The sequence below is a fragment of the Equus asinus genome, chromosome 3, assembly GCF_041296235.1.
Source record: "Equus asinus isolate D_3611 breed Donkey chromosome 3, EquAss-T2T_v2, whole genome shotgun sequence".
Classification (NCBI taxonomy): Eukaryota; Metazoa; Chordata; class Mammalia; order Perissodactyla; family Equidae; genus Equus; species Equus asinus.
This window is the reverse complement of record NC_091792.1, coordinates 44,996,353-45,247,047: the sequence shown is the minus strand read 5'-3', so window position 1 is coordinate 45,247,047 and position 250,695 is coordinate 44,996,353. Positions and strand designations below refer to the sequence as shown.

Sequence of the window (250,695 nt, the reverse complement as noted above, 5' to 3'; positions counted from 1 at the left end):
ACGAGGGAATGCTTTCTTAATACAGATTTAACAATCAAGGCACATAATCTGATATCAACGGCAGATATTATTTGATTTGGGGAAGGGAGGAGTTGTATTTGAGTTAACTTTCCTTCCCAGTCCCACCCAATCTGTGAGAACTTCAGCCTGGGATACAGAACTCTGTAAACAGCCTGTGGTGGTGAAGGACCTTGCCAGGCTGAAAGCAGCTTCTTAATCTATGCCTTATAACGTTAGCGCTCCAGTTTTTCTGATGATGGATAATAGAGAGAAAGTTAGTAAGATTCCGACCCTGCCTCTCTCAGCGCCTCCTTCCAGAGCAGTGGACAGTGACTCACCTGGATTCTCCTTGTTCAACGAGAATTTGTTCAAAGGAGAACTCTTGGAGACTCAAAAAGGCAAATGCATTTCCATAAGTATAAGTAATTTAAAATACCTGTTTGTGGGGCCGGGTGGCGGAGCGGTTAAGTTCGCGTGTTCCATTTAATCGGCCCAGGTTCCCCGGGTGGGACCGGCGGTGCGGACATGGCACCAGGACATGGCACCGTTTGGCAAACCATGGTGCTGTAGGCATCCCACGTATAAAGTAGAAGAAGATGGGCACGGATGTTAGCTCGAGGCTAGTCTTCCTCAGTGAAAAGAGGAGGATTGGCAGCAGTTAGCTGAGGGCTAATCTTCCTCAAAAAAAAAAAATCTCTTTGGGGCCAATTTTAATTTGCATTATTAATTTTTTGTGTGTGGGTTTCTGACCTTGGTAGGAAACTAGCTGTGAATGAGATGTGCTGAAATTTCACAAAGGTAAGGGAAAGGTGATAGAAATTGAAACTCAATCATTTTTTTCGTTTGGATTTTTACTGTTAAAATGGCGGGGCGGATTAAGTGTTCATGCTGGTGAGCAATCATCCTTCTACACAATGGAGTGTGCATAGAACCCTGATTTGCAACATTGCTGATTCTCTCTCTTTATTGGGAGCAACTACCTCACGGGGCTGCCAGTACTGGTGGGTATCCTATAAAGCAGGTATTGGCCTCTTCTGTTGTGACTTCATTAAAACGTGGTCCCAGGTCATATTATGGCCCTAACACACCACCCTTCCTCACCCCCTCCTTGGGCAGAAAATGTCCTTTATTCTGCAAATTACAACCTGCATACCCTTGATGTGCCTAGTAGCTTTTGTAACTGCTTACTGAAGAGGAATTTGGCATGGTGTCCCTTGTTCCTCACTTCCAAGGACTGTTTCAGTTCCAGCTCAGTCCCAGTGTGCAGGATCATCCAAACGAGGCAACTGAAAAATCAGCCTGCCCCAGCCATCAGCCTCCATTTGGCTCCTGACTGGGCAGCTATACAGGGAGAGTGTGCATTTAAAACTACTAAGGACGGACGTCAGTTAGAGGAGAAAAAAACAACTGAAATGGTTCCCCACTGCCCCTTTTCTCCCTTTGCCTCCTCTACAATGCTACCTTCTTCCTCATCCTGGTTCTGGCCACACCTCTTGGTATGGATTTTAAAACTATACAAAAATCCTAACCAGCGCAGTTCTGAGAGACAGCTCTAGACAGCTCTCTCACCCAAGGTTCATTATTTCTCCTCATGGCTGTTCAAGCCCCCTTCAGAAACCCCATCTTTTGCCTGTCATGCGTTGGTCACTGCCCCCTCCCTAAGGTTTGTCATAGTCGCAGTCTCCAGCTATGATCATGTAGGTTGTCTCCCAAGTCCATACATCTCATTCACCTCATCCCACTCAGTCCATCTCAGAAAATGGGTCAGCTGGCTGCTCCTATACGCAGCTTTCAAGAGGAGGAGGGAATAAAGCAATATCCTGAATGCTTGGAGGTGACAGAATAACACTAAGAGGGGAGGGGGGGTGGATTGTAAAAGAGCTGACTTCCTTGTCCCAGTCCATTCTGAGTCCCAGTGACTGTTGACTCCAGTTAATTAGTGTATGTTCTCTAAGTCGCTTTAGGAGTTTTGCTTCTACTGTTAGACTGTCAGGGACACTTATATATATAATAGCTTACCTAATACCTGTTACCCCCTTCTTCCTAACAGAACCGCACTTTTCTTCAGGTGTCCATCCCTTCCCCAGACCAATGTGCCCCAGGGTACACCAACATTATCCCCATCTTCTAGTCTGAGTGATCTAGGGGTAATCCCATTCATTTTGCGAGTTCAGCCATAAGCATGTGAGGCAATTCTAGCCAAGGAGGCAAGAAGGAAAGGAGCCAGAAGAGAAGGAGTGATTCTGGCAAAAATTTCCTCACTCTTAATAGAGAGCTATAAGGAGAGATGTGGGTTCCTGGGGTTTTTTCTCCTTCCTTTGGATGTTGTATGTTTTTGTAATACTCCAGCTATCTTGCTACCAGTCTGAGCGTAAAACTGGGACTGGACATGGCAGAGCAGAGAGGTGGCAAGCTATGTCTTTGATAACATTATTGAGCCACAATCCCTCTACCCTAAGCTGCTATTCTCCATTCGATGAGATAATATTTCTATTATCTGAAGCCAAAAGTAGTCTGTAAGAGAGGGGTCTGTTTTCTGTCCTCTATTGCTTGTTATGTGAGACAAATAACTCCCTGCTTGGTTAACCCCCAGTATACCAGGGAAAACAGTCATCGCCAATGGACCTGCTCTATTTTTTCATATTTTAAAATCATTTTGCAAAATTCTTGCTTCATTTACAAGAAGCAAGAATAAAGGAATAGTGAAAAATAATTTTTTAATAAATTTTAAATATGGCAAACTCAATTTTTTATTCTATATTTTCCTGCATTTGAAGGAATATTACCCTAAATGGGTGATGTCCTTTGAATACAACTATTGATCAATCAACATACGTGAACTAGGAACACAATCATCTTATAAAACTGACTCCAGATTTCAAGTACATCTCTAATGAAACTATAAGTTCTAGCTTATTATTACTTTTGTCTCCTCTTGTACTTAAATCAACAAAATGCAATACTTTTGAAAACTTTGATGGCTTGAAATTTTGTTGAAGAGAAGATAGCTATCTTTTTTACTTCCTGTAAAGCATTTTTAGTTTTAGATTTATAAACAGCAATTAGAATTAGCAATTCAAACACATTGTACTCCTTAAACTTACACAACATTATATGTCAGTTATAGCTCAATAAAGCTGGGGGGAGGGTGGGGAAGAATTAGCAATTCCGTGAATATTTTCATCTCTACCTCATAATTTCCCTCCAGTCACCTTTGTATATACATTGCCTCTAGCATTTGTTGACTTACAAACTCTATCAAGTGTATATGATGCAAAACATCATAAATGATGACATGTCTTTTTAGGCTGGCTTAGGTTCTTACTGAAAAATATTGAATAATGAAGCCATTCCCGTTGAGTAAATAAGAAAACCATATTTCCTTTCTGTGTTTAAATATGTATTGTTGAATCATCAATTCTTGAGTTTGAGAAAATTTAGGGTATCATTTAAAGACTCATCTGCTATTTCACTTGTATGATAAGTTTCACCATCATCCTTAAAGTCTAGAGTGCTTCTGTCTGTCTTTTTGCATTTATCTTCTGATTTTTCTAATACTTTTGAAGTGTTTTCCTCTATCAATTTTCGGTTCTTTGCCAGTATGGGAAGAAAATGAAATTTTCTGAATTCTGAATTCTCATCAGTGATTAATAAAAGTTTTAGTAAAAAACTACAAAGATAATATCTCCAGATTTTTTTTATACTGTCTTAAAAGATGATGCAGAGCTTTGGGCAATCTGATAATAGAAGGATGATGTAATAGTGATGATTTATTTTACTGTTGAATCAACCTTCTAGGTGATTCCAAATTCTCTGTTTTCTTATTATTTTTGTCTTTTCTAGCATAGTTGGGAATAATTGTTGAGTAATGATGAAATAATTCCTAGGATGACATAGCAAAATGTTTAAAGCTAAAGGAAACTATGATCACTAAGATCCCAAAGTTATGACAGGGTCCAATGGACCCATATGGTAATTGCAAGCTAGAATGAGTTTTATTACATTTTGTTAAAAAGTACATTTATTCTTTGTTCTTTGGAAAAAATAAGAGTCTAAGAAAGAATAAAACATAAAATATCCATCCTTATAAATAGTTAGGACCTCTCAGAAAAGAAACTCAAACTCCCACTAAAATTGTATCCAATGAACTCTGATGGTGCAAGGGTTAGTCCTCTGTAAACTGATTCTCTGATATTTGCAACAGAACTCAATCCACTTGATAATCTCACCATGGCAATCAATTGACTCCATGGTACCGAAATCAAGAGACATTTTCCTGTCTTCTTTGCAGTCAATACAATTGACTGCTTCCTCCTTTTGAGACCCTAATTCTTCGATACTATAGACTTCTAGTTTTAAACAACCTTACTAGCTACTCCCTCAGTCTCCTCTGGAAGTTCCTCCTCTCCCCATCCTTTGAAATATGAAACTCCTCAGAGCTTCTCTTCTCCTCTATCTTCTACTCTTATCCATACTCTCACATCTCCCTAGATAAACTCATCCATTCCTGTGACTTTAAATGCCATCTATATATTGATGACACCCAGCCTTTTACCTCTGATCCTGACTTCTCTTCTAGATTTTTGTATCCAGCTATCTACTTGATGTGTCCAAGTGGATTTCTTACAGCCATCCCATGCTGAACTATTGATCATTTCTTGTTCCAAATACTGCTTTTCTTGCCGTCTTCTCCCTTACACATTTATAATGCCTCCCTTTACACATTTGTTTAAAAGAGAAACCTAGGAGGCATTTTTGACCCTTTTCTTTCTCTCATCATCCAAAATATTTCTCATATCTATTTCTCTTCCTATCCATTAGGCCAAGCCACCATTGTCTCCTGCCTGGACTTCTGCGGTAGTTATAATTGGTCCCTTTCTGGCTTCACCTCCAATCTGTTCTACATGCAGCTACCACAGTGATCACGTAAATTGTTTCTTGTCACTTCCTTGACTAAAACTTTTTAGTGGCTTCCCATTGCACATAGAAAAATCCAAAATCCTTAGCATGGCCTACAAAGTTCTATGTGATTAAGTCCTTCCCTCCTTCTCCAAACTCATCTCACATCACCCTCCCACTCGCTTGCTCTCTTCCAGCCATACTGGTGTGCTTTCATCTCTTCTACCAGGCCTCCTCTACCAGGAATGCTTCCACACCCGTGCTACAACTTCTTCTCTGATTAACTCGTATTTAATCTTTCAGTTCTCAATTTAATGTCGTTTACTCACACATCAACTACCTGACTCTCTCAATCTCCATTCTTAATTAAGGACCCCACCTCCCTCCAGTGTTTCTGTATAGCCCCCTTTTCTATTCCTTTAAAGCATTCAGCATAATTTATAATTAACCAATAAATAAATATATAACACCTTTGTCTCCCATGAGACATATATCTTCCTTTAGGTCAGGGACTGTGCCTATCTTGTTGAACAATATGCCTGGCACATGGTGTCTTCTCAAATGTATATTTGTTGACTGACTGACTGAACGAATGAAGTTCACAGTCCCTAATGCATGTAAGCTCTAGATCCTCACAAAAGAATTCTCTAGATGAGGAGTTCTCTGGGAATCACTAGATGAGGAAGACTTCTTGAACTTTTTCCACTTATTTACTTGGAACAAAGAAGAGGTCACTGCTGGGCAGTTTTAAGTCCCCGTTAAGAAACTGATCATTCATGGTGCTCAGAATTTTGTTCCTAATTCCCTGGTTTAACCTTGAAGTCCTTTTGCCTGAGCATCACCAAACTGATTCTGCAGAGAATCTTACCCACGGTGTGAATTTCATCTTTCTAAATTGTCTAACATTTACTAGTACTATCTGCTTTTTCTCTCATGAACCCCTTCACCAAATCCTCTGCCTGAGACAAAGCAAGCTGTATCAGTTAGAATGCCTTTTGCTGCAAGTAATAAACACTCCAACCAAATTGGCATAAACAATAAAGGAATATTTTCTCTGATAAAACAAAAGATCCAAAGGTAGGACGGGGTCCAAACATGGTACGTCAGGGCTTTGATTCTGCTTCTCTGGGTTTCTCTGGCTCTGCTTTCCTCTGTGTGAGGGAGTCTTCTTCAGGCTGGTAGCAAAATGGTCACCACAGTTCCTGTGATTATGTGGAGATGCAACAATGCCCCACAGAAGACAGGAGTGGTCTGTTCTCACGTGTCTTACTTTCTCAGAAGTTTTGCAGCTTTTAATCACTGGCAAGGGAATAATGGAGTACCATGATGGGCTTTGACTAATGAGGATATCGTCTGAATCACATGGGAGAGGGGTGGTCAACAAATCAAGGCTCTCACAAAGAGAAGGGCAGAGCGGAGAAAATGACTGTTGGACAAACAACCAAGAGAATCTGCCACATATACATTCATTTATAAATTATAAAATGCAGACAGCTATATGTTTCCTGAGTGTTTTTCAAGAACCCACTACACATTCAAGAATGACTATCGGGGCTGGCCCGGTGGCACAGCAGTTAAGTGCACACATTCCACTTCTCAGCAGCCTGGGATTCGGATCCCGGGTGTGGAAATGGCACTGCTTGGCACACCATGCCGTGGTAGGTGTCCCATGTATAAAGTAGAGGAAGATGGGCACAGATGTTAGCTCAGGGCCAGGCTTCCTCAGCAAAAAAGAGGAGGACTGGCAGTAGTGAGCTCAGGGCTAATCTTCCTCAAAAAAAAAAAAAAAGAATGACTATGGATTCTTTCTTAGACTGGAATGAGATAGGGGGACTATGGATTTTTTTTTTTTTTTTGAGGAAGATTAGCCTTGAGCTAACTACTGCCAATCCTCCTCTTTTTGCTGAGGAAGACTGGCTCTGAGCTAGCATCCATACCCGTCTTCCCGTACTTTATATGTGAGATGCCTACCACAGCATGGCTTTTGCCAAAGGGTGCCATGTCAGCACCTGGGATCCAAACCGGCGAACCCTGGGCCGCCGAGAAGCAGAACGTGTGAACTTAACCACTTCGCCACCAGGCTGGCCCTGGGACTATGGATTTTTGCATCTCCAACACCACATGTGGAATCTGTGAGATAATAGGCACCAAATACAGTAATGTGTCATTTAACACTTAAGTCATGTGTCAGAACTTAACGTTCTGAGAAATGCATCATTAGGCAATTTTGTCATTGTGTGAACATCATAGAGTATACTTACACAAAACTATATGGCATAGCCTACTACACACCAAGGCCATATGGTACTAATCTTATGGGACCACCATTGTATGTGCAGTTCCTCATTGACTGAAACGTAGGTGTGCAGTGCATGACTTTTACATGTTTTTAAACAGAGGAAATGTAAAAATGTTGATTTGATGCTGTTCCTTCTCAATTTAAAGAATTGCCTACAAGACACTTCCTTTTTTTAAACTTTTTAAAAATAATTTCTTTTCAGGGGCTGGCCCCGTGGCCGAGTGGTTAGGTTCATCCGCTCCGCTGCAGGCGTCCCAGTGTTTCGTTGGTTCGAGTCCTGGGCGCGGACATGGCACTGCTCGTCAGACCACGCTGAGGCAGCGTCCCACGTGCCACAGCTAGAAGAACCCACAACAAGAAATATACAACTATGTACTGGGGGGCTTTGGGGAGAAAAAGGAAAAAATAAAATCTTTAAAAAAAAAAATTTCTTTTCAGATTATGACTCAGGAAATATTTACGTATTTATTAATGCTTCTGTGGTATGTAACTTTGATCTAGGCACTCAATAAAAGCTTGTGCAATTAATGTATGCATTCAGACTCTGTGGACTTTATTTCACACCCATAGGTAATGTATTGGGAGAGGTATAGAAACTCTCTCCCACATGCTTATTCACACTCAAACAGGAATGATCCACAGCGCATAAAACTTAGAAAATGCAGAAAAGTACAAAGACGAATATAACGTGTCCATCCTGCCATCTGGATAGATAAAAATAGCTACAGTTAACATATTTTTGACCTTTCTTGCTTCCTTCTTTTCATTCCTTTTTTCTTCTTCTTTCTTGTTCATTTGTTTGTTTGACAGGGATTTTAATTTCAGGGTCTGATGACCTCCTAGGTCAATAGTCTGAAAACATCATAGTTTGTTGTTCTTAAATCATCAGTTCTACAGAAATTCATCTAGATCCCATGTTTAGTCAGCAGTTATCCAGTATTCCAATACCAACTATGTTCTAGCCAGCGATCCTCAAGTGTTTGTTGCACAAGAATTACTTTAGAATTCCCCTAAATTGTGATTTGCCCACAAGCATTCTGCCCCCTCCTCCCATTTCTTCAAAGCCCACTAAAATGACATCAAGGAATAAAAAAGGCATTAATCTAAAATGAACAAAGACAAAGGAAGAGTGAGACAGAGAGTGAGAGATTTAACAAGTGTTTGGCCTAGGATAAGTGTTTGGAAGCTGGGAAGTGGATGAAGGAGTAGTAATTAATTGAGCAGAGAGGAAGAGTTCAAAACCTAAGAATGAAGATGAGGGCCGGTTCCCCTCAGAGACTCTCAAAAGCCTCAGCATTTGGGAGGTGCCAGGTCACTGACGGGGAGGTCAGGTGCAGGCTCAAAATATGAAGGATGGTTGAAAGTCTATATACGAGATGGTTTAGACCCCAGGTTCCTTTCTGTTCTCACTCTGCCCAGCCAGGCAACTGTTGGTCGGTGGACCAAAACAGGGGCATTAAGTGAATGCTCAGCTCCCAGAGAAGTCAACTGGCAACAGAGAAAAGCTCTCCAGACATTTGCAATTGGGGGAGCCCAGTGAAAAGCTGGCTCACTGCTAGAGCATCTACTCATGAATTTGACAAATCAGTACCCCACACAGAGAATTTCTAATGAAATGTTTAGACTCTCATTCTTAAATATAAATGACAACCCAAGAATCACTAAACATTAGAATGAACACCTCCAGCATGGTGAGAAAAATACACACAGAAGTAAAAGGGATCTGGAGAGAACAGAGACAATGCAAGGAGAAAAGAACTTCAAAAAACTATAATTGATAGGGCTGGCCCCGTGGCCGAGTGGTTAAGTTCGCGCGCTCCGCTGCAGGCGGCCCAGTGTTTCGTTAGTTCGAATCCTGGGCGCGGACATGGCACTGCTCATCAGACCACGCTGAGGCAGCGGCCCACATGCCACAACTAAAAGAACCCACAACGAAAAATTCACAACTATGCACCGGGGGGCTTTGGGGAGAAAAAGGAAAAAATAAAAAAAAATCTTAAAAAAAAAAAAAACTATAATTGATTAATATCATCAAAGAGACAAAAGAAGATATATCAATAAAACAAAAACGAGAAGCAATGAAAAAGGAAAACACAAGAAAGAGCTCTTGAAAATTAAATATATGGTGATGTAAATAAAATATTCAACAAAAAAACTGGAGAATAAAATTGATAAAAATGGAAAATAGAAGAGGAAAGATGAGACCATTGGAGAATCCATTCGGTGACTTACTAATAGGAGTTTCAGAAAGGGAGCTCAGGGCCTGGCCCCTTGGCTGAGAGGTTAAGTTCGCGTGCTCCACTGTGGAGATGCAGGGTTTTGCCGGTTCGAATCCTGGGTGCGGACATGGCACCGCTCATCAAGCCATGCTGAGGCAGCATCCCACATGCCACAGCTAGAAGGACCCACAACTAAAAATATATGACTATGTACCAGGGGGCTTTGGGGAGAAAAAGGAAAAATAAAATCTTTTTTTTTAAAAAAGAAAGGGAGATCAAAGAAAACAGAGGGGAGCAAATCATCAAAGAAATAACAGAAAAATTTCCCAGAACTGAAAAATAGGAGTCCTCATATGGATAGGGCCCACCTAGAACAATAAATCTTTTTTAAAAACCTACTTCAAGGCATATCATCATTAAATTTCAGATCATCTTGGATAAGCAAAAAAACTCTAAAACCTTTCAGAGAGAAAAAGCTGATCACAAAAAATAGAACAGGACTCAGAATAGCATCAGAGTTGTTACTAGCCACTCTTGATGGTAGAGGACAAAGGAGCGCTATTTTAAAGCTCAGAGGGAAAACTACTTTCAGCGTAGAATCCTTTACCAACCTAAACTATAATTCAAGTAATATAGAAGACACACATTTTCAGATATACAAGATCTCAAACATTATATCTCCATTCTATTTTAGGAAGCTGGAAGATGTGCTTTAGCAAAATAGGACACTTAAAACAAGAAAATGGAAGATATAAGAGAAAAGATCCAAGAGAGCAAAGAAGCAAGGAAAGCTTTAAGGTGGCAGGAAGGGATGTCCCAGGACCTCCAGAGATCAGTCAGGCCAAAGAGGAGGAGAAGGGAAAAGGGCTCCAGAGGTGGCTCAGAAAAATGGAATGTTAAGTGTTCGAGCAGAAAGAATATATTATTAGTATGTATATGGCAGAGATGCTGGAACATTGGGAAAAAATTAACAATAGGTAGATGGAAAACCAAACAAATGATAAAATGAGGCAATTATTAACTTCAGAAAAAAGAAAACTTGCACAGGAAAAGAGGTGTGGTTGCAATGCATTACTTGGCTCAGTGAACAATATTTATGTAGTCTCAGTAATGTAATGTTGACTAGTGATTTGACAAAAAATTACCCATAATTATATTGGGGGATGGAAGAAGAAAAGTAGAGTTGGGATAGGGGAGCAATATTCTAGAATTAATCACACGAAAGTCAATAGACAAGGAATAAAATAGGCAAATCAAGAAATAGTGACATGAGCATGCAATTTTTAAAAGTATGGAAGAAAATATCAGTGAAACCAGATAGAAAGTTGAGGGTGGTAACCTGTAGGTCTGGGACTGGGTGTGGGCAAGGTTGGGGTAGAAGACTGCTGGTTTTTATAATAAGCCTTTTAGAGTACTATTTTACATTTTCAGATGATACTCATGAATGTGTTTGTGTGTGTGTGTGAGAGTGTGTATGAGTTTTCCTTTGATAAAAAATAAAGTTTATTTTTAAGTAGTTTCACCTGTGGACATCGTTAAAAGCCTTATTTCTGGGCCTCATCCTATGAGGTTCCAATCCAGTAAGTCTGCAGTGGAACTCAGGAATCTGAACTTATAACTAGAACCTCAAGATACATGGATGCAGATGGCCCATGGATGATACTTTGAGAAGCATCGCTCAGATTCCCTGGAATTATATACAAAGTAAGAATGTGCAGCGTTTGGGAGAGAGTCCATAATTTTCAGATTCTCTTTGATGCCCCAAACCTACAAAAGTGGAAAAATTGCCATTCTATGTCCACCTTCCTTCCAAGAATATTTGAGATTCCATTAAGTATTTAAGGTCAAAACTGAACTAATTATTGTTGTGGTGAGTCAAACACTTTGTAGAATTCATGAATCATATAGACTAGAAAGCACTGGCTAAATTTTCAGTCCATTGTTTAGTATACTACCCAGGTGAAAACCTGTGCATTACTACTGCAGTGTATTGAATATAAATATAGTGTCTTGAGGGGCCTGCCCTATGCCCAAGCGGTTAAGTTCCTGCATTCCACTTTGGTGGCCCAGGGTTTCGCCAGTTCGGATCCTGGGTGTGACCTAGCATGACTTGTCAGGCCATGCTGAAGTGGTGTCTCACGTAGCACAACTAGAAGGACCTACAACTAGAATATACAACTATGTCCTGGGGGACTTTGGGGAGAAGAAGTGGAAAAAAAAAAAAAAAGAGATTAGCAACAGGTGTTAGCTCAGGGCTAATCTTGCAAAAAAATATATATATTTATATAGTGCTTGAAAAGGTTAATGTGAATCTGTTGGCACCTACTAGTGATGTTGACCAAGCCTATAGTTAAATTTTATTCAGTTAAAAAAAGTTCACATGCTGTCATTCAATGGTTACCTTAACGGTGTAATAGTACCACATAAATAGTGCCAGAGTCCAACCAGAAAATTAATGATGGTATTTTGACAATCTTATACTTTTATTCAACATTTTAGTAACCTTACTTGCAAACCAGCCTTTCTCAAACTTATTTAACCATTTAATCTTTTAAAAAATTGTTTTTATAAAACATAGGACTTCATGATTTTTGATTTGGATTAAACTAGACAGCAAAATGTGAATTCAGATAATTGCTGGAAGGAATTACATTTTGACTCATATGTTTTTGCTCAAACCTTATACATTAAAAGTTAGAGAAATTAATTTTTAATTTTAGTGACTATAAAAAGTATAAAATCTTTTGGGGCCAGCCCGGTGGTGCAGCAGTTAAGTTCGTACGTTCTACTTCGGAGGCCCGGGGTTTGCTGGTTCGGATCCTGGGTGCGGACATGGCACTGCTTGGCAAAAGCCGTGTTGTGCTAGGCATCCCATATACAAAATAGAGGAAGATGGGCACGGATGTTAGCTCAGGGCCAGTCTTCCTCAGCAAAAAGAAGAGGATTGGCAGCAGTTACCTCAGGGCTAATCTTCCAAAAAAAAAGAAAAACTTCAAAAGATACATCATACAGACCAGCACAAACCAGTAGCCAGCAAGTTAGTATTTCTTGAATGAATAGTAACCTATAACATAACAATTATTAGTTATTTAAGCTGAATATGCACCAATTTGCATATCAAATGTCCCTTAGTCATACAAGTCATCTCTGATATTCTTAGGTGTGGCACACCGTTTCTTAGAAATAATAGCAAGTCCATCCATAGCTCTTACTATGTCCAAGACCTTGTTCTAAGCATTTCCCTTCTATGATCTCATTTAACACAGGTAACAACCCTATGAGAGAAGTGATATTATTATTCCCATTTTACAGATGAGAAAATGGATACACAAAGTTAAGTAACTACACAGCCAACAAACAGCCGAGCAGTGGTTGAAACCCGTCAATCTGGCACCAGCATCTGTCCTCTTAACTACGGGGCTATAGTCTCACAAGGCAAATTATTGTAGAACAATGACACAAACAATTATATCAGTATATGGTAATTTCCCATATATAGATTTTTTAAAAGATGTATAGCACTACCCCCCCATTTTTTTTTTTTCACAGAATAGCTATCAACTAACATGTTGTGGAAACTGTATGTTTCAGGGAACGTGTTTACTGAAACGATGGCCTAAATAATGGTTTGAAATTTCCGTTTCTGCTGTTCCTTTATGGCTGTGGTTCCTTCCCTCAGCTGCTTCTGAATTTGTCTTCCCTGAGCTTCTCTCTTCAAAGACTTACTAAGTAGACACCTTCATGCAACCCTCTGGCTACTAAAATTTTTACTTGACAAAGCCTGTGCTTTCTCTTTCTCTAGCCCCCAATTAAATGCTTATTCTTTGAGCTACAGTTCTTGAAGAAGTAATTTCTAATCAAGGTATAAATGGGATCTGAATATGGCTAATGGATGTTTGTACATTTCATTCTTTGAAAAAAAAACCTTGTTAAACCATATTACATCACTGTAAAAAACATATATATCAAATGAAATCTAAATGTCCCAACAATTTGATACCTCTTCTTTAACTGCTGAAGATTTTGCATCATTCCTTGATATCCTTGAACTAATATTTCTATTCCACTTCCACATAATTTTATCTTAACATAAAACATCTTTTATGCTTGAAAATCTTTGGTTATTTGATTATTATACTCTGTAACAAAATATGTATATAAATTAAATGTATTTATTTCCTGGGCCAATAAAGCTCTAAATATTAAAATATTCTATCATTTTAATTATTAGTAGTACAAAATTTATCAATATAACAAATTTGTAATTCTTAAACATAAAAAATAAAAATGCGTTGTAAATGCATTTCTCAATGACGGAGCTAGATGAAGACTACTCATTGCAAGAATGAGACAGGTTCCACATTAATTTATACTTTTTGTTTGTTTTTATAGTTATAACTGCTGAGAAACTTTGTAAAGTTCTACTGTATAAATAAGTAGATGAGAATGGAAGGAGTTTTGTTACAACATTATAATTTTTCCTTCCAAATTATATTTTAAAAATCACTGTGTTCTATGTTCAAAAATTAGACTGGTGTCCAGTATGTTAAAAGGTCTCTGTAGTAGTTAGAATTAACCTCTAACTGTTTTTAACAGACATTCTATTCTCTTCTATTGGTTTTTTCCAGTCAATTATCACACTCTAATTATTATAGATCTAGAGGGTATTTTGATATCTTCTAGAGGGGAGGTCCCTCACTCTTATTCTCTTAAAAAATTTTTTTTGGCCTCATATTTGCCTTTCCCAATAGCTTTTATAGTCAACTTGTCGAGTTTTAAAATTTTGAGTTGGGATATTTATTGAAGTGCACTGAATTTTAGATTAATTTGGGCATATTTGATATCGTTCCAATACTGAGTCTTCTCATCGAGGAACTCAGCAAGTCTCTCCATTTGTACAAGCCTTATTTCATGTCCTATGGTAAAGTTTTGTCGTTTTCTTTTCATGGGTTTCACAGATTTCTTTTTGAATTTAAGATAGCACATATATTTTGACCACTTTAAATGCATTCTCTCTTTCTTCTCCCTCCCTCTCTTCCTTCCTTCTTTCTTTCCCTTCTCTTTCTTTTTCTCTTGCCATCCCAAATAGATCATAAAGTCTCACAGGATTGGGAATGGATTGCCCTTGTAACCTCCTAAATGCCTAGAATAAAGCTATGCTAGAATGGTTGCTAAGGAAAGAAATACTTGTTGCAATAAGTAAATGAATGAAAGGCTTGATTCATAAACTAGAAACGCAACAGAAAGAATCTGGGGATATGCCAGGACAAGATTCAAAAGAATTATAATTCCTTAAAAATTGATGATAAATTGTGGCTTGGTTATACCATATGGCAGATTTGACAAGCTATCTGAGGCTTTTTTTTTTTTTAACTAAAGAGACAAAATGACCTGGATATGACACAAATCCTCCCAGTGTGAATTCACTCGGAGATCCAGAGGAGATAAATATGTTTCTGATTTCCTCAGACATTGAGAAAAATGCCAAAGTTTTTTAACCTGTAAGGGTTCCTGAAATTCTATTTTCATTGAATATCAAGGATAATTGAAACTTTTCTTTTAAAAAGGACGTGTGCTGCCTTTATGTCACAGATTTAATTGGTCTTTTAAATAAGGAACGTGTTAAACCCAAAGATTAACTGGTATTAGGGGTGATGAAGGGCTTTTTGAGTGGAGCCCTTCTGTGCATTTTGTCTTATCGCTTCATCCCCTCACATTTAGTCTGTTACCTAGAAGAATATCATCACTGCAGACTGCCCCGTCCTTCTTTCCCTACCTATCACCCTTGCAGTCAGGGCCAAAGAGGTCAGTAGACATTGTCGTGGACTAGGAAAAGGGCTGGGAGCCTCTGGACTCTGTGTGTGTGTAAGGGGGCGGGTGGGGTACATTTTCCAGGTTCTAGAGGTTACACTGGCAGAGGACAGAGGACAAACCCTCTTTGTTCTGAAGTCAGAGGCTGAAAGTGGAAGAAGACTTCTTAGGCAGCAGGAATTCATTCTGACAGGAATTTCCCCTGCCGTGAGACTCTTGCCACAACTTTAACGAACAGAGTCTGAGGATTGTGGGGAAAGAACTGATCTTGTTGCTGCTTGTCCTGCTGGCTTCCCTGCTGTTGCATAGTCCCAAAGTGAGGCAGAGGAGAAGCCATCAAAAACATCAGACTCTTTAACCGAGAAGCCTGAGGAGAGCCCTGCCCTTCCTCAAGAGGGGGAAGTCCTTTACAAACAACAGCTGTTTTTCTTACTCTGCTGGAATTCAGACTGCCTCTTCCCCCACCTTTGTGCATCATGGAAGGAGCAAAGAGACGGCCTCAGAATTCTTGGAAAGACCCCATTCCTCACTACCCCACAATGCTCACAGTCTTGCCAATGTTATCTACCCTAAAACCATCAGGATTAATCACATTATACCCTTATCTCTCTTTACATCAACACCACGAAAAGCCAGGGGACTCCTAGGTCGCCCTCCATCTCCCTGACTCCAATCCCTATAGGCTCTGTAATCTCATTCTCCTCCCTTCTCCCACCCCTCCCATATTCTCAAAACGCTTCCCCTGTGCTCACTGTAATACCCAGTGTGTCAGGAGCAAAATCCCTACACACTCTCAGTCTGCTCTATCCCCTCCACTGTCTTGCTCCAGCTGAAACCTAAATCTCCCAGAGGAGATTGCCACTTCCCTGTAGTCCTCTCTAGTGGTGGCTGTTCTCTCTATCACATCCTATATGACATTTGGCCTTTGATGGAGTGAGGGTTCTCCTCACTCCTCATGGCCACTTTCAAACTCCTCCTCCTCCTCCCAAATCCCCAGCTTTGAGTCTCATGTCTTCAGATGTACCACCTACTATCCCTCATTGTCTTTTGCCCTCATTTCTCAAAGATTTTAGCGGCTGGCTCATGGTCACTTTCTCCAACAGTCCTCCTATCATAATTCTAAGTAATTTCAACATCCATTTGGGTCAGCCTTCAAATATCCTGGCCTCAGTTCCTTGACCTCCTTTCTTCCTATGATGTACCCTTATCAGTCACCCTGAAATCATACCCTAGGGCTTGACATTACCTATAACAGTCACTCCTTCATATTCTCAATGTCAGGCATCCCTCTAGTAACACTGCTCTTCCCTCTAGTACCCTGACTCCAACAGTCCTTTCCCTCTGCTGACATCAACAGTCCCCTGACCCTACCACCTTTTGGTTATGCCTCATCCTTATCAGATCCTCTCGTTCCTCGTTACTTAGCATAAATCCCTTGTGCAGTTATTATAATCACTACCTTGCAGAAAGTTCGAATTGTCTGCTAAAATCCATCCTCCCTTCTTCCAAAATATAGAATTGTAGCTAAGCACATAGGACCATACACACTACACTTCCAGGGCTTCCTTGCATTTGAATATAACCATAGGACTAAAATGTTGCTAATGGAACATGAGCCTAAGTAATGTGTGGCACCTGAAGGCTAGGCCCTTAAAACAAGGGCAATGCTTCCTCCTCTCACTTTCTTACCCCTCCTGATAACTGGTAAAAAATGTGCCTGTTGCCCAGTTTCTGTGATTCAGATGAGAAAAAGCCCCAGGTCATGAAAGAGAGACAAGGCGGAAAGCCCCTTAGGCTCTACATGATCATTTGAAGTTGAGACCCAGTGACCTGGAATGGTCTCTTCTACTTGTTCTTTGAGTTAGAAATAAACTCTGCTTTGTCTCAAAATTACTGTTGGATTGCTTTGTTACAGCAGCCTAGATTTATTCTAAATAATATAACTCACAATTCCCTTAGCCCTCTCTTACTTCCTAATACTCTCCTGGCAAAACCACAACTCTGGTTAAAACTTCACCTCTTGGAATCGGCCCGGTGGTGTAGCGGTTCAGTTCCCATGCTCTGCTTTGGTGACCTGGGGTTCACTGGTTTGGATCCCGGGTGTGGACCTATGTATCACTTATGAAGCCATGTTCTGGCAGGCATCCCACATATAAAACAGAGGAAGATGGGTACAGATGTTAGCCCAGGGCTAATCTTCCTCACCAAAACAAACAAACAAAAACTTTACCTCATCCTCACCTGCACTCTTCAAGGAATCTGGTCAGAGAAAACCCCTGCTGGTTATTCTCACGTTAAATTCTCGGCCAGTAAATTCCAGAAGGCTTTTAATGGTGCCTGACCATCACATCATATCTCCTGGTACGTTCACTCCCCCACCCGCATAGACAAACTATTCTACTCCTTTCTCAAACTCCAGCACTTTGTCCCCCATCCTCACTCTTAACTCATAACCCTGCATTCTATTTCACTGAGGGAATTGAAGCCTTCAGAGGAGAATTTCAACAATCTCCTATCTCCTGTTCTCCCAGTCCTCTTGGATCTGTGCCCACCTTCTGTTTTGCCTCCTCCTATTACCTGGGTCAACTGTCTGTACCCCTATTTAAGACTAATGCTTCCATGTTTGCACCAGATCTCGTCCCTTTTTGCCTATTCAAAGACTTCACCCCAGTGATTCTCCCTTCTCTGTATCATCAAACATTTTCTCTCTGCCTCTTCTTTCCCTTAGCCTATAAATGTGTCTTTATTTCTCTCACCTTGAAAAATTTTCAAGACCATTTCAAGCTCCCTTCTCTTCCAGCTATCACTTCATCTCTCTGTTTCTCTTTATAGGAAAAGCCTGAAAGACATAGCTGCATTCGTGACTTTAGCTTTTGTGTTATTTTCTCTTTTATAAAAAAAAAATTTTTGAAAAATTTCAAGCACACGCAAGAGTAGAGAGACAGTATAATGAACCTCCATATATCGTTACCCAGTTTCAAGAATTGTAAACATTTTGTCTGTCTTATTTCATCCACCCTCCTTCCCTAAATCTTCTGGAGTATTTTAAAGCAAATCCCAAATATCATATCATTTCACCTATAAATACACCAGTATACATCTCTAATAGATAATGGCTGTAAAAAATGCCATTCATAACACCAATATCATATCTAACAAATCTAAATACATAATTAGGGTTTAAATTTCTTAGATTGTCTCAAATATGTCTTTTTGTAATACATTTGCTCAAATCAGTCTCCATACACATGGTATTTAGCTGATATTTCCTTAAGTTTTTTTCATCTCTAACAGATTCCCTCCCCACTCTTTTCATGCCATTCACATGTTTTTTTAAAAAAGGTCATTTTCCCTGTAGAAGTTTCCTCATTCTGGATTTGACTGCTTGCATCCTCATGGTTTTGTCTAGCATGTTCCTCTCTCTCCTTTATTTCCTGTAAATTGGTATTTATATCTAGAGGCTTGATTCCTGCTCTCTTGAACCCATTCCAGACACGCTTTCACCCCTACTGCTGCTCTAAATCTGTGAGTACTGCCAAGTCCATTAATGACCCACATCTCTAAGTCTTAATGGCCCATTCTCAGCCCTCATCTCCCTTGATCCATCAGCAGGATTTGAATTGATCACTTCCTCCTTCTTGGTGAATTTCCTTCATTTGGCTTACAGGACACCATACTTTCATGGTTTTACTTTTACCTCACTTATTGCTCCTTCTCAGTCTCTTTTGTTGGCTCTTCTTTACCATCCTGAACTCTAAATGTTGGAGTGCCATAGAATTAGTTCTGGTTCTCTTCTCTGTCTGCACTAACTCCATTGGTGATCTCACCTACTTCTAAGGCTTTAATTACCATTTTATACATGCTGACTTCCTAATTTATAGCTTCAGCCTGGATCTCTTTCAAGAAATTCAAATTCATATAGCCAATTGTTAATTTGATATATCCATTTGAATGTGTAACAAGCTTCTCAACTGGATCATGTCCATAAGTGGACACCTGACCTTTTTCCAGATCTGCTCCTCTCTTAGACTTCTTCATCTGGGTTGATGGTAATTCCATCTTTCCAGTTTTTCAGGCCAAAAGTCTTAGAATCATTCTAGACTCTCTTTCTCTCTACCCCATATAGATCTATCAGCAAATTCAGGTGACTCTCCCTTCAAAGTATATCCACAATGGGTCATTTATCAGCACCTCTATTGTTGTCATCTTGATTCAATCCATTGTTATCTCTTGCCTCATACCACAGCCTACTAACTGCTCTCTGACCCACTCCTTCATTCGTATCCCAGCAACTAGAGTGAGCTTTCAGAAATGTAGGTCACATCAGGTCACTCTTCTGCTCAAAATTTCCCGTGATTTCCCCATTTCCTTTGAGTCAAAGGCGAAGTCCTTAAAATGACCTATAAGATCCTCCATATCCTGTTCCACCAATACCTCTCTGACATGTCTCCCAGTATTCTCCCCACCTCGCTTATTCCACTCCCACCACACTGCCCCTCTTGCTGCTTCTGTCACCTGCCTTGCACTCTCTCAACTTGCCCTAGCGTTTGGTGTTCTGCCTGGGATGTGCTTCCTACAATATCAGCACGACTCACTCCCCCACCTCCTTCAGGTTTTGCCTTTTCTGTGAGTCCTTTCCTGACCATCCTCCTCAAAACGACATTCCCCTAGAAGCAGAATTGATGGGTCAAAGCATAAGCATGTGTGTTCTCATAATTATTAAAATATTACCAAATTACTCTCATCAATGTATGAGCATATAAGTTTCCCTCACAGCCTGGCCAATTGAGGCTATTAACAACTTTTGAATTTTTGACAATCACAGTGTAGTTTTAATTTGAATTTCTTTTCTTATAAAGCACTTTGAACACCAGTTTAAGGGCCAGTTGTATTTTTTTAATTTATTTTTTATTTATTTATTTATTTTTAAAGATTTTATTTTTTCCTTTTTCTCCCCAAAGCCCCCTGGTACATAGTTGCGTATTCTTTGTTGTGGGTTCTTCTAGCTGTGGCATGTGGGACGCTGCCTCAGCGTGGTCTGATGAGCAGTGCCGTGTCCGCGCCCAGGATTCGAACTAATGAAACACTGGGCCGCCTGCAGCGGAGCGCGCGAACTTAACCACTCGGCCACGGGGCCAGCCACGGGGCCAGTTGTATTTTTATTTCTGAAAACCATAAGCTCATATCCCTTGTCCACTTTTCTAAGGATGTTGATCTATTTCTTATTTGTAGAAGCTCTTTGTGCATTAGGAAAATGCATACTTGGACTGTGATATGAGTGAGGTATAGTGGTTAAGTTTGCGGGCTCCACTTTGGTGGCCTGGACTTCACAGGTTCAGATCCCGGGTGCAGATCTACACACCATTTGTCAAGCCATACTGTGGCAGCATCCTACACACAAAATGGAGGGAGATTGTCACAGATGTTAGTTCAGTGACACTATTCCTCAAGCAAAAAGAGGAAGATTGGCAACAGCTGTTAGCTCAGGCCCAATTTTCCTCACCAAAAAAAATAAAGTTGAAAAATAAATAAATAAAATAAAATCTTCCCAGTTTGTCATTTGTCTTTTTCTTTATTTGTGGTAGGTTTTTCTATGCAGAATTTTTAAAAATTGGAAGTCTAATACATGGATATTTTCTTTTATGGGTTCTGAATATTGTGTCATACTATAAAAGTCCTCTCCCATCTGAGATAATTTTTTATCACACTTTTTAAAAAATATTTAAATCTTTTATCCATCTGGAATTCATTTTGGTACAGGATGTGAGATATACTTCCAACTTTATTGTTTTTCCAAATGGTCACCCATTTGTCCCAACCTCATTGTTGAAGGCTCCATGTTTTCTCCATTGACTTGAAATGCCACCCAGGAGATTCTTAGGCAGACTTTAATGGTTGCGAGCTTAGGTTGAGGTAACAGTGTTTGCTCTTTGTGAAACCTCTCCTGGCAGGCAGAGACCTCAAACATGCCACTGAGAGTTGCAAACAAGTCAAACCTGTAACATGCTGAAAGCCCACACCCAGTAAATGCATAAATAATGTCTCCAAATTGCAGCTTGAAACGTTGGGAGCACATGATTCTCGTGTAGCTAGTGCCTCCAGCCCACACACATTCTCTCCAACAGTGTCAAAAGGTGGCAGAGAATAGTCACATGGTTTTTGGTTGTTTGTTTCACAGACTTACTCCATCAATGTATAAAGAAGACCAGAACTTAATATTTCCAAATCACTTTGCACTATGGAGAAGAAAAGTTCTACTTTAATCCTCATGCTATCTTTTAGATTTCAAGTATGTTGTTGTGACATCAGCATTCTAAACTTAATGAACTTTTATTTCAATTTGTATAAATTCATCCCTGTTTTCTCAACTAGCTGTGAAACCAGGCCACTGGGTGTGGATTACGAGGGCCAATGTTCTGGAGAATGGGATGAAACTTTTCAGAACTGGTGATGTCACACGAGACCGTTAAAGCCAATGCACCTGGCATCTATCTACTAAGACGCTTTTTAAACTAGGACCCACATCTATTGTTCAGGGATAATTATATTGATAATGCTGACACTAAGATACTGCAAAATCCTGCTGTACCTTTTGAAGTAAGTTCTGAATTATCAAAAATAATTATGAGAAATGCAATTTAAGTTTTAAGGCTGTTTGGCTGTGCTCCTTAATGGAACTACTGTATGACATTAGTGGTGAGGGATTTTGTTCAAGACGCAGGCAGGGTGAGTTTAATCTTGATTCTTCCCCCTTTTATCTGAGTAACTTTTTGAGCAAGTAACCTAACCTCTGTAAGCCTTAATTTCCTCATGTATAAAATGGTGATAATAATAGTACTTACTATTATAGGGATTAATAAGAAAATCTGTTTAAAGCATAAGTAAGGCATTTCCCCCCATCGGATTGGCAAAGATCAAAAAGCTCAACAATACATTTGATGGTGAGAATATGGTGAAGACAGATGTTCTCATACGTTACTTGGGGTAGTGTAAATTGGTACAACCACCACATCAAAGACTTTGGCAATATATATCAAAATTACAAATGCACATACATATATTTTTTTTTTTTTTAGATTTTATTTTTTCCTTTTTCTCCCCAAAGCCCCCCGGTACATAGTTGTGTATTCCTCGTTGTGGGTTCCTCTAGTTGTGGCATGTGGGACGCTGCCTCAGCGTGGTCTGACGAGCAGTGCCATGTCCGCGCCCAGGATTCGAACCAACGAAACACTGGGCCGCCTGCAGCAGAGTGTGCAAACTTAACCACTCGGCCACGGGGCCAGCCCCTGCACATACATATTTTTGACCAGCAATTCTTCTAGCTGGAATTTATCAAACAGATGTACTTGTAAATGAACAAATTGATAACTGTATGTAGATATTTATTACATTACTGTTATAGTAAGGAAAGAGTGGACACAACTAAATCTCCATCTATAAGGGGCTGTATTGATGGGCTTGTGCAATCAAATACTATGTTGTAAGAAAGAATAAGGGAACATTTACGTTATTGAATGGGATATTACCAAGCCATATTGTTAATCAGAAGAAGCAAAGTGTAGAACAGTGTGTAAAAACAGGGAATGGAGAGTAGATAACACATGTACACATTTGCTTGTAAAATCACAGAAGTGCTCAAAAAAAAAACCCCAAGAAAATGATAACATTGATTTCCTCTAAAGCTCTAATTTTTTGTGGGAAATCTTCTAAGAATTTCCTGGATGGCCAGGAAACTTTTCACTATATATCCTTTTTGCTTTTTTATTGTACTCTGTGATGTGTAACATTTTAAAAAATAAATCAATGCAAAGTATATAGAACACTCATGACACATAGTAAGCATGCAATATACATTGGCATTTATTTAAAATTTCAACTTAATAGTAATTGATTATCTTCCACTAAAATAAGATATCTGGAGAATATTTTAAATCAGCTATTTAAAATCTAAATACTGCAAATTGTATAATACGAAGTAATTTTAAACAATGAAATTGGTCTTACTATAAGTTATAAAGTCATTTCTTTTAGCCCATGAAATTCTACAATCTGGTCTATTATCATTTATGTTTCTCATAAGGTATGAAAATATATGGTAATTTTAAAAATCTACTTATGCAAAGAACATGACTAGAAGGAAAGGTTTTCCGTTTACAAATGAAAATTTTTCATGAGTTAGTCTTTCAGCCGTTGAAGTTTTTGGTAGATAATAGGTGTCATTTAAGCTTCTCTCAAGCCAGATTTTGAAGGAGTGAAACTACTTAACATACTTTAGATTGTAAAATTGATCGAATGATTTATAGTTAAATTTTGCTTATAGTTCTGAGCAAATCTGGATGAATTGAGAACATATGGAGAATTCTTTTTGTATTTGACTTCTCTGCGTTTAGACTACCAGGCTGTGCTAGGTTTTTCTCAATAAACTGCACATCTAGGTTTCTCACTCTTATCAGATAATCTACTATTAACATTCAATTTTCTTTTCCCCCATACTTTGATAATAACAGCTTCTCTTCTCCCTCTGGTGTTTAATTTCTTAGACAGAAACAGTTTTTAGGCCATGCTATATGTATAACAACGTGTTCCTCTAGACTTTAATCTCTTAGTCTGGTGAAGTATTTTCCAGAATTTAAGAAGACTTAGTTCAAATGGCATCTCCCCTATAAAATTGTTAGAGATCTCCAAAGTTGGATCTCTCAATTTTCCTTCACTGTATCTTGAGTCTAACTCCATATTATACGTATGTTAGAATGATCCAGGGGCCGGCTCCGTGGCCGAGTGGTTAAGTTCCCGCGCTCCGCTGCGGCGGCCCAGGGTTTGGATCCTGGGCGCGGACGTGGCACTGCTCATCAGGCCACGTTGAGGCCGCGTCCCACATCCCACAACTAGAAGGACGTGCAACTAAGATATACAACTGTGTACGGAGGGGGGCGGGGTTGGGGAGATAAAGCAGAAAAAAAAAAAAAAAGATTGGCAACAGTTGTTATCCCAGGTGCCAATCTTTAAAAATAAATAAATAAATAATAATAAGAAGAAGAATGATCCATCTCTTTCAGCAAACAGTGACTCCTTAAAAACAGCAATTCTATTTTTCATCCTTATAACTATGTGCTGGGTCTGGCGTGTGTTAGACACTGATGATGTTTGCTGAATAAAGACCAGTTTTTCCCAGTATATGTTACACTACTAATAGAAGTGCTTCAGCAAATATTATAATCACTTTATTATAATATTTAAGTATTTTATTAAATATAAAAGTAAATCAAATTAATAGTTTACAGAGTCCCTATCCAGCATGTCTCAAGAATCTGAGTAAGGAGGAATTTTGTTTTCCTAGATCAAATTCTAATGTAATTGTGCAGTAAATAATTGTGATCTAAATTCACCACTTTAAACTTAAAAGATCTGTTATTTTTTATGAGCTGAACGCACAGCCTCCTTCCAACAGCATGGTTCAGTGATCACTTTTAAAGGATTGTTCAAGAAACAATTGGATCTGCTGGCTACTTTTTCTCAGAAGCAACAATTCATATCACTAATGACAAAAACAAAATTGTTACTTGTAATTGGCAGATGTTCCCAAACATGCAGGTCGACTAAGAGAGTAATGCTTTTGGTGACCTAGGGAGCATGTTTTATGGCCTGCAATAGGAGCAAGAACAGCTCTATTTGGCTTGGGGCATGTTCTTTAGCCTTTCTAAGCCAGTGTCCTCCTCTGTGAAATGGGATCATAGCACCAACCTCACAGTTTTTGTAGCCAAGGTTGACTTTTTTTGGACAATGCTTTGTAGAACAGTTTTTTGGGCCTACCAACAGAGGTCCAGGATTTAAATAGATTCATTGTGCAATTTAAAAAAGGTCATAACCCTCTCTGAAAACTTCTTTCTTAGCAAGGTGAGATATTCCTTTCTCACCAGAGTACAAACTCATTTCTTTGCTGCCCACTGCTCTGGTGTCCAGGGTACTTAAATTACTCTTCACTCAACAGCACAGAAATCCTTCATTTTACGTTGTCACTAGTGACCTCAATGGTGCAGCCATAGTACAGAGACTGTTAAAATCTTAGCTAATAACTTGCAAAAGTCAGCAGGAATTGCATAAGGTACACGATAACCATTAAGCCCTGTGGCTTCACTGAACATATCCATCCTTCAAATTTGACTTCTTGAAATCTATACACCTAGATGGACAGTATTATTCTGGTCACCTGTAAAATTGGCTTAACAATATCTTTTTGTTTGTTTATTTTTGAGAGTCAATACAAGAAAAGACCTTGGGGAGCAGTACATTCTGTGTTTTTGGTAAGTATTATCAGGAATGCCATCTATCATGTTATTTAACGTTTCTCTTATAAAGTAGGAGAGAACCTAGAGATGGCAGACCCGTGGACGACTGTTTCCTTTAAGTGTGAAAGCTCCTGAACTGGGGGGAGGTGGATCTGAGAGACAGACAATTGACAAACTGTGACAATGAACGTTGCAGAGTACATACTATGTTCTAGATGCTTTTCTCACTCTGCAGAAGCATCGAGCCCAAGGTACCTTTAAAAAGAATAAAGAAGGTAAGAGGAAGATGTAATTTGATGGTGGGGAGTTGTAGATGAAAGTTCAGTTTTGGACATACTAACTTTAGTGGGACATGATATGGGAAAGAGGACTCAAAAATTTCTATGTGCCAACTCACCTTTTTTGAACTTCAAACTGTCACCACTAGTAATCAATATTATCTAGAACAATTGACAATGACTTTAGGAGACAGAAGGTACTTATAAGGTATGTGAAAGCATCTGGCACACAGTATGTATTTGGTAATGATAGTTATTTTACTTTTAATTCCCACAAATCATTCTGGATCTCACCATGGAAAAAATGCCTTTTCCAAAGACCTTCATATGTTTATAGGAATTCTATCTTGTGCTATCACTTTTAATAAGTTTAAGGACATTAAAAATAATGTTAAGATTCTTGAGAATACATGTTAATACTATGAGTTTTAGACACTAATAATCCCAAATTATTTCATTGGTGATGTAATCCCATTGATTATTAACATCTCACCAAAGACTGCTACTAAATTCAGTGGATGTTTATTAGTCGTTTTTACTTAACTTTCCAGATTTACCAGCCAACTTGTTTTTTTACTCTCTCCTTGAAACATTGTTTCCCTGGATTCCATTATACTACGTTCTCTTCCTGGTTTGTCTTCCTATTTTTCTTTTCTGTCTCCATTGCAGGCACATCCTTCTCTCCTTGGACTTTAAATAGTGCAGTTCCTCAAGGCTCTGTCCTAGGATCTCTTCTCTACTCACCCTCTACTCTTTCCCCCAGCCATCACACCTTTCCCCATGAAATTACCACCTGGATACTAATGATACCCAAATTTCTATCTCGATCTTAGACTTCTCCTATTATATATGCAACTAACTATTCACCATCTCTACTTGAATGTCTCAAAGTTACCTCAAACTCAATGTGACCAAGACCAAACTTATGATATTCCAGTCAAACGTTATCTTCTTCCAGTGTCCTTCATCTCAGTAAATAGTCTTACCATCCAACCAGTTGTGTATCCCAGAAAGTCAGGTGTCATCCTTCGTCCATTCTTCTTTGTCACATCCTATATCCAATCCATTATTGGAACCATTGATTTTACCCCTCATCTGCCTTTCTCATCCATCAATTTTTATCTCTCTTTACTATCACCTCTTTAATACAAGCTAGAGTCATCTCTCACCACTAGTAACCAGCTTACCTCCCTCCTTACATCCATTATGCATCCCTTTGATTTTGTTCTCCATTTTAGAACCAGAATAGTCTTTTAACAATGCAAATCTTTCATTGTTAACCGTGCTCAAAATCCCACATTGGCTTACTTTTGCCCTTGGGAGGAAATCCTAAATCCTCAAGACGTCACGAAAGTCCCTGTCAGTCACTAGGACCTAACAGACCCTCTCTATATAAACTCTTCTGCTTAGTGTAATCTTTCTGTCAGAGACACCAGGGTTTGCTACTTGCATATCTATTAGCTTCTCTTGGCTTCTGTCTCTGCCTCAAATTACGGAAATTCATGGAGATGCCAGAAGATTGGCACCAACTCTCTAATCTCTGTGAAAAGTGATTAGGAGGAAATTTTATTATTGTTTCTATTTTCTATGAAAAAAATGTTCTATTTGGCTCAGTTTACATTCTATAGATATAAAATATCTTACAAAAGGAATAGAAGCCTAATCTGTTTTACGATGCCAGATCAGAGCCAAGTTATACAAGGATAAAACAAACCTAATGTTAATGTCATGAGGAGCTCAAGGGCCCTTTATATATCATGGTGTTTCTTTTTAAATTAAATTAAATTATTTTATTGAGTCCATAATAGTTTACATCATTGTGAGATTTCAGTTGTACATTATTTCTTGTCTGTCACCACATAAGTGCTCCCCTTCATCCCCTGTGCCCATCCCTCACCCCCTTCCCCTGGTAACTACAGCACTGTTTTCTTTGCCCATGTGTTTGTTCATATTCCACATATGAGTGAAATCATCTGGTGTTTGCCTGTCTCAGTCTGGCTTATTTCACTTAGCATAATTCCCTCCAGGTCCATCCATGTTGCTGCAAATGGGATGATTTTGTCTTTTTTAATGGCTGAGTAGTATTCCATTGTATATATATACCACATCTTCTTTATCCAATCGTTAGTCAATGGGCACTTGGATTGTTTCCATGTCTTGACTATTGTGAATAGTGCTGTGATGAACATAGGGGTGCATATGTTACTTTGGATTGTTGATTTCAAGTTGTTTGGGTAGATACTCAGTAGTGGGATAGCTGGGTCATATGGTAATTCTATTTTTAGTTTTTTGAGGAATCTCCATATTGTTTTGTATAGTGACTACACAAGTTTCCATTCCCACCAGCTGTGTATGAGGGTTCCCTTTTCTCCACACCCTCTCCAACATTTGTTATTTTTAGTCTTAGTGATTATAGCCATTTTAAAGGGAGTAAGGTGGTATCTTAGTGTAGTTTTGATTTGCATTTCCCTGATGATTAGTGATGTTGAGCATCTTTTCCTGTGTTTATTGGTCATCTGTATATCTTCTTTGGAAAAATGTCTGGTCATATCCTCTGCCCAGTTTTTGATCAGGTTGTTTTTTTATTGTGCAGTTGTGTGAGTTCCTTATATATTATGGAGATTAACCCCTTGTCAGATATATGATTTGCAAATATTTTCTCCCAATGGGTGGGTTGTCTCTTTGTTTTGATCCTAGTTTCTTTTGCCTTGCAGAAGCTCTTTAGTCTGATGAACTCTCACTTGTTTATTTTTTCTTTTGTTTCCCCTGTCTGAGAAGACATGGTATTCGAAAAGATCTTTTTAAGTTTGACGTCAAAAAATGTACTACCTATATTATCTTCCAGGAGTTTTATGGTTTCAGGACTTATCTTCAAGTCTTTGATCCACTTTGAGTTTATTTTTGTGTATGATGTGAGACAATGGTCTACCTTCATTCTTTTGCATGTGGCTGTCCAGCTTTCCCAACACCATTTATTGAAGAGACTGTCTTTTCTCCATTGTATGTTCTTGGAACCTTTGTCGAAGATTAGCTGTCCCTAGATGTGCAGCTTTATTTCTGGGCTTTTAGTTCTGTTCCATTCTGATCTGTGTGCCTGTTCTTGTACCAGTACCATGCTGTTTTGATCACTATGGCCTTGTAGTACATTTTGAAGTCAGGGATTGTGATGCTTCCAGCTTTGTTCTTTTTTCTGAGGATTGCCTTAGCAATTTGGGGTCTTTGGTTGCCCCATATGAATTTCAGGATTCTTTGTTCTATTTCCATGAAGAATGTCATTGGGATTCTGATTGGGATTGCACTGAATCTGCAGATTGATTTGGGAAGTATGGGCATTTTAACTATGTTTATTCTTCCAATCCATGTGCATGGAATCTCTTTCCAGCTCTTTACATCATTATCTATTTCTTTCAGTAATGTCTTATAGTTTTCATTGTATAAGTCCTTCACCTCCTTGGTTAAATTTGTGCCTAGGTACTTTATTCTTTTAGTTGCGATTGTAAATGGAATTGTATTCTTGAGTTCTCTTTCTGTAAGTTCATCATCAGAATATAGAAAAACAACTGATTTTTGTAAGTTGATTTTGTACCTTGCAACTTTACTGTAGTTGTTAATGATTTCTATTAGCTTTCTGATGGATTTTTTGGGGTTTTCTATATATAAGATCATGTCATCTGCAAACAGCAAGTTTCACTTCTTTGCTCCCTATTTGGATTCCTTTTATTCCTTTCTCTTGCCTAATTGCTCTGGCATCATGGTGTTTCTTACACAATAATTAAACCTTATAGATTTAAAGATAGATTGCCAGGTTCTATCTTTCTAGTACATAGTGAAATAGTCTTGGAATCATATCAGCCAACTTCGATAACCTCTCTAGCACTTGTTATTCTGATAAATAAAATAGGATAATAAGATTACCTATGACACAGAGTTATTTTGAGGATTAAATAACATAAAGTATGTAAAGCATTTTGCACACAGCCTGGCACATAGCAATGATCAGTAGGTGCTAGTTATTATTTTTGTTTGTGATAGTCATAAAATCTATTTTAAGGAAGTCCTTTTAAAGTAACATAAAGTTTTTTTCTTCAGAGGAAAGGAATACAAAAGATTCGAACAATGGTTTTCTGGGTTTAGATCACTGTATCATTGGTTTTATTCTATCGGATAAAGATAAATACACATTTTGCAACTGAAAACAGTTAATCTTATTAGTACTCCTCAGAAAAGGAATACACATAAACTCTCACTTACCTGTGTTATTATAAGCTGATTATCAATATGCTTTTTTTGTCATATCACTTCCAGCTCCCAGAAAAAGAACCTTGTCATATTGGGAGTCCCCAGGCACAAAGTCTATTGCACCATTTCTGTCTGTGGGATGGTTTCTGCTGGTGGCAGAGACTCTACTGTCCCCTGGTGGCATCTGCTGTCTTCTACTGGTTCAATGTTCTAGCTCAGAAAAACTTCAATTTATCCTTAGATGGCGGTAAATTTAGCAGGCAGAACCTGAGAGTTGCTTTTCCACTGAAACTATAATTACTGATCTATAGTGGAAGCAACACTTTATACAGTTCAGAGCAGGGATCCTTAGTTAGGAAGCTCTCCCACACCTTAGTACTTGGTCAACACCAATGCTCCCTGTAGGAGCAGAGTCATTTTGTCTCCTTACATGATTACAAGAGTTACATGTTAACCTCTTCTTGGCGTTCCAATGTTGCCGTTGGAGCCTGACTCTTTACAGACAGGGTCCTGAAAGTTTCTAAACTCTGGTGTCCTTCCTAACTTCTTACCTTTGACAAAGGCATTGTTACTTCAAACTTGTCTGGGTCCTACTGAGGAACTCAATGGTGCACAACGTATGTCCAAGTAGAGGTATAAACTCAGATGTATATGAAACACAAGTTTATTTTTCTATAACTCACCTTAAATTCAACTTTGAATTGCCTATTCCAGAGGGTTGGTAATACCATAATCTTTGCCAGTTTCTGGTATTTCACCTTTTCCCCCCTGGGGTTGGATCTAAACTTGAGAATGTTTAGGATGGAGGCAAGTTTTTTGGTTGGAAGACTCTGGTTCTCAGTGTCATCTCTCCACAGTGGCATTCAATGAGAAATTCACTCAGTCACCACTTCTCAGGTCTCCACTGAGGTCAGAATTCCCTTCTGCAAGCTCCCTTTAAGTCTCGAGACTGTCTTTCCTCTTCTATCACACACTGGGGTATACACGGATGTTGTTTTGTTCCCACTCCAAGTTAGGGCATAAGGAATCTTTGAAAGTCTGTCTGGTTCCTATCTACCTACTCACACCAGGAATCCATATTCTCTCTCTGGGGCTATATTCAGGAATCAGAGCACATGTTTCCTCTGCCTTCAGGTCACACAAACTCATCAGTGGAGGTTTGCTGGCTTCCCAGGGATGTGACCAAGGATGATACAGACTCCCAACCTCTGGAACAGTGGAAATCTGCCCCGCCATTACTTCCCCTTCTACTCTCCTCTCTCCACCATTCACAACCTCCTTATTTTCCAGCACGGCAGATGGGTTTGTTTGAGGGTTTTTTTTTCTGTGAGTGGAAGGCCATGCTCTTAAAAAAAAGATGTTTTATCTGAATCTCTTGCTATGCCAGGACTTTCTTTTTGTTCCTGTAAAGCCAAGCCTTTTGCAACACCAAAGCCAGGAAGAGACTCCTTTTTTCCCCTCTGCTTTCTTTCTTTTCTTTCTTTTTTTTATTGCAGTAACATTGGTTTATAGCATTATATAAATTTCAGGTGTACAACATAATATTTCGATTTCTGTGTAGATTACACCATGTTCACCACCCAAAGACCAATTGAGATCCATCACCACAGAAATGTGCCTAATTACCCCTTTCACCCTCCACCCTCCCCCTTTCCCCTCTGGTAACCACCATATCTAATCTCTGTCACCATGTGTTTGTTTGTTATTGTTTTTATCTTCTATTTATGAGTGAGATCATATGGTATTTGACTTTCTCCCTCCAACTTACCTCACTTAGCGTAATACCCTCAAGGTCCATCCATGTTGTCGCAAATGGTAAGATTTCATCTTTTTTCTTTTTATGGCTGAGTAGTATTCTATTGTTTATATATACTACATCTTCTTTATCCATTTGTCCCTTGATGGGCACATAGGTTGCTTCCAAGTCTTGGCTATTGTGAATAACACTGCAAAAAACATAGGGGTGCATGTATCTTTATGCATTCGTGTTTTCATGTTCTTTGGATAAATACCCAGCAGTGGAATAGCTGGATCCTATGGTAGTTCTATTCTTAATTTTTTGAGGAATCTCCACACTGTTTTCCATGGTGGCTGCACTAGTTTGTACTCCTGCCAGCAGTGTATGAGAGTTCCCTTTTCTCCACATCCTCTCCAATACTTGTTATTTCTTGTCTTGTTAATTTTTTGCTGTCATATCATCTTTCTCTTAAAGCAATGAGCACAGACTGCCTAGCTGCTTGTTTGGGGTGGAGTGATAGGCAAAGAGACTGAGAGAAGAGAATATTGAGTGGGGGAGGCAATCTATTAATATTATCCTACCACACTTATTAGGAACAGACAGAAATAATAATAATAAGGCTCTTAGAGAAAATATTCCTCCCTTCATCCAGATGAAATTTTATCCTTAGCCCTAAGTCATAGTGCATGGTCTTGGCTCTGTTCCTTGTTAAACACAGGCAAGAAGACTTCAGAACTTAGAAGCCCTGTTTTAAGGCAGCAGACCAACAATGGGACAGGTTGTCTTCTGGAAGAAGGATTTATCTTTTCACTAGGGATCAGTTCTGGAGTGGTTTTGAAAGGTATGATTCTGTTATTCGGGTTGGTTCTAGGAATATGACAGTTTAACAAAGCTGTTACTTTACTGTGAAAACTCTAGACACAGTGAGAGTAACATTTGGATTAGCCTCTTACACCTAGAAACCTGTACAACAGGAAGAATCACGTTATTATTCTGAGAATGCAGAGGCAGCCTCAAAGCACCTTTGCAGTTTTAACTTTCATTTTGAAATACGTTAATATTAGTAATTATCATAATATGGTATTAGCTATTTATGATTAATAAAATTTGCTTACACTTATTGAGTACTTACTATGTGCCGGATACTATTGCAGCTAAATAATTCTTCATTTAATCCTTATAAAAACCTTAAGAGATACATATTATTATCCTAATTTACAGATGAGGAAACTGAGGCATAGAGAGGGTAAGTAACTTGTCCAAAGTCACAAGCTAGTATCGATTAGAGACTGAATTTGAGCCCCAGAAGTCTGATGGCAGAGTAGAAGTGCTTCATTATGCGGCCTAGTTAATCATAATGATATTCATCATGATAATGGTTAGAAGGTTATGGCATAAAAGTAACAATTCTTGGAATAATAAGCTAAAGCTTGATTTTAAGCTAGTGGATCAAAATAGAAATTTTAATGTGAATTTATCATTTGATATTTGTGAGACAAAGTGTAAGTTATCAGTCTGCAGCCCAGACATGAGACTGTGTTAGAGAATGGTTTATTTTTTCTCTCTTGTTTATCAAGGGACAGAGAAGTTATGTGCTGAGCTGTCCTAGATCTTCAGGAAACCACAACGAATAAACATCATGGGATTGAAGGATATCAACTCATAAGAAATTAACATTTTATATTAATTTTAATGTGCTGGAATTTGAAAGGATCAGTATGGAGAGCTGATACAGAGAATCTTCTCAAATTATACATAAAGATACATGGTAATAATTTCACATAATGAAATTTCTTGTTAACATTCTTTTATGAACATTCTCAAGGCCATTAGCATTCTATATAACTCATTCATTCATTAAAAAATATTTATTGAGCACTGTGTGCCAGACACTGTTTGGAAGTAGTGGGGATAGAGTAACGAAAAAAAAAAACAAACCAAACCAAAGATTCTTTTCCTTGTGGAGTTAATTCTAATGGGAGGAGATAGATGAAATAAATAAATGAGTATGTAATAAATTAGAATATTACAAAGTGGTAGTGCTATAGAAAAATAAATCAGTGAGTTGCCAAAGGGACACCTCTGACTTCTCCTCATTGTTCCTTTTCCTTTTTACTTCAGGGATAAAATGGGCTAAGCTACAAAACTGTTTCTCATCCTGAATACTCAGTATGAAGAAAATCTGGACAGAAATAGACACCAAACTATGACTTCTGATCCAAGTACTAAAGCCACTGATCCAGACCCAGCTGATGTGAAAGCACTACCTGAAAAACTGGCTTGTCAGGGGGAAGTAGAGTGAAGACTTATAGCTAGAAAGCCTCCCAAGTCCTCATGGTTGTTTTGCACATTTTCATTTTTCAAGTACATATGGTTCCCGCTCCTTAGAACATGCTCTTCACCTGCTCCCGCCTTACCCCTCTTACATGCCACATACACTCTGCTGACTGACCTTATTCACGTTTCTAATCTCAGAAAAGACCCCTATGTTCAGTAACCCTGCTGTGTTGAATGTAATTGCATTTTCGCTATTAAAGCACTGATCCCACTGCACTGTAGAGTTTTAGTCAATAGTTTTTCCCTCCCGTTAGACTGTAAGATTTATATAGCTAAGTATAAGCACTGTATCTTTTTTTTGGTGAGGAAGATTGTCACTGAGCTAACATCTGTGCCAATCTTCCTTTATTTTGTATGTGGGACACTCCCACAGCATGGCTTGATGAGCTGTGTGTAGGTCTGTGCCTAGGGTCTGGGCCTGCGAACCCTGGGCTGCCAAAGCAGAGTGAGCAAACTTAACTCCTATGCCACCAGGCAATCCCAAAAGACTGTGCTTTTTTCATCATTGTATCATCTGCACTCAGAACAGTGCCTGGAATAGTAGTAAGAGATCACTAAATATTTGTCATATAAATGAATCAACTTTTGCTAAGTATCTATGTAGGCCTGCCTACATATATATACATTTTGGTAAAGACAGAACTTTGTGATTACACAGAAAAATTTAATCAGGGGCTGGCCCTGTGGTCGAGGGTTAAGTTTGCATGCTCTGCTTCGGTGGCCCAGGGTTTCGCCGGTTTGGATCCTTGGCGCAGACATGGCACTGCTCATCAGGCCATGCTGAGGCGGCATCCCACATGCCACAGCTAGTCGGGTCCACAACTAAAAACACACAACTATGTACAGGGGGGCTTTGGGGAGAAAAAGGAAAAATAAAATCTTTAAAAAAAAATTTAATCAGTATGATGTTCTTATTGATTTGCCCTAAAATTTTAGCAGCATCTTTCTTTGCAAAAGGTATGTTGCTATTTTAATTAACAACTACTTTACAAGTTAGTTTTATAATGAGCACCTAGTAAGTAATACACAGAAAAAATTGGACAAGTGATTTTTTTCTTTTAAAAGATCTTTTATTATGGAAAATTTCAAACAGGCATAAGTAAAGGGAATAATAATAATAATCCCCAATGCAGCTATCATCTGCCCTCAAGAATTCCAACATGGCCAATTTTGTTTCATCCACGACACCACCCACTCGTCTGACCCTAGCTGTGGGTCACCCTAGTGGCCAGGAGTGGGACAGTGATGTGACTCCACTGGTAGGGACCCGTGAGCTTTGTGTGGACGTATTTTTTTTTCTCAGAGACCCACTTTATTCAGTTCTGCACATATGGGGACACTGGTACCCACCCACCTGTGTATCACTCTGTGGAGAATAAAGCACTCTATGTACACAGCCAAAAGCTGCACTGCACTGCCTGTGCTGGACCCCGGGTGTGGTTGTCCTCAGCTCCTTGCCCCTCCAAGGTGCCTGGAAGGGACAAGCGAGGACCTGCCCAACATCAACACAAACAAGGAAATAAACAGGTCTTGGGGGAGCCAATGCTTGGGGCACTGCTCCCTGCTTCCTTCCTCCTAACTTTGGAAACCAACAGTACAGAAAAGCAGTAAGCTGCAAGGTGGTCTCTTCCATGGCTGCGATCCCAGGGCTGCTGCTCAACACAGAGGGGGCACAGAGTAGGGTGTTTTAAAATGAATCCAGACCCCATAGTATTTCATTGTCACAAGGATTTTAAAAATAGTCTTTGCGTAACAATACTTTAGAATTTACAAAGCAAATATATGCACATTATCTCTTCCAATTCTCATACCCCACTCTTCCACTTTTCTGAAAAGGAAGGTTTCGGAATTAAATGACTGTTCTTTGGTCACACTCCTAGTATGTAGTATATATTGAACTCATTCCTTTTTTTCTTTGTTAACATCAACTTTAATGCTTAGCCCAGTGCATATTAAGGCCACTTCAAGCTGAGAGTAGGAAACTGGTTGCCCTTTAACCATACTCCTAATTTTTACATCTCCTGAGACCAGGCAGCAAGCAGGACACGAGTCTGTAGCCCCCTCCATGGTGGCAGTTCCCATAGCGGATAATCAGCACCGGTCTTCCCTTCCAAAAAGCCAGTGGCTGCAGCTAGGGACACACAGCTCCTGGCTTCAGACACTCTATTCGTGCTGCATTCAAATACCATGTCTTTTTACCCAGTGATAAGAAATAAACAGAAACTTAATCATCTAAAGATACCTTATGCCTTACTGGTAAGGTAAGCAGCAGGCTGAATCCAAATTGCTGGGCCCCAACAGAACTGGCGCCCAAGGGATCTACACAGGAACATACCACTTTTCTCCAAAATTAGACTTTCTCAAGAGGTGAGACTATGTTCTCATATAAATAGGTAAAATGTTGACACGAATTCTCTTAAAGGAAAAGTGGACTATAATAAGGCAGTTTCATCAGGAAACTGCGCTCTCTGCTGGACTCTCCGCTTCAGCTGTCCGGAGCATTTAGCCTCACCGCTCTCACTTCTACTGTTAACATGAAGATCAAATTATAATAACATGGCAACAATAATATGCAACAGCGACCACCAGGCTGTGTCAGGCATTGTGCTTAAGTGATTGACGTCCTTAATCCTCCAAAGGCCCCTCCGAGGTAAGCATCTTTATTCCCATTTTCAAGACAAGCACACTGAGATTCAGAGAAGTAGTCACACGCCAGTTGGTGGCTGACCTGAGACTGGAATGGGGATGATTGCTTCCAGTGCTCTTCTACACCACGATGGTCGAAAAAGCCATGAAATGCAGCGAAAATACAAAGATCTGGGGCCGCAACTTCAGTGAACCACAAAATAGCCAGCGCTTGAAGATGCGAGGAGAAGCGGCCGCGCGTGGAAACCCGCGGGTCTGCGGCGCCGGAAGTCGGGCTGCGGCCCCGGGCCCTGGCGCCGGAAGTGGCTCGCCAGCGCCGCCGCCTGCTCTTCTGGGAGAAAGGCGCTCCCGGGTTTGAGCTGCCGGGCGGCGAGGCCACGAGGTTTTCTGAGCCGGCTTGCAAACGCGTGTGCGAGTCAAGATGTCGCACCCGTCCCCCCAAGCGAAGCCCTCCAACCCCAGTAACCCCCGAGTCTTCTTTGACGTGGACATCGGAGGGGAGCGAGGTGAGCGGAGTCTGGTGCTCGCGGAGTGGCCCGGAGGAGGCTGGGCTTCTCAGGATTCGGGGGACCCTGAGGGTGGGGCGCGGTTCGGCCCAGGGGCTGCTCAGTGACGCGGAGGGGGATGGCTGCCCAGACTGGATCGCGGGGACAAGCCCAGACCTCCGGGGCTGGGTCGAGCTCCCGCCCTTGTACCAATGCTGTCGGTCGCGCGGAAGTTTCTGGAAATTTCTGGTACGGGGAATTGTGACGGCCTTTAGGTTTCTCTTTCCTGATTTGGTTGCACCTCCTCGCCACCTTGCACCATCAAGTTGACCTAAAATAAGATAATTTTACGTTTGCAGTAGGACATTCAGAAACCCCCGGGGATATGCGTCTGTTGGGCTGTAGTCAGGCCATGTCTTTTGCCATGCGAGCTACATCAGCAATTGCTATGTTAGTTATAAATGAAAGTGGCTTTTGCTTATTGCTTTTTCCTCGTTATGGATTCTTAACTTAGAGGTCAAGTCAGATTGGTGAACATTGTCTCTGTTTTGGCCTTGGGGAAAATGAGCTTGGTGTAGCGATGCGGTTACCTAGGTTACAGTCGCAGCTCAGAAGCCGATAAAGTCTTGTGAATTAGCATGTTGCTTTGCAACTGAATTGCTCTTATTCTGTAACGTGTTTGAATGGCTGGCCAGGCAGTGTGTTAGACTGTATACACTACCGGACACATCGGGATTCCGGGACCCCGTGGATGGTTATGGATACACACACACATATGTACATTCAATTTATTTTGAAACTAGTGCCAGGTTTATTTTTACTTGCCTTGGGAATTGTTTAGAATGGGAACTTTTTCAGCTTTTGCTTCAGAGGCAGCTCTAGGCAGGTTCCACAGAGCACAGAGGCTACAGCTATATGTAAAACTCGGGCAACCTGACCACTGAAAGGATATTTAATATTCTTCTATTAGTTCCTTGGTGATTGGAAATGCTGAATACATATCAAAGAAATTACTCAGAATTTGAAAGCCTTTTGTACTTCATGGTTTCCCTTATATGATGCTAATCTGCTGGCTACTGTATTTATGATCCTTTGTAACATGTAGAAAAGTAATTGTTTCAAATTCATTTAGATACGTGATACTTTACCTTAGGTAGACTAAATTTGAATATTAGAAAAATGACAAAAAAGGGAACTTGGTTATCTCAGTCACTATAATTTTACCAACTGTCCTTTTATCATTTGCCTATTTGGTGGCTTGTTTTGCATACTGACACAATTTCATTTTTTCTTTTAGTTGGTCGAATTGTCTTAGAATTGTTTGCAGATATTGTACCCAAAACTGCAGAAAATTTTCGTGCATTGTGTACGGGAGAAAAAGGCATTGGACCCACCACTGGGAAACCTCTCCATTTCAAAGGATGCCCTTTCCATCGAAGTATGTGTAAATTTTTTGAATCTGATTAATACAGATAATCAAATCCTGTTCTGTAGGAGTTAGAGAAGAAAACACTAAGCAAGGGATGAAAGTTAAAAATTTGTATTAGTTTCCAAGAGGATGCTTTGACATCTGAGGTGATAGCTCAGTTTCATAAAAGTTGGGCTGTGAAAAGTGGAATTAATTATGGGAAGGTCCTAAGGTATATTTATAGAGAAATGGACCACCCTAGTTTCACCAGTCCTCTAACTCTTCAGTCTAATATGATTAGATTGAGAAAGAAGGCTGTGGCCGGGATAGTTAAGTAGACCTTAGGTAACTTGACTGCCAGGTGACAAAAAAGTTATATCTACTACTTGGACAGGATTGTTTGGGAAGATTGCTGCCTATTTAAAGATTCAGAGTCTTGGACACCGTTGTGTGATGTGTGATTAAAAGATGACATGTCATACTACGTATTGCACTTTGTAATCATACCTTTTTTTAGTGATTTGATGGTTCCCTCAATAGACTGCAGGCTCCATGAGTTCAGGAACTATATCTTCTTAGTATTTTGTCTTGAGCATCTAATATAGTTATTAATAGGCACTCAGTAAATTTTTTTAGGGAATAAACTAATAAGCTAAACTATAATCATATGAATAGTTAACATTAAAAAAAACTTAAGAAAAAATTAACAAGGGTTGGCATCATGGCCAGGTGGTTGGGTTCACGCGCTTCACTTTGGCAGTCCAGGGTTTCGATGGTTTGGATCCTAGGTGTGCACCTCCACACCTCTCATCCAGCCATGCTGAGATGGTGTCCCACAGCACAGAACCAGAAGGACCTACAACTAGAATATACAACTATGTACTGGGGGGTTTTGGGGGGGAGAAGAAGAAAAAAAGGAAGATTGGTAACAGATGTTAGCTCAGGTGCAATCTTTAAAAAAAAAGGAAAAAAATTAACATTGATTTCTGAATATTTAAACTATTGATTTACTTTCATGTTTAATAAAATACCAAAATATTCTAATAGTGTATGTGGAAAAGAGTTAGCATAGCCGGCCTGAGCCTGCTCATTAGAAAGATCTGCTTGCAGGGGTGGCCATTAGCTGGAATCTGGGAACGTGGCCCTTGAACCATTCCCTAAATCAGAAGGGTGGTTTACTATGCCCAGACTATTTGTACAAACAGTTTGATTTATGCTGAACACCTGCTTTCCTTTTGGGAGTCTGGAATTTTGGTACATGCTAGGCAGAGTGCCTGTACGATCGGGCCCAATAAAAACCTTGGGTGCCGAGTCTCTAATGGGCTTTCCTGGGCACAATTATCATAGACATGTTGCTGCTGCTTTGCTGGGAGAAGGGTGTGCTCTGTGACCTTTCATGGGAGGGAGAGAGCATAAGGAAGCCTGCACATGGATTCTTCCAGACTCTGCCTCTTTTTCCTTTATCACCCAGCTGTGTATCCTTATTCTATCACTGTAAGACAATTAAATGTTGAGTCCTGGTATCCTAGGGAATTTCTGAACTTGGGAGTGGTCTTTGGAACCCTTGACACCAAGTGATAATATTTGCTGAAGTACTTCCTAGGGTATAACGAATGTACTGGGAATAATTGACCTTTATTCAGTAGACATTATTGAGTAACTAATATGTGCCCAGCCATGCCCATGGTTACAGGATGAAAAACAGAGTGCTCTACATAAGGAGTTAATTGTTAAGAGATGGATCATTATGGGGGCTGGCCCGGTGGCCGAGTGGTTAAGTTCGCGCGCTCTGCTGCAGGCTGCCCAGTGTTTCGTCGGTTCGAATCCTGGGCGCGGACATGGCACTGCTCGTCAGACCACGCTGAGGCAGCGTCCCACATGCCACAGCTAGAGGAACCCACAGCGAAGAGTGCACAGCTGTGTACCGGGGGGCTTTGGGGAGAAAAAGGAAAAAATAAAATCTTTAAAAAAAAAAAAAAAAGAGATGGATCATTATGATAATACATTCATATGTTAGAAAATGGAGGTAGAATCGAGATACTATGGGAGAGAAATTAGGAGATCCAACTTTGGAGTCTCTGACAGTTTTGTAGGCAAGATGCCATTTGAACTAATTGTTTGAGTGTTAGTGGGGGATCAGGCAGTAAAAGTAGTTTGGACTCAGATTGTGAAAAGCCTTTGAAGAGTTTGGCATTGTTGTGGTGACAGGTGGGGAGAGACGGGAGAGTGACATGACTGGACTCATGTTTTAGGAAGTTGTCTTTCTTATTACGTATTGATAAGTTAACATTGCTGAAGTCATCCATATCTTAGTTTTTAATAGCTATTTTCCTGTTTTTTAGTTATTAAGAAATTTATGATTCAGGGTGGAGACTTCTCAAATCAGAATGGGACAGGTGGAGAAAGTATTTATGGTGAAAAATTTGAAGATGAAAATTTCTATTACAAGGTAAAGTAGACCAAAATGCATGCTCATTGCTGATTAAAAAAGGTTGTTATATGCCTGGGATACTTGTTGGATTAAAACACCAGTAAATGTCTCAAGTTTGCTTAGATTCTCCTTTGCTTTTAGAAGGTATCATATTTGTAAATATGCATCTTTAATATGGAAAAATTTCAGTAAGGATTTTATTTGGCAAAAATATGATAATTATTTCAGTGTGATCCAGGTTTACATGCTTTAGGAAAGCCAATGAGTTTTTAAGTGCGGTCACCATGTGGCAAACTGTTTCCAGGAAAAGTGTTCTCATCAGAAATTTGGTAACTTGTGAATCTTTATACTTGAATTTGGAGAACAACAAAACCATCACTAATATGCAGGATGTCAGGGCATTTGCAAACTAGTGGATATAGTTAATGTTCAGGCTCCTGAAGGACATTAGTAGCCTGTGCCTTTGTACCTTCGTTCTCCCAAGATGTAATTGGGTTATATTGCATCATTCAAGTTACATGTCAAATGGACATGTAAGGACAAAAGTAAAGTGATAATCTTTGGAAATGAGGAATATGAGCAAAGTAATTAGGATAATTTGAAAGGAAAATATTATCAGTCTTTTAAACAGCATTTATTGATTACAAGTATATATTTAGTACTGTCACTGGCACCAAAGGGTTTTTAAAAATGAAAAGCTTTCTTGACAAGGAATTTATGATCTTACCTGGGAAGAGAAGATTAAAACATGGGACAAGTGAAGAAGAAGAGTATTCAAATAACTGCTAAATTGATTGATAATTTCTGTATATACTATAGCAGAAAGGTTTGCTTTATATGGTTCAGATTATTGGGGAAGACATTGAGGAAGAATGCATACTTAAGCTGGGCACACTGGGCCTCACAAGGTGGCTGAGATTTGGTTAGACAGGAACTAAATTACAAATGCAGTTTTGAAGGAGGAATGTGAATGAGGAAAGACAAAGGCAGTAGGAGGCTGAGGAAATAAAGTTAATATTCTATTTAATATTGTGGGAAAAGCAGCAAACTTTTAGAAAGGAAAAAGGGACGCTACCAGAAGGATTGAAAATTAACATTACGTGATGACCCCATTGATCAAAAGAAAGGACACATAGTGCTTGCCTTCTACAAACTTGGTGGCCTTGAAAGCTGAATTAGACTTAGATTGGAGGGGTAAAAGGCATTTTAAGTGGGAAGACTAACATAGAGTTAGAATGCATGTCTCAGGGAGGAGTAAATTTAGAAAGCCTGAGGATAAAGTGGAAAGATGAAGAAATTGGATTTCACAGAACCTTTGAACAGGTTGATGCCAACATCAGAATTTGATTTCACGATGTATGCAGCGCTTTCTCTGGACATTCTCTGAAGAATTGATTTACTTGAGATGAAAGCCATAATATTTGGATTCTTTTGAGATTAGGAAAGTATCTAACTGAATGGCCTGTCTAAATTAAATACCCAGTCACTGTTTCCAGTTATCAGTATGTAAAGGAAGAATCATAATGTAGGCCCATAAAAATGGGAAGACTGTTCAGGTCTTCTCAGAAAAAAGAGCATCCATTATAAAAAAAGGGCAAAGTATAATTACTAGCTGGTTAAGATTCGGTGCTCTCACCCCTATGGCTGGATTTGTTTCCTGGGCAGGGAGCCACACCGCCCATCTGTGGGCCGTCATGCTGTGGTGGCTGTATGTTGCTGTGATGCTGAAAGCTGTGCCACCGGTATTTAAGTACCAGCAGGGTCATCCATGGTGGACAGGTTTCAGCGAGCTTCCAGATTAAGACAAACTAACAAGAAGGACCTGGCCGCTCACTTTCAAAAAAATTGGCCATGAAAACCGTCTGAATAGCAGCAGAGCATTGTCTGATACAGCGCTGGCAGATAAGATGGTGCAGAAAGACTGGGCCGGGTTCCACTCTGCTCTACACAGGGTCACTAGGAGTTGGAATCAACTTGACGGCACTAACAACATTAATTACTACATTTCCTTAATGCAGCATCTTCACCTTAAATATGAAGTATGAGCATTTCTCAATATGGTCAGTTTAGAAATAACACCACCGCTCTGCTGTTTTTGTTATTTTATTTGGTTTCATAAGCTTTTCTTAAAGTCTAAAAGTGATTAAGTACCTCACGTTTTGTGAATTAAAGGCTGCAATTTATACAAAGTAAAATTACACTACATTGTTTGACCTAAATGGTATTGCAGTCCACCCTAGTTTTATATGAATGGTCAGTAAAAAACAGTTCAGACCAGTACCTGTAACCTTGGTTGTCTTAATAATTTTTATTTCTACAGCATGATCAGGAGGGTTTATTGAGCATGGCAAATGCAGGCCGAAATACAAATGGTTCTCAGTTCTTTATCACAACGGTTCCAACTCCTCATTTGGATGGGAAACATGTGGTGTTTGGCCAAGTAATTAAAGGAATGGGTGTGGCAAGGATACTGGAAAATGTAGAAGTGAAAGGTGAAAAACCTGCCAAAGTAAGTAAAAAGTTATACTGAAATACACTTATTGTCTTATTATCTTTAATACACTTAAAGAAATGTAAGTAAAAAGATCATATTATTATCTGGAAAACGTTAGGATAATTTTTTTCTGCCACTTTTTCTTTGAAACTGTTTTCCGCAATGGGGAAGATTAGGGCAGTTTAAAAGGAGATATTTATTATCTCAACTTCATTCTTGGTGATTTTTGGTAAGTTACTTAAGTCTTCCTGTACCTGCAAAACTGAGTCAGTACGTACATGGTAGAAAGAGGACAGAAAACCAAGAGTCCTGTCCAGACTCTGCCATTTAACTGGTGGTTTGGCCTTGATCTTGTTATTTAACTTTTCTTGGCCTGTTTCCTCATCCATATATAAATTGCTTAAGAGTTTAGGCCAGATTATATAACTAAAGATCCTTGTGTTAAATGTCTGTGAATCAGAATGACTGTACTACTCCTCAGCCTAATCGGCAGGGTTGTGAGTGGGACTGGAACTCAAATACCTGCGGGAGGTAGGCTGTCACTCAGCGTAGGAAGGACAGTAGTAAATTGATAGCACATGTCCTACCTAAAGAAAATTACATAGAGAATGATGCAGTTTTCACTTTACTCTCTGCCCATTGAGCTGCTGAGTAGCAATAATATACTTCTGTAAAATAGTGACATTGTATTATTTGGAATGTATATAAAGGGCATTATTGTAATTAGAGCAGATAGCTGAGGCTCCTAATATCAGTCTGTAAGTTTAGAAGTGACTTGGACAGTGTTGCACGTGACTTGGCAGCTGAATTTTAAACCTAGACTTTTTTTTTAATCTCTCAACATGGTAGTGCACTCCTACAGTTTGGGATTATTTTTACAGTTGTGCGTTATTGCAGAATGCGGAGAATTAAAGGAAGGGGATGATTGGGGAATATTCCCAAAAGATGGTTCTGGTGACAGTCATCCAGATTACCCTGAGGATGCAGATATAGACTTAAAAGATGTGAGTACTTTCAGATTAATCAAACTTTAATTACTTAAATTACTAAAAATAATTAATACTGAATTTTGAGCTTCTTATATCTGTCTTAATGCTAGAACTTAGCACTAAAGTATATTACTAAAATTCAACGTATTTGTATTCTTTCTTTTATACAGATAGATAAAATTTTATTAATAACAGAAGACTTAAAAAACATTGGAAATACTTTTTTCAAATCCCAGAACTGGGAGATGGCCATTAAAAAATACACGAAAGTTTTAAGGTAATAAAATATTTTTAGTAAATTACTTTTAAGAACTTATAAATTGAATTATAAAGTGAAATTCAGAGTTGTTTATTCTATTTTTCGCAAATTACTTGCAGAGTAACCAGGTGTGTTGAAATAGTTGCATTTCTTTAGTTGCTTCCACCTTTTTATTTTGAAAAATTTCAAAATACAGAAAAGTTGAAAGAATAGTAAATGAACACTCATGTACCTTTACCTGCATTCACCTATTTTTAACATTTGTTATATTTGTTTTTGCAGAATTGTCTTGAAAGGAAGTTGCAGATACCTTGACACTTTACCCCTAGATATTTTAGCAAGTATTTCCTAAGAAACAAGGACATACTTCTGGATAACTTCAGTACCATTAAAATACTCCCAGGGGGCTGGCCTGGTGGTGTAGTGGTTAAGTTTGTACACTCCACTTCAGCGGCCCAGGGTTTGCAGGTTTGGATCCTGGGTGCAGACCTACACACTGATCATCAATGCTATGGTGGCGTCCCAGATATAAAATAGAAGAAGATTGGCACAGATGTTAGCTCAGTGACAATCTTCCTCAAGCAAAAAGAGGGAGATTGGCAACAGATGTTAGCTCAGGGCCGATCTTCCTCACCAAAATAAATAAATAAAATACTCCCAAAATAACATTGATACAATATTATCTAATATGTAATCTATAATAGAATTTCACCATTGTTTCAATTTTTTACTTTAGAGTCCAAACCAAGATCATGCATGGTATCATTTGGTTTTATGTCTCTAGTCTCTAATTTTTAACAGTCCCTACTCTATGTTTTTTATAGTCACTTGCATTTTGTGGAGTCTAAGTCAGGTATATAGAATACCATCTGGATTTGTTTGATTGCTTTCTTAAGATTAGTTTGAGATTAAATATTTTGGCAAGAGGACCTAGGTAGGTGATCTTATATATTTCCTACAATATCATATCCTGAAGGCACATGTCACTTTGGCCTGTTTTGAGTTTTGGCACTCGGTAAAGTGGTGTCAGCCAGATGTCTCTGTTGTCAAAGCACCTTTTCCCCTTTGTAAATAATTAAGAAGTACTCTGTGAGATGATACTGTGAGATTATGCGAATATCCAGTTTCTAACCTTACACTCAGTGGTTTCAGCATCATTGAAGACCCTTGCCTGAATTAGTTATTACATTGATGGTTACAGAACTGTGGTTTTCTAATTTTATCATTCATTCTGCAGTTACTAGCAGGCATTCTTGTTTGAAAGAGCCTCCCCACACTCCTTTCCTCTTTTACTATCATTATAGACCTGTGAATTTTTTTCAGTTTAACCTATTATACCATTACCATCATTCTTTTTGATGCTCAAAGGGTTCCAGATTTTTGTCCAGTAGAAGCCCCCTTATATCCTTTTGACATATTCCTATTATCTGTGAGCACTTGCTTTCTGGCACAAGATGTTCCAGGCTCATCTTATACTTCACCTTGTTTCCAGATCTGGTATCAGCAACTTCACTAAGGAGTCTTGATTCTTTTCAGTGAGGATAGACTTTAGAAACCAAATTCTGGGTGCCAAATGTGCTCATTGTTTCTGGGACCTTTTCAATGCACAGAGCCAGGAACTACAGTCTTGCGTCAATTAACAATGGGGATACATTCTGAGAAATGCATCGTTAGCTGATTTCGTCAATTGAGTGAACATCATAGAGTATACTTACGCAAACCTAGATAGTATAATCTACTACACATCTAGGCTATATGGTGCTTATCTTAATGGGACCGTTGTTGTACATGCGGTCCATCACTGACCAAAACTTTGTTATGCGGCACATGACTGACTGTTAAAACACAATTCAAAACCAGCGCTGCAGGGTTCTTCACCTGTGCCCTCTTCCCTCGATGAGAACCTTGGTTTCAGACATAGTTACACTGGAAAGTACATAATGGGGACCTGAGTTTAAAGATAGAAAAGTGTTAATAGTGCATAATTATCTTTATATTTGGGATTATTCTTAAATTGGCCTCTTTGAACACTTCGGGGGAAAAAAGTTGGGAAAAATAAATCTTCCAAAGAAAAATAAGTATTTAATAAAAAGATTGTGTCCATTAAGAATATTAATATTAGCATTTGATGAGCTTTTTGTACCAGAAATGACATAACACTTTTTGACAAAGTTGAAGAAGTAGAGTCTTGTTTATGTTGCATTCCATATGACTTTTATTAATGTGTTCTCCAGATATGTAGAATGTTCAAAGGCTGTTATTGAGAAAGCAGATGGATCCAGGCTGCAACCAGTAGCTTTAAGCTGTGTATTGAACATTGGTGCTTGTAAACTGAAGATGTCAAATTGGCAGGGAGCTATTGACAGTTGTTTGGAGGTGAGTCTGTTTGATGTTGAACTTTCTAAAGGAGTTGGGTTATGATTTATCAACTTGAACAAAATGTATATATTATATACATTAATATATCTTATGACATAGGACCTAACAAGACTAGATGAAACATAATTTAAGTCATCTTATTTCTCTGTTTACAACATTATGTCACTTATTATCTATGAAGTTACTTTTTATTTTTTCCTCCAAGCACATATATCAGCTCATTTATTCATTTAACATATTGAGCATCTGTTATGTGCTAGGCATTGGAAGACAAAGCCAGGACTGATTAAGAATGTGGGTTCTGGAGTCAGACATGTTTTTTAATTAGACTTCTGTCACTTACTAGACTCATGCCTTCAAGGAACTTTTTATTTGGTGGAAGAGGGAGTCAATTTTAATTTAGGGTCACCAGGACTTATATAGGGAGATTGGGTACTGTTGGAACATACGGAAAGGTCACCTGTCTTTATGGGGGCATCCAGGAATACTCACTGATAAAGCTAGAAAGGTTGGCAGCATTACCTTCCTCAGATAGAGCAATTATCACTCTCGTGCTATTGTATAGTTTGAAAAAATTTCCAAATTAAACAATATATTTTAGACCACCCCCAGTAATTTTTATGGGTATTGCTTAGTAAGCTATGTGCATGGATCAGCTAGCCCAGAGCAAGTAGAAATAAAATGAGGTCCTAATTTGGTAGGGTAGGTGGAATAAGGGATGTGAATATATTTAGAAGGGAGCATACAACAGAGGGAAAATGTTATCAAAGGAGATTGGTCTTCACTCTAGATCTCTTTTTGCCCTTTGTGAGCCAGACAGTATACCCTTTTCAGTAAAGTCTGAGTATTGATCTTTAAAACATGTTAACAAAATATAGTATTTTTAGAATGTTTGTTTCAGAACAGAGACCTGTTAAAAGTTACTCAGGCTCCTTAAAAAAACCCTTAGATTTCAAGTAAGAGTGTATACTAATTTTTATTCAAAATGTTTTTTATCATCAGTTAGGACCCAGTCAGGAGATAGAAACCACATAGTAATTTCAACACAGTTTACTATAAAAGAATATCTAAGATGGGATTGGAATAATGAGGGATTGGCTGGTAAGAGAAGTCTAAAGAATATGGGAATAGCAGATATATAAAATACAGGGGCAGCTGCTCCCTCTAGGCTGACATGGAACCCCAAGGGAAGAGGCACCTCTCCCGGCCCCTGGACTGGGATCCAGGCCTCATTGGAGAAGGCGTGGCTGTGACTCACTGGGTGGTAGAGTAGTTCATTGGGTACCATCCTTGTGGGATTCACTGGAGTGCCTGGGGAAGTTGCCTGCTGGGAGCTGCTTTGTGCTGTTGACCAAGCTCACTGCAGGAGCCTGATGAGAGGAGCACACTAGAACCTGGAAGAGACATCTTTCTCTTCTATATCCATTTAGTGCCCTCTACTGACAAAACATTGTGCTGGCTGGCAGAGGAGAGATTTTACAGGGTCCAGCTCCATTATCACAGTGGTGAAGAGTTGATTTGGAGCTGACAGGCAATATGTTGAGATCTAGCTTATATATTTAATACTTAATATTTAGATAAAAATACTAATTTTATAACTTTTTGTAGGCTCTTAAAATAGACCCATCAAATACCAAAGCACTGTACCGTAGAGCTCAAGGATGGCAAGGATTAAAAGAATACGATCAAGCATTGGTAAAATTTTGTTTTAAATTTTAATTTTTTTAAATGGACAACTACCTTCATAAATCATACATCTAATATTTCATTAAATATTTTTTACAATTAAAGGCTGATCTTAAGAAAGCTCAGGAGATAGCACCAGAAGATAAAGGTAAGTTGGCAGTTTTTGTAGTGAAAGTTCATTTTGTCCTTTAAGAATTTATTCTTATGAATCATTGTACCCTACTGATTAACAGATGTTACAGAATGCCTGTTATTGGGCCAGGCACTGATCATACTACAGTGAACAAGATAGTCAAGGTCCCTGCCCTCAAAGAGCTTACATTCTAGTCCTTCTCCAGAATACTAATTTTCACATAACTGAATACTATTTGTTCTGTTGTATCACTTGAGATCTGGTTCTTATTACCATAATTCTAGTTGAAAGCACAGCACTAAAAGATACAGTATTTATGGTGAATTTAATATTTGGGACCATTCTTTAAGATGAATCTGGCCATAACTTAAGTATTCTAGCTACTGTGTAAGGAAAGCTTTGGAAAGCTGTGACAAAAGTTTGTTTTTCAAATAAACCAACTACGAGTAGTGATACTAGATCTAGATATTAAAATATATTTTTGCTCTCTTATTGCTGGTCAAACAAGGGAGGCACTTAACTGCCCTTTCTGATGGAAGAGGGAGAAGGCAAATCTGTTTAATTCAATTAGAGTTCTCTGAATTGACAGTCTTCTAAAATTATGCTTCATGATTTTTGTGTTTGTGCAATTGTTTTCTCAGTTAAGTTTTCTGTTAATAGGGCTGAGTTACTCTCTGGAGAAGAAAAGTTTTATCAAGGGGTAGAGAACTATCATACTTAGACATTTGTTGGTCAACCTAATTTTTTGGATGTTTTGAGAAATAACTCATATTACATATTTATTTTGCAGCTATCCAGGCAGAATTGCTGAAAGTCAAACAAAAGATAAAGGCACAGAAAGATAAAGAGAAGGCAGCATATGCAAAAATGTTTGCTTAGTAAGGATTCAGCTTTGCTTAAATATTATGCATTGATTGTATAAAGGCAATAAGAAAATGTAAGGGTTTTGTCTATTATATAAACGATCCCTAATGTGTTTCCTTTGCTACTTCAGTTCCCCGTTGTTTACATCTTAGGAATACTGATATGGGTTCACTCTTATTAAACAGTGTTACAAAATACAGTGAAGCTGATTTTTTTAAATGGCTGTCTGTATTATTCACAAAGAAGAATGGTGTCCAACCTATTTTTAAACTCCTAAAGACATCTTGTTGAATAAACAGATGAAAGCATAAGTTTGTGTTGTTTCCCTCAACTCTTTGATGTATTTTTCTGTTTTTGGTTTGTGCTGATGTTCTGTACTTACAGATATTACAGATACGCATGTTCTGGGGTCGGCAAACTTTTTCTAAAAGGCTAGAGAGTAAATATGTTGGGCTTTATGGACCATTATAATCTGTCATAACTACTCAGTTCTGCACTTGTAGCTCAGAGGTAGCCACAGACAATATGTAAACCAACAGGCATTGCTGTGTTCCAGTAAATAATAAGTGGTGGGCTGGATGCCAACCTCTGGTTTAGAATATACATTTATTTTTATACTTAAAGTATTGAATTTGATGAGTCAACATATACGATTAAGGCCCAAAAGTGCATTTTGCTCTTCATACTAAATGTCTGAAGAATTGAAGAGGGAAATATATGCTATATCACATATAAAGTTTTAAGAGAAATATTCATAATTTTTTATGGGACAGTTTTAGGTTATAGTATAAAATTTTTATTTCACTGATTATTTTATTAACCTTCTGATCAATAATATGCTGTAAGATATTTTGACACTTGTTAACTTCTAAATTTTAAAGTGAGCTTACCATACATTTTAAAGAAACTGGCTATCAAATGTGCCTGCAGATGAAATCAGTTGCAGTTTACATTCCATTGTAAGCAGGTCCTCCACCACCTTCGGGTACCACCCAGTTAATATTCTGGCTTGGATCTTTAATATCACATGTTTTACAGTGCACACAGTTCTGAGCATTTATCTGTAGCCGAAATCCGTCACCTTGTTCCAAAGGTACAAATTCATAAACTCCTGTAAGGAAAGATATACAATATTGTGAAGCACCTAACTTTTTAAATTCAAAAGAATAACTGAAGTTCTGGAAACAGTAGCTACAGAAATCCTGAAGGTTTGTTTTCTGAATGTTTACCCATAAAGAATATTATGAAGGTTTTAGTGTGTGCTATTGCTGTTAGTATAAATTAAATACAGATAAAAGCAGAAGGTATAGCACTATTTGGCTGAGTTAGTCTTACTAACAAGGGAACTCAACATTTAGCAGTCTGAGTTCCAGTTTTATATGCAGATGTGTATTATAGCTGAACACACAAATTAGATCCAGTCCTTACCCTCAGGAGTTTGTAACCTACTGTGATGACAGAAACGATTAAAAAAAGTCAAAGACAGTCAAGTCCCTGCTGTCCAAGAGCTTACGTTCTCGTCCTTCTCCAGAATGTACTAATTTTCACATTTCTGAATATTATTCTACCATATCATTTGAGACCTGGTTCTTATTCTGATTCTAGTTGAAAGCTTAGCATCACAAGATAACAGTATTCATGATGAATTTAAAGTTTTGGACCATTTCCTTGAGCTAACCGTGGCTATAGCCTAGTATTTTAGTATATATACATACATACCATATATTTATATCTGTGTGTGTTTATATATATGAGCAGCCATGACAGAAATGAATTTTTAAAGTCATGTAAACATTGAAAGGTATTCTTTGGTGTTTCATAATCCTTAGCTTGGTCCAAGGGTAGACAGAAAGGCTTTTTTTGAGAAATGTCATCTGAACTAGTCTTAACAAAAATTCTCTATTTTAACATTGCTAAAGAACTATAAAAATAATCAGTTTCTAGGGGGGCTGGCCCTGTGGCTGAGTGGTTAAGTTGGCACGCTCCACTGCGGCGGCCCAGAGTTTCGCCAGTTCGAATCCTGGGTACGGACATGGCACTACTCATCAGGCCATGCTGAGGTGGCATCCCACATGCCACAACTAGGAGGACCCACAACTAAAAATCCACAACTATGTACTAGGGGGCTTTGGGAGAAAAAGGAAAAATAAAATCTTTAAAAAAAAAAAATAATGAGTTTCTAAAGGAAGCTGGATATGAGTCATTTAAAATTTATAAGCAAGGGACGGAGATATAGAAATGCCTTAAAATAATGGAAGCATATTTCTAACATGTTTAAAACAAGTATTTGTTATTTTAAGAGTGGATGGAAATCACATTACTGACCTGCAGGGCAGAATCGCTGCTCGGGCCCATCATATATTGAGAGATTTCTGTTTACAGGTATACTGTCATCCTTTAAGGTTAAATGTGCTGGCTGGTCATGTTCATGATTAGTACCACTCAGAGCCACAGATGACAAAAGGTCAAAGCTGATCTGTCCATCGGGTTTTGGATACTCAATAGGTGTGCAATCCTTGGCTGGTTTGAGCTGATCAGAGTCAGACCCTTCAAAAGTTTTGAAGATTCTTAATTAAAATATAATACTAGCTTTAGTTTCTTAAACATTTTTCTAAAAACTTAGAAATATACCAAAGAAATAAGACCTGAGCCCTCTTAAAATAACAATATGCTGCTCTCTTAAAGATACTGAATTTATCATTTCTCTAAAAAGGTTTAAAACAAAGTAAAAAAGTTCACTTTCTCCACGAATTAATGAATTCCATTCATGAATTTTTAATGATTATAACATTCATATTATCAAATGTGTTTGGATTACCTTTATGTTTTAGAGTCCATGGCTCCATTCCTCTAAATATCCAGTAAAAAATTCCAGTGTAAATCATCCCTCCATACACACCCAGTATCCCATGGCAGGATGGTCTTATATTTCTAACAGTGTACAGCTCTTTCCACACCCAGGATTTCTTCAAATTGTCCTCATACTCAGTTACATGGAGTCCTTTTATTAAAAACATGAGATGTTAAGTATGAAATTGCCTCAAGGAGTATAAAATACTTTATCATCAAGGTATTTTGCTCCTGAAATATCTGATGAGTGAATCTTAGGTAATTTAAAAAAAAAAAGTCGTCATATAAGACCACACTGAAGAATCTTTCATGAATAAATGTTGGCATCTTCCAAAAAGATAACCACTTGATATATGTTGTTAACAGGCAATAAGGCATTTGATTTCTTATACAGGTAGCACGGAAAATTAGTTTCAAAATTCAGTGAAACTGAAAGGGAAGTTTAAGATAAAAAGTTGATGCTATCTATAAAAGTGAAAATTTTTATAATTGATCAATGAAACACTTCATCTGTTCGAGTTGAGTTGTGTCCCCCTAAAAAGATGTTTTGAAGTCCTAATCCCCAGTATCTCAGAATGGTTCAGAATAAGGTCACTGCAGATGTAATTAGTTAAGATGAGGTCATACTGGAGTAGACTGGGTCCTTAATCTAATGACTGGTGTCCCTATGAGACAGAAAACAACCAGGTGAAGACGGAGGCAGAGATTGGAGTTATTCTGCTACAAGCCAAGGGAATGCCTGGGTCTATCAGAAGCTGGGAGAGGCAAGAAAGGATGCACCCCTAGAGACTTCAGAGAGAGGATGGTCCTGCCAACACCTTGACTTTGAACTGCTAGCCTGCAGAAGTGAGAGTAAATTTCTGTGGTACTTTGTTGTGGCAGCCTAGGGAATTATAACAAGACCTAAAACTTGGTGCATGCATTTAATATTTAATGGGACAACGTGGTTCTTCTTAACTTTCTTGAATGCCACACTGACTACTATTTCCGGTCATTGTTTCCTGTTCTGGCTCCACTTCCCTTTCCTGCAGTCTTTAACCCTCAATCTAGTCTTTGGTGATCTACTAGCTCCAGTGTTATTTGTATGGTACTGTGTGTACAAGATACAGTGAAAGTATGGCTGGTGGTCCAACAAGGAAAGATGCTTGGCAAGAAAATTTGAAAAAACGTTCTGCCACTCAACTATTATATACCATCTTGCCCATTCTGTCCTACCTGAAGTATCCTTTTGCCTTTTCTATGTTCTGCCTTATCTTCCTCTCTTATACCCAATGCCTCCATTTCTACAACAACATTTGAAGGCATCATCAGGTTGCATACTTCTAACTGGAGGAATATTTGTTATCTGGGATTCCAAGGAACAAGGCTTATTTAGCAAATATCTACTGAGTTACTATAACGTGCCAAGTGTTTGGGATGTGTAGTGAACCTAAAGTCCCTGCTGTCGTGGAGTTTTCTATCCAAGAAACAAAGACAAAGTTGATAAGTAAATTATACAGTGTGCCAAAATGTGGAATATACTATGGAAAAAAAAAGTGCGTGGGTGGGGGGTGTCGGTTAGGAGTGCTCTGTGTGTGCGTGTTGCAAAATAACTGATATGGTCAAGGGAAGACCACTGTGAGGAAGTGATACTTAAGCAAAGGTGAAGGGAGCAAAGGAGTCGGGCATGAGCAAGGACCATGAGATGGGAACACACCTGGCATGTTCCAGAAGCAGTGAAGCAGCCAGTGTGGCTAAAATGGAGAGTAAAAAGAGATGAAGTGGAGGGGTGAGGGAACTTTGGCTTTCGAGAGTCACTAGAGGGTCTTTGTAGATTAAGGGTTTACTGAGGTGTAGTGCTAGCTGTCCCTCTCCAGGAGAAGGGTCAGATATATGCCTGTGCTTGCAAAGCCTGCTAAGGAACAGGTGCTGCTGGATTCTGCGTTCTGCAAAGCTAGTCTGTTTTCAGGCTGAAGATACTACAGTACTTGTGAGGTATCTTAGCATGTTTGTTACATGTATGCAACATACATGCAGCACTGTCAAACTTGAAATCATTTCTAAGTAGGTGGGACACCACTGGTATTCTACTTTTGATGTGAATAAAACAGAACATTGCTATAAAAATCTATTATTGACAGTAGGGTCATGTAGTTTTCTTTGCACAGCACACATCTTAATGCTTTGTGTAAAGGGACAGATATACTCTCTTGCTCTCCTTTTTTTTTTGGTGAGGAAGATTGGCCCTGAGCTAACATCCGTTGCCAATCCTCCTCATTTTGCTTGAGGAAGATTGATGCTGAGCTAACATCTGTGCTGATCTTCCTCTGTTTTACGTGGGATGCTGCCACAGTGCAGCTTGACTAGCAGGGCTAGGTCTGTGTCTGGGATCAACCTGTGAACCTTGGGCTGCCAAAGGGGAACATGTGAACTTAACCACTCCACCACCAGGGAAGCTCCAATATATATCTTTTAATGTCAGTTGAAATATACATAAAAAAGACCTGAAGATTTTTAATTGTATTTATCATCCTCTATCTATATACTGAGTATGGGCTTCTTTTTTTAATGTCTCAAGAATAACCTGACAATTTTCTATACTTTAAATAGGAAGTTCTTACCTGTTGTCTTTGATTGGAGGTTTTCACTAGTTAGTTGATTGAAAATAGATTCTGCTGCCAAAATTCCACTTTTCATTGCTGTGTGGGTACCTTTGATCTTGGGAACATTCATGAAACCAGGGCTACAACCAATTAGTAAACCGCCAGGAAAGGTGAGTTTTGGTATAGACTGAAGAAAAAAACATTCAGAGTGCATTTGTTAGCTCAAATTAAACAAGCAAAACTGAATACTCCAAATTATAGCTTCTTAAAAATCTTCTAAAGCTACAGGGGAAAATTGAAAAAAACAAAACATGAATATGGTAAGGAAAAATCAGATCAAGGTCAGTTTTTCTCCCCCTCCCCTAAGAATGAGGATTAGGACTATTACTATTTTTTATTAAGACTTTTCTTCTCCCTCCCCATAACTGACCTACAAGAGACAGATTTAAGACCGGAGTGTTAACATATTTGAATAAAATTTATTTATACATATCCATTTATAGTTAAAAATATTCTCTAAACCTGAACAACTATTATCTGAATTGTGATCTGCTTTTACATGCATTCTGGGTAACACAGGATTTACAAAGGATGTTCTCTCAATTCTATACACTTTTTATTTTACTTGGACATCTAGGGATGGAAACCTAGGTTCTAATCACGGCATCACTACTATTAGCTATTACCTTAAATAATATATTTTAATTAACTTAAGAATAAGTTGAATTTCCAAGATAAACTTTAAGACAGTTGTATGGGCCTCAGCATACATTTCTGATGAAAAACGTGATAAAGGGTGGTGATATTTTTCAGTTTAGCCAATAAAAGCCTATATATACCCCACAAGGTAGCAGCTGAACTATATAGATTGTCTGCATGGGAAAATGTACTCTATTCTATATTTTTTGAAAAGGAAAGAAGAGAAAGCCAGTGCAGAGTTGTTCTTTCCTCCTTCTGTATTTTTTCTTCTTTAAGTGCTTCCTAAAGTATGTCATGGGCCTTTGCTGAGAAAGTGGGGGGTGGTATGAGTTTGGCTGATGGTTCTGAGAGGGCCTCTGAGAAGAGCGGGTTAACAGGGAAACTACAGCTATCAGCTGCGAGAGACGTGATCTGGTGTGTTTTTAAGTTCCAGGAGGATCTTTGTGTGGGATGTGATACTGGCAGCTGGGCGTCTTGTTAAGGAACTTGGAACCAAGGAAAAGTTGCACTGAGAAATGTTGTACTCTGGGACATTCATTAAACTAGGGCTACAAATAACTGGAAACTCATTAGGAAAGGTGAGTTTTGGTATAGACTGAAGAGAGAAACAAAGTCATGTAGTATTTGTTAGCTCAAAAAAAAGAAAATGGAAATGTTCAAAATTATTGCCTCTTAAGGTTGTCAAAAACTTACTGGAAATAAATTTCCAAATCTTTGACTAATTAAATCAGAAAATTTAGGTAAAAAGTGTGTGTGTGTGGTTATCTCTTCCTGCCAATCTGCAAATCCTGAGATGCTGAAGCACACAAAGCAGATGTTTCAAAATACAAATCTGTGTGTACTACTGAGTATACTGAAACCTTTGTGTTAGAAATTAAAAAGAGCAGAATTAGACTGACAGCAGGTATTACAAACATTAAGCCCATTAAGGAGTTTAATGGGCTTGAACATAGTTGTGCAATGCAACAAATTTTTGTTGCAAATGAATTACTACTCTAGAAACAAAAACAACTTAATGAGAAGTAATCCCATCACAACAGAACTTAGGGACAGTGTTATTTTAAGGTTCCAGTGACTATTTTTATAATTTAGCTATAATTTTACTTGACTTTATGAATTACTGTTACAGTAATAAAGCATTTAGAACTTCACTTTAAAGGTTAAGTCAATTACCCCCCTCAATTTTTCTATTATCGGTTCTTTTTACCATAGATTTTATTTAAAAAAAAGATAAGCAATTTCTAAAATAGTTCTAGATTCCTAGAATATTAGAGACAGAAGGGACCACCTTTATTTTACAGATGATCCCTTAAGGCAAGAGAAGTTGAGTAACTTGCTGCAAATCATTTGGGAGAAGGTTTAGAGCTCATTTTTAGATCATCCTACCTGTCTGATACTATTTCCATAACAGTACCAACAGCTTTTATCATAGTTAGCTATCTAGGTCTTATTTCTTTGTTTAATTAGTATATACTGAACATATTATCCGCATTTGATAAGATTTATTTTGAACATATACTAAAGTAGGACAATTAAAGGCATGGATGTTACTGGGTAGTTGGGATGAATTAATTATCTTTGCTGAAAACTAAATTTGCCTTTGAGTTTCCTGGCAGCTACGGAATAAAGGGAAATATATTTTGGATCACATAGATTTTATTTTCTGATTAAAAACAAACCAACAAACAAAAAAAAGCTGATGAATTTATCTTTAGAGATCAATATATTCTTAAAACTAAACTCATGGTATAATTTATTTAGCTATTATGTGACATAGATTTATAAACACTAGGTGCTTTGCTTAATTCTTCAGCTTTTCTTCCTATGGGTTAATTTTCTAATCTTTATCTAAATTTGTTACATTGTATTTTCAATGCTGAATTTATAACACAGAACTAAAGAATAAAACAGTTGGAAGAGTTACCTGAAGGCCACCTTCATTGAGAGCTCTGGCTCCATATGCAATCCTTTTTCCACCTTCCAATGTTGGCTGAATGCTGGGATGGTGTTTCCACCTCTGGAACTCTCTAAATGGACTTAGGTATGGATTTTGATAGTCTAGACCAACCTTAAAATTTTTATATTTAAATTTGATATATTTATGCAATTAGACATTTTTATTTCAAATTAAATCAAACTAAAATGTGAGCAATATTTATCAGAAAACATGTACTCAAAAGTATTTGGATAAATATATGCAGTAACCCAAATTTAAATAAATAACTGAATAAAATCTGTTTGAAAAAGAAAGGGTAAGCAAAAAGATACCATGTGTTTATAATTGGCAAAACTTTAAAAATTTAGAATATATTAACAAACCATTGTGGTTTGTAAATAGAAGTCCAAATTAAAAAATATTTGTAGGTAAGCATCTCACATTATGTTTCTACAAAAGGACTTGTAATTATTTATTATTCATTTATCAATACCAACTCTAAATATAAACTAATCTACATGCTGTACTACTGAGGCAAAAATGAAGAAACAGGATGTAATCGCACTTTGAGAAAAAGAGGGTTAGAGAAATACAGAAGATGACACTTTATGAGGCATTATCCCAGTGCTGAAAGTAATACCCAAACCTTTTTTGCTTTGAGAAGATTAAGTTACTGGTGTAACTACACAAAGGTGATGCACGGAACACTTGGCTGGATGTCATAACACACCAGTGATGCAAACACTTAACAATGTGTCATACACAAGTCTAATCATGACACTAAACCATAAAGCTGCCACCACTGCAAAGTGCAGAAACTCATGTTATTTTTCCATTCCTTCTAATGTTCGAGACGTAATTTACTGCAAAGATGCAGGTGGCCAAAAAAGGAGAAAATGTTTCATGTTTTTTAAAAGTTATACATTCAAACCCAGTGCTGATTTTATTTTCAGCAGAAGCATGCCATAGCAGAAGTGGGTTTTAAAGTCAGACAGGTTCAGGCATGAATCCTGCCTCCATTGTTTAATGTGTATATGTGGTAAAGCTTAACTTGTTTGGACTTCAGTTTTCCCATCAGTAAAATAAGGATACCCCTACTTCATAGGATTGTTATGAAACTTAGAATTCTCAGCAAAGCATCTAGCACAGTGCCTAGCATGTAGTAGCCACTATTACTAACGTTATGTGTTTAAGTAAACGAATGTGTATAATAGCCATAAGCACTTTACATATTGATAAAATTAGAAAGTAAGCTTTAAATGAAAAGCATTTGACATTCTCCAGATTCAAAACTCTCGTTTTATAACACTGATGGCCCAATGACTCTAAGAGTAGAACTTTTCATAATAGGGATATAACTTACCACAAAACCAAGAGCTATCAAGGGTTCACCTTCATTTAAATGATAGAGGAAAGAGCCTCCATAAGTATGTCTGTCCAAGGGCCAACCAACAGTGTGATCTACTCTCCCGGGTTTCCACTTCTTTTCATCAATAAGCCATAACTAAAAGAAAAAAGGTCCTAGAGTGTTATTTAAATTTTTTATGTCACTAGAATGTATAAAACCTTCCAAGTTTTACGTCTTATTTATGAAAATGACAAGTGAAAAACTGTAACAAGAGAAACACAAAAAAAGTACTTCAAATATTAAAGAAAATTATATCAAATTGCAGTTTGGGGAATCAGAGTAAAGAAACAGGTCAAAAAAGTTATACACTCTTTAAAACAATAATTAGATTCTCAAATTGGTAAGACTTTCCATGGGATTACAGGAAACACCGCTGAAGAGATGAGGGAAACTTGTGGGGGGCTGGTGATGTTCCATATTTTGGTTATACGGATGTGTTCACCTTATAAAAAGTGAGCTGTACACTTAAGATCTGTCACTTTACACCACATATGTCATTCTTCAATAAAACAGTTTCCCCCCCCGTACTCCTCCCTCCCCAATTGAAGCAAATTGTTCATCCTATTTTCATAATGCTAAGTTTTAAATTTTAAACAATTTCTATCTGAAATATTATCTAAAAATCACACACTATTTGCAGTCAGATAATATTATGTGCAATCTACCAAAACTATTAAGCCCTTATTCACAATATAATGAATCTAGTTATATAGAGAATTTGAATTTTTCCGAGCTTTGCCCTAAATATTTAAACAAAAGGGTTATAATGACACTTTTACACTCTAATAAGCCTAAGGTTTGGGAAAATAGACTAGAAATTGGGTAAACTGAGAAAATATACAACACTTAAGCCTAATTAAATTTTAGGTTACAGATCAATATACTATGGCTGAGTGTGTATTTCATAAGCTAAATCTCACATTACAATTTTAAATAAATAATTCTTGTAGGATGTGGTCATCCTACAAACAGCATATGGGTAAGAGGTCAAATCCTATTAGGGCAGATGGCATTACAATGAAAAAAAAATCAATGTTACAAATTTTTTCAAGTTCAAGACTTATTTCAAGCAACATTTGATAAAACAATTACAACATGTAGACACAATTTAGTTAATGAATTTGATTAGTAATATTTTCTAGCCCCTTGAAAAATATCCCAAATATTTTCAGTCATAATGAACATCTCAAGTCAATGAGAAATATAACAACTGTAAAATTAGATCAATATTATAAAGTACATATGATAATACAAATGAATTTAAGCTCCCTCTTTCAAAATTAAAATTGCAAAAACAAACCATGATACCTCCTTCAGTCCAATTCCATAGGTTTGGGGTTCACAATTGGCCCTCAAATCAAACTTCTTATACAGTTGCTTGGCTAGATGTCCGTGGCAACCCTCTGCAAAAATTGTGACTTTGGCATGTAGTTCTAGCCCTCTCTCAAATGTCGTCTAAAAAACAAAACATGTTAAATTATAACATTTGACAAGTCAAAAAATATTCAGATTCTGGTCATTTTTTTTTTTTTTTTTTGAGGAAGATTAGCCCTGAGCTAACTACTGCCAATCCTCCTCTTTTTGCTGAGGAAGACTGGCCCTAAGCTAACATCCATGCCTATCTTCCTCTACTTTATACGTGGGACGCCTACCATAGTATGGTGTGCCAAGCGGTGCCATGTCCGCACCTGGGATCCGAACCGGTGAACCCCGGGCCGCCTAGAAGTGGAACGTGTGCACTTAACTGCCACGCCACCGGGCCAGCCCCCTGGTCAGTTTTGAATAGAACTATGATTCAGGTATAGACAGTGCAAATATATAATCTCAGAAATAAAACTAAGAGTACTGTTGTAAGTAGAATCTAATTTAAATTTTATTACATATTTTGTGTCTGTTATATTTTTCTTTTTTACTTCAAAAGTACTTGACTGAACGGTTAAGTTTTAAGAATTAACAAAGCAAATAAAGCATGCTCATGCTAAAAATATTCTCTACAAATAAAGTGAAAAGGGAAAGGCCATGTCCCCACTATTCGTTATTTTCCAGACCTATCATTTGAATCGGAAAACACTATTAACAGCTTTCTTGTGAATCACGCCAGACAATTTCATGAATAAAAAACTACAGTAGAGCCTATTTAAGTCCTTCTAACACAAATAGGATCATACTAAATATACTCTTTAGCTACTTGCTTTTTTCCCTTTAATTTTACTTGTACTCTATTGCTGAACGTATTCTGTAAAACTGAAATGCTTTTTCCAAAGAAAAAAAGTCACAAAGTCTTTCTCTTTCTTTTGCTGTCTGTATTTTGCACTTATGTTTGGCACATGGTAGGTATTCAAGAAAATTACTGAATAAAGGAATACAGAATAATCAAGAAAGTCTCTATGAAATATACCTTTCCTGATATTTCTCTTTTCATATATTTGCATGTATGTGTGTATACAGACACATTCATTAAAAAAATAGGTTTATAATGAAAACTGTTTTATGACTGTTTTCACATTATATTATAAAGTGATTTGCCTAAGGCAATTTATACCAAATAAAGCATTCATTTTTAATGCTTGCATAGATTCTGCTAATTTTTCAACAAATTCTCAATAGTTGGACATTTAGGTTGTTCCAGTGTTTCACTATTGTAAGCATTGCTTGGATGAATATCCTTGATGCTAAATATCCTCAGTCTGAATGGTAAAAATTGTTTCATTATTAATTCAATATCTTTGTTCTAGAATTGAACATCTTTCACATGTTTATTAGTAACTTCTATTTTTTCTTGTGAAATGCTTATTCATGTCATATATATGCATACATGTATATTGCACGTGCACACATATCCTAGAAAAATCCTCACATATCCTCAGTACATTTTTATTTTGTTCTTGTCTCCTTCCTCTTATTACACGTCACTCATCCACAAACCATGTTAAGAGCAGAGTATATACAGTTTTACCCAAATATATATACACACATACATACTGAGATATTCACATATACTCAAACTTTTTTGGGTCTTAGTTTATTTTACAAAAAAAGGATAATATAACAAACTCTTCTGTATCTTACTTTTCTCACTTAATAACACTTCATGGAAATCTTTTCAAGTCATTGTATAGCTCAAATCTTCTCTTTAAGGGCTGGGTAGTAGTCCATGTGGAAATACCATAGGTTATTCAGCCATTCTGCGAATGGATAATAGCCATTCACTGTGTTTCCAGTTTATTTGCAACTATAAACAATGTTACAAAACATACACCCTTCTATATATATCCCTATAATAGTGGTGCTTTTATTCCTGTAAGATAGATTCCCAGGAGTGGCACTGTTGGATAAAAGGGCACACCAATTTTTATCTTACTAGATATTACGAGATTGCCTTCCAAAAAGCCTGAAGCAATTAATAATTCCACCAGCAGTATATAAGAAGACCCTTTTCCCTATAGTTCAGCTAGTGATAGATATAACTGTTCCTTTTACATTTTGCTAAGTGTAGTGATAACTGACTGGTATTTTAATTTGCATTTCCCTGACTACTGTTCTCAGCATCTTCTTTTTTTTTTTTATTGAGTTATTGATAGGTTACAATCTTGTGAAATTTCAATTGTACATTAATGTTTGTCAGTCATGTTGTAGGTGCACCACTTCACCCTTTGTGCCCACCCCCCACCCCACCTTTCCCCTGGTATCCACTAAACTGTTCTTGGTCCATAGTTTTAAATTCCTCATATGAGTGGAGTCATACACAGATTATCTTTCTCTTGCTGGCTTATTTCACTTAACATAATTCTCTCAAGGTCCATCCATGTTATTGCAAATGGAACGATTTTGTTCTGTTTTGCAGCTGAGTAGTATTCCATTGTATATATGTACCACATCTTCTTTATCCATTCGTCTGTTGATGGGCACTTAGGTTGCTTCCACGTCTTGGCTATTGTAAACAGTGCTGCAATAAACATTGGGGTGCACAGGACTTTTTGGGATTGCTTGAGGGTTCCTTTTTCTCCGCAACCTCTCCAACATTTGTTGCTATTGGTTTTAGATATTTTTGTCATTCTAACAGGTGTAAGGTGATATCTTAGTGTAGTTTTGATTTGCATTTCCCTGATGATCAGCGATGATGAGCATCTTTTCATGTGCCTATTGGCCATCAGTATATCTTCTTTGGAGAAATGTCTGTTCATGTCTCCAGCCCATTTTTTGATTGGGTTGTTTGATGTTTTGTGATTAAGTTGTGAGAGTTCTTTATATATTAAGGATATTAAGCCTTTGTCAGATATATGACTTGCAAATATTTTTTCCCAGTTAGTGGGTTGTTTTTTTGTTTCAATCCTGTTTTCATTTGCCTTGAAGAAGCTCTTTAATCTGATGAAGTCCCATTTGTTTATTCTTTCTATTGTTTCCCTTCTCTGAGAAGGCATGGTGTCCGAAAAGATTCTTTTAATACTGATGTCAAAGAGTGTACTGCCTACGTTTTCTTCCAGAAGCCTTATGGTTTCAGGTCTCACCTTTAGGTCTTTAATCCATTTTGAGTTTATTTTGGTGAATGGTGAAAAAGAATGGTCAATTTTCATTCTTTTACATGTGGCTTTCCAGTTTTCAGCATCTTCTTTTTGATTCAAGAAATATTAAATGAATACCAACAGTGTGCTAGGTTCTGTGCAAGGCAGTGGGAATACAGAGATGAATAAATAAGACGTGTTCCTTTCCCTCAGGCAGACAGTAAATAAAATACATGAGTATATAATTACAAATTACGATTCAGTGCTATGAAAGAAAGCACAGGCTGCTACGAGAGAGAATAGTAGAAGGGAGCAATTCTGGATGGAGTGGAGAGAAAAGGCCTGTTTAAAGAAATTACATTTAAGCTGTGGATTCTGAAGAAGGGTATTTAAGAGTCTTTCCTTACGATTAGTGACCACCTGGATTGGCCCTTCTGTGAACCGTTAATTCTTTCGATTCTGCCCATTTTCCTAACATGTTGTCTTTTTCTCTCATCAATTAATAAGTACTCCTTTTTTTTAAAAGATTTTAGTTTTCCTTTTTCTCCCAAAGCCCAGTACATAGTTGTGTATTTTTAGTTGTGGGTCCTTCTAGTTGTGGCATGTGGGACGCCGCCTCAGCATGGCTTGACGAGTAGTGCCACGTCTGCACTCAGGATTTGAACTAGCGAAACCCTGGGCCACTGAAGCGGAGCATGCGAACTTAACCACTCGGCCACGGGGCCGGCCCCTAATAAATGCTCTTTGATATTATAAATGGTCAAACATTTTTCCCCCCAATCTACTGTTTATCCACAGACTTTATAGTGTTTCTTTTGGTATACAGAAGTATTTAATTTTTATATAGTTAAAAAGCCTCTATCTCTTATAGCTTTTTCTTCCTCAGTAGGATGGCTTACCCTACCCCTAGATTGTACGAATCTACATTTCTTTCTGATTTTTTTATTGTTTTAAGAAATAATCAGAATTTTTTAAAAGATGAAGGTTTAAATCTACTGTTTGCAGATGGACATACAGTTTTCCCAGTACCGCTTAGAGGTTTCCTCTTAGAGGCAACATGCCCCTTAGTGTTCAAGGAAAGGCCCTGGAGCTACAGTGCCTGTACTATTCAAATCCCAGTCCCAATACTTAACAGCGTCAGACCTTGGGCAAGTTTCTTACCCTCTGAAACTTACAATCAGATCCTCTTAGAAATGAGCAGAACCACGGAATAAGCAGTAGGACATATGATTCTGGGACTCAGGGAAGAGGTGTTAAAGCCATGTGACCGGATCTGGTCACTATGGAGAAAATGCAGATCGAGGACTCAACACTGAGACCTAGAGCCTCAACAGAGGACAGGAGGACACGGAAAAGCAAGCAAAGGTGACAGGACGGGCCAGTGAAACAAAAGGAAAACCAATGTCACCCACTAATTGCCCCCGAGGGACTCAAGAGAGGTTTCAGAAGCATCTAATTGTTTTTCCAAATTGTTTTCTTTTTCTTTTTGTTATGTTAAGAGATGCAATCACCAACCACCGTGAACCAATCTAAACCCTACCACAAGAGCCCTGCTCGTGGAGATGGGCAGAAAAATGCCGAGGAGATGACCTTTGCCTTGTTTTTAATGCTAAGATCTCCCACTCCAGGAGGAGCTTAGGCCTTATTACCATAACTGGCAATGAACGTGGAAGCATGTTTTCCAGTGCAAGCGAATACCCACCTCTCCCTGTTGAATAGTCACTCCCCATCCAAAATAAAAGGCGCCTGCTGTCCTGAGCTCAGGGAGAGCCATGATTTTGGAAACTGTTCCGCATGGTCTCTATTTGCTGCAAATATACTTTGTTTGATAACTACTTCCGGTGGAGAATCTGATTTTAACTTGTGAGGAAGCGAACTCACTTTGGTTTGGTAACACCAAGAGAAGGTGGTGTGAAGAGCCAAGGCAAGAAAGTGTTTCAAAAAGAAGGAAGAAGTTATTCAAGCGTCAGTGCTGCCCACCAGGAGGTCAAGTAAGACAAGACAGAGGGCGCTCCGTGGCTGAGTGGTTAAGTTCACGTGCTCCCTTGCGGCGGCCCAGGGTTCGGATTCTGGGCGCGGACATGGCACCGCTCCTCAGGCCACGTTGAAGTGGCGTCCCACATCCCACAACTAGAAGGACCTGCAACTAACATATACAACTATGTATGTGGGGGTTTGAGGAGATAAAGCAGAAAAAAAAAAAGAAGATTGGCAACACTTGTTAGCTCAGGTGCCAATCTTTAAGGAAAAAAAAAAAGTAAGACAAGACAGAGAACAGACTATACTGGTTTGGCAAGGTGGCAGTATTTGTGACTGTGATGAGAGATGTTTCAGAGAAACGGCAGTAAGAAAGCCTGACTATGGAGGGTTAAATAGAGCATGGAACAAAAGAGTAAACAGAATCCTTGGTTCTCCCCAGTCCAAACTTGTGGCACTAAAATAATTATTTTAAAAATTTAGACTTTGGAGGGGCTGGCCCCATGGTCGAGTGTTTAAGTTCGCGCGCTCCACTGCAGGCGGCCCAGTGTTTCGTTGGTTCGAATCCTGGGCGCGGACATGGCACTGCTCATCAAACCACGCTGAGACAGCGTCCCATATGCCACAACTAGAAGGACCCACAACGAAGAATATACAACTATGTACTGGGGGGTTTTGGGGAGAAAAAGGAAAAAAAAAAATAAAATCTTTAAAAAAAAAAAAAATTTAGACTTTGGAGCTCAAATTACTAAGACTTCACTGTACTCTTCTATGCTTTTATATCTAAATAAATACAATATTTAAAATATATTTTTACAAATACAGAGCACAGAACAAAAAATATATATTTGAACAAATATCATGAGAAGACACAAAAAATGAAACATCAGAATCTGTGTGCTTAATTTTCTAACATTACATATAAAAATTTTAAAAGAATAAAACATTTTATAATTAAATTATCACAACATAGAAAAGAATAATCATAACTTAGGAAAGGATACAGGAAAAACAATATTCTTTCTTTCTTTTTGGTGAGGAAGATTGGCTCTGTGCTAACATTGCTGCCAATTTTCTTCTTTTTCTTGAGGAAGACTGTCCCTGAGCTAACATCTGTGCCAATCTTCCTCTATTTTGTATGTGGGATGCCACCACAGCATGGCTTGATGAGCAATGTGTAGGTCTTTGCCTGGGATATAAAGCCACGAAACCCAGGCTGCACAAACTTAACCACTATGCCACCGGGTTGGCCCCTATTCTTTATCATTATGAGAAGCAGTAAGAGATTTTTTGCAAACCTGACTATGCACCAGAATCCCTAGGGCCGTTTAAACAGCTTCTTGGGCTCTACTATAGGACAGGCTGAGTCCCAAGACCTCATGTGAATCTGATGGAGCCAATCAAACCACCAGAAGGAACAATAAAGTAGAAGGTAAGACGCAAAAGCTTTGCCACTTGCTTCCTAAGCAGGAAGTAGTGAGAAGCAGGAAGATGTGCTGGAGGAGATTCTAGAATAGATTCCCAAATCTGTTCAAGAATGGTAGAGAGGAGGGGAACTATGAGTTAACAAGTACTTACTGAGGGCCTATCAGGTCAGAGACTCAGTATTACTGATAGTAACGCAAATAATTCCTATTCATAGAAATTAAAATTGTAGAAGTGGCAATGTCGGTGGCAATGATTGATGACCTACATAGGTGTATGTTTTTTCATTCAGAACCTGTTGTAACATCTTACTGATTCTCTCATTAATTAATAAGTGAAATAAAATCTTTGAAAGGTGTTTGTTTTATATTGGTATGAGTCATGTTTTTATCTTTTAAATTAACTTTCTTAAACATGTTATATTTACTTGCTTAAATCATGTTTAGTTCAAAGATGCTTCTATATTTTTTAAACATTAAGAGAAAAATTTCCCATTAACAATTACATTCTAAAATACACTTAACAGATGTACAGTTTGTAGTAAGACTTAATTATTGAGTTTAAGTTGATTCTTTCTTGTTTTTATTCGCCAGTTTGTTAAGCAGATAACTATTAAAACATTTACCTTTGGTGCTCCATCCTTTTGTATTCCTACATCGTTAGTGGCAACTCCTTTTACACTACCATCTTCATGAAAAAGGACCTAAAATGAAAACATATTTGTTATCACCTTAGAATTCATAATCACCTTAAAAAGAAACAATAAATAGCTTTAGATTTTTTAGAAAGTGAACATGTTCTCTAGACGATAGAAATACAGGCTTTAAAACGTTCAGGTAAAACAGAGTGTGTTTTTTAAGAGACTTCTAGAGTACAAAAGAACACAGCTTAAACAGTTGGAAAGGAAAGACATGCCACAACCTTGTTGAGAAAGACTAAGGAGGTTACTACAGAAACCAGTAAAGTTAAACAAGGAGTGCTCTAAAGAGTTCAGATACCAAAGCAAAGGTGTAGAGAACCTGTGATCAGGGCCTAGCACAGATAAAGAACAGCTGGGTGGGTGGACAGAGAAGAAAGAACGTCAGCACAGCCTCTATCCCAAATGAGTTAAGACCAAAAATTAAAGAAAACAAAACAAAACAAAACAGAGAGTGGCTGAAGACAGAGCAAAGGTGATGTATTTTTGGAGCAAGAAGGAAATGGGGAAAATGGGTCAAAAGTATAACTCTGAGCATGAGAAATAACAATAAATCTGTAACCCTTACTTGGTTTCTGATTCCTCTCTGGAGGAAAATGCTCTTTGGATAGGAAAGTACAAAATGTACACTGGAATCACACAACAGACTACACGAAAGTGAGGGAGTGCAAAGGAAAACAAGGATTAGCAGCAACGAGTATGAAAAAAAAGAGATAAACGTTTTGAGACCCTAAAACGAATCAACAGTATAATGTGGCTATGAACTAGACCTGAAGTCTGGTTCAGAGTACCAAAAAACCTGCCAAAACCTGGTTAATCTATTGACAATGATCTTTAAGGAACGGAGGAAAAAGAGGAGAGGTGTAAGAGACTGTAAGTGTGAGTGTGTGTGTGTGTGTGTGTGTGTACTCCAAAAGTGAAAGATCATGGATTCCACAACCACCAACTTGTGACTTTGACAATGATTCCATATTTGGGCCCAAAAACCAAATGCATATGTATGGGCTGGGAAAACAGAAATGAGTAACAGCAAGTATAATATAGCAAGTACCATAAAAATATATTTTATTTGACTTACATACTTGTGATACTGTGGTTTATAATAAATATAAATTTAGAGGAAGGAAAGATTGGGTTGTTTTTTCTAACCCAATACTGTGAGGGTGGGGTTGGCCCCAAGGCCGAGTGGTTAAGTTCATGTGCTCTGCTTCGGTGGCCCAGGATTTTGCTGGTTCAGATCCTGGGTGCAGACATGGCACTGCTCATCAGGCCATGCTGAGGCAGCATCCCACACAGCACAACCAGAAGGACCTACAACTAGAATATACAACTAAGTACTTGGGGGCTTTGGGGAGAAGGAAAAGAGAAAAGAAAAAGAAGATTGGCAATAGATGTTAGCTCAGGTGCCAATCTAAAAAAAAAAAAATTACTGTAAGGGTAAAAACAAAAATTTTTGAATTTTCCCTGGTAACAAAAACAAGATAACTCTCCCTCCCTTCAAGGTTCTTTCAGCATTTCTTTTAGAAAACTTTTTTTTTTGGTGAAGAAGATTGGCTCTGCTAACATCTGTTGCCAATCCTCCTCTTTGCTTTTTTTTGCTTGAGCAAGACAGCCCTGAGCTAACATCTGTGCCAATCTTCCCCTACTTTGTACTTGGGATGCCTCCAAAACATGGCTGATGAGAGGAGTAGGTCTGCACCCAGGATCCAAACCTGCAAACTCTGGGCCACCGAAGTGGAGTGCATGGAACTTTAACCACTTGGCCATGGGGCTCGGCCCCCTGGAAAACTTTTAACTATGAACTCTTTTTCTGTCTCTGAGATATATGGGAATCTTTTTAAAAGCACAATAAGATTCTTGCTAGAATCTGCATCCCAGAAACGTGTTTCTTGGGGGCCTTGGAGACATCTTTGGAATGTGAACATCAAGGAGGAAGACGTCCTGTCTCCCCATCTCTGTGGGAATCTGGGCTAGGTGCTTGGCTCCAACCTCTAACTTCTTGCTGTCAAACAGAAACAAGAAGTCTTATTATTCCATTGGATAAAGACAGTTAAGAGGTATATAACGGATGCTATCTGCCTGGCTATGTAAAAGGGTGCGATTTCTTTCTTGGCAATCTCCTTACCAGATTGCCTGCAATTTGCATTGCAGTCTTGGTTTAATGTTAATTCAATAAGAAAACTTTTATCACTATTATTTTTTAATATTTTGTAGAGGTGATTTTTCTGGGTTGACAGGAGATTTTATTTTTATTAATTTCCCCAATAATACTTAATGAGAACCAACAGCGTGATACAGTTGCCAGAAGTTATTGTGAGAGAATTAATGGACAGTTTCTAGACTAACGAAGGTAATAGCCCTGTTCTACACTAGGCTTGAAGTAGTTTATTCATTCTGGGTGCCACTTTATAAAGGGGATAAAAATGGAACGCATTCAGAGGAGGACGATGAGAATACTGGAGGAACTCAAACTATGTAACGCGATGGTTGAAAGAATTGAGAATATTTAACCTGGGAAAGAAAAACTCCAGAGTGAAGGTGGGGAAGAGAGAGAGCAGGGCATAATTTTAAGTGGACAGTTGTCCTTGGAAGAGGGCTTAGGTTTGTTCTGTATAGTATAAAACTGTAGATAAATTTCTGTTCAATAGAACGAGGAGAGTACTACCAACAGTTCAAACATCAGACAGAGAATTTTCGATCCCGGACAGTGTTCAATCATAGACTGGACAGTCACCTGATGTGGGTACCATACAAGGAATTCAAGTCGTCTTTGGATTAATCTTTTCAAGATTCCTTCTAACTTTGCAATTCTAAAATCCTATGGCCTTTCTAAAATATTTATTTATCTCTGTACCATTCTTGGTTTATATTCAAAAGAAAAACAGGTGACTTCCTATAAATATTAAAAACAAAAATTTACAAACCTCAGCAGCAGCGTAACCAGGGTAAACTTCAACACCAAGGGATTCTGCTTGCTCTCCCATCCAGCTTACTAAATGTCCCAAGCGCACAATGTAATTGCCATGATTATTCATTGGAAGACCTACAAATATATGCTTAATTTATAAATCTGACTTTTTATTGATAAAAAATCTCAAAAACATAAACATTTAGTTTAAAAATTCAAATCAATGTATAATTTCTGCATAAGTATACACATTATCTTATAGCCAAAATTTCAATTTATTTTCCACAATTTTAGTCTAAAGTTCTAATTATTCAACTAAAAACAACATTACAGAACTAAATTAAAAATTCCTTGTTGGCTTACAAGGCTACCTCAAATCTTCTAGACTGGAAGATAAAAGAACTGGCTTTAGTTCTGCTTTCCCACAAGCTAGCTGCATAACTTTGGGTTAAGTTCTTCAAATCTCTAGGCCTCAGTTTTCTCATCTGTAAGAGGAAGGGATTTCACCCGATGAAATATAGTTCTTTATGGCTGTGGAATACCATGATTCTACGAATATTTATGGTACCTTACCTGGAAGAATTGGCACAGGAATTCTGTATTTCTCTGTTAAAATTCCAAATCTGTCTTCTGTTACAGGAGTGTTAAGTGGAGCCTAGAAACAAAAGAAGGAAAGAAAAGAAAAACGTTTTAGTCCATATTTGTAAGGTTAAATACAAATAATAAAAAAACTGTATCAAAGGGTAAGGGAACTACTCCCCTCACTTTTCTTTCAACATTTCCTTTAGAAAATTTGGAACTGTAAATCCTTTCTTTGTCTCTTTGAGAGGTATGGGAGTTTTTTTAAAATTATTTTATTGAGGTCATAGTGGTTTATAACATTGTGTAATTTCAGGTGTACACTATTATATATCAGTTTCTGTATAGACTGCATTGTGCTCACCACCAAAAGTCTAGTTTTTATCTGTCATGATTAGATGTATGGGAATCTTTTAAAAAGCTAAATAAGCCAGTTTTGTTCCCCAGGAATGTCTCTCTTGAGGGCACTGGAGACATCTTTGAAATGTGAACATCAAGGAGGATGGCGCCCTGTCTCCTTGTCTCTCTGGGAGTTTAGCCTAGGTCCCTCCCTCAAGTTGTAACTTTCTGCTCGAGGAAAACATAAGACAAGTTTTATTTTCCCTTGGATAAAGACTATTAACATGTGTGTAATGGATTGTATCTGCCTATATAGGGCTTTGATTTGAAAAACTTTTTCTATTAGAACTGATATTATGACAATAATAATTCCATGATACCTATTTCTGACATATTAAAAGAGAAAGTTAATTAGGCACAATTAAATTATCTCTAGCTTAAAGGAGTATGATATTTTAGAAACAAAAGCATAGATGAAATTTTTGGAATTCAATTTACTCCATTTGGAAAGAATACAGAAGATAGTTACATAATTTTTTGCCCCTTACAACATATATTCACAGACAGTGAATACTCCAACCTTGAAGATAGGACAGGTGTAATATAACCCATTTTAAAAGAAGAAAAAACTGAAATATACAGAGTGTGAGATTTTTGACCAAGGTCATACAAATTACGAGAGCAGTAAAACTAGCATTTGGTCCTCTGCATATCATACCAGTGCCTTTTCTGCTTAGGTTATGGGAGGCCATATTAAATTATTTCTTTAGAAAATTAAATTAGATTATCCATTTTGGTTTTAGATATTGCAATGTCCCAGGAAATTTTATATAACACTTTATTAAGAATAATGATATAAACATCTATGGAATAAGTTAGGAAATACCTTCAAAATCAAAATGCTGTATTTTATTTGGTACAAATATTCAAAGGGCTTCTCAAGATAATGCCTTCTCATAAATCCAGTACATAAATACAACATGTAGAAGGCATTATACAGAAATATGAGTTAATATCTTAAAATTATAACTATATTTGATAGGATTTAATCTTTTTTAGCCCTTTTTAAATTAAAAAAGTCTCTAATTACCTTTAAGAGAGAGAATTACATGAAAAGGGTTTTCCTTGTTTCAGTAATTTGGAAACAGAGAGAGTAAAGATTAGACTTTGTATAAAGAACAATTTTTCATACTCCCTTCTCTTTCCAGTCTGGGAACAGTTCTTCAAAACCACGTGGATCAAGGCAAGCCCCTGAGAGAGTATGAGCTCCTATCTGAGCAGCCTTCTCCACTAGACACACACGGATGTCCTTTTCCTGTTTAGTAGCCAACTGCTTTAGACGAATAGCTGCAGAGAGCCCTGCAGGGCCTGCACCCACTATTACTACATCTGCTTCTTCCGCGAACCTCTCCATGTTGACTCCTGGGAGGAAAAACATGGTTAAAAAAATACGTAAAAATTCTGGGGTGAATACGACCTGATAAAATCACATGCTGGGTACAAATATGTATATGCTTTAGAGCACTATTTGCAGAACTTGCACCTCTGCTTTGCGTGAGAATCATACAAAGTATATTATTGTATTAGTTGGATGTTCTCTTAGGTTCTGTTCCAGCGCATATCTTATTTTAGCTTCCATAAACCAACTTTGTCTTTGCTTTGAGATTATTATAAATTTAGCAAATATTTGCTTATCTAAATATTAATATGTAATAGATTTGGTAAAAAATATAAAATATTATTAGATGATTTTATACGATCGTGAAAAATATATTTCCCTCCACAAAATGATACAAAGTATCTAGAAAAGTCTCAACAATTCTACACAAATTCTTACCTTCCCATCGCTTGTCCTTATCCCGAGGACAAACAGTATAATGGGTAGTAATTCGAGGTACAACAGAAGTTGAAGACCATCTTGTAGCACACAGAGGTAGATAATCTTTCTTAATTTTTAAGGCATGAAAGCACTGATATGCTGCACAAAAATTATGAACATGATTATTATTTTTTTCAACTAGTTTTCCTCAGGAATAGACTGAAATTTTTTTTTTTTTTAGGAAGATTAGCCCTGAGCTAAAATCTGCCACCAATCCTCTTCTTTTTGCTGAGGAAGACTGGCCCTGAGCTAACATCCATGCCCATCTTCCTTCACTTTATATGCGGGATGCCTGCCACAGCATAGCTTGCCAAGTGGTGGGTAGGTCCACACCTGGGATCCGAACTGGCGAACCCCAGGCCACCAAAGTGGAATGTGTGCACTAACTGCTGCGCCACTGGGTAGGCCCCAAGAACATTTTTTTAAAAGAAAAAAAGTCTAGGATTGGGGATCAGATCTGGTTTCTGGTCAGTTTTCTATTAATTAGCCTTAAGACCTTAAACAAATCACTGAACCTCTCTAGATTTCAGTTTCCTCATCCAAAAAAGAAAAAAGTCACTAGATGATCTCTAAGGTACCTTCTTGACCTGAAATTGCATGATTCCACGTGATACCTTTGGAAATACATTTGGAAACTTGTTCATATTCTGACAATATCAACACTGCAGACATTCAGTGAATAGTTACTTCTGTGCTATAGAGCCATCCATTAGTTGTGACATAAACTGAAAAAGATTGTACTCTCCTAGATGAACAATTCAGTTAACTTTTTCTCATAAAGCAATGTTTTCAAATTATATTTTTAAAGTATCTAATAAACTAATTCATTCAAGTTAGCTTATGTCAAGCCTAACCTCTAAGCAGGATGACTATATAATTTATTATCCAAACTGGATAGTTTTGAGAGTAATAAGGGGCAGTGTTAATGATTACCCTGCGACAATGTGGACAAACTGGGTTTTATGGTCAGCTTCTTTTTAAATTATGTTGACTCTCCCAAATGGCAATATCTTCTGAGAGCTTAAAAATTATATATTCTTTGAGTTAGTAGATAGCATTTTATGAAAATAAAAGTGTGCAAAGATTTATCTGCAAGACTGTTCATTAAACCTCTGTTGTCCTTAAACCTTCACCTCTACCTCCCCCGATCCTCACCTGGAGCAGATACCCTAGCACATCAAACCTCATAGAAAGACAGAAGCAACTAGTGGCGAACTTTCTCAGTTCTTCGGCAACAACCTCTAATGTAATGTGTATTTGTGTCCATCCTTTGTTCATTCTCTCAGGTTATAATAGAAGATGCATCTCTTCTCCTCACTTAGATTAATCCTCCCACATGGATGATGAGGCTTATCCCTCTCATCTTCTTAGGGACATTCCTCCATCTGATACCCTCACTTCCTCCTATATCTTCAATTTTTGGTACCCTTCTCTAGTACTATTCTCGATAAGCCTTTCCATCATGAAAAAAGGACAGAGAATCCTCCCTAGCCCTGACAGATACAAAATCTTATACTTAGAGCTATAATAATTAAAAGTCTGTTACAGGAGAAGGATAGAATAATCAAATGAACAGAATAAAGAGTTCAGAAATAGACAGAATACACATAAGGATCTGGAATAGAATAAAAATGCTATTTCAAATCAAGGAGAAGAGATGGTTACTCATTAAACGGTGCAGAGATAGGTAGAAAGTCATTTGGAAAAAAGCATACTTCTCTCCTTATATCAAAATGAATTTCATTTGGTCAATGATTTTTAACAAAGACAGTCAGAGTACAAAAGGTTATGGTGATCCACAAATAATTTGATTCTCCTGCTTTTGAGTGTAGGCTGGACTTGTGACTAGCTTCCAACAAGTAGAGTACAGAAGGGGAAAAATATTAACTTTAGAGTGGAGAAATATGACAGACACTTTAACTAAGTGATCATGTTTAACATTACCAGCAATAAGACATGTTAGTATCACATATTCCCTCATATGATGTAATGAGCAGGGCTCTTCACAAATCTATAACCCCCAAATCTATAACCTCAGTCGAATCACGAGAAATCGTGAGACAAACTCAGATTGAGGGACATTCTACAAAATGCCTGGCTAGTACACATCTAAAGTGTGAAGGTCATGAGAGACAAGACAAGACAGAGGAAATGTCACACTGAAGTAGCCTAAGGAGGCATGAGAGCTAAAAGCAATGTGGTGCCTTGGATTGGATACTGGAACAGAAAAAGGAAGTATGAATAAATCTGTAGTTTAACTAATGGTATTGCATCAATGTCAATTTCTTAGTTTTGATAATTATACCATGGTTATGTAAGAAGTTAAGCTGGGTGGAAGGTATATGGGAACTCTCTGTGCTATCTTTGCAACTCTTCCGTAAGTCTAAAATTATTTCAAAATAAAGTTAAAAAATAAAGATTATGGTAATATAAAAGTTAACTCAAAAGGGACCAAAGACCTAAAGGTAAGAGGTAAAACTATAAAATTTTTCAAAAAAACACATGGGTGTGAATCTTTGTGACCTTGGCTAACGCAATGGTTTCTTAGCTATGACACCAAAAGAGAAAATAAACTGTATTTCATCAAAATTAAAATCTTTTGTGCTTCAAAGGATACTATCAAGAAAGTGAAAAGATAACCCATGGAATGGGAGAAAACATTTGCAAATTGTATATCTGATAAAGGACCTGTATCTACCACTAGACAGAACTCATTTCTAATAATAAAAAGACAACCAACCAAATTAAAAAACAGGCAAAGGATCTGAATAGACATTTCTCCAAAGGAGATATACAAATAGCCAATAAGTGCATGAAAAGATGCTCAACATCATTAACCGTCAGAGAAATACAAATTAAAACCACAAGGGAGATATCACTTTATATCCACTAGGATGGCTATAATCAATAGTACAGATAATAACAAGTGTTGACCAGCATGTGGAGATATTGGAACCCTCACACACTGCTGGTGGGAATGTAAAATAGTACAGCCACTTTGGTAAACAGTCTGGCAGTTCCTCAAAATGTTACACATAGAGTTTCCACATGACTCGCTCATAGGATAAATGAAAACCTATGTCCACGCAAAAACTTGTACACGATGTTCATAGCTACGTTATTCGTAACAGCCAGAAAGTGGAAACAACCCAAATGTCTATTAGTGAGTGGATAATTAAAAAGTGATATATCCATACAATGGAATATTATTCTGCAATAAAAAGAAATTAAGTAGTGATATATGCTATAACATGGATGAAACTTTAAAACATTATGCTAAGTGAAAGAAGCCAGCCACAAAGACCACATATTACATGATTCCACATATATGAGCTACCTAGAATAGACATGATTTCATGTATACGAAATATTCCATCTATATGAAATATCAAGAATAGAGACAGAAAGTAGATTAGTTGTTACCTAGGGCTGGAGGGGTTGGGGAGTGACTACTAATGGGTATGAGGTTTCTTTTTGGGGTGCTGAAAATATTCTAAAATAGATTGTGGTGATGGTTGCACAACTCTGTGAATACAGTGAAAACAGTTAAAATGGACACTTTAGATGGTGTGAATTGTATGGTATGTGACTTATATCTCAATAAAACTGTTACTAAAAAAAGAACATTTACAATTACACACACACAAAAGATTACAAGGAAAACACTGGCAACCTTTTTTAGAATCTTGGATTTGAAAAGGTTTTTCTGAGTATGGCAAATATCTCAAAAATCATAAAATCATTTGACTAAAATTTATGACCATTATGACCATTTATGACTATATGACCAAAAAAATGATATAAACATCAAAGTCCCATTTAGTTGTCTGTATTCCCCAGTAGACAGCATACTCCTAAAGTATTTGGTTTTTCCTTGCTGTATGCTAAATCCCAGTGTTGGCCTATATAGGTATAAATATTTGTTGATTGAATATTAGATAGTTCTTTTTATAGTCTCTTTCATTAGGGTACTCATTTATGATTGACCCATGGTATTATAAAACAAGCTAATGCATTTTCAGTGTCATTCTCCATGAAAAGGCAAGCTAGAGCTATAAATGAGAAACATTAAAAGGCCAATATGAGGGAATAAAAAGATAAGCAACAGACTGGGAGAAAATATTTGCAAAACACATAGCTGATAAAGGGCTGGTATCCAAAATATAGAAAGAACTCAAAACTCAACAAAAAAACAAACCACCTAAAAAACAGGCCAAAGATCTGGACAGACACCTTATCAAAGAAGATATACAGATGGAAAATAAGCCTATGAAAAGATTCTGAACATCTTACGTCATTAGGGACTTGCAAATTAAAACAAAGAGATACCACTACACACCTATTAGAATGGCAAAATCCAAAACACTGACAACACCAAATGTCGACAAGGATATGGAGCAACAGGAACTCTCATTCACTGCTGGTGGAAGGGCAAAATGGCACAGCCCCTTTGGAAGAAAGTTTGGCAGTTTCTTACAAAGCTAAACATACTCTTAACATACGATCCAGCAATTGGATTCTCTAGTATTTACCCAAATGATTAAAAATTAATGTCCACACAAAAACCTGCAGTCAAGCAAGATAAGCTCTGGAGATCTGCTGTACAAAATTGTACCTATGGTCAATAATAATGTATTGTACATTTAAACATTTGTCAAGAGGGTATATCTCATGTTGTGTTCTTATCACTATAAAATAAAAAGAAAAAATATCCAAGATTTTTTTTAAACAACCCTTCACATGAATGTTTATAGCAGCTTCATTCATTATTATCAAAACCTAAGATGTCCTTCAATAGGTAAATGGATAAACAGACTGGTGTATTCATACAATGGAATATTATTCAGCACTACAGAGAAACAAACTATTAGCCATGAAAAGACATGGAGGAAACTTAAGTGCATATTACTAAGCGAAAGAAGACAATCTGAAAAGGCAACATACTGTGTGATTACAACTGTGACATTCTGGAAAAGGCAAAACTATAGAGACAGTGAAAAGATCAATGGTTGCCTGCCAGGAGCTCAGGAAGAGAGAGGAAGGGACGAATAAGTGGAATACAGGAGATATGAGGGGCAATCAAACTATTCTGTGTGCTAATGTAATTAAAGTCATTATACATCTGTCAAAACCCATGGAATCTGCAACACCAAGAGTGAACTCTAAGGTAATCTCTAGACTTTAACAATCATGTACCAACACTGGCTCACCAACTGTAACAAATGTACCACACCAATGCAAGGTGTTAATGGGGAATGGGGGAAGTTAAATGCAAACTATGTATCTTCTGCTCAATTTTTCTTTAAACCTAAAACTGCTAAAAAAATTTTAAAGTTTATTAATTAAAAACAAAACAAACAAACAAAAAAGGCAACATGGAAAAAGGCAGTGGTTAAGTGCCCAGGCTTTGGAGTCCGTCTACTTTGTGTCTGAATACATTAATAGCAACATAACCTTCAGCAAGTTATTTAACTCTTCCCACCCCATCAGCTCTAAATTTTATGGTCAGTCTTTGCCTTGGAAATACTATGGTGTAGGATGTAGTATATGTCTTAACATAAAGCACACTGCTAATACATATTTGTTAACTGGATAGGTACCTTCCTAGTTACAATTTCAACTGTCATCCAGGAACCTGCAAATCTGGGTTAATTTCCTAAAACTAATTCCTGGGTTATAGAGCAATAATAATAATGAGGCCTTTCCTAGTTTTTAACTGGTCTCTTATAATGAAGCATCTATCTGCAAATTAACAAGTTTCTAAATATGGACTATAATAAATAAATAGTAAAGATCAACAAAGACTTTTGCATGGATTTGGAACATATAATAAAATTTACATTTTCATGGACATACTGAACAGTTAAGAATTTTCAATTTTAATACCACATCTTATCCTTAATGACCTTACAAGAAACGTGGGGCAGCTACAGTCCCCATTCACAGTAGATAAACAGAAATTCAGATGATCCCAGCCAAGCTCAGCCTCAATCCTTCCAACATCAGTTAAGTTCTGAGACTACAAGTGGATCTGAAATGACGTCTGAAATAACAGAACCTGAGCTGTGGTGAAAACAAGTTGTTTTCTCTGTCTCTTTCTTTTCTGATTAAATGGAGAGATGACGGCCTAGCATAGGCTAACTAGTTTTATTCTTTAGCACTCAATTGCAAAACTACTATATTTTCATGTTTCTTTCCAATAAAATGATTAAAAAAAAACCCCTGACATCAGACAATCAATAAAGATTATAGGAATGCAGGAGGGGAAGAGATTTGGAGTGGCTGAACTCTAAAGCCTTTGAAACACTAAAAATCTGTTTTTGACAATCACTTTTTCTAACAAGTGGTAAGGAAACTAATTTTCTGTACTTGCAAATGCATATTAAAAACTATATTATTGGGAATAATTTTTTTAAACCTTAGATAACTCTTCACCTATCCTAAATCCTGAAAAAACGTATATAAGATACATAAAGAAAGATATTATAGGAGAGCTCAGTTTCAGAGTTGAAATGTAGTACTATCATCATTCAAAAGAATGTTCATCATTTATATTATTTATGATTAAAAGATATTAAAAATACTTGTTTTATGACGCATTGTAGTCTAGTGTATGGACATTAACATTTGCTTCTGAAAACTGATGACTTGGTATCAGACAAATGTGTCATTCTTTTGCTTATACAGCTAGTGATTTTCTCAAGAATATTTGGAACTGGGCAGTTTTATTTCCTCTAGGAAGTAAAAAACAAGTCACAACCTTTACCCCTTTTCTGAAAACAAATCTGACATTTCACTCACGAGATATGTACACTTAGGGACCTTGGCTGTATTTTGGTAGAGAAGTCAGGTCAAAAAGTCCATTGAACTCATAACATCACCACATTAAAGTCACACTGACGGCGTATTTGTGTCCAACTCCTTCTTGCCAGTAGTGCTAACACTAGGTTATGAAAATGGCAACGATTTAAGCATCCAAGGAAAATCGAAATGGTAATTTTGGTGGCATTTGATTAGCACTTGGCCCAAGAATGAATTCAACTAAATCAGACAGTAGGGCAGATAGCATCTGACTGCTATGATATCCCAAAAAACATAAAGTCTACCTACACATTAGGTGTAGTAATACGTGCATGAGTCACAGGAACTTACACAGAATTCTAATTATTTAATACATGGCGGCCAAATTTGACAAAATTCTGTCATTAAGCTTACATAATAAGAATATCCTTGAATTTGCAATATGTATACTTTTTTATTCTATAACCTAAAATTAACTTAAACTAAAGATAAAAAATAAGCCAGTTGTGAGAAAATTGAAGATCCTGTAGTGAACTTTTTTGAATTTTAAGCTTTTTTTTAAGTAAAACAAAACACTATCCAACTGCTTCAACCGTTTTTTGTGTGTGTGTGTTTAAAGTGAAAGGGGAGGTAATGAGGCATTTTCACGAGTCATCATGATGGTTCTAGGAGCACCCATAACACGATAACCCCTAGAGTTAATTTTAGACAATGTACAAAAATCCCTGGTGAGTTGGGCCGTATACGAATGCTAATCGGGATGTGACAGATCAGACTTCAAATTCTTAAGAACGGACTAGCATGGTTGCAAAGACGCAAGTCAGGTCAGGACCAAGGAGAAAAGCTGCAAATGATTACTTTATCCATTTCCGAAAAGGCAACAGATCCCACCTGAGCTTTGGGATGAGGGTTAGGACCAAGATTTGGGAAGATTCAGTTCAGGAATCCACCCGGGGGCCGTGTTGACAAGTTTCCTCCGCCCATGACCTTTAGCCTAGTTGTCAATCCTTCCAATTGAGACAGTCCCAGGGGGAGAAATCTAGGGTCCACCACCAGGCGCAGACAGCGTGATCTTTGTCCCAGGTTAACCTGAGAACGTCGACAAAAGGAGAACAGAGAGGAGAGAGATGCGTACAGCCCTCAGATGTAGCCCTCCCCATTTCGCCCTAACTCCTCGACCACTTATCCCCGCCTGGAGTTCCCTCTCACCCGGACAGGACAGCTTGGCTAGCGGCAGCAACATGTTCCCTGCAACGAGGAGTCTCCGTCGGATACAATGGGAGGCGTACTGTCTGCAGCTCGCGGCACGCGCTGGACCTCTAGGCCGCGGGGGGCGCCATTACCTCCACTGAAGTTCGTCTCTGATCAGCCGACCGCTCTGTCTTCACAGCGCTCCCGACTCTCTCTCGCTCTGCGCCGGCGCCACGCATGACGCCATGGCCAGCAGAGGCTTCCGGGTCACGTATCCATGGGAGAAAAAGAAAGGGACTTCAAGCCCCAGCGCGACCAGTGAGTTCGGATCTGTACCGCCTTCCCACCCAGGCATGGTCCTGGCGCCGGAGCGCCATAGGAGGGACCCGCAAAACCCACAGCGCGACGCCCACGCAGCAAACGGTAGTGGGAGGCCGAGCGACGCGTACGGCATCCTGGGAGTTGTAGTCTTCTGCTCAAGTGTCCTCTGAACTTGACTGGAGCTTTGCGCAGGAGCGGTGAGCTGCCCGAGGTGAATTGACTTACATCTGATTGGCTGTCCCGAGAGAAGGAGAGGTCTTCACGGTCTAGGGCAGAAGCTCACGAAGAGGCGGGGCCTCCGGGCTTTGGGCGCGAGCGGTTGAAAGATAGTTGGTGTCGGTTCGGCTGCTAAGGTCCGGTCCCGCCGTCCCAGGCCTTTTCCATGGCAGACGCCGAGGAGGTGCGGGTCTCTTCGCCGCCCCCGCCACCTCCCTTCTCTCCTTCGTCTTCAGACGCCTCTTCAGCATCTTCCCCCGGCGTCCCAGTGAGTTTGGGCTGGCCAGTTCCGAGCAGCGGCCAAACGGTGGACCCGCTGGAGGAGGTGGAGCTGCAGATCGGAGACGTGAGTGTGTCCCGACTGGTCCCGGGGCCTCGTCCCCACTCGGCACCTGTCTGGAGACAGACCGCGGCGGGTCCAGGGAGGGAGGGACAGGCGGTGCACGCACCCTGCCTGGCGCGTCTCGCCTTTGGCCCACAAGAGGCGGGGGGGGGGGGGGGGCGACCAAAGTCCCCTTGCCCCGAGCCCTGAGGATTCCGTCTTTAGATTTAGCATGGAGGAGTTAGGGGTTATGCCTCCACCCACCCGCCCCATCCCTGTTTTCTTTTTGCCTCGCCTTCTGGTTTCGGTCATGCGCTGTAACCCGAAACCACGCAGCTCTGCTGTGCGGACGCGTGCTGGCTCCGTCTGCCCTCTCATCCGCCGCCCTTGCTGTCTGTTGGTGCTTCGAAGCAGGCTGTGATTTCTCTCCGCGGGACTTAAGAGCCCGCTGTTCTGGTTGGCCACCTGCCCAGAGCCAGCTGACAATGCCATTGTCAGGCTTGCTTTGTGCTGGACCCAGTTTAGAGGATTTAGTCACGGCCCCTGTAGTCCAGATTGGTTTCATTGACGGTTGAGTCAAAGACCCCTCCCTGTGCTTGCTAAAATGCATAGCGATGGATGGTTTCTGCTGAGTCTAGAATTCCCAGAAACAAGCGCGCGCGCGCGCGGACGCACACACAGACGCCGGAGAAGGTTACAGTTTCAGTGTTTAAGGACTGTTGGGTGGGTCAGGTGATTGGGATGTAGGGTGTAATCTTCCTGGGAGAACTTTGTGGAATACACCCTCCTGTGCAGATTGGAAACTGGAGAATGAACTCGATTATCTCATTGGTCAAGAATTTCTTTGTGTAAAAGATGACTAAAGTGCTGATACAGCTTCTCTTTTTGCTGAACAAGACTGGTTTCAAGTGAGTATGTAGAGTGGAGCGCTGATGTGTTACCTTGGAACAGGGTTATTTTATATAACAGAGGAAGAAAATATTTCATTGAGTTTGCCATCAAGAGTTGGATGTTTTCTGCATGTGTTTTGATTTTGTTGATGTTTGTCAGCTCAGAGTGTCTATTTGGTCTATACCTTTTCATGGTCTAAAGAGTTCACAGGTAAAACTAGTGGAACAATCCGCTTGTAACCCAAATAATAGTAAAGATTGTATATGATGAAGTCCTTCAGTGCTTCTGGTACTTAGTGTCAAGGGCTCCAAGTCGTCTTGTTGAACTAAATGAGAATCCAGTGTATTTTCAATTGAAAAAAAATACTTGGCATGTCTCATACATAATGCATTGTTCCTTAAAGCTCACTTTGTATTAAAGAATTTCTTAAGTTCTCAGAAAGAGCCAGTGTTTTAGTTTGAAGATTTTTTACTTTTGAGGAAAAATACTTGGGCATTGGATTCTCGGTTTTAAGCTATTTTTAGACCATTTATAAAATGAGAGGAAAATTTTAAAAATAAACTTCTCTTGTTTGACTTTTTTTTTTTTTTAAATTTCAGGCAGCGTTTTCATTAACCAAACTTCTTGAAGCCACATCTGCAGTATCAGCTCAACTGGAAGAGCTTGCCTTCAAATGTACAGAAAATGCACGTTTCCTTAAAACGTGGCGGGACCTCTTGAAAGAAGGCTATGATTCTTTGAAGCCTGACAACTGATTTGGCTGTGTAATAATTTATGCTTCTTCATTTATGATTTTTGCATATGTCCCATATGTGTAGGATAAGCTCCAGCAGTTCTCTATGCTCGGAATGAAATTTTTCTTGGTTTTCTTCACTTTTGTGAAAGCAGAATACTGATGTTATTTTTGATGCTGGCCCGTATTTGTTTATCTTTAAATACTTTGTGTCCTCTAAACTTTCATAGAATAATTTATGAAAGTTAATTTCATCAGTAGATAATATTAATAATGCCACAGTGTTAGGTAGCAAACTAGGTAGACATCATTCTATTTGCTGTGCCAGAAGATGCCAGGAACGGCAGAATTTGAAGTTGAGCTTGATTTTATGGACCAACGGAAGTGACTTGAAGGTTACCAATGTTAGGTCCAGCTCCATTAGGCTGAGTTGCCCGGAACCTATGATTGTGTCTTTATTTCTCTATCCCCAACACCCAGAACAGTGTCCCATAACAATCACTAAATATTTGTTGAAGAAAAGAGTTGACAACACAATTAAAAGCTATTTTTTCCTTCCTTCCTTTCTTTACCATGAAGATTATAATTGTTTCTCTAAAAAATATTTGAATGAGAACCTCACTGACTTAAAGGAAAATGTTCTCTTTTTTTACAGCAATTTGAATTTTGATGGCAGCTTTTTAAAATATAATAAATATTTTTTGCCCTTCTATGATGCTTTTTAGAAAAGCTTTTACTTCAGAAAATGAAAAAAATGCATATTTTCCCCCCTATTTCTAAGGTTAATTGCTTTTACAGATAGTATTGCTTGTATTTGATGTTGTTACATGTTTGATTCCTCTCTTTAAAGCAGCTTATCAAAATTATGGCTCTGTACTGTTACTTTTGGAGCTTTGCAAGTAGTAATTCTAAATTCTAAATATAATACTTCTAAAGAAGTTACTTTGGGGGCTGGCCGGGTTATGTAGTGGTTAAGTTCTCGTGCTCTGCTTCAGTGGCCCCGGGGTTTGTGCGCCCCGATCCCAGGCATGGACCTACACACTGCTTATCAAGCCTTGCTGTGGCGGAGTCCCGTATGCAAAATAGAGAAGATTGGCATGGATGTTAGCTCAGGGACAGTCTTCCTCAAGCAAAAAGAGGAAAATTGGCAAACGGTGTTAGTTCAGGGCCATTCTTCCTCTCACATACACAGACACTCACACAAAATGACGTTACTTTGTTTTTAATTCATCAAATTTAAATAATGTGATTGTTTTCATATTATTTGACCTGAATGACGATGTGGTATTTTACCTGTCCTATATCTTACATTGCTCTCTCTCTTTTTCTTTTTTTTTAGTGGTTTGTCAATGATTAAGCCAGCTAGTTCTCTACTGTATAACTTCTGTTCATCTTTGATATGGCATCTTAATTCTTTGTAGATATGGAGATGTGTACAGAGCTATATTTTAAAGTCCCACAAACGGGCTGTGAGAGGGGACAAATGGATGGGCAAAGAATAGTTTTGTTTAGCATGTTAGGTCATAGTTCTTAATCTTTTTAAGTTAAAGATAGAACCTATAGTATGTTCCTATACCAAAGACGTGTATTTTGATATTAGAAAAATATTTTTCATGTGTTGTGAAGATTGTAATTTTTAAAATGTATGAAAATAAATTCTTGTTAAAAGCAAATTTTGTTTCCGTTTCTTTAGGTTCATTATTTTTAAGCATTTTATTGCCATATTTCAAACATAATGGGAAAGGTGAATGATTTAATGAACACTCATGTGTTCCCCATGCAGATTTAATAAACGTTAGCATTTGGCTATTTCAGATCTATGTGTGTATGTAAGTGTTGGATATGTTTGAAGCTTGCTTTTTTACCTCTTTGATCCCATCCGCTTCTTCTCTCCCTAGAGGTAACCACTGTCCTAGAGGTGGGGTATATTCTAGTTTGTGTTTTTATATTTTTAATACATACACGTGTTTTCAAAGCCCTGCAAAATACTATTTTGTGTGTGTGGTAGCTGGCCTCCAGATGGACCCAGTGGTCTCCTGCCTCCTGGTGTTCCTGCCCTTGTACGGTCTCCCGCGTTGAATAGTGCTGAATTGTGTAACTACCAGGATGTTGAGGAAATGTGATTTCTGAGACCATATCTTTTGCCTATTTTTCTATTATGTTTTGTCTCTTCCTTATTGATTTGTGGGTATTATGTATCTTGAATACTAACTAATGATCTGTTGTGTGTGTCTCAGCTGTCTTTTGTAATCTGTGGTTTATCTTGTATTTGATTATGGAGCCTCCTTGAATAAAGGTTTTTAATTTTAATGTAATTTTACCAATATTTCTTAGAGCTTTCTGGGTCGTGTGTAGGAAATGTCATAAAGATACTGTCCTATACGTCTTTCTAAAAGTTAAAAAATGTTATTTTTAATATTTAGGTGTTTTAATCCACCTGAATTTATTTTTGCTTATGGTGTGATTTTGGGATCTTTTGTTTGTTTTTGTATGTGTATAGCTGTTCCTCCAAGTACCGCTGTTTCAAATGCTGCATCTGTCATTCACTTACCGTATTAATTAATGCCTGGTTCTGAGTTCTCTATTTTGTTCTTTTGATCTATTTGCTTAACCCCATGGTAAGATTTTCTATAACTTCCCTTTTTTTAGCTGTATCATGTGATCTGTACTGTTATTTTTGTGTGTGTGACTTCCTCCCCCACCCCATCTACTTTTTTAAGTTAGAAAAGAAAAAACATGTTACCAATTTCTAATTTTATTGAATTGCGGTCAGTTTAGGTTAACCCCTGGTTTTAGGCGGTGAGCCTTCTGTGGACATTTTTAGTTTATTCCTCTGTCCCAAAACTCGGAGCTGCTAGTGTCGGGTAGGCCCATAGCTCAGCTCTGCTTTCAGTTTCCGTTGCGTGTGTGGTCCACAGAGAAGTTCATCTTATTTTTAAGAGTGGCTTTAAAAAAATCATCCCTTTTTATATTTCTTTTTGGTCTGCTTCTTGGGAGAGGTTGGGGAAGAGGTCAAAGCATAAACATTTTCTTAAAGATTTGAGGAATTTTTTTTTTTTAACTTAGTAGCTCATTAACCAGCTCTACACAAAACCTCAGAGGAAAACTTAATGTTCCGACCGATGTAAATTTTTAAAAGCCTCAAGAAGCTAAAGTTAATAGGATGGAAGTTTTAGCATTAAAAAATGTTTGGTTTCAAAAATTCTGAGTATGAAATATGTCAGGCACTATACTAGGAGCTTTATTAACATTAGTTCATGTAACCATATTAGCTCTTTGAAGAAAGTGATATTATTGCCATCTACAGAATAGGAAACAGGCTAAGATGAAATAATTTGCCTGTGTATCTGTGACACCAAAATTAGTATGCTTGTCTGCACCAAACCTAGCCACCTAGCTCTTGGTTAGACATTAATATTCGACTTAATCATTTTATTTATTCTTCCCATTTGTGATGGCTTATGTGTCAACTTGACTGGGCCACAGAGTACCCAGACATTTGGTCAAACATTCTGCATGTTTCTGTGAGTGTTTTTGGATGAGATTATCAATTAAATGGGTAGATTGAGTAAAGCAGATTGCCTTCTGTAATGTGATGGGTCTTGTTCAATCAGTTGAATAGAACAAAAGGCAGACCCTCTCCTGAGTAATAAGGGTATTCTTCTGCCTGATGGCCTTGGAACATTGACTCTTCCTGCCTGATGACCCTTGAACTGGGACATTGGCTTTTCCTTGTTCTACAGCAAATTCCAGCGTTCAGTCTTGAACTGGGACCTTGGCTCTGCAGATTTTGGACTTGCCAGCCTCCATAATCACATGAGCCAATTTCTTATAAGAAATTTCTCTCTCTCTCTCTCTATGTATATATGTATGGATGGATTCTGTTTCTATGGAGAACCCTGATACACCAAAAGTGGAACTTACTTGTTCATTCAGTTACCCATCATAGATTATTTGTGCTAGTAACTGTAAAATATTACATTTTTTCCCCCTGAGGTTACATCTTTTTGAAGGGTCTAAATTCCTATAAAGATCAACTGAGCAAATTAGAACAGGAGGTACCAAAACTTCTTGAAGATGATTCCCAGTATCACAATGAGACATGATACTGGCCCAAACTAGGATATTGGGAATTGGGATAAAGAGAAGTGCACACATTTAAGAGATGTTTATTACATAGAACTGAGAAGGGACTGGGTGATTTGATAGGATGGATAAGGAAGAGAGAAGGGTCAAAGGACGACACCCAGTTTTCTAGGTTTGGCCATTGGTGCTGTTCTCCAAGACAGGGTCTAGAGGAGACTCAGGCGTCAGAGTCCATACATAATAATGACGTTAAAGAGCAAGTAGAAATGTCTAGTAGGCAGTTGTGTGCATAAGTGACCAGTTCAGGAGACAGAACTGGCTAAAGGCAAAAATGTGAGAACCAGCAGTATAAACATAGTAACTGATCCATGGAAGTGGGTGAGATTGCCACAGTCTATAGATAAGAGAAAGAGTTAAAACAGTGAGAGTAAATGAGGCTTCTAGTGAAAGATTTTCTCTTTAAAAGAGGAGCACCTTAGTAAAAATTAAATAACTATTTTTGAAATCTCTTAGCTAGAGGGGGTCATTCCATCCCATTCAAGTATCAATTCACTTACTACTTAGTTTGTTAAGCAGTAAAATGCATAGACTTCACAATTCCAGCTGAATATTCATTCCCCTTTCCCCTTTGTTCTTTGCCTTCAACTTTAGCAGTCTAAATTGCTAAAAGCCGGTAATTGCTTTGGGAGAGGTCACGTACTAGCATGATGAATTAGGAGCTCTTTAAAAATGGTGAGAAAATAAAAGTTGAAGTTTTCTTGATGTGTATTTTTAAATTTTAAAACAACTTTGACTTGACTTAGAGGATTGATTTGACCTAGCGCATGGTCCATGAGTTTTGGACCACAGTTATATTTGTGAGAGAGAAAACCTTGATTTGTATCTGGGTTAACTTAGTGCTTCTATTGCACCTCCCATTGAAGCTAGTAGGAACTATTATGCGGAATGTTAATAATTGTCAAATTAAATTAAATAGAAGTTACCCCTTTTGGGGAGGTAGAAGGATAGAAGAGTGAGTGGATTGAGTAGACAGAAAACCAATGCCTTCTAGAAAATCATTTGAAAACATTCTAAATACTGAAAAGTAGTTTCAGATGTATATTCTGGGGTGGCCGAGTGGTGCAGCGGTTAAGTGTGCATGTTCCGCTTCGGCGGCCCAGTGTTCCCCGGTTGGGATTCTGGGTGCGGACATGGCACTGCGTCAAGCCATGCTGTGGCAGGTGTCCTATAAAGCAGAGGAACATGGGCACAGATGTTAGCTCAGGGCCAGCCTTCCTCAGCAAAAAGAGGAGGATTGGCAGCAGTTAGCTCAGGGCTGATCTTCCTCAGAAAAAAAAAAAAGATGTATATTCTGTAAATTCACTGTATGTCTGAGACTCTTAGACAAAGGTTACGATCATGATTTTTGCAGAATTACATTTTATCTCTTCTGTCTTCATAATTACTGCTTTTTATTTTTTAGATATTCTTTTTAAGAAAAAATATTTTCCTATTCTATTATTTAATATTAGTAATAAGACTTCTTAAAAATAATAAATATCCTTATAAAAGAATTTAAATGTATTTTCATTTTTGTAGGCTTTTTAAAAATTATGGTGTAAGCAGTTAGAGAATTGAATATTATAAGCAGAACTATGGCTTTCTACTATTTTCTGATTTTTGTTGAAAGGATACCACATTCCTCAAGTAGAAAATTATTGGTGTCACTCCAAGTAAGAAGAGAAAAGACTCAAAGCAGTCTTATTTTTAATAGAATTAAATTTCAGGTAATTTATTTTCAAAAGAAATTTATACAATTATATACTCAATAAATATATTTTTGATTCCAGTATTTTCATGTTTCAGACATTTTTGTTGTATTTGAAACTACCTGAAAATATTTTATTCCTGTTTAAAGGTTTCAAATTATGAAAGGAAAAAATTCCAATAGCTAAGTGAGAGACCAGAAGAATAACTAACTAGCTAAAAAAGTTACTATCTTATGAACTGGCCGACTGCAAACAGAAGGTGAATCCTTCTTTTGATGACAACTACTTTCTCTTTAGAGTAAAGCTCGTACACATACAGATCTTTCCTTCTTCAATCAGTGCATTCCAGGTCTTTTTTTTTTGCCCTCTTACCTGCTTTATTGAGATATAGTTCACATACCATAAAATTCACCCATCTAAAGTGTATAATTCAGTGGCTTTTAGTATAATCACCACAATCAATTTTAGAATTTTTTTGCCCAAGAAGATACTCTGCTTCTTAGGCATAACCCTCCCACCCCCAGTAACCTATAATCTACTTCCTGTCTCTGTGGATTTACTTATTCTAGATATTTCTTTAAAGTGGAATCATACAGTATTTGTCCTTTTGTGTCTGGCTTATTTCACATTCATTGTATTGTAGCATGTGTCAGAACTTCATTCCTTTTTATGGCTGAATCATATTCCATTGTATGGATATATCACATTTTGTTTATCTGTTCATCAGTTGATGGGCGCTTGAGTTGTTTCCATCTTTTGGCTACTGTGAATAATGCTGCAATGAACATTTGAATACAAGTATCTGTTTGAGTCCTGTTTTCTCTTCTTTTGAGTTTATACCCAGGAGTGAAATTGCTGGATCATGTCGTAATTCTCTGATAAGCTTTTGAGGAACCACCAAACTGTTTTCTACAGCAACTGCACTATTATACATTTCCACCAGCAATATAGAAGGGTTCCAATCTCCACATTCTTGCCAACACTTATTTTCTGTTTGGTTTTTTTTTAAATTACAGCCTTCCTAGTAGGTGTGAAGTATTATCTCATTGTGATTTTAATTTGCATTTTCCTAATGATTAAGTGGTGATGAGCATCTTTTCATGTGCTTATTGGCCATTTGTATATCTTCTTTGGAGAAATGTCTATTCAAGTCTTTTGCCTATTTTTTTAATTGAATTGCTTGTCTTTTTTGTTGAGTTGTGGGAGTTCTTTATATATTCTGGATATTAAACCCTTCTCAGGTGCATGATTTCCAAATATTTTCTTTCATTCTGTAGGTTGTCTTTTCACTTTTTTTTGATAATGTCCTTTGATGCACAAAAATTTAATTTAGATGAAGTCTAATTTATCTATGTTTTTCCTTTTGTCACTTATTCTTTTGTTGTCATATATAAGAATCCATGACCAAATTCACGGTCTTGAGGATTACCCATATGTTTTCTTCTAAGAGTTTTATGTCTTATGTTTAGATTATTGATTCATTTTGAGTTAATTTTTGTATATGGTGGAAGGTAGCAATCCAACTTCCATTGGTCTAAATGTCTATCCTCATCCTATCTTTGCTGATTCACTCCTTTGCACTACTTTTATTCTCCTGTCCCAATCCCATATGATGGTGCTCATTTAAAGCAACCAGACAACTGGGCAGGGTGACAGAGCAGTGCTGTTTTGAGTTTATATCAGAGCATCTTTTTTCATAGGAATAAGTTGTTATATTGGCTCTCAAGTGTACGGAGACTTGAAGAGAGGTGAGATGAATTCTGAAAACAGAATATCTGTATTTTGCAAACAATTAGACATTTTCTCTGAAACTATTATATTATTACAAAACCTTAAGTCCTTATTTAAAAGTGCCCTTGATTCTTATGTTTTCTGGTATGTGTAACAAACAAAGCTGTACCTTAAACTAGGAATTGCGGGTGGACTTTGTATATTTTGTTGTAGTTAAACACAATTTAACATTGCAAATTGAAAAGGTTCTATACTGTTACTTCCAGGAATTTACTGCAGTAGCATGTGCCTTGTGGGTACTCAATAAATGCGTGGTAAAAGAATGAATGAATCTTTCTGAAGTAGATTTCTCTTAATTTCCTATGCAAAATATGTCCTAATATATACACATTCTCAATATAATTTATTTCTCTTACATGGGCATCCGTCACTTTGATTTTTCCCAAATAACCTCATGTCCTTGTAAACTAATTTATTTTAGCCATTATTATATATTATTAATTTTGTGGCATTCATTTTATACTAATCAATCCTAAAGCATCCTACAGTATTCTCTGTAGAAATGGATTTCAGAGTCAGTTATGAATAGGAATTGAGTCTAGTTGATTGAGAAATTAGTGATAATTCACAGGGGTCTGAGAAAAGAGCCGGCTTCATTAACTCAGATTGCATCTCCTGCAGTGGCCACATTTCTACCCAGATGAACGATGGAGTATATGTTTTCTGACTTCCTTTGCTGTCAATAGATCTTCTTTGTCTGTAGTTGTACCAAAACTGATGGATCATTTCTTTGAATGGTCTTGTAGTCAGAGTATAGAGAATTGGGTTTAAAGCACTGTTGATAGGCAAAATAAAAATCACCACCCAAGAGTTTATGGTACCTAGAAAAGAAAAATGAAATAATTTTAATGTTTATGGATGTTTACAAAGTATAGAAACCCCCTTTTCCTTGTTTCTCCTCCAGCCCCCTTTTGAGTCTTAATGTTTTCCCTTTGATGTCACATAATTAAATACCAAGGCTATATGTGTTTCCAGGCTGTCTTTCCAGGGTGCCAGTGTTTGAGGGGAGTGCTGGTGCTGCAAAAAAACAGGGCTCTTTGCTAAGCAGTTTTTCTTGAATACATCAACAAAAGTATCCGATTAGGTAGAAATATTTTCCACCAAGTGATTGTATATCACTTTTCAAATGTTTTGATTACTGGATAGTACATATAGCATTTCTCAGAATATATAGACTTATCTTTGATAAATTTCTTTTCTGCTATTTATTTGGTTTTAAAAATAGGTATGCATTTTTAGGCTTTTGACTAGATATTTATTTCAGTAAAAACATCTTTGCTAACCTTATCTTAAAAATCACTGTAGTGTATTATGCAACTACCAAATATTGAGATTTTTATTATAATTTAACTGATGCTATCTTCCTTCCTTGTTGCTTATAAAATGTAAGATACTGTCACCCCCAACCACGGGAAAAAGTAAAATTAAAATTGCATGTTTGTAAATTTTTAAAATGTGAATATGTACTGCATTATACATACAGTTAACAGGATTTTGCATATTTTTTTTATTGTGGTAAAAAACATAAAATGTACTATTTTAACCATTTTTAGGTATACAGTTCAGGGGCATTAAGTACATTCACATTGTCGTGCAACCATCACCATCATCCATCTCCAGAACTTTTTCTTCTTCCCGAAATGAAACTGGGTTAAACAATGACTCTCCATTCCCTCCTCCCCCTGACCCCTGACAATACCATTCACAAACTTTCTCTCTTTATGAATTTGACTACTCTAGTTACTTCATATAGGTGGAATCATACAATATTTGTACTTTTGTGACTTGCTTATTTCACTTAGCATAATGTCTTCAAGGTCCATCCGTATTGAAGCATGTATCAGAATTTGCTCCCTTTATCAGGCTGAATAATAATCCATTGTGTGTATACAACACATTTTGTTTATCCATTCATCCGTTGATGGACATTTAGGTTGTTTCCCTCTTTTGGCTATTGTAAATAATGCTACAATGAACATGGGTGTACAAATGTCTGAGTTCCTGCTTTCAATTCTTTTGGGTATAAATCCAGAAGTGGAAGTGCTGGGTCACATAAAATTCTATGCTTAATTTTTTGAGGAACATCATACTGTTTTCTATAGCAGCTGCGCCATTTTACATTCCCACCAGCGATGCACAAGAGTTCCAGCTTCTCCACATCCTCACCAAGACTTATTTTCGTTTTTTTTGATAATAGCCATGTTAATGAGTGTGATGCACATGATTTTAAATATCAAGGATGTTTTCTTCTGTCATCTCTCACAGCCTGGAGTACTGTTCTCTAAACTGCTATGTATTCCGGGAAGAAAAATTTCGTATATTCTGGAAAAAGCAAAGTAATTATCTGATAATTGTTTTGACCTGTTTTCCTTTCTGGTCATCTTAAGCATGGCATTACCAGAATTTCAACACATTAAGTGTAATTTGTTTGAGTCATTGTTCCTTGGTTTCAATAGTAATTGTGTTTTTAGGCATTTATGGAAAGAACCGAACAGCTTCCTCCCAGTAAACATTTCATTGATGAACAAAGCTTGAAGTTCATTTAACTCTGACTTATAATTCTTAATGAGTTAGTGTTAAGGATCTTAATTTTCTTTCTTAGAGGAACATTACAGGAACAGATTTATTGTTTCTTTATAGAAAGAAAAGAGAAAGCTGTACCTGGTATTTCTACCTGAAGCAATGAAAGAAATTTCAGTACAAAAATGGGTATCCAGCATAATGCATCGGTAAATACAATAAAGAAAAACCGTTTGGCAAGGATCATCTCTTTTTTGACTTGATTCCGTATTTCAGTTGCTGTGATAGCACTTTGATGAACGCTGTAAAACATGCTTCCATAGGAAAAAACTATGATGATAAATGCTGCCAAGTTAATACCTGTTTAGAACACAAAGATTATTGTTAATGTATATGCACATTTTTTTAAAACAAACAAAGAAAACTTACCCTTAGCTGTTATTAAGGAGAAGATGCAAACAACATAGCATGTTTTTTGTTCTTCATAAGAATTACTAAGGTACTCAAAAATCATACATTTTTAAAAATTTGAAGTAGTGAAGTAATGAAGGATTATGACATGTTTAATTTAAAAATGGCATCTTAAAATGAGATTATAGTGATTCAATGACTATCCTGGGTCTATTAAATTAATCTCTCTAGTATTATTTTTTTTCCTAATTCAATTACTTTAAGTTATACTTTGAGAATATTTTTTATAAGAGAAAACACTTGTATATCTACTCTCAAGCCAAAGACTTGTGTGGCTACTTTGAGTTTGTTCAAGTTCTAAAGGCAAAGAGTTAAAATATATTTTGCTTAGTATTTTTAGGGTGAATGCATGAAATACAAATGTTTAATGTCTTGTCTTATTAAGGTGCATCATGTTGGAATTTATATGATAAAGGGGTAATTTAGGAAAAAATTCCCCTCAGGGAATTCTGATAGAATCTACCCCCAATGTCAATGAGAAAAACCAATTAGAGCTGAAATAAAAATTTGTAAGCATTAGAAGGCATAATGAGGTTCATACTGTGATTTAGTCTAACATTTGAATGAAAGGGCTTATAATACAGAATTTCTTACCAAGAAAAATTGCCACTGAATAAATCTGGGCTCCAATACTTTCTGTGTCTTCTGAATGAAGAGGGAAACATACTCCATTGGTGCCATAGTAGTTTTTGAAAAATTCCTTATTGCTCAATGGAATGAGAGCCACTATAAACCCAATAATCCAAATGAGAATCAGAACTGTAATTGTTCTGCATTTTCCAGGTCTTAAACATCTAAAAGGATACACAATGCAGATATATTTTTCCAGTGTCAGAAACGTTAAAAGTAACACTGATACTTCTGTGGACAGAATGGCCAAAGATCCCACAAGCTGACAATGAATGCTCTCCATCCACAGCTGTGCATACTTATTGTATTCTCCACGAAACTTCAGGTCAAAGGCTCCAATCACAAATAGATATATTCCCATTAGGCAGTCAGCACCTATAGGAACAGTAAATTGCACAAATTTGAGAAATAAGTGGGTATAATGAAATTATCATAAGCAGTTATATTTTTAATATTGGCAAAAAAATAAGCCAAATTTCCTCTATCTTGGGAGGAGGTAATTTTTATTCTAAGAATTCATTTATGAGTAAGGACCTCTTCATGAACTCTCTTTGATAGCCACTCTTATAGCACCCTCTACAGCTAATTATAAAATCATTTCTCGTCTGTTTTCCTCTAATACGCTAGACTAAGAGCAGGAATCTTGTCTGTTGTGTTTTCCATTCTAGTCCTATCACCTAGGAATGTTGAATAAATGAATAAAATGCAATTATGTTGAGCATTCAATTAGGGATATTATTATTTAGTTCACCACTTCCAATGAAATTCTCCCAATTAACAAGATAAGGACATCATGCAAAATCCCAGAGGAAGTAATTCAGAAGTTGTTGTGATAGACTAATGACTATGAATTTTGAAGTCTATAATTTAGAAGGTATGAATAATGATGAAGCACTTTGTAGTCAGTACAATTTTGAGGGGCTTGAATTATTTACCCAGAGCTGGCCTAAGCAAACCTGTTCCGTCTGATTCTTTTTTCCTAATTTTACATCATTCTCTGTCTCTTTTTAGGCATCCTCTTCCTTCATATCAGCTGTAAGTGAGATACGCTACTTAGTATATTTGCTTTTTTTTTTTTTTGGTGAGGAAGATTGGCCCTGAGCTAACATCTCTTGCCAATCTTCCTTTTTTTGCTTGAGAAAGATTGTTGCTGAGCTAAATCTGTGCCAATCTTCCTCTATTTTCTATGTGTCATGTGGCCACAGCATAGCTTGATGAGTGGTGTGTAGATCTGTGCCCGGGGGCCAGCCCGGTGGCACAGCAGTTAAATTCGAATATCCTGCTTTGGTGGTCCAGGATTTGCTGGTTCAGATCCTGGGTGTGGACCTACACATCACTTGTCAAGCTGTGCTGTGACAGGCAACCCACATATAAAGTGGAGGAAGATGCGCACAAATGTTAGCTCAGGGCCAGTCTTCCTCAGCAAAAGGAGGAGTATTGGCAGTGGATGTTAGCTCAGGGCTAATCTTCCTCAAAAGAAAAGAAAAGAAAAGAAAAGAAAAAAAAATAGATTTGTGCCCGGGAGCCAAACTGGTGAACCCTGGGCCGCCAAAGTGGAATGTGCAAACTTAACCACTATGCCACCAGGCTGGCCCCAGTATATTTGCTTTTTAAGCACACATTACATATTAGAAAGCAAATGAGATTTTTTCACTGTGCAAGCTTTCTACACAAAGTGCCTAAAATCACATCACTGTATAAATCATAAAGCTGACTCTTATCCTTAAACGCTGAAATTATAGTCTAGCCTTCACCAGGGAAATTGAGCATACTCAAAATTTTGTAGCTAACAATACAAAGTAGTAAATAATTTCTGAGTTCTATTTCTTAGGTGGCTTGAAAAAAACAATTAGACATTAGACTTTGAATGAGGGTAGGGGTGAGACATGGAACAGCACACATAAAAAAGTAGAACATCACGTGGGTTAATGCTCGCTTGAGGAAGTGTAGATAAATTACAGGCCACTTGACCCACACTATAAACACCCTGAGGACTGGTTTCTTGCTTATTTTTTTTTAAGATTTTATTTTTTTCCTTTTTCTCCCCAAAGCCCCCGGTACATAGTTGTATATTCTTAGTTGTGTGGGTCCTTCTAGTTGTGGCATGTGGGACGCCGCCTCAGCGTGGCCTGACGAGTGGGTACCATGTCCATGCCCAGGGTTCAAACCGCTGGAGCACTGGGCCGCCCGCAGTGGAGTGCACGAACCCAACCATTCGGCCATGAGGCCAGCCCCTCTTGCTTAATTTTTTTGTAGTCCTCATTTAGTATAATACCTTGCAACACATTTCAAAAACTTTTGAAAAAATTTAACACTACCTAAAAACATTTTCTTATTTAAATACTTAAAATTATGAAGGGAAAAGATTCTAGTAGCTCAGAGACCAGAGAAACAACTATTTGCTGTCAATATCTATGAACTGGATCTGCAAACAAAAAGTAAATACAGCTCTAGACATAAAAATGTGATTATGAAACGTTGCAATTGTATTCACAGTAAAAGAGTTTACCTACATAGTAAAAGATTTGCTTTAATAAAATATTATGCCTTCAGAGAAGAAAACTAACAAATGAGAGCTTCTCTATGAGACAAAACTAATGAATGAGAGCTTCGTTAATCTATGTAAGGTGATTGAATTTCCTCGTTTTAAAAGCTTATTTTCTTTCTTTTTTTTAAATATACTTTTGTGGTTTTTTTTGCAGGGAAAGATTCACCCTGAGCTAACATCTGTTGTCAATATTCCTCTTTTTCTTTCTTTTTTGTTTTCCTCCCCAAAGCCTCAGTGCATGGTTGTATATCCTAGTTGTAAGTCCTTCTAGTTCTTCTATGTGAGCCGCTGCCACAGCATGGCAACTGACAGATGAGTAGCGTGGTTCTGGGAAGGGGAAATAAACCTGGGCCACCGAAGTGAGGACGGTGCCGAACTTTAACCACTAAACCATCAGGGCTGGTTCTAAAAACTAATTTTCTTTCTGATCACTAAAGTAATTTTATTTTCATTGGAGTGAATGTGAAAACAACATATAAGCAATAAAGAGAAATTTTAAAAATCTCATAATTCTACCACTCTGTTTAATTATTTTCTAATAGCAATGCTTTTGTATATTTCAAAACTATAATTCCTCTTCAACTAGGAAGTACTCACAGCAGAGAGAAATGATTGACATGGCATGCAGCTTGTTCTCAGATCTGATGTAAGGTCGCATGCAAATGACAAAGATGTTTCCAAAGCATGTAACTGCAGATACAACCCAGACGAAGACTCTCTGAATAATGCTCGCCAAGAGATTCTCTAGGGATGAGATTCCATCCGTGTTTGGTTTACAGCTGCGAACATGTGGTGCATATCTACAATACTGGAATTTCTTAAAATATCTGATGCACAAAGAGAAAGTGAAATAAGATTTTAAATTTAACTCAGTGTCACTATACATTAATATTTATTTTCTACATTTTCGCAGTAGAAAGAAAATGTCTTATATGTAGGATGCAGACGAATGTCAAACGTTAGGGATCCAGAAGCTTTAAACTTGTTTAATTCTCATTAACTTGATTTTACTGTAAAAGAATGTGTGGGTGAGAACAATGAATAGGCATAATGAATATACCAGTGTTAGACATGTCTTCGAATACAGTCATGTGCTGCATAATGAGTTTTCTGTCAACAAGGGACTACACATATGATAGCGGTCCCATCAGATTATAATAGAGCTGAAAAATTCCTATTACCCAATGACGTAGCCATCATAATGTAGCACAACGCCTTACTCATGTGTTTGTGGTGATTCTGGTGTAAATGACCTATTGCACTGCCAGTCATATAAAAATATAGGACATACAATTATGTACAGTACATAATACATGATAATAAACACTATGTTACTGGTTTATGTATTTACTATTCTATATTCTTAATCATTATTTTAGATCTCTTCTACTCCTTTTACTTAAAAAAAGTTTACTGTAAAAGACTATGCCATGTTATGCCAGCAACAGCCTGCTACATCTTGTGTTTATCACCTCTCTTTACTGCATTATTTTCTCTTGTGCTTGATTTAAGTACACTCTGATGTTTGCACAATGACACATTTGCCCAACGACACATTTCTCAGAATGTATCCTTGCCGTTAAGCAATGCACGACTGTATAAATAAACTGTTAGCATGGGATCAAAGGAATCCATCCAAGGAAACTTTTACTGGGTTTTTAGTATTTGGCATATGTAAATACACTGTTACACGGCTCTTATTGTTGCTGCAACTGATCTTGCTTTTAACCTCAGGAGAAGAGTGAAGTGCTTTCTCCTCTGTGTTTCCATGGCTTTTCTATTATAGAAGTTATTATGTATCTATAATTACTTCTTAACATGCCTGCCTCTTACATTAGATTTTGGTAAGTAATAAAGTGTTCAGTAAATATTTGTTGAGTGAATTCTTTCACCAATAGAGAGACTCCCTCCCCTTGTTGATAAAGACACCATCTGGTTAATCAATAATTACTACTATTTTACCAGCAACACCAACACCATTTATTGAGCATCTTCTAGGTACCAGGAATAAATTCTCAAATGAACTCCATGAGGTAGGTATTAGTATCACCATAGGAGGAGATGAATCTTTAATAGAGGCAAATTATTTGCTAGGAAATTTTCTAATAAATGTAGTAATTGAGATTCAAATTAGATCTATTTATCTCTAAAGCCATGTACTCTGGCAAAAAATATGAATGATCTTCATAGTGTAAAGAGGTGTAGTAATACAAGATAAAAGCTCGGCAATTACAGGATATTGTCCTGTTGATTAACTCCTGCTGCCCAGATGCCTAGGTCTGCCATGGTTTCTGCCCAATTCAAGTCTGTTCCTTGGAGTTTGTGAGCTTCGCCATTTCCTTTCAATAAACTCTTTTGTTTAATTTAGTCAGAGTGTTGTGTAGAACCAAGGAAACTTTTATAAGCATTCTCTCTAAGGAATTATAAAGAACAAAAGTAGAGTGTACTGTGTTAGACTTAAAATATAAGCAAGATCACAGAGTGGTGGTGGCTGACTCAACACTTTCTAGATTATTGAGAATTAATTACCCTGGAGGTCATTCTAATACCTGCTATAGGATTGCATTCAATTAAAGAAAATGTTTCTAAAGCATGTAATCGATGGTACAATGAGACACACTGTTAGAATAAAAGATTTTTCAAAGTTTCTGTCTTATCCGTACACACTTGCTCCAATCGTGCCCTGACCTTGGGGCAATTTTCACTAAGGAGGATTTCTCCTTACCTTCCTCCATTTACAGGAATTATTTATTTATAATTATCTTATGTTGTTTATATAAATTCCTACTTCTTCTGGTAGCGCTTACACCATGTGTACAAATTACTAGCTCATTAGGCAAACATCAAAGTGTATAAATGGTAACAGAGCTGAGGAGAACTTACAGGACTCAGTGGGTTCCCTCCACACTCGTGTTCTCTGACGTTCAAAAGCTCTCCTTTGATTTTACCAAACCATGGAAAACTAAAAGTAATCCTGCCCAGTATAAACACTTTAAGAGTTAATTATTGTTTAGGCAAATCAGTCAGTAGAAAATGTTAATAGATTGGCTGCATTGGGTATGGATGTATTAGCACAATAGGTGTGGACACATAAAAATTTAAAATCAAGGTGAAGAACAAGAAAAATATCTGCTTACATGTGAGAGAGATTCATAAGAGGTCTAAACATCCTTTGTTGGATATTTGAAATTTCAATTCCTTCTAGGCTGCTAAAAATATCAAATTAATTGTCAAAATAACATATATTATACAGGGTATAATAAAATGAGTTTTTGTGAAGGACAATTTAATAAAATGCTGTTAGTTAATACTTATTCTGAACCAAACATTCATACTCAGCCTGCTCTAGGTACTTCCTCAATTTCTTTTGGATTCTGTTATTTATACATATATATCTCCCCTATTTGAAATTTTTAGATCCTCATAGATCATGGCACAATGCTTTGTGCACAGTAATTACTCAATAAATATTTGTGGAATAAAGGAACAAGCATTATCCTTTAGACAATATTACAGTAGCAGAGGAGTTTTACATTTTTGAAATTTTTCTAATAATTTTTAAATATGTTTTTCTAATAAAATGCCATTTTACTGAGGGAACATTTAAATGAACTGAAGCTTATCTTTTTAAGGCAATTATTAGATCCTAAAAGAATTTTTTTGTATGTGTGTGTTGTGCAAGTAAAGATTTATATAATCTATAATATTCCATCTTGGAGTAAAGATGGCTATAATGAATTCTTAGATATCCAGTGCTAATGGAGGAATGAACATGCATAGATGCCTTCAGAGGATCAAAGCAAACAATCCAATATAAGCTCCTGGTGATTATAGGAAAACATAAAATGATTCATCATTATCTAATTTTTAGTTTATAAACATGTAAGATAAAACTAATAGCTGTTTGTTTATAGTCCAGCAAGCACTCATCTTATATGTTTTTGTGGAACTTAATTAATATCCTGGGAATAAAGCTTCTGATTTGAAATATTCCATAAATCTTATTTTATAGAATTTATTAGCTAGTAATATATAAATAACAATTTTATCATAAAACGATCCCCACAGGTGTATACTTACAGAGACTTGAGTTTGACAAGGTGATCAAATTGGTTTTCTTGAATTTTCTGGATTGGATTATAGGAAAGATTCCTGTTTTTTTAAAAAAAGCAACAGTAGGTCACTTCTAGAAACTGCTTGAGTAAAGAGAAAGTATGTCTGTTGACTTTGGGTTACTTTTAAACATTAGCAACAAAAGTACAGTAATAACACTTGCCTCACAGGGTTCATTGGACATTTAAATGAATTAATGGAGATAAAACACTTAGAACAATGCCTAGCTGTTAGTAAGGACTCTATGATTGTGTTCATGATAGAGAGAGAGGGAAGACAACATGGGCATAAAGGTGGAGTTGTCAAGAAATGGCTCCCACCAGAGAAGTGGTAGGGTACCCAGAGAGAAATCACACCTACTTCACATGCCTAGGAGCAGAGGTGGTTTAAATTCTCTTAAAAAATCTCATTTAGTCACAATTTGAATTAATGGAGTCACATTGAATATTTTTTACAATAAATCTTATGTCAAAGGTGGCATATTGTACTAGGGATTTGTGAAGCATTAAATGAAAAGTAGAAGGCTAGAGCTAAGAACAAAGACACATAGAACAGTGACAGTACATGTGAATTTAAACAGAGAAAATTTCAGAATCTTTGTAAAACAACACCTTGAAACAAGAATCATTGGTTAAAAGGAGCTTCTCAGGGCAAGATCTCTCTTTAAGAAATTTATTCTAGATTAGACCATTAGTTAGGTGGGTGAGGGAGGAGTTGTTGGAGGGTGGTAATTACAGGAAGCAGGAAAGAGAGGAAGAATGACAATAAAAAATGAATTGTATAAAAGAAACAAAGTGGACTCAACAATCTAGGAATGGAAGAGAACTATCTTAACATAATAAAGGCCATATGTGAAAGCCCACAGCTAACGTCATATTCAACGGTAAAAGACCTAGAGCCTTTCTTCTAAAATCAATACCAAGACAGGGATGCCTGCTTTCACCACTTCTATTCAACGTAGTACTGAAAGTCCTAGCCAGAGTAATTAGGCAAGAAAAAGAAATAAAAGGCATTCAAATTGGAAAGGAAGACAAAATTATCTCTGTTCACTGATGACACAATCTCACGCATAGAAAATCTTTAAGATTTCATGCACACACACAAAACTGTTAGAACTAATAAACAAATTCAGCAAAGTTTCCAAATACAAAAGCAACACACAAAAATCAAATTCATTTCTATACAGTAACAATGAACAATCTGAAAAAAAAAAGGAAATTGATTCCATTTTATGATGGTATCAAAAGAACAAAATACTTGGGAGTAAACTAAAGGTGAAAGACTTGTACTTTGAAAACAAAATGCTGCTGAAAGAAATTAAAGAACACAATAAATGGAAAGACATTCTGTGTTTACAGATTGGCAGACTTAATATCAATAAGATGTCAATACTACAGATTCTACGTGTCAATACTACAAAGCAATCTACAGATTCAGTGCAATCTCTATTAAAGTCCCAATGATATTTTTTGCTGAAATAGGAAAATCTATCCTAAAATTTATATGGAATCTCAAGGGAGCCTAAATTGCTAAAACAATCTTGAAAAAGAAGAACAAATTTGGAGGTCTCACACTTCCTGAATTTAAAACTTACTATAAAGCTACAGTAATCAAAACTGTGTGGTACTGGCATAAAGACAGACATGTAGACCAATGGAATAGGAGAGAGAACTCAGGAATAAATTCTTGTTTATATGGTCAAATAATTTTCAACAAAGGTGCCAAGACCATTCAATGGGGAAAGGACAGTCTCTTCAACAAATGGTGCTGGGAAAACCAGATAGATATCCACATGCAAAAAAATGAACTTAGACCCTTAGCTTACACTATGTACAAAATTAACTCAAAATAGATTGAAGACCTAAATATAAAAGCTAAAACTATAACATTGTTAGAAGAAAACATAGGGGAAAATCTTCATGGCATTGGTTTAGGCAATGATTTCTTGTATATGACACCAAAAGCACAGGCAACAACAGAAAAAATTGAAAGACTGGGCTACATCTAAATTAAAAACTTTTTTGCATTGAAGAACACTATCAACAGAGTGAAAAGACAACCTGGAGAATGGGAGAAAATATTTGAAAATCATATATTTAAAAAGGATTTAATATCTAAAATATATGAAGACAAAAATATATAAAAAATATAATGTAAAATATATTATATATATAATAAAATATATACAAAAATATATAAAAACAAACAACCCAATTAAAAAATGGGCAAAAGACTAGACGTTCTCAAAGAAGATATACAAATGATTAATAAGCCCGTGAAATAGATGCTCAACATCGTTAAACATTAGGGAAATGCAAATCAAAAACACAATGAGATACCATTTCATATCCATTAGCGTGACTATTACCAAAAAAACAGAAAATGAGTGTTGTCGAAGATGTAAAGAAATTGGGATCCTTGTGCACTTCTGGTGGGAATGCAACATGATGTAGCTGTTATGGAAAGCAGTATGGTATTTCCTCAAAAAATTAAAAATAGAATTACTGTATGATCCAGCAATTTTACTTCTGGGGCTATACACCAAAAAAGAATTGAAAGCAAGATCTCAAACAGATATTTGTACACCCATATTCATAGTAGTGCCACTCCAATAGTTGAAAGGTAGAAGCAACCCAAGTGTTCATCAATGAATGAATGAATAAACACAATGTAGTATATACAGACAGTGGATTATGATTTAGAATAATATTTCAATTAATTATTAATAATTAATTTATAATATATATAATATTTATATTTAAATAATGTATACTTATATTTATATATTTTATAATTTATATATTATTTTATATATTTTATTATATGTTATATTTTATATATAAATATCTATATATATTTTATATATTAATATATAATATAGTTACATATTATGTATTATACATTATATAATATAAATAATATATAATATAAAATATTTTGACTTATAAAATTTATATAATATTTATATAATATAAAATATGTAAAATGAATAATTAAAAATAAATAAATATTAATAATTAATTGAAATAATATTATTATTCAGGATAATAATATTCAGAAATTCTGACACATGCTACAACGTGGATGAAGCTTGAAGACATTATGCTAAGGGAAATAAGCCAGTCAGAAAAGGACAAAGATTGAGTGATTCCACCTATATAGTGTACCTAGGGTAGTCACATTCATAGAGACAGAACATGGAGTGGGGGATGCTGGTGTGCACAGGGATGATGGAGAGTTATTGCTTAATATGTATGGAGTTTCAGTTTGGGAAGATGAGAAAGTTGTAGAGATGGATGATGGGTGATGGTTGCACAACAATGTGAATGTACTTAATGTCACTGAACTGTACACTTAAAAATTGTTGAAATGGTAAATTTTATGTTACGTATATTCTATCACTATCACAATTTAAAAAATAAAGAAATGAAATGACAAAATTAATATCAGTCTTACAATTGTGAGAGCTCCTTTAGATCCTTAAATACATTCGGTGAAAGATTTTCAATCTTATTACTTCCTAAATCCCTAGGGAAATAAATGCAAACATGGTATATTATTTCTTCAGACTTTATTCATTAATCTGTAACTTATTAGGAAACTATTATACAACTTTTTAACAATGCTATTAATGAGTTATATTAATTACCAGAAGTCTAAATTTTTTAAAAAGGGAGTGAAATGGCAAAAGACAATAATATTTTGTCCCCTTCCATCACTCACTCAGAGACAAATACTTGATGGTATTTACAAGAGGTTTTCGCATATTGAGGTATATGGGGTAACTTCTGGCTCAAAACCCATTCGGCTGCAGCTAAAGCCTTACGTATGGCCTATCAGACACATATTGCTTTAACCACTATAGAATGCACTCTCTTAAGAATGCATACTTCCCCTTCTACGTCTTATTGGTAATGCCCTATTGATAATGCCCCTATTAGTCCCTTTCTCGACATCAGGGTCATATTGACCTGCTAATTTGTAACTGAATGCCTCTTTGGAACTTTGATGAATATATGTCCTGAGCATGTTTAATGTATGTTCTTTGTTCTAAAAAGGTATAAGAATGTACTGAAAACATACTTCTCCAGATAATTTTCTTCCTTTGTGGAAACTGTCTTCTCAGGTTATAATCCTCACCTTGGCTCAAGTAAAACTCACCTTATCTCTCTTACTTATAGAATGGTTATTGGTTATTTTGCATCAACAGTATTTGATCTGGTTCTAACAATACAATTTTCTAATTCAACTAATATGTGTGTTGTGCCCCTTTTTCCTTTCCCTCCTTCTCTCTTTTCCTTCTTTCCTTTCTTCCATGTTAGAGGAGGATTAAGGTTTGGAGCCTTAATTTTTTCTTTTGCTTGGGTTCACTATGATTTTCAAATGGAAGTGGATTATTTCAGATGTAAGTTTCTTTCACAGCTGGTATACACAGGATCTCATACATTCCTGGGGCAGGATATTTTGCGTGTTTCCTTATGTATATATGGAGGTTGGGCTGCCTAGTATGGTATGACCTTGTAGCTTAGCAGTAAGAAGGTTTTTGACAGTAGCAGCTATTGTGGTAGTTTTGACAGTGGCAGCTCTCGTGAGAAAAGCCTCAGATTCTTCTAAACGAGATAGTGTTTCAATAGGCTTGAGTTCTCCAATGTGATCAAGAGATACTAAGAGAAAACCTAACCTCTTTCCCTATCCATCTCCAAATCCTCTTAGATGCCACAGGGAGAGTTAGGAGAATAGATCTATTTGTTATGTAAATTGGAGTGTTTATAAGTCAAAAGTTAGATTGTTCAACTTTGAAGGGCAGGATAGTTTTAGACTGAGTTTTTTTTTTTAAAGATTGGCACCTGAGCTAACAACTGTTGCCAATCTTTCTTTTTTTTTTTTTCCGCTTTTTCTCCCCAAATCCCCCCAGTACATAGTTGTATATTTTTTAGTGTGGGTCCGTCTAGTTGTGACATGTGGGACACTGCCTGAGCGTGGCCTGATGAGCCTAGGGCCAGTGAAGCAGAGCGCGTGTACTTAACCACTCAGCCACGGGGCCGGTCCCTAGACTGAGTTTTTAAAACTAAAAATAAGTAGCTAATATAACCTAATACGTATTATAAATGTCTTTGCTGTAAATGTTTTATTTTCATATTGCAAACTGAACTTTGAGATTATTTTTGTTATTTACATGTTTATACGTGAATTGTCTAAGATAGATTGTTCTGATTTGACAATCAAAGGAATCTTTCTAAAATTTCATCCCTTTCTTGAAATCTTTCAATAGCTCCCTGTTGCCTAGAAGATAAAATCAAAACTGTTTAGTGTATCATAAAATATCATTAATTATCTAAATATGTAGCCACTCTATCTTTCCAGCTTCATTTCCTACCACTTTCTACTCAGTCACAATGACTTTCACCATGGCCTGAATGCACTTCAGTGTTCTAACCTTCATGTTTTTGCCTGGGTGCTTCCTTCTGCCTGTAATAAGATTTTCTTCTTGTCCTGGTGAATTTCTATTTGTCCTTCAAGATTCTGCTCAAATGTCACTCCCCTGTGACCAGAGAGGTTAGGCATTCTTTTGTCTGTTCTCTCATATACTCCTTGTGCACACTTCTATCACAGTGATACCGGCTCAACACAAGGTTGACATAAGGGAAGCCAAATCACAGCAAAGAAACCATATTGTAACTTTGAATGACCTCTGATTAACTACACAGCTGGACATGCACTCTCCAGGAGATATACGTGCTCTGTAGATTTTACGGCCCCTCTCAGCTACAATAAGTTGATAACTTTGTCCTTTTGAGTTCCTTAGGAATATGATAACCCCTGGTCATTATCATGACCCCTATGCTGATAGAGACCATCTATGACAAGTGAAAGATCAGTGTATAGGATGTTGCTCCGATCTCTGATGCATATCCAGTAAAATAAAAGATTACAGGAACTAAGACCAGATGTCTGCCCCACCATCTGCAGACCAGATGCCTCCCCTATCTGGAGACCTGCCCCCTATATAACTGGCTTGTAGTCATTGTTGTGTAAGTTGGTTCTTTTGGACATTAGTTAGCCATCTTCCTCTTTGCTAGCAAGCTGTAATAAAACCCTTTCTCTCCTACACCTTGCCTCTCGACTATTGGCATGTTTTGTGATGGGCAGATGACCTCCCCCGCCTTGGGTGGGAACAGTAGCACATATGATACATACATCATGCATAACGTTATATTGAAACTATTTCTGTACGTATGTGCTTCCCTTCTGAAGGCTGTGAGTTCTTTGAGTACGAGAACTATACCTATTCATCTTGGGTTATCCAGTTTCTATCTTAGTTTTAGTTTTAGCTATTCTTTCTATCCCCAATTAGAAGACTATTAACAGACGAATCTGTCTGTTTCACATTTGGGTAAAAGAGGGAGCACAATTTCAGTTCCTTGTATGAGAAGCCAAGTAAAATATTGGTCATATTAGCAAGGTGATGTGAAAAACAGATTTAGAGTAGTCCACTAGCATATTAAAACTCCAAATGTCACATTCAATAGTTTCTGGTGGGAGTGCTGGTTTCGGCTATTGGAGATAATTCTGACATATGGTTCTTACAGCATGAATCGCGTAATGGCCTAGATCCTAAGTGACACGTAAAACGACCATTTTCTCAGTTTCGGTTTAGGAAAGTTGGTCTAAACTTAACTGGACTCCAGGTCCATTTCTGGATTCACTGAGGAAACACATTATCACCTAGAGTAGTTGATGTTAAAAGCACAAGTTAAATCAAGCACGTGGCAAAGATTTCCTGCCACCAGAGCTACTTAAAGTCTACTGTGACAAGTGAATCCTGATTGCTGCCAATTTATTTGCCCTCATTAACTCTTTTGGTGTGATCAAGCCTGAGGCGGCACAGAGTATAGTCAATCCTCTCTCAAAAGGAGATTCATCCTCTTATTTTAGATCTAAACCCAGCCATTTAAAACCATCACCTCTTAGAAAGCATGCCATTTTTATCCTTGTAAATCTGATTTTTCAGGCCAGTGGTTAATATGGGATAAGGCAGGCTTTAGGTAAAACTAATTATTGGCCTTCATTACCTTCTCTGTAGTTATTGTTGCCCTTTTCTTTACCCCTGAACCTGGATTAGCACTGGTTATGGACTAAGCTGTTTGTGTTCCATGTTCACTGCTGGTTACTGATACTTGCATAAAACCTGTACCTTACCACCACCAAGAAGGTTAGGATTTGGAGGAATTGCCTTCTTATATTCAGAGAGTAGTTGCAAGTAGGATAACACAAGGAAAACTATGGACCCCTAGACTAACTTGTATTTTGATGGCTAGATAATACCTTTGGATCACCTGCGTGAACCTTTCCCTACTAATGAAAATAAAATAATTTCCTATATGCTGACGATATGGTTCAATTGCCAGATACCAGGAATTGTTAAAACAGATGCTTGGTTCTAATGTCTCTTGAGATTTTTTCACACATTTTCTGAATGATTGGTACTGCCTACCGAAAAACGTTTGAGGTTAATGGTTACAGAAAAAATGCTGCAGTTTCAATGGCTGGTTTATTAAATGTTTCAGAGCAGAAAGCAGGATTGTTTCTTGAGGAGTGTTCCTGCTTGTGACATATGTATTCCCTCCACTTATTTCAGTACACAGGTAGTGTGTCCAGAGAAACATTCTAGTTATATTCCTTAATTTTTATGGTAAAGTTCTAATAAATCAATGGCCAGCCCAGCTAATTGTCAAAACACGTAGATCTGTCCACAGTCTATATTCTTTCCAGAAACACAAAATCGAACAAGTTGCTAGTCCAAACTTTAGCAAAAACCCAATTGATAAAATTAATACTAAAAAAATAAAAAATTCTTTGAGGAACATGCACTTCATCCATTGTTCTACATACATTTTATTGTTACAATAAGTCACTATGTACTTGGACCACAAGGTTTTGGTTCATCACAGAGTTGTCTTAATGCTCTTTGGAAGTGTGTCATTGATCTTAAAAAGGGACATTATAAGTAGTTGTCAACTTCTCTCCCTCTTCTGTTATCATAGGTTGGAATGTTATCCAAGGAAGTATCCAATTTCCTTATAAATCCAAGATTATCCTTTGGTTTTAGAACCAGCAAACTGGTGTCTTTTTACCCTTATGGTCTCTGAATCCTAACCCCCTAGGAAACTTAAAGACAAATTTTCTGTCCCTCACTAGCAGAGGGACAGAGGGATGTAGGATGTATTTTATAGATTACTTTTACCCTGACTTTATTTTTTCTCTGCAGCTATATTTCCTTTATCTCACTTTTCTCAAATATTTATTATATGTTTTTTCTTTTATGTGTATTTTTGTAAACTATCAGGATTCCTTTGTGGCTCAGGGTGTATATAAATAATGCTAGGTAAAGAGAAAAGAAATATTCCTTAAATGTATAAAAGCACATATGTGAAACAACTATGAACTAAAACAGTGGAAAGGAAGTTCTTATCAATATATGTTTAATCAAACTTACAATTCATCTAGTTTCTGGAGGGGTGCAAAAGTGTTCTCATTTAGCTGATTAATTTTGTTTTTCCTCATTACCCTGAAAGTAAAACAAAAATATGTTGTAGCTTCTTGAGGTAACTGATAAATGTGCTATTAGAGAGGAGATTAACAGCCTGCAAAAGCACAGATAATTATACATAGTGCATTTTTCACACCAAGATATTTTGAAGTCGTATGATAAATTACCCAATCTAATTTTAATCTTAAATTTCCCAAATCCTTTAATGACGATAAAAATAAAATATTATTCAAAATTTTAAGTGAAATAGAAAAGAGAAATAGTGAAAACCTCAACTCTTGAGAACAGAGACTAAGTATCATACAACCCAGAGCACAGGAAGATGTTTTTGAGTTGCCTCTTCAGTCTGTGTAGCACGTCTGTCTAACAAATACCCCGGACACGATATCGCTCACTCATACACATTTGGTAGTTGATGTGATTTAGGGTGGAGTTGCCTAAGAAGTCTAACCTAAATTGGACCAATTCAGATTATCTCTAGTTTGGGATGTTGAATCAGACTTTTACTCTCGACAATTCATTTCTGCGCTAAAGTCACGTGTTATGAGCAAGCATAAAGGACTAACTCATAGAAAAGTCTTAAAGTATTTCCAATTCTTTAAACATTGTGTGACATGTCTGGAAGTTGGCCTTGTACCATCCTTAAATATTTATTTCCTCCCAGCACTCCAAACCATTACTACATTTTCCCAATATCCCTGGACCAGAAAAGCACAAGCCCTTGCCAAGAGGAAACTCACAAATGATTTCTTCATCCAAAGGTTCCTTTGAAAACAAATACAAGTAGGATAGAAAAGAAGTTCTAAGTTTTTTGGCTATCTACTTGGTATATGTCCTTTAGGTGCAATTTGATTTCCTTTGGGTAATTAGTGTGAACTGTTTTGCACGACTGATACAGAGCATCCTGCATCTGAAGACTGCGGAACTCTCTGCAGAAGAGTTCACATATTTCAGTGGCTTTGAACCCATTGCAATGGGGGGCATAATTGGAGAAAAATTATTGTTGTATCCATGGTAGCTATTGCACTGCCTAAACAAAGGGGTCCTATGTGTTCTAGTATAATGGTTTTCAAACTTTTCCCATGTTAACCTATAGTAAAAAAAAATGCATTTTACATTGGGACATAAAATACACCCACACAACCTAAGATTCATGAAACAATACATTATCTCAATTGCACTCTGATATTTTTATTCAATTTAATAAATTCCATTTCATTTAAAAAATGCTAGTCAGGGCATACTACATTGCTTTTATTACTCACTTGTGAGTTGCAACCCACAGTTTGAAAAATACTGTTCTGGAAAAATAAACTGTGAATGAGGCGGTTGTATTTTTATATTGAAGGAAGGCCCAGCATCCTTCACTTTCGTGGAAGAGACAATGGAAATTTAAAATAGGCCAGGGAAGGGGCCGGCCCCGTTGCCGAGTGGTTAAGTTCGAGTGCTCTGCTTCGGGGGCCCAGGGTTTCTCCGCTTCAGATCCTGGGTGCAGACATGGCACTGGTTGTCAGGCCATGTTGAGGTGGCGTCCCATGTGCCACAAACAAAAGGACCTACAACTAGAATACACAACTATGTACTGGGGGCTTTGGGGAGAAGAATCAAAAAAAAAAAAAAAAAGGCCAGAGAGGCATAAAGAGAAAATTACACTCAATAATATTCTAAGGCTTATCCTGGTGACCACAATTATATACTCAGGGGCGTGGACATTCCGCAGATTTTTTCTTTCACTTTGATTGTAATTAGATTTTTTCCCACAATCTTTACAGTAGTAATTTGAAAAGGGCAAACATTCTTATAGATTAGGACTTTACCTTAGTGTTTCTCAAGTTGAGATCCAAGGATAGATTCTAGGCGGTCCATGGGAATTTCTTTCCAATAAAATGGGTATTATTTAAGTTTGAGAAAAACAGGTCTTAGCTGATACAGTGCCACTGTGATGGTTCATATATGGTATGAATCTGTGGTTACCCTTTGTTTGAACTTCAATAATTTTGCCCACATGCTTTGATTTCAAAAAACTTCAAGTCAAGAGTGAACACTTGCCTTAATGACTATGCATGTTTATGCTAGCTTCTGTTCACATAAATGATTCATTTTGTTTATAAAGAGGTATAACATTATTTGAAAAGGATAGACCATTACTTACAAAACAGTTAAATTACTGCAGGAAATGAAAGTCAAATTTCTCAAATTATGAAAATGGTTGCCTTCAAAGTCCCTGAAACACAAAGATAAAAGATGATAAGGCTAAATTTTAATCATAGACAGAAATAAATTGATTGAGAATTACTTGCTTTCTAATAAAATCTTTTTTCACATACTGTTTATTTCATATAGATTCTTACATACAGCCACACACGTAATAGCTGAAATTATATATATATAATGTTTCTTTTTCTGGGTCAAAAGTAAAAAACTTTTGAGTCACATCTGTATCATGTGTTCATATGGGCACATATGTCATCCTGAGAAATATGAAGAGAATGAGAAGTCAAAGTGAAAACCTTTGTTATGGTAAATACTTACCTTACTAACAGATATTTACAAAAGAACTGTATCAAGCATCTGTCCAGAGTTACTGATGGCATTTCTCTAAGCAGCGTGATCCTGTTTTGCTAGAGCCTGCAGAAGATTCTGTTATTGCTGCAGAAGCTGCTACTGCCAAAACAACATTTAGCCTCTACCTCTCTTGCCTAAACTCTCCCCAGAAAAAATTCTCAATAGCCTTTTACCACTGAGAACACCCTTGTTTGCTTTATTATATTGCCACAGAGGCCAGTGCAGAGGGAGATCCTCAGGCCGTCCTTGGGTTTCCACTCCCAATTCAGGGAGATGCATCTAGACCCCGCTTGAGCCCCCAGGCTGTGAGATGCTCCATCATTAATAGGAGTCTGGGCTGAGCAGCAAAATTAGTCAGAAAATTTATGTTTTATTGTCTCTTCTCCGTGGTTATCATGAAGGTATTCTTTTATTGACTCTCTTTTATCGTATCGTTAGGTTTATGGTGGAAGTTTGTAGAACAGAGAGTTAGCTGAGGTTAAAAATTTACTTTCAAAAGTAAACGCTGGTCCTTAAATCTACTCAGTCTACCCCAACACTTAGATTACTGGTCACCATACAATATAAAGCTATTCAGGAATAGTAATGACTAAAGTATATGAGCTGAACCGTGAAACAGCTACTAAAATCTGTAAGGGAAACATGGGTATCATTAACAGAAGTGTCTATGTTCTACTGGCTAGACTACATCTGAGATAAGTCAGTTTTATTTTGGGCACTGCAATAAAAATAGACGTCAACAAATCAAAGTATATCTGGAAGATCTGGATGTAAAGAGTCTGGAAGTCAAGTCAGTTGAAGAAAAGGATGTATTTATAACAGAGAAGAGCAAAATAAGAGAGATATTTGAAGCCAGGCTGTGGAAGATATCATAGGGATTTTCTGTTTGCATCAGATTGCAAAATTAGATTTACTGGTTGAAGGCCCCGAAACATTTCAAATTTAAGTTCACAATCTATGGTGTTCAGAGAATAAGCCTTTTATCATTACAGATATTTAGCAGAGGCAATATACCATAACTCAAGAATTTTGTAGGCAGAATTTATGTACAATGTGGAATATTGTGTGAAAATCTTAAATCTTGATCATGCTTCTAAAGAAAAATTTCTATTATTCTATTGCATTGAAAACTAAGCACTTATAATAGCACTACTTTTTTTGGTCGTTAGGGTTGGCCAAGGTTTTTGACGTCTCATAATGAATGTTGTCAATGACAGAGACTGACCATTTCCTTTTCCTGTTTTATTGCTTTTACCATGAATCTACCACCAGGTGGTGATGCTCTCTTAAGCCTTGCAAAATATCCTTAGGTGAGTTGATGTTCTTTTCTTATTGGCTACTTATGTAACTTTTTTTCTATTAAGCTAGCAAAATATTTAAGTTAGTATTAACTTACTAATTTGTAAAAATCAGTAAGAGGGGCACATCAAGGCATAAATTAGGGACTTTGGGTTAAATTGTTAGTTTTGTTTAATTTTAAGTTTATTTTAACCTTGAGTTATAAATTTGCTTAGGCTTTCTTTCTAAAATAAGAGACTTTATTCCTTGATACGCTGGGATCTGGTCTGCTGCATATGTATTAGCTGAGGCGTACAAATTTGCTTCTTATTCCCCAGCTCTCAGCTTTAAGGGAGCCGACAAGGGCTGTTTCTCTTATTTCATGTCTAGACCACTTTTCCAACTTAATGAGCCTCTGAACCTAACCATTTTATTTTTCCCTTTATACACGGCAGAACTGCTGAAAATGAAAATTTTGTTCTTGGATCCAAAGAAGGATAATAACAAAAACCAAAACACCAATAATCGACTAGCCTGTCCCTTCTCAACTTCCTCTCTTATCCCCTAGTGGCATTCTAACTGCGCAAACCTGCTTAGTCACTACTCCCTCCCCTGCCTTTTGAACATTTATGGCCCCTATTTCACAGAGAAAATTGAGGTGATCAAGGAGGGAAAAAGCCCTTGACTTTCTGCCCGACATCTATAAACTTACCTGTGTGTGCACCTGGTCTCCTTCTAGTCTCAGAGGAGGAGATGACCCTTCTCCTGCTTTAGGCTAGTCCCTCCAGCTGTTTTCTCGAGTTTGGTTTGTGTACGTGTATGTCCTAAAATCTATGGTCCATTTCGGTGAACGTTCTTTGGGCACTCTTTGTTTTCAGGTGCATATCTATTTGGATTAGGCGCAGGTACATATAACAGAGACCCAACTATAACAGCATAACGACACAAGAATTTTTTTGGCAAAAGAAAAATAATCTAGAGTTAGGTAGTCCAGGGCTAGCATGGTAGGTTTACAAAGTTGTTAGAGACCCAAGATCTTTCATATTCGCCGTTCACATGTCCTTGTCTTCAGGGTCCAAGACGATGCTCAAGCTCAGCCATCATATCCATTGTTTTCTGGATAGGGACGAAAAGGAAGGATGTGCCTTTTTCTCTTTGAAAAGATTTCTCAGAAGTTCCACACTATACTTCATCTTCCGCCTCACTGCTTGGAGCTTAGTCATGTGGCTGTGTCTAGATGCGGAGAGGTCTGGGAATGTAGTATTTCAGCCGGGCACATTGCTGTCCCAAATAAATCAGTTCCGATATTGAGAAGGGACACTGCAGTTTGATATACATCAATTAGAGTCAACATTAATTATGTTAGTTCTCCATATGTTTTACTTGTTCTTTCATGGATTGAGAGAAGTAGATTATTATCTCTTATTGTGTATGTATGTTTTTCCTTTTGTATGGGTGCTATACGAATCTATTTGGTACATATATATCTTTCATTGGAAATTGCACACTGATAGCATTTAAATGTTCTTTCCTGTGTTTCTTAAGGCAAATTGCTCAGAATTCTACCCACTTACATAAAAAATATGACACCTGCTTTTTTTTAGTTTGCATCTGTGTGCATACTTTTGACCAGTCTTTTATTTTTAATCTTTCTTAGCCATTTAGTTATAGTTGCATTATTTTGTAAATAGTACTGAGTTAGGTTTTGCCTTGCAAGCCAATTTGAAAATCTTATTTTATTTTTAATAAGTAAGTTTAGCCCACTTATGTTTATTCATATAACAAATATATCTGACTTTAGTCTGCTATTTAAAAATATTATATGGTTTTATAAGTTAAAAAAACTTTCAATAAATGTTTTAAAAATTTTTTTATAATATTTAGAAAGGTTTATATATTCTATTGGGTACCTTTATAATTAAAACTTTACCCAATATACTATAGTTCTCTTTCCTAGAGAATGACAATACTTACTAATTTCCTTTTATAAGGAGTGATGTAATTAGTATATATTGTCTTCCTGTCTGCTTTTCTCTCTCCCACCATATGATTTTGATCAGTTATATGCTTTTAAATAATGTTCACCTTAGGAACATCAAATATCTACATGTTGGTGGATTTGTTGGTTTTAAATGTCATTTCTTGACTCCTAGCTATTTTTCTTTGTAGTTCTATGGTTTTCACTTTACTCATTTTGAAACTGCATACTCAATTAAGATTATGATGTATTCTTGCTGAATTGACTCCCTCATCATTATGTGATCTCTCTCTTTATCCTTGGTGTAAGTGTCTGTTCTGAAGTCTATTTTTTCTAATATTAACAGAGCCCCTCCAGCTTTTTTTAAAAAAAAAATTGGTGTTCCATTTCTTATCTTTGTTTCACAGTATGTAATATCTCTATTTTCTCTGGTTGCCTTCAGGTTTTTTCTTTATCTTTGGTTTTCAGCAGTTTGACTATGATCTGTCAGGTTTTTTTTTTCTACTTCTGCTTGGGTTTTCCTGAGGTTCTTGATATCTGGTTTGCTGTATTATATTAATTTTAGAAAATTCTTCATTATCCCTTCAGATATTTCTTCCGTCCTCTTCTCCCTCTTGTTTTTTTCTGCGATTCCATTTACACCTTTGTTAGACAATTTTATATTATCTTGCAATTTTTGAATTCTCTGTTTTGTCTTTATTTTGCTGTCCTTTCTCTTTTTGATTCAAACTGAAAGCTTTCTATTGACCCATCTTCAAGGTCATTGATTCTTTCTTCCGCTGTGTTCTGTCTGCTGCTAAGCCTCTTGAAGTAATTCTTTGATTCTCTTTAACAGCTTCCATCTCTGCTGACATTTCCCATGTCCTTGTGTATATATTGTCCACCTTTTCCATGATATCATTTAGCTTATTAATCATAAGTATTTTAATTTCCCTGTTTGGTAGTTGTAACATTTGAGTTATCTCTGGTTCTGGCGCTGTTGATGGCTTTCTAATTTGACAACAGATCTTTTTTTTCTTGCTCTTTCAGGGGTGGGGATTTTTCTGTGTTGCTGTCCCCCTTTCCCCAGAAGCCAAACTTGCATGACAGTTTCTTGCCCCAACCCAAGTGAGCACTACCCACCACATGTAGCAGTGCAGATCCTGGGCTCGAGAGGTTTTTCTGCCCTTACCCCTGGAGCAGGGTGCTTTTGCTTCCACCCCTCCTTTGGAAGCAGTGGCTCTGTGCCTGGTCCCCGCCTGTGGGAGGGTTTTCTGTCACTCTCCCAGTGGCTTGAAGCTTCTGCTTCATAAGCAGAAAGAGTCTAGGGAAGAAGGTGGGGTTTTGTGCCTGTGTGCCACCAAAGAGGACTGTCTCTGGTTTCCTTGCCTGCTCCTGGTTTTTCTTGTGAGCTCCGGAGGCCAGTGGAAAAGAGCTGACTCCCCTGAGTATGAGGTTCCCAGTTATTCTAAGGTGCTACACTAGCCCGCACTTGACCTTTATAAGTTGACTAAAATTTAAGCAGTTTTCTTCGTACCTGCTCTATGACAGCCAACTCTTCGCCCTGTGCTCTGTCAAAGTGATGTACTGTATATGTCTCATCTCTCGCAGCCACTCCTTAGAATTCCATTTACTTGGTTGCCTTATGACTGTAGCTCTCTGATGGGCTTGAGAATGAAAATCATGATTTTTTAGATTATAAAGTTGTTTCTCATTGGTAGAGAGGGAGCAATATTGTCTTGTGGCTTTCTGTAGCCCAAGCAAAACATTGTTGGAATGGAATTGTAATATATGTACTCTTCTGTGACTTTTTCTTTATACTTCATATGATGTTCTTGAAATTGAGCCATGTTGTTTGAAGTAGTTCTAGTTCATTCATTTTCACTGCTGTGTGTGTGTATCACATTTTATTTTTCCACCCCCTATTTTTTTTGTGAGGAGAATTGGCCCTGAGCTAACATTTGTTGCCAATCTTCCTCTTTTTGCTTGAGGAATATTGTTGCTGAGCTAACATCTGGGCCCATCTTCCTCTATTTTTTATCTGGGACGCCCCCACAGTATGGCTTGATGAGCGGTGCAGAGGTCCGCACCTGGGATCTGAACCTGGGAACACCAAGCTGCTGAGGCAGAGTGTGAAAATGGAACCACTACGCCTCTGGGCTGGCCCCCCCACCCTTTCTACGTATTCCAGTACCTTGCTCCATAATGTATCCTCATTGTTTTCTATATTTTCAGATTCTTCATGTTAGCTGCTTCTGCCCATGTATAAACTTGCTTAGTCTCATCTCACAATAAAAGTTTACTTTACTCTCTTGACCTTTAGTTCACCTTTGGCTATTGCCCCATCTGTTCATATGCTTATTTAATACTTATTTAAATTTCCCAACTTTTATTGTGGTGTTTACAGTTTTTTTAATTCCTTTGAAAGAACTATATTAAAGGTTTTAATCTGTTGTCTGTCATCTATCTTGCAAACATATTATCCTAGGCTGTCATACATCTTTTTATTTTATGTGTGTTTTTCCACTAAATCAGAGTTAAAATTTTTTTTTTTGCCAACACATTTATCAAATTTTCTAGTTTATACTTGCTAAATGAAAGTTCATTTGCAAGGTAAAGATATTATGATTAGTTTTAAAAGAAATGGATACTTATAAAGCAAGAATTATTATTACTGGCATTAAAATTGGGATAACATTCGCTATCAGGAATGCATATGGAACGAATTGTTTTGGATAGCTGAAACTTAAAGGTGATAGTTTTACTAATGAAAGTTTAAAAAGTCCACCTCCAGTAATAAATCTTAATGATTTTTATTTTTATCTGAAATGTAGATTTGGCTGCCTTTTTAAAAGCAAAGGAAAGTTTTATTATTATATGTGCATAATATCTCTCACATTTGCTTCTAGTCTCAATGCATGAATTTTTAAATTGTTAATTTGCTTATGGAAGTATTGATCAATTTTGCTTTATTACTAAGTTTGGATGACTGAGCATGTCATAACTGTTAATGTATTCATTTGAACCAAAATTTAATTACAACAAAAGATACCGAACTTAATTTGCCCTTTCCTTAACGACTTTAGCTTGTCATCAGCAATGGTTCTGCACTGTCATACCAAGATGCTTCTTGATTTAGTAATGATTTTTGCGATGTTTGTCTTCCCCTAAATGGTTCCAAACTAGTATGTTTTGAATTGCTGTATTTTCTTTTTTTTTTTTGTGAGGAAGTTTGGCCCTGAGCTGACATCTATTGCCAATCTTCCTCTTTTTGCTTGAGAAAGATTGTTGCTGAGCTAACATCTGTGCCAGTCTTCCTCTATTTTGTACTTGGGATGATGCCACAGCTTGGCTTGATGAGCAGTGCTGGATGTGTGCCCAGGATCCGAACCCATGAACCCCAGGTCGCCAAAGCAGAACACGCGAACTTAACCACTATGCCACTGTGCTGGCCCCACTATGTCTGCTTTTTATAGCATTTCTCACTCCTCCTTTATTATCAGGTTGATAGTTACCACTTCTCACTAAAATCAACATTTCTGACTCTAACTTTCCCCACTTTTAATCTGCTGTGCACCTGGAAATTAAACAACAAAACTTTTGAGAATTTCCCACAAAATAAGAGATGGAAGGAGTTTTCATATGATATCATATATGTAGTTTATTGAGTAAACTTTTTATTAGTTATTTTGGTTATTTATTTCTTCATTTTTACCTGTATTTAATTTAATTTAATTTTTTTGCTGGGAAAGATTCGACCTGAGCTAACATCCATTGCCAATCTTCCTCTCTTTCTCTCTTTTTTTTCCTTTCCAAAGCCCCAGTGCATAGCAGTATATTCTAGTTGTAAGTCCTTCTGGTTCTTCTATGTGAGCTGCCACCACAGCATGGCTACTGACAGATGAGTGGTGTGGTTCCGTGCCCGGGAACAGAACCTGGGCCACCAAATCGACTGAAGCACGCTGAACTTTAACCACTACGCCATCAGGGCTGGCTCTTACCTGTATTTTAAACAGGCAAATTTACTGTGTAATTGAGTTCTGAATAGGTAGAGTGATACTTATCACCACAAGCAAAGCTGGTACATAACAAATCCCATGGAACATATTCTATTGTGATTAGACATCAAAAATAAATTCTAAATATCATATTCTCATCGTGCAGAATTTAAGAATGAAACTAAAGTAACTTAGTCTTTCTGTACCAAATTAATCAGTGAATAGATCCACAGGGCGAAGGGGGAGATGTTATATAGATACCATGACATCCCTCTGTCTTCCTTCTTCCTGCCTCCAAAGTATCTTTTTTTGACATGTTTTATTTTGTTGAGAGTTTAGAGGAGTTAGTTTAGATAATAGGGATGTTTAATAGCAAAATCATGCTAAAGTAGTTTGAGGAAATGTGATATGATATTAACAACCTATCGTAAAAAAACCTAATATCCAAAATGAATTAGAAATTCTTTAAGAGAAGATACAGCAACTTACAGCCAACGCAGTCTTGGCATGTGCTGACAAAGAGGTTTATCAGGCAAACAGGTGAGAACATTATCCATCAGTGCTCTGAAAAAGAAGAGAAACAAAAGCAGTCACATTGTTCTTGTTATTTTCCCAACTAATGTCGAACATGGTATTATCATTATTCTTATAAAACCATGAAAATTTATTCTTAGTTGCCTTCTTTCTCTAATTTTTAAATTTCTAATTTTTCCTGTAGGTCTTGTTGTATTTAAGTGCTTGTCAGTAACAAAATTCAACAAATGAGAGCTAATATATGGAGGGAGCAATAATGTTAGTAACTGAAAAAAAGCTTGAACCTTTCAATAGTGGTTGATTAGTGAAATAGTGAAAAGGAGGTGATTTTAAATGAATGTCATTTTTCCTTACCGAGATTAATACTGGGCAGTAATAGTGTGCTTAAGAACATTTCAATAAAATCTGATAGTGAGGCTGTATTCAGTTTTGCTAGGCTGACATTCTAGAAGACAGATCTTATGAAATTGCTGGAACTACAAAACAGCCTCATAGATTATTATTAAGAGATGGTTTTTACTTGAAAAGGACTCTTTAGGGTTTTAGCAATTCCACATTTAATGCTGTTAAACTGAAAGCAGTCATTTTTATTAATACCTTTCTCTCAATTGAAATATTTGCTTTAATGTTTTGTACTTACAAGAGAATAAGAGAATTCAGTCCATAAAACGTTAGTGGAGAAATTCGACTGAGGTGATTATCTTCAATTATCCTGCCAGCCAGAAGAAAAACATTGATTCACTTCTATAATTTTAGAAAATAAAAAGTAATATTATAAAATGCCACATAAATTAAACATACAGCCATTCTAGTCTGTGGAGATCTTCAAAAACACCCGGCTTCAAGAAGGTTATTCTGTTATGACTGAGATACCTGAAAAAGGAGGAAGGACTATAATAAATTTATCCCTTCTTGGTATCTTACAATAAGGAAAAGAAAAGCAATAATCATCCATGTTAAACTTTCTTATATACTATTCTCATCATGCCGTTTCCCTGCCTTTGATTCTCTGAAAGTTCTTTATCACTTACCTTTCCATGTCTAGCTTTTAATTTCCCCTTAATTAATAATTAATTAGTCACTATTTGTGAATTCATTTATTCATCACATTCTTTTGAGTACCTACCCAATGCGCTGTGCTAGGTATATCATCCCTTCTTTGAGGGGTTTTGAATCTAGAAGGAAGACAGCATGTGAACAGGGTAGCAGAGCAACATGGGGAGAAGAGAGAAGTGTATAACGTATGGCTACTCTGATGCTGCAGAGAAGAAAGCGCCTGGCTTTGCTCGGGGTGGGAACTGCAGGGCATGGAGGAGCGAGGAGACAGGAAGCTTTTACTCAAGGAGGAACCATTGAGAAGAGTCTTGGTTGAAGACACATCATTCACAAAGCAAAGAATGAATAGGAGTTATTCTAGGCAGAGGAGATCACTTATGCAAAAGCAAGAGAGGTAAGAGAGAGTAATAAGTTCAGGGATCACCAGAAAAATCAGAGCGATCTCACCACAAAGGGGCTGTGAGGAGAGACAGGAGATGAAGTTGGGGGGCAGGCAGGGGCTTGTTCTGGAAAAAAGGAAATTGCATGCCTTGCTGAAGAGTGTGACCTCGCCTTACCTACCCAACTTCACTTCTTAGTGTTCTGCAAAGTGAGCCAACTCTGTTCTTCTATTTGATCTCCTCCTCTTGCTGTGTTTATTCCTATCTCAACCTCTTTAGTGAGGCAATTCACTGCTCTGAATCTGCTGTCAGACAGTTTGATTGCTAGCTTTGGTACTTATTAATGGTATGACCTTAAGAAAGCAACTAACTTCTGAAAACTTCAGTTTTCCCAACTCTAAAATGGAGATAATATTACTACCTACTTTATTGGGTTGTTGTAACATGTAAGGCAATGCATGTCATAAGCACTCAGTACGTATAACAATATGTCATGCTTCTCACGCTAATTTCTTTTTTCTTCTTTTTCCTCTCTGCCTATGATTCTTAGGCAAGTATTAGTTCAAATTTCACATCCACTGATACATAGACCACACTGATTTCTCTCTTTTCTCTACTCTGACAGATCTTAGAGCTGACATCCTGTAAAATTTCTCCTTCCAGGGATCTTCCGTTCCCCATCAGGTTTGACTTCTGCTTAGGGGTAGCAAGGGATGGTGCCCCATATTAGAGCCACTCCCTTCCCTTCCTTGCAAACCTGGAGCCCTAGTTGGGCACAGGAAGAGGTTAAGAACAGCTTCAACACATCCCCTGAACACCTCTGGGGCTCCCTTAAAGGCCAATAGAAATCCCCCAGGTAAAGGCATTTGATCCACCCTGGTACCCTATGTTCATCTTTTAGCCAGTCCTCTTTATTTTTCAGAGCCGTCCCTCACTGCTCTGGACCCAAAATAGTCACTCCTTTCAGTGAATCATAATAGCAGTTGTGGTCTGAACAACACGGTTTAGGTCTTAATTAAGTAATCTCTTTCATCATTCTCTAGTTGTTGTGTGTATGTTGGCGTTGTTTCCACACCAACTATAAGACTATAAGCTTCTGGAGAGCGAGAGGCCCGCTCCTCCCCAGTGGTAGCATAGTACTCTGCCTGAAATACTGAGGTGTAAGCTGCTGGAAGGCAGCATGTCTGACTTATCTTTCTATGCCCTCCATGGTGTCTTGCTGAAGAACTTGCATACTATGAGGGCTAATGAATATTTACGGACAAATGAAGAGCAAGTATCTAATATGAAAAACCAGAAGTATGTGACATCTTTAACACCCAAACAATAGTCCAGTGCTATGAAAAAACCATGGAACGAAATGGAAGACACTTCTAAATTTACTCTCCAGTTCTGTACTATCTTTCAAAACCTCCCGCCATATCCATTGACCATTAAACCAAGCAGATGCTGTTTAGTAAGTTTTGAATAGATTCATGGAAGGTTGGAAGGAAAGATAGTCAGGAGGCTGATGAGGATGAGTCCAACACTAACTTTGAGTATTTGCTAAGATAAAAAAGAGCAGGGATGGGATAGAAGGGACGAGGACGTGGCTAAAGTGGTTACTGTTAAGGCTTTGAGTCTCCAGTGGCCTTCTTCCATTTTGCTAGCAAATGATTAAGTGGCCCTCTTGACTCAATCCCAAACTCTGATCCTGCCAGCCAGGAATCTGACTGGAAAGAGTTTCTTGGGTTAAGGATAAAAAGCGGGATAGGATAGGAAACAAGAGAACAGAAAAGGAAATACAGGAAGTTGTTTATTTATGTGATTTTTGATTATATTTCCATGCAATAACTTCTTCTAGGAGGAAAGCTTTAGCTGCTTGGTAGAATTCAATGAAATGGAAATTTGAGAAAGACTATTTTAAAAATCTTTGCTCTTAACCTAATGAGACGCAACCGGTAAGGATGACTGTTATTAAAAAAAAACCAAAACAACAACAGAATCTCAGAAAATATTAAGAGTTGATGAGGATGTGGAGGAATTGTAATCATTGTGCGTTGCTGGTGGGAATGTACAGTGGTGCAGATGTGGTGGAAAACAATATGGTGGTTCCTCAAAAAATCAAACATAGAATTGCTATCTGACCCAGCAATTCTACCTCTGGGTATATACACAAAAGAACTGAATGCAAAGACTCAAACATACATCTGTATACCAGTGTTCAGGGCAGCATTATTCACAATAGCCCAAAGGTAGAAACAACCTAAATGTCCGTTGATGGATAAATGGATAAATGAACTGTGGTATATACACACCGTGGAATATTACTCAGCCTTAAAAAGGAAGGAGTTTTTGACATATGCTACAACATGGATGAACCTTTAACACGTGCTAAGTGAGATAAGCCTAACACAAAAGGGCAAATATTTTATGATTCTGCTTATACAAAGTACTCAGAGTAGTGAGATTCATAGACACAGAAAGTAGAGTGGTGGTTGCCAGGGGGAGGGGAGAAGGGAATGGGGAGTTAACCTTTAATGGGTTTGTGGTCTTAGTTGGGGAAGATGAAAAAGTTCTGGAGATGGATGGTTACACAACAATATGAATGCACTTAATGCCACTAAACTATATACTTAAAAATAGTTAAAACGGTAAATTTTGTTATATATATTTTACCACAATAAAAAAAGCTTTGTTCTTTAAAACTCATAGTACTTTACATATTCATAAAAGCAGAATAAGTGGAAAGAGAATAACTGGGGAAGTCTTCGGACTTTCTCCTTCAGAACTTTTAATGATCACCAGCCTTTCTTACTTTGATTAAGTCCATTCTATCATCATTCCTGTCACCACAGCTAATGGATAGTGAGTTCTTACTGGGTGCCAGGCACAGTGTGCCTAATTCTTCCTAGGGATTTTCGCATTTGCTTTTTCACAACAACCCTGAGGTAGGTGCTGTTATAATTTATATTTTAAAGTAGAGAGAATTGATGCTTAGAAAGAAAAATAAATTGCTCAGGTTCACACACCTAGCAAGTGGTGAAGTTGGGACTCGCACTGACACCCGTCTAACTCTGAACTCCATGCACTTAGCACAATGCTCTCACGCTGCACCTTCAGTTCGCACATCTCCTAGGCACTGCTGTGGGCAGGAGGGCTGGTGGGTAGTGGAACGTGTTAGGCTGACAGGCCACCATGAGACAGACAAAATAATTGGTGCTGGTACTTACAGTTTAGTAAGACTGTACAGTCCTCTGAAAGCATAGATGGATACGGATCTAATCTTATTGTTTTGCAGGCATCTGTGAAAAGGATTATTAAAAGGAAAACACAGTGAAACAGAGTTTCAGTTTTGCAAGATGAATAGAGTTCTGTGGATGGATGGTGGTGATGGTAGTTCAAGAATGTGAATGTACTTAACGCCTCTGAGTGTACACTTAAAAATGGTTAAGATGGTGCATTTCATGTCATGTGTATCTTACTACAATTAAAAATTTTTTTTAATTAAAAAAGGTAAACATAAAATAATTTAGTGAAGCTGGATATCATGCTATTTTTTTTTTAATAGTCAACTTCACATCCGATAGATGTGAAGATTTTTTTTTTTTTAAAGATTTTATTTTTATTTTTTCCTTTTTCTCCCCAAAGCCCCCGGTACATAGTTGTATATTCTTCGTTGTGGGTTCCTCTAGTTGTGGCATGCGGGACGCTGCCTCAGCGTGGTTTGATGAGCAGTGCCATGTCCGCGCCCAGGATTCGAACCGACGAAACACTGGGCCACCTGCAGTGGAGCGCGTGAACTTAACCACTCGGCCACGGGGCCAGCCCCTCATGCTATTTTGTTTGGTTATTAAATTCATGTAGGATTAGGCTAGCTTTTGTTTAGAAATTCTAGTCATAAAGGTGAACATATAATAGCTAAAATTTAATATTTGAATTTTCTGTGAGTGAAACTTTAATGCATAGAAAGGCACTCACTAATTGAATAGGCCTAGAAGCCAGACTTTTTAACATTTTCTGCTATAATTCTTTAACCCGTTAATTAACCTATAATTCATCTATAATTCAGGGATCAACACAGTGCTGGCAAAACCACAAGTATGTGACATCTTTAAGGTCCAAACCTTATTCCATGGTAATCATAAATCTGCCAGGCAAGTCAACTTTAATTTTATTAATTTGACAGCCCAAGCCTTGCTCCAAAAAGTGTTTGAGGAAACTTACAAAGAGTACATATGACAAAAGAGAAAAACAGAGATTCAAAAATCAGGACTAGAAGGATATACATTAGATTGGAAATGTCAAGCAAGAATGCAGGCTTACATAGTTAACTAAAGTCACACTGGAAGTTGGGCCTTGAGTTTACTGGATGTCAAAGGAAACAGATACCAGAACACAAGCAATTGCATCACGTGCACCCCTATAAAGCTTTGCATTTCTATGTATACTGGCCCCAGATTGCGGGAATGACAAAGTGAGGGCTTCAAGCCTGATTTCTTGTTCTGAGTGGAGGTAACCATTGTCCTTTAGGATTTTCTGAGTTTTATGCATTTTTAAAAATAGATTTTAGGAGCTATAAGGAATAAATCAAGATGAACAAATTCTCAGTTAATTAGAAATTTTGACTAAAAGAGATTCCCCATTTCTCCAACATGCAAGAAAACCTAACTTAGATTGTAAAATGTTATTATTAAATTTATTGTGTATCTAACAGTTTCACAGAATGCATTGTGGACCCAATCATGTAGTAGATAATGCATCTGTCTCATTAATGCACAGACAGACTTTGACATGCACTTATTTATTTGTTTCTAATGATTGCAATCATCTACTAAGCAATAGACTGTATTGCCTGGAGTTTGAGCCAAGCTACATCTCTAATAACCAATCAGAGATTTTTTGGAATTAGGCTATTTTTATCTATTACCTGTAATAAATTGGCCGTTCAAGAATTAAGTCAATGTTTATTGTGTAAAAATGCTAAACTACTGTGTCAGATAAACCTGAATTTTGTTAGTTAGATTTGAAGTCCTAACTCCTCTTAAACATGTGGACATAAGGTGGTGCTACAGATCAGAAAAATTCTTCCAACTCCAGAAATCAGAAAATAGAAAGGGAAGCATCCTCTTGAAGTTTTTGTATCAGGCCTAATTTTGAAAACTCCTCTTCACTGATTGATAAATGTCTAGAATAAAGTTCTTAAAAGTCATTTCTACTGGAATTTTAATTTTCAAATATGAAACATTTTTCTGTAGATTATCTGGGTTTTGAGAACATTTCATCTAATGAGGTGGATACATTTTTCTTCTGATTCTGCTCTATTTCTGTTATCTTAAAGAAAAATGTGCAGACAGATTATGTCTAGGAACCAGGTTTCTCTGGTGTAAAGCCAAAACCAAAACCAATACAGGTATAAAAATGAAACCAGGAATTCTGAGACATTTTCTAGATAGTGTGATTCTGGCACAGAATATTTAAACCCAATAGTTTAAGCAAATAACAATATGTTTTAACCAAAAAATTGACGTAAATAACAGGTAAACATCACCTGGGCCATTATGGATTTTGACAGTCCGTATGTAACCTTAAACTGAAGGGAATCTCGTATGTCAGACACTATCCAAGGCCAAAATAAAACTCAACCCACACAGCAAGTGTAAAAATGGAATTAAGTCCCCAAAACAACATACTTGGAGGTTTCAAACCGCAAGGGCTTGCTATCGTAGGGGAAGACTGAATTTGCAAACATAAGGAGGAAAATTCTTCACTATCTAATCTTGATGACAGGTCTGGTAAAAGGTCATTACATCTTTCTATAAGGTGGACATTGAGGTGAACCATGGTAGAATAATGCAGAGAGTAAAATCTTCCGGGTATCTTCATTGTAGGAGGGTGTGGTAGGAGAATTCATAGCACACATGCTCCAGTTTCTTTGGAGATAGATATCTGAGATTTTTCTAGAATGGCTTCTAGACTTACTCAGAAAAAAAGTGCTACCTGGTAGTCTCCAGCTAACACCTAAATAATTCCCCAAAGAGGGATTAGACTTAAAAAGTGACACAGTGTTGGTCTCTGCAGAAGTGAGAAGAAACAAGTATGCCAAAAAATGTTAGTCAATTTTAATACCAGGAATTAATTTTTTTCTTACAGCTTCTGAAGATCATGGTACTTTCTGAAGCCATCAGGAGGAAGCTTTCTTATTAAGTTCCACTGAAGTGACCTGAAATAAATGTAAATTTTAGTTCTTACTTAAAGTTTCTTTCTTTACTTTTAAACTACAACAATACAGATAATGATAAACTTTATCTACTTTAGCACCAACTTTCAGGAAACATTTTGTTTCACGATGTCACTTGCATATTCATAGCATCATTTGAACTAGGTCTTACTGTTGACTTCATATTATTATATATATTTATCTTTTCTTAAATTTAGTTTCCAACATTGTAATTCTGACAAAAAAATTTTTAAAATAATAAAACTTGGAAATAATTTTCAGTTATGTTCTCCTTTTCCATTTTAACAAACATTAGAAAGCATCTCAGTTTCTGAGTGACAATAAAAATAATGTTTTCTTGTTTAAAACATGTTCAGAAACTTAAATAGTTTTATATTCTTCAATATTTCAATGCTCACATCCCACTACCTTTGTTTCCTTTTAAAATTAGTTAGGAAGGAAACTGTCAATCAGTATGTACAATTAAACTTTATTCAATAAGTGATCTCATTTCAATTTCTAATAAATTGTACATAAAGAGTTCTCCTTGTATCACAATTTGATAAGCAGCTTGACACAGACCCACGTCTGCATAATTGTGGTTGTATTCGAAAGGACCTAAACCTTTAATTTTCTTAAAAAAAATCAATGTAATGTAGTTGGCACAAAATAAAACAAGCAAAAAACTCCAAAAACATTGCAGCTGGGGTTCCTTGCATGAATCATACAAAATCTTTCCATGTCAATCTCTTTAATTGTGAAAGAATGGATTTGGACTAGATGATCTCTAATAATATGACACTATTATTATTACCACTACCATTATAAGATCTAATGGAGCAGATAGATACTCATCGATAAGTGAGCAATAGACTGCATTGTCTGGAGGTTCACTGCTGTGGGATAAACACTTGGAAATACTTGACTGACATAAAGGACTCAGGTTAAGACTGTCATACGATAGGCACTAATAATGCTTAGGTTTTGGACCAGTGTTGCTTAAACTTGGTAATGACACCTCCTTAAAGAAAAATAGTTTCTTAGACTCCCCAGCACACAGTTTTGGAATCTAATTTGAGAAACACTGTTCTAGAGTCTAGAAGACCATGCATTCTCAACGGAGGTGTTATTGCGCCAAGGGGGTCAAAATTGGTTATTCGGGAGAGAAAAAAAATCTCACTTTTTTAATGGATAAACAACAGTTATACATAAATAGATATAACTGTATTTGTAGTATTAAAATTTCACGGGGGGGACAAATTAAAAAAAATGCCTAAAAAGGGTCCAGAGGGGGACAATAATGAAAAGTAAAAAGGTTAAGAAACACTGTTCTGGACTATACACACCAGTCACTTAATGACTTTTTCAAACAAATGAATAGCAAAAGTTGATGAACTAGTAACTCTGTCTTGAAATCACTCTTAGTCGCTGGGTTATCACCAAATCTTCTTTCCTTTCCTATATTAGGGAAGGATTGAGAATCCCTTCTCATCTAAAGATTATCACTTGGCATAGATCCTCAATTCTGCTTTCTATTCTGTTTAAATATTTGTGTTGTATAAAGATAAACTGATAAATATTTGAGTTTGACTTAAGGATATTGAAGAAAGTTTATTGTGCTTATTCTCAAAAATGTGTTCATTCAGTCATTCACTTTCTCAAGAAACATGTGTTGAATGCCTCTATGTACATTTTGGACAAAAAGATAATATCCCTGCCCTTAAGAAGCTTATACTCTACTTGAATAACAAATAACATACTTTATCTATAAATAGAAATATTTCTTTGGATAATAACTTCAGACTTGTAGCTCAGGGCTAAAAAAGGCAATCAGCTTGTTCTATTTTTTATTGTATTTACTTGTAAATTCAATTCAAAAACATTGTTTAAAGTTTATTATATTCCTAAAAACTTTGGAGGATATATAGAAAAACCATGTTGAAGGTCCTCATGGAGCGTATGCCTTTTCCCTTTTTCTGTTAGAGAAGATTAGGACCTCAATCACTATCGTGCCAGGAAGAATGCTCACTATACTTAAAAGACACAAGTGAGGTTCTATGAGAGACCCCAAGAGAAGAGGTTAATTGCATCTGAGTGTAGGGTTGCTCTAGAGGGAAGGAAGACTCATTTAAGTTCTCCTAAATAACATTTCTTAGAAAGTTGGATTTTTATTAATAGTGCCTGGGATTTATAGTCTACTTCTTTCTAAATGATGCCAAATATTTTCACAAATAGCATTCTCTATACTTTCATAATACCCCATTGAAATGGAAAGAGGTAAGTATTATTATTTTCACTTAATTAGACAAGCCAAAATACTTTATAATAAATAGATTCCTGTATTTTAAAATTTAATATTTCAAGTTTGACTCTTCACAAAGTGAAGTGTGTGTATGAAAGAGAGAAACTACCTAGTTTTATTATTATTGTCAAAGCTAGTTCTAGTTTTTATAAAGAAAGCACTTACTGTTGGATTATGTAGTGTCAGTGATTAAATTCCAGGATCTTAAAGTCAGCTCTCAGTCAAAGTTAATATTTAGCAGCAAGAACAATGTAAAAACAATCATATTTGTCTGTTTGTCTCTTTTGTTCATTAGCATTTATATGAAACATCTTTAAAAAAATCTCAACTTCAATAAATATTGGTTGGATTATTGGCTTCTTTGATGCTTTACTTACATATGATTTAGTCTATTTCTGACATTTCCTTATGATAGTTCCAGATCAAAATATGGAATGAGCTTAGTAATAAAATATGATATTTACTCTTTTAATGCATTTGCTATAAAGGCTAAAGTTCCTTTTCTCTACGGAATTGAGCAAAGACTGGGATGAGGTGTGATGCTGAGTCAGTGTTCTGCAAAGAAAAGTAGGAACGGACAACCTGAATCAATCTGCTCACCCAAAGCACAAGAAAATGCTATTTTTTTTAACAAAAAATAAAATAAAGTGTTGTAGGAATAAACGCTTGAGCTTCATTCCTACATCTCCAAACGCCTGTTGGAAATTTCCGCTGAGTGGTTTGTTTACCATAAATTGAAAGGAACATCTAAAGTTGGAGTCCTAACCTTCCCCACTTACTGTCATCAGGTCTCCCCATTCCTGGATCACTCTATTACTTAGGATAGAAACCTTGGAATCATCTTGGATCCCTCCTTCTCTCTTGCTTTCCTGTAGCTGATCATTCATGAAGATCTGATCCCAGTGTTTTCCTTTACATCAAGTGTTGAAAACTTGTGGCCCATGTGCCTGCACGCATCTCTTTATGGATGGATGGATGTATGAATATGTGCACATATGTGTGTATGTGTTGAACAGCTTTTTAAAAAATTGAATCAGAATACCTTTAGGTGGGGTATGTATTTTCTAGTTAATCACTGCCTAATTCTCCTCCATTCCTCCAGTTCTCTCCTTCTGTTCCTTTCTTTTACAAGGTTAGTTGAGCTGTTTAAGAACGGAATCAAGTCTTATTTGTGGGAAAAGGAAAAATGAGATTGGCAACATCAGAGTATTCTTGGACTTGGATTTTCTAGTAATTTGATACAAGCAGTGGGGGTGATAATTTTTTTCTTTGAAAATAGAATGAAATCATCATAAATTTTTATACCCAGCAGTTCCAGTCAGAATTTAAGTCATGGAAACTCTTCACAGAATCTCAGGTTTTTGGGGGGCATTATTATTTTTTCTAGTAGGACTAATTACTATGAAAGAGAGCTATATTGAATTGAGCCTAGGATAAAATGTTATTCTGAGTTCAGGGGAGAATGTTACCTCCCTTGGAAAAGACTGTGTGGCTCAACCTACCTGATGTTCTCAGCTCATTTTCTATTCAGTTAAACTCCTCAGGTCACTATCAATTGGGTAAACTCCCAAGATTCTGTTAATTTGATGGTACCACTATCTACAGGAACGCTAAGATATAGCTCTTCCCTACCTCCTATATATGTCAAGCATATGAGTTGCTGTGTTGTATGGTTTGGGTTGAAAAAGGCAGGAATTGTCAACATTTGTAAACCTAAGAGTTACTCTTATTTTGTCCTCATATACCGAAGGTCAGGCATAAGGCACTAAAACATCTGGATGAAACAAAAAACTCAGCAAAAATATTGGATTAAAATGTCATCCTCCACTGATTTCTTTTGAAAGGTTTCATACAAATGTGTGTGTTTGTGTTGCTGAATTTGTTGAATTCAAATTAGTACTAGATCAAGAAATCGCTTATTATGAGGATAATTTTCTTTTACAGACATAAGTTTGAGTTACTGAGGGAGAAAACAACATCAGCATCTCTGAGTCAAATGTGATTCACAAGAGTCAGATTTTAAATGTGAAGTTCTGGGAATATTTTATCCAATTTGTTTCACTTGTTTTCCTTTTTTTCACTAATACATATGAATGTATGAAAACTTATTTCCAGTAAAGTCTAAAAGAGCTCTTTCAATAAATGTTGTTTTTGTAATACCAAAATTCTATATAATAGTTTAATTAGTAGCCTTTTTTCTTTAGTAGCACATTACAACTGATGGCATGTTTTGTTTAGATAAAATATGATGATACTAAATACTTCATAGGATTATTATGAGGGACTAAATAAATTAATATATAGAATAATTTAGGGTAGAGTCTAGCATTTAATAAATGCAAAATAAATATCAACAATTATTATATTCGACCAAGGAACAATGACATCATCTCTGAATAAAAAATGCATTATTAATAATGACAAGTCCTTAATTATGATACAATTCTACAGTTGCTATTCTGGTTGTCAGGATGAAGCCATTCTTTTCTACTTACATTTTAGTGACATTTGAAGAAACTGATGGAACATCTCGTAAATTGGTCTTATCACAGTCGAGCTCTAAATCGTGGCAAAGACATTGCACAGGAACAGAACCGAGCACTGAATAAGGAGGAAATAGTGAGGAATAGAGATGGTGAGGGACCAGGAAGAGGAGGGAAATGAAAAGAAAGAAATGAAAAGCTATGAGAAAATTATTTAGTACGAAAGTATGTCATGTTTTACCTATGCAATTTGGGCAATGCTTTAAGTTAAGTTACCAAAGTTTACTTTTAATTTAATGTTAAAATTATGCTAGAGCATTAAGATAGGAAAGCACACACATTTACCAGCCCATGCATTTTTTTAAACAGTAGATTGCTTTTCTCCATTTGATGCTAAATGAATGAAGTCATCTGCTTTTTCTCACCCTAGCAGAGTTGTTACATCCAAGAGTGACGTGATAGTGTGTGATGGGCTTTAATGTCCATGTTAAAGCTGCTACTTAAGAATAAAGTATTTATTAATAGCATAATCAAACCTTTAATGGAATACTACGTCTTTTTTAGCTAGAGAGAAAGGGAACTAAACACCAAACTATAGCATTGGTAGAATTTTGTTTTGGAAAATTCAGGAGTTCTTCAAAGGATTTTTAATGATGTTCTTTTGGCTTATGTAGGGATGTAAGGATGTCTAAAACATCACTTATGGAAGTGAATATTTTTTATGCACAGTCATTCTCTTCTCATTTATGGGGGTTGCAAAGAGAAGGAGAATGGGTTGTATCCCTTTGGCCATCTTGTGGGGCTATAGTGACAGTCTTAAACATGTGATCCAACATTTCTAAAGTCTATTAGAGACTTGCAGTGATGTGTTCATGTAGCTAAATAGTAAAATGGGATTATTATTCAGGATAATAAATCTAAACTGCTCCCCGCCTTGATGCGGAATGGACGATTACCGAGAGCAATGAGGAGTGCTTCCCTTTTACAACTAGCTTGAAACCCTACAGTGTATAGCAGAGTTACTGACTGGAATCTCTACAGGGGACAGGCAGAGGAGGTCTAGACTGTGTCCAGATGTCCCAGTGGAACAGCTTCTCCTCACTGTTGTCATATTAGAATAAGAACATGTGCAGTCAAGTCAACCAGCTTCCTCAAAGAAGCCAGAAACACAATGCTTTATATATAATTACATATATAAAAAATGACAATAGCTAATGAAACATTTTAAAACATCATAGCACAAACAAAACTTTCTTTCAGAATTTTCTACTTGCAAGCTTCCAGTTTTACCTCTACAAAAGCTTCCAGGGACTAGAAGGGCGTCTTAATGGCAAAGTAGAGAATCCTGTGACAAAGCTGGTGGATGACTGCTAGTGAGCACAGGTGACTGCAGCTTTTGAAATAGTAAGGTGCCCCTTTGCTCAGATATGGGGTGACAGGTGTTCTTTTTTTTCTCCCAAATAACTCTGCAGACTCCTTTACAGGATCATGAGAGATCAAGATCATAACTTACTTTTGAGTTTTTTGTAAACAATCTCTGCCAAGACTTTTAAACAGTGTTATGGTTGTACGTAACAATTTTGGCTATGGATCTCTGAAAACTGATTCTCTCTCTTTAAGTGAAAGCCATGTCTAACATGAGTGTTGTGGGGAAGGGATGGTGACGGTTGGAAAGGAAGATGAAGATCCTGAGAGTGAGAGTAAGAAGGGTAAAAAGGAGGACGGTGAAAATAACATTAATTCTGGTGTGTTTTTTCTATTTATATAGACTGAGTTAAGATAATCTGCGTGTGTTGATTACAGGGTTACCTGTAATAGGGAAAGCTGAAAAAAGAACACCAGATATCCAACAACAAAAGAATGATTAGGCAAATTATGTCATTTAAAATGTATTATGAAGTATATTTAACAAGTTTATAATAATATGGATACCTGATTATGCTATAATGTTAATTGAAAATATGATAAAAATGGTTTGCACAGGAAATTTCATCTATGTTAAAGTAAAAAAAGATCAGTAACGCACCAGCAAGTTAATGCTGGTTGCCTCTGAATGGTGAAATTATGTTTGAGTAAACAATTCTTTCCAAATCCCTCAAATTTAAACTTTATTAATATATTGGTTAACGGTAGACATATCTTTCAAGGTATTGTTTTTGAGAGGTGACTTTATAAATGTGAATTCCTCACATCCTTTCATCCAGCCCCAAAGCATAAGCCATTCTCAGTTTAATTTCCAATAAATCCTTATAATAATCTGATTTAAACGAAGTGGCAGAAGAGGAAGCTTAACTTACATTTCACCACCAAATTTTATACTGCACTTTCCATTCTGTTTATACACTGCTGTTAAGCTTGAAAAAGACATTTAATTAATAATTACCACCCCTCCTTGAATTGTCTTTAAAGAACTCTAATTAAAAATTATATATTTGTTCTCTACTAAGAACTGATAAAAATTACCTCTTTTTGATACATCATTTATTGTGTAGGCTCTATTTCTCTTATGCAATTATACTTAGTCCTCAGGACCAGGAAGAAATTTACTTCTCTTGCTGACTCAATTTGTTTTTCCCCCATTTATTTATTTTTGCTTTATAAACCAGACTATGAAAGTTACGTAGCCCATTATTTTCCCTCTTTGACATAATGATCTCAAAATTCAGAACTAAGCTTTGGGTGCAGTGACTGAACTTTCCTCAGCGAGGATTTCCTAGTAGAACTTTTCTTTTCCATTCCCTTTCTCATTCACCACTGAATTTTTGTCATGTTAACGGTTTGTCTGTTAGTAGCCATGTTTTTATTGTAAACAGCTTAAAATACTTTTGAGAACAAGGTGAGATATAAAGAGATTCAATTAACATTTAGGAAATAAAAAGACATACAGTAAAATGAAAATGAAAACTACATTTTGTGATAATATGGCTTAATACATTAATTTTTTGCATTATATTAGCAGTTAAATTATACCTGTTCACTTTTTCCTTCTGAAATGATTATAACTTTTTAATGATCAAGTAATTTGATCCCCTTATTCTGACAATGAAGCAATGGGAGGCTGAGACAGATTGCTGAATATCCTGTGACACCTACAGGAGGAATGTACACCCCCTTCAACTGGGGATTGTTAGTAGTTTGTTATTAATCTTATTTGAAAGTAGTGAAGCCAAAACATTTTCAAACTTTTTTAAAAAGCTGTACTTTACAATTTGTGGTAGAACATAAGGGAAAGTTATATATTCTTCCCCCCCCAATGCCTGCTTTTAACCAAGGTTTTGAAAAGCTAGGATCAAAATTATAACTCCAAGACACAAATTTACATTTGAAGAATTAATTAGAATAGACAAAATTTATTTAAAAAGCATCATTTATATAGATCTTCCTGATCTAAAATATTATAGACTTAATCCTCGAGGTTATACCCTCCCACACCCTCTCTAGTGTGTTTGCAAGTTTTCAGTTTATGACTAAACATAGCAAGTTATAATTACTAAGGCTTTTTTGTGGGTCTAAAGTATAGTTTAAACCTCAGAAGATTTTTCGCTCGCGAATGTTAAAATCTGAACAGCTTCTCTGCTCTTCTATTTTCTTACTTTCCTTTCTATCAGAGTTTATAGTGATTGTGAAAAGTGGACATATAAAATAGCAACCCTAATGACTGATTGATATAGATTTCATTCACAGCAACACCTGGCATGATTTATTGCCCTTACACTTAAGATCCCTGAGTCATTTTTATTTATTTTTTTTATTTATTTTTTTTAAAGATTTTATTTTTTCCTTTTTCTCCCCAAAACCCCCCGGTACATAGTTGTGTATTCTTCGTTGTGGGTTCTTCTAGTTGTGGCACGTGGGACGCCGCCTCAGCGTGGTCTGATGAGCAGTGCCATGTCCGCGCCCAGGATTCAAACCAACGAAACACTGGGCCGCCTGCTGCGGAGCGCGCGAACCTAACCACTCGGCCACGGGGCCAGCCCCCTGAGTCATTTTTAAACAAAATTCTCAAATTGAGGTTGCATGTCTAATAGAATTTGCAATTAGAAAACTATAATTAACTTAAAAAAAGGTATATGTTGGATCCAAGTTTTAAAAACATGGTGTCTTATTATGAACTCACAGAAAAGGAGACTCAATCGCTCTGATTACTTACGGCATTCAGATGCTCCTGCCTCAGAGGAATATGGTGAAGTCATTCTGTAGTTAGTGGTAAAATATTTGTCAAATTGCAAAGACCATCCATTGTTGTCTCCTAAAATAAAAATCAGAGAGCAGAAAAGATCAAGAAAACAGAAATATTCTGGAGTGTTGAGGAAAGTAGATCCTCTCGTTAAAATAAATGCATGATTCTCAAACTTAGTGAGAGAAATATCATCTGGGAGCTTGTTACAAATCTGTATTTCGGGGCCCCCCCAGTTAGAGATCCTGATTTCACAGTCTGAGATGGGTTTCCTAGTCTCCATCTTTGACGGGCACTATAGTCATTCTTCAGCAAGTAGTGTTTGGACCACACTTTAAGAAACAGGACTTTAGATGCACTGAAACACAGCACACTGTTCTTAGCATATTAATTATGATTCTCTCAATCTTCTTCAAATATTTAAGCTGATATTGGAGATTATTAACATAGCTAAATGGTAGTGATAGTTAAATTAAAAAGAGAAGAAAATAACATGACCAGCACGATCTCATTCCTTTTTTTTTTTCCAAAGGCATTATGGTGTCACCGGTGTTGTTAAGAATGATTATCCTCTGCGTGCTTACATATTTTCTCATATACATTTTCTAGTTTTGATATTAAACTCCTGTATCATTTTAAAAAAGCAAAAATAGTAAAAGCCTTCATTTGGGGGAGAAAAAGAAAATAATTTTTCCGCACAAAATTCTTCACCTTTTAGTTATTTTTAAACATAAGAGTCAATGAAGCCAGTCATATGATAGAATGGGGATTTAAGAGCAGCTTCTCTGGATGTCATTGCAGATGGTACAAGCCTTCGTCCTACTGGGCAGGGGGGTGTTGAGTGTGATCCTTTCCAGAGTTTCTAAATTTTTTTCAGAATGCCGCCAGGACTCTTTAAGGATGCGTAAACATATAGACAGATGATAGAATTATAAAAGTTTATTCTATTTCCATAAGTTAGTATTAAATCTAGCATTGATTTTATAAATTATTTTTGCCATGAATGCATACAGTTAAGTGTCCCTTAACGATGGAGATAACGTTCTGTGAAATGTATCTTTAGGTGATTTCGTCGTTGTGTGAACATCATAGAGTGTACTTACGCAAACCTAAATGATATAGCCTACTATACACATAGGCTTTATGGTACTAATCTTATGAGACCACCATCATATATGTGGTCTGTCGTCGACCAAAACATCGTTATGCAGCACATGACTGCAATTCAAATCTGAAACTAGAGTTCAGGTATTACAATTTTGTTCAGTTGCATGGATTTGGTGAAATTGACTTTACCACAGGCATGGTTTCAACTCCTATCAGAGGACTTCCAAATTATATGTCCAGCCACACTTTATCTACTGTGTAACAGGCAGTCAGTTAATACAGGCACCTGAAACTCAATGTTCCCAAAAAGGAACTTATCTTTCCCTGTATAAACTTGCTACTCTTTCTAAATTCTCTGGATTGGTGAATAGTCTCCACAATCTATAAAAATGCCCAGAACAGAAAGGTTAAGTTTGTTGGGTTATGCTCATACTTGATTAAATATAACTTATATGATTTCCCCCTTCTACAGGTTATTTTCTTATTTTTCCACAACTCATTAACTCCTCCATGAAGATTGTATTTGGGAAAGGAAAAGTATTCTAACATAAATGCTGTATATACTTGTAATATTAGACTTCTTTTTAGAAGTCCTAGTAAAAGTGAAAAATTGGAAAGACAGATTATTTAAACATTATATTTATAGCATTCTCCTTCTTTTAGCATGACTCATTAGTTTTAAAATTTCTTTATTACAGAAGATTTCAAAATAAGCAAAGGGAGCAAAGTAGTATAATGACATCTCAATTCAGAGGGCGACAACTGAAGGACTTTAAGTTTACCAGCTGTGGACTTCAGCATGAGACTCCTGCTGGGCACCACTAACTAGGTGGACAAGGGACAATGCCCTAGAAACAGCGAATATGAGCAAATATCCATTGAACATCCAGGAACCAGTCCAAGGTGCCTGCCCAGCCCCTGACATCATGAGGATGACATTTTAGGCAGACAAACAGGAGGAAGGGAAGGAAATTTAAAAGACTGAGTTTGTGTAGCCTAATAGACACTATAACTTATTGAGAACATGGTGGATTTTGCGTCTGTCCGCTCCTTCTCCATTCAATCTTCAGTTTACAGTGCTTTCTTGTTCTTTAGAAGTTGCTAAGTTAAACCTATGTTTTCCAGACCCCAAGCAGCTAAGGTTCTTCTTATAGATAAGTTTCTATCAACTGGACGCACTCTTGTGAGATTGGAAGTTTGTAGACACCAGTCTTGTGGGTATCTAGTGGAAGTGGGGCAGTTCCAATAGCCAGCCTCAGGGTTCCAGCTTCATGGGTAAAGAGATGATTAGCAGTAATAGTGGTGGCAGCAGCAGATGCTTCTTGATCTTAGGCTTACAACTATGGCAGTGTGTTTCCCACCCCTGACTCCTGCTTCTGTAGCCTTTACCAAGATTCTACAAAGACATTCTTCGGTGTATGAAATCTCTTTTTACTTAAGCACTTCCCCCCGCCCCAAACAAAGCCCCAAAAAACTAGAGTGGTTTCTGTTTCTACTTTCCAGAGGAGTTTGCAGATAATAGACTCTCAAGAATAGAAACATTGTATTGGTTATCCGAACTGGTTGGTTCTGAAGATAATGGCAATCCTGTTACCGTGAGAAAATGAGATTCAAAGTTTATGGCTCACAGTGACAAAAAAGCTACTTAAATTACCACTTTTGGCTTCCTGGGATGATGTGCCTCTTAGAAAGCTAGACTCTGGCAAGGTGGTTACTATGATAAATCATTAGAATGAAAATGAGAAATTTCAGGGGTTGTGGAATGAGTACACTATGGAGATGCCCTGGAGAGATTAAAAAAAGAAAATGACAAACTTAGAGTCTGACGTTATCAGCTCAAAAAAGTTCAGAGAACCAGGAAGCTTCCAAAACTCTCTAAGATAATCTTTTATCTCTTATGACCTCAGGACTGACGTAGCCTCAAATCAGATAAAATCTGATGCAATGGGTTGCTGAGATTGCAATATAAGCAGAATTCACGTTTTGACGTATATTTTAAGTGAAGATTAGGACACTAATTTGGATAGAGAGGGATCCTGTGAATTTCAATGGGGCATTTGAGTGTGTTTAGCTGAATTTGATCACCCTAAATCCCCATCCCACTGAACCCCTCTTGGCAGCAGAAACAGCTGTCTTTCCCTGCCTGATGAGGTTAGTTGTAGTTGTTGGAGACATGTCAGTTACTTTCCTTGGGGTAAATAACTTGTTAACTCTCTCCGGGCCCTTTCATGATCATGCTTCTTTGCCTCCCAACCTATTATAACTGGAGTCAGATTCCAGCATGCCCCAGAAGACAAGTACCAGTTGGATTTAGAAAGAGAACATTGACATACCCAAAGATTTTGTTATTTTATATAAGCAGAAACCTAAGGAATTTGTGTGGGAAGAGTTTCTAAGAGTACTAGACCAGGAGGGACTATCACTTTAGCTTGGGCAAAGCTAATTAATACAGGTTTCTGGATTCAGTGTGCTAGCTAAAGGAGTAGTTTGTTAGACTGTTGACTGAAATCTGGACTCTGTTGCCCTAGGCTCAATGAAGTTGAGAGGCAAATGCATGTGGATGTTGAGTCACCAAAGGGATAGATTATGAGGGACATCGCCATTGTATTGTAGGCATGCAACAGATCATGAGTGGGTACTGTTGACTGACTCGCTCAACCTCTATTCAACTCCCACTTCATTGGTGTGCTCCTGTAGAGCAGAGACTGAAAAGCGTACAACATTTCACATCTCCTTTAGAGCTAGGATTTCGAGTGCACTCACATGTATTTTGATTGGTAGAAGAGTTGGAGGTCATTTTCCCGCTGCTATGTCTAAAACAGAGACATGGTGTGAAGATGCAATTGTGGCAGTGGCAGGGCATTTCCGATATTACCAGCTTTATGGATGCTATGTTGGTTCTGGGGGTGGCAGGGCTGACAGTGGTGGTGGCAGCAACTGTCTTAGTATCTGGATTGTAGCTATGGTGGTGTGCACCATACCTACAGGGTGGTTCATGTAGATTCAATGGCACCAATAGGGGCTTTGCTGACTCTCACTTTTCCAGCCCTTCTGAGAATTGTATAAGTATCTACTTTCTGTTTAACATACCTAGAGTGAATTCTGTTTCTTGCATTAAATCCTGATAGATACAGAGACTAACTGAATTACTGGATTAAAATATGGCTTACATATGATTGGACATTTAGTTAATTTGGGGAGCTCAAGTGGGATCTCATGAGTGAGAACAGAGCAGTGCATTTTTCCTGAACTCGTCAGCTTCAGTGTAATTGAGTTTTGTGGTCTCGCTACAGGAAAGTTGGTGACACTTCTCAGCATTTTCCTTCATTTCCATATGGGAATAGGGATAGGTCAGGAGCCATATGAAATGTTCTGTTCTACTGGTTGTTTGTTTCCTTGGTTGACAGGCTTTGAAATTTATGGTGTTGGATTGTCCCACTTTCCTGATTTGGCTGAGTTTGTTGACTTTTTGACATGTTTTTACTTTTAAAAACTTGGTTCATATCTTTAGATATAAGAGAGAAGAATTCTATGCCAGATTTTAATTCCCCCATTTTAACAGAGAAATTGAATATTAGCACTTAGTGCTGAGACAACTGATATTTAGCAGGCACGACCTACACTGTACTAGGTGCTTTATTTTATCCTCATAATAACTCTGGGTCATTATTGTCATTTCCACTTACAGAAGGAAAAACTGATTCTGAGAAGTTCAAGTGATTTGACTAAGAAAGAGAATATTAAAAATAACTAAAGAATTAAAATGATAAAATTATTTTAATATTTTCTTTTCTAGGCCAAAGAAATGATTTAATCAGTTTATAGTCTACCTATAGAATTCTAACTTTTGTGTGACATTGGCTTTAAATATTTAGCTATTACTATTTGTTACTTTTTTAAATGGAGGGCATAATAGTTTATAACATTGTGAAATGTCAGTTGTACATTATTATTTGTCTGTCACCATATATATGTGCCCCTTTGCCCCTTATGTCCCCCTCCCATTCCGCTTCTCCTCTGGTAACCACTAATCTGTTCTCTTTTTCCACATGTTTCTTTATCTTTCACACGTGAGTGAAATCATACTCTGTTTGTCTTTCTCTGTCTGGCTTATTTCACTTAATGTAATACTCTCAAGGTTCATCCATGTTGTTGCAAAAGGGACAATTTTGTCTTTTTTTATGGCCGAGTAGTATTCCATTGTGTATATATATACACACCACACCTTCTTTATCCATTCATCAGTCGATGGTACTTGGGTTGCTTCCACATCTGGCTATTGTGAATAATGCTACAATCAACACAGGGCTGCATAAGTCTCTTTGAATTGTTGATTTCAAGTTCTTTGGATAAATATCCAGTAGTGGGATAGCTGGGTCATATGGTATTTCTATTTTTAATTTTTTGAGAAACCTCCATACTGTTTTCCATAGTGGCCGCGCCAACCTGCATTCCCACCAGCAGTGTGTGAGTTTCCTTTTCTCCACATCCTCTCCAACATTTGTTGTTTTTTGTCTTGGTAATTATAGCCATTCTAACAGGAGTAAGGTGATGTCTCATTGTAGTTTTGATTTGCATTTCCCTAATGATTAAGTGATGTTGAACATCTTTTCATTGGCCATCTGTATATCTTCTTTGGAAAAATGTCTGTTCACATCCTCTGCCCATTTTTTGATCAGGTTGATTTTCGTTGTTGTTGTTGAGTTGTGTGAGTTCTTTATAGATTTTGGAGATTAACCTCTTGTTGGATATATGATTTGCAAATATTTTCTCCAAGTTGATGGGTTGCCTTTTTGTTTTGTTCCTCATTTCCTTTGCCTTGCAGAAGCTCTTTAGTCTGATGAAATCCCATTTGTTTATTTTTTCTTCTCTTTCCCTTGCCTGAGCAGACATGGTATTTGAAAAGATCCCTCTGAGACTGCTGTCAAAGAGTGTACTGCCTATATTTTCTTCTAGGAGTTTTATGGGTTCACGTCTTACCATCAAGTCTTTAATCCATTTGAGTTAATTTTTGTGTATGGCAAAAGATAATGGTCTACTTTCATTCTTTTGCATGTAGCTGTCCAGTTTTCCCAACACCATTTATTGAAGAGACTTTCCTTTTTCCATTGTATATTCTTAGCTTCTTTGTTGAAGATTAGCTGTCTGTATATGTGTTGTTTTATTTCTGGGCTTTTGATTTTGTTCCATTGATCTGTGTGTCTGTTTTTGTACTGGTACCATGCTATTTTGATTACTATAGCTTGGTAGTGTATTTTGAAGTCAGGGATTGTGATGCCCCCAGCTTTGTTCTTTTTTCTCAGGATTACTTTAGCTTTTGGGGGTCTTCTGTTGCCCCATATGAATTTAGGATTCTTCGCTCTATTTCCAAGAAGAATGTCATTGGGATTCTGATTGGGATTGTATTGAATTTGTAGATTGCTTTAGTTAGTATGGACATTTTAAATATGTTTATTCTTCCAATCCAAGTGCATAGAATATCTTTCCATTTCTTTACGTCATCATCGATTTCTTTCAGTAATGTCCTTTGGTTTTCATTGTATAGGTCTTTCACCTTGGTTAAATTTATTCCTACATATTTGATTCTTTTTGTTGCAATTATAAATGAGATTGTATTCTTGAGTTGTCTTTCTGTTAGTTCATTATTGGAGTATAGAAATGCAACTGATTTTTGTAAGTTGATTTTCTACCCTGCAACTTTGCTGTAGTTGTTAATTATTTCTAATAGTTTTCTGATGGATTCTTTAGGGTTTTATATATATAAAATCATGTCCTCCGAAGCTAACAAGAGTTTCACTTCTTCCTTGCCAATTTGGATCCCTTTTATTTCTTTTTCTTGCCTAATTGCTCTGGCCCAAACCTCCATACTATATTGAATAAGAGTGGCAAGAGTGGGCACTCTTGTCTTGTTCCTGTTCTCAGAGGGATGGCTTTCGGTTTTTCCCCATTGAGTATGATGTTGGCAGTGGATTTGTCATATATGGCCTTTAATATGGTGAGGTACTTTCCTTCTATATCCATTTTATTCAGGGTTTTTATCATGAATGAATGTTGGATCTCCTCAAATGCTTTCTCTGTGTCTATTGAGATGATCATGTGGTTTTCATTCCTCATTTTGTTAATGTGATGGATCACATTGATTGATTTGCAGATGTTGAACCATCCCTGTGGCCCTGGTATAAATCCTGCTTGATCATGCTGTATGATCCTTTTAATGTGTTGCTGTATTCAGTTTGCCAATATTTTGCAGCCATCTTCATCAGCGATATTGGCCTGTAATTTTCCTTCTTTGTGTTGTCCTTGTCTGACTTTGGGATCAGGGTGATGTCGGCCTCATAAAACGTGTTAGGAAGTGTTCCATCTTCTTCAATTTTTTGGAATAGTTTGAGAAGAATAGGTACTAAATTTTCTTTAAATGTTTGGTAGAATTCTCCAGGGAAGCCATCTGGTCTTGGATGTATATTTTTGGGAGGTTTTTGATTACTGTTTCAATCTCTTTACTTGTGATCAGTCTATTCAGGTTCTCTATTTCTTATTGGTTCAGTTTTGGGAGGTTGTATGAGTCTCAATTTATCCATTCCTTCTAGATTGTCTATTTGTTGGCATATGGTTTTTCATAGTATTTTCTTATAATCCTTTGTATTTCTGTGGTATCTGTTGTAATTTCTCCTCTTTCCTTTATAATTTTATTTATTTGAGCCTTCTCTCTTTTTTTCTTAGTGAGTCTGGCTTAGGGTTTGTCAATTTTGTTTGTCTTCTCAAAGAACCAGCTCTTCATTTCATTGGTTGTTTCTACTGTTTTTTGGCTTCAATTTCATTTGTTTCTGCTCTAATTTTTGCTAGTTCCCTCCTCTGCTGACTTGGGCTTTGTTTGTTTTTCTTTTTCTAATTCTGTTAGGTGTTGTTTAAGATTGCTTATTTCAGATTTTTCTTGTTTGTTAAGGTGGGCCTGTATTTCTATGAATTTCCGTCTTAGGACTGCTTTTGCTGCATCCCATATAAGTTGGTATGGTATATTTTCATTTTCATTTGTGTCCAGATATTCTTGGATTTCTCCTTTAATTTCTTCAATGATCCATTGTTTGTTCAGTAGCATGTTGTTTAGTCTCCACATATTTGCCACTTTTCCAGCTTTTTTCTTGTAGTTGATTTCTTGTTTCATAGCATTATGGTTGGAAAAGATGACAGAGATGATTTCAATCTTCTTAAGTTTATTGAGACTTGCCTTGTTTCCTAACATATAGGTTATCTTTGAGAATGTTCCACGTGCACTTGAGAAGAATGTGTATTTTCCTGATTTTGGATGGAGTATTCTACATATATATCTCTATTAAGTCCATCTGGTCTAGTTTTTCATTTAGTTCCACTATTTCCTTGTTGCCTTTCTGTCTGGATGATCTATCCATTGATGTAAGTGTGGTATTAAGGTCCCCTACTATTATTGTGTTCCTGTCAATATCTCCTTATAGGTCCATTAATCATTGCTTTATATATTTAGATGCTCCTGTTTTAAGCACATATGTATTTATAAGTTTTATGTCCTCTTGGTGGAGTGTCCCTTTTATCATTATATACCACCCCTGTTTGTCTCTCATTGCCTTTTTTATCTTGAAGCCTACTTTATCTGATGTAAGTATAGCAACATCTGCTTTCTTTTGCTCACCATTAGCTTGGAGTATTGTCTTCTACCCCTTCACTCTAAGCCTGTGTTTGTCTTTAGAGCTGAGACATGTTTTCTGGATTCAGCATATTGTTGGCTCCTGTTTTTTAATCCCTCCAGCCACTCTGTGTCTTTTTATTGGAGATTTCAATCCATTTACATTTAGAGTGATTATTGATATACAGGGGCTTAAGGCTGCCATTTCATCACTTGTTTTCCGATTGTTCTGTATTTCCCTTGTTTCTCGTTCCATGTATCTTGGACTGCCAATTCAGTTTGGTGGCTCTCTATGATGGTTTTCTCAGTTTTCTCTTTATTTATCATTTGTGTCTCTGTTCTGACTTTTTGTTTAGTGGTTACCATGAAGTTTATATAAAATATCTCATAGATGAGATAGTCCATTTTCTGATAGCCTCTCATTTCCTTAGTCTAAGCAGATTCCACCCCTTTTCTCTTTGCCATCTAAGTTATGGTTATCACAGCTTGTTCCATTTTGTGGCTAAAATGAAGTGATTATATTTATTCTTGATGTTTTCCTTCCCTTTATGTTTAACGTTGCAATTAAGTATTTGATAACTGTTCTGACAGAGAGTTGCAATTTTCGGATATTATCTGCCTATTTATCTCCTTGCTCAGGGCTTTGTAAACCCTTTCTTTTTCTTAGATTTGAGGGATGTCTTGATCATTTTTTGTAAAGGGCTAAAGGGGGGATCTTGTGGTGATGTTCTCCCTCAGCTTTCAATTATCTGGGAAAGTTTTTATTTCTCCATCATATTTGAAGAATATTTTTGCTGGATAGAGTATTCTTGGCTGATGGTTTTTGGTCTTTCAGAGTTTTCAATATATCATTCCACTCTCTCCTAGCCTGTAAGGTTTCTGCTAAGAAATCCACTGAAGGCCTGATAGGGGTTCCTTCGTAGGTTATTTTCTTCTGCCTTGTTGCCCTTAATATTTTTTCTTTGTCATTGACTTTTGCCAGTTTTATTAATATGTGCCTTTCAGAAGGTCTTTTTACATTGATGTAATTAGGAGTTCTATTAGCTTCTTTTACTTGTAATTCCAGCTCCTTCCTCAGGTTTGGGAAGTCCTCAGCTATTATTTGTTTGAACAAGCTGTTTACTCTTTTCTCCCTCTCTTCGCCCTCTGGAATACCTGAAATCCTTGTCACATTTCCTAATTGAATTGGATACTTCTCAGACAATTTCTTTATTTCTTTTTAGTCTTAGTTCTCTCTCCTCCTTGATCTGAAACATTCCTATATTTCTAGTCTCTAAATTGCTAATTCTGTCCTCTATAATATCAGCTCTGTTATTTAAGGACTTCAGATTTTTCTTTGTCTCATTCATTGTGTTTTTCATCTCCAGCATTTCTGATTGGATTTTCTTTATAGTTTCAATCTCTTTTGTGAAGACTTCCCTCTATTCATTAATTTTATTCCTGATTTCATTGAACTGTCTTTCTGAGTTCTTTTGTAACTTGTTGAGTTTTTTTATGATAGCTATTTTGAATTCTCTGTCATTTATATTGTAAATTTCTGTGCCTTCAGGGTTCATTTCTGGTGTTTGTCTTTTCCCCTCTGGCCTTGAGTATTAATATATCTCTTCATACTATTTGATGGGGTGAATTTGTGCCTTCTGGTGGCAGATTCCACCTACTGCCACCTAGTGCCATGGGGGGAGGGGGGGAGGCATGCAGGAGCTGTGTATTCTGAGCCAGCTGCAATGCCTGTCAGCTGTGCCTGTCTGAGTCTAGGCTACTCCTTGGGATCACAGCAACCCTGTGGGTGTTCCCTCAAATGGAAAAGCGATCACACAGGGGCTCAGGGCTGTCACTGCCTGCTCCCACAATCCCACTGAGACACACTCCCCACCTTCAGGGCTGCAGTGGCACTGTGGGCATTTGTGGCAGCTGGGAACTCATTTGCCTGGGTGGGAAGATCCATTGCTGTCTCTTCCCACATCGCACTAGCCATTGTGCTTGATGGGAGGGGCCTCCCCACTGGGTTTGAGCCTGGGCCACTCCCTGGGGACTGCAGCAGCACTGTGGGCTCTCCCATCAGATGGCAAAGGGATCATGCTGAAGCTCAGGGCTCCTGTCACCTGTTCCCACAGTCACCATCAGGGCTGCAGTGGTCATATGGGTGCTCCAGCTGGGAGAGCAGTCAAATGCACGCAGAGGGATGCCAAGGGGGCTGGAGATTCTCACCTATCTCTGCCACCTCCCTGGGGGTAGTCCATCCACCTTCAGCTGTGTAACTGCATTGGTCTCTCAGGCATCCTGTTGTGCTGTGTGGGTATCTCTGTTGATCAATGAGTGTCCATTTAATGGTAGTTTGAAGCAGGAGAGATAAGGGAACAGCTCATTCTGCCATGTTGCAGATGTCACTTAGATCACTGGCTTATTACAAAAGGCTATAAGGCAAGAATAGCCAGATTGAAGAGACGCATAGGGCAAGGTATGTGGGAAGTGTTCAGAGCTTCCTTGCCCCCTGCAGGTGCCACTCGTCCCAAATCTCCACTTGCTCACCAACCTGGAAGCTCTGTTACTTATTTTCTGTTTTCTGTTTCATATCTGTTACTGAGACTCTTACATCAGAATTGTGTGAGTTATACAAAAATTCATTTAAAGAAGAACCAGAAGTAGTTGTTAACTGGAATTTATGTTCACTATTGTTGTTATTCACTAAATCAATGAAAGTATTAAATATCATTAAGATACTACTAAAAATATTAATTTTAAGAAACAAAATCATTTTCATATTAATGTTACAAATTTTTATATGTTTATAAGTGTTATAGATAAAACATATAAGATAAGTCATTTGACTCTGGATATGATGGGATATTGACTATTTTTATGAACAAATTTTTTGTGTATCTACAGAGCCAGGGTGGGCTTGCAAGTGTCTGAAGGATTTAACATTCCAGGCTGCAGAGTCTTGTTGCACTTTGTGGGAGGAGGAGTTGCACACTTCATGTTCATGCTCATGTTCCTGCCACATCCACCTAGACCTCAGAAAACAGCAATGGAAATTAGGTGAGGTGACAACATTCCAGAACACAGGGTTATTTCTGTGGGTAGTGTTTCACTGCCGCTATGAAATTTATGAGATAAGGAGGTTGAGCAACTGCCAGAAGATGTTGATTTTCTTTTCACTCTGGTTCTTTAGCAGGCTCTATATTTAACTGAGCTTTTACAGATGAACTGTTTCAATTTGCTGCACTTTTACCATTAATAGCACAGTGCTTAAAATCATGGGCTTTGTGCCTTTTCCTAATAATTCTTTGTCCCTCACCATTGCTCTCTTGCCCTTCTTCTATTTTAAGGGATTCACTATATATGGCCTGAGTTGTAATCTTTTAGTCCAAGAAATTCAAATGATGTAGTTATTTATGCTGCTTCTCGTCTCTGTCTCTTTCTGAATCCTATTCCTTTTGTCTCCTTTCTACTTCGTTGTGTCTCACCACACACACACATGCACACACACACACATGAAAGACGGAAAGGTGGAGAAAGAGAGGTGATGTTGGGAAGGAAGTGGGGAATTTTACGATGCAGAAAGAAACAGGACAAATCTGTTTATATTTCTCCAAGTCAGAGCATATATTTTGTGGAGGAGATCTCTTTTTAAATAGCAGCATCTTCAAACAAACAAGCGTTTCAGTAATTAGTTTTTACCTTCCTTTCTGCCTTCCCAAAGCATTTTCTTCTTCTCACTCATTACTTCCTTCTACCAGAAGGCAGGAACATAGAATACAGAAAATGTAGCCAAAAATCACAAAGTTGGAAAGTTAACCTTTTTAAAGAAAACAGCTTTTGGTATACGTGTTTCTATATTTTAAATCCTGTAGCCTTCATATTTTATGTATGGGGCAGTGAGAACAGTTTTTCATACTTCAGTAATGAGCCCATTGAAATTTGATTCTCTGATTTTTCTTGAGTCACCAGAGGGTAAAGAGCTCTGTACTAAGGGAGTATTGTGTAAGGGGATATGTTTTCCATTACGTATTCGCAGTACTGTCAAAACAGCATTGATTAAAAAAAAAATTAATAAAAAAGATATTTTTTAGTTAAAAAATGATGTAACAATACTGTGAATAAAAATTAATGACATAAATCAAGAAAAGCCTGGTCTTGCATGTTGCATGAGCTCAGTAAATATTTAAGAGTTGAATGAATGAATGAGTCTCTGTCCTCAAAGATACTTCAGAGAAAACCCAGTCTCTCTCATGCTACAACAAAATTTGGAAACTGGAGCACTTATCAAATGCTCAGGTTTCCAGGTCCCTCTAGGGGAGATTTGGATCCTTTTGATTTACATATGGGGTCTGGGGATCTACATTTTCCATAAGTGCCCTAGGTGAGTCTTAGGACAAGTTTTGGAAGAACTGCATTGTGAGATTTGCCCCAATCAGCTGGAGACCCTCTCACAGTGCAGTGGAGGACAGCTAGAGTTAGTAACAGAAAAATCCTGTCAATCAGAAGAAGCTATATTTCTTTTCTTTAGCAAAGTTGCTGATTGTTAACAATCAGGTAGTCCAAAACACTCAAATAAGATGAATGCAAGTGGTCCCTAATTTAAGGGCACTTTGCTTAGATCTTTCTTATTACACTTATTATAATCCGTTTCATACTATGCTTGTTTGTACATGTATTTTATCTTGTTACGAGAGTATGGTAGGAAATAATCTTCTTAGCCTATGTATTTCTTTGTTTTTCTTTTTTTTGAGGAAGATTAGCCCTGAACTAACATCCACCGCCAATCTTCCCTTTTTGCTGAGGAAGATTGGCCCTGAACTAACATCCGTGCCCATTTTCCTCTATTTTATATGTGGGACACCTGCCACAGCATGGCTTGATGAGTGGTGTGTATGTTTGCACCTGGGATCCAAACTGGCAAACTCTGGGTTGCCGAAGCAGAGTGTGTGAATTTAACCGCTTTGTTGCCAGGTCTGCCCCTTAGCCTACATATTTTTTACATCTTTCAGCGACTACTAAGGTGCTTTTAATATAGTTAAGACATGGCTCTTACTAGCTCTGATAAAGTGTATAAAGCACATAAAATACTAAAACATTACTTCATTTGCAAGAAGCATTAATTATAATCTAGTTTAATGGAAAAGTAGATTAGACACACCAATTTGAATTCTAGACAATGCGTCTCCATCTCCCATCCTCTCAGATTCCCCTGGCATTGTCATGGTGGTAACGGTGGTGGTGGGGTTTAAGAGACGAGGTCTGAAACGGAATGGAAAGGTCTAAGTTTCCTGAATGAGCTAATTTGTCATGGTGTTATATTAGGCTTTCCTCAACTAGTTTCCCAGGATTCTCCTTGAGAAGAGTTCTGTGGTCAAATATGTTTGGGAAAATCTGCATCCCATATCCCCACTTGGAATTCATAATACATGCTGGTATGATGAAAGGAGAACTCAGGCATTAAAGAAATATCTATAATTTTCTTTAACCTTTTTTATAAGGTACTACACATTTTGGAAAGTGTTTGCTTTTACATTTGCACAAGAAAGAATATGCAGAGATCTGTGGTTTTCAAAGGGTAGAACCAGGACCAGCAGCATCAGCATCATTTGAGAACTTCAAAGGAAAGCAAATTCTTGGGCCTCACTCCACAGGCACTGAATCAGAAACTCTGTAGTCAGGGTCCAGCAATCTGTTTTAACACGCCCTCTAGCTGATCTGATGTGTGCCAGTGCTTGAAAACCACTGCTCCAGGGTAATTAATATCTTTCCAGGTGTTCTCAACTGGGTAATAAAATTGTCTGCATTGGGAAGTGAATCATTTCAACACCTTAATAGGGTGATATTCACCTGTGGTGTTTGTTAAAAATACAGATTTCTGGCCTCCACTCCTACCTACTGGATCAGCATTTCTGGAGATGGGGCTCAGGATCAGCACCTTTCAACAGCCCCGGGGGACTCTGCTGTAGCTGGGTCCTCAGAGCACACTTGTCAAACATGCCGACAGATTTTTGGGAACCACTCTCAAGTTCCCTGGATGTTTGGATTTTGAATAACCAAAAGTTTAGGGACTTGTGCTTCTGTCAGAGAGGAGGCCAGAACAAAGGAGAGTGTGGTGATCTTGTGTGTTAAATGGTCTCCTCTTTTATTAAAATGAAGACATAAATCCTATTGGTGACAGAGTATACATTGTATTGATTAATGAATGAATAAGTGGTTAATTTATAAAGATCAGATTTATGCAAAGTGGAGCATTCCTGATTGTCACGTATTTACTCAACTCTCAGCACCCATTCTTCCCAACCAGTGGAGCATCTTTTTCTCATAAAGTAAAGATCCCCAGAGTAGAAATGCCCTAGGTCATTGGAATAAACCTTGGGATGCAGCCTGGCCAGGCAGAGCAATTCATCAAACTAGTTGTGTGGAATCTCTTTGAATTTGAATGACAATAGCAATTTGTTAGACAGAATGCATACATCTCTTTTTGGACTCGTAGTACCTTTGGAGGCAACTCTTTGAAGAAATGAAGGGGTGTGACCTTATCCAGGGCCTATTTTAAAGGACATTAAGGCCACTAAAAAAAATCACCTTTTGTGTCCTATCTAGTAGGAAGAGTTCTGAGATGAAAGTCTTTGTGGAGTTAACCCAAACATCCTTTAAGCATTGTTGGATGAACATAGATAAACATATTTGAGGTTAAAATGAAGTTTGAGATTATAGAAGTCAAGGGTTCAGCTACTTAGGCATTTCCGATGCTACTTTGAGAATAATAAATAGAAAACCAGTCATTTTTGAACATTCAATGCATGGTTGTATCAATACAAATATTTGTGACTCATGTCATTTCTCAGACTGTGTTTTTAACCTTAAAAAAGACAAATCAGAGCCAGCTCCAGTGGCCTAGTGGTTAACTTCAGTACTCTCCACTTTGGCCGCCCCAGTTCGGTTCCTGGGCATGGACCTACACTGCTCTGTTAGTGGCCATGCTGTGCTGGTGAGCCACGTACTAAAACGCAGAGGAAGATTGGCATGGATGTTAGCTCAGGACGAATCTTCCTCAGTAAAAAGAATAAAAATAAAAAGTAAAAAAAAGGCAAACCACTAACTTTAACGGAATATTCTAAAATGAGAATAGCTAAGTTCTGCATTGAACTGCTTGGCATTGCCATCATTCTGACAGCTGTATAAAAAGCTGTACTTAGGAAATGAAGGAATATTTAGGTTTCCAGAATTTTCAATGCAGGCCCAATTAAAAATTAAAAGAGTTCTTGAATAGACTTCAAACATTCTTATAATTCTATTTAAAAATATATATCATCACCATCACACTTACGAATAAATACTGTTTATCTAATTCTCATAGATGAGTAAACGCCAAGCCAGGGACAGGAAAATATTCTGGGGATTAACTCAGTTATTCTTCTCTTGACTTCTTTGCACTCTCTGCCCTTTTTTCTACAGTAGGCAGCTAGAATTTTCCACTTTCATTGCCTTGGGGAAGGAATGACGCAGAAGTGCGCAGATAACAAAGGAGTCAAATTCTTAGTATTTGATTTTCAAAAGCCTAGCTTTGAGCATTGGAAATTGATTTGGAAAAACAAGAAGGAAGAGCCAGGCTTTGCTGTTTCTAGGCTGGACAAGAGACTTGGACCAGAGAGGGAGAGTGGAAGGGCCTTCTTTCCCGCCCTCCTCCCTGGGCTGAATCCGGGGGAAACCAGAAACTTTACCTTCAGTACATCTGCAAAGACCCTATTCTCAAATAAGGTCGCATTCTGAGGTTCTGGGTGGGCGTGAGTTTTTGGCAGATACTAACCTACTACGCCACTCAAACGTATTTGAAGAGCTTTCCATTTCCCCTATACATTATAGAAATATTAATATGGAAACGGGGTGACTAGTGTCTTCACCCTTTTCCTGCAGATCAGGCTGCTAACCGAGCAGGTAAGGGGTCTTCCGAGTCTGCAGAGAAGAGGCCTCATTACTCAGGTCTTCACGGTAGGGTAATTAAACCTGCCTCCAACAGGGAGACGGGGTTGGGTTAGTGCAACCGCGAGGGGGAGCCCTCTTGGTACAGCCTTTTGTTTACAATATGAAACAAGGAATCCTAGCAAATTCTAATCTGAAAATGCAAGTTCCTTTTAAATAAAAATCTACATGTAGTAAGTAAATTCCATAGCATCTGAGAATTTGATGCTACTTTAGTGTTTCACTTTTACTAGTGAGTTAGCGCTCAGTTTAAAATGGACATAAATATTCCTGAATGAGGAATCACCTTTCCGTAATCAGGTTTCCTTGATATATACGCAGGCGTATTCCCCCCAGTGTCTGAGAGTTTTAGCTGCAAAAGTGAAAGGTCGTTTCTTTTTTGGTTTGTCATCGTCACACTAAACACTTCTCTAATGACTCTTTAAGACTTATTTTGGCCTCTGTTGTGATTGTACCTGTGACGGTTCTGAGTAGAGATGCAAAGTGGGTTAGCGATACATGGTAAAAACCTATGGAAATTATATGGGAATTATACCAAGTGGCATAACTCAGGGAAAACAATTTGTACATTTGCATATTGAAGTTTATCAGTAAGGATCAAAGCTATTATAAAAATGGTGCAATCAGTTTTGACATGTTTGTCTATAGTTGTATAGAAATTCTGTATTGTCCAAATATTTTAGGAAGAAAGGGATTCCTGTGAATTCAACTGAAAACTTTAAACCTTTTACTTTTGCTTGCATTGTGTTCATGAAAAATGTTCAGTGATATGATGTCTTATGCTTTTTGGACTGAGATATTTTATTTTTCTACATTTAGTAAGCTGTTCTGTTACAGAGAAATTATGGGTTTTCTAAGAAAACTGGGAACTTAATAGCCAAATAAGAGTATTTGAAATGTGTTTATTTAAAATAAGTGTTTAAAATGCCTGTGATAATATAAAAAGTAACAGTATTTATAAATATAATTAGTTCATATCTTCGTTCAATACTTGAGGAATGAGTTTAATTTATTGAATGGTGTTTCATTTTCTTTGTGATGGCCCTAGATCTTATTACCACTAGTTCGATTTGACTTATTTCTCCACTTGAATAATTGTTATTGGGGTCAATGTTTAAATAGCTTAATAGAATAAGGGAGAGGATTGTGGACCTATTTTTTAGGATGTATCTTAAAAGGACCAATTAAAGAAAAAGTCCCCCCGCTTCCATTAGCAAAAGATTTTTTATTTGATAATGTACTATTAAGTTGTAAATGGTCACTCTACAAGTGACTTTTAGCTGTGGGTTTTTTTGTTTGTTTGTATGTTAAGTCGTATTTTATGTGATCGCAAATATATTTAATGCTGCTTATTCCAATATGCATGAGATTTATACATTCTGAAAAGAACCAACTTTTTGACTTAATTTAATTAGCATTAAACAGAATTTAAATATGGATGTCTTAAAAATGAACAGCCTGGGGAGCATAAATTATCCAGATACCATAAGATGAAGGTAAAAGAACAGCTGGTGAAAGAAATTAATGTAATGAGAAACTAGAAGAAATAACTACATCTCATAATTTTTATCACCTGGATCCTAAAGATTGGGGTGAAATTCTGCCCTCCTTCCTGGGAAGTTCCAACCTACTCATGCAGGATGCCAATTGGCCATTTTTGAGGTTTTTAGTAAAGTTCAATTTTTTTGTATTTCTAGATGCCTGCAACTAGTTGAGTGTCAGTTTTTCTTATAGAAACTAAAAAATTTGGTAACAGTGGTAATAATGGAGTTTGTTAGCGAGTTAGAATGCTTGCATACCATACAGAAAACTTGATTCTACTTTATTTCTACTGTTGCTACTATTTTGCATGTATTCCTTATTTTCTGCTCACCTGGCTTGGTTTGGTGGTTCTCCAAATCTAGTGTTCATCAGAATGACATGAAGAGCTTATAGAAACATTGCCAAGCCACTGGCAGAGTTTCTGATTCCATAGGGCTGGCATGTGGCCTGAGAACCTACATTTCTACCAACTTCATGGATGATGCTGATGAGTTTGGTCCAGAATTACATTTGGAGGTCCACTGGTTGAGGTGAATTTCAAGAGTTATGTGATTCTGGTATAAGAAGATGAGGAAGAGTTTAATACAGTATTTGTTATATAGACATCTTCATAAGAGTGGATTACGATTTTCCCATATTTCCAAGACTAGACTTTTGGGTTTTCAAATGTTGACAATGGTGGATAAAGGAAGTTTTAAAATAGCATACTCTTTTTTTGTTTAATAACAATATTTTAATATTAATTGCTTTTCAAATGTCAACTGCTTTTTTAATAGTTAGTGATAGTTGATTAAACAAAATGCTATTCATTTTCATATGCCAATGTTTAAAGTATTTCTATGCACATATAGCTAGAACTTGAGTTATTCCATCCATGACCTGAATATTTCATTTTCATAAAAGTTAGTGGTACACACCATTCCCTGCTCATGTGGGAGAGCCCTAAGATGACAGATTAGCAGGACTGTGGGAACAGATTGCTTATACCACCTTGACTCGACTTGCTTCCTATTTCCCTTCATCCACACAAACCAGGACTTCCCTGGTTTGGAGTCCAATCAAATGCAAACAATTCCTGGGATAGAATTAAAAAGATGTGAACTCCAGATGTGAACTGCCAAGTAGAGTAGTCAAAAATCTGATCTGCACAGAGTTCTTAAGTGACTATTATATGACAAGCATTTTTATATACGTAATTCACTTAATCCTCATAATAAATTTATTATTGCAATTTCACAAATAAGGAAAATGGGACTTTGCCGAAAGAACTGACTTGCCCAAATAACAACAGATAGAAAGAGGCACTTCTGGGATTGGAGCCTGAACCTTCCGACTCCTGGTTGAGGAATCTTCCTACAACTCTGTTTCTATTTTAAAAAGAAATCAAAGAAGGTAAGGAAAAGTTCTTACTCTTGTTGTGATTATTTTGGTAAACTATTGACAATATAATGATTTTATATTAATAAATTTGGAGTCTTAATTGTGAGAAATCGATTCCAACTCAGGATTAAATAGTTTTTTAGGAAATTTCTGTTTTAGCCAATGACAGTGATTAGTAAGCTTTTTGCCTTTTAAAAACTACAAACCCTTTTGCAGAGCTGATAAATTATGGACACTTCTCTCATTAAAAATGCACAGGTACACAAATACAGAACATTTCATAGTTTTCAGAGGATTCACAGACCCCCTGAAGATTTTCTTGAGTCACAAAGGGTTCACTGACAGTAAGATAAAAACCTCCATTCTGGGATCCTCAGCTCAAGGGTAGAGTATTGGTGGCAGGAATCTTTTTACAAATACATAGAAACTAAAAGCAACTGCTTGGAGTTTTTCTTTTGAGGTAAAGATGTTAAAATCTTTAGAACAACCAGCTTATAAACTTAATAAAGTGAGCCAAATAATAATTAGAATCTAATTTATGATTCTTGTTGTAGATTTGGTTTGAAAGAGAAAAGAAGGGAAGAGAAGACAAGCATGAAATAGAGAAGTTGAGAGAGTAAAGGAAGAGGTAGGGGACAGTTAGAGAGGCAGAATGGAAGTGGGGAGACATGAAAACGATGAAGTAGAAAGAGAGAGAATGGTTCACAGACCCACAGAGAGTGGAAAAACCACTGGGAGGAAGAGAAAGTGAAAGAGGTGGAAAAAGAAGAAGCCATTATGGATAGATACATTTCTAAGCTGATGTTTGTTCCGATTATGTATGGTTTTCACAAGAGTTAAGCCCATACTTGTCACCAGAATTCAATTCTAAGTATAAAGCAACAGGCCTTAATGTTTTTCCTAGTGTTACATTCTCTCTATTAAAATTTACCAGGATTGAGAGTAATGAATATAATTAAGGGCCAAATATACCAATCTACATAATTTGTCTCTTGCCAAAATAAACTATCGTTACATTTTCAGGAGTTGTGGGAAAGCTTACCCACCCCCTGACTAACAATCCCAGAATCAATAGGATACACACACGTACCTACATACACATATAACTACCAAATCAAGAGTGTAGAAAAATATCATTCCTTCAATTATCAGCTGCTGTTTCAATAAGATAAGTAAATAGACAAATCACAGTTGTTCCTAGAAATATTTAGATTGTTTACAGATAGGACTCCCTAAAATCACGCAGTGACCCTCTCTCCAAGCCCCTTGCGGTGTGACTTTGCAGCTCCTCTCAGCAGGAGGAGGGGTCTGTTTCATCTCTTGAAACAGGGCTGGCCTGGTGACTTCCTTTGGCAAAGATGTGGTGGAAGTGCCAGTGTGCCATTTCTGTGCCCACACTTCAAGAGGCCTTGCACACTTCCACTTCGCTCTTGGGTGCCCTGTCTCTACCATGAGAACAAGCCTGGCTTAGCCTGCTGGAGAACCAGAGCTGAGTCATGCTGGTTGTTTCAGCCAAGGTCCCAGGCATGATGACAAAGCTGATCCACAGATGACTGCGGATGCATGAGAAAGTCCAACTCAGCCCAGAAGAACTGTGCAGCTGATCTCAGCTGAGCCCAGCCTGAGCTGCTGATCCAGAGAATCTGAGTTAAACAAATGGTTACTTCTTAAGCCACTAAGTTTGAACATAGCTACAGCTGACTGATACCCCAGCTAACATTTATTGAGTGCGAATTCTATGTCAGGTCCTCTGCTAAGCATCTTAGATAACTTCTCACTGAATCTTCTTAACAGCCCACGGACACAGATGCGCTTATTATTCACATTTCACAGAAAAGAAAACATCTCTTTTAACCTCTTCATAGCTAGAATTTATGCCAGGTGTCCCAAACCTGATCTTTAAACTCCAATGGCATATTGCCTCTGTCTGAATTTTCTGGTTGGTGAATCCCAAGAAACTTGTATAAATTTAAGGATTATTACTACGAATTCTTACTTGGTCTCTTTGACTTTAGCATGAAGGCACAAGTTTGCAAAACTTTTTCACTGAGAGACTACTTTTGGTGGTGAATTTGCTGCTCCTACCAGATTCCTTTTCCTGCTTCCTGCCACCGTGTCAGTTGGCGGAGAGCTCTCATGTCACTCTCCCTGTCTAAAATTGCTGGCAGCTTGAGGGGGAAGTGGTTGGCAATGGCAGAACACTTTTATCTTGGTTAAAAACACTTGTGTAGTCTTCAGTTATTTTAACAAGATGGTATGTATTCTTTTAAAGAAGAAAACACATATGTATAGGCATCCAAATCGAAGGTAATTGTGGCTTAAGCTCACCAGTTTAGACAACGTGCTTAATGTTTAGTTACCCCCACCACCTAGAGACGATGTTCCAAACTGAGAAGGTTAGTATCTTCAAGAGGATGCCTTATAAGGTCTGTAATACTTGGGAGAGTGATAACAGCAAGGTGTCTCCAGTGTATCAGTTGTTTATGCAACACTTAGAGTGGTTGCACACGTCTTTGTCCTCCAAAAAGAGTACCTTGTTTCCCCGTGAGTGAAGAATCTCATTGTTTTACATTGTTAACCAAAGCTATTTTTTTCCAATGAGTCAGACGCAGCCAATTCAAGTTCTTTTATAAATCTGTGTTTTTGAGGCTTTGGAAATTTGAACAATATCCTAACTGAAAGTCAAGTTTCCCCAGGTATTCTAATTGGCCAGAAGCCCTTCATAAAGTCATAAATATGGTTGTCAGTTATATAATAGGTAAGCTGGACTTTGGTTTTTTCTTTTCTAGGTCTCGTTTTCCCGTCATAACTATAGTAAGCAAAAGATAAGAAAGTAATAGCAGCTAACACTGAAATAGTACCTGCTGTATGCTTGTACTCTTCTAACCCATTACATTTAATTTCCCCCAATTCTCTTAGTGGAGGTACAATTTTCAAACCCTTCTGCAACATGAGGAAACTGAGGCAAAGAGAGTTAAGAAACACTTTTAAGTTTACATAATTGGTTACTGTTGCACCAGGGTTCAAACCAGGCAGTCTGGTTTCGGAGCCCATATTCTCAATTTCTATACCATTCTGCTCTAAGTCATTAACTGGGTAGATTTGTGGGTTAAAAAATTTACTATGTGCACAATCACTATTTTCCTGAAATATTGGCTGTGATGTAAATACATAGAAAAGAATGGGTATTTTAAGTTATTGAAACAAATGTAAGATTTCCTTCAGCGGCATGTAGTTTGTATTTGAACTTAGTTTTCTCTTCTCCTATTTCTCTTTCGGTTATGATCGTTCTCAGCGACTTCACCTTCAGTCCTTCCGTCCCTGCTTCTTGCTGTGACTACAGGCATTCACTCACCACAGTTGTACTCATCGGCCTGGTTCCCACAGTCGTCCACACCGTTACAATGAAGAAACTGGGGCAAGCACTTGGTCATGTTCCCACAGGGGAAATAGCCGAGGGAGCACTTGACGTGCTGCCCACTCCCATGAGCAACTGTGATGAAGAAAGACGGGAGAGAGTTAAAACAAAGGCATTGCAAAAAGTGGTTTCCCCCCATATCCTATCAACATTTGCTCTTCTCATTCTGGCGTGTACAACCCTATGTATGGCAGCTTCACCCTGCTTACTAGCCAGATGCCAACTATTTTCCAAGAACCTCCATTGCAATAGGATGTTCTTTCTCATGTCCTTAGAAGGTGCCAGAATTCTCCTCTCTTTGCCTTTGCTCATGCTGTTTCCTGCCTGGAATGTCTTCCTCATGCCTCTTTTACTATGAAGTATCTGCCTGTATTTTACAATTTAGCTCAATTCCCCTCTTCTTTTTCGAAAATTTTTCTGCCAACTTTACAAATCAGGAATTTATTGCATTCTTACTGTTAGCTCAGAATCAAGGCTGGTCTTGTACTAGAGGAGGAAGAAGACATAGGAAAGCATGTGCCACGTGCTCTTTCACATATAGGCTCCTTCCTAAAGCTGAGGCCCTGTGCAAGATTTTATGTGTACAACATTGAATAAAACGGAGTTCCCGCCCTTTTCAGATAGGCTTCTTTCACTTAGTAACATGGAGGGAGTAAGAGTTCCTCCATGTCTTTTTCTGATTTAATAACTCATTATTTTTAGTGCTGAATAATATTCCATTGTCTGAATGTCCTGAGGGACATCTTGGTTGTCTCCAAGTCTTGGCAATTATGAATAAAGCTGCTATAAACATCCATGTGCAAGTTTTTGTGTGGACATGAGTTAACTATACTATTTTAAAATCTCAGACTTATATAATTTCACAGACTATGGTAGACTCCAAGTATAATTCTCTTGCTTATTATCCTTACCAAGTTTGTACATCTTTGACACTTTCTAGAATAATTGTCAGTTACAAAGAGATAAAAACAGAATAATTTGAGCAGTTGATGAGGCTTATTATGTAAAAATGTATTTGTGGTCTATCATCAAAACATGAAAAGAATAAAAGTGACTATTTCCTTTGTAAGGTATAGTGGGACATTTTAATAACAGGGCAAGTGACATTCTCAAAGAGAAGCAATCTGTCTGTGTCAGGTTTCAACTGTACTTAGTTGTTTCAGAGCACATAATTTGATTCAGTAAATAGTCAAATTTATGTAATAATGAGCTGATTTCAAATAAAGTTGCAAATATAGTATAAAGAACTTTTTTCTCTCCATCTGAACCATTTGAGAGTAAGTTCTTGATCAGATGTTCAATCACTCCTAAAAACTTTGGTGTGCATTTCCTACTTAAAAAAGGACATTCTTCTACATAATCACACTAGAACCACCGGAATCAGGAAATTAACACTGACACTTTAGTACCATTTAAACCTCAGAATCCATTCAACTGTCACTTATTGGCTGCAAAATGTCCTTCATAGTAAAAGGATCTAGTTCACACCACTCTCTGCATTTAATTGTCACATTTCTTTAATTTCTTTTGATCTGGAACAGTTTCTCAGACTTTCCCCATCTTTCAGGACCTTGACACTTTTGAAAATTGAGGATTAATTGTTTTGTAGAATATTCCTGAATTTGGGTTGTCTGATGTTTCATCGTAAACAAATTTAGGTTATGCACCTTTGGCAAGAAATTCACGGAAGTGATGCTCATTTCAACCTGTCAGGTAGTGCAAGATTTTTAGTTGTCTTGTTACTGATGATCACTTTAGCCACCTGATTAAGGTGATGTGCCCCAAACTTCTCAATTGTAAAGCTAGCCTTTGTAATTAATAAGCATTTTGTACAGGCGTACTTTGCGATTGTGTACAAATCCCTTCATTCATCAAAACTGTAATTGATTCATTTATTTATTTCTATCAGATAGACTTATAGTTTCGTACTTTACTCAATGTGGTAAAATCCATTAATTATCATAATTTACTTTGATGTACACATTGTCCAAGATTCGGCCAATGGGGACTCCTTTAACTTAGCTTTGGTGTCTTTTTGACATTTACCCATCGTTCTTTGTGCATGTCCTTGCTTTTTGCACAATAAGAAGTTTCAAGATCTTTTTGTACTTTCCCTGTCACAGCCCTGTAATCAGCCTTTTCTCTAAGGAGCTCTGGTTCCTTGTACAGTAGAATGATACATAGAAGCCAAGACGTAGGCCCTAGGTATGCCCATTGATACTGGAGTATCACTGCTACCAGGCCCTCTCAGGAGACAGACTAGGAAATCTATGTATAGTTAGTCATATATACACACAGTTACATCTATATTTATTTCTTGATATTATCTCTGAATAAGAAAACTCTGATTTGGTGCTGACCTGGTGGCATAGTGGTTAAATTTGCATGCTCCACTTTGCTAGCCTGGGGTTCACAGGTTCAGATCCTGGGTGTGGATCTATCACTGTGTCAAGCCACACTGTGGTGGCATCCCACATAAAACAGAGGAAGACTGGCACACATGTTAGCTCAGTGACAATATTCCTCAAGCAAAAAGAGGAAGATTGGCAACAGATGTTAGCTCAGGGGCAATCTTCCTCAGAAAATAAAAAGAAAGAAAGAAAAGAAATCTATGATTTCATTTCTAAATCCTAAACAACACTATAGGATTCCATCTAGTTTTCACCCTTTACATATCTGAACTCCTTTCTCTCTATCTTTAATATAGTTGTTATTTTGACAAATCTTCCCACATGGATGCCCTCCTCAACCCCATTCAGCTCTGACCCCTATCATGGCCATCTTTCCTACATGAGCATTGCCCTGTTTGGGATCTGATACATGGTGCCAGGCACCCTCTCCACCTGTGACACCTCCTCATGCCAGTGGGGCTCCAGAATTCCTCTCTGGGCTATCACAGCTCCTCTATCACTCCCAGCACAGATGAATACCTTTCTCTGATTTACCAAATTGCTTTGGGACTCAATTGTTCAGGAAGAGAAGTGGCAGAGTAAGGGGCTCTAAGTGACGTTTATAGGAAAATTTTGGGGAGGGGAAGGGGATCAGAATATGCTATCCCAGAACATGCCACTTTGGCATAGGATTATTTTGAGCTGAAAGCAATTGAGAAAAAGTAAACACAGGAAGAGCTCTCTACCCTCCCCCATCTGCCTAAAAGCAAGGCATAGATTCCCCTTTCCCTCCTTTCTCCCACACCAGGAGAACAATCTCACCACTGGAGATGCAAAGTCAGCACAGAGATGAGTCTGCACGAACAGACCTTACTCAAATAACATTTACTTCCATCGGTTTACACACACATATACGCCTTCCCACAATTTGCCGCGCTAGAAGCTCCACCCCCTTTTCTTTGTCTAGTCGCTTCTCCACAATTTGTCACCCTTTGTTAAGATGGTATATAAGCCCTCAAGTCTAACTACTTCTTTGAGTTTTCTCTTCTTTTCTGTAGAGTCTTAATGTATGTGAAATTAAAAATCTTAACATCAATAAAGTTTGTAAATTTTTTTTCTCTTAATCTGCCTTTGTCAGTTTAATTTTCAGGTCTTCGTTATAGAATATAAGAGGATAGAGGGAAATTTTTCTTTCTCTACAAAGTCAAAAGCAAAATCGAAAGAAGTGGAAAAACTTTTTTTTCCTTTGTACTATGTTTCGTCGTGGAACCGTGTCTTTAAGAACAACAAGTAGTCATACTGTAATAGCACGAATATCTGGATTAAATGATATTGAATTTCTCTGGAAGAGTATACCCACAGAGTTACAGAAGTAATAGTTCACAGTGGAGCAAGTAAACATGCCACAGGCACGTAACATAGCTATCCTGCTGCCCTGAGTGCTGTTTTTGCCCTGCTCTAGCCTAAATATTTCAGTGGTTGACAATTTTAAAGGGATGAGAGAAAAGAGAGTTTATATTTCAGTGTGAATTATCTGAACTATCCTCTTTGGACTGACATTTCTCAGAAAGTCTCTGAGCCTTGGGTGCTAAGGAGGAGTCACCTTTTCCACTGCTGAGTAGCTTCCAGCCTCCCTGGCTGTAGCCTTCTTGGGGTTTGGATGTCCTGCAACCTCTATATCTCTTAGATCTTTCTCATGTAGAGTGTCTCAGAGGAACTTAGCCTTCTTCCAAACATGTATAGCCATACCCAGGAGCCCACGTCTACTTATCAGGCAGTAGAGATTATAAAGAACAACTAAGAAATCCCCCCTACCCTCTGTAAGCTTCCAAAAGATCACTATGCCTGGCACTGTTGGGATATGGAATGGAACGCAAACAAGTATTGACAAGAGATTTTTACATATTGCTATGGGGCAACTTCTGGTTCAAAACTGATTTGGCTTGAACTAAAGAAGCTCGACTTATTGTCTGTCAAGCATACACTGTACATCTGCTTTAAACATTAAAGAATGTGCCGTCTTAAGATAAGACGCTTACTACTTCTCTTATGCATTATTGGTAATGCCCATGTTGGTGCCTTTCTCAACATCAGGGTCACATTGACCTGCTAATTTGCAACTGAATACCTCCTTGAAACTGAAGACTATGTATCTTGGGCATGTTTAATGTATGTTCTTTTTTCTAAAAAGGTATAAGACTGTACTAAACCATGCTTCTCCAGGACGCTTTCTTCTTTTGTGCAAACTGTCTTCCTGGGTCATAATCCTCACCCTGGCTCAAGTAAAACGCACCTTTTGTCTCTTATCTCTAGAAGGGTTATTGGTTATTTTGCATTGACAGTACTGCTATTGAAATTAATTTTTTTGTGGCAAAATGTACATAACATAAAATTTACCATTTTAACCCTTTTGGAGTATATACTTTAGTGACATTAAGTACATTTACATTGTTGTGCGGCCATCACCACCATCCATCTCCAGAACTTTTCCATCATCTCAAACTGAAAAAAATGGTTAGATGCCATGAAGTTGGTGGCAATGCCTTAACCACGTACATGTTGTGCAGACCTGAGGGCCTCTTCCATCCTTGTCAAGGGGAGTGATAACCTGCTGTCCTTTCATAAAAATCTAGAAAACCCTCTTGAATGACATAATGCCCAAATTATTTGTCTAGATCCAAAGCTGCCATGGTTATTGCGACTTCACTTTAAAAGATGTATTCATACATTAAATAAACAGGAAAACAGCTGTTCTCATATGACCATCTAACTGAGCAAGTTCTATTTTGCTGAGTCTTTATAGTTCTCCCACTTAAAAAAAAAAATTCTATTTTATTCTGGCAAGACCGTGTAACATGAGATCTACCCTCTTATATTTTTAAGTGTATAATGCAGTATTGTTATCTATAGGCACAATGTTGTACAGCAGACCTCTAGAACTTATACATCTTGCATAACTGAAGCTTATTAATACTTTTGGTTAGCAACTCCGCATTTCCCTCTTCCTGCAGCCCCTGGGAAACCACAATTCTACTCTCTGCTTCTATGAGTTTCACTATTTTAGACACATCATATAAGTGGAATCATGCAGTGTTGTTCTTCCATGATTGGCTTATTTCACTCAGCATAATGTCCTCAAGGTTCATTCATGTTGCATATGGCAGGATTTCTTTCTCAAAAAGCTACTGTCATTTGAATGTGAGGGATCACTGGCTGCATTGGATAGGATTGTTTAAGTGAGGTTGAAATGTTAACTTTTGAATAGTTTTGTATTTGAATCGGCTCACATATGGGCCTATAACGGTTACCAGTTGGACAAACTAGTAAGAAAATTGGTAAGACCAGACCCCTACCTTCCTCAGGGCATTGAATCTTGATAGTTTAGTGACTGTATTTGATAACTAAGGTTGGAACAGACTGTGCAGTGCTGAGAAAATGTCATTGTTTACTGACTAGCCAGTATGTAGCGCTTAACAACCCCTGGGAGAGTCCCATGTTCTGGTGCAGAATTCTAAGTAACCACATATTATACGCTGGGAGCTGAAAATCTATTATATAACCAAGAATCACAAGACAAAAGAGAGAGAAGAATCTAAGCCCGTGAAGTTTCTGTGTTGTTCTTTGCACTTGTCTTTAGTGTGTCTCCAGGGATGTGAATGCAGGCAGAGTCAGAACGAAAGCAGAAGATATACTCAAAATCCGTTAAAATATTTATAAGGGTTGTGGCCCTGTTAGACAGAAGGAATAAGAAAAGAATAAGAAGTGAACATGACACTGAAGAGATTAGTGAAGGAAGTTGTCCTCAACTTTGTTGGGGCACAGAACTCTGCCTACTGAAAGTGAAAGAAGTGATGGATAAATGAGGTAATGATATGACAGGAAAAACTGTGAAAGACTTTGAAATGGGCAAAAAAACATAAGGATCACCGGGCCAGGTTGTCTCCATCTTACATTGTCTTTGAGCTATTTTACAACGCTGTAAGTTGTGGAAAATTTGTAGTGATGCAAATGACTTTTGTCCAAAGAAGTGTAGATTGTGTGTGACAGATAGAAACGCAGATTTTGAGAGATTATTGATCTTTGGCCATTTTCACATCTCTTAAGCAAATTGACTTCAGCACTCTATTAGCCTATATAGACACACACGTGTGTGTGTGTGTGTGTGTGTGTGTGTGTGTGTTTTGAATTCTCCTTTGAATTGACTAATATCTTACTGGTTCTCTCATTAGTAAATGAGTTAAGTCTTTGAGGCATTTTCAGTTTCTATTTGTGTGAGAGTCATTATTTTATGCCCTACTCCCCCTACTCCTCCTCGTTCTACTTCTTTTTATAGCATCATTTAACAGGTGTGGGGACTCATTTGGAACCCCAGCGTTGGTATGCAGGTTATTTTAGGCTGAAGACATTTGAGAGTCCACAGATGTAGAAAGAACCCTTCTTGGATCTTCCCCTATCTGACTAAAAGCAGGAACTTCTGGGAAATGAGGTTGTTGGGAAGACTCTAGCCCCAGAAAGAGACCAAGAACAAACCTACCATAAATCCCCTCTCTGGGGAAGTTTCACGGCCGAGAAGAAGAGGAAAAGACCAGTTGTATCTGCATAAACAAGCATTGTCACAACCTATCTACTCTCACATTTGTGCTCCTAAAAATGCATTTGTCTTTTCTAAAGAAACTTATTTGTTCTTCCCTAGAGGCCTTTTCTTCTGGTTCCCATTTTCTTACCAACTCAGGTATAAAAGCTCCTAACTTTAACCATTTAGAAAGCTAGCTTCTTTTGTTAGCTCCAGTTGGTATGCACACAAATAAACTTTTTCCCTTGTTAATCTGCCCTTTGCCAGTTTAATTTACAGGTCCCCAAGGGCTGAACCTAAGAGGGGCAGAGGAAAAGTTTTTCCTTTCTTACACAGGTCTAACTTGAATACAGAATATGTGGACTTTCAGACCAACTGCTCTGATGGGTGTGCACTTGGAGTTCTCTACTGTTAGAGCTTCAGGTAGAATTATCACGGACATAAGAAACTCCGCATACGGTGTTGTAGTAAAGAGATCCTGGCTCAAAAGCAGCTTCAGCTTGTTTGAAACAAAACCTCTGTTCATCTGGTCTGGCAAAATTTTCCCCGTAATGGATACATGTTTTTTCAACAGTGATAAATTTTAGAATTAAATATAGAAGTAATAAAATTGATAATATGTATAGTAATGGTACTGTATTTTAATGTAGGAATAATCTATACTAATGAAATTTAAAGTACTTTTAAAGTTTAAGAGAATTAGGCAATTAAAGAATAACGTTAACTTAGTAACTGCAATGTAAAATAGATACTGAGTTTAAACTTGTAATTTTATGTTAGAAAATTTGACCAAGTTAATAAGCAGCATAGGAATATTTAAGCGAACTTTACGTTTACTATATTTAAAATATATTTTATTGGATTTTCTAGAGTTTTTAAGCAAGCATTTAAGTATGTAAAATAAAATTCAATCATTACATTTAAAATGCTGTTTAAAATAGTTCAGTATATTTAACTAACTTAGCCTTGAATGGGATTGGTTGTTAAAGGAATTCAGTTTATTCAACTTGAGTTAAATATTAATAAAGTAAAAAATGAAGGTGATTGTTTTTATTTTACAAGATTCATAAATAGAATATAAGGTTTGTAAATTGAAGTTAAAGGCTTAATGGAAACTAGGTTTTTGCATTTGTTACTATAAGAAACTAGTATTAATTTAAAACCCAAGTATGGTAGACACCGTTGATTTGCTTACTTAATAGTAATTCTCAAAACCCGTCCTCTTGCTGCCCTTCCATTATAGAGGCTGGAAAAGCAAAATATCTTCTTTCCCAGCTCCCTTATTTCTAGGTGGCTAAGAGGCACAGTTCTGGCCAATGAGACATGGGTAGCAACCTGCTGAGGAAGTCCTGGAGGTGTTAGCTTTCCCAATATAAGATGCAGATAGAGTTGTTGCCATGCTTTCCACTTTCATCCTGCCTTGAACATGATGTAATACGTGGAATTGCAGCAAAGGTCTTGCAACTATGAGGTAAGAAGCATGCTGGCAAGGCCAAGAAACATTTCAGCAATCAGAGAAATGCCGGCCCTGACATCATTAGCCTACTCAGACTCCTCTTTACATGGGAAAAACAAACCCCTCTCTGTTTAGGCCATGGTGGGTCAGGTTTTCTTTATTTGCAAGAAAATGCATTCCTAACTGACATACTCAGAAACCCAAAGTGTCTTTTCCGTGCACACAGTCTGTTTCCAGATAGGAAAAAATCCCACATTGGCTATTTATTTGAGTGAATGATGAAATGAGTAAGTGAAGGAATGATGGGGCTTGCTGGGACAGCAGTGGCAGGAGACCATGATCCCTGAGCCTCAGGTAGGAATTGCCTACACATTCCTTCAGAGTTGGTGGGATTAGCCATCTCTGTTGGGCCCTTTAGATCAAGTGGGAATAAAAGCATCATGAAGCTATCAAATCTTTCTTCGGTACCCAGTCTACTGCAAGCCCCAAGGGAAATGTCTGGGGAGTAAGAAGATGGTTTAGGGTATGGAGAGATTGTTGGGACTGACATGCAGACAGATATTTTGTGTGATGTGCTCAGTGTAGCAGGATGGTCTCTGGCAATCTTGCCGCTTTGTCACCTGCAGTCACCTGGGTTAGTTACATCCGTACAAGTGAAGGAGAGAAAACCAGAGAAAAGCTTTACCTTCATTTGCTTCCCAAAGAGATTATTTTAACTTTCCTGGAATAGAGGAATAGAGCCTGTCTTTACTCTTGGGAAATGAAGTCCTTAATGACCAAAATAACTTGGTTTTGCATTCACGTATGTCCATAGTTCTGAGGTTTCTCTAAGCTGACAGTAAGTAGTTTAATTTCATTTACCAAGTTTATTGCAATTCACTAATATCAATATAACAACAGAAGTATTTAGAAAAATTATTGTAGAATTTTGCAGGAATATTAATTTACCATTGGAAAGACAACTCTATATATTTCCATGAATGGATTCTTGCCTTCCTAGTTGGCATGATGTAGTCTTGCACTTCATATTAAAGTAGAAAAAAACCCAGCCTTTCTTTTTGTTGTTAATGTACAAACCATGGGACTAGAATTCACAAACACTTGTTTTAATATTGGATGTGCAATTGGTATATGAGATTATTTTTAAAGCACATCCATTTCTGGTATAGCCAAAATAGGTCAGTATTGGAAATCACGCATTGGAGGTTCTAGCCTTCGTTCGTCACCTCCCTAGATCTGTGACCTTGGGCAAATTTTTTGAGCTTAAGTTCCATCATCTGGAAAGTGAGTGGTTACATTACTTCAGTGGTTTTACAGAATTAGGGTTTGGGGAAGGTGCATCAGACGTTCTGTAAGACCTTGAGTAGAATTTTATTTTTAAAAATACATTTTAAGCTAAAAGCACGATAAAAGCACACATGACTGTGATAACCATATAAAAATTTTTAACACTGTAAATTGTCAGCATGTTAACTTATGTAATGAGGTTAACTTATTTTTACACAGACCTTGAATAACAATCCTTCAGGTTATGTTTAAATGAGGAGCCATATTGCAATGTGAGTTTTTGTTTTTAAACTAGGACCATTTGCAACTCTTTATGTGTGCACAGTATTTGTCTTGATGCTGAATATATAAATTCCGATGAGGCTAGTATTGCAGTTGTGATATTATACTCATAACCACTAGTTCAAAATTTTTGTGTTCATCAGCTTGGTCTCATTATTCTTATTGATTAAGTCTATAATAGATATATTTGATAATTTAATAAGAAGTTTTAATACCAGTGATCGCTTAGCTTGCTTCTTCAATTGCTTTCTTAGATGCCTATGGCTTTTCTGCACCCAAAACCTCATTTTTCTACACACGACCCGCAGCAGCCTATTGTGGAATTCATATAAACTCAAGGTTTCACAAACTTTTAAAATCTATGCCCAGTTTTGAGGACAAAATATATTTTGCACACCTTTGCTCAGATTCTGATATTTTTCCCATGGGGTGAATATATACCTTGCTTAAGATTATGTATCTTTTGTGGTTCCCCAATGACAAGGAAAATTTGGTCCAGATCTATTTTTTGAGTTATTAAGAAAGGAATAAGGAATGGCTTTTCCAAATATAAACTTATATTAAAATATTAGCTCTACTAAGCTAAACCTTAACTATTCGTCAATTCTGGTAGGCTACTCTTCATTGAGAATCTCTATTTAGACGGTTCTATGTCATTTGGCTATAAAATAAAAAAGATTCAATGATGTGAACCCTAAATGGAGGAAGCAAATACTTTTTAATCGTGCTGTCCATGTTCCTCTTGGGTGTGTGTGTGTTTACAAAAACATACACGCCTAGTATTAAATCACAAAAGATAAGGATAGCAATAGGAAGACAATGGCTTCATTTGAATCATTTTTTGTTTATTTTTACATTAAGCTTTAGTCCTAAAGGTGATTTCAAGCTCTTTTCAGATAAGGAATGAATAGATGGGACAGAAAAGTTTAAGAAAATGGGATTTAGTGTCAATGTTGTTAGGCTCACCTCACAGGGAAAATATGTAGCTTAGAAGTTGATGTATTTCTAAATAAGTTTTTGGAGGATTTCTAACTAAAATAAATAAAGTATTAAATATATCTGCATGCATTTATGCACTAGGAGTTTGTAAGACACTGGGATCAGGAAATTAACAATTTCAACAGAGACTGGGTAGCAAAGTGGTCTCAGATCTGAATTAAAGCACTTAGCAGATCTCCAGTGATGCAGTGGACAGTTGAGGAAGGTGACCACGTGACAATGATGAGGCATTTGGGTCTGTTAGTAAGATAAAAATTAACACTTAATGTTGATATAAATGCCTCTTCCTTTTAGTGGTACTTGAAATTAAATTTCTGTGATTATAGTTTTTAATTTGAATATTCTCACCTCATATAAAAATCACTCAGAATTTAAGAAGTTTATCAATTATTTAAAAAAGCACCCTCATTGAAAAATTACTCTAATGCATAAGAACTCAAATATTACAGTCACAATTTGAGGCAACTTGGAAAAAATGCTTAACAATTTTAATAGCAACAGCAGAAACATTTTGGACGAAGCACTTAAATCTCTTCCTTCTCCTGGAAACCCTTTGAAATTAAGTGGATGGAAAAACAGAGCAACAGTAACGTATGCTGATTGCCAAGTGATACACAAGTAGAATCAATATTAGTGACTTTTTTTTTCCCTGCCAGAGAATGAATTATTGTCATTCCCTCATGACCGAAAAATATGTATAAGCCTTGTACGCATTTCCTGGGGTCTGCGTGAACTCTAGTGCACAGAGAAGGAAAAGATGGTCTTGCCTTGGTGTAGGTATTGTAGCTTTCTCATTGACTTAATTGGGTCCAGTATTTCAAGGGCCAAAGTCAGAAAGCAAGTACAGTGAAGTATTTTTATAATGTAGTTTTGAGGAAATTGCACCAGTTTCCATACAGTAAGGTGATTATTCTGTGGCTGGCTGTCATTTTTGGGGGGAGACATGATTTAATCTGGGTTACATCCAAATCTTGACTCCTTCTCACAGAACTAAAATCTTAAGGGTTTCAATAAACATTTCTTAGAAGCTAAGTTCCCAGTGATTTATCATTAATGGAATAAAACTTAGCTTTTACTTTTTGACAGAGCTTGACAGAAATGCACAAGCACTTGCAATTGTGTCTAGGGAACTCATGAAAACACCAACTCAGTGAAATTATATCCCTCATTCTGTAACAACATTAAACGTTAATGTGGAAAATTTTAACATAGTTTCTCTGAAATCAATAGAGTCACTGCATTAAAGAGTTCTGCTTATTTAAATTTAAAATAAAGTAGGTGAGTGTATTTGCCACATTTAATTAAAATGTTTGTAATGTTTTTATAAAGCCATGACATGTGCAAGCCCTAAGATAAGAGTTTCATTGGATTCTTGTCTTATTTCTAGCATTCGAAATCCTTTTTACAATCTACGGAAAGTGTGCAATATTCCTATTTTCTTAATTACCTACAGCATCAAAAGCGTGGAGGTAGTTTGCTAAAATACCTTATTAGGAACTAAAATTTTAAAAACAAAACACAAAAACCCAAACACAAAGACGAACTTTTCCTTTCAATTCATCCATTTTTGAAGATAATTTCTATCTTAAATGATGACTATCAATAACTGTTTCAGATATCTAAAAATGAAACAGAGATATCAATAGTAATAGAGAATTCTTAAATAAATTATATGGTGCAATTACAGAACTAAATATTCATATATATACAGATATATTCAGTTCAACAATTTGAAAAGTGAGGTAGATACACATCTACTGATATAATAAGATATTCAAGGCACATTGTTACAGAAAGCATCTTGAACAACAGTCTATCTAGTTTGATCTCACGTATATGAAATAAAGGATATATAATACCTATGTTTATAAAATTCTGATATATTAACAAGAAACTGTTAACAGCGGTCATCTTTGGGAAGTGGGATCAATAACAACAAGAAAAAGGGGAGATTTTACTCTTTAATTTATAGCTTTAGGAAAATTTGGGCTCTTTTTTTTAAAGTGAATATTCCTTTAACAATAAAAAATAATCTGAAGCTTTTTACAGATAATTCAAATGTGTGAAAATTTGGTTTCTTAGTTATAGATAGAAAAACACTGATTTGTAATATTAGTTTTCTTTAGACCTTTTGAAGCAAAGTAGGAACAGGCCACTGCTTCTCAGTCTGGGATAATTTGGCAGCCTAGCGGATGTGTGGCAAAGTCTGGAGACATTTTTTATTGTCGTGACTTGGAGGGTGCGACTAGTATCTAACAGGTAGAGTTCAGGGATGCTGCTAAACATCCCACGATGCACAGGACCGCTCTCCAAAACGGAGATTTATCTGTCCTAAAATGCTAGTAGTGCCCAGGTTGAGTGACCCTGGACTAGGCATTGGTGAAGAATCAATGGGCACACGCTCCATGGCGCAGACTACTAACACGTGAGCTCTCGGGTGGACCAGTTAATTACTTCTGCGGCTGTTTATCTTCTAGTGGAGATCTTCTAATTGATTTCAAGAGATTTCCGGAGCAGATAGACATTACCAAACAGAGGGACCAGGGCAGCTGCTGTAGCTCTTGAGGGTTGTGACTGCTGTTGTTTTGGACAAATAACTTGGGAAAGAGGCTGCAGTTTGTTATGTCCACTAAAGCCAGGGAGGATATTCATGCCAGTTACAAGGAATAATTTCTTAACTACAAGGATTGTTAAACAATGCATTAGGTTACTAAGACAATCTCTGGAGGTTTCGAAAAATTGGATAGATAATTTAAGTATATTCTGCCAAAAGTAAAGAAATCAGCCGCAAAATATTTTCAGGCTGCTTCAACTAGTTCCATAAATCTATGAATAACATAAACAGATGTTTAAAAGAAGCTATCATTTAAAGGAGGATCTGGACTTCAAATTTGAGATTTTGAGATGTGTGTGCTCCGTGTACAAAAAAAAAAAAAACTTTGAAAAAATTCAATTGTTTGTACTTCAATAAAATTGAAAAAAATTAAAAAGCAAAAAAAGAAAATCGAGGGGACTGTCCCCGTGGGCGAGTGGTCAAGTGCGCTCCACTTCAGCAGCCCAGGGTTTCGCTGGTTTGGATCCTGGGCGCGGACATGGCACTGCTGATTAGGCCATGCTGAGGCGGCATCCCACATGCCACAACTAGAAGGACCCACAACTAAAATATACAACTATGTACTGGGGAGGTTTGGGGAGAAAAAGCAGAAAAAAAAAAAAAGAAGATTGGCAACAGTTGTTAGCTCAGGTGCCAATCTTTAAAGGAAAAAAGGAAAGTTGAGTTGTCTTGACAAAATCCAGGTACTCAAAATCTCTTCATGATGTTACCTCAGAACAGCTTTTCATTTTAAACCTTCTATTATGTTCTTTCTCATAACTTATGCTGTTCCAGATAAACTGGACACTTAGTTTCCCAAGAATTATGTTGCTCTCAATGCCTGTCCCAATTTCATTCTGACTTAAGGCCTCACACAGAACTAACCCTAGGACAGACGAGTGTGCAGTCCCCAAATGTGCCAGGTGCATTGCTGCCTCCTACCAATGAAATGGCAGTTGGGTGGACAGTGTGGTTTCCTTATTTATCTGCCAATATCCTATACTTTCTTCAGGAAACGAACCTGGGCCCCAGGATGAGAGCGGTGAATCTTAACCACTAGACCTCTAGGGCCATTCCGCATTCCGCTCATGTTCTCCCTATATTGTCAGTCTAGGACAACATAGGGATGTGCCCGTTACAAATAACTTCCCATGAAAACCAAGCCAAAAGAACCTAGAAAAACCAGGCAGAATATGTTAAATTTTTAGTAAGTTCATATCTTTCATATCTTTCCATTAAATCTGATCTTATTTTTAAAAAAATCTTAGCTCATTTGTGGGGGTCTTATAAGTTGGTGGGATAACATTTGATGATAATGACTGAACTTTTTTCTTTCTCTAATTTTTTTTGTTGCCAGAGCCCTTTGCTAGTTTATTCAGTGATACTCATTGTTTCATGGGGAGGCTAATTATAGTTGAGAAACGAGAACTATATTACTACCTGAATTAACTTATAAGTTTTTAGTGTTATTGAAGGTTTAGATTTCCATTGCAAGAGCCAAGCTTTTCAGGAGAGAAATAGTTTCTTTTTCTTTAAGCTCAAAAAGATTGACTTGTCTGGAGGACTTAGAACATAGAGTTTATACATAAACCACAGAGTGAGAAGAACGCATATGCGATGGATAATTTTATGTGTCAATTTGTCTGGGCTATAGTACCCAGTTATTCAATCTAACAGGAATCTAGGTATTACTGTGATGGCATTTTGTAAATGCTGTTAGCATCTACAATCAGTTCAGTTTAAGTAAAGGAGATTACCCTCAATAATGTCATGGGCTTCATCCAATTAGCTGAAAGCCCTAAGAGCAAAAATTGAGGTTTCTCTGAGGAAGAGGAAATTCTACCTGTGGACCACAGTATCAGCCCTTCCCAGGAGTTTCTATGGATTTCAGACTTGCCCAGTCAGACCTGACAGTCGAGTAAGCCGATTCCTTGAAATAAATCATTCTATATCTATATCTATATTTATCTATATATAAATATGCATATACACATACATACATATAAAAACATAGGTTAAAAATCTAAACATAGAAATCACTTTTTATATGTGTATATATATATATGGTGATTTATTTCATATATAGTTCCTACTGGTTCTGTTTCTCTGGTAGGAACTTGACTGATTCAGCACATGATGAGGCAGCTTTCTGCACCCCCAAAGATGTAATAATTCACTAGAAGGCAGGAGGAAATGGATTAGAGGGAACCTCCATTCTCCTGGGCTGAGGCCAAACAGACAATCTGGAGGAAACAGCCCTGGGTGAGCAAACAGTGATCGCAAACCTCGGCAGATCTTCTCCACCCTCCAAAACGTGGTGTAGCTACAGTAGGGTAGAAAAAGAGACGTGATGCGTTTAAGGACAGAGACCCAAGGGCTCCAGTTTGTACTCTCTCTTTATAAAATCTTGAACGAGAATGAAAGAGTGTCTGGAAGTTACTGTGCTTTCCAGAGGGGACAGAAGTAGCCAAGAACTAGCTAGCAGTCCTGGAGAGGACTCATGAGTGGGAGGAGAAACATGGAGACTGAACTAAACGAAGCAGGCAGCAGAAGAGTGTGGGGGAGCAGATGGCTCCACACAGATGTGACGGGGACAGAGGACCAGAAACTAAGGACAGGTGGTGTGGCTTCCTGTGTGAATGACCCAGCAGTGGACAAAAGGACCAAAAGAAGATGCCTTTCCCACCAGAGCCCAGATGACGCCAAAAGTACAGTCAAACTTAGAGCACTCCTAGAGAGAAGAGAAGATGTAGGAGGTGGAGAGCCTTGGATTGGCAAATTATTAACCCAAAAGATATTGAAGGGAAAGAAGTAAGAAGAAAACAGAAGTGATTGGATTACCCGAAAGCAGATTAAGTTTTCTGCTGTATGCAGAAGTGGGCATTCAAGTTAACTTTAATTATAGAGAAATAAAGGAAGTCCCATGATTTTGCCCCTAAGTTCCTAAAAGGAGTTTTACTATCTCTGTTGCGTTTGTGTCTAAATCGTTTATTTTTCAATATGACTAGTTGAAGCCACATTTAAAAAATGGCATATTCTATTGTGAGTGTGTGTTTTTAAAAACAGATTTAAATCAAGCATTGTGGAGTTCAAAATATGTTTTAAATGGGTTCTTTCTAGAATTACAGATCACTGAGATGAATCCAACCTTTATCCACTCAAGGCAACTAAGCTGCTACCATGCAAATCCTTTCTGGAGGAAGGTAACACTTTAAGCTAAGTGTGTAGGATTAGCTCATCTGCCATCACTGGGCAAAGAGCTGCTTGGTTTATCCTGCATCCTCAGTGATGGCCTATACCTGGGAAGCATTTGGTAAATCTTTATTGAGTGAATAAGTAGATCTCCAAACAGAGTAGTTGAGATTTATGAATCTGGCTTTTGCTGATTTGCAGCATTTAAAACTTATCCTTTTCAGATGTGCTTTTATGGCAAAGCCACACTCAGTGACATCCAACTCTGTTTTTCCCGGATTTGCACTTGTGTGGCTAAACTTGGCAGGAGAAAAATATATGATCCATTTCAAATCAGGACCAAAATGCTGCTCAGCAGTTGTTCCCTCTTTCATTTACTCTCCTAGTCTCCTAGATGATTATTTTTTTCATTCTTTCCTCCAATCTCCAGCACTTCCACTCCCATCTTCCTATTTCAGTGATAACGCTGAGGTCATCAGAGGAGTGTCACAAATCCCCCTACTGCGTCTCCCTACAGACCACCCTCACATGCTCTGCCTCCTGGCCTTTGTGATGGATGAGGCAGCTCTGCTCCTGTCTACTGTCATTGCTTCACCTGAGCTCCAGGTTCCATCCCCTTTCTCCTACTCAGGACCATTCCCATGATTCTCCCTTCTCTCTTAGCACCATCAATTTTTGCCTCTTTCCTGGGTCATTCCTGACAGCCCGAAAACATGCTGTTATGTCTTCCTTTTAAAAAGAAGAAAACAAACAAACAAAAAAGAATTTCATTTCCCACACCAGTTACAACCCCACTTCTTGTCTCCTCTTTTTAGGAAAGCTTGCCAAAAGAAATTTTATACTTGTCTCTCTGACTTAATTTTTCTGTTTAGTTTTACTTCTAAAGTTTTGGAAATCTATTGAATACAATACTATTAATCTTCCTGTGTGAATGTGGGTCATCAGGTTGAACAGACAGTGATGCCTTCAGGGCCTTTCGACGGGACTCGTGCCCTATAAATTTGACCACAGACTCCTGTGCTTTTGGAGTTCTGTCAACATTTTATAGTGTCACTTCACTGTTCTTCACCAGCTGTCACTTTGACTATCATTAATTTGTCTGCCTCTGTAGTCTCAGTATTCTAATTACCATTTCTAATTTATTACTTTTATCTGCTGTAGCTAAGTGCAGATCTTCAGACTTGGCAGACTTCTGTGTAAAGAGTGAGCAAATGAGCTACGAATGAGGGCCTGAGAAAGCATAAGATTTTTTTCTTTTTTTAATGTCTGGGTTTTCAAGAATCAAAGCCTTCGAGGTTCTAGGACAGGTGATCTTCAGTTGGGTGAGATGTTATTACAAACGTTGCTTAGGGCTTAGTATTTTGTCACAATAAGCATTCAGTATGCATTTCTTGAATGAATGCACATATTTCCCAACACACGCAGTAGCCAAAATTTCTAAATTTTGTATTTATATGTTTCCAGCAAATGTCTTAAACTATGACAAAACTCTTTTCTTGACTATCCAACCACCCCATTTTATTCCTACTCACTAGTGTGATAACAGTTGGTTTCATTGATTATGCTAGCAGTGTAGCCAAGAAATAAAGATCCGAAATCAAGGACGATTGTATTTCTTCTTAATAGCTCTTCCATCCAGCACCTCACTTCCATTCTTATTGTCTCAACTGTGATTCTAATCTGTATTATCTCACGTCTGGGTAATACATTTTTGATGACTTCCTTTTGATTACACTTTAGCCTTACAGTCAAAGCATTCCCAAAGGTCTCAACTTGCTTTTTTAAACCTAAGAGTATGTTACATTAACATTTCACTCTGATCAGTAGTTTTTCTTTTACATTTTTGAGCACTGACTATACTTTAGGCACTAGGCCAAGCACTTTACATGCCTTATTTCATTTCATCCTCATAACAACTCCATTAAATAATTATTAATACTATTGTAATTTTACAGTTTAGAAGGTAAGGCTTAGAGGAGTAAACTCCTTGGGGATCCCAGAACCAGTAAGTGGCAGAACTGAGATTCAGGCCCAGGTCCATCTGATTTCAGAACATGTGTTCTTAACCATCGTGCCTCTACTAGTCTCCCTGTAACAACCTGTTCATGAGCCCCTGAAAAATCCTTCATACTTCTGCATCTCTTTTTTGGCTTATGGCAGTGTCCCTGCATATATTCTTTTTCACTTGTTACCTTTCAAGATCAAGGTCTATTATATCTTCGAACTGACTTTCTCTCTGACCACTTCTGTTCTGGGTATCTGTCCCTCTGTTGAAATCTTTCAGTACAAGGATGAGATGCTGCTTCATCAGACTATTTTATATTTGTGTTGTCCTGGGTGTTCCAAGATATTTCCCCACAACGTCAAATGTCGTAGACATTTAGTTGCCCATCCATTATCCATTTCCCCTTTTCCCTCTAATAATGGAATCCCCATTTTGTTTGTGGTGATAATGTGTTCAGTACCGGAGGATGAGAGGACTGGTCTCAACAATAATGGTACTTCTGTTTCCCACTTTCCCGCTGCCTTGGCAGTTAGGCATGGCTATGTGATCAAATTCAGATAATTTGATCTAAGAAGTGGAAGTCTTCTTGGCGAATTTCTGGAAAAACCATTGCTTTCCTGATGAAAGGGGAAAGATAGAGCTTCATGCCCTTCTTCCCTGTCTTCCTGCTTTAAACATGGACTTAATGCCTGGAGCTACAGTAGCCATCTTTCCATGCATTAGGAGATAAGCATTTAACATAATAAATGCACAAAGGACGGTGGAGTGGAAAGATGGAAAGAGCCTAGGAGCTTGGCAAGGCTGAACAGCTGATGTGATGCCAGCAAGCGCTTACTTGTGGACTGTGTTTATGTGAGAAAAGGAAATTCTTATTTCTTTAAGCCACTGTTGCTTGGTCTTTCTCTTTGTTGCATCTAGAATGCATTTCTAATTGATACAGAGAGGATTGATAAAAATAGCAACAGACACCCTACCCTGGAGGTGAACATCAGATCTATGAGTGTATCTAGGTAAGGAAACCCTGAAAATGATTGCCAAAAGGTGAAGGCAAGCTGTGGGTGTAGGGTTAAGGCTTTGAAAATGATTTTGAAAGTTAAGATAGATTACTCTGATGTTTTTGCTTGAAGAATGGCTGAGAACAATTAGAAGAACAAATGAAATGTGAAAACAGGAAGTCCTGTGAATCATAATTTTAAAGAAAAATTGATGTAACTATGACGTGACACCTTAACAGGAGACTAGCCCGCAAACACAGCATGTAGCTTTCTTCTAGCACATTTCGATGACAACTTTTGTAACAGTCTTGTGTTTGCAAAAGGTGTACTTTTAGATATATGTAAAAAAGTATTCTTGGAGCAGACAAACCCAAACTGAGGAACATTCTACAGAACAACTGGCCCACATTCTTCAAAACTCACGTCACTGTCTTCAGATTAAAGGAGGCTAGAGAGCTGTAGCTGCTGAATGAAAGGTGTGATCCTGGATTGGAGCCTGGATTGAAAAAAAAATAATTTTTTTCTATAAAGGACGTAATTAGGACAATTGATGAAATATGAATATGGATTTTATATTAGATAGTCTTTATTTTATCAATGTTAAATTTCCTAAATTTAGTAATCGTATGGGGGCTAAGAGAATGTAATTTTTAGCAGACAAAGGCTGAAGTACTTAGGAGTGAAGGGTCATGACGTCTGCAACTTACTCTCAAATCATCCAGCAAGAAAAAGTATGTGTGTATGTATGTTTGGTGAGAGCTAGAAAGTAAATGTGGGAAAATGTTAACAATGGGTGAATCCGGGTAAAAGATACATGAGTGTTCATTGTACTACTTTTGGAACATTTTTGTAGGTTTGAAATTTTTCAGAATATTATATTTAAAAAAATAAGCTTGGAAAATATTTTAATCTTTTTAACTTATTGTAGCTGAAACAGTTTGTAAAGGTTCCAGGTTTTAAAATTTTTATTATTTGAAGAATATTTAACTCCCTCTGCGTGGTATCTGGGCATGTATCCACACAAGTTTTGAGTAAGTGTGAAATTACCGGGACACCATATACTTGCGTGTGTGTGTGTGTGTAATGTATGTGTGCTTTAAGATTTCTGAGAATTATGAATGTGAGACACAAAGAAATTTAAATGCCAGAAATATTATTCATAAGATATATCATTCCATATCATTTGTGTGTTTATGACTTGAAATCTATGATTTTTTTTCCCCATCTTTAGCCCAAAAGATAATTTCAAAGGCATTTACAGGCTGTGAGAATTGGACAAGGTTTTCTTGGATGTGACATAGATGTTTCATGATGCACAGTGAGGATATTACCTTTCGGGGGGAAAAGACAATAAACAGGACTCTGAACGTCATGAAGGGCAGCTCAGGGCAGTGACTGTTGGCTGACTGCTAGTCTGCAGGATACAGGCCAAGGGGTCACTGCTTCTTTTTAAGAATTCCTGAGGCGGCTATTGTTTTGTTAATAACATCTACCACGGGCTTAATTTTAATGCTTTTCCATGTACCTACTTATTATTCAGTAAAATCAAAGAGGCTTATTTAAATCTGAATGCTGCATTTTCCTGCTTTTGCCTTTTCTTGGAATTACCACAGCCTCACACAACAGCAGTCCCCAAAAGGCATGCTCCACACACCTGCACTGCAGGTTCAGAGTACAGGCTAAGTGTGGCTGCTTCCAGGCACTTAGAAATCCCCAGTTGTGTCATTGTGGTCTCTGTGCAGGTTTTGTAACTTCTTAGTTTCCTCTTCTAGAACATAGGGATTAGTATGTCTCCCTCCCCCGTTTTTTGGTTGTGATTAGATGAAGCTAATAGATGTGAAAGAGTCCCTCACTGCCTTTCACAGCAGTCACAGACTAATTGGGAATTTCCTTTCATTCTAAATCCATTGGTCTTAATTTTCCAGATTATTTCTATCGTAACTAACAACTGTGCTAAAAATAAATTTAATAGAATCTATACCATCCAGTCAATCATCAATCCAGGAAATTGTAAGCACCATGGGCTGAATATTGGCGGAGACACCAAGAGTCACATGTGGTCCACTTGGACGCTAAGACCCTCTCTGATACCAAGTAAATATTGCTTATGTCCTTCTTTTCTTGTAAATGTCTGCCAGCAGCTAGTTAATGATCTTCTTAATCTTTTGCAGAGCACCTCCCTCAATAACCTTTCAGGATTGAATTCTAAAGAACACAGCCACCCGTGGGTTAGTTTGTGTTGCTAACTGCTGACTTCCTGTCCATGCTGCCATCTCAAATTAAGAGTGAAGCCTGTGATAAGAGGCGGTTGCTAATTCAGGTCACCCAGTTAAGCAGTGAGGAAGGATTCATTCTCTCCTCTTTGGTCATACTCTGTTATTGCTGTTGTCACCTGGGCTGACTCTGCGTGGCTGCCGGCTGATCTGCCCCTCTGTACCCTGGTCATTAGACCAGTAAATGGGTTGGATGCTTATCTGTGGCAGGTAACAGGAAGCACCATTCCTCCGGAATTGAATTATTAAGCAAAGAAGTCATAGATTAGATGACGATTTTTCTACGTATTCGCCTCTCCTTTAAAACAAAATTCCTTTAGCTTCTCTTTGACTCTTATAATTCCTTTTGCATCCTCTCATTCTTTTAGGGATAAAGGATTCTCTTTCTCTTTGCCCCTCACCTCCCATCTGAGATCCTTCAGCAAGGGCTGGTGACTTTTTCTCTATAGTTATCCTGAGTGTGTCAACTTCTCATCTCTGCTTCTTTCCCCAAGTCGGCCACTGTCATTTCTTAGCTGCAATTGTCTCTCACTTAGACTTCCTGCTTCCACACTTGCCTCTTCAAATTGTTTTCCAAACAGCAGCCAGAGAGATCTTTCAAAAATAAATTAGATCATGAAAATGTCCTCTTTGAAATTTTCTATCGTCATTCTCTTGTTCTTAGAATAAAATCCAAACTTTTTACCCTTACCTTTTGACCTCACATGAATGAGCTGCTCCTGTTCACTGACTTGGTTTCTTTCCACATTTCCTGCCTCACTTAATTGGAGCCACATTGACCATCCTCTGGATGAGCTGAGTTTGGTCCTACTTTAGGGTCTTTGAGTTAGCTGTTTCATCCACCTGAATGCCTGCATGTTTCTTCCCCCGGGTCATGGAGGGCTGTTCCTCATCATTCAGGTCTCAGCATAGGGAGAGCTGAGAGTCCTCCCTGAGAGAGACTGGGATCACTCTAAAGTCCCTCCACATTCTTTTCTAGTTACTATCTTATTACATCGTTCTTTTTTTTCTTCTTCACAACACTATTACTATCAGAGACATTTTATTTATTAGTTTACTTTTATTGTTATTTGAATACCTCCACCAGGATGTAAATTGCTGTAGGTGAGGGATCTGTCTTGTTTTGTCCACCATTGATTTCTGATTGGTGTAGGCTGCACTGGTGCTAGGCATAGGAACTAAAGAAAATATCAGTTGAAGGAAATGGAGAATGAATAATTGTCCATGTGTTGGAACATTTAAAATAGGATTTTTATGTGGTGGTGCTGTGAAGATCTCATTATTGGCTATGGCATGGGGCTCTTCTCTCCAGACTCTGGCTTCAGCTAGTTAGGGGCCAAAATTTCTATAAATATCCCCCAAAGGCATCCTAGGCCTGATCCCAGTGTAGTCAGCCACCGAGTCTTTGTTTCCTGAAAGGACAGAAGCCCTTTATCAGACTCATAGCAACTCCAGAGACCGCAAATTTTGTCTACAGAACAACTAGACTAAGGTGATTCAGTTGTTTTTTGGGGGCAAGGGGAGGAAAGGATGAGAGGAAGAGAAAATTAAGGGAAAAAAGAGATAAAAAAAGGAACTGTTTGAAATTAAGACCAGCTCTTCAGTAATGCTAGTGGGGGAATAATACTGTATTTACCATAGCTGTATTTTGTCATCAAATGATAGTAAAAAATCCTAAAAAGAGGTTGGATTTTAGATTTAGAATCTAGAATATACATCTGTATTAGTCAAGTGAATAAAAGCCTATTTCCCTAGATTAGCGAGGTTTCCATAAATTGACAAATTGGCATGAAATTTGCTTTTTTGGGAAAACTTTGGGCATTCTATACGTACAGAATTCTTTCAGCCCACCAGTGTAACCCCTATTTAGTACACCAATATTGCAACTCCAGAATGTATATGACTTTCTGACTGCACTATTTTTAAAGAGTTCACACAGTTTCCAAATGTGCATTTAATTTACACTAGAAAGTAATTCATCCAGTGGAAGAACATAACTTAGTCCAGCTGTAGGGAATCACTTGTCTTTTCATAAATGTACTGAACCTATTTTTTAGTTTTTTTGTGACTGTAGTTATAACATTTCTAATCATGTTGGAAGCCATTAGCCCATACATTAGAATGTATACAGTATTTTCAAAAAGAGCCCATTTTCAATCATGTATCTCTTTTAGTTCAATACTTGAGTTAATAATTACCTGCAAAAATAATATAATGTATTCTTATTTTAAAGATGTTCTGGGCGAGCTGTTTTATTTATTTATTTTAAAAATTTAAAAAAATTTCTGAGGAGGATTAACCCTGAGCTAACACCCATCACCAACCCTCGTTTTGCTGAGGAAGATTGGCCCTCAGCTAACGTCCGTGCCCATCTTCCTCTATTTTATATGTGGGCCGCCTGCCACAGCATGGCTTGATGAGCAGTGTGTAGCCACTACTCCACTGGCTTGGCCCTGGGCAAGCTATTTTTTTAGATAGCATGAACACAGTTCTGCAATTTTTAGGGAGACTAAAAATGTGCTGACGTATTTTCAGAGATGCACCTTAAATTTTCAGACCATTTCATTTTACTCTTATTGTGCCCTTCATAAAGGAGCTCCAAGAAATAGAGTAATGAATGTACACTGTGCATAAAACTGATCATGGGTCACGTTACTGATTAAAATGTAAACGTATTAAAACAGAGAGAGTAAAGTTATATTCTTGTAGATATTATGCGTTGGCCCTATGAACACATTATTTTAAATTATTTATATATGTGCTGTTTTTCCACTGTTGTGAAAAGTTGTTGCAGTTTACAGTTGCTGAGTAAAATCTCTCAATTTTGACGTTTTCTTAGTAAGAGCCTTGTGTTGCCAAGTTACTCATTGATTAAGGAGTACAGATTGTACTCCTAGATAGTCAGGACCTTTCATTTGATTCAAATGACCGTGTCTATAAACACTTTGTCCACCTATTGTTCGCTATAGTATGCGCCTTCATGAACAATGTTTTATGTTTAATCTTTTGCCTGTTTGCAAATCGGATCAGAAAGCTTTACACAGTTAAAGAAAGAATGAGTTAGAAAACAACATAAGAGAAATAGGAAGCCTGGAAAGTACAGGCACAGAGTAGATCAAAAGACTCTTTTAGAATAAGTGGAGATAACAGTTGGATATTTGTGCAGTGTAATGTCAAAAAAGCCAGTCTGATTATATTCAGGGTATTAAACAAAAGCTTTGTACTGTCTTCCACACATATTTTGTGTACTTCATAAGTACAAGTCAGGGAGAAAATATATTAGAAATGTATTAAGGTCCTAGGAAATCAATGTAAAGAGCAGCAGCTGACTTGGTCAGAATCTCTGCCTCTGCAGGGACTCGGGTGCAATGGCCATTCCTTCTTTAGGCCTCGCTTTCAGTTCCTCACTCTCTACTCCATTTTTGGTAAGTTTCCAGAGTTACTTCCAAAGAAATAAATCTCTTTATGTCATTCTGTGAGAAACCGCCATTCCGATTACTTATTTTCTGTCGTCTGAGGGACATTCTTGAGTGTGGCTTACAAAGACTTCATGATCTGGTTCCAATGATCTTCTCTAACTTTCTCTTCAAGCATTTCTTTCAGTCCTACTCTTAAACCACGCTGAACGTCTCATCATTTCCTAAACCCGCCAGGCCCTCTCCTGTTTCTGTGGCTTTGCCCACATGCTCCCTGTTCCTGCGGTGCCTTCTCTTCTTTCCCTGGGAAGCAAGAGTGGTAGATCTGAATTGAGTTCAACTTGCTTGGGTAGTTTGCTCATCTGTAAATGGAAATAAGAATATTTGCCCTATAAAATGAGAGATAATACTTATAATGAGGCATCATGACTTTGGTGTTGATATGGTGAGTGGAAAGAACTCAGACTTGGGTGTCAGATGAACTTTAGTTCAAGTCCTGGATTGAGCATTTAGAAGGCTGTGATTTTGGCAGATTCTTAAATCTCTCTGAGACAGTCCTTATCAGAAGAGTGAGAACACATGAGTGTTCCAGGTCCGGGTGAGGATTTAATTAGACAGCACTTTCAAGTATTTATCATCTAACCAGAACTTCAGTGACATAACTGAGTCTAATTACAACTTTAGCACTCTAACTAATTCATGTTAACATTCAGAATATGGTTACTTTGACCTAGCATGTTGCGTGTATCTAAGAACACAGAATAAAGCACATTATAATATATATTAAAAATTTGCAACAATTTCTCCAGAATGAATTTAAAAATAGGGTAGGTTCCTGGGGACTAATTAGAGAAGAGTGTTTGTGATCTGCAGGTTCTAAGTAGGATGAGAGCACCACGTCAGACTACTCTTTGCTCCTTCCTAATATTCGTTACAGACTCTATTGTTTTAGACATTCCATTAGAAAAAATTTGTGGAAGAAATTTGACAGATAAACACAATGATTTGCGATTTTTTTTGCAATTTGAATAACGCTTTTATATTTCGGTGTTTTCGTATACAATATTGTGATTAGTGTTGATAGGAACAACAGGAAAAGAAAGCATATAGTAAAAGGTAAGGAAAAGAAAGTAAAAATAAAATTACACAAGAGGGAGGTGGAAGTGAAATAAGAGCAACCAATTTGGGAATTAGAAATAGAAGAGTGGGAGGAAATGGTGCTGGAAAGAGTGTAGGACGTTGTGTTATGATATTTGAGTTGGAATCCAAAGAGGGTGGGCACATTTTTGTGTGACTTAAAAGAAACTCCTGAATGAAGATACTCCTTCGATAAAGTGAATAACACTATCCACCATTTTGTAAGTTTTGAAAATTCTGATTTTCTTTTTGAAGTTGCTTGAAAGTGAGGGTAAACATGTGTATTCACTCATGTCCACTTAACACTCTTGGGGAATACGGCTGAATATTTGATGTTAAGCATTCTGGAAATTCTCAAGTTATTATTTGACTAAGGTACTTCATTATAATTATTATTTCAAATTACTGAGTCTTTGAGTTCATAATTCCTGCTCACCAAATGCTTCATGATTTTATGATACAGTCCTCCCTCAGTTGGTTCCAGGACCCGCCGTGGATACCAAAATCTACAGATGCTCAAGTCCCTTTGTTGGCCCTTTGTATCCTCTGACTTAACAAACTGTGAATCCTAAACACAGTATTACACAATCTGCAGTTGGTTGACTCTGCAGATTCGGAACGTGCAGATATTGAAGGTGGATTGCATATCCAAATATACTTCCTTCCTAGTTATCCCTTTTTTACCCTTTCACCACTATAACTAGGCCGTTTGACTGCTTTATTACCCAGGGAGGGTAGAGCACAAAAAAACTTTTCTAGAATATTCAGATTCTTGCCTGAGTCCCAAAGCTTAAAAGTCATGGCTTTCAACTGCAAAAGCCAGACGCTTGAGAGAGAGAACATTTTTTCTTTTTGTTTTGAGTTCCAACGTCTTGGCTTTGAATAGCAAGAGCAAATATGGAAGGACACAGAGCACCGAGTCTTTCCACAACCTGTAGAGAGGGGTAAGCACATGTGATGCTCTCACAGCGGTTTTCCTGAACTTGGTGAGAGATAAATGAGAATGAAACATTCTCTCTCTTTGGAATCTAAAACTCCTAAGGGGAATGGAGGAAGCAGAATCACCAAGAGAGTTTGGGAGGTTGCGGAAGCAGAGTTAATTCTCGTCTCAAATCCTAATATGTAGCCCTAGGAAAGGGCAAGTCTCTAGCAGAAGCCACGTGGCTTACCTGATGTGGGGGGCCAGATAGCTATGGTGGAGGGGTGAGGTAGAGACAGGGTCTGAGTCAGCTCCAAATCCATCTTGGCTCCCAGGTGAGGAGGGTTTCCTCTGCTCTCCAGAGAAGGCTGGCTCTGAGCAGGCAATGTAGAGCGGCATTGTTGTTTGGGGGAGAAATTTACGGCTTATCTGGCCCTGGGAGCAGGAGAATATGGAAGTATTTGCATGCTTTGGTAGGTGCTGGAATGAGTTAAACACCCACCGGAATGAGCTAAACCTCATGGGAAGCTGACAGAGTTACGGGAGATGTTCATCTCTCTATCTGCCCCTCCACTTTGATGTTTCAGAAGCTGCCAATGAACCTAGATGCTGTTGGGCAGAAGGTGGAGCAAGTAAGAATCCTTAAGTGATTAAGATTGTATTTTAAAGAAGTGCCTGATTTTTAAACCAAGCTACTTTGAATTAGCAAATTTAAATGTGTTATCATTTTATGCAAGTCATGAGCTCTGAGTTTAGTCGTGGAAACATAAAATTTCGTTTTTGCACATCTGAGTGTTAAGTTAAACAAGGTGGCCATTAGACTGAGGTGGCTCTAATGCCATGATGAGTTACATAATCAGACAAAAATCTAAGCCTGTAAATGCCTCAAGGTTACAAAATCAAAATGCTAATGACAATTAATCACAAACAGTCAACCAGGCTTTAAGCTGTAGCCAAATAATTTCCTTTCTTTGCTTTTGCACTTTCTCTATATGTCACACCCTACCCCACCCACAACCACTCGTGGTTTAGCATTGCCCAGTTCAAATGCATTTTTGCTCAACTCTAAAAATTTTTAATATGCCTCAGTTTATCTTTTAACATGAGATTTGTGGCCTAAAAATATGAAAATTTCTATTTTATATACTGTATCTTGTTTTGATATACTTAACGATGGGACAAAAATATTAAAGTGTGTGTGTGCGTGTGTAATAGTTTACAACATTTCCTTCCACTCTCAAATTTCTTGACAGAGAATGCTGGCATTGCCTTCTTAACCTTCTTCTCTGAATCCCTCCCCGACCTGTGCTTTCTGAGGGGAAAAAAAGGACAACACCCGAGAGGTGAATTCTCCTTGAAAAAATTAGTCAGAATAGAAACAAACTTTGTGCCCAAGAAGACTGAGCAGCAGAGGAGGGTGTTGTGCCAAGAGTGCAAAAGGAGTGAGGGCTGAGTTATGGGAGAAACAAGAGGCAAATAAAGAGGCCATGCTGCTTGAGATCAAAGAGAGAGAACTCTTCTGGATGAAAGAGTCAGAGTCTTGGGGATTGAAGAGCGACAGAGAAGAGGAGAGGGCATGGAACTTTAATGAGACTTGTGTGGATCATGCAGAATGGACTATTCCATTATATGAAATCTTTTGAGTGGCATGAGTGATTATGAATACCCTTGTTCTAGATGAGTTCCTTTACCTGTGAACACATTCTGGGACTGGATTGCGTATAATGGCTTTATAAGGGTTACACCAACATCATCACCAACACACATATGCCTTAGTTCCTTCCTCAGCCTGCAGCTATATTTAGACTGCTGAGTGATTTCACTGAATTCTTCTTCTATCTCTGAAGGCCTACTCTCTGTCTGTGAACACTATTTATTTTTATTCAGCACCGTTTAGCACCATTCATTCTTTGATTCCTCCATAATACATTGCCTTATTAAGTTCCGTTCTTCTTGATCAGTACCACATTCATTCATTCCTTCTTCATTTATCTGTGCAGGCATTCATTATAGCTATACCATAGGCAAAACGTTGAGGGGATATAATCATGATAAAATGCTTGGCCGTGACCTATCTGTTCACATTTTCATTTAATAATTCTAGCCTGTGTCTTTTCATATCTATCTATCTTAGACTGTGAACTCCTAGAGAAAAAAGAATAAGTCTATTTAATTTCTTTTGCACAGCTCCTTCTGGGTAATGGCTCTAATGGACTATGAGAAGAATATTGAATTTGCTACATATGCTGGCATAGAAACTTTGAAAAAAGATGCCAACGAGCCGCCAGCACTACAGAAAGATTTGTACAGATTTTTCCCGTTAAAATGAATTTCATGGACAAATTATTTACCACATCCTTTCAGGTCAACACTGGGGATGAATGCTCAGTTCCCGAGAAAAGTTCTTGAATTTCAACAAACAAAAACAATCCCGCTTTCCAGGGATCATAAATTGTGCTGTAAGCTCACAAGATCAGGGGCAAAGACTGCAATCAGAAAGGCAGAAATACAAATCTACATTTAACTTAGCCAAAAGAGCCACCTCCCTTGATCCGAACACAAAGAGGGAGGTTACATGGAGGTTAAGAGAGCTTAACAGAAAGCGTGACTGATGACGTCTTGTCTAAGTTTGAAATGTGTGAGAAAGTAGAAACATTTATAAACCATGAGGCATTTTTGCAATTTCCAAGAAATCAGCCACAACTTGGAAAATAAAAATGGCTAATCTTCTAGACTATTGAAAATGAGTCAAACACTCCTAGCCCGCTCTGGGAAAAACCTGTTAAAATATCAAAAGGCTGGGGTGAGAGAGGGAGGAGGAGAGAAGAGGATGAAAAAGAAAGACAAGGGGCAGAGGTTTTGTGAGTGAACGTTAAGGCAGTGTGAATGCTGTGCTATCTCCAAAGCCAGGGTCTGAGGCACCTGAGGACTCCATTAGTTGTTTTCATTAATTTATACTCGCAATATGAGGGCTGGATAAAAGCTCCCAAAAAGCTTTATGGGGGTAGCTTATCTGATTTCTCTCAGTAGATCCAGGCACTTACATTTATAAGTTTTGTTCAAAATTTGTCAATTCATGTCCATTTGCATATTTTATTCTAGAACATTTCAATTTCTAATCTATAACGTAAGATTTATCTGTAAAGTGGCCACAACTACAGAAACCTGCGGAGTCATAACTTCCTTGCACTCTGAGGATCAGGTATTGCGATCATCTTACTAAATGATGCAAAAATTAGCCAAAATGTCCATGAATGCAGGTAACTGCAAAATGGGTATTTTTTTTTCAGGAAGATTAGCCCTGAGCTAACATCCGCCACCAATCCTCCTCTTTTTGGCTGAGGAAGACTGGCCCTGAGCTAACATCGGTGGCCATCTTCCTCTACTTTATCTGTGGGCCGCCTACCACAGCATGGCTTGACTAGCTGTGCATCGGTCCCCACCCAGGATCTGAACTGACAAACCATGCACTGCTGAAGCGGAACGTGCACACTTAACTGCTGCACCACTGGGGTGGCCCTGGGTATGTGTTTTTAACCTGCATAAAGTATGTTTCATTGGCAACTATATTCTAAGAAAGTCCTAACTCTTGAGGAGGGAATATTAGGGAGAAGTGGTAGGTAGAAATAAGAACTCTGGTTGTAAGATTTGGGACCAAGAGAGGAGAGTTTCTCTTTGTATTTGTCAGGAGGTATGGTGAGGCTAAGGAATAGAGAGAACAGTCAAGATAAAAAAGGAGACATCAGTGCCAGGGGAGAAAGAGGAACTGGTTGATTAGGGTTGGAAATCAATATCTGGGCTATTTGGAGGCCAGGAAAGGAGATTCCACTTGGCCCTAAACAAACTCTATGTGGGAGAGATAAAAAGAAGGAGAAACTGAGCACATAGCGGGATGAAAGCTTGAAGGAGCTGGGAAAGTGGCCAGGAAGACTCGCTGAATTTTCATGTACCCACTTCATCTCAGTATCTGGAACCAACATGCAAAGACAGTCTCATCCCACAAGATAAATAGGGAATCAGACTGGCATGGTAATGGATAGTTTACCACCAGTGTGGGATTTATTTGCTACCAAATCATAAATTGTTAACACTTTTGGGTAGTTTTACACAACAGTGAAGATGCATTGCATTGCTCCTCTAAGTGTCCTTTCAATCCCCACAAAATTGGAAAACATGTTATTCCACCTCAGGAAATGGTATGTGTGCTGAGGTGGGGAGAGGGATGAAAGAGCAAATTTAAGGTGACTCTACGCAAGAGGAACAAAGTCTCAACTGTCCCTCCTCTCTGGCAGCAGCTTCAGCACAGGCAGAAAGACAGAAAACATGGTATTCTTTTCTGGGAGGAGGAAGGGATTACGGGAGAGGTTAAACACATAGGTATTTGGTGCCCAAAGTATATGGGGCTAAGCACAGAAAAGAAAGCATCTGTCTGGAAACTAGAAGTGTCAGGGAAATTCTGATGGTCCACAAATTACTCCTGAGAAGTTGGCAAAGTTTCTTCCACTGGAGCTTCCCTGCACACCTGTAAAGCAACGCTCAGTCTCATGTTTCAACCTGCAGCACATAAAGGCTCCCTTCCATAGAAGGATGATGGCCCCGAGGGCCAGATTCATTATCTGCGTGTGATGGAAAGGCTGTATCTTTAAAAACACTTTAGCTGTCTGGGGAATAGCAGAGGAGCAGGGACTGGAGAGGGAATGTAGATGGCGAAAACATCCACTGGATGTTAATCTACTCGGAGAATTTTAAAAGCCCCTTTATTTGCTTTTGGACCTGACTGCCAGCAGGGACCTGGGGAGGTGTAATCAGAACCCTTCTTTCCCCTGCCCATTCTCTCCTTGGTTGTGAGAAGGATTTAAAATGTTTATCTACCAGGCAGTTATGTGAAAAACAATTATCCTTGCTTAATGTATTGGCAAAGTCTTAATCTTTGAGGCTAGAATTTGGGTGGATAATAAACTTATTTTAATAACCCCAGTCTAGTTTGTTTTCCATTTGAAGGTCATGTTTTACCCTTCTGATATTTCCTGCCCTTCTTTTCCTATGTACAAAATTTGGAGGCCCACTTTTAAAGCGATTAAAGAACAATAGAACCGAGAACAAAAGGGAACACTGCTTTGTGGCATCGTTTTCTTCCTGTGTAAGAAGTGAGGACATTGTACTCTATAAGCTTTAAGATTCCTTCAAACTCAAAAAAGTCTAATTTTATGAAACTTAAATGAAAAAAGTACTTGAGAGACATAAAAGGGAAATGTCTAACTAGATGGCAATTCACTCGCGACTCAGAGTGCTGGAGGCAGAAAGAAATCTTTGTATTATTTTTCTTTAAATGAATTAGGCGAGAATCAAGAGAAAAGAGTATTAGGAGACAATAGCATAACTACATGTTTTCATCAATGAATTAGCTCAGTAATTGTATGGTTGCTCAGTCAAGTGCATACTCAACCGTCTAACAAAAATACAAAAATTATTTAAAATCTCAACTGCCTTTAAAAAGGGTTAATCTTACTATTAAAGAATATGTCAGATTATCTGCTGTCCCTCTTTGTAGCTAATCATGTGGGTGACATTTTGGTTCAAGTGAGACCTTGACTAAATATGGCCCTGCAATTGAATTTGGAGACACGGGCTAAGGAGAGAGAGCTGTGTTTTTCTTCACTATAGAATAAGAACTGGGTTTCCTGGGGTGATATGGGAGGGGAAGTTGAGGAAGAATGATGGGGAGAGAGAGGTGCAGCGACAAGCTGGCCCAATGACCGGAGGCAAGTGCTCCGTGTGGCCTGGAGCAGCTCCTGAAAAAGCCCTGAGAGTCCCCTTCCCGAAAAAGAATTCTCAGAGAATTTTTTGAGAGCAGTGATCATTTTAGAAAGACATATTCATTATCATAGAAGATTTAAGAAATAAAGTGACTCTAGTTAATTCAGGTGATACTAAAATAATTATAAGATGAATCTATTTAACAAAAAATCAAATGTCCAAATTACTATGAAATACAGCTGTTTAACAGGAAAATATCAATTTCTAACACAAGTAACAGGAGATCTCACTTTATATTGTCCTTTTTTCTATTTGACCTTTATCTGTGTGGTGACAGAGAAAGAAATCTACATTTGAAATATTCACAACTTGCCCCAGCTTATCTCCAAAGAAGGAAGGTGATTTTGGTTTTGGTTCTGATCAGGGTGATGGGTGAAGGAGCAGAAGTGAAGAAGACAAGAGAGTGTTGGATCACTACATATAAGACAGGAAATAGAGCTACTCGGGTTGTGGAGTTAATGAGGGGAGAATATATCCAGGAGGTGGGGGGAGGTAAGCTCATATAGGAATTAAGTCAATATTTATCGGTACTTCCTATGTATCTAGCTCTGTGCCAAGTGATGCAAACAAAACTGCTTTGTAAGCAAAATCCTGTGGTCAATGCTGGTTAAGTCTAGTTTTCTGTACATTCAAATTATTTACATGTGCACCCTAATTCATCATTTGTTGGTGTGCACTGAGAAATGTATGGAAAGCAGATGGCACCAGCCCATAGGAGGAGATCCATAAATACTGAGCATGGACTTGCTGAACTTCTCTGGGATGGGGAGGACCTCGCTACAGCTCATGGAAAGTTTCTTTGGATTTACCAGTTTTGTGACCTTGGGCTGGTCAGTATTTCTTTATTGCTTTATGTCTGAAATGGAGATATGTCTAACTTGCCTAAAGACCAGTAGGCTAGGTCAGGGGATCTGTTAAGGTCCCTTTTAGTTCTAAGATACTATAGTTTTAGAAAGTGTTAGAACTGCATCATGTTTTACTAGCATAGGCATTTCAAGGAGACTGACTTGGATTAAAATCTCTTTTGCAACACTTCCTAGAGGAGGATGCCACTCATGCTACTTAATATTTCTCATTTTTTGTTTCCTATTTTGCAAAATGAGAATATCTCTTAGAGTTGTTACAAGGATAAAATTAGACAATGTTTGTAAAACAGTTAGCACAGTTCATGGTCCATGGACAGCTCTTGATAAATGGTAAATATGAAAACAACCACACCCATAACCACAAACATAGGGCTTGAGATCAAAAGGGTATAAATGCTTACAGTTTTTTCAGACTAAAAAATAAAAATAAACCTAACTAGAATACCCAACTCCAGATGTTTCAGTTTAACAAGTTTGTCCTAAGGTGTGAAATTATGCTTGTAAAATGATTTAGTTCTTAAACATAATAATTAGTTTACTTTTATACAGATTATGATAATGCAAACATCAATTTTTTTTTTAGGAAGGTTAGCCCTGAGCTAACATCTGCCACCAATCCTCCTCTTTTTGTTGAGGAAGACTGGCCCTGAGCTCATGTCTGTACCCATCTTCCTCTACTTTTTATATGTGGGAAGCCTACCGCTTGCCAAGCGGCGCCATGTCTGCACCTGGGATCTGAACCGGTGAACCCTGGGCAGCCGAAGCGGAACCTGCAAACTTAACCTCTGCGCCACTGGGCCGGCCCCAAACATCAATTTTAATTCTATGTGAAACTTAAAAGTGTGATTCCAAATTCATAGTAAGAACAATACAAAATTGTTAGCAACTTTCAAAAATATAAGGTGGGATATTAGATACTTCTGTAGTCTGCATATTGGAAAGTTTATTCTCCCATTTTTTGGAGGTGGGAAATATGTCAGTATTCTCCTTTTTCATGTATGAATGGTCTGTTTTTCATGTATTAGTGATTTGTTCTGGGAAAGCCTCTTCCCTTCCCCCCTGCATGGTTAGAGAAGAGAATTGCTAGAAGATATGTCAGTGCCAGGATCCAAGGCAAGGACCAAGTGGTCTTGTAAGTATTCACTTGGAACCTAAAAGTGAGGACCTTACCAGCTGGGCTAGTCCTTGGCAAAATGCTAAAGTGGATCAACATTCTGTTTGGGCCCCTTCTATTTCCTGTTTCCTCACTTGTTCCCTGATTGTCCAAAGTATTATGTAAAATGATTGTTTTTGCTTAATGATACTGTTGCAGTAATGAGTAAAGCATTTGCTGATAGCGACTTGTGATACAACTCTTCCTGGGGATTGTTTTTTAACTTTTAATTTGGAAATAATTGTAGGCTCACAAGAAGTTGCAAAAATAGTACAAAGAGGTCCCATATATCCTTCACCCAGCTTCCTCTAATGGTAAAATCTTGTGTAACCATAGTACACTATCAGAACTAAGAAAGTAACGCTGGCACAATATGGCTAACCAGGCTACAGACAGGAGAACTTTTAAGGAATGAAAAATTATCAAGGCCAATAGGAAACCTTTTCTGAATCTTAATGTGTCCCCTCTCTGGGTGCACTTAAGCTTTTGCCCTTGTCTCACTGTTTGGTAGTCTTAGATTAACTTTCTGTCTTCTCCACTCCATCCTTTCAGAGCAGGGACTGTGGTGCAGTCACCCCTTAGTCCTATTGCTCATTAAAGTAACTGGCATTCAATAAGTATTTTGGTTAAAAGGGTGACTAATAGTTGCTTAATTCTATAAAGGGCTTTACATTTTCAAAGCCCTTTTATACATGTTATCTCTACAGAGAATGTTCTGGTCTAGGGGAAAGAGCATAGACTTTGAGAGCATTCAAATCTTGGCGTTCATTAGCTTGAGTCTTGCGACGAGGTGCTGAGTGTCCTTGGGTCTTGCCTTTCTCTTGTGCTTCATTGTATCTACATAGCAGAGTTGTGAAGATTCAAGGAGGTAATTTATGTAATAAATAGGGGCTCTGGGTGGTAGGTAGGGTAAAAGATTCTGTTGGTGTTTTACAAACTAAGGGTAAAAAATTTTATTGCCATTTTATAAACTAAGGCTCAGAGAGGGTAAGTCATTGTCAAAAATCATAAAGCTAGTACACGGTAGTGCTGCTAAGCACCTTAGGTCAGCTGTCTTCCATGATATCATATTGCCTTTCCCAGGCAACAGGAGAGTGGATTAAAAAACAAACAAACAAGCAACAACAACCATGGGATGGTTAAGGAGATTTAAGACCTTGTCTTTATGTAGTTGTTGACTTCTTTTGTTATATGTATAGGAAAGCCTCTTTTAGGTGGGGCTGGGTGATGAGATAAACTAAAAGGTGAGTCGCAGGTGTGAGTTGCTGTTTCAGTGGGTCCCTGTCAAATGCCCCTCCACCCCACCCACCCAGTTGACACCAATATAGCCTGGAACCTTGCTTGCCAAACTCAGCATCAGCTGTTTAAACCCTCATCCCCAATGGAAAGCATGGAAGAGTGAGACTCTGAGCTCTCAGGTACTTACATGTCATTATCAAAATTTTTTTAAATCAAAAGATAAATTTAAAAAGTTGGAGGATTTTGACATTATTGTAATCATCATTATTATCTAGTTTTTGCTCATGAAAATAATTTTTTATAACAAAAGAGAACACGTAAACATGCAACTTTTTTACTAACCTGAAATGACTGGTAACACATTAGTCGAAGTTGCTTCTCGACTTGCCCTGAAGAACTTTTGCATACCCTTGAATTACTCATTCTACAGTGTCTATTTTGGAAGGTTTATTCATTGAAATGGAGTAGGAAATGGCAAAATATGTTGTTGATTTATGTGACTGTTGGCTGCAAATGTCAAAAACTGATAGCTTAAACCCTTGGATTATAATTAGAAACATTCACTTTTTGGTGGTGGTTTGCAATTTGACTTTTCCCCCTCTAGTTATAAAATGCGAATGTCACTAATCAAGTTTAGAGATGGAACGAGAATGTTTCTTCAGGATTCTGAGTCTTTTTTTTGGTTTTGATGCTCTTTCCCACATTTGGCCATTAAAGTGAGGTACAGTAGAGGTCAGAAGGAGAGAAAGAGAGAAAGGAAAAGAAAATCACTTTGGTACAGTACAAGCCATCAGAATTGGGAGAGTTAGGGCTGAATTTTACTCTGAGACATTCCCCAATAGAATATCTTAGTGTAAACAAACTTTTACAAATTTTTGAGAGACAAAGCCATGTAAACATGCTTCTGAATTCTAAAATTTTTAAAGTTTAATTATTCCCAGCATCATAAGACATTAAAGGTACCCAGAAAGTTTTATGTCTTGATTTGCTTTGACTTTCTCATTATTGCCTAAGGAACATAAACATTTTGTTTCTATTTACATAATACAATTTAAATAGGGCTAAATGCAAAATGACTCTGTCCCTTGATTAAAAAAACAGATTTTCTGAATGATAAACGACACACATGGAGAACGCAAAAATTGTCATTATGGCAAAAGTAGGAAATCCATTTGGGCTCTTTGTGTGTCTGTGTTTTTCACTGCTTTGTGCTTTCCCTTGTTTTTCTTTCAAGGAACAGTGAGAAACCTTGCTAAATAAAAAAGGAGTTTTATGAATGCATGTCTCCGTGGGGAGGCACACCTGTGATATGTAATCACACAGGACTAGGACAACGAAGTGTTACAATTACACAGAAACTGGGACAAATGGAAAGACTTCCCCAGAATATTTCAATGGGCATATTCCTTGAACACAATCCCCTCACAGACTACTCCTTTCGAAATGTTATAAAATTATTAATTGTTAATATCAATTAGGCAAATTGGTTGTTAAGAAGCATAGGTTTATATGACACCTTAGTCTTGCTTGACTATTGACTCTGACAATATATTCCAGTTTTTAATATAAATACCAGAAATGTATTAAGAAGGATAATTTTGAAGTGAGATTAGTTTTATCAGAAAAAACATTTTTATCTTAAAAGCATACATGTAAGTAATACACATTTGTACTTGTGATTATTTCATAAAATACTAAGGTATACAGAATTAAATGCCGGACATACTTACAATATTCTCCAAAAATCAAGATGTAGAAGAAGACAGGACCAGATGTCATTTCCTTCTTTCTGAGCAACTGATTAATAAAAGTGAATACAATTTGGTCTTGGTTTCCGAGGCGCGTACAGCTCACGGTGGTTGTGTGCTATTTCTGTCTGCAATCTTAGCAGCTATAAAGCAATCCTCCCTCCTTCCTCTCTCATTTCCTCTCCCTCTCTCTTTCCATTCCCTCTTTTCTTTCTTCCTTTCCTCTCAGAATCTCTCCTCCCCACCCTCTTTCTCTGAAAGTCTTAATATCCTTCTTTACACACACACACACACACACACACACACATGCACACCACACACACACCATGCGCGCACACACACACCCACAGGAACACAGACAAAGCTGAGCAGTGAAGGAAAGTTTCAGACAGGGATACACAGGCTCTTCTCACTGACGGTAAACATCTCGTTTCCATGTCCTGTGACAGTCTACAAATGAGGGTGCGTATGATCCCTGACAAATGTCTGAATGATGGAAGTCACGCTACGAGAAAGAAATTAAACTAGAGATATATTACAAACAGAAATATTTTTCCCCCCAAAACTTGGGAAGAGGAAAAGAACAGAACTACATAGAACAAAATGCCTTGTGGAATTAACTATAAGGCAACAATAGAAGTGTAATTACAGCAATCTTTTATGATCTGTCTGAGTTTAGGCATTTGAACGAGAGGCTATTGTTCAAAGAAAATACAAAGGAATAAAAATCAAACCTTAAAGTTTCTTGAGTTCATGAGTTTTACTACGGTGGAGACCACGACATGCCATTGGTTGTGGAGTAAAGCCTTCCTGGGTTTGATCCACGGTCTGTTACTTTGGAGTGGCGTCGTTCTTTATTCTTGGCGGAACCTGGGCTTTCCGGAGGAAAACATCTATCTAGCAAGGTAGCTGTGATGATCAGCACAGTGCATACTGAGTGTCTGGCAGAGGTCCTAGCGCATAATAGGTGATTACTAAATGGCAGCTATTCATATGATTTTTATTATTTTTATCAGGGGGGAAAAAGCCTGCAAATGCAAAGAACATGTCCAGGAAATGCATTTTCTTGTAACCAGGCCGTATCATTCTTATTTTGCAACTTGATAATTTATTGCTAGAACAAATGGGCAGCACCTTGACATGAGAAATTTGTTTCTGAGGTTAATGCCTTCTAACCACCCCACACGTAGAATCTATTTAAATCACATGTCTTTGTATCATTGACTTCAACATAAGAAGTCTATTTTTAAATGGTGGCTAAAAGGTTATATTAACACTGCTTTTCTTTTTTTTTTTTTTCCTGTAGAAGTGATTAATACCATGAAAGAAGAAATGAGGTATAGGAATCTTCACAAGTCCTTATTCATTTATCAGTAGATGTATTTAATGAAGACACTGTTCTTTTGATAGAAATGTTTACAGTTAACTGAATTTGAACGCTCATTTAATGTTCAATAAGTGTTTATTATTTATAATAGTACTCGAAATGTTTTCAGGGGTTAATGACTTTTTATTTATTTTAGAAATAGTGTTTTCTGGAAGGATGCTGTGGGACATGTCAAGGGCAACATCTGAAGGGGGACCCATAAGAAGCTTCTCAACAATAAAGCTGAGGAACTTGCTTTGGGAATTGTCCGTCAAGATGCAAGCTGTTGATACAGAGGTTTTCAAAGTAATCCTGATGTTATTTGGTTAGCTTTTAATATTTTGCCTGAGCCGATATCACAGACATATACAATTAGTGGGCCAGTACGCAGGAGGTCCTCTTTAACCATATATACACACAACATACTTTTAATCTGAAATTATCAGTGCAAAACTTGAAAATAATTTCTCATTTCACTAAGACTATATTAGATTTCCAAAATAGATATTTAGCAGAAGGAACAATGTTAGACACTTGTTTTTGCAGGATACCACTTCTTTCTTATTTTTGGCAAAGACAGTGAATCTGGAATGTTAGTTTCATATAAGTATATTGGTGGACAAACCCCAACAGTGAACATAGAGTAACCCGATAACACACTGCAGCAGGCGCTATTGGTATTTTCGGTCAGAGAATTCTTTCCTGTGAGGTGCTGTCCTTACCACTGCAGGATGTTTAGCAGCGTTCCTGGCCTCTACCCACTAGATGTCGATAGCACTCCCTAGTTGTGACAATTAAAAATGTCTCCAGACATTGGCAAATGTCCCCTGGGGAGCAAACTTGCTCTTGGTTCAGAAAAGCTGCATTGTAGCAAAAGACTTCCCTGAATAATGTTTAAGGATTGATTTTTGCCGGATAATTAAAATAAGAATTTTTCTCACCTAAAATTTAAAAGATGTTTTCTCATTTTCTTGTTTTGCAGTTTGAAGACATACGTTAAAGAGTTTTAAAAACAAACAGATCATGTATTCCTAACCTTCCCTTCCTGCCCACATTGTTCTGTTACAAACTTGCCCTATGGGCCCTGTAGAATCTGCGGTGTCACTGCCTCTGCCAGGCTGAGCACGTCAGGGGGTTCCACCCTAGATTTCTTACTGACACAGGCTAATAGAGGTTAACACCCTTTCTTATCTTGGAACCTCTTCTTAAAACCTTATTGAGGCTCTCTGAATAATAACAAAAGCTTCAATTTGAAAACTACTTCTCAAAACAACCTAGTGAGTTAAGCCAGACAAGCGTTATACAGATTCTGCACTATTTAGATTCAAGTTTCTAACCTTGTGGCTTTTCTACCCCACCACCACTGAAATACACTACTCTGTTTTCAGCATCATATTTTAAAATTAGATAATGACACGTAAGGGCTTTTGTCCATACTTCTGAACCTGTTTACCACCATTATTTTCAACAGTAGAAATAGCCATTTTATTAAATGTTTCTTTGATTGTAGACCTGGGAAAGTTCCAGTGAAAGAGGTTGGGAAGATCTCAGTCAGAGGCTCACGATGTAGCGATATTCAGATAACAGTAAACCAACCCATAAAGTAAGAATAATTGCAATCCAAGGGCTAAAACGCACGCTGTCAAATTGTTCATCCTACAGATCCATTTCTAATTGACAGCTGTCCATCAGGCAACACTCTTGAGATACTCATCATCTCTAAGTCATGCCAAAAGACAATTTTAGCTGTCTCGATTTAGCATTAATTAAACAATTCTGAGATGAAATTACTTCTGGGGAATGATATCAAGCATAATGTGCAACTGGGACAGAGCAATTAATAGGTACAGGTATGTTGAAAGATATTTATACAAAATCTTAAGAATTCCACCCTAGATGGAAGTGATCAGAAGCTATTATATCATTTTAGCAGAACATCAACCGTTAGATGGTAAACTAGTCTCATGTGGATTCATGTGTTGCCTTTGAGGGATATAATAGGGACATTGAATTTAGTGATTTTCTGCAAAATTGACAGTATGAAGAAGACGAGAACAGGGTTAACAAGCTCAATTCCATCTATCTGTCTACTATCTATCTATCTATTATCACCATTATCATCATCTTATGCAATAAATACCAATTGACAGCATTTGTTAAGTGCAAACTCTGCGCAGAGCTCATTATTATTAATCTTGCCTTACTTAGTTCCCTCAAACCATTGTAACTGAAGATAGTCAAGTTTCGGATTTATTCTATCTAGATTGAGCCTACCTCATTCAAGACAGACATTACAAAAAGAGCAATATAGTCTGCTGATTGAGCTGGTGGATAGGACCTGGAAACTAAACTTGCTGTTTCATGTCTGGCAACCTGCATGCTCTCCAGCAGCCATCTTCCTTCCTTCTTTCCTTGCAAACCCATTGCACATGACCAGTCATTATAGTTAGGCTTCAGCTGCTTCAGGTTGATAGATTGCAGTTCAGCTCCTCTGCTGCAGTAGGAGACTTGCCTCTAATCCCAGCTCATTTGCGCGTGATTTAGCTTGTTCTTCACTCCATGGGGTCAACCCTACAGGAGGTTTAGCGCTCTTAGCCCTATGCTAACAATCCCAGTGTTCTCCCCTTTAGCCACTCTCAGTCTGCTGCTAATGCCTCTGTGTGGCTCACTTGAGACTACCCGATTTAGGCAAGGGGCATCTTCTACATGCTGGATGAAAGAATAAATTAGAAAAGTAAGAGTGGCTTGTTCCAGGAGTACCAGTAAAAGGTAGGGAGTTCTAGTCCCAGTTTTGCCACTGATTAGCCATGTAACCTCTGATAAGTCACTTAAATGCTCTGGTCCTCAGTTGCCTCACTTGTAAAACAAATAGCTGATCTTTTAGATGCATTATATTTCTGTCGTTTTATGAAATACAGCCATGCAGCACATTATGATGTTGTGGTCCATGATGGACCACATATCGATGGTGATCCCATAAGATTAGTGCCATACAACTTGGGTGTATATTAGGCTATACCATCTAGGTTTGTGTAAGTACACTCCATGATGTTCACATAACAAGGAAATCACAAGGAAACACACCTAACAATGCATTTCTCAGAATGTATACCTGTTGTTAAGCAACACATGACTGTAATACTCTACTTCAAAGTAATTTATAAATTAGTATGGAGACAGAATGCATGTATATGAGTTACCTAAAACACATTTTTATAAAATCTCTCAGTGATTGCAAATTGATGCCATGAACATAATCTAGTAAAGGAGATACAAGAGGGCATTAAGGAAACTGGTACAGAGAGCTAGGTGGGGTCAACTATGGAAGATTTTTTAGGTAAGAAAAATCTGTGTCATGAGTGTGGGAGACAGAGAAGGTCACGGACTGATAGAGGGTAGTAGAAACAACATTTCACTTCAAAGACAAGTGCATGCAAAGAATAAGCACATGCAAACAGTAGGTCTGGCTGAGTCTATGCCAGAAAATAACGAGAAACAGTTTTGGAGAGCTACAGGGTAATGAGTTGTTGGAGGGTGTCAGACATTAGGTTGATTAATTTAGATATCAGAAAGGAGGAAATAAAATTTGATATTAATTTCTGAACAATGAATTGATATAATCAAAAGGAGATTAATAAAAAAGACTAGTCTCATGACCATGTGATGCAAAAAATGAGAGAGAGCAGAGACTTCAGTCAGGGAGATGAGACTGCTGTGTAACAGATGTAAGTCAGCTCTTATGGCTTCGTGTGACTGGAAAGGCCTGCAAACACAAGCTATTGCCGGAAAGAACACAGTCTTAATCATGGTTAATCATGAACACACTTTGACTTTAGAAGAGGGATGTCTAATAAAAATACAAGGCATGGCACACATGCAATTTAAAATTTTCTAGTAGCCACATTAAAAAAATAAAAAGAAACAGGTGAAATTGATTTTAATAATATGTTTTATTTAACTCATTATATCCAAATTATTACCATTTCAACAGGTAGTCAATATAAAAATTATTAAAGGGATATTTTATTCCTTTCTTTTTACTGTCTTTTAAATCTGGTATGTATTTTACACATGCAGCACATCTCAATCTGGACTAGCTACATTTCAAGTGCTCAATAGCCACACGTCACTTGTGGCTACCATATTGCACAGTGCAGCTCTAGAGTATGGCACAAAAGGTTTCTCTAAGATTCTGTCAGGTTACATTTTATTATATTAAAAATAATCATCAGATATTACATGTATAAATATTTATAGTCCTTCAGAAGTTTTTAGATCTGATGGTCAAATAAAAATAATTGTTTCATAATTACGTAGAATTTTAATAAAAACAATGGAGACAACATAAGTTTGCCAGACTTAATTTTGTCAAGTAAAAACATTAATAACAGCAATAAAAGGCTTACTTACCATTATCTTTCACCATCATTTCATAAATGTAAGGACATTTGAATACCACAAAATGAAGGAAAATACAATGTTGAAACAGAACAGTTCTCTAAACTGAATACATTTAGTTTCATTAAAAATGATTACAGGGGCTGGCCCTATGGCCTAGTGGTTAAGTTTGGTGTGCTCTGCTTCAGTGGCTGGGGTTTGGTTCCTGGGTGTGGATCTACACCACTCATTCGTGGCCATGTTGTGGTGGCGACCCACATATAAAATAGAGGAAGACTGGCACAGATGTTAGCTCAGGGCAAATCTTCCTCAAGCAAAAAAACAGGGAAGATTGGCAATGGGGTTAGCTCAGGGTGACTCTTCCTCAGCAAAAAAAGAAAAAAAAAAAAAGAAAAAATTACATTGCCTTTATTTTTTCTCATTTCACTGCAGATGAGTAAAAATTCCCCAGACTCCGTCTATGGATCATGATGTGGGAACAACTGATCCAGTCCAGGCTCAAAGCCTCTCTGGTAGCACAAGTCCTTTAAAACCCTGGTAGACTGCCAATGGTTTCAACTTTGGGACACTCAGTTTGCTATTAATCAGGTTTTGAAGTCTTTTTCAATGAGTCCAGGCACTGCCTTTGTAGGTCTCCCTTTTGGCATCTGCTGGAGTCTCTAACCCTTAGTTTAAAGGCTGCTGTCTTGGTTTTCACTTCAAGGCCAGGAGAATGCTAGGTGGGTTCGTGTGGCAGAGTTTATGTCACACAACTCCATGATACATTCCAGTGATTGGCACTTGATGAAGGAGGGCCTTGTTACCTCTGTAATTCAGAGGTTGTCCTGTGGGGCATCTTGGAGAAAGGTTGGTTGGGAAGTCAGAGTTTCCTCATTTTTTTGGCCTCTTCCAGGTATTACCCTTCCTAGCCAGGGGACTAACTTTTGGTTTGGGTACAGAGCTGGATTTTTGCAATGCTGTGAAAAATATCATTATCTGCCTTATAGCGATCTTTGCAGAAAAAGCCTTTCTTAACAAAGTTGTTTTTCCCATTTGTTTTTAGAAGGTCTATCAGTCAGTATAGGCTGGATTATGCTGCGATAAAATGCAATCACAGAATCTCAGTCATTTGAATCAACAGAAATTTCTTTCTCCCTTTACATGACCATCATGGGTCAGTAGGGGCCTCTGATCATCATAGTCTCTCAGGTACCAGGCTGTTGGAGGTTCTGTATTGACACATGCATCCATGATCATCAAGGCAGGAAAAAGACAATATGGCAAATTGCACACTGGCTCTTAAAGATTCTATCTGGAAGTAATACACATCATGTCTCCTCACATTTTATTGGCTTGACTTCAAAGCGGTAAGGGAAGGACAGTCCAGCCCTGTGCCTAGAAGGAGGAGAGCAGAAATATTTTGATGAACAGTATGAATGACAACTTCAATCTGCCTTCCTGATCACCTGTAGGCATAATACACTAACCTCTTTTCCAAGAGAGACATTCCAGGAGTTACATCCAGTCACAGTACCAGGTTCATAGTTCAGGGTCTCTGGATGATGTATGGTAGGTAGTTTTGACAGGATACCTAGCTGTGGGTTCTCTTGACTAAACATTTCTGAATTAAAAAGACAAGTTATCTGCCCCCAATATGCAATGGTGAAACGGGGACAAGATAATTGCAATAACTGTTCTCAACAGAAAGGGGAAGGTTAGGAGAAACCTGCAGAGAGTTGTGTGTAGCAGATCTGAAACCCTGCTGGGCAGATGAGGTGAGGCATCTTACCTTGAGGATGGGGAATGCTCCTTGATTAGGCTGAGTCTGCTCCCTGGGAGGGGCTTCCTAGTCCGTTGTCCACTCTGGCATTTGGTCTGCACTCTGGATGACCTTCCTTTGCATTATCTGAATTCTCCACATCTAAAGTAGACACTCCGGAGAATATGCCCTCCAGTGTCTAGAGTTGGGGGCTAAGCAGACTTCACAGACTCCTTTTTGCCTTCAGTTGGTTGGGCACCCAAGGATTTCATTTTTTGGCTGAGGAAGATTTGCCCTGAGCTAATATCCACTGCCCACCTTCCTCTTTTTGTTTGTGAGCTGCTGCCACAGCATGGCCACCAATAGAGGAGTGGTGTAGGTCCACGCCTGGGAACCGAACCTGGGCCACTGAAGTGGAGCACACTAAACTTAACCACTGGCCTCCAAGGTTCTAGAACAATCACTGTTTTTTTTTTTAAAAAAAATTTCATTTTAGCTCAGGCTAATAGTCCTTGTAGTTGTACAAGTCTCTCAAGGACTTAGTTGTGTTTTTATTTATTTGGTGCTAATTAATTTCATGTGTTAATAGCCAACTCTATAGTTCTTTTCTTAGAAAAGTTTTGTGGACATAATTCCCTGATTTACTATGCTGCTTTTACTGCCCCCATGCCTCTCTCTTTCACTCTCCACTTAATATACAACCCAGCTGAGGTCATCAAGTCTCTATCTATCTGTCTCTGTTTCTGTCTGTCTCTTTCTCCTTCACTCTCTCTTTATTTTTTGTCTCTGATTCTCTCTACTTTATTACCTCAGACAGACTTTCTCTGTGTGGTTGAGATAATGGCTGCTGGTAATCCCTGGTTCTTATCTTTTCAGGTCCGTGATCCACGATCCCCAAAGCAAGGAAACATCTCCTAGTCTAATTAATGAGCTATTCGTGCAAGTCTATGATTTTAGGCTACATGTTCAGTGCTGAATTAAGCACTGTATCTGGGGGAACAGGGTCTTAAAATTATCTGAGACTAGATTATGTATTTATCTTGATGATTAGAAGGTAGTATAGGCCACATGAGCAGAAGATGGGGAACGGGGAGGATTGGTGGGCAGATCCACAGTCACCCACAATCCCAAAGTTCTTAGGCCAGTGAGTATAGAAGGAAATAGTACCAAGGCTGAAAAAGTCTTCAGAGATGTTCAGAGTTAGTGAGTACAGGCAATAGGCAGAGGAGGAGGTGAGAACTGAGGAAAAGAAAAATTGGCAAAGGAAAAGACAGATAAATGGATAACTAACGAATATAAGTTGAATGAGAATATTGTCAGGCTTTATGAGTTGGTGTATGTGGAGCTTGTGAAGAACATTAAAAGTAACTGCTATTATCACAATATCATAAATGTAAATATTATAAAGTAATATATAATTATGCCATTAAGTTTATGATTTTGTTATGTGAAGGCAGATCGATTTTGTCATATCACTTTCCTCCTGGTGAGGTAACACTCTTCAGACTGTGCTACTGACATAAGAAGGTGTTAGAATAAGAAATCCTAGTTGTGAAAACAAAAATGTGTTTCCCATTTCTCATTTAATCTTCTTTTAGAATTCCTAGAGTTCATCTGAGTTCCTGAGATTTCTAAATTATGTTCCAGATAACTGGCTATTGCTCATGTTAGCATGCCACGAAACAGCTCCAGGGGATTTCTCAGCTATTGTATCTTCCAGAGACTAATCAAACACAACAGACAAGTGGGTCTGGGTGTAAAAACTTAATGAAGACAGATTTTGGTGGCTCCTCATTCCTATCACGTTTATAGGTTGCTATTCACCTTTTGAAATGTGGAGTTGAGTTTTCTCTACAACTTGTCAATCTGTAAATATATCAAATACAAGTAGTCATGTATTTATAAAGGTCAAATATCTTACCAGATTGCTATAGGGGGATAAGAAATTTTCTCGGTGGAATATTGCGGGATGTGCAAGTGTTGGCACCAAGGGGAGGTAGAGAGGAGGTGCTAGAGAAATGGCAGCTTCAACCAGGCACAAAGAGGCAAATCCTGGAATAAAGCCAAGTGAGATCATGAGAATTCAAATTGGAAACACCAAGAATGAAACAGGGACTTGACAAAAGCTTAGTGGACTATTGGGCACTAATGATTGATACAGAGGGAAAAGGGCAGGCAGGAGGAGGATGAGGCTCTGGAAGTGAAAGTGAAATGGGTCAACCTGGTGTGCTGGACCTCTTGTCTCTGAGACTATTATTAGCCAACTGATGGGACACCTTAGACATTCTGTCTGGTACCTGATATCCAGTGATTGGCTGGAGGAGAGGAGCCTGGGAAGATAGTGATGCATTAAAGGATCAGGAAGAGTAGAGTTGGAGAGAAGATGAATCCACATGTATTATGTCAAATTAGTCAATTGATGGGAAACTTTATTTACTTGCATATCCTTGATGATCAATATTGGATTCGCCTTTTTTTTTTCTCTAGGATAAATAGTAATTATTCTTTAACTCCAGCAATTTATTCATTTTTGTTAATTTTGCCCAAGTGCTTTCTAAGTCTCCACATCACAGTAGTAATTTATATGCTTTTGAAAGCCTGGGAGAATTGGTGTTCCCAGCTTCATTAAAATAAGTATCTGAGCAGGATTGTTATTAAGACCATGCTTGATTATTAAATGATGCAATAAGAAAAGCAACCCAAAGTCCCAAAAAGTAGCCTTGTCCGAAGGTATCCTTGTTACCACAAAGTTCCCTTTATTTGCACTAGTCAACGTGTAGTAGACGAGCTGGTATTGAGAGAGCTGAACAATGAGAGGCAGTAAACAAATATATGTTGCTAATTTTTCAAAGTGCTTCACATAAACATTTTTAATATACAGGACCTAAAACCAATTAAAATTAAATTCTTAGGCACACATGTTTAATGATTTGCAATTTCAAATCTTCAACTAATGAATGAAAAATATTTCCTTTGGATGTTAAGTTACATCATAAGATTTAGGAAACTAATGTGGGGTATTAGTTTATTACAAGAGCTAATCTTATTTTTTCTCTAATCTAGTATGTATTTAGGACTCTAAAAGTAAATTTATTTTTGATTAAATGCTATTTCTTACGTTATCACATAAATGGTGATATAATAATAGATAGTGCAAATAGGGTATTTAAAAAAATGTGGCTTTGTTTTAACAGGAGGTACAAGCTATTGGTGGCAAACCACACCCATATAATCACATCTGACTTTAGAAAAACTTAACTTGATATGTAGTCAGAGTTCGCTTTGCAATTTTTGGAAAATCTATAAACATATGTGAAGTCAATTTTAATTTAGTTGTTTTTTGAAAGGTAATGCAGTGTCTTTAATTTTGTGTTATTCTGAAATGAAAGACACATACGTTCTTTGGAAAACTGTCTGCAAGCTAAAATAAAGAGCTGTGCTGAAAGTTACAAATATGAAGGCAAAAATAGATACAGTATAATAATGTTAGACATGTTTCTGACAGTTTGAAAAATAGGTATTTGTAATATTACTGATGAAAATTCTTTTAAGAAATATTGTGAGAGCATGATAAGATAAATTTCAGAGTCAGAAGCATGAGTGTTTTAATTTTCTTTCGTAGTAATTTAACGTTATTTTTGTAACAATTTTTGTTTCTTATTGGACCTCGAGGACAGTCTATAACAGTGGTTTTCATCGTATGGGTCTGGGAACTGGTTAGAAATACAAATTCTCAGGCTCCAGCCGCATCTACTGAAGCAGAAACTTAGGAGTGGAGCCCAGCAGTCTACAGTTTAACAGGACTTCCAGGTGATTCTGATACACACTCAAGTTTGAGAACCAGTGGTCTAGAAGGAATGAGATCTTTCTTGTCTCACTTGAGACAGGAAAAAATAATAAAGAATTTTTGTCCTTGGGCATCGGTCCTGTTTCTTTGAATGAGTAAAACCAAGTTGCTGAAGAACATCCACCAGCACTGACCATTAGACAAAAACAATGAGAGTTCCTCTTAGGGTGGCTTTCCAAGTTGGCAATTAGGAAGACAAATCACAGTAATGAGGCAAGAGGACTGCAGAGAAAAAGCACATTTATTTAATTTCCAGAAAAATGAATTTTTGAAAATGGTTAAAAATGGTCACTGGGCTTTGTGCCAGGTGCTAGAAAGAAATCAAGGTGGTCTAGAAGAAGATGGATCAGTGACCTAAAATAAAAGCTATTTGTCTTTTTAATTGTTTATTTTGGGAAAACATCTTAAGAATCTATGAAAGGATTCAAGAATGTTAAATATTCTGTTAAATCAGTAACTAGGGAGCAATAGGGAAAAATATGTGTGTATACTAGAGACAGAGACTGGTTTTACATTGCCTATTTTGGATGGGAACAAGAAAATCTTGTATTTTGAACAGAATCCATGAGGCCCAGTGATTCTAGAAAGTTCTGCTATGAAGACCTAAAGCCAAGCTCTATTGTTGGAACAAACCTGGGCCTGTTGTATCTTTAATTCCAAGTTAAACATCTGTTCTTAGGTCACGTTGTCATTTTAAGCACGGTGAGGCAAATGCAATTGTGAAGATCTCTTGCAGAGGGACTCGAGTAGTTATAGGAGTAGGGAGTATTGCCAAATGTCATATTGCACCCCCGTGAAATATTTACCAAACTAATTTACATAAATTACTTTATTTGAAAAAATATACACAGTTCTTAAAGAATCTCCAAGTTATTGCATGGCTTCTCCCGCTGAATTACTAAAGTGATTCCAATTGTTTAAATAGGCGTTGGTCACTGGCTGAACAGATTTTCTTTGTTTAGAAGCAAATGATATAAGTAATAGTTACTGAAAGTGTAGTGTATAAAGAGGTTCGTCCTTGCTGAGTTCTGAACTTTAATTTATAGGTAATACCTACCTATGCTATTTAAAAGAGGTTTCAGAATTTTGCAGTTAAAAGAAATTGTGTGATTTGGGATTTAAGTTGAAAATGTCTAATTTGAAAAGGTAGGAATACACACACAGACAGAAAAAGATAAGTATTGGATGATATCACTTATATGTGGAATCTAAAAAAGCTGAACTCGTAGAAACAGAGTAAAATGGTGGTTACCAGGGGCTAGGACATGGGGTAATTGGAGAGATGTTGTTTAAGGGTACAAACCTGCAGCTGGAAGATGAATAAGTTCTGGAGATCTAATGCACAGCATGGTGATTATAGTAAATAATACTGTATTATATATAGTCGTGTGCTGCATGATGACGTTTCAGTCAATGTCAAACAGCATAAACGGTGGTGGTCCCATAAGATTATAATCGAACTGAAAAATTCCTATCACCTAGTGATGATGTAGCCATTTTAACACAGTAGTACAATTCATTACTCACACGTCTGTGAGGATACTGGTGTAAACAAACTTACTGTGCGGCCGGTTGTATAAAACTATAGCGCATACAATTATGTACAGTACATAATATTGAATAACAATAATAAACAATTACGTTATTGGTTTATGTATTTATTATACTATACTTTTTATCATTATTTTAGTGAGTACTCTTGTAAAAAGTTCACTGTAAAGCAGTTTGCTGTGTTATGCCAGCAGCAGCCTCATACATCTCATGTTTACTGCCTCTCTTGATTGCATCATTTTCTCTTGTGCTTGATTTAATCTCATGTTGTTTTCTTCATTATTGTCCCTAAGCATACAAAATCCACTGCTAATGTTGCCAGTAAGAGGCCACGTAGAGTGATTCACCTGGAAATGAAAAGTGATTAAGGCCTACGGAGGTGGAAAATCAGTGATGGTTATTGCTTGCCAGTCAGGCATGTCCCATTCCACCATAGCTGCCATCTTGAAGTGCAAGAACAAAGTGACAGAAGCTGTTCACTGTTTCACTAAAGGCAATAAGACTAACAAAAATTTGAAAAGAGTGTATTTCAGATGTGGAGAAACTTCTAATGACCTGGATTGAAGACCAGACACAGAAGTGTAGCCCTATCAGCACCATCATGATCGTGGCCAAAGCAAATAGTTTGTTTGCAATGTTGAAAGAAAAGGCTGGATGCAACTATGATATTGGATTTACCTCTAGCTCTGGATAGTTTAAACAATTCAAGAATCGTTATTCACCAGATAATGTGATAGTGAATGGTGGGTCTGTGAGTGCTGATGTGAAGGCAGCTGAAGAATTTTTGGAAACTCTAGATTAGCTGATTGTGGAGGAAAATTACTTGCCAGAGCAATTATTCAATATGGATGAAACCTCTCTATTCTGAACATGGAAGCATGAAAGGACTTTCATCCACAAGGAGGCCAAATCAACGCTAGACCTCAAGGCTTTTAAGGAGGGGATAACAGCCACTTGGGGGCAATGTTGCAGGCTACAAATTGAAACCCTTCCTGATCTAGCCCAGCGACAACCCCATGGCCTTCATACATATCAACAAGCACACACGTTCAGTGTACTACAGGAGCAGTAAGAAGTCATGGATGACCCAGCTCCTCTTCCAAGATGCCCTCCTGAAATGCTAGGCCAGCAAAATGGAGAAGTACTATTTGGAGAATAACATACCTTTTAAGATTTTGCTTACTGTTGATAATATTCCTGGTCACCCTTCTTTTATTCATGATCTTTATCCCAATACCAAAGTGGTGTTTCTCCCTCCAAACACCACCTCTTTGATCCAACCAATAGGTTAACAAGTTATAGCAGCTTTTAAAGCTTACTACCTGAGGAGGACCTTTGCCCAGGCTACTGCTGCAACTGAGGCAGACACTGAGAAGACACTGATGTAATTCTGGAAGGATTACAACATCTGTGACTGCCTCAAGTACCTTGCTTGGGTCTGGAGTGATGTCACTAAGCAGTGTATGAATGGCATCTGGAAAAAGGCACTCAAGAGGTTCATCCATAACTTCCAAGGGTTTCCCGAGGATGAGGGATTGCAAAAATCAGCAAGGCTGTGGTTGAGATGACAAACAACTTTACCCTGGGTGTGGGTGAGGATGGTATTGAGCAGCTCCTACAAGGGGTTCCTGAGGAACTGACTAATGAGGAGTTGTTGGAACTGGAACAGGAGCACATAGTTGAAGAAGAGGCAAGAGAAAGGGAAATTGCAGGAGAAAAAAAGAAGAACCTCCAAGGAAATTCACAATGAAAGGTTTAGCAGAAGCTTTGCAGACCTCAACATCTCCTTAAAAAGTTTGAAAACATGGACCCCAACACCAAAAGGCTTTCATTTATAGAGAGGAATTTCATGATGCATTATATGCTTAGAAGCAAATCTATGATGAAAAAAGGAAACAGATCACTATGGACATATATCTGAAAAGAGTGATACTTCCTCAACAGGAGCCTCAGGCGAGTCCTTAAGGAGCCATTCCAGGAGAAGGCGTTGTTATCATAGGAGATGACAGCTCCATACATGTTATTGCCCCTGAAGACCTTCCAGTGGGACAAGATGTGGAGGTGGAAGACAGGGATATTGATGATGCTGACCCTGTGTAGGCTTAGTCTAATGTGTGTGCTCGTGTCTTATTTTTTAACAAAAGTTGTTAAAAAGTAAAAAAAAAATAAGTTTTTTAAAAATAGAAAATAGCTGATAGAATAAAGATATAAAGAAAGAAAAATATGTATATATTTTTTGCTAAGGAAGATTTGCTGTGAGCTAACATCTGTGCCAATCTTCCTCTATTTTGTGTGTAGGTTGCTGCCACAGTGTGGCTGATGAGTGGTGTAGGTCCATGCCTGGGATCCGAACCTGCAAACCCAGGCCACAGAAGTGGAGCACTCTGAACTCAACCAGTACGCCATGGGACTGGCCCCAAGAAAATATTTTTGTATAGTACAATGTATTTGTTTTAAGCTAAATATTATTATAAAAGAGTCAAAAAGTTTAAAAAATTTTTAAAGTAAAAAAGTTACAGTAAGCTAAGGTTAATTTATTATTGAATAAAGAAAGTTATTTTTAAAATAAATTTAGTGTAGCCTAAGTGCACAGTTTATGAAGTCTACAGTAGTGTACAGTAATGGCCTGGGCCTTCACTTTCACTCACCACTCACTCACTGACTCACCCAGAGCAACTTCCAGTTCTGCAAGCTCCGTTTGTGGTAAGTGCCCTATTCAGTTGTACCATTTTTTATCTTTTATACTGTATTATTACTTATTTTTTTGAGGACGATTAGCCCTGAGCTAACATCCGTCACCAATCCTCCTCTTTTTGCTGAGGAGGATTGGCCCTAAGCGCACACCATGCTCATCTTCCTCTATTTTATATGTGGGACACCTGCCACGGCATGGCTTGATAAGCAGTGCATAAGTTCACACTCGGGCTCTGAACCAGCCAACCTCCGTCACCGAAGCAGAATGTGCGAACTTAACCACTGTGCCACTGGGCTGGCCCATTTATACTGCATTTTTACTGTACATTTTCTGTGTTTGGGTATGTGTAAATACACAAATACCATCGTGTTACAGTTGTCTACAGTATTTAGTACAGTGACATGCTGTCCAGGTTTGTAGCCCAGGAGCAACAGGCTAGACCACTTAGCCTAGGTGTGTGGTGGGCTATACCATCTAGGACCGTGTAAGTACATCCTATGATGTTCATACAATGATGAAATTGCCTAATGATGCACTTGTCAGAATTTATCCCCGTCATTAAGCGATGCACGACTGTACTTCAAAATTGCTAAGAGACTAGGTCTTAAATGTTCTCAACACAAAAAGAGAAATGGTAATTATGTGATGTGGTAAAGCTAGAGCTGTGGTGGTAATCATATTGCGATTTATAAACGTATCAAATCAGCACGTTGTGCACCTTAAATTTATACAATATTATATGTAAACTATATCTCAATCAGAAAAGAATAGGGCTGGCCCTGTGGTCTAGTGGTTAAGTTCGGTGTGGTCCACTTTGGTGGCCCGGGTTCAGCTCCTGGGCGTGCACTTACACCACTTGTCAGTGGTCATGCTGTGATGACAACCCACATACAAGACAGGAAGATTGGCACAGATGTTAGCTTAGGGTGACTCTTCCCCAGTCAAAAAAAAAAAAAAAAAAAAAGGCTGAGATGGATTTTTTTTTTGAGCTCAAATAAGAGGTGGTTATGAGACCAATGCAGGAAATGTTACCTTCCTTTATTTTTCTAAATAAATTAAATCTGTTTCTATGTCCACTCTCTCCTGGCTTCATCCTTCCCTTCACTGAACAGCACAGGAATCCTGGACCCTGGATGTCCAGGGTGGTCACCATAGTTACCATTGGTTTTTTGCTGTGTGATTTCTAATGTCAGCAATTTTGCAGCTCTGTTTCTTGAGACAATGATGCTGCTTTCAGGGCCCAGCTCCTCTGTCAGTTTGACATTTGCCCTTGGTCTCAAAGCCAAGTGAGTAAGGCTCAGAACCCAGTTCTACTTTCTCCGTTAGAACTTCTCTTCCCTCTTGAGATGCTGCTTATGAGTTGGGCACATGTCCCAGCACTTACAGAGCCTGCCATTCCATGGACCTCCCCGTCTTGCAGAAACCAAACGCCTCACACGAGCCTCAAATTCTCTCCCTCTTGTGGTCTAGAGTAGCTGGTCTCCCTACATTTCCCTCAGGGGCCACTGAACTCCAGCATTTCTTGGATTGGCCCAGAAAGGCTTTTCTTTTTTGGTGAGGAAGATTGGCCCTGAGCTCACACCTTTGCCAATCTTCCTCTTTTTGCTTGAGGAAGAGTGGCCCTGAGCTAACATCTGTGTCAATCTTCCTCTATTTTGTATGTGGGACATGGCCACAGCATGGCTTGATGAGCGGTATAGGTCTGTTGCCTGGGATCCGAACCTGGGAACGTGGGCCACCAAAGCGGTGTGCACCAAACTTAATCACTAGGCCGTGAGGCAGGCCCCAAGAAGGCTTTTTTTTTAAAAGGAGAACTTTCTAAAATACAAAGAGGTAATTTTTCTTCTCCTGCAAATCAATTTAAGACTGAGAACAGAAAGATTTGGTCATTCTTTAGGAAAAGGGAGTTCAGTGAGTCACAAAGGGAGTACAAAGTGAGTGCATCACATCTAGGACTGAGGAAATGTGGTGCTGACAGCCCCAGAGGCTCACTTTCCTTTCTAACCGGAACTTGTTTTGAAAGCAGGTAGTGGCTTCTAAGAAACACCAATGACCTAGGAGACCAACATATCCTTTCTTACTCCTGTCACTTCCATATCCTAACTAACCATTTACCCCGAACATCATGACATAGAAGGAAAGTGAAAGCAGGGCGACTCACAGTTCCTTTTCTTTTCAGTCCTTTCTTATTTTTCAGTAAGCCAAAGGCAGAGAGTATTGGTAAAATTGGTAAAATGTATCAAGCAGTGAAATAAAAACAGTGAAATTAGTTTTATACAATGTTTCCACTGTTTTGCTAAGTATTAATGTATGAGCTAGGAAACACAAATCATGTAATTTTGGTGATTTCACATATGAGTTAAATGTTCTTATATTTGTATTTAAAGCCAGCATTGTCCAATATAAAGATGGATGGCAAAATTCATGCTAATAATTTAAAATTTTGATTTTTCTTTAACTAGAACAACATTAAATAAAAAATAAAAACACGGTGACAAGTCGAGAGAGACCGAGAGAGAGAGAAATCAAAGAGAGAGAGACAGTGGAAGAAAGCAAAAGGCTTTATATTTTTGTACCTTTTAACGGTAGCTTCCCCTACTTTTTCAAGAGTCCTACCTTTTCATTTTGTATTGGGCTTTGCAAATTATGTAGCTGGCCCTGTGCCTGTGCCAACATTAAACTGTGCATAGACGTCAGCTTTCATTTTTCTTTCCTTGGCTCTCGAGTCTGTTCGTGAACAAGGACATGGCAGCCACTTTGGAAATACTGCTGTCCCCCACAGTATTCATTCAAGATGAATCTTTAAAAAATGCATCAGTGTACAAGCCATCTGATTGCAGAGACCATCTTCTACCTGCACTGTTTAATACATAGAAATTCTTTTCCTTGTTGTCAGGTTGACGTGTTTGTCACATCTGCATCTCAGAAGGTGAATTTAATATTGTAAACTCTAACTTAAATATTTTTATGAATATCTGAGATTGGAAGTGTAAAATACTTTTCCCAAGGTGGGGTTTCTTCCTATTTTGCAGTTTATTTATAGGAAACAGTAAGCATGGCTTAAACACTAAAAAGAAGAAAACATGTCTATATTCCATCATGTAATTTTCTATAATAATTCTAAGAAATAATATATTTTATTGGAGATGAGTGTGTAGCATCATGTTAAAATTGCTGAAATGACTTATCTTGTTTAATGACTTTAATGTTGTAACTCAAATTGGCTAGTAAAGCAACTTCATTTTTCCTCAGTAAATATTTACAGCCAAAGTGGCTTAGCGCATTTTGTTTCACAGCATTTGGCACATAATAAAGACCTTTTGAATTGTCTAATTTGGTTGGCTTTTTTAGATTCAGCAATTTTTGACAACTACTACATGTGTTCCCATCTAGCATTATAGACTATAGACTAAAAGAAAAGGTGTATATCACATAAATAATCATTATTTTTATTAGTGGAAAAGAAACCTGACTAATGAGCATAAATTTCAGTGACTAATCCTTTAGTTACTGTGTTGTTTAGTTATCTGTTTTGTTTTTCTCCTCTTCCTTTTTATCTGTATTCTGTAGTGGCACTCTGCCTGAGTTGTTATTTGTAGTGTTAGGACATAAATGGGAAAACATTTGCTCACTTGTTTATTGAGTCATTCAATCAAAAACCGTTTATGGACCAACTGGATCTAATCTATTTTTGGTACAGGAAAGGCAAAAATCAAGTTTAAAAAATTGCAGATTGTCTCCAATAACTGTCAGTCAAATAATCACTCAATAATTATATTATATTCCTTATGTTTCAGCACTGGGAACTCAGGGTTCCTGCCCATGGGGAGCTTTCTTTTTCGCAGTGGAGCTACACAATAAACACGTCTGTGAGCTGGAGGCAAGTGGTCAGAGAAGGCCTCGCTGAGAGTTGACATTCGAGCTGTACCCTGAATGGCAAAAGGGGCGATTTCATACTTGTCACCCTTTCTTCTCTTGGAACCAGCCCTGCATCTTTCTACTTCTACTCTCTTCTCCTCCTTTCTTCAAGCTCCATCTCGGCTCCTGATTCTCTTTCTGTGCATGAACACTTTATTCTTCAGGGTATGCTTCGTAGAGATCTTTAGTTCTTAATTGACACCTTTGAAAAGGTTCACTACCTATTCAGGTAACGGATTTTTGAGAATCTGAAGGAAGACGTAAATCCTATTCCCAGATAAAAGGAACATGCTCACAAAATCTTATATAATTTTTAGGAAATTAAAAGAACTCCCTGTAGAATGCGCATGGGAACTCCAGGGGCACCTGGAGCCCAAGTTGGGAATCTCTCCTTTACCTGCTCTTCCTGGTCAACTTCAACCACAGCTACGGTGTTAGTCACACCAACAACTCCAAAATCTGTGTCCTCAGGCCAGCTTCAGCTCTGTATATCTGACTGCCTTCCAGACATTTCCACTGCACGTCCCAAGCCGTCTCAACTCAGCATGTTTAACAGGGAACATACTTCTCCCCCAGTCACCACCATTTCTTCCTTCCTCTTCCCCCTTCTGCCTTTTTCTACATGTTGTGTCTTCGTGAACAGCTACATCGTTCACTGAGCTGTGTGGTCTAGAATCCTGGGTGTCTGCTGGCATTTCTGTCCCTCTTCCTGTGCATTCTGAATCAACCATCCTTTCTTGTTCCAAGAAGCTGCCGCATCTATCATCCTTTCTTCATTCTCAATGCCACATTTGCTCTGTAATTCTACTCTCATTGCCTGTAGCTATGCCTTTTAATCTCCTTCTTGGACACTATCAGAGAGTGGGGGTAGGATAGAAGCTATTCAGAGAAATGAGGGAGTTTGCTGATTTGGGATTGCTGAGTAGCACTGGTGGTCTAGGCAGGCATCACTAAAAAGGAATTTGCTCCCTTTTTCCTGACTTAAATCTTCCATGAAAGTGGAAGAGTTACAAAGTTATAAATGAATAATGTTTTTTCCCCCTAACCCAAAGACAGTTATTAGTTTTTTCATTGTCTTTTCATTGACCAGTAAAACAGGTTCACTTCTTTTAATTTCCACATATTTTCATCTGTATTTCTCTTTTGAATCCTTTCAATATTTTCCTCATACATGTTAATGTTTAATTCAGAACTAGATGTTGATCCTGATAACTTCATCTATTCAACAATTATATATTCTTTGCCCTCAAAAAATTGGAAATCTTGTGGTAGGAGGTTGTTAGGGAATGTAGATTATAATTACACATGATACGATTAGGCAAAACAATTTAAGGCAATACAATAGAGAATTTAATTAAAACATTGATAAAAATATATGATCAATATGTCTGGCATTGAGATGAGTAGAAAAAAGTGAGACCAATGATAAACTATTGATTACGGGTTGACTATACGCAGATCAGTGATTCCTGGTTTCAGGGGAAACTACTGCGGCCGTTAAAAGAATGGCCGCCTGAGAAGACTCCTTTCCTGTGACGCTTCCACCTGTGCTTTAGTCTTGAGCTGCGCTCTGAGGAGGCACCCTGAGGAAAGAGCTGTGCTCTGATTTTCCCCCAAGTGGAATGAAATCTGGGCTCTTATCTCTCACTTCCACAGAAGCAATCTGGTTTCATTTGTTTTACGTATTTGTCTTCTCTATAAGATTGCATTTAAATGTGGGGTGTCAGGAAAGAAAAAGAAGGGAAATCATTGTCATGGATGATGTAAATAACTCTCTACCCAAAATGTTTCTTTTGATTGTTTGGATCCTTCCCTCAAAATTCAGAATGTTAAAATTTTATTCCAGGTAGCATTATTTGTGTTTACTGTATGACTTTATGATGTGTCTGTTGAGAGTTCTAAGGTTTACAAGATTTTAATGTTTGAGTCTTAAGTGAAAAATTTCTTTCATTTTTCCTAGCTGTAATTTTGGAGAATCATAGACTTTAGCGGTGAAAGAAAACCCAAGGCAATGTCTGGGCCACCTTTCTGACTTTGGTGGGTAAGTTATAATTATCTCCATTTTACAGATGTCATATTCAAGACTCAGAGAAATGACTTGTCCAAGAATGAGTGCCAATGAAATTAGATCTTACATGTACATTTGTATAGATTTTTCATTAAATATGCTTGAGTATTCTCATCTTGAACACTTTGCTAACATCCAGCAAATATGAACAAATCAGTTGATTAAATTGCCACAATTTCAATATGGGGGTAATATATTACTTGTTTGCTAGGTGTCATCATTTTTTTATTTCTTTAATAACTATTTTCCTTTTTTCTTTTCTTTAATAGGAAGTGGCTCTCATTTTGTCGTTACTGCTCCCTTGCAGCCACCTAAAAGACTATACACTTCAGGAAGGCATTGGAAACCCATCTTACATCTTTCTTTTTCCTAGTGCCACTTGCTGATCATAGTACCTCCTGATTACATCTTATCTCTGCCCTTCTGAGGCTTATCCTATCTGCTACCCCTCTCTCTGCTTCTCTATGTTGCTGTCATTTATCACCCTCCCAGTTGCTTGCTCTCATTCAATGAAGACTAACCAACTAGCTAATTCTCTTCCTCTCTACCTTAAGTCTTACCATTATCCTGGGTTACTTCCAGGTCTATATGAACAACCCATAGCATTTTCTACAAGTTTCTTGACTTTTTCGCTTCCATTAACTTTCCTTTCTACTTCACTTTAGCCGACTCTCTGTAGATAGATATATCTCAGACATCACCTAGAATTGTTCCACCTCTGACTAAAAACAAACATCCCATTTTGGATCAATCCACCAGTCTTTCTAGATACCTTATTGACGTGGTCTTCAATCTATACCCTTCAACCTTATAGGAAATTTGTGACTGAGGCAGCTAGCTATGTATCAAAGATTCATGTTCTCTTTCCTTAATGCAGGGTTTATGCTAGAAAGTGGCTGCCCAGCCAAGTATTATATTTCTTAGCTCCTCTTGCATTTAGGTGGAGGTCCTAATTCTTGCCAAAGACCCTGAGTGTAAGTGATGTGTGATAATTCCAAGTCCAGGTGGTTAAGAAGAAAATGTACTTTCTCCAGGTTGCTGGCTGAATGTCATGCCCATATGTGACCTTGGAAAGCATATGTTGAAAATATCAGGTCACCTGTTAACCTAGGGCTTGGAATGACTGTCGAAGCAGAACCCCTCATCTATCTTAATCAGGAACACTCAAGTGAGCAAGTTATTGTATTAAGTAATTTAAATATTGGTGTTTGTTATAACAGCCAGTATTGCTCTGATTATTATTAATAACTAAGTATCTATTTCCTTAAGCTTCCCCTGTCAACCTTCTTCACACTTTTCTGTACTCAGTTTTGATTCCTTGGCTAACTCTGTCTTGCTAATCTTGAACCACGTGAACCTTTGTCTTTATCTCCCTCCTGCTGAGAAAAATCACAGACTGGGATTAGTCTAACTATGTGCTATTTTGCTGATGTCTCTGCTATTCTGGGCTGCTGGAGAATATTGCATAACTATGTAGATTTGCATCACTACAAATTCATTGTCTCCAACCTCACATAAGTACTCAAGTCTACACAATTTTTCTATTTTCTCAAGTCAACTTGCTTTCGTATTCTCCTTAAAGGTTACTTCAAGCATCTATACTCAGCCCATTCTTCAGCCCACTGCAGTCTTTATGCACCGCCATGACCCCCTAAACTTGAGCAGTGTTGATCTCTCCCTCTCTCTTGGTGCGCTCTTCCCTTAGCTTCTGTGATAACCCACGTTCCCGGTCTCTCTTTGTTTTTTCGCTTTCTCATTCACATTCCCTTTGAGAACTTCTATTCCTCTACCCCTTCTTGAATGTTGGTGTTCCTAAAAGTTCTATACAAGGCTCTTCTCTATGTAGTATAATCTTCATCTCTTCCCATGGCTATAAGCTTGTTCCATATGCTGGTAACTCCCAAAATTTTATCTTCAAGTCCTGTCTTCCTCCTAAGCTTGAGAGACTTTATTTCCAGCAACCAGCTACATATTTACATGCATATGCTCACAGCACCTCGAAGTCAGCACGTCCTGAAGTGAGAACATCATCTTCTGTGCCGGTCTGCCTCTTCTGTGAAACACTGGAAATAGCACCATGACCCACCTTACTGCCTATGCTGGAAATTGGGTATGTGACTTCTCTTTTTCTTGTCCAAGTTGTCAGTCCTAACAATATGTTGAATCTATCTACTTCTCTTTACTCTACCACCCCTTCTTTACTGAAGGCACGCTCGTCCGTTTGGATTATTCTGACAGCCACCAAGTTGGTCTCCCTGCCTCAGTCTTGAAGTCTGAATGATTGCTCTTAAATGCTAATTATATCGTGTTACTCTCTTGCTCAAAAGTCTTTAATGGTTCTTCAATGATTTAAGAATAAAATAGCAGTAAGTAGACACCAATACATTGATATTGAAAGCCTAAACAGACCTAATTATGCACATTTGTTGATCATCAGCAAACATTGTTCCATAGATTGATATTAGCAACAACATTAGTATAACTATCTTTTATGGTCTAAATTAGCTATTAGCTTTTTTGCAGAAACAGTGTCATTTATTCTTTCCTGAAATTTTTGAATCATTCTTCTCTCAGTTGTTGAAAAAGGAATCTTAAAATCTCCAACTTTGGTTCTAGAATTTTCTATTGCTCCTTTAATTGTCAGTTTTTTATTCATGTATTTTAAAACTCTGTTATTATGCACATATACATTTATGATTATTATATCTAATATACCGGTCCTTTTACCATTATGAAATGTCCCTCCTTATCTCTGATAATACTCCTTGTCTTGAAATCTAATTTATCTGATGTTAATATAGACACCCTACACTTTCTCATGCTTGCAGTTTGCATAGCATATTTTCTCCAACTATTTAATTTCAATCTATTTGCATATTTATATTTAAAGTGCACCTCCTTAAAATAGCATATGTCTGGGTCTTTTAAATATTCATTCTGATAATCTCTGTCTTATAATTGGGGTGTTTAGTTCAATAACGTTTAATGCAATCATTGGCATGATTAAATTTAGGTTTCCCATTTTACTATTTTTTTTTTCTGTTTGTCCTTTCTTTTTGTTCCTCTGTTTTACCTTTCTTGCTTTCTTTTATATTAGTTGAATATATATATATATATATTAATTCCATTTCAATTTATCTATTGGGTTTTAGTTATACCTCTTTGCATTAGTTTTAGTGGTTGCTCTTGGGATTACAATATATATCCCTAACTTTCACAGTCTACTTAAATTTAATATTGTATGACTTCGTGTAAAATGGGGATGCTTTGCAACTCTTTACATCCATTTATTACCCTCCCATCTGTTGTGCTAGAATTGTCATATGTATTATGTCTGCTTATGCTATAAATCTCACAGAAGAGTGTTATAGTTTTTGCTTTAAAATTATATGCATTTTAAAGAAATTAAGAGAATATACTTATCTATTATGTTGAAACAGACATTTACAATTTTCGATGCTCTTCATTCCTTCCTGAAGATTTGAATTTCCTTCTGGTATTATTTCTCTTTAACCTAAAAAATTCTCTTTAACTTTTATTTTAGTGCAGAGTAGCTGCTAATTAATTCTACTAATTTTATTTTTGTTTGGATGTGTCTTTGTTTCACCTTCATTCTTAAGGATATTTCCATTGGATTTAGAATTTAGAATTTCTGTTTTTTTCTTTCAGCACTTTAGAGATGTCGACCCATTCACTTTTGATCGCCATCATTTCTGATGAGAAATAAGCAGTCAAATAAATCATTGTTCAAATGTATGTAAGTGTTGTTTCTTCTGACTACTTTCAAGATTTTCTCCTTACTTTTGGGTTCTGCAGTTTGACTAAGGTATGTTTAGGTGTATTTATTTTGAATTTATCCTGCTTGGAGTTTTCTGACTTTCTTAAATCTGTTAACTTATGATTTTCATTAAATTTGGGATCATTCATTCATTATTTCATAAAATATTTTTTTCTGTCCTATTTTCTGCTTCTGGGATTGCAATTACCCATATGTTGGACCTTTTGATATGCCCTTCATTCTGTTTGAAATTTCTCTGGGAAGTCTGTCTAGTTTCCAAATGGAGCACATCTAGAGATGTAGGATGTAGGATGGTATTAAAGAGTATTTCCCTTTTTGCTCTGGATGTTAGAAAGCTGAAAAAAAAACCCAACAAAGTTAAGGTTCAATCACAGAAAATATGTTTTGCATGTGTGATTCCTTTTCACACTTAAAATTTTGGTTTCAATTTTATTAACCTCATTAACTATGTTATTATTTCGCAAGTGATTCAATATAAAAACTCTGTATCATTCGGTAAATTCTTGTGAAGAAAATGAAAGAGCCTCCCCACTCAAATCTACAGAAAATAACCCCTAATTTCCCAGTGCATAAAAATCTATGAGATTGACTGACTAAAATTAAATGCAGTTAAATATTCATCTAACGAGCATTATATGCATTGAATTATTCCATTTACTATGTTAGATAAGAGATGAGCAAGATGTAGTAGTCACCCTCAAAGAATTTAAAGTTGAAACAAGTGTAAAAATATACATAAACAATAAATTTGTAATAAAAGTCATGGTGACCTCTGCTATTATAAATAGGAAGCAAAGTTCAATGGAACACAGAGAAGAAATTATGAGTTGGTATGTGATGTGGGTCTTAAAGAATGTGCAATATTCTGACAGATGGGGAAGAAGTCAACAAGTCACATGGTGACCTATATGTGAAGTTAGCAGAATCTGAGGACTGGGGGCAGACCAAGAGTGTGAAGTGGCATGTTATGTTAGCAGAAGAGAGCATGACTAAAGCAGGGGAAGAGGGTTACGCAGAGCTGAATACCAAAAGCAACCACAGTAGCTGAGAAGTAGCAGAGAGTTTAAAAGCTATAGGTCTAAGCTAAGCCAAAGACTAAATGGCACCAATTCTTACGAATGTGTTGTTATAGTGGGTGGAGGTGGTGGTAGGGCGGGTGTGTGTGTGTGTGTGTGTGTGTGTGTGTGTGTGTGTGTGTGTGTTTGCAGCTACAAGCAAGAAGACTAGAAAAATTCTATTGGCAACATAAATGGTATTCTGGCTGGCTTTAATTCTCTTCAGCACCACATAGTGCTCCTCCACAGTGTGCCTCAGGGAACAGAGTCTGACTCGATTCTGTTGGATAGTCAATTTTGATTTGCATCTAGGGTTCAAGAGAGTGAGAGAGAAAGAGATTGAGAGAGAGAGGAGAAAGAAAGTTAGACAAGGAGTTTGGAGGTAGAATTTTACAGACCTCATTACATTTTTAAAGAATATTTTAAATTTTTCTCAAAAACAAAGCATGTACATGGTTGATAATCAAAGAGTAGCTAAAGATTCAAAATGAAAATCTCTTAGCCATACCTCTTTCCATTCTCTACTTCTTCCTCCCTAGAGGAAGCTACTTTTAAACTGTTTCTTCTTGCAGTTTCAACATATTGCATATTGTATACATGTATCATTATTACTTGATTTATTAATTTTAGACATGATTTATTGGCTTTCTGCTATGATAGATAAAATTTAGCCAACTTACATAACTTGCTCAATTTCTTTTTACCTCATACCAATATAGTTATTATTCTACTTTTATTCTTCATGGTAAACTTAAACAATAAACTTATTTTTAATTCTTGTTCCATACTATAGGTAATGAATCTCGACTTCTCACATAGTAATGTGAATTTCTTTCACCTTTTGTCCCCCCTTTCATAAAATTTCTGGCATTTCACTTTCCCTTGAAATTACTAAGGTTGACAAGAAATTTTGTTTAGTAATCATAATTATTTCTTCTGGGTTTTGTTTAGTGATTAATTCTGAAATTTGAAAATCAGTAAATACCATCTACTATGTCATAGCTATGTAACTATGTTTGCTCTAGTTACCATTATGGTATGATTATATTTTCCTTTTTAGGCATCTTTTTGTTTTTTTCTGAAGATTTTACTCATGTTTCTAATTTGTTGCATTGTCTGTTTCTACAACATTTTGAAGTTCTTACTAACTTATCAAGAAAAATATCAAGTCTATAAATATTTTCGCCAGATAGCTTCCTCCTGGAAACCTGTATTTTCCTGCCATAAGTTTTGCACTCAGTTTATACCTATTTTAGTCCTTATAACAATTTAAGGGATCTTGAAGAATAGTAAAGATAAGGACTTGTGTGACATTTATTGAAGCAGGAAGATGCTTGCTGGAGGGTACTTCTAACCTACCTTTTACTTTGGTTTTTCAGTCTCCTAAAACTGTATGTATGAAACAGAACTCATTTTCTACCCAATTCCCTACCAATCCCATGCAAATGTTTCCAAATGAGTTAAATCTCTCTCACTCTCAAGGTGCTTTGCTAGGCCTATTCACATCTTATTTTTAGAGTCTCAGGGAAATCTCATCATATCCTAGTTTCAGTTACCATCTATTTGCTGATAAGTCCCACATCAGCATCTCCAGCTGAGATCTCCTTTAAGCTTCTTTCTTGCCTATTAGACGTGTCCTCAGTATGTACAAAGTCCCATCATCATCTTTCCTCCTGAATCTGCTTCTCTTCATGTGGTCTTGACCTCATCAAGTAGAACCATCATTTATTTACAAAATTGACAAGGTTTTAGCCAGACTTATCAAGGAAAAAGGAGAGAGGGTTCAAATAAAATCAGAAATGAAAGACAAGATGTTACAACTGATAGCACAGAAATTCAAAAACTCATAAGAGACTACTATGAACAATTGTACGTCAACAAACTGGACAACCTAGAAGAAATGGATAAATTCCTAGAAATGTACAACCTACCAAGACTGAATCATGATGAAATAGAAAATCTGAACAGACCGATGACTGGTAAGGACATTAAATCAATAGCTAAAAATTTCCCAGGAAACAAAAGCTCGGGATCAAATGGCTTCATCGGTGAATTCTACTAAACATTCAAAGAAGAATTAATATCAATATTTCTCAGACTTTTCAAAAAAATAGAAGAAAAAGGAACTTTTTCTAACTCATTTTATAAGGCCAGCATTGCCTTGATACCAATGCCAGACAAAGACAGCACAAGAAAAAAAATTACAAGCCAATATCTCTGATGAACATAGATGCAAATATCCTTAACAAAATATTAACAAATCAAATCCAACAATACATCAAAAAGATCATACACCATGATCAAGTGGGGTTTATTCCAAGGATGCAGGGATGGTTCAATATCTGCCAATCAGTCAAAGTGATACACCACATTAACAAAACAAAGGATAAAAGTCATATGGTCATCTCAATAGGTGCAGAAAATGCATTTGACGAAATTCAACAGCCATTTATGATAAAAACTCTCAACAAAGTGGGTGTAGAAGAAGGTACCTCAATATAATAAAGGCCATATGTGACAAGCCACAGTTAACATCATACTCAATGATGAAAGGGTGAAAGCCTTTCCTTTAAGATCAGGACAAGACAAGAATGTCTACCCTCGCCACTTCTATTCAATGTAGTATTAGAAGTCCTAATCAGTAATTAGGCAAGAAAAGATATAGAAGTCATCCAATTGGAGAGGAAGAAGTAAAACTGTCACTATTTGCAGATGACATGATGTTATATATAGAAAACCCTAAAGACTCCATCAAAAAACTGTTAGAACTAATAAACAAATTGAATAAAGTTATAGAATACAAAATCAGTACACAAAAATCTGTTGTGTTTCTATACACTAATTCTATACAAAAGAGAAATAAAGAAAAAATCCTATTTACAATTATACCAAAAAGAATAAATTACTTAGAAATAAATTTAACCAAGGAAGTGAAATACTTGACTATTGAAAACTACAAGATATTAATGAAAAAAATTGAAGATGGCACAAATAAACGGAAAGATATTCTGTGTTCATAGATGGGAAGAATCAATATTGTTAAAATGTCCATACTACCCAAAGCAATCTGCAGACTCAATGCAATCTCTATTAAAATTCCAATGGCATTTTTCAAAGAAAAGAACAACTAATGCTAAAATTTGTATAGAACCAGAAAGATCCTAAAAAGCCAAAGTAATCTTGAGGAAGAAAAACAAAGCTGAAAGCGTCATGTTCCCTGTTTTCAAACTGTATTACAAAGCTATAGTAATTAAAGCAGTGTGATATTAGCTTAAAAACAGACACATAGATCAATGGAACAGAAGAGAGAGCCCAGAAACACAGGTGTATCTTGGAGATATTGTGGGTTCAGTTCCAAACCACTGCAACAAAGTGAATATCACCATAAAGTGAGTTAACACAAATTTTTCAGCTTCCCAGTGCATATTAAAGTTATGTTTACACAGTACTGTAATCTATTAAGTGTGCAATAGCATTGTGCCTAAAAAGACCACATATATACCTTAGTTGAAAAATCCTTTATTGTTAAAAATTGCTAAATCTGTTATTTAGTGTAGCCATCTTCATGAATTATCTTTGCTAGATCTTCTGGATAACTTGCTGCAGCTTCTACATCAGCACTTGTTGCTTCACCTTGCATTTTTATGTTATGGAGATGGCTTCTTTCCTTAAACCTCATGAGCCAGCCTGTGCTAGCTTCAAACTTTTCTTCTGCAGCTTCCTCACCTCTCTCAGCCTTCAGAGAATTGAAGAGGGTTAGGACCTGCTCTGCATTAGGCTTTAGTTTAAGGGAATGTTGTGGCTGGTTTGGTCTTCTATCCAGACCCCTAAAACTTTCTCCATATCAGCAATAGACTATTTTGCTTCCTTATCATTCATATGTTCACTGGAGTAGCACTTTTAATTTCCTTTAAGAACTTTTCCTTTGCATTCACAACTTGGCTAACTGGCACAAGAAATAAGAAATGTTGGAGAGGATGTGGAGAAAAGGGAACACTCACACACTGCTGGTGGGAATGTAAACTGGTTCAGCCACTATCAAAAACAGTATTGAGATTCCTCAAAAATTTAAAAATAGAAATATCATATTATCCAGCTATCCTAGTTCGGGGTATTTAACCAAAGAACATGAAATCAACAATTTAAAGAGATTTATGCGCCCATGTGTTCAGTGCAGAATTATTCACAATAGCCAAGACATGGAAGCAACCCAAGTACCCATCAACAGATGAATGCATAAAGAAGATGTAGTATATATACACAACGGAATAGTATTCAACCATCAAAAAAGACAGAATTGTGCCATTTGCAACAACATGGATGGACCTTGAGGATGTTATGCTAAGTGAAATAAGCCAGACAGAGAAAGGCAAACACCATATGATTTCACTTATATGTGAAAGATAAATAAACATAGGGATAAGGAGAAAAGATTAGTGGTTACCAGAGGGGACAGGGATGGGGGAGGGTGAAAGGGGTAACAGGACAATCATGGCGACAGATAAAATCTAGACTATTGTGGTAAACATGATACGCTCTCTACAGAAATTGATATATAATAATGTACATCTGGAGTTTGCACAATGTTATAAGCCAATATGACCTCAATTAAATAAATAAAAAATAAATTGTGTTGGGAAAACAGGACAGCCACATGCAAAAGAACAAATCTCTACTACTATCTTACACCATACACAAAATTAACTCAAAATGGATTAAAGACTTGAATGTAAGACCTGAAGTCGTACGACTCCTAGAAGAATACATAGATGGTAAGGTCCTTAAAATAGGTCTTGACAATGATTTTTTGAATCTGACACCAAAAGAAAAAGCAACAAAAGCAAAAATAAATAAGTGGGACTACATCATACTGAAAAGCACTGCACAGCAAAGGAAACCATCAACAAAATGAAAAGGCCACTTATTCAATGGGAGAAAATATTTGCAATCATATATCTGATAAGGGGCTAATATCCAAAATATATAAAGAACTCATACAATTCAATATCAAAAAAGCAATCTGATTAAAAAATGGGCAGAAGATCAGGATAGACATTTTTCCAAAGGAGGTACACAGATAGCCAACATGTACATGAAAAGATGCTCAACATTATTGACCATCAGGGAAATGCAAACCAAAACCATGATGAGACATCACCTCACGCCTGTTATATAGCTATTATCAAAGCTAAAAAGTGTCAGAAAGGATGTGGAGAAAAGGAAACTCTTACGTACTGTTGGTGGAAATGTAAATTGGTGTAGTCACTATGGAAAACAGTATGGAGGTTACTCAAAAAATTAAAAATAGAACTCTCATATAATCCAGCAATTCTACTTTTGGGTATTTATCCAAAGAAAATGAAAACACTAACTCGAAAAGAGACATTCACCCCCATGTTCACTGCAGCATTATTTATGATAGCCAAGATATTGAAACAATCCAAGCGTCCATCAATAAATGAATGGGTAAAGAGACTGTGGTATATATATACATGGAATTCATCCATAAAAAAGAATGAAATCTTGCCATTTGCTACAACATTGATGGACCTCGAGGACATTATGCGAAGTGAAATAAGTCAGACAGAGAAAGAGAAATACTGTAAAAAATCTCTCTTATATGTGGACTCTAAAAACAAACAAACAAACGAAAACAAACCAAGCTCATAGATAAAGAGAAGAGATTGGTGGTTGCCAGAGGTGGGGAGTGGGAGGCGGGAGAAATGGTTGAACGGGTTATAAAGTAAAAACAAAAACAAAAAACATTGTTTATTTCCTCAAGCCAGGGATCTGGGAGTCACTCTTGACTCCTTCCATTTCTTCACTCTGCTGGATCTCAACAACCATTAATTGCTGTCAAATTTATCCCATAAATCTTTCTCAAATTCATTGCATTTCTTAATCCCCATTGCCACCACTTTAACTGATGCCACCATCTGAATTATTCCAATAGCTTCCTCACAGGTTTCTTTGACTTTCATTACTTCTGCCTGGGATGCATTTCCCCCTCCATTTTCTCTGACTAATCCCTATTCATCTGTCTGGCAGTTTACTTTTAGGAAGATGGAAGAGAACCCTATATATGAGGTTAGGTGTTCTTGCTAAGTATTTCCACATCACCTCAAGCCTCTCCTATCTGTAGCAGTATCTCGCTTTGTAGAATAATTTTCCTCTGCTTGTCTGTTCTGTTGATAATTAAAATTGCATCTATCTCACTCAGTATTGTGTTCTTGGTGCCTAGCGCAATGTCTAGGACATAGCAGAGGCTTAATATTTTTGAGTATTGAACAAATGAATGAATGTTATGTTTAGTATTTCTTTGGAAGCTCTTTTCCCATTTTGATCTTTTCAGTGTCTGAATATCAAATTAGGTTAATCATGTACCAAGAGACAGCCCTTGACTAATACATGTCTCATTTGGTTATTAAACACCCATTAACTTGAATTTCACTCATGAATGGAGTTTTTCTTTCATGGCCTGCAAAAGCATCTCTCACTTTCAAATTTATTTTACTTCCTACTTATCAGGGTTGTGAATGTGTATCATTTGCTGTTCTCTGGGGCCTCCTCATTTCTCAGTACTCTTTTGTAATAATTGTCATTTTTTTTAAATTCATGAAGATAAATTTTCAATTTGAAGTATAGTAAAGGGTTCATCTACACAGGAAAAGTATAATTGAATAGAGATTAAAAACCTTGGAAGTACACCTGACAAATTCGGATATATTCTATGGTAAACCTTTGAATCTTTGAATGATTATCTTAATCAAGCATATTCTAAATATTTAATATTTAATTTCTAAAATTAGAAATTTTTCTGTCATGAATTTAATACACAGAATGATAAACATGTGATGGCATGATAGATGCATAACGTAACAACACTTAACATAGGTTAGAAAAGTTATATCCTGGTGCACACTGAAAACTATTTCATTCAGAGTAGGAAATATCAACAAAACAACACAGTATATAAAGTCACTTTTAGAAATGACTTTAAAATATATCAGATATGTGGCGGTCAGCCCCTTGGCCTAGTGGTTAAGTTCAGCACACCGTGTTTCAGCAGCCTGGGTTCGGTACCCAGGTACAGACCTACACCACTTGTGGGTGGCCATGCTCTACTGGCAACTCACATACAAAACAGAGGAAGATTTGCACAGATGTTAGCTCAGGGTGAATCTTCCTAAGGAAAAAAAAAATCAAATATGTGGAAACTGAAGGGATCAGGACATACCACTCCAACATATGCTACTCTGTCATAAGGATTATTTTGAGCTGAAGGCAATTGACAATCAACAGACGAGGGAAGAGTTCTTTTCCCTCCTCTTTTCTGCCTAAAAGCAGAGCATAAATTTTCCTTTGTGAAGATGTCCCCTTCTCCTATTTTAGGAAGAGGAGAGCAACTCTTATCACCAGAGATGGAGAGTTGGCAACAAGATGAGTCTGCATAAACAAGTCTTGCTACAATAATCCTTATCTTCCATTAGCTCCCCATGTATTTCCTAGACACTTTATTAACCCTTTTGCCCAAACCCCTTCTCCTTTGCTAAAATGGTGTATAAAACCTTGAGTTAAGTGCTTGAGTTTCACTCATTTTCTGTGAAATCCTGTGCATGTAAAATATTAATAAAATTTGTGCTCTTTTTTTCCTGTTAATCCATCTTTTGTCAGTTAAATTTGCAGGCCTCCAGGAAATTGACGTAACAGGGTGGAGGACAAAACAAAAAATGTGAACATTGCCTGAGAAAAAAAAATGATGGGATCACTGTCAAAACCATTTGGAAGCCACTACTTAGTGAGGTTTATTTCTGGGTAGTTTCTGGTGTACCTAGAGAGCCCCCAAAATGGATTTTTCAGGATGGAAAAATCTTTGCTTCTTTACAAGCATAGGGAGATGAATCAATGGAGAGGTGAAAATGCTAGAGAGAGAAGATTTAAGTGGGTTTTCAGCTCTCTTAATAGCTGGGGAAGTTTGGAATCTAAGACATAGGAGGGATTCACTTTAGAGAAGATGGAAGGACAAAGAATACATAAGGAATTGTACACAATAAAGAAGAGAAGAAGATGATAGTTGATGGAACTTCCATGGAATGAGCCTTGTTTTTACAACAAAGTAGGAGGCAAAGGCCTTTGGTTAGACTGCAGGAAGGAGGTGCTACACAGGATCTTTTCTGCTCTGTGTTTAGAACTGCACCTGCCTATTATGGGTTAAACTGTCTCCTTCTGCCCTCACCCAAATTCATATGTTGAAATTCTGATCCCTAGCACCTCAGAATGTGACTTTATTTGGAAATAGGGTCCTTGCAGATGTACTTAGTTAAGATGAAGTCATGCTGGAGTAGGGTGGGCCCCTAATCCAATATGACTGACGTCCTTACAAAAAGGGAAAATTTGGACACAGTCACACGTAGAAGAAAAATGATGTGAAGAGAGATAGGGAAAAGATGGTCATCTACAAGCCAAGGAGAGATGAGTAGAACAGATCTTTCCTTTATAGCCCTCAGAGAGAATCAACCCTCCTGACATCTGGATTTTGGACTTCTAGCCTTCACAACTATGAGCAATAAATTTCTGTGACTTAAACCACTCAGTCTGTGATACTTTATCATGGCAACCCTAGCAAGCAAACAAACTGGTCATGGTAGTAGGAAGTCAATACATGGTGAATCAAATGGATGAACGAACAAATAAATGCATGGATAAGTGGGTAAATGCCTCTCAGGGTAGAGCAGAAGAAGAGAAATTTCAATCATTTGTTAGGTTATCGCAGAGGGTCTAAATAGTTCGCAGAGTTCAGTTGATGATTTGGAGAAAATAGTAAATTTGAAATTCAAAGGAAGATAGAAGGAAGGTGATAAATTAATGGTTTGGAAGTGATAAGATGGAGCAAGCTAAGGATAAACCATTTTTCCTATCCAACTGAATTAAAGGGGAATTGGAAAAAGTGAACCTTTAACAAAGTGAGCAGCTGGGGATGTTTTATAAAAAATGCTCATTATCTTTGCTGTGCTAGGTCTCATATTCATTGACAAGTTCTTGAAGTACTCAAGCAGATCTCTTTTAACCTACCAGCATCCACAAAGTAGTTGGGTGTCAAGCCAGGAGCCCAAAGATGTGTACGTATACTAATATTCCTACTTTGATAATTTTGGCATTCTTTTTGGATAGATCCTTTGTATGTTTTCCTTTTGTCTAACTTGATAACATTGTGAATGATTTCCAATGTCCTTCTTCACATCTTCTTAAGTGCTTTGCAGAGGTGGTGATAGATTGTAGAAGCCAAGAGAAAAGTACAAATGCCTTCTAGGTAATAAATGTCAGAATGTAGTCATTAAGTTTCAAAGATGTGTTTTATAGGCAATATCTGTAAAAGTGAATAACAAGTGATAAGTGCTTTACCTTGCCATTGAAAATAACAGCATATTAAGAAATAAGATACTAGGTTATAAATGTAGCTTATGTTATATTTACATTTTGGTCCCATAGGAAAATATTTACAAGGTGAGGTCGGACTTATGGAAGAGTGGACACTATGGTTATAACTTTGAATAACGGATCTTTTGTGTGTCATTACAGCCTCAGGGACACCAGTGGACCCTGCAGCATGGTGCTCATTGAGCTTTGGAAAGTCCCCATGCTAGATTCTCAATGACCTGGAGGTGCTGCCCTTTATTGGGCTTGGGTTCTTCTTATTGGAAAAGGCTTCCTATTTCTCGTTTCTGTTCTTCCACTGCAATTATGTTTCTAGTATTATAGAGCTAACTTAAAAAAATTGTCTCTTGAAGTCACACAACTGACTCCCATCCAGAGGGAGCATACAGAAAACATGTGTTAACCTGTTTACTCCTATGGCAGGCTCATTAGCCTGGGAGGTAGGTAATCTATGAGAAAATTTTAGAGCTAGTGTCAACTTCTCATGTTGGTGCAGATAATTAACATGGTTTGCCTGCTCTGGGAAGTCATCGAAACCTGTTTCTTCTTTGGTAGATCTTGGAGAGCTACCAAAACCCATCCTTTAACATGGAATATAAGGGAAAATATGCTACACTACTCTTAGTCCCAGTATATTTATCTATTTCCTGCAATCTGCCATTTGCAAGTTGGAGACCCGGGAATGCCGATGGTATACTTCGAAGGCCTGAGAGCTCGAGGTCTGATGGTGCAGATTCCTATCTGAGTTAGAAGCCCTGAGAACCAGGAGTGCCAAGGGCAGGAGAAGATTGATGTCCCAACTTAATTGTCAGGCAGAGAGCAAATTCAACGTTCCTCTTCCTTTTTGTCTTTCCAGGCCCTCAATAGATTGGACCATGTCCACCTACACTGGGGAGGGCCATCTGCTTTACTTAGTCTATCAATTCTGGTGATAATCTCTTCTGGAAATGCCTTCACAGACACATCAAGAAATAATGTTTAACCAGCTATCTGGTCATCTCTTGGCCCAGTCAAGTTGACTCATAAAATTAACCATCACAACTACTCAACCTATGAAGCTTCCTTCTCTCTAGAACTTTTTGCTATTCAACAAGTCACTAAGTAATGTTACATAGTTAACCAGTTACAGCTTTCCTAACTAAACCATGATCTTCTGGTTTGTAGTCTCTTGACCTGGAGTAGACTTATGTCTATTTTTCACCTGTATCTCCCTTTCTTATTTGGATAATAATACCACTTGCCTTAGCCTGTTTGGTGAATTCAGCCTACAATCTCTGAGGCAAGGTCTTTTTGTCACCCCCAAAAGATCTACCAAATTGCTAGACATACAGCAGACAATGCAGATGTTGCAGAAATATAGAATGATGTTTGTGTAATTAACTGCCTGAACATAGGTTGTGTTCAAACAGTTAAAGAGTTTGGCAACTAGACTGAGGTTGCTTAGGGAGCTTGCAGTTCAATGGGTCTCTCCCACCTGACTCACAAATATGGGGGCAGTCAGGTGATTTGAGAACCAAAGGAAACCTGATGAGAAACAAATGGAATGCTTCTTAATATGAGGTTATGAATGTTATTCATGTTTATTATTTTAGCTAATATTTGTTGAACACTTACTTTGTGCCAAACACCAGAGCCAAGGGCTTTACATTTAACAGTAATTATGGGGAAGGTATTATTATCTCTATTTTCAGGTGAAGAAGTTAAGGCTTAAAGAATTAAGCAACTTGGTCAAAGTCACAGAGCTTAAATGGCATTGAAATGGTCAGTATTTGAACCTGGGTCCATCTAAATTTATAGCATGCGGTCACAACCAGGGAGATACTCTTTGTTATTGTTATGTTTGAGAAGTGGTGCATTCAGCTTCTGTCAGCGAGGAAATATCTCAGCAGCATTGCTCAGACAACTGTCAGTAATCGCCTCTAAAGACTCAGTTTCCTTCTCCAGCTTGGTCTTGGGTATTTATTTAACTCTGCCTCACATTCTTAGGCATTTCCTATAAGTGTTTCCAGTTTTAGGTTGACTGTCCTTGTCCTATGTTCCCTTCAAAGGTTATAACACCGGTTTGACCTGAGGGAGTGATTTCTGCCTTAGCATCCCTGCTACGTAAGGATAAAAGGACATCCGAGGTTTCCTTACGCAATTGCTGCGTAACCTACCCTGGCCCCACCCCCACAAAAGATATAAACTTACGTGACCCTGGTTATTATTCCCAGGGTGATTTTAGAGTTTATGTGTGCATACCTGTGTGTGCATACACATTGGGGGAGCAAAGACAAAACATGATAAATTGTTGTTAACCTTAAGATCGCTTCATTTTCTTTAGTAATTGATCAAGAGTCACTTGTGAAACTAATTACAGAAGGTCACACTGAGTAGTGCATCCATTAAAATGTTTTGGGTTTACATTATTCATTAAAAGATTGAGTATGAGGAAAAAATATGATTTTTGTAAAAGTTATTTCCACAAGGAGTCAAATAATTCTATTTAAAATCACTGCAGGTTGAGTGTCCTTCTATTTCAATGAAATGATTTTCTGACAAATGCACATCTCTTCTTGTTTGCAAAGATCTCTAGTACATTTTATTTGGCCTTTTCTACCCACTCAACTCAGCAAATTAGTTTTTAGCCAAAAGTTTTATACATACTGTATTATTTGACCATCTGTTGTCTTTAACACATTGTTTTTCTCTCTAGGTTTTATTTATTTATTACTTTTAAAGTCGTCTTTCAGTGAGTTGCCCATTTAATTATGTATAGAGATAATCATGTTTGCATGTGAAATAAAGACTACTGTCTTTTAAAGGATCACCATCATCCCACTTGGTAAATACGCACAATTCCCAGCTTGTATATGACATGGCTTTTCACGTACAGCTGTCAGTCCTGGGTGGTGGATTGCAGGGAAGGTCTGTCAGGACAAAATGGCACAAATACCCAGAGAATTTGGTAGATGAGGCACAGAGAGGGAAGCACGAGGTTACAAGCTGGAGAAAGCAAAGTGGGTTAACACTGTATATGAGAAAAGCAGGTACCATAAATTCAGAGGACGAAACTAACATCGGACTTAAGTGGTGGTAACAGCAGAGTCAAATGTGTCATGAGAAGGCTATTGAAGAGTTGGAGCAGAGATCTGGAGGTGGTGGTACAATTAGCACAAGAGACCAGGAAATAGGATTTAACAGAACAAGAATGCAGAGACCAGGATGAGTCTTGGAGTCCAATAACAACTGGTGGGTCCATGCAGTTGTCTTACATAGATATAATTCCTCATTTCTGGAAAAGGGAAGGATAATGTCTGGAAGTTGAGTGGTACTTCCAGCCTAGACAAAGGCATGACAGTAAATCATTTCAGTAAGAGGAAGGCTAATTCCTCCTGGGATATTGGCTTCTTGACTGGTATATTCTGGGGAATAGTGATATAATATTGATAATAGGTAAGGCTTTCTTGGGAATTATGCCACAAAATAAGCATCATGCTAATCTTTTTGATGCCACATACCAGCTAAATTGTCCATGATCGGAAGTCTCGGCTATAAATATTTGCCCATCTTTTAAATAGCAATATTGGATTTTGCTTTTAAATAATCTTAAAGTGTATCTCTGTAGTAAGCAAAGAGGAAACCATAAAATTACTATAGAAATTCCAGTTTGAGGCTAGTGTTTTCATGAAAATAAGTAGTCTATTTTCCCTGTACAACCCATTCCTAATCAGCACTCATCACCCTTGCTGTGTCAGAAAACTCCAATTCTGATGGTGAGATTAGAGTTACCAACCACTTGATGAGGTCAGCAATATGATTCATGGATGCAAAACAGGCAATTTTTGGAAAGGCCAGGTGCTGGTTTATGCAACTGGTCTGATGACAGATACAGCAGATGGCTCAGAAAGGCAGACTTTGGAACACTACATGTGGATCTTTTCATAAACATGAATCGTTCTTGAAAAATTTATTTGGTTTATTGGCTATGGTAGTCTTCTCCTTCAAGGATGAATGTTTCCATTTGCCAGTGTCAGAAAACTAAATCTTCCCATTAGTTTTGGAAATGTTAAAGAGCAGAACTTTAAAAGAGGTACAAGGGCTTTCTTTTTTTTTAAAAGATATTTGAAACTCTGGCAAGGGTCTTGAACTATAATTTCTATAAGTTGGGATACATTCACGGAAAAAGAGGGTATTGTACAAACTACTGGGATTCTGGACTACTGAGTTAATGTCAGTATCATAATACTAAATTAGTAAACTGATACATTATTTCTCTTTCTCCTACTGATTGAATTTACTGGATGACCTTAAGTGAGTCATTTAATGTCTTTGTACCTCAATTCCTCTTTCTGAAAATGTAAATTAAGTTGACACACAGTACAAATAAGAGCTTATTTCTAATCCCTGCATCTTCAGGTATTTTGTATTTACTTATAATATTGTCTGTCTTCCAAATGAATTCATAAATCAATCAGATTTCAGAAGAATTAGACACAGAAATGGCAAGTCCTGTTTATTTCTTCTTTGAAACTGATCCATGGCAGGTAAATGAAGTTTGGTACCCATTGCCTTTGTTTCCTTCAAAATACCAAGTTTTCTTGCGCAAAACAGAAACTGCTTCTTCTTTCAATTTATTTTTCAAGAATTATTTGAATTTGCTCATTGTGTTTTTATTCTAAACAAATTATGTGTTTTTAAATAGGTCCTCCCTCTTAATATTTTATAAGCAAATTTTGCCTTTTTGATTGAGATTGTTGTCCTTCCTTTATTTTAGAATAATGATTTGACTCTGAGATCCTTCTCTAAAATTTAAACTGAGTATAATATTTCTCAAAAATCATCCTGCATAAAATTAGTAATAAAATATCTTATAGAATTTGCTTCATATTTTACCATTAAAACACTGATTCATGTTCTCTGGGTAACTTCAGGACAAAGAGAAATCAGTAGAACAAGAGGACACATTACCAAGAGTGATCTCTAAATTAAATCGTTGAGTCTTTGTTTTATTTTACCAATTACATAGTGAGATTCTTGATTCTAATTACATATAACTTAAAAATAATTTAATTAATTGGTTTTATGTGAAGGTGGACATCAAGTTTGGCTGCTTAATGGAATCATCTGGGGAGCTTAAAGTTTGATGCATAATTCTTTCTTCCAGATACTCTGATCCAATTAGTCTGTATTTGGCTTTGGTATAGGAAGTTTTAAGAGCTCACCAGGTGATTCTAATATGCAGCCATGGGTCTAGAGACAAGACATGGTTGGAAATCAAAAGACATGAGCTCTTGACATCATAACCTATGAGTTTTAGGACCAGAGAAATGCAACTTAACTCTGATGGTGATTGAGAGTGGCACCAATACCAAAGTTTTGGTCAATCTCCCTTGTATGAGAAGACAACCAAAAGGCGGGAATTATTAAATTAATTAAACAAGGAGACCATTAGACTGATGTGGCTCTAATGCCATGGCGGCCTACATAAACATACCAAAATCTGAGCCTGTAAACATCTCCAGGTTATAAAATTGAAACCTAAGGACAACCAATCACCACTAACTAACCAGGCTTTAAGCTACAGTCAATGAATAATTTTCTTTCTTTGTGCCCATCTTTTCTCTATAAAAATCCTTCCCGTACTTCCTGCTTGTTGAGTGCTCCTAACCACTTGCAGCTTGGTGCTGCCCAATTAGAACTGTTTTTTGCTCAAATAAACTCTTAAAATTAAAAAAATAAAAAAGACATCAGCCCCAACAATAACCTTCATTAAATAGGGTAGATACCTAAGGATAAGGAACAAAAGAGTGGGTAAACATTACATTTTCCACACCACTTCCAGCTAAGATGAAGCTTCAAGATGGCAGATTATACTTTATTCTTCTCATCCAGAAGATTTGACCTTGTAAAATATAGCCTTGAATTGGCTGTGATGAAATCGTCCTAGGCTTCTGGAGGGTTTATCTAATTCCTGGTGTGTACGTTTTCCGTGTTTTTGTAAAATGGGTGGGAATAAACTTTTGGTCTTTTCTAATCACAGTCTTCTGGCAATAGCATCACAAAATAATGGGAGAATAAAAGCATTTTCTAAGACTTCAGTGTGATTTCTCTTTAGAAATCTTTGAGAACAGTTTTTCTTTTAGGTATAATGAAAAAACTTGCTTTCTTTGTCATAAATTTTTAATATTTATAAGAGTCTGAGAGAATTTTGTTCTAGAAAGATTTTGAAAAATTTCTGAACAAAGCTGGAGTGGCTTTCACATAGCATAATTATTCATAAAATACACCAGGTTCATTCCTAGCCAGTGATAAGTCAAATCATTGCATCCTTTAATAAAAATAAGAGCTGCTACTCTAGAAAATAAAAATAGGAAAGCTGGCATAAATCAGTGTTTATAAATCACATGCAATTACAAATGTGATCTGGGTGCTTTGTGCTCTGCATACCTGAGTGACTGACTGTCATCTCATCTCCCAGCCTCTTGCTTGTAACCCAGTAAGATGATTGCTACCAGTTCCCAATTTGAAGAAATTTGAGTTTAGAGTGACCTGCAACTGAAGTTAGCTGTGAAGGTGATGCTGACGCCTTCTGATTGCAGAATTTACCTCTAAATTGCTTTAGTTTTGAAGAGACTCAGGAAGGCTCATTATGATGACCTTTCAGTATTTCTTTGGCTGAGAATTAAAACATTTTGCTAATTATGTAGCAGTATTTAGGAATGATTCCAATAACATCAAACACTTTCCATATTGAGCCAACTCAATGGAAAATTAAATTAATTCATGTAATAAAATGAAAAATCTTTAAAATCTGAATGAGGGAAAATATAAAATAACACAAGACGAGGAAGAAAGCATGAGGTCATGGTGTTCTACATAGCTACTGAAGTTGAACAGCAAATTTGGCTCTAGTCTCCCTGGTTTTCAAAGAAAACAAGAAAATATTACAAATGTCATCTACAAAGAGAAAACACACTAGTTCTCAGGGAATTATTCACATTATTCTCAGAAAAGAGAGACAAGCACACTCTCCAGAAATCATTGTCTGAGGGAGGAGAGCTTAATTTACTCTGTGTCCTCCTTGGTCGGTCAGTAAATTCCTTAAATCTTTAGAGAATGCCACTTTTGTCAAGAACTTTGAGAAGGCTGGCTATCAGTCTATACTGGCTCAGTAGACGCAAAGTGTGCTATCAAATCTCTTCACTGAGACCTCATCATCAATCAGATCTGAGGATTTGTGAGGAGTTGTATTTATGTGAACCCACCGATTCTCAAATACTGTCACTACTACCGTTATATACATCTCAGTTGATCCATTCCTGGGACTAAAATGATATTCACATAAACCATTTGGATATCTGTTCCTCTCAATTTATGTAGTACCTGCAGATTGTTCAAGGTGAAAATTAAGACAGGAGTTTTTATCCTAGTTTGCCACAGACTCTCCTATGGAAAAATGTATCAATATTCCACAGAATCAGAATATCTGGCAGTAAAGGTCCAGAATCGATATTTAAAAAAAGTTTTGCAAGTAATTTTGATGCAAAGCCAGGGTTGAAAAATCACTGCAGTAGTAGTTGCTACTGTTTGCCGAGGAAAAGAGATATACATATAAGAAGCAGGGAGAGGAGGAGGAAGAGGAGGTGAAGGAATTGGAGAAGGAGCAGGAGGAGGAGGAGCAGGAGGAGCGGGAGGAGCAACTACCTTAAAAGATTGATTGGTACCAACTTCTGTATTTTCTAATTGCCTCAGAATATTGCCAGTTCTCACAAAAATTTCTTCATGCGCTGTTTATAATGAACATGGTGTTTAGAAACTACAACAGCACAGTTCTTAATTATTTCTGTAGAACATTTAATTTTACTTTCCCACTTTCATCATTGTTACTCCTGATATTCTGATAACTTCTATAATAATAACTTGATCCAAAATAGAGGTAACCTCTGGTCACCTCTGTTCCATGCACTGATCTCACGTATTGTCATTTCCTATCTCCACTTACATTAAGATAGTTTGCTTAAGAGGCCCTGAACGATGTGGAATGGGGATTTGTAAAGCTGAGTGAAGTCAAAATGACCTTCAGAAGTTTCCTATTCATTATGTCTTATTTCTGTAGTTACTACGGCCAAGAATAGATGGTCTGTGAACACAAAGGCTGCACACAATGTTACCTTAAATATCTCTGATGGTTGAGTGGTACAGATAGTTATTGATACTGAAATTCTATTTTCCAAGTTTGATGTCTGGCTTATGCTTATCATGAACTTTATTAGTGCCTTTTTTTATATTCAAGCCTCACACAACATGTTAATGTGATTCATCCCAAATTGGAATGTGTTTTAAATAAGAAAAATTATTGTGTAGTTTAAATTAGAAGAACAGAAAACTTATTCTTGTTTGTGGCGTGAGTGTGATACTCCACCATTTAATTGAACTGTCTTTGAGTCTTGGTCATAGTATGGCTCATGGTCAGAACCCAGCTCAAGATCCCCAATTCACAGGGTTTAAAAATCCATGCTATTTACCCAAAACTCTATCTGTTTGCCTGGAAACCACACTTTTATGATAAACAGGTGCCAGAGATGCTTTCTACCTGCTGTGTTTTCTTTCCTCGATGTGTTAATACCCTACTCTTTCTCTCTCCTTTGAGTTTCTTTTGTCCAGTCTCTGGGTCTCTCTACCCATCCATCTGGGTCTCTTACTTCCTCCATTTTGTCATGGGCTACAGGAATTAGTATTCTTCCTCTACCTGATACCCATTCTGCCTGGCATATTTACCGGGGCCTGGGTAACTACTATTATGTATTTGGGAAGGAGTTCAGAGAGTAGTTTTTGACTCTTTATACATCTGAGGTGTTTATTGTTAGATGAATTTTATTCTGTTTGGAGTTGAAAACTTTGACTACAATATATGCAAATAGATGAGGAAGATAGTTCATATGACGGGAATGAACATATGAACTTCCTGTGACATTAGACATTTTCAAAGCTAGTGTAGTGTGCACTTAAAGAAATAGGATAGAAATATCAGTATCATATTTATTAATATTTACATATTAAGCACTCATTTGTACCTAGCACTGAACAAGGAGATATAAGCATTAGAAGTTGTCTAATACAGGTCCCAATTCTCAAGGAGCTTACAGTCTGGTTGGTTAGAAAAGACAAAAAAACTTCACAATAGTTAGAGAATTCATTCCGTTTTAACTTGGAATTTACTTTCCCACTTTCTTCATTGTTCCTCCTGATATTCTGAATGTTGGTAGAGAACATTGCAAAACTGTAATGATTGACTCCATTGCACATCTATGAATTCCTACTTCATCTGTCTTCAACACACTCTGACTTAATTCTCTTCAATTTCTTTTCATATTTCTCACAACTGTCTCACTTCCTTCCCACCCCCTCCCATCCCTACATTAGTTCTTTTTTTTTAAAATCACTTTATTGAGATATGATTGACATTAAAAAAAAAGCTGTTACTATTTAATGTATACAGCTTGATGAATTTGGAGGTAAGTATACATCTGTGAAACCCCACAATGTATGCCATAAACATATTCGTCACCTCCAAAAATTTCCTCCTGTTCTATTTACTTACTGATTTATTATTATTTTTGCTACTAATTCGTGGGTACATGTTTCTTGTTACAGTCATTTCCTGAGGTTGGATTTGTCCATTTCTGTCCTAATGACCTGGGATCCTCTCCATGTCTGAATTCAGTCATAATTAGCTTGATTCACTTGGGTCATCCTAAGTCTTTATTGGCCTCCATGCCTCTGTTTCTTCATTCTGACTTCATCTTTTGTTACTTTGTTCCAGTCTCTGTAGTCCTCTTGTAGTTTTGTTTGTATCCCTGTGATTTGGGTTTTGTTTGATATGGTTTTTGTTTTTGTTATTGGATATGGTTCCCTTAAAAAAGTCTCAGTCTCTCTCAGTGTTGTAATAACTACTTACTGACTTGTTTTCTTCATTCCAGTCTTGCCCATCCCTTCCGCTTTCATGTTGGTACTCTCTCAGGCAATTTCCTTACATGCAATATATGATTTTTCATTTATTGATTTCTATCTGCATCTCCATCTGCTCTCCAAACGCACAATTTTTCTGCCATAATGTACTATTTACTGTAACCCAACAAGTTTGAATTCTGGCACCATTCGAGAGAGTCCAGGAGAGGTCTGGGCATTCTCAATCTGAGGTAAAAGGGAAAAAATGCAAAAGCATAATAAAATAATGGACAAAGAACATTAAAAGAATTTTGTAATAAAGAAATATGAAAACCCAAAAATATAGAGAAAACTGTAAAATACCTGGTAATCAAGTTCTGCTAATTATAACAATAACATATCAATTTCAAATATCATATTGATATAAAATTTTAAAATAAGAAATTCTAGCATTGATGATGTGCGATTGTTTTAATGGTACCTGGGATTTGTTTTAATCAGCTGTGGTAAGGCATGCAGACCCAGAAATGATTGTCATGAAGGAAGAAGTTTTTCTTATACTCACAATTGCTTACAAGCAGGAGGTACGGCATGCCATGCAGGGCCACACAGGAAAGCAGCGAGGCAAGATGGGCAGGCAGAGAGAGGGAGGAGCCGTGGGGTGGGAGCCTTTATTATGTTCTTCGTGGGAAGGACTGGGTGAGACAAGGTAAGCAAGCTCAGTAGGTTTAGGATTGGACAGCTTGAATACTTTTGGTGAACTCTAGGCTGTTAGGGGTGGTTCCTAGTTGTTCAGAAACTGGCCTTGGGGTGATCAGGGTAGGGGGACAGTGTTTCTAGACTGAAAGAGCCTGATAAAATGAGGCAGATGGGGGTATGAACTCAGATTGATTGGTTTGCATACCAAAGATAAGCTCCCAGGCAAGTCCTTTACTATCTCTAGGATTTAGCTAACCCTGGGAGGGGCAATTCCTCCCCACCAGCAGGTACCCAGATACCAGAACATCAAGAATACAGAAAATAAGAAAGTATAGTCAATATAGTGATTATGGGTAATCTCATATACATACCATGGACAATTGTTTCCTGTCTTGAATCATCAATTTTTTCTCCATATAGAGAACTTAAAATTCTTTAAAAGAACTTAAAATAGTTAAAGGAGTATTGCAAGAGAACAAAGGTAGAGGACTTTCACCATCTGATTTCAAGAATTACTACATCATCAAGACAGAGTGGTATTGACATAAGGATAGGTAAATAGATTAATGGAACAGAATACAAAGACCACAAGTAGACACACAGACATCAATTGATTTTTGGAAACGTTCCCAATTCAATTCAATGGGTAAAGAAAAGTCTTCTCAACAAATGAGGCTGGTAATAACTGGTAAATATATGGAGAAAAAGGTAACCTTGACTCTCATCTCACACTGCACTCAAAATTAGTGTGAAGCATGAATCTAACATAAAAACTAAAATTGTAAAGTTTCTAGGGGAAAAAGCTTCTTTCATAAGAATAAAATCTTCTACAATATCTTCACGATCTTGAGGTAGGCAAAAATTTCTTAGAGAGGACAATAAATCCAACAACTGTAATAGAAATAAAATTAAGAAATTTGTCTTATTGAAATTAATATAGAAAGAATAACAACTCAATAGTAAAAAGATAAACAGCCTAAAGAAAATGAGCAAAGCTCTTGAATAGACACCTCACTGAAGAGGTTATTCAAATGGCTAATCAACAAAAGAAGAGGTATTCAACATCATTAGTGATCAGGGAAATGCGAATTACGGCCACAAGAATTACCACTTAACTCCCACTGGAATGGTTAAAATTGAAAAGACCAATAACACCAAATATTAATGACGAAGAAGTACAATAGGAACTCTCACCTTGGAAATTTGTTAGTGTTGGTTTTCAACCTTGGGAGTTCCTCAGGTGAAATTTGAAAGTGGTTCCTGCACACGGAGTTCAAGGAAAGACTGAAGAAAGAGGCAGACCACTCCAGACTGGAAGGTGGCAGGTTTAATAGGCTTGTCTTGGGCAGCCATAAGACTAGCAGAGCTCCACATCCACCCACCAGAATCTTAAAAGTTTATATAGAGAGGTTAATGGACTTCAGTCACGTATTCAGTCCAGATGGTCTCAATAACACATTACTGTCTCAAGGTTATGCCCTTGAAATGGTTCTGAGAATGGTGGGCTGAACGTACATTCCAAGGACAGGGGAGGGGATAAGGAACCTCTGATTGCCTGAGTCTAGCTTGAAGATCAACCAAGGTCATGTCCTCCTGATGACCTCCTCCAATAGTTAGGTAGTTTCATATAAAATTAAACATAAATTTATCTTATGACCTGGTAATTCTACTCCTAAGTATTTACCCGAGAGAACTGAGACACATGTCCACAAAAAGACTTGCATAAGAATGTCCAAAGCAGCATTATTCATAACAGCCTAAACTAGAAACAATCCAAATGTTCATCAACTGGAAAACAGACTCATACATTGTGGCATACTCATACAGTGGAATACTAATTAGCAACGAAAAGGAACAAACTACTGATATATGTAACAACATGAGCAAATCTCAAAAATCTTGTGTCCAGCAAAAGAAGTCAAACAAAAAAGAGAACATATTGCATGGAAGTGACACATGTCAATTCTGCCCATATTCCACTGGTCAAAGCAAAGGTGGCTCCACCTACATTCAACAGGGCAGGGATGCCTAATTGTCCCATAGGAGGAGAATTGAATATTTTGAAAATGAATTCAATTTATCACACTTAGATTATGGTATAGGAGAAATCTCCATATTACATAGAAATTATTGCTTTGTGTTTTGAATGATATTTTTTGCCAGGTTTTAATTTACCTTTTGGCTAGGTCTTGGGAATGTAGACTAAAAATATAGTTTTTGTTTTTGATCCTATAATTAAGTGGAGTCAACATTCAATGCCAATCCTTTTGCAGTAATTTATCCATTCATTTCTTGTTTGGTGAAAGTTTATCTTCTAGTAGTTCCTTAAACAAAGACTTATGTAAATTATGTTCTCTGAGTTTTAACATATAGTAGCTTTTGGTTGACTTTATGCTCGAATGACAGTTTGACTAGATATAGAATTCTCAGCTTGTACTTTCTTTGTTTGAGGACTTTGTTGGTGTTAGTCTACTGTTTTTTCCAGGGAAGTCAGAGCTAGTTAGAATTTTTACTATAGAGGTTAGTTGAGCATTTGCTTAGTTACCTTTCTCTAACTCTGTCTCATTACAATTGTAAAATGCAGATAATAATAGTGACTATCTCAGGGTTGTGAGGATTAAGTGAGGTGTCACATATAAAACAAACGTGAATGATTACTGTTATTATTATCATAATTTATTAATCTGGTCCCATTTTCTTATGGAAATGTTCTTTTCCATCTGTGATTTAATTCTCTTATTTCTGAGACATTTCCTTAATTTACATCTTATTTTTTTTCTTTTCTAGTCCTTTGATTTTCTTCTTTGTTAACACTATTTATGCAAATGTTGGATCTCCTTTCTCTATCTTCCTAAACTCCCACTTCTTTTCTAATGTTTTAAAATCTTTGCTTCTTTCATTTTACTCAATTTTTGTATAGCTGGGTTCTGTTTCCTTCTGTGCTTTCTTTCAGTGAGTTTATTTTTCTCTGTGCTGCTTCCAGTTTGATTCTCATTTCTGTGATGGCTTTTTTTTTTTTTATCTTCTACTTCTTTCTTGAGCTGATCTTGCTTATCTTCCACCTTCTATTATTGTTTTACCATGGCTGCTCTGACTCTAGTATCTCTGATTTGTGTTTTTGTTTTAAAGAGGCACTTGCTTCATTATGCTTTTTATATGTAGTACACTATATCTGACTACAATTTTTATTTGCTCTATGTCATTATTTCTTGGGTAATTGGTCTACACACCTTTTATTTTCCTTGCTGGTTTTCTCCTTTTAAAAAAATAGATCTTATGCAGTTTCCTTTTTCTTCTTCTTCTTTTTTGAATGAGGATAATCTACTTGCAGAAGAGTTTGATAAAGAGAGGGCAGTGTTATGATCCAGACTAATAGGAATTCTATTTATGACATGGGCTGTATAAATTCTTTTGGCTTTTATTCCTCTCTAGTCCATTAAAAATGGCACTATAGGCTGTTTTAATCTTCTTCTTTGTCTCCCACTCAGATCATTGCCAAAATACAGCTTGTCTATGTGTTTCCTAAATTAGCTTCACTCCCTCAGCTATTTTAGACTTGATGGCAATAGGATCCAAAGAGGCTTCCACTATTAGCTTATACACCTCATTTATCTTGTTTTAAGTATGAAATAATTCTTTAAAATACCTTATGGCATGGCACTTGCTTTAGAGACGTATGCTCTGCTGGCCTTTTGGCCTTTTCAGCTGTGATTGTCCTCTCTTCATATCTTCCTGTACTTTCTCTTTGACCGTCACAACTTTTTCTATCCCTTCTTTTGTTTTATGATTCGGAGCTTCAGATTTCTCTAGTTTAATTAAAGACAGATTTTTGTTTCTATCTCATATTACTTATAGAGGGGGCAACATTTAACTTATTTCACTATGATTAAATCTGAAGTTCTTTCAGCCTCAAATTTATATATCCCAATCGATTAAGGTGCTTAGCAGAACAAAAGTGTCTTAATTTTCCCATGGTCTGCCCAGGTTGAAGGGTAGTGTGTTTTTTGTTTTTTTTTTTTTAAGGGTAGTGTGTTTTTAAGCAGCAAACTTCTTTTCTCCTCATCATATATGTGTATACATATCTAAATCTATCTATCTATCTATATATGTAATTTTATTTAAAAAATAAACTGGAAGGGAAAATTCTAAAACATTGATTGTGATTATCTATGCATGCAAGGAACCAATGATGTCCAAAATTTTGTAGGTGTACCAGATTCTAAGAATTTGCTAATCATCTATCAGGTGACAGGTACCAAACTTGGAAAGATGTAGATACAACAGTCAGGATGTGGAACAGAAGTCCACGGATAAGCAAGTCAGGAAGGAATTAGTATTGGTGTGGGAGGAGAGATGAAGTCGAGAAGCTCTGTTCATCTTTAAACTTGCATTTCTGAGCCATCTGGGAAAATTGTGTGTGGGTGTTTGGTCTGGTTTAAAGGACGGTGTGTCAGGAGGAAAGAAGCATGCCATGTACTTTCATTTCTCTGTGCCATATTTATCCTACAGCCTGGAAAATACAGCCTGGAAAATTCTGTCTCATTCTTTAAGGTACAGTTCAAAGATGATCAGTTTTATCTAGCTTTCTAGGTTCATACCATCTCCTCATTCCACTTTGATTCCTCCTGTCTCTCTTTTTGCTTACCTTAGGTGTTTAAGCATGTCTTTATTATAGGACTTAAAAAGGTCTATTTAAATTATTATTTGTTTGTCTATTGCCTTTTTTTAGACTGTGAATTCTGTGAAGACTAGGATTCAATCTTATGATTTTCACTTTCCAGCCCACAACTTGAGATACATTGAATTCTTATTAGGGTTTGTACACTTCATGGAATCATGTTCTTCCTTTTTTATAGCACTAAATATCCTGGCTTGATGGATGCCTTAGGAGTATGACAATGGCTAGTGCAAAAGTTTTCAATGCATTAGTTTAAATTTTTGTAGTGATATTTAAAATATCTGTGTACGTTTATAGTTTCCATGATTTAAATACCTAGAATATTTAATATTGTTACAAATATTGTAGTTATAAAACCAAGTTGCATTTATTGCAAGACTTTTTGCCCATTCTGTGCAAAAATTATATTTTAAGAAAAGTTATAGAGAGTAAAATCACAATGTGTAAAACTTTCATTGCTTGCCCTTCATGAATTTTTCAATCAATCTGAGGAATTTTAGTTTTATTCAGCTTGGACTACAATATATTTCCCCAGGCTGTGTCTAACTCATGGCAAATGATCACTTGCAGAATAATTCTAGGAGTT

At 37.4% G+C, this 250,695-nt stretch overlaps 4 protein-coding genes, 1 long non-coding RNA gene and 1 other non-coding gene across 25 annotated transcripts; 3 read left to right on the top strand and 3 right to left on the bottom strand.

Moving 5' to 3' along the window:
- The first annotated feature begins 35,171 nt into the window (after window positions 1-35,171).
- On the top strand, window positions 35,172-50,191 carry PPID (peptidylprolyl isomerase D). The gene is made up of 10 exons (XM_014829674.3): window positions 35,172-37,258; window positions 38,535-38,675; window positions 40,988-41,094; window positions 43,397-43,585; window positions 44,452-44,574; window positions 44,730-44,836; window positions 47,053-47,194; window positions 48,806-48,892; window positions 48,989-49,031; window positions 49,807-50,191. The coding sequence occupies exons 1-10, from the start codon at window positions 37,174-37,176 to the stop codon at window positions 49,893-49,895; spliced, it is 1,113 nt and encodes a 370-aa protein (XP_014685160.1). The 5' UTR covers window positions 35,172-37,173; the 3' UTR covers window positions 49,896-50,191.
- Window positions 48,899-81,943, bottom strand: ETFDH (electron transfer flavoprotein dehydrogenase). Of its 3 annotated transcripts, none has more exons than XM_044767042.2 (13): window positions 81,806-81,943; window positions 73,620-73,760; window positions 72,975-73,204; window positions 71,438-71,519; window positions 70,881-70,999; window positions 67,885-67,962; window positions 60,664-60,810; window positions 59,311-59,451; window positions 57,936-58,079; window positions 55,331-55,499; window positions 52,699-52,881; window positions 52,206-52,427; window positions 48,899-50,991 (listed from the first exon to the last, which is right to left on the bottom strand). In XM_044767042.2, exons 3-13 carry the CDS (start codon window positions 73,194-73,196, stop codon window positions 50,828-50,830), a joined length of 1,671 nt encoding a protein of 556 aa, XP_044622977.1. In that variant the 5' UTR covers window positions 73,197-73,204; window positions 73,620-73,760; window positions 81,806-81,943; the 3' UTR covers window positions 48,899-50,827. The 3 variants fall into 3 exon arrangements, with proteins under 3 accessions (XP_044622977.1, XP_014685159.1, XP_070361089.1); XM_014829673.3 differs by having other exon boundaries at window positions 81,672-81,811; XM_070504988.1 differs by lacking the exon at window positions 81,806-81,943 and adding an exon at window positions 81,354-81,493.
- Window positions 81,944-82,356: 413 nt separating this feature from the next.
- Window positions 82,357-85,812, top strand: C3H4orf46 (chromosome 3 C4orf46 homolog). The gene is made up of 2 exons (XM_014829675.3): window positions 82,357-82,536; window positions 84,003-85,812. The coding sequence occupies exons 1-2, from the start codon at window positions 82,357-82,359 to the stop codon at window positions 84,156-84,158; spliced, it is 336 nt and encodes a 111-aa protein (XP_014685161.1). The 3' UTR covers window positions 84,159-85,812.
- On the bottom strand, window positions 85,513-199,806 carry RXFP1 (relaxin family peptide receptor 1). 14 transcript variants are annotated; one of them, XM_070504975.1, is made up of 19 exons: window positions 198,915-199,202; window positions 188,360-188,544; window positions 160,530-160,667; window positions 137,497-137,595; window positions 133,359-133,464; window positions 128,493-128,564; window positions 125,575-125,646; window positions 121,728-121,799; window positions 121,567-121,638; window positions 120,882-120,956; window positions 112,747-112,818; window positions 110,541-110,612; window positions 105,500-105,571; window positions 102,011-102,082; window positions 101,068-101,139; window positions 98,528-98,757; window positions 95,347-95,757; window positions 94,423-94,641; window positions 85,513-92,582 (listed from the first exon to the last, which is right to left on the bottom strand). In XM_070504975.1, exons 2-19 carry the CDS (start codon window positions 188,430-188,432, stop codon window positions 92,281-92,283), a joined length of 2,301 nt encoding a protein of 766 aa, XP_070361076.1. In that variant the 5' UTR covers window positions 188,433-188,544; window positions 198,915-199,202; the 3' UTR covers window positions 85,513-92,280. The 14 variants fall into 14 exon arrangements, with proteins under 14 accessions (XP_070361076.1, XP_070361081.1, XP_070361082.1 ...); XM_070504980.1 differs by lacking the exon at window positions 188,360-188,544 and adding an exon at window positions 180,788-180,860 and having other exon boundaries at window positions 198,915-199,190; XM_070504981.1 differs by lacking the exons at window positions 188,360-188,544; window positions 198,915-199,202 and adding an exon at window positions 199,667-199,806.
- Window positions 165,486-165,612, bottom strand: LOC123284851 (U6atac minor spliceosomal RNA). The gene has a single exon (XR_006526298.2). It is a non-coding gene; the product is annotated as a U6atac minor spliceosomal RNA (small nuclear RNA).
- Window positions 185,770-245,942, top strand: LOC106831262 (uncharacterized). Of its 5 annotated transcripts, none has more exons than XR_011501997.1 (7): window positions 185,770-186,062; window positions 212,126-213,944; window positions 214,131-214,535; window positions 218,325-218,407; window positions 220,406-220,486; window positions 220,783-222,623; window positions 224,183-245,940. It is a non-coding gene; the product is annotated as an uncharacterized lncRNA (long non-coding RNA). The 5 variants fall into 5 exon arrangements; XR_011501998.1 differs by lacking the exon at window positions 185,770-186,062 and adding an exon at window positions 199,701-199,837; XR_011501996.1 differs by lacking the exon at window positions 212,126-213,944 and having other exon boundaries at window positions 185,798-186,062; window positions 224,183-245,942.
- Window positions 245,943-250,695: the final 4,753 nt, after the last annotated feature.

Bases quoted from the DNA above. Each gene is read 5' to 3' on its own strand.
- PPID (XM_014829674.3), top strand. From the start codon at position 37,174: ATGTCGCACCCGTCCCCCCAAGCGAAGCCCTCCAACCCCAGTAACCCC. The intron at 38,676-40,987 runs GTATGTGTAAAT...CCTGTTTTTTAG, and splicing joins AGGATGCCCTTTCCATCGAA to TTATTAAGAAATTTATGATT. The intron at 43,586-44,451 runs GTAAGTAAAAAG...TTATTTTTACAG, and splicing joins AAGGTGAAAAACCTGCCAAA to TTGTGCGTTATTGCAGAATG.
- ETFDH (XM_014829673.3), bottom strand. From the start codon at position 81,705: ATGTTGCTGCCGCTAGCCAAGCTGTCCTGTCCGG. The intron at 67,963-70,880 runs GTTTGTAAATTT...TTTTCATTTTAG, and splicing joins CTGGTTACGCTGCTGCTGAG to GTCCTTTTTCATGAAGATGG. The intron at 52,882-55,330 runs GTAAGAACTTCC...TTTTAATAAAAG, and splicing joins CCTCCAATCAAAGACAACAG to GACTCCATGTAACTGAGTAT.
- C3H4orf46 (XM_014829675.3), top strand. From the start codon at position 82,357: ATGGCAGACGCCGAGGAGGTGCGGGTCTCTTCGCCGCCCCCGCCACCT. The intron at 82,537-84,002 runs GTGAGTGTGTCC...TTTAAATTTCAG, and splicing joins TGGAGCTGCAGATCGGAGAC to GCAGCGTTTTCATTAACCAA.
- RXFP1 (XM_070504975.1), bottom strand. From the start codon at position 188,432: ATGGATTTGGAGCTGACTCAGACCCTGTCTCTACCTCACCCCTCCACC. The intron at 160,668-188,359 runs GTAAGCCACGTG...TCTTCATCACAG, and splicing joins TATCTGGCCCCCCACATCAG to TTGCTCATGGGAGTGGGCAG. The intron at 133,465-137,496 runs GTAAGTAATCAG...CTCCTTATTCAG, and splicing joins GGCAGGAGCATCTGAATGCC to TGCTCGGTTCTGTTCCTGTG.